The following is a 288,358-nucleotide window of genomic DNA, read 5'->3' on the forward strand; positions in this document are numbered from 1 at the left end:
CATGCCTCCTATTCACTTAAAGGAATGGCTCATGTTCTGAGCATATTTTAGTGAGTGGGAGCCCAGAGGAGGTGTGTGTGTGGTGCAGAATACAAATGCAGGCTGCAAAGTCACTGAGAGGGAACAGGGCGTGCAGGCTGCTCTCTATATCCATATCTGTATCTATCAGCACCCCCCAATGATGTGCTGCTTCCATCCATTCCAACCATTTGCTAGGCTAGTTAAAGCAATATTCTGCCTTGTATTTTGGCTGACAAATTCATCCAGGTAAAAAGATATGCAATATTAACTTGACACAAACAGGGCATAAATGCAGAGCCAGTTGCACCTTGGACACGTGTCATATTCTGTAGTACTGTACAGAGATCTGCATCTTTCCCATCAGTCCCTGTCTCAGTGGAACATACAATCTAAGGTCCTTGTCACATTCACACACACTGGGATCAGTTTTATCAGGGGCCAATGAACCTGCTTTGAGGTGTGGGAGGAAACTGGAGTGTATACAGACTAACACCTGGCAAAATGCAGATTCCAAATATCAATGATTTCTTTCAGGCAGATGTGCCACTATTATCATACATGTATAAATACATGTATGTTGGCCACTGACTCTGCAGTTCCAGCTTAGATCTTCCCTGACATGCTGAGCTATCTATCGGTAGTTCCCACCCTCCTCCTGCTTCCTCCTCCCTCCCTGCGCTCGTTCTGTGTGAAAAAAGTGCATTTCCTCGTGCTGACCATTCTAACTGTTTTCATGATTTATGCAGATGTCCTGCACTAGTGCTTTACCCTGCTGGTTTGGGAAGGTGAAGCCTTCATTAAAATGGGCCATGCTTCCATCCCAATGCATAGAGACCCTGCAGAGCATTTTTTTGGGTTGGGAGACGATTAGGAAGTGATCACCGTCATGACGCTGTGGGAAAGAGATGCCCCCACTGGATCTGAACTGCTGCTATTGCTGCTCTCTATATAACCACCTCCAGTTCTTTTTTTTCAGAGAGGATTGTTGTCTTATTGATTGACTTTTTTATGCATTTGCTGGATCTGTTCCCAATTGGTACAGAAAAGGGGTGTTCCAAGGATACCAGTGTGACAGTCCTAAAATTAAGAGACTAGAGGGAAGGGCTACACTTGTCATATTATTTTGTAAGGTGGGGAACGAAGGCAAGCGATCAGGACTAAGACGACCCCCCTCCCTACTCCCCCCTCATACAGTCCCTCCCCCAAGGCAAGAATGAGAATGGGGTTCTGCTAAACCGTAGGGAGGATGATAAGGTAGTATACAAATAGCTATACATTCTATGCGTTTGTATGGTTCTGGATTCTGTGGTCCTGCTCCAACATCAAGAATTGCAGATATTTTTTGGGGGGGAGGGAGGGAGAGGGGAGATGACCAATTCTGACCTTTGCGGAGAAGAGGGAGGAAATAGAAGAAGAGAAGCTGCATTTTTGGGGGAGATAGACACATCCCTGTCAGTATCATATATATGCACATGAGCGCAAACACCATGATATTTATGGTACTGGGAGCGTCCATTGTTATGGTAAGAAATCATCTCCCTTTCCCTGGCATGCTTAATTTTAGCAAAGTCATATTGCCTGTGTGTGTGTGCCAGTGTGAGTGTTGTGTGTGGCTGTGTGCATTGTGTGTCCTTTGTAGGATGTGGCAGCATTGTGAAGACTGCTCCAGTCTTTTAGCAAACAAACTAGAGTCAATGTTTTATTCCATCATCTAGAGTTGACCAGATGCCTTGGTTATGGGCTCTTACAGGCAATAGCTTGCTTGATGGACATGAATGCTCTTTTGGACCGATTTCACAATTATATCTTACCGCATTTAAGAGGGGAGGACCGAGTTTGTCACTGCAACTGTGGGAGGTGAGTCGCCTGCCTTATTTTTCCATGATTTCTTTACATCTGTATGTTTGAATCATGTGTAATAGGAATGCAAAAAAATCAGCACCATGGAGAGCTCAGGTGCTCTGTGTTTTGTATTCAGTTTGTGCATCTGGGGACCGGCTCCTTTCTATGCATGATCACAACGCATTTCTCTGCTCTCCCCCCCCATGGGCAAATCTTAATGAAGGCTTAGCCAGCCCAAACCAGCAGGGTCACAATTCCGTTAAAGCTCTAGTGCAGGACATCTGTATAAATCAGCTAGAATGGTCAGCACGAGGAAAGGCACTTCTTTCACACAGAACGAGTGCAGGGAGGAGGGAGCAAGAGGAGGGCGGGAATTACAGACAGAAAGCTCAGCATGTCAGGGAAGATCTAAGCTGGAACTGCAGAGAACTGTGAGTGGCCAACATACATGTATGTATTTATACATGTATGATAATAGTGGCACATCTGCCTGAAAGACCCTGGCAATCAGCCATTCTGAGTTCAAACTGACTATGCGATTGCAATTGCCTTTTCTCTTAAAAACTTAGCAGTTTCAGCCTATAGAGTATAAACTCATTAGCTCATCTTTTCAGCCTGGCCCAGTTCCTTTCTTTATCTTAAAAAAGGGAGCTTCAAGTTTAGCTGGAAAGAATGCTGGTCACATAGCCAGTACACTGGAGAGTAAAGGTGACAGGGAGAAGAAGTGCTGGGTAACTGATTATGCATAGAGTGAGGGGATGGGTGAGTTCTGGGTGCCTGTATGTGCTTATCTGAGCTGAATCAATGTGGTTTCTATGTGTCTGTGATATGTGCTAGAGTATTGCATGTCTCTATGCCTGCAGAGGAATATGCATATGTATAATTGTGGTTGTACCTGAGCTCTGGAGTATTATAATGCAAATGGACCTGTATTTATCATGCCATGTGTACTGAGAAAATCAGCAGTAAAAATGGTTTGACCTGCTGTGTGCCCTGGGCATAATATTCACAAATTGGCATTGTATCTGTCATAATCCTGCGGTGTTATGTGGAATCTACACTGTATTTATTCCAAAATAATAAATGTGGCATTTAGAATAAATACTATTATTCCAAATACATAAAGGCAGGTAACAAGTTAATTGGCTCCTGATCAAATTGACCATAGTGTGCGTGTGAATGTGATAGGGACCTTAGATTGCAAGCTCCACTGTGAAAGACACTGATGGGACTAATCTGTAATTGTTGTACAGTGCTGCAAAATATGTCACTGCTATATAAATAAAGGATAATAATGTGTACTTGAGTATTATACATGGGACAGAATAATTATTCTGCTACATGCCCAAGTGGAATTATCTCTGCATTTATGCACTGTTCTGGGAATTATACAACTAGTTGAATTTGTGTGCTATTTAAGTATGAAAAAAAACCCCCAAAGCAGATTATACATAATAGAATAGAATAGAACATAGCTTTTCTGGCTAGCATGGCTTTTATTCTTCTTGCCAACATACATCAAAAGGATGAAAGGTAGCTGGACATTCTCAGGTCATGATGAAGTTGTAACCTATTTTGTGAGAGCCTTTATACAGAACGGCAGAGTTCTGCATCCCAAGAGGGTTCACAGCCTGCTGAGTTTGACAAGGGACCTATCAAGTGGTTAAAACTATTGCATTCCCCTGCACTGCATGTTACTGTTGTATCTGCAGCAATATAATCAAATGGGGGGTTTCTTTCAGCACAGTGTACTAGAGGAGAGAGAGGCCTTTGTTACTGATCTCTCCCAGTAGCAGTTGCATTCTACAGTAAAGTGAAAAATCCAGAAGCACACACACCAATAGATTGCTTAGTGAAATCAGTGTTTTATTAAACCCATGTGTATCCCTTTTTGCAGATACACATGGGCTTAATAAAACACTGATTTCACTAAGCAATCTAGTGGTGTGCTTTTAGATTTTTCACTACAAGTATCCATGGCCCTGTGCAAGGGAAGGGTCTTCCGGTAAAGCACCCAGCACCAACAAGTGATCATCAGTCAGGTAGAGCACTCCACTATCTTGCAGCACTCTATACTGAAGGCCTACTATTACTACTGGTGCATAACTATTGTTATTCCTCTTTATGGCAATTATATAATGGATGGAAACAGATCAGTTCAGTCATAGTACTTTTTAGCTATAATATTTTATGCCAGTGTTTCAATGTAACCTTTAGCAAGAATGATTCCTATTGTACTGAAAAACAGCATGTGACTGGTACAGATTATACCCAGAATATAATGTTACAGCTCCATTCACTCCCAAGTAAAGTCAGTGGGAAGAAATCCATCAGTGGGGCTTATCCACTACAGTGTGTCAGTAAAGGCCTATGGGAAGCCAAAAAATTAAAAGATGAAGATGGATAGGGAGGAGATTGTCAGTTTTTCAATTTGTGGATGCTTCTGGTTGAGGATCTGGATGAATACTACTGTACTATGGTTGAACTGCATATCAGCATTTTCAGAAATTCATTTGTCCTTCAAAGTTACTTTTGTAATTGTCAGTAGGAGGTAAATGATACAGAGGGGCTGATGGAAGATGTTGCCTTAACAGACCAGTTGTAATGTATCATTAACTGGAACCGAGTCTTATAAATATAATAATAATATAATATATATATATATAAATAAATATAAAATATTATGTAGAAGGGCCATTCAAATAAATGTGACTGATGCAGGACAAGGGACATGTTTCTTGGAATGATCTGGATGCCATTAGTGGTTAGTAAGAGGCAGAAATTTTGGATCTAAAGTGTTGGTGAATTTGACTGATAAGTAAGGGGAGACAGCCAATAGGTTTATGATGATAAGCTTTTATATTAGGTGTGGGTGTAAGATTAGAGATTCCATCAAGTGAATCTGGATCTCACCAGCATCTGCTGAAAAAAAAAAGATTATTTTCATAATGGAGTTGTAAGTAGGACACTACAAAAATAACCTATTCAGTATGAGAGAGTGTCTTCAAACTCCAAACACAGCAAAATGTGTAGCACAAAGAAATAATTACTACCTCTGAACATCTGCAATATGGCACTTGCAATATAATTTCATGGAAATAACTCACCAAATAACCTTGATTTACAGCTGACTCAATTATTTTCTTGTCTGATATCAATGTGTCACAACAGCAAAATTGCTATTTGGAATGTGCCAAATTCACAAAATAATATTAATTTCAGTTCTTTGTAATCTGAACGTCTTTATTCCTGGAGAAACGTTTTAAAGATAATTAATATAGAATGCGGGGTTGTACCATAGTAAAGGTAATGTGTAAAGCTTAAGGTAATGAGACATTATTATCTTCTACTCTCTATATATATATATGTCTATAACTAACTCGCATTTGATGAGAGTGCATATGAATACAGGAGAGAAGGCTTTGCTGTTTTTTGATACAGTCTAAGGCATATTATGTCAATAAAATTTAATCCTTATGGGGGAAAAATTTGAATATGCAGATTAGGGCTGGGAAGGAAATCACGTGACTTTTTGTCAGAAAACAAGGAAGTACATTTTTTTCCCCTTCCCACTGCTAATTTGCATATGCAAATTAGGAGTTGGATTCGGTTCGGTATTCAGCTGAATCTTTAGCAAAGGATTTAGGGGTTCGTCCAAATCCAAAATAGTGGATTCGGTGTATCCCTATTTATTATAAGGTTTAAAAGGAGTGGTGGAAATGGAATTAACGTGTAAGGGCAGGTAAGCGTTGTAAGGCAGGCATTTATAGGCACCCAAATTGTGACTCTTTTAATTGGAGAATAATGTTCTATGTATGTGATATATAAAAGAGAAAACCAGAAAATGTAATTGCTTTAGGTGGGTTACAGTTAGCACTTGTCTTTCCTTTTGGGTAGTGGAAATTTGCACTTTATGACAAGAGATAACTGGGATCATTGTACAGGTTAGATTTATGATAAGGCAAATAAAAGAGATGGTGGAAAATGGTAAACAACCACAAACACATGATTATATTCCCAAGTCACCATAATTTTTATTCCATAATGCAGTATTTCAACAATTCCTGTGTAATAATGGCTATGAGGTGTCTATGTGCCTGATGCAATTGTGGCTGGTGTATTAAAGGGGTTGTTCACCTTTAATCCAACTTTTAGGGGCACATTTACTTAGCTCGAGTGAAGGATTAGAATGAAAAAAACTTCGAATTCCGAAGTATTTTTTTGGCTACTTCGACCATCGAATTGACTACTTCGAACTTCGATTACGACTTCGAATCGAACGATTTGAACTAAATATCGTTCGACTATTCGACCATTCGATTGTCGAAGTACTGTCTCTTTAAAAAAACTTCAACCACCTACTTCGCCACCTAAAACCTACCGAGCACCAATGTTAGCCTATGGGGAAGGTCCCCATAGGCTTTCCTTGCAATTTCTGATCGAAGAAAAATCGTTCGATCGATGGATTTAAATCGATCGTTGGATTTAAAATGACATTATGAGACAATGTGCAATTGGTTTACATTTTTAATTATTTGTGGTTTTTAGTTATTTAGCTTTTTATTCAGCAGCTCTCCAGTTTGCAATTTTAGCAATCAAGTTGCTGGGGTTCAAATTAGTAGAAACCATACATTGATTTGAAGAGACTCAGCGCCAGATTTGCTGGGCGGGCGCCCCTAGGCCGTGCGCTCTGCGCGGTCCTATCGCCCACCCGCACTACCACACGCAGGCGCAAAAGCGCCAGCGTGCAAGCGATGGAGCACTGGTTAGCGGCTGGGCGGCGTGCCGCCCCCAAAAATGTGCCGCCCTAGGCCCGGGCCTATGTGGCCTCGCCACAAATCCGGGCCTGAAGAGACTGGAATATGACCAGGAGGGGACCTGAATAGAAATATGAGTAATAACAAGTAGCAATATCAATACATTTGTAGCCTTACAGAGCATTTGTTTTTTAGATGGGGTCAGTGACCCCTATTTGAAAGTTGGAAAGAGTCAGGGGGAACAGGGGAAATAATGCAAAAACTATAAAAACGAAAACTGAAGATCAATGAAACATTGCTTAGAATTATTTGGGAAACAAGTTGTGCACATGCATGTGATGTGGTTACAAAGGCAGAATTACGTTTAAGATCATTAGAGGAGTGAAGTATTTAATTTGGAGTATACCTGGAGATGAATCTTGAAATGTTATTGAGAGCTTTGTATGTGACAGGGAGGAGTTAAAATTTGCTGTGAGAATGTATGGTAGCCAGTTAAAGGAGAACTAAAGCTTAACTAAATAAATAGGTAGAAATGTTGCACATTATGTTTTGGGCTTCTGTACCAGCCCAAGGCAACCACAGCCATTTAGCAGGGAAGATCTGTGTCTCCAAAGATGCCCCAGTAGCTCCCCATCTTCTTTTCTGCTGATTCACTGCACATGCTCTGTGCTGATGTCACTTACTGAGCTTAGGGACCCACTTACAATATACAGTACACATAAAATATAAATGTCACAATATAATGCTGATTAGTAATTAATACAGATAATTACTACATGTCAGCTAGCATCAGAATTTAATAATCAGCCCTGTAGCATCATCTTATATTACAGACCAACCTCATTTTCTTCTTGATAATTTGTGACGACCCCCTGAAGTTCTTGATCATTGCTGCTACTGAGAAGCTGAAACTTTAGGCTGGTTTAATGCATTCAGAATATAAAATATGCCATTTTTAGCCATATTTATTTTTGGGGATTTAGTTCTACTTCAAGGGATTTGCAGGCAGGTGCAGAAGAGGTGGTTTTTAGGTTGTGGTGGATGAGTCTTTCAGCTGTATTCTGAATGGAATATAGAGTGGATAAATGAGTCAGTGGCAAACCAATAAGGAGGGGGTTGCAATAGTCTAAGCAGGAGATGATCAATGAGTGGACTAAGAAAGGAATATATTCATTCTTGCAATATTTTTAAGACGTAATTGTCAAGATTTGGCAAGGGTTTGAATATAAGGATTGAATGTGAGAGTGGACTCAAGTACAACTACAAGACAGCGAACCTGTATACTAGAATGATTGATAGCAGAGAGGCAGCTGGACATCTGATGTATGACAGCAGAGGAAAGAACAGGACAAGAGATAGATTTGGGTTTCATCAGCATACAAATGTTTAAGCCAAAGGAGCTGATGAGTTTACCCAGAGATGAAATGTATAGTGAGTAGAGTATTGGTCCAAGGGAAGCCTTGAGGGAGGCGAGCCTGAGTATAATAATTAAATAATATAAGCAATAAGTCTACAACTGTAATTTTTGTGTGTTGTTTTTAAATAAAATAACTTTATTTTTCTATTCTCAATTTCTGCAATGCTATGTATCTGGTTGCTAGGATTAGTTACCCCAACAACCAGAAAGAAGGAAGAGTTGAGAGACCGGATTTGCATTGTCATAATTATTATTTTTTTTTGCTAATTCTTCTGCGTGGGTCCTTTCATATTCACACTTCCTTGCATATGATTTTAGAATGTCATTATTCAAATTAGACAATTCATTTTTCCTTTTAACAATGCTATTCCCCTTCAGCACATATAGAGGGCTGATGACTAGAGAAGGAATGTATGGGTAAGGGCAGCTTTTATTCAAGTGTAGCTTTCGAGTCAGCTATGTTGGTGGCGAGGTCTAGCAGTATTACAGTGGAAAAATCAGTTTTAGGCTTGTCAGACTGTATGTCATTTCTTTCCCTTAATACAGGCCCAAAAGAATGTAAAGTGGCATTTTAAAGAAAGTGATATTTGTAGGGAGAGACATTGAGAGACGGTGCATACTGTGAGTGTATCTAGGTTCCTCTTGTACTTGTGAGACAATGAGATAAAAAACTGTACATTACAGTGTTTAGAGGAATGTTTTTGCAAAACTGAATTTCACTTGGGGAGGTAATGGAGGAGTGAAGACAAATGAGGTATGATAGGGTGCTTTCTAGAAAATAGGTTGGAGGGTCTGTGCAAGGTTAGATACCTTCTGTGACAGGGAGAAGTGATATATGACAGGGCCAGCAGAGCAGATGAAAGAAGGTGGAACATTTGGCAGTTTATGTAAAGGGGTGTCATGTCTCATGGTGTCAGATTTGCTTTTACGCTAAGTGGCAACACCTTCAGCTAGAAATATACTTGGAACTATGGATGTTATGGAGGAGCAGCAAAGAGCCTTGCAGGTAGATATTATGTGTTGTGGGTTTGATGACATGAGGAATTTCAGTTGATAAAATCATATCCAGTGAATTGAAAGACATATTTATATTAAAGTCTCTGTAGTACTGTACTGCCGAGTACTTTTCCAATACAATGGAATGGCAAAATGTAATTATTTTGACTGGCAGTCCTGGGATTTGGGGGTAGATGGAAACTAGGATTGAAGTTCAGCACCTTTGAAGCCTTCTAGGTACAAGCCTTGTCCTGCTCAGAGGTTTCCCGTTACTATGGGATGGAGCAATGTCATTGGTCAGGTAGGAAGGCCTCTGATTCGTTGGTTAATATGTCTGAGCCTATGACTAAAGGGGTGGTTCTGCTTTGAGTTCATTTTAGTATGTTATAGAATGGCTAATTCTAAGCAACTTTTAAATTGGCCTTCATTTTTTCTTTTTAATAATTTTTCGAGTTATTTGCCTTCAAATACCGTCACATGACCCCATCTAAAAAATCTCTGAAAGGCTACAAATGTACACGTATTGCTACTTTTTATCACTCATCTTTCTATTCAGACCCTCTCAATATTCTTATTCCAGTCTCTTATTCAAATGTAGGGTTGCTAGGGTAATTTGAAGCCTAGCAACCCCATTGCTAAAATTGCTAACTGGAGAGCTGCTGAATAAAAAGCTAAATAACCCTAAAATTATAATTAATAAAAACAAAAAGCATAACTTCTCAGAATATCACTCTGTACATCATACTAAAAGTTAATTTAAAGGTGAACAACCCCTTTAGGTGCCCAGTGCATGAAACGAAGGGAAAGGCTATGTTATGTCCATTATTTGCCTAAAATAAAGTCTGCAGTTCTTAAAGCAAGCCTGTCTGTGGGATCTGTGAGTGTCAGCTGTTTCTCTATGTTATGATTCCTCCACCTTGAGCTGTAGGTCTGGGGCATGTGCAGCCAGACTCCACTTGTAAGCTGTGTGGCTATACACCAAAAGTTCTTTGTAAACAGAGACAGAACCCTCAGTTTTTGTCACATTAAATCAAAAAAAATCTAATTGTTTCCCCCTCTAAAGTCTGTAAAGGCCAACATGCAATATTCGAAGGGAATTTTATGGAGACAGCAATGCAGTGCGATTCTCTAAATCAATAAACAAATCAACATCTAAATAATTAAATTAATGACCCTGCTAAAGGTTTACATCTGTATTTTTTTTTGCAATAGAAGCATTTAAGATGCTGATTTTGTGTGTGTGTTTGCTAAATTCCAAATGGCACATTTACCAAATATATCAAAAGAATGTTTTGTTTGTCTAATGTAAAACTGGAGAGAATGATGAAATCTAGTTATGGGCTGAAATATAGATGTTTATACGGTGTGCTACATTCCTTTTCTACCTTGGTGTGTGCTTTGTGTAAGATACTTTGCTTATAACCCTTGGCAAATTAATTCTTACATGCCATGAACATGTGTGTGTGTGGGGGGGGGGAGGGGGGGTCCAGCATGGTCCAATCGGATGTAGTTATAAGTGCAATGTTTATACAGCTGGAAATAGAAAAGGCTAAATAATGACACTATGATGTCAAATGTATGCTAAACCCAAAAAATGAATAGAGAGTGCTAAGCTGTTTTATACCGCTAGTATCAGGCTTTCTTCTCAGCATCTTTCGTTCAAAGTCAGGGTGTTAGTACAGAGGGATATTCTGAGACAATATGCAATTGTTTTTCATTTTTTATTATTTAAATATGGAATATGAATAGGAGAGGGACTGAATAGAATGACGAGTAATGAAAAGTATCAATAACAATACATGTGTAGCCTTACAGAGCATTTGTTTTTTAGTAGGGGTCAGCGACGCCCAATTGAAAGCTGCAAATAGTCAGAAGAGAAATAACTATAAACTATAAAAAAATAAATAATGAAGAGCAATTGAAAAGTTGCTTAGAATTGGCCATTCTATAACATACTAAAAGTTACTTTAAAGGTGAACCACCCCATATATATATATACTGTGAAAGTGCTCAAGTGAGCACTCTGGATAAGTTTGCATGAATTCCTTTGTTGAGTTTAGATGTACTTTATAGTGACAAGCTGCACCCAATAGTGTCAAAGTACTGTTCATCCAGCCTGTGTAGCAATGGCAAGGCTCTGTGACCTCAGCAACAAGAATGTGGATTGTTTCTATTCCTAGATATTTTATATACTTACTTTTTAATACTTGACTTTTAACTTAAGTCGGCTGTTTCTCTTGGTCTGTCATTGAAAGCAATTCTCAGTTAGGCAGCAGTTGAACTTCTTAAATCTGGAGCTGCAGAACAAAATATTTTAATTAAAAACACAAAATAAAAAGTAAAGTTTAATAGGGAAGGACATTTATCCTTTAACCCCACTTTATACATCTCTTTAAAATGCTAGCCAGAACAGAGGATTCCCAGTTCATTTATAGATTATAGAAATGCCAAACAAAACATTGAGTAAGTCCATTTTGCTTTTCATTCATGGTTATGAGTTATGCGTGTCTCTAAAATATGTCAATGGCCTCAATATAAATATATGGGTTTGGCAGCAATGCATTGGCAGTTAATACTATTTAGATACTAAATTGCCATTAAGGCAGCTGACTTGCTGCTTTTGACATTAGATTTTCTCATTGTAAATGGAAAAGCAAATATAGATATTGAAGAGGCATTTCAATGACCAGGAGCATATTTCTAGTAAATGAGCAGTATATGGTGGTACTTCATTAGTGGCTAATTCCATGGGGCTGATGATATCCCAGCAGTGTTGCACTATTGCAGATTGCAATTGAATTTACTTTCCAGTAATTTACTACTGGTAAATTCCTGTTGTTTTTTCTGGTTTTGTTATTTAGATATCGTTACAGTTGCGCTTTAAGTCTACTGAATCTTAAATGAAAGCAGTTACCTAAATTATAGCTGCAGGTTATAATTGAAAATAAACAATTCAAATATAGGTATGGGCTCCATTATTCGGAAACCCGTTATCCAGTAAGCTTTGAATTACAGAAAGTCCGTCTCCCATAGACTCAGATAATCCAATTTTTAAATAATGATCGTTTTTTTTTGTTCTCTGTAATAATAAGACAGTACCTTGTACTTGATCCAACCTAAGATATAATTAATTATTATTGGAAGCAAAACAAGCCTGTTGGGTTTATTTAATGTTTACACTTATTTCTAGTAGCATTAAATTACGTAAAGATTCATTATCGGGAAAACCCCAGGTCCTGAGTATTCTGGATAACAGGTCCCATGCCTATATTATAAAAGTAGTAGTTCAGTTATAGTTTAGTATGTTACAGAATCAAATATTCTTTGCAACTTTTTAGCTGGTCTTCATTTATTAATTTTTTTTTGGCTTGCGTCAATTTTGACGTCGGCGTTAAAGTCAATAGGTGTCCGAATAGTGTTGTGGTGCGGCGATTTTGATGCAAGCATCTTTCCGGACGCAGGAGTTCCGAGGATTTATTCGCTGGCGTCAAAATGCTGAAATTCACCGCACATTCGCGCCAGGTGAATTTATTTGCCCATCACTACTGTATAGCATATACTGCATTGCTAAGTACTAGCATACAGGAACAAAGATCAATTTCCAGGGCATAAATTTAAGCATACATGCTTTATTAGCAAAATACCATAAACCATTCATAAACACACTACAACATCTAAAAGGGGATCCCCTGTATAAGCTACTAACAGTATCCTTACCGAACGATCTTAAAGTTCCTTGTGAACCTTTGTGTGACCCAGTGCCAATAAAATTTAATTCCTTGGTAATTATATTGCATAGACTGAATTATGGCAGTCCATTTGCTCCTATTCACAGGCCTGGGGAATGTATAGCACTGCTTAGATGGGCAAAATAGATATTGGTTCTTATGGATAGAGTCATATTGAATTAGCAGTGAATTATGACCACTTAATATAAATGAAAGTAGGACTCGATGTCCAAAGCCTAATCATGGGTTACTGAAAAATGATGACAACTAGGCTCCTGCATCTCCATGAAAATGTTGTACTGCTTATATCAACCACTGTCTTTAAAGCTTTAAAATAAAGTTTAGATGGACCTATTCTAGGAAATTTTTCATCTGATCTTCATTTTTATTCTACTTTTTTTTCCCAGCCAGTCACTGAAAATGCTATCTGGATGATGGGGCAACTTATACCCTCCATTATCCATCTTGCTGCCTGGTTGCCATTATAATTAGGCCATAGCAACCAGATAGCAGTCTTAATTCCAAGCCTGCAATGTAATTACAACAAATGTAAATAACTAAACCCCCCCAAAAATATGAAGACTATTTTCTAAATTGTCCAAGAATGCCATTGTCTGTATCAAGGGTCCCCAACCTTTTTAAACCGTGAGCCACATTCAAATATAAAAAGAGTTGGGGACGGGAGCAACACAAGCATGAACAAGTCCCTTGGGGTGCCAAATAATGGATGTGATGGGCTATTTGGTAGGAGTGGCAGCCTACAGGAGACTCTACTTGGCACTATACTTAGTTTTTATGCAATTAAAACTTGCTTTCAAGCTTGGATTTCAAAAATAATCACGTGCTTTGAGGACCCTGAGAGCAACATCCAAGGGGTTGGAGAGCAACATGTTGCTCACGAGCTACTGGTTGGGGATCACTTGTCTATATCATACCATAGGTTGATTTTAAGGCAAAACTACCCCTTTAAGTCAAAAGTGCCTAAGAATTCCATCTCCATTTCCTATTTTGTGTGCATCTGTACCACTGACTTGCCGCTCATGTCCTTATTGCTGATAGTTTGCTGCAGGGTCAGACAGGAGTGTGTAAGGGCTTCTACCCCAGGGGTCCCCACACCCTCGGCCCACAGCCCATCCGCTCACACACTTACAGCCCCTTTCCCACTGGTTTATTCCAAGTGTCTAGCTGGGCCAGTCAGACCCTGCTTTGCTGATTATTAGATCTTCTCTTTAGAAAACTCCCTAATAATATTGTTTGCCTTGACCAGGGCTTTGTCACAAGGGTATGCAGGGAAGAAATGGAATTCAGTTTGAGTCAAACCCATAAACATGAACTGTACATAGTTGAAACAAAAATAACACAGTTAGAATGCACAGTTACAAATGAAAACTATACCAAATATTTGCAGAAATCATCTAAATTTTTCTTACACAAAAAACGACAAACAGGGGTGTAACTATAGAGGAAGCAGACCCTGCAGCTGCAGGGGGGCAGGAGATATAAGGTCTAATTCATAAACAATTTCACTAAATATTGGTAAGACAGGTCAGCCTTTAAACATTTTGGGGGCCTGAGACATAATTTGCTGTGGGGCCCAGTAATATCTAGCTACATCACTGGTGACAAATTTGGAAAAAAAAATTTAATAGTTGGAACTCACTGTTTTCCTTCGCCACCCTGCACCACTTAACCTTCTTTTATAAGAGACCCTTAAGTTTAAAAAAAGAAACATTCTTCCAATCAATCCTTTTGTTCTAAATGTACTACTATGTATTTCCTTTCTAACCCATTGCTCCTCTTATTTTAATATTTTAATATTTAATAATATTATTTTAATATAATATTTTAATATTTTTTTAAACAAGAACATCCTGATATTACTTAGGAGTTAAAACTAGGTTCCTGACCCTTGAGTGCAGAATCTCACCAATAAAGCTCCGGAGAATTTTACTGTGTATGAATGAAGCATCATAGCCTGAAATCTTTGGAAATCAAATTAAAAACGTCAGTAAAGAATTATACGTTTGCACTGTAAATACATATTTTGGTATTCATTTGTGAAATATTTACTTGAGAACGGAGCAGCCAGACCACACCCCTCCCTCCTTTCAAATATGAAATCAGCACTTTTTTCTTCTTTCTAAGGAAACATTACTCCTTTGAAGGGTGAGTGTAATATGAATTCATGGCACCTGGTGAATACAGTGCTGCCTGCATCTGTTAGCACTTTGTTCATGAGGAGGGGCAGGGGAGAAGTGTGCATTCTGGGTCAATGAGCACTAAATGGCACCATTCTGCTCCACATAGTACTTTAGAACCTGGAGCATTTGTAAATGACCCCTTTACTATTTATATCACCTTTACTCTACAAAACCAGATTAGATTGAACAAAGTTGTTGCAGTGTAAATGTTTGTGTTCTTATTTGCCTGGAACAATTCAGCTTTACTCTCTATATCATCTTGCTAAAGCTATTTGCTATCAACGTCCTGTGTCCCTATTGATCTGCATTCTCAGTTCTATGGGCTAGTTAAACATGCATATTTACAATAGTTGCAATAAAAATACTAACTAAAGTAGCAGTTAAAATAAAAATATATGTGTCAGAAAGACTTGTGGATAAAATTAAGGGGTGCAAAATGTGACAACCCACACTGAGGCTTTCTATAGGGCAGTGATCTATAAGGCCAGCACCAGTTTTGGATGTGTAAGACGACTATTACAGAGACAAGTTTAGGGGTGCTATAACCACATAGATGTTTTGCCTGCATTCAGACAGAATAACTGCACAATGAGGTCTCTGAGGAAGTGCGTAGACACGAAATGCGTACACCTGTGTGCATATCAAATGTTCAAATAAAATTTATACCTTTTTAACTTGAATCTTGACTTCAGCGTTTTTTCCTGTGAGGTCCGGAGTGTTCTGTCGCAAAGACAGAAAACTGCACAAGGCTGTTTTAGGGCTCTTACACATGGCTGTTTTATCTGCAATCCCCTGCGTTGCGCTTTCTTCCTTTCAGCCGCAAGGAGAGCGCAGGAGTAGACGCACTCAATTATTAAGTACTGAATGCAGGTGGAATGCAACATGTGTGTCCCACCTGCGTTTGGCACTTACATGCGTCTGTGTGAGTACATCCCCCTTGACAATAATTGAGTGTGCCTACTCCTGCGCTCCCCTGTGGCTGAACGGAAGAAAGCGCAACGCAGTAGAGTGCAGGTAAAACAGCCATGTGTAAGAGCCCTTAAGCAGTTGAATTCAGTTCAGGCTAAACTATGATATCCAATTAAATAAAAGTGTCGAAAAACATAATTATTTTACATAATACAAGTCTATATGCACACCTTTGATTTCGAGTAGCAAGGGACAGTCATTTGTACATCTGAAACCATTGGTATTTTATTTCTGAGTGGTAATCACTGTTATGGATGAGTAAAAAAAATACCACCTCCAAGGTGCTTCTTCTGTCATTCCAAAAAAACACTAAACGGTTAGGACTAGCAGTTAATCTATTCCATTATTACAATATATGCATACCATATGTTCATATTTACAGGGAGAACTAATCTTTAATTTGCACGTTTTTCAAGCTACTATTTATTTTTCGTGAGTCACAGACTAATTTTCTGGATCTAACAAGCTGATTGAAGGCATGATCCTATTATGTAATAATAACCCAGCATGGTACAGACAGCAGCCCGTGCAGTTTTGTCTTCTTTGACTTGCTAATTCCTGTATACTAAATCTTTGTTTTATATAGCAGGTTCTATTTTTATCGGCACTGCCCCCTCTTTTTCATTAATGTATTTCAGGGCTGTATACAATAATAGCACTTGGGGGTTTAACCTCTGATTAGCTTACAGACAGGCTGCATTTATTCAGGATAGGGTATGAAGACATGCTCAAGGTCACCACTGAATTCTTTGCCTAATGGTAAAACATGAATCATTTTGCGAGATTTATGGATAATATGGTGGACTCCAAAACATACCTATTTAAAAGCAAATTGTAATCATTAACCTAACATTTATATGCACAATGTAATCATAGTTAAATGCCAGCAGTTAAAAGACCTAAGACAGATAGTCCAGTATTTCCAGGGTCCACTTTCATGACACTGCTCTATTTGCAATAATTCTGTATACAGCTCTAAATCAGCAGGGTGGGGGTGGTTACAGCCTCCAATAGATCCTTTGTCTCGAGGGAGAAAACAAATTAAAAGGAAGTAGCTACTTCATAGTATTTAAACAGCAGATCAATATTTGTCATAGAGCCGCATATGTTTTAGTGGTTGTATGGGATTGTCAGTGGCATTGCTGAACACTGCAGCTAAAAGAAACTTCAAGGGAAAATCAGTATAATGGCCCTCCCAAGGTCACCTAGATAGTCTACAATGTATTTACAAGAGCAAGCAGATTTTTAGGTACCGAGTATCTGTGAAGGTTATGGGAAGAACCCAGTTAATTGTGACATCACTTTTTTGTGTGATTCAGTGTTAGATGCTGGTTTCTTCTGTAATATACATTTACTGTAGTTACATCATATAAACAGAGACGTGTGTGTATTACTGGCCTGTAAAGGCTAAGGTTCTTTTAGACCAAATCATAAAATCAGGTGATACCTGATGAATAGGGAATTGTTCTGCCATGCAGCTTTAGTGCGTCTCTGACTGCAACACACAAATATGGGCAAAAATGTCTTTATATACAATGAAATATGGTGCCTAACTGCTGTTTGTGCAACACAACCCAATAAAGTTCTAAACAGCTCAGCAGTTCAATACGGAAACGCATAGGACAGAAATCTTTATTTATTAACCTCAAGGCACAGCTACACTTTCCTGCAAAGAACTGACTTGACAGTGGCTTGTAGCAATTTTCTCAGCAATTATATCCTATACATATGGGGAATCCCATTGCTTTGCTGTGAGCAGGGAGAATACTGCCTATCACATAGCACCCGTAGCAAGCCAGTGGGGGCATACCGAGCATTCGGTGGGGTATGTTATCCACTGATTAATATTTCAGCTATGTCACAAATGTACATGGGGAGACTAGAGGAAAGTCCCCAAAATTGAATGAGATAAGTAGAAAATTTGCCTGCAGGGCTTTAAACCCTTTCTGTGATTAAGTGGTCTTTAGAGTGAAAGGAATGGTAACACTAAAAAACTTGAATGTCAGGAAAGCTAGTAACATGTTCAAATTGGTCCCTGGACCTCTCCCTTTGACTTATACATGAACTCAGCAGGTTTTAGGTGGCCAGAGTTTGATAAATCTCAAAATTTGATTTCAAATTAAAACGCGAATTGAGTTTGGATAATTCACAATTCATATTTGAGAGTTTTGACCATAAAAAAATTAGAAAATTCGAATTTGAATTTTAAATTCGACCCTTAATAAATCTGCCCCTTAATGTACAAAGATCCAAATTATAAAAAGATCCATTATCCGGAAAAACACAGGTCCGAGCATTCTGGATAACAGGTTGTATACCCGTATGATGCATTGTTACTCTACACTGGTAATTCTTGCGTGTTTGCTTAAAAACACTGCTATAGTTTATATAAATAAGCTGCCGTGTAGCCGTGGGGGGCAGTCATTCAGTCTGAAGTAAGGCACAGATTACATGTATTGTACAGAGTTTATCTGTTATCTGCTATGTAAATATATTTCTTGTCTACTTTTTCAGCGTTGAATGGCTGCCGCAAGAATGCGAATTGCTGGCATACATGTTGTTTTGGTTTTCCAAAGTCGCCCGAAGTTTCCTTGTGAGACGACTTCTTATGCCAATTCTATTGGGTTTAATAAATATTTACATTATTTTTTATAGAGATCCAAATTCTGAAAAAATACTTATCCTAAAAACCTCAGGTCCCAAGCATTGTGGATAACCAGTCCCGTACCTGTATTTTTATTTCCATAGCATCATAGCGGGTTGTGGTAGTGTGTAATGGAAACTGGTAGACCAGTCATTACTGTGTGTGGGAGAAGAGTGAACCTTATGGCTCACTTTGCTGATTGCTCCCCCGTGTTCAGTATGAACTGATGGGCACAGCTTAATAACACATACGGAGTGCATTTATGTGCAACAATGCAAAAGTAGACATTTTCATGAAAAAATCTGCTCTGAGTGTGTGCCCCAAGAGGCAGGTGTTGTGTGTGTCAGTTCATACAGAACACAATGCACTAGACAAACAGATTGGCCTTTTCTGCACCTGCATTTCTACATGTTGAGTGTGCCACTAGCCTAAAGCTGCTATAAAAGAGGTGAGTTTTAAGTCAACAGGCCTGAAGGCTTTGGGAATGTCTAATTGGATGAGAAAGGGAATTCCATGGGATGGGATATGTGCATCATAGGAAAAGTTCTGGATGCAGGAGTATGAAGAGGTAACAAGGAAGAGCAAGAAACATGTTTCTCTTAGGGCTCTTACAGAGGAGCGTTTTTAGCTGCGCTCCCAGGTGTTCCGGTTTCATGCGTTCAGCCGCAGGGCAGCGCAGGAGTAGACGCACTGAATACTTTTCAATGGGGCTGTACTTACACAGACACATGTAATTGCCGAATGCAGGAAAAATGTTGCGTCCCAACTTGCGTACGGTGCTTACATGCATCTATGTGAGTACAGCCCCATTGAAAAGAATTCAGTGCCCCTGCGGCTGAACGCATGAAACCGGAACACAGGGTAAGCAAAAGATGGTTAGAGGCTCTGGCTGTATTACACCTATTCCTGTCCAAGATGGACTTACACTGACACTTCCAACTGCTTCACTTAAAATGTATGGTTTATCAAGTGTAGGATTCAGCACTCACTACTTTTCCAGCAGCTGCAGTTTTGCCTTGCATTGTGAGTAAAAATAATGGAGAACTTTGATTCAGGTACACTGCATTTGCTTTGGGAAAGATCCCTGCAGCCTTTATGGATATATGCATTGGGTGGGGGGGGGGAGAGATAAGAGTTTAACATAGTTTTGAATACAGAAACACTGCTATCTGAATCTGGAAACTATAAGCAGTGTCGGACTGGGATGCCAGGGGACCACCAGAAAGCCTTAGACCTTGGGCCCCAGGGCCGCCATCAGGGGGGCACAGGGGGGACAAGCGTACCGGGCCCGGGCATGAAGGGGGGCCCGGCAGCGCTGCATTTTTTGAAGATCCGGGCCCCCCTTACGAGCGCCCGAGCCGTACGTCTTGCCTCTTGCGTGCCGAATGCGGAAGTGCCGAAAAGCCGAAGCCGATGCGCCGAAAAGACCCGAAGTCACGGAAAAAGCCGAAGTCACGAAGCGCCGAAAAGACCCGAAGTCACGGAAAAAGCCGAAGTCACGAAGCGCCGAAAAGACCCGAAGTCACGAAAACAGCCGAAGTCCTGAAGCAGCGCAAAGACCCGAAGTCACGTAAACAGCCGAAATTGAAGTCCTGAAGCGGTGAAAAGACCCGAAGTCACGAAAGGAGGCGAAGTTGAAGTACTGAAGCCATGAGTTCAATCCTACTGAACAACAGTTTGTGTTTTTTTTTTTTTTTTTAATCCCCTGGCCACCAATGTATTATTTTAATATTCTATAGGCCCCTGCCACCAATCTTTTTTTTAAAACTTTTTTTTTGGGGCCCCAATTTTTTTTTTAACTCGTAAGGGGCCCCTTGCCACTATTGTTTTTAAAAAAAAAAAAAAAAAAATTAATTTTCTTTTTGGTGGCCCCAAATTTTTTTAACTTGTAAGGGGGCCCCTGCCACCAGTTTTTTTTCCAAAAAAATTATTTTTTTTTCAAATTTTTTTTGGGGGCCCCAATTTGTTTTTAACTTGTAAGGGGGCCCCTGCCACCATTTTTTTTTATTTTCAAAATAAAATTTTTTTTTCAAATTTTTTTTTGGGGCCCCAATTTATTTTTAACTTATAAGGGGGCCCCTGCCGCCAATGTTTTTTTTCAAAAAAAAATTTTTTTTTTTCAAATTTTTTTTTGGGGCCCCAATTTGTTTTTAACTTATAAGGGGGCCCCTGCCACCAATGTTTGTTTATTTTTAGTTTTTTTTACATTTTTTTTGTTGGGGCCCCAAGTTTTTTTTTTTCTTATAAAAAAAAACAGTTTTTTAAAAAAAAAAAATAATAATTTTTTTTTTTTTTTGGGGCCCCAATTTTTTTTATAAGGGGGCCCTGACCATCAATAGCTTTTTACAACTTGTGTGGGGGGGGGTTACTTTTTTAACGCTGATGTCTGTGTGGTCTTTTAACTGCGATGTGGAGTGGGCGGGATATGGGGTGGAGCTTGGTCGTCAGTGTGGGCGGGGCCCAGGGGGCCCCAAAAATTTTGTTGTACGGGGCCCCGTGATTTCTAATGGCGGCCCTGTTGGGCCCACCAGAAAACCTAAGACGGTGAGCCCAACCTTAGACAGTGGATGTTTCCAAACTATTATTCCTCCTCTCCTCACTCAACCTCTTTATTCTCCTAGTCTTTTATATTTACTTACAATATTCTCCCATTATTAAGCATTTTTACCCATAAAGAAATAGGGAATGACCATGAAGTAGGTATAATGTTTAGAAACAAGAGGGCCCACTAACATCTGGGCCCACCGGGAGTTTTTCTGATTTCTCAGTTTGCCAGTCCGACACTGACTATAAGAAATGTAACAAAATCAGCAAAAGCAAAATTAGTTCAATTAAGATGCAAAATGAACTGCTGATTGCTAATCGTCCCACCCCAAATTAGTATATTAGTAACTAGAGGCTTAAACAATGTTGGGTTGCTATAAAGCTGTACAAGTAAGGAATGAACAAATAGGCAATTTAGGGCAGGATGCTCAGGACGGACTAATGAAAAACCAGGCAGCCTTTCCTCCATTAGACACTAGCTTGGCTGTGTGAAAAAAAAAGCAATAAAGTGCTTGTCCCACATAGAATGCCACTGCACAATTAGAACATTTAGTAAGGAATTAATGAAATCATTATCTTTAATATTTAAACCAAAGCGATATCACTTGTAACAATACAGAAAAATCTCCCTGTTGGGATTGTAGATGTGAGAGATTAACTTTATTGATGGAAATTTCATGGAAGGTACATGTCAGTCAAGCACCTGAAATGGCATTGCCTGACTTCCACATAAGTTTATATCTAGTTCATGAGAGGCACTCTTAAAGGCAGATTACTTGGGCAGATTAAAGCAGCCGATATCAGTCCTTTAGACTGATTTGGTAGCTTATGTGGGTGCTTCCAATGGGTCTCCCTGATCGATATCAGGTCAAAAATCGGCCTAATATTGATTGGGCACGTTTGATTTTTCCTACTTTTTTCCTACTACACCTAATGTTTTCAGCTTCAGCCCAATGCCACCATAGCCCTTTAGAAGTGAAGATGTTCCCACAGCACATGCTCTGAGCTAGTGTCAGTTATCTGAGCTAAGGGACTCTGAGTTAATACTACAATATACCGTTATATATCATTTCATATTCACAATAGAAATTAGTAATTCAGCATAAACGCTACATAAACCCTAGTTACTGTTGACCCTCTTGTTGCCAAAATATACAAATGTATCTAGATGCCCATACCGCCTAACCTGGATTCCATTAACGCCTTCCTGACCAATTCAATTGTAAGATCCCAATTTTTTTTCAATGGGGTAGTTTCAAGATTGTCTGCCCCATTTACTTTATATCATTTATAACATCAATGCAAATTAAGTTACTTTTTATTCAACAGCTTTCCAGTCTGCAATTTCAGCAATCTGGCTGCTAGGGTCCAAATGACCCCAGCAACCATGCATTGATTTGTTTAAGAGGCTGGAATATGAATAGAAGAGGGCCTGGATAGAAAGATAAGTAATAAAAAAAAGCAATAACAATAAAAAATTTTGTTTTTTAGATGGGGGCAGTGATCCCCATTTGAAAGCAGGAAAGAATCAGAAGAATAAGGCAAATAATTCAAAAATTAGGCCAGTTGAAAGGTTGCTTAGAATTAGCCAGTCTATAACATACTAAAATTTAACAAAGGCAAACCACCCCTGTAAATGAACTTGAAAAAAAGTGCACAATGTATTTATATTGTTTATGTTATGATTTCCATGTAGCATTTTTGGGGTGCAAGGTTAAATGCCTCCTCTGAAATTCCCTGCAATCCCCAGTGCTCAGTTCGCTGCTTCAGATCTGCTAAACAGTACACAGGCCTGATGGAGTTCCTCGTCCCTTCTTTTGTTTAAAAAAAAGCAAAAAAAAAAAAAACCATAAAGGGATGTTATCAATTAGGCCATTAATGACTGAATATTACATTTATCCTATTACAGCTGGTCAATTTTTCTTTAGAAACAGTAGGCTTGTGCCCATATAAATTACAATGTAATGTATTGCACTGAAAGCACTCAGATAATAATGCAATTAGCTTCACCCTGAAAGAAATAACATGGGCATGAGACCAAACATTTAGGCTTTAGGCTTTGTGCCAGGCCGATTTATTTATTCCCTGCATCGCTGTTTTCCCGGCACTTTGTGCTAGAGGCCAGCAGCTGCACATATGCCACTTCTGCTGCGTTTATTGCAGTGTAATGCAGAGGTCTTTGAATTATGGTAAACCTGAAAGTAGAGATATGGGATCTGTTATCCATAAACCTGTTATCCAGAAAGCTCAGGATTACAAGAAGCCCATCTCCAACAGAATCCATTTTTAAAAAACAATTATAATTTTTAAACATGATTCTCTTTTTCTGTGTAATAATAAAACAGTACCTTGTACTTGATGTTAACTAAACTGTATGAATCCCTATTGGTAGCAAAACAATCCTACTGGGTTTATTTACTGTTTAAATGATTTTAGCAGACTTCAGCTATAGTCATCCAAATTGCAGAAAGATCTGGAAAACCCCAGGTCCCAAGCATCAACCGCAGTTCCGGTATAGTTGGAGTGCAACAAGCTGGCAATAACTGCTTTCACTAGAGCTGAAGAAACCGACTTTATAGAAAAAGGTGATTCAAGTGAAAAGTAGAAATAATCATTTTTCAGAAGAATCATCAACTAAAGCTTAAGTCTAAATGACCGACTCTAAAAAAAGCAAATTCAGCACTCGGATTGATTCATTCACCTTGAGATTAAGTGGCATTGCTTTTGAGGTACAGGTATGGGACCTGTTATCCAGAATGCTCGGGACCTGGTGCATTCCGGATAAGGGGTCTTTTATAATTTGGATCTCCATACAATAAGTCTGCTAAAAAATTATTTAAACATTAATTAAACCCAATAGGATTGTTTTGCCTCCAGTAAGGATTAATTGTAGCTTAGTTGTGAACAAGTACAAGATACTGGTTGTTTTATTACAGAGAAAAAGGAAATATGTTTTAAAATTTTAAATTATTTGCATTATTATGGAGTCTATGGGAGATGACTTTCCCGTAATTGAGAGCTTTCTGGATAACGGGTTTCCAGATAATGAATCCCATACCCGTACCAGCAACTTGTTCAAGTGAAGTCCTTTGAACTTCATCTAAGAGGAACCCTGACTTCCTAGTCTGCTCCTTTGTCTGGTATATACACATCCTGGGGAGGGAGGAATTGTGGTATTTTTTAGGATTTATCACGAAAGCATGAAATGCTATGTACTTTATTGTCCAAAATGAAAGAACATAAGAGCATACTTCAGAGTCCCATGGACTACTTCAGGTTTACAGGAGGTGTATTGATTTTGTGAGATGAAAGCTTACAGAATTAATTGAACATTGGGCCAAATAGTTAGAGATTTGAAAATCATTAGGAGGACGTCATCTGAAAAATGTGGCATTCTTATCTATTCCTTCAATTTCAGTATACATTATATATTGACATTTACTTAGAATGTGTCTTACTATAAATAGATCATTATAGATTAAGGCTACATTATAAAAGGCCAGTTTGCTGTGTAACACTAATATCATTTTTCCAGTGTTTTCCATAAAGGGGGCTCTAATTTACATCTATGACATGTGGAAGGCTTTCATCTTCACTACTAGTGGTGTAACTAGAAATCTATGGGGTATGTGTGTCGGCTTCTGGTCTGTGCATTGAGCTGATGTTAGCAGAGCTAGAGCCCTTCATTGAACAGAGTTGTGTATTGATATGCCAATGCTCAGCTCTGCTAAACTGGCCAGTAAGTCCCCCAGCAGTCACACTCCCTGCATCCCATTTATGCCACTGCCCTTGCTCTGGGCTACCAGGGCTGCTGTCTCAAGCCCCCCCCCCCCGCCCCTGCCGCAAAGCCCCCTCCGGATCCCTCGCCGCAACCCGCCCTTTAGATCGCGTGCTCATGTGTCTTTTTCCGTGACCGGGGCTAGAGAGGGGGTTGGAGGCAGCAAGGGCAGGGAGCAGGTCTTGGCCAGCAGGGCCCACAAGAGCCGGGGCCCACCAGGTTTTTTCCCTGTGTCCTGCTGGCCCAGTCTGACCCTGGAAATAGTCCCCTGCCAAACCGAACAACTTTTAACTTCATCTTTTTATCGATTACTCCTATGAATGTATATGTGGTCCTCACATTCTGAAGCAAAGGCACTGGGGAATGATAACTCTTAGTAATGCCAAAAGTAATCTCATTAGAAATGATCTGATCCCATGTTTTTGTATAGTTGACTATACCTTGTTTTCTTTCAACTAAGGAAGCCTCTGGTGTTTAACCACTTCTTCCTTCATGCAGAAATAGAGAATTATTTTGTTCCTTACGCACATTATAACCCAGGGTATGCTGAGCCATTGACTTTAATGGCAAGACACATGAGATGGATTTCAGGCAGAAAATGCACCCGTGAGCATTTTTTTGGCCAAAATCCCCCATGTATGCAATCACAGGTGCTGGCATTGAATTCAGTGACTACCTGCCAATATTGTTCCACAGGTTCGAGCAGTATTGGCATTTTCTCTGGCAGGGTTTAGCTTAACGGAGCCAGTGAAACCTGTTCTCAACAGGCATTTGCGTATAAAGCAATGGTAACACAGAGCAGCGTGACAGGGGCAGGCAGTTGGGTTTAAACTTAGGGAAAACGTCACAGACTCCCAATGAATTAAAAAAAACAAGATAAATTATATTGACCACCAATGAACTGACTGACTCAATAGCACATTAAGTAATGAAACTATTTATATGAACTACTTATTATAGAGTAACATCAGCTGATTATTTGGGGGTCTATTTACTGCTTATTGATCTTCTACAGGAACTTTTCAGCAGTGTCCTAAGACCTAAACATTGGGAACAAGATTTTTTCCATAAACATTTATCGCAGCTGCTTAGCAGTCAATAAACCACTTGCCTCCTATAGTTCTTGAGACTCCTCCAGTTTCAGGGTCTGTTTCCTCTATAGTTACACGTCTGATTTTTAATCTGATATGGGATCTGTTATCTGGAAACCCATTATCCAGAAAGCTCTGAATTACAGGAAGGCCCATAGACTCAATTTTAATAATATAATTGAATTTTTTTTAAATGGTTTTCTTTTCTCTGTAATAATAAAACAGTGCCTTGTGTTTGATCATAACTAATTTATAATTAATCCTTACTGGAGATAAAACAATCCTATTGGGTTTATTTAATGTTTAAATTATTTTTAAGCAAACTGAAGGTATTCATAATGACCCTTTATCTGGAAAAGCCCTGGTCCTGAGCATTCTGGATAACAGGTCCAATAGATGTACAATGATTTTTAGGTCTGTATCCCTAGCAAAACTTACCTAACTTCTAGTTCATCTTTTGTGTAGCACAGACAAGACGTGGCCAATAATTTTATACTACATGCGTGTGTTCATGTGGTGGGGTGCCAGACAAGCAACTACTGCAGGGACTTAATAGTTCTGATCGCAGCTATGATTGTGAGAATACAGAACTAAGACTGGCAGGGTCAGTAACAGATTGTAGTAAAAAAAAATCAGGAGGTGAATTATAGCTGTGTAAAAAAGCAAAGGCTAAGGCCTGCGGCATTCAGAGAAGGTAAAAATCCAGGACAAATGTCAACGTAAGGAAAACACAAATATGAAAGCACTACCAAATACTCTGACTAGAGAGAACTAGAACTGTCAGTAAGTCACTGTCTTGACAAGGTTTATTGTGGGAAACCTGACTGGGTCAGAGCTGAAATATAACCACTGCCAATATAACCACTGCCAAGAGTCAAGAAAATGCAGTTTTCCTCCTTAGCATCGATTTAAGAAAAAGGACCAGTAAGCAAAAAATCAGGGGCTGAAATCTCACCCAAGATAAATACTTAGACCCAAGTTCTTTGTTAAACAGGCTGAATGCTGCCATCTCCCAGCATAATGCAGCCAACTGTAGTAAAGCAATTTTATAAATAATCATTTTATAGTAGGGGCAACCTCACCCCTTAAAACACACTCATTGTAGCCTTTGGCTTGGCCTGTGGATCCCATGTACTGAGAGCCATAGTGAGTAGTCTTATAGCAGGTAGGGCTTGTTGATATTGGAAGTGTAACATCTGCAGAATAAAACAGAGAAAATGGATCTTGATGTGTTGCTGTAATAGTGGGCAGCGCAATTGTCTGATGTGAGCTGGAAAACACTGACATTCATTTAACAAAAGCGCATCATTTAGAGTTTTTAATTTCTAACAATGACATAGTTCAGGGGAGAAGCAGCAGCACATATAAATAAACTTAATTAAATGTGGCTTTATTTGATACAGTTTACTTCATTGGCCAAATCTAAATTAATCCTCATGTCTCGGCCTCATCCTCTGTGCTGATATGAAAGCCTTCGCCTTGATTAACGTCCCCATTGGCAATGGCAGTTACAGTTGGGAGGAGGAGGAGGACTGCAAATTGTTTCTTGATCAGGAACAACTACTGATGACTCAGGATTTAAAGCACTGGTAGCACTGCTTTTATGTAAAGATGTAGCTGGAAAAAAAAAGAGTAGTGATAACAATAAAATTGTAGCCTTTCAACATTCATTTTTAGATGGGGACAGAGACCCCTATTTAGAAGCTGGAAAGTGTCAGAAGAAGAAGGCAAATAATTTGTAAATTATAAAAAAGAAAACATGAAGGCCAATTAGAAAGATGAGTAGAATTAGCCATTGTATAACATACTAAAGGGCAATTTAACTTAAAGGGGTTGTCCACCTTTAAAATACCTTTGAGTATGCTATAGAGAGTGATATTCTGAAAGAATTTGCAGTTTTATTATTTGTAATTTTTGGGCTATTTAGCAGCTCTCCAGTTTGCAAGTTTAGCAACCTGGTTGCTAGGGTACAAATTATCCTAGCAACCACACACTGATTTGAAAAAGAGACTGGAATATGAATAGGAGAAGGCTTGAAGAGAAAGATAAATAATACAAAATTAGCAATAACAATACATTTGTAGCCTTAAAGGGATACTGTCATGGGAAAAACATTTTTTTTTCAAAATGAATCAGTTAATAGTGCTGCTCCAGCAGAATTCTGCACTGAAATCCGTTTCTCAAAAGATCAAACAGATTTTTTTATATTCAATTTTGAAATCTGACATGGGGCTAGACATTTTGTCAATTTCCCAGCTGCCCCTGGTCATGTGACTTGTGCCTGCACTTTAGGAGAGAAATGCTTTCTGGCAGGCTGCTGTTTTTCCTTCTCAATGTAACTGAATGTGTCTCAGTGGGACATGGGTTTTACTATTGAGTGTTGTTCTTAGATCTACCAGGCAGCTGTTATCTTGTATTAGGGAGCTGCTATCTGGTTACCTTCCCATTGTTCTTTTGTTTGGCTGCTGGGGGGGGGGAAAGGGAGGGGGGTGATATCGCTCCAACTTACAGTACAGCAGTAAAGAGTGATTGAAGTTTATCAGAGCACAAGTCACATGACTTGGGGCAGCTGGGAAATTGAAAATATGTCTAGCTCCATGTCAGATTTCAAAATTGAATATAAAAATATCTGTTTGCTCTTTTGAGAAATGGATTTCAGTGCAGAATTCTGCTGGAGCAGCACTCAGTGTCCTCAAAACAGGGGATTTTTTTTGAATTCCAGCCTTGAAGGCAAGTTTTAATTGCATAAAAACTAAGTATAGTGCCAAGTAGAGTCTCCTGTAGGCTGCCAGTCCACAAAGGGGCTACCAAATAGCCATTCACAGCCCTAATTTGACACCCCAAGGGACTTTTTCATGCTTGTGTTGCTCCCCAACTCTTTTTACATTTGAATGTGACTCACAAGTAAAAAAGGTTGGGGAACCCTGCTCTATAGCTTGAAAATTCCCCCTTCCTTTGTACTTGCTTTGTACTCCGATGCTCTTGCTAATTGTTTACCCAGCCCTTTCTTGCATCTGTCTCATATATGTGCCAGTACAACCACTTCAGGGAGAGAATGCCACAGTGTTACAACTCTCACCATAAAAAACCCTTCTGCATCATAATACACCGATACAACCTAGAATTATACCACACACCCCTTAAAAATATACAGCTCCTAGTTATCATCTTGAGACCCTTAGAAGGTCCTAGGGTTGAATGAAACAAAATTCATAAATGGAACACAAATTCACCAAAGTAGCATTTTTGAAGTATAATAAAGATCCCATTATACATCTAAATATTACTATATTAAATGTTTGCCATAGTCGCATATAATGTTGTTATGAATAACATACCATCTATGTCACATGAATTATTCAGAGGATTGTGTTAATTTAATTGTTTACTTCTGCAGTATGAATATTAAGTATCTCCACTTGGACTGTAGAGCTGCAAAATACCTTGGGTATATTTTTCCAGGTGGATGCAGCTATTAGAGCTCTAAAAGGCCCTGTTTTTGGGAGACTCTGTAGATATATCACAGAGCCCCCATATATTATCTTGTGACTAGGTCCCATAGGAAAAGCTGGGTTTCTAACAGCAGCTCTGCAGTAACAGATATCAGTAACCATTTAGGGATATACTTGTATTATTCCACCTCCAGTAGGCTGATCCTATCCTAGTCTCTGTGTCTGCAGTCTCTCAGCAGAGTCAGTGTATCGGTGTGCTGTTCCAAAGCTCAGTTCAATAGCTCCTGCTGGCTTTGCAGGTGTGCCAAATTAAATCATTTACTTAATTGTCTGCTTGAAATGCGCTCAGCTCTACGGCTCTTTGTTTATGGAAAACATTTGTATATTTCTGCTACGCATTTATGCAAAGACCTGAACTTCATCTGTATTCAGGTATGTGCCTGAAATCCAAACTGAACTACTGCAAAGAGCAATAGCACCATCTTTCTTATACTGTGTTAGGCCACCTACAGGCCTTGGGGTGTTGTTGAACTATAATTTCCACTCTGCCCCAACAGCCATTGAATGAGAAGTCTGCAGTTAGGCCATCTCTGCTCTGTTGCCTTTTCTACCCAAGCACTGTTTCTGCTGCATTGTGTCAAACATCTTGCAGCAACCAATACAGAACTGTTTCATTTCATTAATGTCCCGCTGAGCAAATACACAGGAACATTTCTCACTGCAGGATATGATATAGGCTGTGGTGCTTTGGCACAGGCAAGGAAACAAGGCAATGTGTCACACAGATCCAATGTATTAAACATAAGTAATACAATTCCAGAACAAGTCAAGCTCCACTTTAGAGTCATGATTGTCACCCTAAGGCTCTTCATTGGAAAGAGAAAAGAAGCCTGGGCTGGAGCTTGAGTGAACAAGACCATATATCATCTATAATGATATATGGCTCAATGGGGTACTCTGACTCTGTTCTAACTCCTGATGGGTTAATTTAGGCTTAGCTGGACCAGTCACAACCCCTGCAGATCATGAGCATGTGTTACATGGGACTCTTCTCTCAAGTGGGCCCCTTTCTGTACTGATGAAGGAAGGGCTAACCATGCCGACTTCAGACACACAGAACTTGATCTCACAATAACTTGGGCAAGAGTGTTTCTTGCAACAAAAAATTACTTTATTTTCTGTCTCTGGTACAATCTCTTTGGTGGTACTGCTCTGATAGTACAATGATAATTCAGACAATCTCATTACACTTAATATTACACAGACATAGTTTATGTAGACATCCAGAGGTACTACTTACCTCTAGGTAAGGCACTTGGTGATGCTCACAGTGGTCTCCTATTTCTGAGCCTAACTACTTGAGCTCCTGTAATGGCTGGTGACACCAGAGGGTACTAACTCCTCTGGTCTCTTGTGGGGAATTCTGGCTGCTTTTCTAACTAGTTCATGCAAATACGATACCTATCTTCCCAGCCTCTCCAAGTGTCCTGCCTGGTGTTTTGAAAAGAGGTCAGCACCTCTCCGATAATACAGTATAAGAACAATTACCAAACACTCGAAGGTTTGTGAAGTGTCTGATGAAGGGGTCCGCCCCCGAAAACGTTACATCACTGACCTGAATAAACACGGAGGGGTTCGCCCCTCTTTACAAGCCTTCGAGTGTTTAGTAATTGTTCTTATGCTATTATGCTATTATGCTGTTAACTATTACAAATCTTTCCTGCCACTGACTTCTCCTTCTGAGGCCTACCTCCACCTCTTCCAGTACCATTCACCCTCTCTGGCTCAAAGAGACTGAGTATATATTGACCTTTTCTAAAGATTAGGGGAACCTAACTCAGCTGGCAAACTGCTGAACTGCTAGGGAAATACTATGATCTGGGTAAAAAAAATAGCTGCAAAAAGGGAACTTTATGTTGACAGACTGATGTAAAGGGGAGGAAATCATTGTCCCTCCTACATAAAGAGAAGTGCTAGTCCCAAAACATTAGCATCACTATGGGCAAACCCTTACTGTACTCAAAGACTGAGCACAACACCCTAGCAGCTTGGGGGCTCTTGTTTGGCGCTGTTTGCAGGAAATGGCAACTGGAGATGCCATTCTCACACTTTACTTCATAGGTAATTTCTCATAAACGCTGTGTGCTTTGTACTACTGTTTAATCCCTATAGCTGGGGTCCCTAACCTTTTTTTTTACCCATGAGCCACACTCAAATGTAAAAACAACTTGGGAGCAACACAAGCATGAAAATGTTCCAAGAGGTGTCAAATAAGGGCTGTGATTTGCTATTTGGTGGCCTCTATATGAACTGGCAGCCAACAGGAGGCTCTGTTTGGCAGTACACCTCTTGTTTTGCCACCAAACTTGCCTCCAAGCCAGGAATGCAATAATAAGCCCCTGCTTTGAGGCCACTGGGGGCAACATCCAAGGGGTTGGAGAGCAACATGCTGGTTGGGGACCACTGCCCTATAGGATGCTTTTTAAATTGACATTAACCAAATTTTTTGATAACATATAAATAGTAGATGCAGAGGATTCGATTCAGTTATTTTCCAATATTACCATAAAAGTGTAGATGTTTTGTTTTTTTGATGCAGAGCATTTAATAAAAGAAGGATCTTTTATAAAGGTGAATGTAGGAGGCTTATGATACTGAGCATCATGCATTGCCGTCATCAGGAAAGAGGCTATAGTCTCCCTCAGCCTACTCTCTGACGTAGACAGTGCCGGATGAAAAAAGAACTCTGCTGCTAGTTTATCGACATTTATTTTTCAGTACAAACTCCACTAACTAGAGCAGCAGCTGAAGTGCTTTGGCTGCTGTGCACAAATCATCCATAGCCGCATTGCTATCTAGCGGGGGGGGGGGTTGTGAGTCCATATGTTTATTTTAAATGGAAATGTCCCTATTACCTCTTTAGGAAGAATGACAATAAGGCTGCTGCTGTGTTACATGTCTGCAGTTTGGGTGTGTGCTGAATATATAGTTCTCTTATTGTGTTCTCCAGTTTCAGTTCTGGGAGATATAGTTCAGTAATAATTTGTATATTCTGCACAATGAGGCGGGTATTTTAATTAAGAGAATTTATGTACCTGGAAATGTCCTGGAATGCAGACCGAATGCAGAGATATAACTAAATTTTTCGATGGCCAAAAAGCAGTTCTGAGTGGGGTCATTTATCACCAAAGACAGAGCAATCCTCTATTTCCCTAATCACAACCATATTTATTTCCCATTATTCTGAGTAACTGTGGCCTGTAACAGTGGCAGCTGCTCATAATTCTCCCCGGCCAGTGAAATGAAAGGGAAATTCTTTGTACAATTATGGGACCTGTTATACAGAATGCTCAGGACCTGGGGGTTTCCGGATAACAGATCTTTCCATAATTTGGATGTTAATACCTTAATTCTACTAGAAAAGCATGTCTTCCAATAAGGATTAATTATACCTTAGTTTGGATCAAGTACATGGTACTGTTCTATTATTACAGAGAAAATGGAAATCATTTTTAAAATGAGTCTATGGGAGATGGCCTTTCCGTATTTTGGAGCTTTCTGGATAACGGGTTTCCGAATAACGGATTCCATACCTGTATATGTTCCTCAACTAAATACTTATTCTTTCAGAGGAAGACCCTAACCATACTGCTCTAATTATTCCACATTAAATTTCTTCTGTCTTTTGCTGTTGTTGGAGGCAATTTGCTCTCCCTTGGAGCCCCCAGGAAAAGTCCCTTTACTCATTACTGTATCTCCCGTGTTCATTAGATCAATTGTACTGCAAATGAATATGCATGATGAGGCAAAGATGTACATGGGCTCAGATTGTTCCTTGAAGTACCCCCAGAATATTTGCTGTTGTCTCCAGCTGCACAAACAAGATCTGCTGAGCTCCATTTGTATTATATTCACAGCAACACATTTACATCTAAGCTTTCTGTGCTATAGTAATACGTGTAACAAGTGCTGTTGTGCTGTTATGTACTGCATGTATACACACTTGTCATCAATGTGCTGTTTTGTTTTTCTGTATTGTTTTTTGTTATTTGAATTTGTGTTGCCACAATGTTGTTTCGGCTGCAATTCAGACTGCATGTACATGAGTGTTTGCGGGTAATAATAATATATAATCATGTACAGTATACATACCTCCCAACTGTCCCTTTGTCGGAGGGACAGTCCCTCTTTTGACAGCTCAACCCGTAGTCCCTCATTTGTACTGGAAAGTCCCTATTTTCTCTGCACTGAACAGCCAGAAAAAGAAACGTTTCTAACTTAATTGGCTTTTAGCAGAGAGCACAGAACAACTAACAGGTGCAAATAAGAAACTTTGTAACAATTTTGAGACACAAAAAAAAAAGTTTAGATAAGGAGAATTATTTTCAAACTTTCATAACCTGCCAATTTTTTGTAAAATTAACATGGTAATTAGGGGATGTGGCCACAGAAAGGGGCGTGGCCAAAAAATCACTGAGCTACCTGCGAAAAAACTTTTTGTCCCTCTGTTTACTTCCAAAATGTTGGGAGGTATGCTGTACATATATATATAATGCTGTCTTAACTTTATATTTCTATAATCCTTCTTACACCCCATAGCAGGTTGGTAGTTGGCTTGGAAATCAAGGCCTTTACTCCAAGTCGCACGAACATTTCACTGGACCTTAGTCTTTAAATACCTACATACTGCAGTTATGCTGACTGCAATGTCCCCCATATAGAGGTTCTGTCTGGACAGGCAGGTCATTCCTATTTTCAGTTCATAGCTCTATGCGTGATTCTTTTCCCATTATCTATTATCTGAGCTCTTTCATGGTAGACTGTTTGCATCACTATTGCCCTTTTGTGCATGACCCTCTTTGGCTTTAACAATGGGCAGCCTGTCAGTTAGACAATGGCTGCTTAGGTAGGGTTAACACGGCAAACAGTGGAGTAACTAGATGTTACTGGGACCCACAGCAAATTAATTTAGGGCCCCAAACATATCCAGAGGTTGTCCTGTTCTACCAATAGATATTGAAATTGCTCATTATTTGGGCCTCATGGGGCCCCTTAAACCTCTGCAGGGTCTGCTTTCTCTATAGTTACACCCCTGACTGCAAATTTCACCTGCAAGAATAAAAGAATGCAATTTGTACCTCTTAACATAACCATTAGACAAATGGGAAAATAAAAGGTAAAGGCATAGTGTCCCAGCTGTACATCTGAATAGAAACAAAAAAACTAAAAATATGTGCAGTTCAGTTGAAAGAAAATTGAGATCTGAGAACTGAGATTATCGCCGTTAAGGGATATTTAGTCATAGTTATAAATGTAAGGCATGACAGTAGCTCTTTGTTGCTCGGATACACTTTACTAAGTAGTTGCTGGACTACAAATACCAGCATACATTAACATATTATCAAGGGTTAAAGCTTTCTGGGTGCAACATCATGGCGTATTCTTAAAGCAACAGTACTCCATAAAACTATTACCTGGAGCTCTCCTTGGTCTGATGCACCATTAAAATGCATAAGAATATTCCACTGAGCAGTGGCATAAGTAGATGTTACTGGGCCCCACAGCAAATCATTTTAGATTTTATCCAGGGCTTTTCCTGTTTTAACAATATGTATTAAAAATTGCTAATTAATCATGGCCCCTATACCTTCTGGGCCCCCCTGCAGACGCAGGGTCTGCTTCTTCTGTAGATACATCTCTTCCACTGAGAATCCCACATGATTTGTGTAGAGCAGCCTCCTTCAACTTTGTTACAGCAATTGGGAGCATTAAGCACAATTTTCCTGTAGCAGAACAACTAAACAGCAATATGTCCTCCATTTGATATTTGATTAAAATGTAATATAATGAAAGCTAAATAACAGAATAATCTTTATAATTATTACAAGAGCATGATGGCTAACATTACGCTAGTAAGGCACATTCTTATTGGTGAATTCTTTCCATCTTTTGTTCATCTACTACAGAGGAAAAGGAAGCACAGCGGGGCAGGTTTATGGCAATCAGCTGAAAGGCTGCAATTTTGGCATATCTAATGTATGTTCATAATTAACCCTACCCATGTCTGTATTTTGCTCCCCTTTTCTCTAGGTATCATGTTCATTATGTTATCCCATACGACGGAGACCAGTCGGTGGTAGACTCCTCAGAGAATTACTTTGTCACTGACAATGTAACAAAGCAGGAGATTGACCTGATGCTGGGACTCTTATTAGGATTTTGTATAAGTTGGTTCCTGGTCTGGATGGATGGGGTTCTGCATTACGCTGTTAGGACATGGCGGACCAGCAGACGTTATGGTAAGTCTACAGAGTGTTGCTTGCTTGGTTTGAGTAGCTGAGGCAAGAAGCTCATAGTAGATGATGCATTATAATAAGCAGTCACTATTACAAAGTGAAGTGCATGTATAAGTAAATATCATAATAATAAGTGAATCCATTGAGAAATGGCTGTAGTTTTAACAAGAAGGCAAAAGAGACTGTATATTTGAAAGCGGTGGCTTTATACTAGAGACCTAAACATTAAGCCTTTGTATTAAACTTGAACTGTCAAGCAGTTATTATTATATTAACATGGGTAATGTAATAAAAATGGCAACCAGATCTAGTAACCCATGGAAACCAGATATTGCCTTTCTAGAAGGTAGCCAGTAAATGATTATGATGTGTTACTAGACCTGCTTTAAATAGGGCTTTTACTACCAAGGTCATTTATACTCATCGCTTAATTTTTTTTCTCTTGCTATAGTTTGCTACAGCTTCAAGAAGGAACTCAAAAGTGCAAAGTAAAATTGCTTCCCCATACATCTAATAAAACCCCCAAGTGTACTGAGATACTGAGAAAATTGTTACTGATTTATCTTGTTGAGGATACAGCAGCTCTTGGACAAACTTTACCTTCATTTTCATAAACATATAGTGATTTTCCTATTAATATTGCCACCCTAGCTTCTAAACATGTCCCTTACTCAGTCTGACGTTAGGTTACAACTAGTCTAAGGTTTTGCTGATCCTCGGCTTTGTACTATTTAATACTAGGAGGCTGCTGTGCCAACTGGTTTGATAGTTATTGCCAATGTATTAGTCAATGTCACATCACCATCTTAAACAGGAAAACACCTACTGAAAAAATTCTATATTACCTTTTTTTGCCTTTGGGTTGTCTGACAAGATTTATCTCCCTGCCTGCACTTGTGCTTATTGGTGATGCCTATTGCCTAGCAAATGTTGAGTTGGTGAGTGTTTCCTTGCTTGTCTGTTCAGTACTGCAAGGCAGACCCGGAAAGACTCTACCATTGTGCCTTATTTAATTGTTCTTAGATGGGGTCAGTGACCCCCATTTGAAAGTTAGAAAGAGTAAAAAAAAAACACAAATAATTCAAAAACTATAAAAAAAGAAGAAACGAAGACCAATTGAAACGTTGCCAATGCTTAGAACTAGCTATTACATCCTAAAAGTTCATTTAAAGGTGAACTACTTCTTTAAAATGATACTAACATATACTACTATATAACTAATTACCTATTATTCCTGCAACATCATAAACTGCACCTAAGCCACCCCATCCTTGCTCTTGGAGCTTGGAGGCTGGTTCTGTCGCTTAGGCTAGGCTGGGGGTGGCACAGTTCTTCAGTAGGTTGAAATACTGGTTAAAGTAACTCTCCCTCTCTCTTAGTTAAGAAGTAAGATTTCTGTGCTGCAAAATTAGTATTAATCACATATTCCCTGTAGTTATAGGAACATAGCAGTATCTCTTGTATCCCTTTAACTTTAAGTATGGTCTGTGTTTAGTTAGAACAAAGTAATAAAAAGCATAGACTTTGAAAAGGTATATAAGGAAGCTTACCGCTTTCCATAAGGGGTCCGGGTGCTCCAAGCCCTCAGCAGGGGGAGAAAATGCATACAAAACAAGAAAAATAAAGCTGGCACTACTCCGACACCCCAAAAATATGATCAAATTGAGTAAAGTCCAGGAGTCTCAAAATATATGTAAAGTAGTACAAAAAAGCTTTATTGCATCTTGTATAAAAAATAAAAGCCTGACGCGTTTCGTGTCCACACAGGACACTTAATCATAGGCTAACTAATTAGTGTTACATACAAATATTTTGAGACTCCTGGACTTTACTCAATTTGATCATATTTTTGGGGTGTCGGAGTAGTGCCAGCTCTATTTTTCTGGTCTGTGTTTAGCAACTTTTCAGTTGGGATTCAATTTTTATTTTTCATTTTTTTATTCAATTGCCTATTACGTTTCATCCCAGATAGCAATCTAATTGGTTGCCGAGGACACTGATCCCGGCAACCAAAACCAGAACTTTGCAAGGTTTTAGTTTTGTTGTTTATTTCTTATCTTTCCATAGAAGCCATTTCACATCTTCCTTTAGAAAAAGCAGCGTCATAATGGCCTGTCTGGCGCAACTGAGACTGTAGCCTAAAGCCCCCCCCCTGTGTCCTCCCCGCCCCCCACCTGTCCAGCACTGCATATCTTATACTGCCTTTCTCTTTCTTGGCGGCTGTGAACAGGCGGAGGAGCGTCAGCAGCATCCATGTGCAATGGGTCTGGGTCGGTTGGGCCCATAAAAGCCTGCTGGTCCAGTTTGACCCTTAAGCTGGCCATAGACGCAAAGATTTGATCGTACGAATCCTTGATTCGTACAATTTGTGGACCGTGTGTGGAGAGTCCCGGCATTTTTCATCCGGCGGAGATCAGTCATTTTAAATTCTCTGCATGTATTGCCGATCGTACGATTTTCAGTGGGAGACTGTCACTAGCTTTGTCAGACATAACTTTCATACGATTGTTGTCAGGGGCAGAACATCGGCTGATCTGTTCTTTTACTACTTTATTTGATCTGAATGGTTAGTGGCAAGTCGTGGGATGGGGAACGAACGATTGGATCTTTGCATCTATGGGCAGCTTTAGAGTAGGAGTTGGCCTAGAGGTCAAGATCAGTCTGCTTTTGTGGGATCTCATTCTAGAGACCCTGGTATCTTGTGGCAGCTCCTTTTGACCATGGACAAGTCATAGTTAGTGACAATAATAAGCGGCTGCCTTGCTTGCTGTATAGCATTTTACATGCCATGGAAATGTAAAACACTCCCCTGTGTATATCATGCATATTTTTATATTAATGACTAATTATTACATTTTTCTAATTTCTGTATTTTTTTAAAGGAGATCCAAACTCAAAACATGAATTAATGTAAATTTAATCAGAGTGGTCTTATGAGCACACTTGCAGTTAATTAATTTTCTATTTTTAGTGGTTTCTATTTTTAGTGGCTAATGTCTGAGACATTAGCTGAGACAATTTTAGACTGCTAATAGGAGGTTGGTTGTTTTTTTTTTTTTTTAGCTCAATAGCTCTCTTTGGAGTGTCCCTAACTGTTTATGTGCTTTCTATGCACTTGAACCTAGGGTTGCTGACTCTCTGGGGCAGATTTAATAAAGGGCGAAGTCCGGTTTTCAGGGACTTTGCAGATTTACAAAAAGGCGCAGGCGTCCCTTCGCTAGCGAACCTATCGGCAGGCGAATTTTTGCTCTGGCAAATTCACTAAGATGCGGACTTTACTGAACATTACCTCTTTCGCCAGACTTACCTTCGCCAGCTCAGACCAGGTGAAGTGCACTGGAGTGCATAGATCTTCCTCAATCTTCTGTTACTTACATCATATTTTTTAGTGGAAAAAGTTTCAAAAAACGCTGGCGTCTTTTCCTTTTTTCAGAGTGATAACCTCCAAAAGTCCTTAAATTTTTTTTTGGGTAACCGGGTTCCCCCATACATTTTCTAACAAATGGAACATTAATTATACAGTGGGCTCATGTGTAGGGCATTATATTAACTCTAATGTCTTTATTAAGGTTCCCTGGACATGTGTAATGTAATGTATTTGCTACAACATATATGTCCATTCTACTTTAAATTTCCCGCCGTATGCAAATTAGCCTGAGTGAAGACCTCTAATGAAGTTGCGCTAGGCAGAATTGAACATTAGCACATCTTTGCTCGCATTGCTGAAGTAACGCTAGCGAAAATTCGCCAGTGTTTAGCACCCTGGACGCAACTTTGCATTCAAGTAAATTAGCGTTGACTGAGCGAATTTTCACCTGGCGAAGTGTTGCGATGGCTGCGAAGCCGTAGATAGTGAATTTTCGCCTCTTAGTACATTTACCTCTCTGACTTCCAAAACTGTTGAGCTGCAAGTCTGTTATTTGCAGACTTAAATTTGCACCGTTGATCATCATTTTAGAGATACAATTTGTGATAGGAACATATCAGTTTAGGTTAAAGGGGACCCGTCACCCAAACAAAATTATTCCAAATCCTATTTTATCATGTTAGTCAAGCAAAATGAACTTTAATTACACTGTATAAATTATTTGAATATTGTTTCCATCAGTCTGGGAACTCATAATTATAGCAACCAGGAAGGAGCCATTTTGTGGAACTTGTTATTAAGAGAAGCCTTGTATCATCTCAGAATCTTGTTTGTGCACGAGGGGACAGGGACCCAATGTCCATCCCCATGCCCTGGTTACACAATTAAATGGTTAAGAGAGCTGGGGGAATGCAGGGAGAGCAGTGACATGTAGGAAGTGCTGAATGGAAAGTGAAAGTAATTGTCTGCCCCGCCTCTATGCCACTGGCATAGAGGAGGGGCAGACAATATTTGATTGACAGCTGATATTTTTAAATGCGTTTACAACAGCTATGAATGCTTTAATAAAAAAAAGAAATTGGATTTCATATTTAATTTAAAAAGGACTTTTATTATACAGAATTTTATGTCTGGGTGACGGGTCCACTTTAACTATGTTATTTTTATTTAATGTTGATCTGGGGACTGGGTTGCTTTTCTATTAGAGGAAGAAGTGCCCCCATACTCAGAATTTCCCCCTGTAGAATTAGCCAGGATTCATTTACACTAAAGGTTAAATTTGATGGACATGTGCCTTTTTCACAGCCAGTTTCTAAAATCACAGAAACATTCATGTGGTGGTACTGAGCATTTTGGGACATGACAAAACCCTGAGTTATTGGCCTGCCCCATTTTTGAGATGCTGTGTAGGATTTGGCATTGCAGCAGCAGCTGGGCATATTAATGTTAGTTTTGTTGTGATGTGAGGCCTTTGCCGTGCTTTGAATAAATAACAGCATTGGTTGTTTATCACACAGTCAGCTCTTTTGTAGTATGTTTATTTTCTGCTATCTTTAGGCACTTCTCTCTGATGCCTGCGGGAGTTTGTCAAACTAAGCACAGCGATTGGTAGGATTTCTCTGTTCTCTGTCCTTGACAGCTACCGACTGAAATGTTTCAGCTTCCTGCGAGGCCTGTACTGAGAAAGGATTAATACACTGCAATGTAAAGGCTTGTGAATCCTAGCCATACCATAGAATGCTTTGCACAATATTGAACAAGCCTGTGGGGCTATGGTTTCTTATTTAGTGAGTTCTGATTCACAGACCTGGGGCAGGGGATTCACAATGCATGTTGCACAATGTATAGGTAAAGGGGATGTTTTCTTGTCTGTTTATATGTAGTGATGGGCGAATTTATTCGGCAGGCGCGAATTCGCAGCGAATTCTTGCGATTTGCTGCCGGCTATTAAATTTGCAAAACCGCAGCGAAAATTCACCAGCGAATGTGCGCTAGCGTCCAAAAAACAGACGCCGGCGACCAATAAACGGACAACGGTGTCAAAAATGAGATGCCGGCGCTGTTTTGTGAATTTTTTTGCCATTTTGCAGGAAATCTGCGAATTTTTCGGCAAAGCTAAACACCCCAAATTCGCCCATCACTCTTTATATGTCCACCCCACACTATGGGACCATGGGGCTATGTACTGTTCTTTGGGACTATAGGTTCCCTGCTGTGAGCAAGTCAATAAATATGTCTTGTTTTCATTGGCTCTCCAACGTGTTTGATTCCTGCATTTAGAGGAGAGACAGGTTAATGTACAGTGAAGTATACCCCTCAACCCTCAGGGCAGGGGTCCCCAACCTTTTTTACCCATGAGCAACATTCAAATGTAAAATGAGTTGGGGAGCAACACAAGCATGAAAAGTCCCTAGAGATGCCAAATAAGGTCTGTGATTGGCTATTTAGTAGTCCCTTTGTGGACTGGTAGCCTACAGGAGCTCTGTTTGACAGTACACCTGGTTTTTATGCAACCAAAACTTGCCTCCAAGCCTGGAATTCAAAATAAACATCTACTTTAAGGCCACTGAGAGCAAAATCCCAGGGATTGGTGAGCAACATGTTGCTTGTGAGCCACTGGTTGGGGATCACTGCCTTATGGTGAAGACACACAGAGCTACTAGTAGCAGCTACTTGTGGCTACAAAATGCCAAAAAAAAAATACCCTGCCATGGACAGTACTGAGAATTGCTTCTCTTAAAACACACAAAAGGGGTATATAATTGAAAATCGCAAGCGTTATTTCAAATGCATTTTTTTTACGAATGTAAAATCATTTGCTGGTGAATATTAAATTGCTAAGCAAAGATTAGCATGAACACCTGCTCTGGGCTTTGCAAGGAAGTCGTAGAGATCTGTAATCAATCAAAAAAAGTGGCAAACATGGTCACTAACATTCGCAATATTCTTTGCAAACGTTTTGGAGCTAACAAAACATATTATATCAGGCCCGGGCTAAACCAGCCAGGCGCCCAAGGCATCCAGCATGCCCGATAGTTGGAGGTGGGGGGAGAGAAAATGAAGAGGAGCACAGAGAGCGCAGAAGAGGAGCACAGAGGCGTGCTGGACATTGCCAGTGGGAGAAAAAGGGTACGGACCAGGGGTAGGCGAATAAAGAGGTATGTGCTTGGTGCCCCCACTTCGTTGTGCCCTAGGCACGTGCCTCTTCTGCCTACCCCTATTTCCGGCCCTGTATTACATTCCGCCAATAGTGTCTTAGTAAAGCCAATTATCACTATTGTCTGTTTTGTAGCCATGACAAGTAGCTGCTACTAGTAGCTCTGTGAATTTTCTTATGTTCAAAAATGAGGCTGTGGTTCTATAACAGTTCATGTAGAAAGAAGAGCAGCTATATAAGAAAATGTAAGGAATATAGTCTGTTAACAAGAGGAATGGTATACAAATTAATTAACTATGGGTCTCCCATCCGAACTCCTGGATCTAATGGTCGACCCTCCCACTGTAACCACCACTGTGATCCAGATATTTTTTCCTTTTCCAGAATTGGACCGCCTGAGGGGCCTCTGCTGCCATTCAATGGACCCCTATCTAAAGAATTTAGGGATTGGGATTAATTTATTTCTGCATTAAAATAATAATAAAAAAAAGCATTTCTGTGCAGGTCTAAAATTTGCCAGCCCCCTACAGTAGTAGTACTACCACCCCCACCTGATGGCAAGGTCATGTATGGGCCTATGCAACAAGGCAACTAAAATACACAGATGAATCTTAGCATTTATCAGATATCTTTTATTATTTAAAAGACAGCTGATGTCCTTGAAGAGATTCCATGTTGTGTCTGTGCTGGCTTTGCTCTGGAGCCTGAAGGTGTCATTCTGATTCAGAGATGACTGACAACTCATAGAAGGTAGTGTTTGTCAAAGGAACCTTATGACAGGGGCCAGCAGGCATGGTCTGATTCATACACTGATCTAGATCCTGTTCTGCAAGTGAGTCTTCCTTGTCAGTGACGATGAACTGATTTATCTAACATCTTAAGGGAATACACTTCTAAAACGCTGTGAAGGTCACCTAATTTTCTGTACAGATTTTAATGCCACGCCATGTTATGTTGTAATAGTATTGGCTTTATAACTAAAATGGGCATTGCACCCAGTTGTAGCAAGCTTTCAGAGTACAGTAAATGCATGCAGCACAGAAGGCACAATATTCATTAGGGGAAAAGGTTGTGTCTGTGTGAGCAAATTGCATTAGTCAAGTCAATTTTATATGCAGGTCTTAGTGCCAGTCTCACAATTTGTTTACTAGAGTTACAAAACGAAAGTGGCCCCAGGACGGATAAGGGCACAGAGACACATGCGGAGATCTGCCAGGTTATCGGCGCAGTTTTTAAAAAAGCTGACTGCCGCGCAATATGCTAGCGGAAGTTATCATTGCTTTAGCTTAAACTGCTAAGTGTCTTTTTTTTTTCAGGTCAGTGGCTTATCAACTTTATGACCATAACTTTGTAACTAAAAAACTCCTGTTTTTGCAAACACATGCACTTGCATATATACTGAATTACTTAGACAGGGGACCAGGGAATGTGCATTGATTATTGGCCAAGTCAGTAGCACTTCCATTGTATTTAAATACTTTTGAATTTAGCCTTAGGAGTGCTTCCACATCCCTCCTTTTTTATATACCAGGGGCATTATTGGGATCTACTGGTAGACCGCAATCAACGTCCTGGGCACCCCTTAAAGCTTCCTTCTTGAATGAGTTGCCAGTTTATTAGGCTGTAGAGCCCACCAAAGAGCCTGCATGTTCAACATCAGGCCAACATAGTTCAGGTTTGATATCCCTGTCAAATGAGAACTGCATCAGAGTGTTGATGTGGTCCTCATCCAATGGACTTGTAGGCCCCTCTATATGATCCAGTAATTGGCCCCTAGGCAACAATTGGATCAGACTGGTTTGGCACAGTGCACGAGTGACCCAATCAGGACCAGATCTGCTTGTTTGGCAAGGTCTGTTAATAGAGTCCTTGTGGGCCTTGCTGGCCCAGACCCAGGATTGCCTGGGGAGGTCTGGTTGGCTCTAAATGGATCTTTCCATAATTTGGATCTTCATCCAATAGGCTGGTTTTGCTTTAAGTAAAGATTAATTATATCTTAGTTTGGGTCAAGTACAAGGTACTTTTTTATTATTACCATAGGTGGAGGGTGATTTTTTGTTTGGGAAGGCTAAAGTTGACTATACACCGGCTGGGCCCATCACCTATGGGTCCAAAAGCTCCCAACTAACTTTGATTGTTTTTTTCCAAAAAACCTTCTGAATTACAAGCAGTAAGGCACTAGAATCACTGTATCCCTGCTCTGGTAGCACTTCTTGACAGGCAGAGAGCTAGTGTCATCTCCAGGACATTATACCACACAAAAACGAAAAAAAAAGGGTAATGTGAAATAGCATCACAATTACATTATTTAATAAGTATAGCAAATTCTGCACACCAAGCATATAATATAACATTAAACATTGTGGCTGCTGACACCCTAAGCACAAATATACACAGACATAGTAAAATAGTAATTAAGGTAGGAAAATCATGCATGTCCTTCAGATTCAACCTTTTGTCTAAATCAGTGCTGTCCAACTTCTGTGGTTCCCTGCCACATAAGTTTGGGGGAGGGAAAATTACCTCCGTGTCAGCAGCAGTCCTGCTGAAGGAATTCCATCCTCTCCAAGAAACCCAAACATTTGCCCGCAAAGCTGAAATAACTGGCTGGGGCTGTGGGGAGGTTCAAAGATCACCTCCAGCCAGGGGTACTTCGCCAATGAGGCAACTTGAGGCTGTCGCCTCAGGCGGCAGCGCCCCACTAGGTACCAGGGGTAGGGATGTAGCGAACGTCGGAAAAAAAGTTTGCAAACATATTCGCGAACTTGCGCAAAAATGCGAGCGGTTCGCGAACGGTTCGCGAACCCCATAGACTTCAATGGGAAGGCGAACTTTAACATCTAGAAAAGACATTTCTGGCCAGAAAAATGATTTTAAAGTTGTTTAAAGGGTGCAACGACCTGGACAGTGGCATGCCAGAGGGGGATCAAGGGCAAAAATGTATCTGAAAAATCTGCCTGTGTGTGCTTGGAAGAGATAGTGTAGGGGGAGAGCTGTTAGTGATTTCAGGGACAGATGATAGTAAGTTTGCTGGCTAGTAATCAAGTGGTTTTTCTAGAGACGATAATATTATCAATATTTAGACAAAATGTGAACAAGGTCACACAGCTAGATGGCGGGTTGAAGAAAACAGTGTGCAAATAATGCCTACAAGGTCAACGTATACACTACTACAGCGGTGGATACGGATTACGTAAAATATATTATGGCTGCTTGAAAAAAGTCACTCCGGTGTTTTTTCTGGAGACGGTAATATTATGGATATTTAGACAGAATGTGAACAAGGTCACACAGCTAGATGGCGGGTTGAAGAAAACAGTGTGCAAATAATGCCTACAGGGCAAATAATGCCTAAAAGGTCAACTTATACACTACTACAGCGGTAGTAAAATTAAAAAAAGTAAAATAAAAAAAAATGAATATTAAAAAAAAAAAATTAAAGTTGGTGCTGCTGAACTACTAGGAGCAGCAGATTAGCACACCAGTCCCACTCCCCAACACTGCTAGACTAATAGCACTGGGCTCTTATAGTAGTAGTAGTAGTAAAACAACAAAAAAATTAATAAAAGCAGTCCTTACAAGGACTACTGTTATTGCAGCAGTCAGCAGATGAGATCAGAAGCAGGACAGCTGCCCACTGCAGCTACATACAGAGCACTGCAGTAGAAGGTAGATTACTAGCCAGCAAAGCTACCTAAGCTTAAATGTCCCTCAAACCCCTGCAGACTTCTGTCCCTCCAATAACAGAGCAGTATCAAAACGATTACTAGCCAGCAAACTTTCAACTGTCCCTGAAATCACTAACAGGCAGCAGCTCTCTCCCTACACTATCTCTTCAGCACACACAGGCAGAGTGAAAAAACGCTGCAGGGCTTCGGTTTTTATAGGGAAGGGGAGTGGTCCAGGGGAGAGCTTCCTGATTGGCTGCCATGTACCTGCTGGTCTGGGGTGAGAGGGCAAAAAAAAGCGCCAACAATGGCGAACCCAAAATGGCGAACGTCGCGCGACGTTCGCGAACTTCCGGCGAGCGCGAACACCCGATGTTCGTGCGAACAAGTTCGCCGGCGAACAGTTCGCGACATCTCTAACCAGGGGCGGCAAAAATGCCACTCCTGGTACTTTAAGAGCCGAATTTCTGGTTTTCAAACTGGAAATTCGGCTCTTCTAGCGCAGAGAGCACAGTTAGGTTCTCTGCACTGGCCCTCTTTGCCGCCCTCGTGGACCCCCCTGGATCCACTCAGGCGCAAAAGGGTAAGCACACGGGCAGGGGTGATCCTGGCCCCTCCGCCGCCTGAGGCAGCAGCAGTTGCTGCTGCCCCCTCCCCCGGAAATTCGCTCTTAAAGTACCAGGAGCAGCATTTTTGCTGCCCCTGGTACATTGATCCTGGCCCCTCCGCCGCCTGATCAGATACCTAGCTGTGCCAGGACTCAAACAGCTTGCAGGCACGATAGACTATTCCTGCACTAAACTCTCATAATGAGAGAAGAACAGTTGCAAGCTTAGTCTCCCGTAGCCTTATTGAAAATCCGCCTATGATTTTTACAGAGAAAAAGGAAATCAATTTAAAAAATTTGGATGATTTGGATAAAATGTTGTCTATGGGAGACAACTTTTTTCGTAATTCGGAGCTTTCTGGAAAATGGGTTTCCAAATAACGGATCCCATACCTGTACTTTTGTGATTCCAATGACAGCTATTCCTCTCGCCTCCATACCATACAGTAACTGAGATAAATTATTCTTAGACTGCCCCAGCCTGTGTGGCACATCATCTAGACGTACTGGGAAATCAAACCAGGGCATATAGTTTAGACTGAGGCCTTACTTATCTTGATTGCTATTAATCTAATGTATATGGCTTTGCAAAAGTAGTCAAATCCCTTGCCTAAGTTTCTAACTTTAATGAATAGCAAATCGTGCAATGCCATTTTTTCTCTGTGCTATTTTTATTTCAAATCATGCCCTTTAACTCAGCAGCTTCTTTATGAGTATGTAATTCCTTTGTTCTTACCTGTAAAATGAATACAAAAGATGTGCTCATTTTCCTGCCCAGGGCCTTCATTTTACAAAACACAAGGTGATTTACTAGAGAATCGTCACTCTACGTGTCAAATCATTTATTCCGCACTGGACAATTGGTGTAAGTTCCAGGGGCATAACCATCCTCATGGTTGGATCACTTGCTCTAAAGTAATAACACCCAGCCACTCATTCCTCTACTATCCAAAAAAAAGCCTAAGGAGTTATTTTTACTTGATCCAAAAAGGCAAAATGAAGCATTATATTTAAAAAAAACATTCACAACATAGGAAAAAAGGATCAATTGACAGGTTTAAGAAGGTTGGAAATGGCAGTTATAATTGGAACCTTGCATGGATACTGACACTACTTACAATTATAGGACACTTGTTACTTTTTAAATTCCATTAAATTCTATTAACTTTTAATTAGATGTCCCCAGGGGCTGCTTCAGGAAATACTAAATAAAAGTGGATAAGAGACTAGAACCATGTTAACAAACTACTAAAAATGGAATGAGATTAGGCACATTAAGGAAAAAAACATCTTTATAGATTGTATGGAATCGGGGATGGGTGGATCAAGCAGTGAATGAAATTCGTCTAAATAATATAAATGAATTCAGAAATCCCAAATCCCATTAATTACCAGGGATGCACTGAATCCTCTATTTTAGGATTTGGCCAAACCCCCAAATCCTTTGCAAATTAATTCCAGGAGAGGAAAAAGAGAACCACGATTGCAGCGAGTGGTTAAAATGTATTTATTTCCATGTATTGTAAAAAAAAAAAGAAAATGTGATTTTAAGGATTCGACTTAGATAATGCCCTCAGTGGCCTCAAAGCAGGTGTTTATTTTTGAATTCTTGGATTAGAGGCGGTTGCATAAAAAACCTGGTGTGCTGCCAAACAGAACCTCCTGTAGGCTGCCAGTAGTTATGGGAGATTTTGTCCCATTTCGTTTCGCCACAAATTTCGCGAATTGCCAGCAAAATTCCCTAAACTGGTGGAAAATTTGTGAAATTTGCGTCATTATGGGCGCCGGCGTCAAAGTTGCCGCCACCGCCCATTAAAATCAATGGGCATCCATCAATTGTCGCAGGCGAATTTGCAAATTTATTCGGTGCCGGCAAAACGTGGAAATTCTACGTGAATTCACGCCTGCCGAATAAATTCGCCCATCACTAGCTGCCAGTCCACATAAGGGCTTTAATTAGCCAATCACAGCCCTTAATTGGCACCCCAGGAACTTTTTTTGCATCCCAACCCTTTTTTATATTTGAACATGACTCATGGGTAAAAAAAGTTGGGGACCCCGGTATAAGGGATACAATAATAATTGACTGGAATCTCATATTGTTAACAGTGTGGAACCATTTGATGCGCTAATATTTAAATCATGAGTAGTAATAGTAATACATCAAGAATATAGTCATTTATCTTTATACTTAGTTGACAAGGTTTGTTACAACAAATTGATTTTAATTTGCAGCCATGAGCTTTAGGCGATCTAGAAGATCTGCAAAGTTTTATATTTACTTAATTTTGCACAGTGCATGTATGCTATAGTCATGCCTGGGAGTTATGTTGTTAAATCAAGGAGCATAATAAGTATCATATTATTCAACTGATACATGTTACTTGCGCGCAGGGAAATTCCTGTCTGTTATCTGACCTGGTTGCAGGATAGATACACCTCTATAGGTAGGGTTATTTATGTCAGTTTTCTTCTCTATGAATAATATCACCATCAAGCTCAGTTATCATAAGGAAAAATTGGCATGTGGTCTGGGTGTTCAGGAGAGACGTACCTCTGGACTTCGAAGGCAGGAAAGGTGCAAGAATAGGAGAATTGCATATTTGGACTCCCTCTCCACATCACTTTTTGTGGTTTCTGTTGCACAGGTACAGAGATGCACAAAATCCCATGCACTTTTGGCAGCATTTGGATCTGACTTCATGATTATATTTTCAAAGGTGTAACTACAGAGGAAGCAGACCCTATGATTGCAGGGGGCCCAGGAGTGTAGAGGGCCCCGTGAGGCCCAAATTAACAACAAGTTTCATATATCTTGGTAGAATATGTCAATTTACCAATATTTTTGGACCTTAGATTGAATTTTCTTTGGGGCCCAGTAACATCTAGTTATGCCACTGTACATTTCAATTGAATGAGAGTTTTTTTTTTGTTTTAAATTTAAACATTTACAAAACCAACAGAAAACAGAGAGGAAAGAAAAGAGACAGGGTAGAGGCGAGATAAAGGTAAAAGTTGTCATACACATTATTTGAGTTTAGATGTACCTAGACAGTTTGAATATTTAGCCAGGTACCCCAAATGGCTTTAAATTTTCCTGGGCAACCTCTAGCCAAATTGGTCAGTTTCTGGTTTGAGAGAGTCATTCATCAGTTTTTGCCAATACTGTATTGAAGGGGGGTTGAGGGATATCCAATGCATTAATATGGCAGGTCTTTAACCTTAGCTGCTCCCTTGGCAGTGTCTGCTTCATTTAACACTAGTTGCCAGGTCCCATAATTGCTATTCTGGTAGTAAAGATGAGCAGCAATGAAGCCCAAACTGGAGACTGTGAAAAGGATAGTATAGGAGACAAGCAACGGGAACAGAAATAAAGGAGCATGGTGTTTTTGTTTTTTCTCCCTTTCTTCATTTATCAGTATATGCAGATAATGTGCAATGTGCATCCCAATTCCCATATGATTAGGTTGTTAGTTCCCATACTTAGAGCATGTTGACAAATACACTGTAGGCAACACTCTAATTTAAGCATCATATTTGAGGAATAAAGCACCCAAACTCCAAAACTGTGGTCAAATCTGTGCCAACCAACATGATACAGTAAAGATGTTTGATTATTAATCTCATTGCTGCAAATAATGACTCAAATAAAAGCTTGTCTCTTCCACATGCCTGAAGCACTCAACCTGACTGGAGACCTGTCTGGATTTCTTCATGTTGAGTGATTTCATAACCTTGAGAATATATTAGAATAATAACACATAATATACACTTTCCACAAAATTCTAGCCAATGACAACTAGACACAATTTCAGAAAAAAAACAGTGGCACTATTTGGAATTCCTGTTTTTTTTCCCCATGAGCCACATTCAAATGTAAAATGAATCGGGAGCAACATATGAATGAATACAGTTCCTGGGGGTGCCAAATAAGGGCTGTGATTGGCTACAGGAGGCTCTGTTTGACAATCCATCTGGTTTTCATGCAACCAAAACTTGCCTCCAAGCCAGGAATTCAAAAAGAAGCACCGGCTTTGAGGCCACTGGGAGCAACATCAAAGGGGTTGGGGAGTAATGGTGGCCATAGACGCACAGATAATATCGTACGAAACGAATTTTCGGCCCATATTCGTTGCGTGTATGGTGGAAAAAGAGCCGACCAATATCAGCAGAAGACTTGGATATCGGTCGGCTCGTCGATCGGGCTGGACGGAAAATTTTGATCGGGTGCCTTTGAAGGGACCCAAACATCGCCCATTGTTAGTGCTGAATCGTCAGATACAGGTAGAATTCTATTGTTTCTTCCCGTATATCTACCTGTATATCTGACGATTTAGCTCTACACGTGTGTATTGAAACGAACGATCTTTCTTGGAAAGATCTTTTCCAAGAAAGATCGTAATTGTTACGTCTATGGCCACCTTAACATTTTGCTCATGAGTTACTGCCCTTAAACAATGCATGTATACATATCTCAGGTTTTTCAAACCAGCGTGCAAACTTACTAATAATCAAGAATCCTGTTGGCCAAGCTGTAACTCACATCCTCATATGGCTAAACCATGGTTTGCCTGCAAAATATTATTGGAAAAAAGTGTCATTTTTAACTAATCACTGTGCTTTTCTGGCTGTCAAGTCATAGGATAAAATTCTTGAAAATGGCAGTCCTCCCACAGCAAATTTAATTTGCTATATTTAAAGGATTATGATTTCTGAGCTGGATTATGCCTCCCTGAATGTGCAACATTTTTGAATTAAGAGGAAAGCATAAGAATTACGTTTGGCAGCACTGCTCTGATACAATAGTATAAAATAAGTACTGTGCTGAATATGAAGGTACTTAATCTTTAGTACAGAAAAAGCCCCTATTATCTCCTATATTTAGGCAGTTGTTCTGGGGGCATGACACATACATAGGAGATCTGTGGAGGGGGATGTTTTTAGCTACATGCCTGTTTGTTAGTATATCCTTCTCTCCAATGTCTTCTTTTTCATGAATACTTTTACAGTGCAGTGTACCGACCAGTGGCATAACTATAGAGTAAGCAGACCCCACGGTCACAGGGGGCCTAGAGAACGGGGGCCTGGACCTCCTGGTCCATTTCTAAAGCATTAAAATCCCTCCTCCCACCACTGTTCTTCTTTAAATTGCGACACAATCACCTGCGTGAGCATGCAGTGGGGTTGCAGCAGGGGAGGGGGGGTTGCGGCGAGGGAGCCCCTCAGAAGATTCTTTTGGCTCGGGAGCCTGGTGCGCTATTGTTTCGCTGCTGGTACCAACTGCCTTTTTGTTTTTACTGTACCGAAGATTGGATATGACACTTACAGTATGCATACTGCCTTTTCTTGTCAAAGAAAAGAATTTGAAAGGTTCACATTTCCCACATTTGAAAATAAACTTTTATGCTCTGTGTCACTAAGTTTGTAGCTGCTATGTATATTGTGATACAGTCATTATGCGCCTCATTTTCATCATTTGAAAGAGAACAATCTAGTCTGTAATGTACAAAAACACGGGGGTAAGGTGTAAAACTGAACAGAGGGTTTTTCTTCTAGTAGAACAGTAGGTTGAGCTCCTTGAGCCAGTCAATATATACAACTATTTCTGTTATAGTCAAGTGGAAAGCCTAACCACGATGAGAAATGGGTTTCCTCTGATTATCTGTCTTTAACTTTGTTCTGGTTGGTGAGACTATTGATGCACATTTTGGATATGTAGAGTGAGGTTTATCTGGTTGATGTATTGGTTAAATAGAGCATAAGGGTCCATCCAATTGTATAATGATGGATAGTATGGATGGATAGTTTCATCTCATCAGATACATTTTAGGTGGAGGTGGAATACCTTGGGATCTATAGGTATTTGTTGAATTGATGGAATGTTTTGAATCAATTTCTTAATTGTATAATTAATTATGAGTGGTAGGATATTTCTTAAATTTTGCATTGGTTTAACCCCTTTGTCCTGGGGGTGGCTTCCTGTTTAATAGAGTCTATTATATTCGCCAATGTAAAAAAAAAAAAAAAGTATTATTGTGTAAATAAGGACCTACAAAATAAATCATGTGGTATAGAGCGGGAACAAGAAAGGAAATACTTTGTCAGTACAATAATATATTGCCCTGTTTACTCTTGAAATTAAATGTTTTGTTTTTTTATTATTACTTCTAATACAATCATATTGCAATATAGTAACTAAGGTTAAAAGCTCCTTACAATACCAGGAATCTACTTGGGTTTTTTTTTATATATATCCGTGGAAGAGAGAAGAAAATAGCCCATAGCTACAAACATTTTATTCTTGCATGGAACCAGGTATGTACTCAACATTTCTTTCAGCAAAAAGGAGTGGCAGTTTAAAATATCGTGAAAAGATTTATTACACAGATAAGAGCAGCCGTCTGAAAAATAAATATTGGAGAGAATGAAGGCTTAGTATGATAAAGGGGACAATTTATGTAGCAATATTCTGTAGGTGCCTTTATCAGTGAGCAGTTTAATAGGGAATATTCATCACAAAAGAACCAAGGTTGTCAAAGGACAGATTCCACTTTGATAATATTTGGCTTATTACGCGTTCAGCTTCTTTAAATCTTCTTTCAAGAATTAACTGATGACTTTAAGATTTTTTTTTTTTATATTTATAGTTTCATTGATATAGAAAAAGAAAATAATTACAACACCCCTGTCTTGTGTTATGTCAGGGGTCCAAATCAGGATCAGGGCAGTTGATATATAAGACACAGAGCGTGAATTTCTAAGTTAGTTATGAGAGTGGAACAGATAAGAGCCTTGGCCGAGACAGTACTGGAATTATTTGACATTTCCCCTGTGAAAGGAAACAAAAGCCTCTTTGCCAGTTTTTAAAATATGCCACCATTACAATGACACCTATTTCCCCCTATTGCACTTTACTATAGACAACTGTCACAATGTATCTGTGCCAGTGCAGTTCCAAGAGAAGAGAAAGGCCGACATGTTATTCCTTGATTAGAATGCATGCACACTGGAAGCCTTCCCTTGGTTCTGGACCACTATGTATGCAATTAACCTATTACAGAGATACAGGCAGATTCTGTCATGATTTTTATGGTGTCTTTGTTATTTCTAAATTATACGGCAAATAATTCACTCTATAGTATAAAATTGAATTCTTAAACCAATAAGTGTATTTTTTAAGTAGTGATATTGGTGTGTAGGCAGCCATCTCAGGTCATTTTGCCTGGTCATGTGCTTTCAGAAAGAGCTAGTGCTGCACTATGGAACTGCTTTCTGGCAGGCAATTTTTTCTCCTACTCAATGTAACTGAAGTTGTTGCAGTGGGACCTGGATTTTTAGTATTTAGTGCTGTTCTTAGATCTAAAATATAACCAGAACTTGAGATCATCAAATTCATATAGCAGTGTATGACTAGTAGGTTGGGACCAGCGTGGCCCTGTCTGGTGCAGCTAGCATGAGTTCATTAAATAAGTTCTGGGTTCTATGAGCAGGCAGAGGAGTTGAGCTACTGCAACATCATTACTGTGGTCACACAAGGCTTAGCGACATCTCATTGAAATATTTGCATCCTGCTTTGGCCATCAGAAATCCACATTTCCAAAACAACTAGCAAGTGTCACTTGGGAAATACAATCTACAGCAAGTGTCTGTGCTGACACGCATCCATCTGCAGTGCAGCAAATGAAGTGATAATCACCTGTACTAGTGCTTTCATGCAATTCATACACAAACCAGCAGGCAAAACAGCCATCTGATTCATCAGCTACTACCCTTAAAATCTTGTGTTGCCTTGTTAGCTTTCTTATCTCAGTTACTGTACTAATTGATCCTGCTGAGGGCTCCGAATTGTGCAGTGATGTATGGATTTTTGGAAGGATTTCAGGCTACTTTAGTACAAATAATCTTTATAAAAATAACTAAGCATTACAGAACTGCTGCTTTGTGAAAAGAGTACTAAACTGTTTGATTACAATTCTGAGCAAACACAAAACATGCAAGGCCTATTAGTAGAACATACACACTGTAGGAGAATGTAGCACATATAATGATGGCAACAACTGCAAAATAAATACTATATTATATATATATATATATATATATATATATATATATATATATATATATATATATATACATACATACACATGCATTAAGTCTAATACAGATCAAGTGCATTAAACCCCAAAACCTGCAGTATATTTTCAGTAGTACCTGTATTGCAAAAGAGAAAAGTTATTTGGGACATGTTTTCTTAGTACTTGCAATTGTAATAGCTTTATATATCTATGGCATATAATAAAAAAAATTGGAATGCAGAACCTGTCCAATTTAGAATCCTATGATAGATTAGCCTATTGCCCATAGGTGCCAAGAAAATTGGTTTAAAATGTGCAGATAGAATGAATGACCTCATTGATGGGAGCAGTGGACTGTGAAGGATTACACACTTTTCCAGTGCTTGCAAAAAAATCGGTGTCACTTCCGTGTCTGAGAGATATTAAGTTCAGAGGTTATTGCTTTGTAAACCCAGGTAGGAAAGGCAATCACGTCATTCCAGTTTCCATAATAATCGTGTCACTGGGGCACTATTTCTTTGTGGTCTGTGGGTTGTTTTTTACAGCAAATCCCACTCATTTTCTCAACTACATAAATGCAGATAATAAGACCTGCACAATGACCTGTAGACATTTGTTTTTGCAGAGCTTTACTGTAGTATATTTCCCCTGTAAACTGAATGTGGATATGCAGAATTCTACAGATAAATAGAAGCATTTAGTAACATAGTAACATAGTAAGTTAGGTTGAATAAAGACACACGTCCATCAAGTTCAACCTTTTAACTTTTTTTAACCTGCCTAACTGCTAGTTGATCCAGAGGAAGGCAAAAACCCTACCTGAAGCCTCTCCAATTTGCCTCAGAGGGTAAAAAATTCCTTCCTGGCTCCAAGATGGCAATTGGACTAGTCCCTGGATCAACTTGTACTATGAGTTATCTCCCATAACCCTGTATTCCCTCACTTGCTAAAAAGCTATCTAACCCCTTCTAAAAGCTATCTAATGTATCAGCCTGTACAACTGATTCAGGGAGAGAATTCCACATCTTCACAGCTCTTCCCCTTCCGAATATTTAGACGGAACCTCCTTTCTTCTAATCAGAATGGGTGACCTTGTGTCAGCTGAAAGGACCTACTTGCATATTTTTACATCCCAGGTGCATGACTTTACATTTGAATCAACATTGAATCTCATCTGCGACTTAGCTGCCCAGATTGTCAGTTTGTCAAGACTATTGCTACTATTGCTTCTATTTGTCGGACATACTGTGACTTTCATATGATTGCTGACTGTCAATTTATGGCCAGAACATTGTCTGATTTGTTCTTTTTACTACTTTATTTAATCTGAATGTTTAATGGTAGGTTGGCTATGGCCATCTTAAAGTTTCATGAAATTGATAGACTTGTCTCATGTTCTGTTATGTTGTGTGATAGGGATCTTTCAGTGTCCCTTACTGCCCAATTATTGCACCAGCTATTGCCAAGCGACCTGACTAAATGGCCTGAGTGTCCAGTCAAAGATGGAGAATATTCTATATGCAGTGCATAAAGTCAGATTGTCTGTACTAACTATCCATTTGTATCCATTTAGTTTGGATAGTAACAAATATAGTCAAAACTTGATTTTACATTCCCACATTTACACCATTGGTTGGTGTGGCATAATTCCTGAATCCTACATCACATCTTCCTGCATTCTACTCTGCAATTTTGTCAGGTTTTCATGAATACAGTAAAGTATTGTACTTCAAAAACAAAAAAACTCACACCTATATTTTGAATACTTGCTTTAATACATTTCCCTGATTTTACATTTTCATGGATTTTGCCATATTTTTACTGGTCCCCTGAAAAACATAAATTGCTGGTTCCACTGTACACTCTAAAGGTCTATAACTCAAGATATCTAAAAAAAAAAAAGCTTCTTTCTTAATAGATGTATTTGCTAATTGTGTTAGCTGCATACGAAGTGCGCAAGCAGCCATACTTTCTCAGAACGACCATAAATATTTTTATGTGCAGCATTTCTGTCCAGAATCCTATGATTATGATGACAAGTTATACTTTCCATTTATTTTCATCTGCTCTCAGATGTTGCTGCTGCAATCTTACATTAGTAAGATGATGGCAGGATCCTTGGGTACAATAACATGTATTTTGTACACATCACATCATTTGCACAGCATGGGATATATTTGTCTCAGTCCCAGGAGCAGCTAAATTTGGAAGTTACCAGGGATACACATTATTATCCGTAGTCCAGATATTCTGTGCAGAAGGCGAGCGTATCATTTTCCTGAGGCTACCAAAGAGCAAAATGATATTACATACAGCATCTATTATTTATCCCTTTTTAAGAAAATGTCCAGTTTGTGTGATTCTAAAACATTTTGGATGTGATTGTTTTTCTCTCCTGAGAGTTGGCTATACTCCCAATAGCTTAGAATAAGCTTAAATATCCCTATCTGTCTATAAGTATGTTTATGATTAAATGTTCCTGTTGCACTGAATTTCCCAAGTAAGTGCTTTTCACTAAGAAATATGTACTGTCCAGCCATTATAGAGTGTTTTATTCCACCACTAGAGAAGTGTGATCAGTCAGTTAGTCTAATGTGTAGGTTTAACATAAAAATCAGATTGCATGCCATTTTGTTGCACTGTCCTCTAGCAGCCGATTAAGTGGCGCCTTGCCAAGGTTTCTACTAGAAAACATGTACATCCCATTTAAGAGACCTTGAAATACTTATTGCAAGGATAATACTGAAGGAGGAAGAAAAGATAACATCACAGAAAAAAAAAAAGGTCAACATTATCAATATTGCTTTTAGAGTACAAAGAATAACCTAGCTGGATAAAATAGGGTTAATGTTTTAACTCAAGGGTGTTGTTTGTGCTGCTATAGCCTGTACTAAGGTCCCTTTGTGACTGTGGCTTTAAGATCAGTGACTTATATGGCCTCCGGTGAAACCTGTACTCATTTGGAAAATTGCATTTTAGGATTAAATGCCTCTTTGCATTGTAACAAAACTGTACGTGGGCTCTTGTCTGGTCAGCTGTTTTTGGAAAGCCTTAAGGCTCTCTTAGTTTTTATGTTCATCAAAACCAGGCAAATATAGTCCAGGGATCTAATCTATGATCATTCAACAGTCTCTGTGGCTAAATGTGAAAATGGATTGTGTCAGTAATCTGGAATATTTGTGCTACGTGTATGATGTACAGGTATGGGACCTAATAACAAGAATGCTTGGGGCCTTGGGTTTTCCGGATAACTGATCTTTCTGTAATTTGGATCTTCATACCTTAAGTCTACTAGAAAATCATGTAAACATTAAATGAACCCAATAGGCCTATTTTGCTTCCAATAAGGATTAACTATATCTGGGTCAAGTACAAGGTTCTGTTTTATTATTACAGTTAAAAAGGAAATCATTTTTATTTATTAATGATTATTTGGATAAAATGGAGTTTATGGGAGACAGGCATTCTGTAATTCGGAGCTTCCTCGATAACTGGTTTTCCGAAAAACGGATCCCGTACCTGTACTAACAAAGTGGGTAGCTAGGCGTCAGATTTGAAGGGATGGTCAAGCAACACATGTATGTTCTGTTTTACTATATAACTGTATAAATTATGGCTTCAGGTAGAGGATACATTTAGGGGTCTATTTACTAAAATCTGAATTTATCTCATATTTTATTAAAAAGAACCTTGACCAAACTCCCATGCCTGATTTTAGCATATTTATTAATTAAAAACTCGATTTAATCGGATTGTGGAAAAGCTCTATAAAATCGAGCAAAAACCCAAATCACTTGAATATTTCAGACTTTTTCCCGAATCACTCAAATTTTTTGGTCTTTTTTCTCAACTCACTCGAATTTTTTCCCAAAAAAACCTAAGGCTAAACCTAGCTCAGACCAGGAAAACTTCAAATTAAGATGGGTGCCTCTCCCGTTGACTTATACAGGATCTTGACAAGTCTGAGAAGGCGGATTTTTAGATTCTGGCTTTTTGTAGCACTGGGGTACAATAAATCTGCCAAATTTCAAGTTTTTTCCCTCTAAAAATTTGAGTTTTCTAGTGAAAGAAACTTGAATATTTTGAGATTTTAACATTATTTATTAAACACTAAAACATACAAAATAGTAGCTAAACAGTTACTAAATTGGGTACATTGATCTGCTGGGAGCTGGGGCCCATGTTATCATCATGAATGAAAACAAAGGTCTGATTAGTTGCTATGGGTAATGCAGTAACACATAATTGGGTATAAATGAAGCATAAGCAGAGAAAAAGTTGGTTTACTAATTGTAATGTACAGTACCTCCATCTTTTGTCTCAACTAGACCCAAATGGAAACCTCCATGAGCAGCATCCTAATCAGAGACAGCTAAATACAGCAGTTAGCATTACTATTTTAGTTGACAAAGTAAAAGCATCTATGCCACAAAGGAATATTTTTTATGTCAAGGTCATTCACCTGTGGGTTTTCATGGGAGGATTTCTCCATTATTATTTTAGCCTTAAGGACTGAGATAAGGATAATTGCTTTGAACCTGATAGGGTGACATCCATACTGATTACTATTGAAGTAAATGATTGGTTACAAGTCATCAGATCCGCTCACAGATATCTTTGCTGTGCCAGATCAGGAAAAAAAGAATCAAGCAGAAAGGCAGAAAAATAGTAGACTAAAAATGGGACAATTCCAAGCTGTAACTGGCCCATACATTCTACATGATATCAATGACATGGAGACATTCTGTTCATGCAATGTGTGTTCCATTCTGGCATTTCTGTGAGATACAGGTGGACATCTATTAGCCAGGGCTTTGAAATTGATTTCAAAGAATAAGGCAAAGGATTAATAACAAACCGTTTTATGTGCCTGTCCAATATAACTATTAGAAAACAAAGGAGTTGGCTTCCCAGGTTCCAAGGTGATAGACAATTTGGTCAAGTACTGGAGGAACCATGCTCTGGGGATCATATCTGTAACTGTGGGGACAATACTTGACCTTTGATGATAATAAGTGAGTGGGTTTGGTGACTTGTGCAAACTACATTTGCTCAAGAACAGTAACTTGGTTTATTGGGGGAAGGAGCACAGACACAAGTGAGGTATAATAAATAATACACAAGTATCTAGAAAGAACATCTGTGTACTGATGCAAAGCTTAATCTTCAGGGACCCCATTCCTTCTTGGCTGGAAGTTGTTATCCAATAACAGCTGGAGGCCTGAAGGTTGCACACTGCAGTAAGCTTACAAATAATGAGACATTACTTTCCTGGAATATACCAAGAGCTGTTTTCAGGACAGCTGGCAACCTCTGTGTTTTATCCAAATATTTATTTGGAATGCATGGAGCTACAGGAAAATCATTGACCGTGGTAGATTTAGTATAAGAACGCATACCATCAAATGTGTCTGAATGAAATGTGAATACTTTTTTGATATACCATAGCTACATGTGTATACACAAATTTGTTAATGTACTGTAATTTAAAAGGATATTAGACGGCACTGAGGAGTCCCATGACCATAGAAAACCATAAGGCTGCAGGCCGAGCGCTTTTATACAGATTATGGTGACTTTACATTATAATCAACAGGTCAAATATGACTTGTGACTATTTTTTTCATTTGGCTATAAAATAACAGAAATTATTTTTATTGATTAATGCCTTTTTTTCATGCCACCCTACCATACAGGCCAGCGTTATGCAGAGTTCTTGATATGTGTGACCCATAAATACAACTGTGGTATTAGCATTGGACTGTAGGGCTTTTTGCCATCTACAGGGACTGAGTAGCTTCTTAAAAAAGCAAGAATGAATGATGCAAAATACTGGGAAATACTGCAAGAGAAGCAGTTTCAGTCTCCTAATAAACTGTAGTTTGGCCAAAAGGTCACATGATCACATAAATGGGTAATTATGGCAATTATATCCACTGTAGTCTTTGACTAATACAAGTATAGGATCTGTTTTATAGAAACCCATTATCCTTCCTTAAAGGAAGGTCATCTCCCATAAACTCTATTTTCATCAAACAATTCAAATTCTGAAATATTTTTCTCTGTAATGAAAAGACAATACCTTGCACTTGATCCCAGCTAAGATATAATTAATCCTTATTGGAGACAAAACAATCCAATTGGGTTAAATTAATGTTTAAATGATTCTTTAGTAAACTTAGGTGGTTATAAACGTTACAATTATGATCTTTCCTGGAAAAGATCTTTCCAGGAAAGATTTTTAACTTTTATATACACGTGTAGAACTGAATTGTCAGATATACAGGTAGAAATAATAGAATTCTACCTGTATCTGATGATTCAGCATTCACAGTGGTGGATGTTCAGGTGCCTTAAAGGAGAACAAAACCCCCAAAATAATGAAAACCCTTACCCTCCATAATCCCCCATACCTGTTCCCCCCGCACAGGTATTAATACCTGTGAATGCCCCTAAGTCTTTAATTACCCCTTGATGCATAGTCAGCGCAGCGGAGCTCACGGGCGCCATCTTTATCGATTTGGGAATCTTCGGGTCCCTTCAGTAATATCAGTGGCTGTCGGCACAGGTGCAGTTGTTTGGGACCAGAAAACCGCTACAACTGCGCATGCGCAGATACGCCACTTACTTACTGAAGACTCATGAAGATGGCGCCCGTGAGCTCCACTGCGCTGACTCTCCATCGAGGGATAATTAAAGACTTAGGGGCATTTACAGATATTAATACCTGTGCCAGGGGGAACAGGAAGGGGGACTATGGAGGGTAGGGGGTAGGGTTTTTTATTAGTTTAAGGGATTAGTTCTCCTTTAAAAGGTGCCCGATCAAAATTTTCCAGCCAGCCTGAACAACGAACTGACCAATATCCAAGTCTTCTGCCAATATCAGTTGGCTTGTCTCCCACCATACATGCACAGAATATCTGGAAAACTCCAGGACCTGAGCGTTCTGGAAAATTGGTCCCATACCTGTAGTATATAACAATTAATTGCAAATGAGTTTCTCTTTCTGAAACAGAGTTTTTTTTAAATAATAGGGGTGGCTTTCCTTTAAAGAAACACATTTTGAAAGGGCACCACTTGTTGCAGGATATTGTACCAGCAGTGGGGTAATTAGATATCAGTGGGCCCCACATCAAATAATTTTTTAGGCCCCCAAAATGTTTAGAAATTGACTTATTTCACCAATTTTTATTGAAATTGTATATGAATTAGGGCCTCATGGGGCCCCTATATCTCCAGCCCCCCCCCTGCAGCTGTTGGGTCTGCTCCCTCTGTACTTATGCCCCTGTGTACCAGAAACCCAATCTGTGGTCAGTCCATAGATTATATGGTATATATATTAAAATATAAACATACTGTATATCCTCATAAAATGTACATAGAGAAGAACATATTGTGCAACAGATGCAGGGCCTCCTAGGCATTCAATTAATATTTAACTTTTATAAAGCTAGAACAAAACAGGGAACTAACAAAGAACAAAACCCCCACTCCAACATCATTAATTCTTATTGTATTAAGATATTAATAACAGTGGTGATTAGTGGATAAAAAATTGACATAGTTTTAGTATTAAAAAGATCCAACGTCTTAGGTAAATAGAGGGCTAATCATCCTCATATGGGATCCTCCACTTCAGCAAAAATGTTACTTTCTGTATCCCTATCCTTGACCCCTGTCCAAGCAATGCCCCTTTCTAGCTACTCATTCTGATTAGAGATAATTGATCCTGAGCAAAAACTTTCATCCCAGGTCACATCTGGGGATTTGTAAAGAGTTTATAGCTCAAAAAAGGAGCCAATAAGAAAAATGGAAAATCACTGAGTATTATACATTGGGTAGATGAAGTTTTAGACTAATGATGCAGGGGGAAACAAACCTTCTAGTATGAATGACGCATGCTTTCTAAACCTACAATGATTAATAGTATAAATAACATCAGCTATTTTCTCTATGAATATCTATCAAAGTATTCTTGGTCAGCCTACAGTTTGTGAATTCAGGATATTTGTTCTGTCGCACACAGTACCAACCCACACACCAATGCATAGGTCACTGCACTGACAGGCATCAACAACAAGTTCCCCTGAAGGCATTTTACTCTCCTTTCAGGGCATTTCTTTTCAATTCATGAACTCTTCCAGCTTCTATTTTTCAGAGCTGGACACTCGGGCAGCAGATTCAACTCTGACGATAGAGTGACTTATTTCTGCTTTACTTTTACTGCTATATCTTGGGGCTTTTTGGACTAGGGTCTCCAGGAGCCAATTACAATTAAAGGCCCTTTAACAAACGGATACTGTTATCAATTCTAAAATTATTACTTCGGTATTGCATATTTGTCTAATAATTAAAGTAATTATTTACTGAAGTAATAATTAACTATTCAGAAATATGTTTATTGTTATTAATATTAACAGGCAATAATTCAAATTCCATGCCATCTTTGTCTCCATTAATACAAAAAAATATAAGTGATGCACATCGTCGAAATATAAGGCCTACATATCTATCTATTTTCTATCATCCATATATATCTTTTAATCAATTTTATAAATCACTTGCTTTCAAAGGACCTATTAATTGAAGAGATGGCCAATCACCTGCTTAAAAATGATTTTTTTGACCTGTAAATGGAAGTTGGCCGTCTTAAAATAAATGTGAATTTACTAAATTATAATTTTAGATTTTTGATTTTTTTTGTATATTTTGGAGTTGGCCTTAAAATTAATGTGAATTTACTGAATTATAATTTACGATTTTTTTATATTTGTATTTGTATATTTTTTATATTTAGATATCAAAATATATCTTTGTAACTGCCACCAGGGGTGTAACTACAGATGAAGCAGCCCCTGCAGTTGCAAGGGGGCCCAGGCGGTATAGGGGGCCCCATGAGGCCCTAATTAATGAGCAATTTTAATATAAAACAGGACAACCTCTGGATTTTTGGGGGGCTCTAAAATTAATTTGCTGTGGGGCCAAGTAACATCGAATTACTCCACTGTCTGCCACTTAATATCGTTATACCACTTAATATCGTTATACCACATAATGAAGTATGGTAAGGAAATTGTATTTGATGCACATCCTTAGTGGATTAGTTTATAGTTTGTTTTTAATGCTTGGTTTCGCCCTTCCTAGGATACCCAGTGGCACTGTACTCATTGTGACAGACCCATGAAGCATGAATGATGCTAATAGCTGCTGATTATTGTTATGTTTTGGTAGCCGAGAATGAGTACAGTATAACAGTGTTTTATTAGCAGGTTCATGCAGCCATTACACTTCAACAGTAACTTGAACTCTAATCCTTTTAAGCAGTATAGAAAGTACTATGTACACAGTATAACTCTTGTGCACAGTGACACCTACAGGCCCTTTGTATAAAAACCACAATTATCATAAGTATATAAAGATCATAAGAAAGGGATCATGACCCAAATGCTTCTAAAGAGATATATGAGCCATACTTGAAACTGGTATCCTGTGTCTTGCCATAACGCGAAAGGTATACCAAAAGTTAACAAAATGAAAGGCAAGACGCAATTCAGTAAACTGGAAAACATGTGAAGAGGTATAAAGCAAAAATAAACCTACAAAACATTAGAAATAATTGTTCTTACAGACTCTAAAATTAGATAGAGCTAGCAGATCTTGTAATCTAGACCAGTGCATCCGAAACTGATTAAAGTGGGTTTGTGTGTTCAGTCTAGTCAATTTACTTAATTAAATTCACCATTTAGCCATGGAAAACACAACCATAATTGCTGGTTATGTCAATGTGAAAAACGGATTCAGTTCAGATTTTTTTTCTATTCTCCATTTTAAATAAAACAAGAGGACCGCAAAACCTTAAATGCTTTTACAAAGAATTAAACAAGAGAATTTAAATGGCCTAATCTGTCAGCTTTTGTTTTATCCACCCACAATGTTTTCTGAGAGCTTTACTGGTAGGCAACATAGGTAATAACATGGATTGTCAGCTAGACAAGCTTCTCCAGAAAGGGAAATGAGTAAGTGGGCAATGAATGGAACAGACAATTTGATAGAAAGGAAGAATGTGTCAAGGTCAAAGTATAACTATCATGAGATAAATATTTCTACCATTAAACATTGTCTGCCAAAATAATGGAGTGGATTCCTTCTTTTTGTCTTTGCTCTCAAATTTCCCTCTTTATGACAGTTTATGCAAAAACAAATCCGAAGTCATCACTAGCACCTGAATTATTTGCTTATTAACGTTTAAAGCAAAGGATTGTTTGTGGCGAGACTCATTTAAAGGGATACTATCATAGGAAATTTTTTTTTTTTTCAAAATGAATCAGTGAATAGTGCTGCACCAGCAGAATTTTACACTGCAATCCATTTCTCAAAAGAGCAAACCGATTTTTTTATATTCAATTTTGAAATCTGACATGGGGCTAGACATATTGTCAATTTCCAGCTGCCCCAAGTCATGTGACTTGTGCTCTGGTAAACTTCAATCACTCTTTACTGCTATACTGCAAGTTGGAGTGATATCACCCCCTCCCTTTCCCCCCCAGCAGCCAAACAAAAGAACAATGGAAAGGTAACCAGATAACAGCTCCCTAACACAAGATAACAGCTGCCTGGTAGATCTAAGAACAACACTCAATAGTAAAAACCCATGTCTCATTGAGACACATTCAGTTACATTGAGAAGGAAAAACAGCAGCCTGCCAGAAAGCATTTCTCTCCTAAAGTGCAAGCACAAGTCACATGACCAGGGGCAGCTGGGAAATTGACAAAATGTCTAGCCCCATGTCAGATTTCAAAATTGAATATAAAAAAATCTGTTTGCTCTTTTGAGAAATGGATTTCAGTTCAGAATTCTGCTGGAGCAGCACTATTAACTGATGCGTTTTGAAAAAAACACGTTTTTCCATGACAGTATCCCTTTAAGTCAGGGTGCTGCCCTTTGGTATAGGAGAATGTGGTCAGCAACCTAACATTCAGCTCATCTAAGTGAATCAGACCTGGAGGTTCAGGAGGATGTGCCTCAAGAAAATCTTTGTTGAAGTGAAAAATGCCTGGCAATCCAGCTATTGGGATTATTTCATGTACGATGTCAGCACCCTTTTAAGTATCCCACATTAATTAAGTAAGTAAAAGTTACTTTCAGCAGAGATAAGCCTTCATAAACCAAGATTATAGGTACAGGCTACTTTTTGGAATAAGGATCTGAAGAGTAGACATGCCACACAAAAATGGTGGCTTCAATTGTCAAAAATAGTGGCATTTTTCAGGGTTGATCTAATAAAATTAAGTGGTTTTGTACAAAATAAATATATAAAGACAATTGTTTGTGAACGTTACACTTTTTGGGGAGTTCTTGTTTCCTTCAGAAATGATTCTGTCTGATCACAACATTGTGCACATTATAAATACTAAACATATGTCAATTTGTATATTGAAATATGGTGTTGGGGAATATAAATAAGTGAAATGCCCTTGGTTTGTGTGCACCATGAATTGTAAGATCCCAGGGGGTGGGCCTTAGTACTTAAAATCTCAATTTTCTATTTAGGACTACCCAATGGCACATACTGCTAGAAAAGTATATTTTTATGAAAATCTAGATGAAGCTGGGTTGTATATATAGGCTGTTTTATGCAATATATATTTTTTTATAAAGACCTACATTGTTTGGGTGGTATAGTTTTCCTTCAATGGCTTTGTGACTGGAAAACCTGGAAAAATATTTTTTCTAACAACTTTTTTCTTCTTTGCAGACAACTCCTGGTCTTGGATTCCTAAATTTTGCAACTTGAGGGATTTTAGAAAACGTCACCCGCGACAATATGATGACACCAGTGGGAATATGGTTCACATCAAGCAGAAGCTGTACCATAATGGCCACCCAAGTCCTAGACATCTTTGAGGGGCCTGACACAGACAGTATCCTCTAGGATCAAGGGGATAGAGGACACTTCTTTCCTTTTGAGGAAAAAGAAAAAAAAAATCAATAAATTCCCAATATGGGAAGAGAGTAGGAAAACAATTATATTCCTCTATGTCTTGAGCTCCTTCCCTTATCTTATAGGGGAGGACTCTACATAGGAAGTTCAAGGAAATCCAACTGGACCTTGGATCATGTCACCGGGCATCTGATTTTAGTGTTGAACATCTGTACATATGTAAAAATAAATTCTAAAAGACTTGTTAATACTTTCAAAGTGCAAGTGGTAGAAACCTCAAGACTGATTCTAGTTTACGTGTGTGTATGTAATGGTGATGCACAGGCAGCTGACTGTAAATCTAGTCATTTTGCTGTTAGATTTGGTATGGCAGCACGCTACTATGGAAAGCAACTTGTCTCTCTTCAGTTACTGTCAGGTCTGTGTGTAGTCAATGAATGTGTCTATTTTTGTGGTGATCAAAGGAGCCTTCAGTAAAGGTCAGTGCAGGGCGATGGAACTATGGTCCTTATTGGAACGCTCCTTTCTATTTTCCTTGTCCTACAATGTGCTTGTGACCAGCACCAAAAAAAACTGATTTTAAAAGTGCAGTTCCACTTACTTGATCCAAAAAAAAACAAAAAAAACAATAGTATTTTTACAGATCATTTTTATTTTCTCCCAGAGAGCAGAGTTTGATGTGAAATGTGCAACTAGTTTTCTATGTCGAGGAAATATCAGTGTTAAATAAAGGTTTTTTGTTGAGTCTGTGAACAAAATATATTAAAAAATGCTAAAAAAGTGATATTTGTCATTGTGCTTTATGCAAGGTGGCGATCAGGCACAAACTCACAAAATATGAACATCCATTTCTATCAGAATTAGTCCAAAATTGTTCTTTGGCTGTAGGCTATGAACTTGCATCCTTGGTATATGAATGATGAGTGGGGCTGCACCTTTAAATCCTTTATGCTAGAAATATAACCAGAGGGTTAGTAGGCTGAAGCATTAGTTCCATGCTTGTGTTTTTTTTATAGCCCCGTGGGCCTCTCTGGTAGCAAGCTAATGAACGAAATATGCATTATCATAGAATATTTATTAGATCTCTGTTATTTATTTTGACAGATGATTTTTAGTTATGTGTTGGTTCTTTCTCTAAATATAATTCTTGTATTCACTTCCTACATGGACATGAAGTGGCTCAAGGATGATGATGATGATGATGATGATGATGGACAAACTGCATGGGAATGTGGCAGAATTTCATAGGACATTGCATGAGGATTCTCTGCCATTTTGTACTTTTCTTTTAGGAGTCTCTTCTTTGATTTTAGTATCTCTCATGATTTACCTTTTAAATTGTGTTGTGAGTATACTGTTGCTGGGTCTATCATTGTACTGAGGTGTCCGAGGGCTGATCTCTTTTTCTTTTAACCAATGGGAGTGCTGTGTACATATTTTCCTTTGTTGCCAGAGGCCTAAGCATACTGTTAGTCAACATCAGCACCATTATAATGGTTATGGTTTATAACAACTGTTTGTACACAACATTGCGACAGATTCAATTCAGTGAGAAAAAGGTTTATCACGTGATAACTCATGGACGAGATTCAATTTGAGATTTAGGAAAATGAATCTCACAGTTTATCGCATGAAAACTCTATTGAAGTCTATTGGAACTGAATTAGGAGAAACATTTTTGTCCTCAAATTGAATCTCATCCAAGAGTTTTCCCTCGATAAACCATGAGATAACTTTTTCTCACTGAATTGAATCTGGCCCATTATGTGGAATGAAAGCTAAAGCCATATTTAAGATAAGTTAAATGTTATTTTCAATGTTACAGTATCATTTTGACATTATTATTATTGTTCTTAATATTATGGCCTTTTTAGTCAAAGCCAAGGTACAGTTCATTGTAAGCACTTTATTTTTACTCAATACTCAATTTTTACATTCCATTCATATTCTGCTCTGCTTAAAGCCCCTTGTGCATGGGTCTGTAACTGTTGACTCCCCAAAGGTTGGAGGATGCTGGGGTTATAGTTTTGAAACACCTATAGAGCTGCAGATGATATGGACGCCTTCAAAGCCACAGAACAATAGCCAAAGTTAATATGAAAGTGAAGTAACCTTGTTTTTTCATTCCATGTGTCACAGATGACTTTGGTGAAGAAAATAAAAACCTAACACCAGGGAAGATATATCTGATTCATATTTTGTTGTTGTCTCAATTATGGCTCTGCGCTGCAAAAATGTACCTGTTTGATATGTATGTCCAAACCTTGATCTTCATCAGATTTCTGTTCCTATTTGGTAACAGTGGTATAGGTTTATATATACCTAAATAGACTGGGGAACCAAGCTGATGGGAACACTGTAGATTCTAAGGTGTCTGTTGTTTAAAGGGCTATTTTTTTTATTTGCTCTGCCCTGGATATCTGGACAGGCTACATAGATATGGGCACATTGAGCAGCCTACTCTTAAAAGACCTAATAGCATTATTATCTGCATTAGTAGTTTTATTATATTTTGATTTAAACTGTTAGGGTCTGGCCACACGAGCAGATTCGGGGAGATTAGTCGCCCCAGCGACAAATCTCCTTTTCTTCTGGGCGACAATCTCCCCAAACTGCCTTTCCCTCTACTTGTGTGGCCTTACTAATGGAGCTGGCCTAATGTGTTGGTGGAATCAATCAATATGTGACTCAAGGTTTGTGTCAAAACAATGGCACCGTGGAGGGGAAGCAAAACAGATTGGCCAAATCCTTTTTGGCCAATCATTATGAAGTCCCTGTATTTCAGGGTCAAAGGACATTGGATGTTTTAGGAGACACATATTTTTGCTGTATTCACTATTTAGAGTGCCTTGTTAAATATCTTACTGAACTGGTGGACCCCTACCATGAGCACCCTATTGTTACATCTTTCAAATGTATTAGTGTTCTATTTCCAGCAACAATGTATGCATATAAACAAGTTACAGCAAGAGTACAGGTATAGGAACTATTATGCGAATGCGCAGGACCTAGGGTTTTCTGGATAAGAGATCTTTCTATAATTTGGATCACCATACCTTAGTTCTGATAAAAAAAAATATTTAAACATTAAATAAACACAAAACATACTGTTTTATTATTAATGAGAAAAAATGCTAAAAAATTATTTTTAAAAATTAGAACAATAGTTAAAAGCCTACAGTAATGTGTATTACTGAGCTTTTATAGAAAAATAATGAACTATATGTTTTATAAACCACAATTTTTCTTTTAACACACCAGCATATTTTTGAGACACTATGTAGGTTCATAAATGCATAGTCCTTTTGGAAATGACTAAAATCAAAAATGGAACTGCAATGTTAGGGGTGCAATATTTTTCCATGGTTGGGAAACAATGTTGCTCAGCGTTTCTTCTTCTCCGTTGAGGAGACAGTACACGGTAGACTTGAGACCTTTGCCTTCCTGTTATTGAATACAGATTCTGGAAACCCTCAAGACACCACTGGCTGATCTGCTAGTGGGATGCTGGGATTTGTTGATGTTCACTAGCTGGAATGCTGAACTTTTTCTGTCTGCATTGAGAGACACAGCAGGAACAGAGACAGTGAAATAAAGATCAGCTTCAATAGTGAATGCAAATAAAAAAACAGCTCAGTATCAGCATATGGAAATGCATATTTTGAATAACAGCTGCTTACATATTTATGTTTGTGTAAAACATACAATTATTTGTATGTCTGGGGCCCAGACAAAAATCTCATACCCCACGTTAAAATCTCTTTAAGTGCATTGCAGCAATTCCCCAGTATGTGTCACCAGTGGCGCTTGCCAGAGAATAATGCAGAGATCATTAAATGACAGTGTAGAGCAATTATACAGCCATTCGACTGCATCACAATTCTTTTTGCAGCTAATATGCGTGTGTCATGGGGGCTAAACCCTACTGCCTGTACCCAGAATGAACTTGTTACAGTTACCCTTGAACCAGAGCAAGCTTCATTAGATATAGTTATCCATGTGGTGCCAGGCTAAATAAGAGAGAGAGAAAGAGACAGATAGATAGACAGGGGGTATTTTATTTATTATAATACACAAGTTTCATTGGGTCATGTGAAATGACATCACTAAGCTCTGGATATAACCAATGACATTACTAAACACCATTTATATAAATAGAATTTACAGGATATTCATGGCTTTTGTGTATTACAGAATAATTACAGATCCACAAATGAATACACTAGAAAGCATGTTCTTCATGCACAAGTTTGTCAGCAGCAGCCTGAAGGTATAGGAGCTCTCTAATCCTGAAGTTCCATACCAAGCTTTTCCCCCCGTGGCTCCAACCCTTATGGTTTTGTCTCACCAGTGCCAATAACCACCTATAGCAGTCTCAAGCTCGCTGAGAATACGCAGTACCACCAGCACCAACGGACAGAATCCGAAGGATATTTTGCTGTATACTGGCACCTTCCCTTTGGTGTGCCTGCTGTTCCTGTAGCCCACTAATTTGGTTGGCTTTTACTTGTCCTTTAGAATAATTGACATTTTCTGAGATGAGCTATGGTGTTTAGGAAAAGAAAATACAGTAGAACCTAAATTTTACACCCAAGTTGCGTTTTTCTTTCCTGGACTTAACACTTTCCCAGAATTTACACCATGGTCCCCCTGGGAAAACCCAGTACAGGTATGGGACCTGTTATCCAGAATGCTTGGGACCAGGGGTTTTCCGGATAATGGATCTTTCCATAATTTGGATCTTCATACCTTAAGTCTACTAGAAAATTATGTAAACATTAAATAAATCCAATAGGCTGGTTTTGCTTCCAATAAGGATTACTTAAAGCTTAGTTTGGATCAAGTACAAGCTACTGTTTTATTATTACAGAGAAAAAGGAAATCATTTTAAAAAATTCTAATTATTTGGATAATTAATTATTTGGAGTCTATAAGTCTGAGCTTTTTGGATAACAATTTAATTAAATTTTCTCTTCTAAAAAGTCACATTAAAAAAAAAATTGCTTTTCCTTTAAACCAATCTCCTTAATTCTGACCACAAGGGAAGCTCTAAAAGCAATTTCTGCAGAATATTCTTACACAAACAGCTTTGTATTAATATCCAAGTCTGAAATGAAAATTAAGAACTGAAAGTGAATGAGAATATTTTAAAAAGGAATGTTGTCACGTTAATGAGGATACAGGTCCGGCATATCCATGGCAACAGTCTTAGCCAATCACCGTGTACCTTCAGTGCTCAATACTAGACCCAGTGAATGCTGCTGCTTCTTTTCATTTAAGTCACATACGCAATGAAATGAAAAAGCACTTTGCTGCAATGCTGTCTAACAATATCTGGCAAAGCCTGGTGCTGATGGACGTCATTATTATTGCCTGATTTCTCCACCGCACCTTTTTCCTTACTGAGACCTGTATTATGTGTTCCATAATTAGCTTTTGCTGAAGCTACTGTCCCTGTTAATAGATTTAACTGCTTTATTTCCATTCTCAGTCATATCATGTCACAGATGATTTCTATGGGAGGAGCTGTCGGTCGGCGTTAACCCTTTAACCACCTGAAATGCATTAGCCAATCTCTACCCTGTATGGGTTAGGCTGATCTTTTCAGCTAGAGCACTTGAATAATAGGACTTTAGCAGTATAGTTAGCTGCAGCATTGGTTAATTATAATCCTTTTTTGCAAAAAATCCACTGAATATTTTATTATCAGTTTGTCCGGACTTTTTGATCTCCACTGAAAGAGTGGACTGAGTTTTTACTTCTGCTTATCTATTGCCAGAGGGCAGCAAACTGGCATGGAACATTGCGCAACGCTGTTAGTTATAGGTATGGAGATTGTGGCAGGCAGCTGAGCATTAGATATAGATTGCATTAGGGGGAATTAGAGATTAGAAACCCTTGAGCTGTTGTTGTACCATAAAACCCCCGCTCCACCCCAAAAGCCAATATAAATGGGAGCTGTAACTTAACAGCTAGAAATCCCTGATATGAATACTAAGAATATAAAACAAGTAATCATTAATTTAGTAATATGCCATTTCTTCTTTTACTAAGGGTCCTAGAGGGGACCTTCTCAAATTGGGAACAAAAGCCATTGCCCTACAATAAAACTAACTTTAGCAGAGGTTGTAAACGTATATTTAAATATCAGTTTTCAGGGAACCAGATGATCAACCTAAATGTGCCTTGGAAGGACCAGTTTTGCATGAGTGCTGCAGTATTCTGTAACATAGTTGTCTTTATCAGGGCAAAGTAGGGGCAACTGTTCCGAGTCAGTGCTTTATGGTTCCCACAGAGCAGTAGTCAAAAGTATTATCCAAAAAATCTATTTCACACAATATACCATCTTTACAGGCAGCACATGGTAATATCATCAATGAGTAGGCTAACCTTTAGAAGAATATTGTAGCTATCATATGGCATAAACAGGTGTGAGATGGCAGAACTACTAAGGCCTCACTCTTACCCTGCCTGAGACTGGGGAAATGCCCTCATATTGTGCACAATAGGCAGGGTCCATGCTGCAGTAACATCACAGGTAGGCAAACACATGGATGTGCCCAGTGGCACTGGCAAAAGCTTCTGTGATGTTGTAAAGGTAGATGGAAGTGAGCATATAGCTTATTGGTGGCATCAAGATATCTTCCAAAGGACAATCTAGAGTCAATTCTGAAAACATCTGAAATGGTGTTGACAAAGGGAGATTTTCCCATGTCTCTGCCACCACTGAAGATGACATGGTGTAGCATGTTTTTAGGATAGCGCAGGAACAGAACTGATAATGTAATGTCAGCACAGGAAATTTAATTCATGAAAAGATCCTAAAATATGTTGTTTAGGTTGCCTGGCTTTAGAATTCTCTCTCTCTATATATATATACAGTATATATGGTATTCATCTCATCTCTGTGTGTGTGTTTGAGTAGGGGAAAGCAGCAACTCATTGGAGTGGATATAATGAAACATCCAAATTGTCCTAATAAATTTGTAGCATACTGTTATTCTGTTATACTTTCTGTTTTTGGTCTGTGTTTTTGTTCTTTACATTTCCAAAACTGCTTTAGAAGCAGGATCTTATTTAATTAATGGGTCAAATATATCTGCTTCTGGGATTCTGTTCAGGTTTAGGATCCTGCTCCTAACATGTTGTGTTTTCAGCTATAAAAGAAGAAAATCACGATACATGGGGTGTTAAAGGAAAATACCATTACAGTAGAGCAGCATACACGTTTACTGTGGCTGTTGTTGCCCTGCTTCAGAATCTGTAACTACACAGATATAGTCCTAAAGGAATCCCATAGTCCTAACATTTCCATTTCTCTGTATTTAAGATTAATGATTTTTCTGTTACAAAATATATCCTGTTTTCAATAACTTAATCTAAAAACTGCTTTGCACTTTTTGTCATGTAATTTACAGTACATGTGGGGCTGGCACGGGGAGGCAAGTAGGTATCCAATCTTGAAATACTGTCATCTTTATCCATTTTACTTTAAAGTCATACTAACATTTAACTCTGTTCATACTTTATAAAACAACATTTTTGGCCCCCATCTAGCTCAATGTGGCAAAGCATTACATGTATGTTGCCAAAAGTATTCAGCTACCCTTTCTAAATCGCATTTTCAATTTAAGCCATCCCCGTTGTTGCTCATGGTGTAAATATAATTAAGCACACAACAAAAGCAACAAACAATGGAAGTGGAGTGGGCTGTACTGAAACACTCAATGGCTTTTAAAGGGCATGGAAACCCCCAGTCTGATGTAACTTATACCTGCAAGTTTAGACAATAAAATGTTATGATAAGGCTGCAGCAGTTAGAGAAAGGTTTTCCATATAAAGACATAGTTGACATAATTTGATTGGATTCTGCTTGGGCAAATATCAGTAATGTAACTAGAGGGGGGCAGGCCCTGGTGCGGGACGTGCAGTCGTACGCGTACACGTTTTTCCTAATGAAAACAGCGGTGCACAAACTGCCGGGGTGCCCTGAGGGGGTCCGGGCCCTGGCCCAATTGCACCCCCTGCTCACTCCGTAGTTCCGCCACTGGCAAATATGCATGCAAGTAATAGACTGTTTATAGGCAGGTTTATAGTGTAGGGAATAAAAATGTGTTGTATCACCGAGGTCAGAAGGAGGGACTAGCTGTGCATGTGCAATAGAGAAAAAACAGCTGCTTTGAATGATTAAATATGTCTCTCATATGACAAGAATTTGCTTACTGGGGTCTCCATGTCCTCTGAGGTGACCCAACCATAGGACGCCACCTTTCCAACAAATTTGTCAAATTTCTGCCATGTAGAGCTGCCCCAGTCCACTGTGAAATATAAATATCTACAAGCAATAAGAGTCGAGTTGCAAAGTGGTTGGTCACACAAAAATAGTACAAAGTGCAAAAACTTGCTGTTGGGATGCTCACTTCAAAGTTCCAGACTGTTTCTAGAAGTAATATACAAAAAGAGGGGGTTGTGGGAGCACTCAAAAGGTTAAAGTATATTTAAGTATAATGGAAGTGCTATTTTTATGATCATAACTCTGTAACTAAAAACCCCGGTTTTGTTAACACGTGCACTTGCATTTATACTGACTTACTTATGAGACAGGGGACCAGGGAATGTGCATTAAAAAATAGCACTTCCATTATACTTAAATATACTTTAACTTAGCCTATTGAGTGCTCCCACAACCCCCTCTTTTTGTATATTGTCTCTAGAAGCAACTTTACCTTAAAAACTATTAGTCAAGTATTAAAAAGATGAGTTTCCATGAGCATGGAGCTTCATACAAGCATAGCACCATGATGTGCAATACAAAGCATAGGCAGGAGTGGTTTAATGGCTTCCGCCACTGGACTTTTGAGTAGTGGATGTGAGTAGAGCGCATTTGGAAAAAGGTGTTGGATAGGAAGGTGGCCAGATGCTTTTGTCTCTAAAGCAGGGATCATCAACCTTTTTTTACCCATGTGAGCCACATTCAAATGTAAAAGAAGTTCAGAGCAGCATAAGCATGTGAAATGTTCTTGGGATGCCAAATGTGAGCTGTGGTTATTTGTTAGGCCCAATGTGATCTGACAGCCTACAGGAGACTCTGTTTAGCAGTACACCTGGTTTTTATACAACCAAAACTTGCCTCCAAGCCTGGGATTCAAAAATAAGCATTTGCTTTGAGGCCACTGGGAGCAACATCAAATGGGGTGGTGAGCAACATGTTGATCACAAGCCACTGGTTGGGGATCTCTGCTCTAAAGTCTGAGTAATGGGAAATGGGGGATGCTTAGAAAGTATGAACAGCATAAAAAGGTAACATTCCTGCAAAAGCTGTAACATATCAGTACAGGTTTGGAACCTGTAATTCAGAATGCTCGGGACCTGTGGTTTTCTGGATAACAGATCTTTCCGTAATTTGGATCTATCATGTAAACTCAAAAGACTGGTTTTGCGTCAAATAAAGGATTACTTATATCTTAGTTTAAATTAAGTACAAGATATTGTTTTATTATTACAGAGAAAAAGGAAATCATTTTTAAAAAATTTTATTATTTGGGCAAAATGGGGTCTTTGGGAGATGGCCTTTCCATAATTCTGAGCTTTCTGGATAATGGGTTTCCGGATAATGGATCTCATACCTGTATCATTTTAAGTAGATGTAGTAGTTAATTACTCCTAGTTTGACAAAATAATTACACTATTGTATTAACCACAAAGATAATTAGGATCCATAACACTGATTCAGTTTGAGAGTAAAACTGTAACTCAAAAAGTCAAAGACCAAGGTTTTATGGAAATGTACAGCTTTATTGTGTTAGCTGCTTTAATCTTCAACTTGTAGCTCTTTTACTGGGGTCAACTACATTTCCCAGCATCCCATTACCATTCCGCAGCAGTGTAACACAAAGTCTAGGGGTTTGTGACATAGTCTTCAGAATCGGCACCAATGTTCCTGGTCTACAAGTACATTTTACATTACAGAGTCTTTAGTGAATTGTTAGTGAACAGCACTTTTCAAATCCAGCCCCATACTCTCACTTGGATCGAGGCTGGGGCAATGACTGGGCCATTCTAAGCCATTCAGCTTCTCAGTTTAAAACTAATGTAGTGCAGCTTTAGTTTTTTGTTTAGGGCCATTGCCCTGTTGGAAGTTGAACTTTTTCATTTTGCTCTAGAATTTTCTTGTATTTTGCACCATTCATTTTGCCCTCAACTTGAGCAATTTCCCAATCTCTGCCAATGAACAGCATCACCATCAGTGGCATAACTACTGGGAGTACAAGGGCTGTGATCGCACCCAGACCCACACCCTCTTGGGGGGGTGCGAGACCCCTAATATATTGGGAAGATTTTGGCTGCTCATGCCAGCAGCACGCCGGCACCCAATTCATATGGGGGTGGGATGGGGTGGGGGGCCTCGGTGCACCCATAATGCTTCAGCTGCTGTCACTACTATGCGCCTTCATGGCAATAGTGTTCCCACGGTGAGGTCTAATCAGATCAAAAAACTATTTTGTCTCCAACTACATGCCTTTAACCAAAGTAGAAATGTATGTTCTTTATTTTTCAGCAATGTTTTTCTGATTGCTAGTTTGCTACTTACATAAAGCCTATCTTATAGTTGTCCCATGGACAGCCAAACTACTTTAGTATTACTATTTGCCTCTTAGTTCATTCTCTGACTAATGCCCACCTTATTTTTTTGGTGAAAGGCCTTTTCTAGGAAGAGTTGTGGTCCTACTATATTCTTTTAGATCACTAACTAAACTACTTTTCCTGTGATGCTCCCATTCAACGGAATCCTCTTCAACACCACATAAAGCCCTGGATTTCTAAGAGCTTGTCACTCCAATAACCTTACAGATTCTGACATAAAGGCTTCTTGTGCTCTGTTTAATGTGTACTTCTTTCTACCTGGATGTTCTTTCAACAGCATGTAATCACCCATCTTTCTGATCAAACCTCAATCAAAAAGTAAACTTCAAAAGTGACTTGTGTTGTATTTTGCTGTATTGATTTGTGTATCAGCTACATGCTGTACAATGCTGTACCAAATAACCAGTGGCAAATTTTATTAAGAGCTTTTACTGTGGTGATCTGGCTCCCCGTGCTCCAAGAAGACTCAAGACATATATGAGACATTTGATGCTAATAATATTAATTTGGTATAATAATAACAGAGAAGGGAGGACTTGCGTTTTTTCTTAGCCACTAAGCCTACTCACCCTCTGGGTTCCTTCCCCATGCTACACCCTTTCATTTCAAGTACACAGAGGCCCAAATAGCCCCCCACAGGCCCAATAAATAGTGACTGTCTATGTTATCTTATAGCAGCCCCTCTGGCATTTATCAGAACCCACAGATTGCCAGTCTGGTCCAGTCTCCAACCGTGCCCTCCAAGAAAGATCAAGACAAATGTCAGGATTCACCCACACTGGCTATGAAAAATAGTTATGCCAGTTTAACAGCAGGTTTAGAATATGGTTGAAACCCTTCAGATTCATTAATGCATCTAAAAGATTACATTAACAAGAATGTGTGTCTGTAAACATTGCAAGACTGAATGTAATGGCAGGTTAATAATACGCTGCAGATTTTCTAAGGGTCAAACTCCAGTCCGGATTAGATTATTACTGTTCTGCACTAATACAGAAATGAATCAGCTCCTAATAGGAGATTTCATTTCCACTGGCGCTAAACATGGCACAATGACAATAATTAACAGAGGTAAATATATAATATATATAGATATATATATAAATATATTAATTTACTAAAGCAAATCCAAGGTATTGTCAACATCCAGGTCATGCCAAATAGCAATAATATTATACTAACTCAAAACAATCATATCAGTCGTTAACAGGGCCTGGGCGGAGACCTTTGTCAAACTTTGCCACCGCTACTTAATATTCATTTTCCTCTCCTACAAACTCCTTCCTCAGTGTCTGTGACTTTTTTCTCTTCATTCTTGATCTCCACCCACTCCTAATGTCCCCTCTTTTCCAATGCTTTTCTGTGCTCTCTTCCACCTGATGCCCACTCTCTCTTCTTAAGTACAGTGTACCTCTATGATTTCTCTCACTCATATCCGTATTTCAAGACTTAAGAATTTGGAGAAGTGTGATGTTAATCCCAAATTTTAGGATATGGATATTGATTGGTTGCCGAGTGGGACTGACCAGGAACCCACACTGGTGTTCGGTAGATAGTGGTGAGCTCCACAATCACTCATTACAGTACTTTCTCCCACCCATCGATGGTCACAGACAACAGCAATCAATACTTTTACAAACTTAAGTTTTATATTTTTTTACGTGTTTATTCCTTATGTTGGGGCTCTACTCTTCATTCTGATACTGTGACTGCTTTCTGGTTGCTAGGATAACTAAGCAATAGTAACCCGAGTGTTGCAAAACTAAAAAAATGGAAGTTAAAAAACAAACAAAAACTCTACATTACAAAAAAGTTGAGCGTCCCCTTTAAAACAGCTGCTAATCTTACAGTTAACTTTTTATGCAGTGTATACAACAATATTCTACGGAAATTTCAAGAGAGTCTTTTGAATTATTCATGGTTTTTGTTCTGCAGCTCTGGAATTCAGACTGCGGTCTTATTATTTGGGTCCAACACATATGAGCAAGCAAGTAGCAGTTGTTATGAACAGAAAAGTACATAACAATAATAATGCAATATAACAAAAAGTTGTTTATTTGGTGTCTCTGTCCCATAGCAACCATATTTTATTTCTTCAGGTTAGAGAAAGACAGAGAGAGGCTGAAAAGACTGGGATATAACTGAAAAAATGCAATAAAGGGCAATTGCATGCTGTCGGATTGTCTATATTATAATAAATGTTGAGGCTAAAATGAAGTTGCCATTTAGACAGCACATTGGAACGTTTCATTAAGGATAGTGCCATATTGATCACTAGCAAAGAGAGCCTTCCAAAAATATCAGATTTTTTGGTTTAATCAACTTAAATAGTTTTTAAATACATTGGGTAAAGCAGTTGCATTAGTATTAGGATTATAGTTAACTTTCCAGATAAAGAAGAAACTGAACCACATGGATTTATCATTTTGTTACTATGTAAAAGGAAGACTAAAGAGTCGGCTTATTTGCCTTGTCACCCTGACCAACAAGATCTGCCGCTCAGTAGCCACTGGGGCATGAAATGACATGCCAGAAAGGCTTGTGCAGGGTTAGATGAGCAATGTGTCTTGAAGGCCAGGCTTCCAGATACCAATGTTAATAAAGAGATTTGTCTTCATTTGGCAGAGCTGTCTGAATGTGGATGAATAAGTGAAGGAGGGGTTCTATGGGCTCCTACAAAAGTCTATGCCGAAATATGCCTGAAAGGAATAGAGGAAGCAACTCCATGGTCTGCATTAAACGTATTGTTACAAGTAACAACAGTCCTGATAAATTCCCCTTGAGAAAGGCCTACAGCCGAATTGTCAGGGTAATGCTCATTTTGTGGCGGAGTATCTGTATTAGACTAATATAAATATATATATATATATATATATATATATATATATAAACATATAACTAGATAGGTGCACTCAGATAGCCATGTTAATGCCTAGGTGCTGGACAAAAATTCATATATATATATATATATATATATATATATATATATATATATAAAACAAAAAAAACTTCCGCACACATAGGTCTTGATAAGTGAAAAAAAGCTGGTAGATTTATTTCAACGTTTCGGCTTACAAACTCAAGCCGTCATCAGGGTATTTGCAATACCACTCTGTCTGTTTATTTAGTGTGCAAGCCCTTTCTATTAGGCGGGTACACTTAGGACACATATATGTCTTTTTTTAGAGATGTTGGTGCAAATGCTTGAAGTGGCCACATATTATTACAAATGTCCAAGGAAGCAAAATAAAGACAAAAGATTTCTGCTGAATTTTCGCTAGTGATGGCCACTTGCCCTTTACTAAATCTGCCCCCAAGAGTCAGAGTAGCACTCAAATTGACTATTCCACCAGTTGCATCTAGTGTTTGAACTGATTTACTCAGGGGAGGAATGTAATAAAACGTATTTTCCGTCCATGGCTGTAATCCTAATAGTTGCAACTGACACGACTATGATTTGTGTGGATTTACAGTAATATGGTCTTTCCTAATACTCATGTTTATACAAAATCTGCTGACCAGCACCAGATCAACCATCACTCTACTAGGCACTTTCAGAGAGACTGGGGATATTGCAGGTTCTTACAGAAAGCACTCACATACGTTCCCTGTGGTGTCTAAGTTCCTCACTAAGCAAATAGTCCTACATGTAAATTAAAGACATCTTGCATAGTACATTAAGTATTACATTCAGTTCCCTTCATCAACCTTTTCTGATGTAGTGACCAAGACCTGTAGCTTGCTTGGCTTCTCTGATACATTTGGTGGCAATCTGGATATGTTGCCCCTGACTAGACATGAATGTTACGTTCCAATCTAAGAACTAGTTCCAAAACATCAGTCCCAGTTTGGGCAAAATGCAGTAAAGATCAATACCTTGTCCAAATGAGCAGCTCTTTATGTGTATAGCCAGCTTAATTTGAATGCTTGTTATATTTATAAGTGAGGATCAATGTCACTTACCATATGCAATAACCAACAATAGTATAACAATCTTTGCAAACGAGAAAAACACTGGTTAAACAAAAATTGATATGACAATTTTTTTTAACTTAAGCAATACACAGGGTTAATAATTAGACTTAAGTACTTACAAATCTAGGTCAATACAATGAACTCTCTACAGACCATTTGTCGCTCAGCAAGGTTGAACAGAGGACATGGCTTGAGTGAAAAGGAAATTTCCTGTTCGGCCGCCTATGAGCAGTCTATATATAGAAGAACGGTTTTCCAGGTGGATATACCAGTATTAATTACTCAGAGTAAAGAGGACACAGAGTATTATACCTGGAATGTTTTTCAAGTAGAGAAAACATCTAAAAACATATTAATTATTTGCTTTTGACACAGTCATTGGGGGTAAATGGGAGATGAAACATTAAAGGGGGTTTTCACCAAAAGTTAGGCACCCCCCAGTTTTTCAATTTATTCACCTGATACCCCGAGCCGTTGCTCCTGTTAGAAGAAAACTGCCCCAGTCCCAAGTTCCTGCAGGAAGCACCATGGTGGCAAACATTAACAATAAAACTGGCCTTTTTACGCTACTGATTGTGCATCTGCTCTGAGAAAAACCTACCAGGCTGCAGGAAGTAGGGATGCACCGAATCTAGGATTCGGCCTTTTTCAGCAGGATTTGGATTCGGCCGAATCCTTGTGCATGGCCGAATCTAATCCAAATTTGCATATGTAAATTAGGCATGGAAAGGGAAAACCACGTGACTTTTTGTCACAAAACAAGGAATTAAAAAACATATTTCCCACCTTTTTCTTTCCCTCCCCTAATTTGCATATGCAAATCTGGTTTGGTATTTGACCGAATCTTTCATGAAGGATTCAGGAATTCGGCCGAATCCCAAAAAGTGGAATCGATGCAGCCCTAGCAGGAAGTCAAGTATTCAAGGTGACCCCCAGGTAACGCCAGTCAGACAACAAGTAGAACAACCCCTTAGTTATAGCATCAGCAGGATTTCACTGCATCAGCAAAGGAAAATGCATCTTGTATAATGCAGTTAATTGTACGGTTTTGTCAGCTCTCACTCTTATTAGGAAAAGTTAAAGGAGACATCACAAGTAAGTATAGGATTGAAATCAATCACATTTTTACCCTACAGCCCCTTTCCTTTTGCAATTTACTGGCAGCATGCCGAGGTCCTGAAATCACTTTCTGCAAGAAGTTTGGAAGTTCGCCCAGTGTTTGTGTGGGTTTTCATTGGGTGCACCATTTTTTTATTAACAAAATAACTCCCACACTCCATAAACATTCAAGCAGGTTAATTGGTTCCTAATGAAACCGACCAGGGTCGATGTGAATTATGAGTAACCTCTAGTGCTGCATAAACAAGTCAGTGCTATGTAAAATAAAAGGGACTACAATTCAGAAAAAGTTTATCCTAGTACAGTAACCCATAGAGCAAGAAAACTCTTTGCCGTCCTTATTGTAACTGTACAAATATCCAGTTGGTTACTGCTTCCAGGACTGGGGAAACTTTTTGTCTGTGTTATCCACCAATAAAGGAATTGACAAACTTGTCATGAATAGGGATGGGCGAATTTTTACGCCTTGTTTCACCGAAAAAATTACGCTCATAGACTTGTATGGCGTCGCGCGTCAAAAAAATGTCTTTTTTTTTTTTGACGCCCATAGACTTTAATGGCCATCTGCAACATTTTGCCGGCGGTGAATTTTTGGCGAAACAAGACTGGTCAAATTCGCCCTTCCCTAGTCATGAACATCACAGTGATGTTGCCCATAGCAACCAATCAGATCTTCGCTTTTGTTTTCTAACTTGGTGACTGGTCAAATCGAATGGTCGATTGGTAGCTATGGCCAATATCACAGGTGATGTTTGTCTCCAATGCTAATAAATACGCCCCTAATTGTGTGCAGCTGTGTGCATAACAGTAATTCTAGCCACTTTGTATTTGAATTGAGTTTTAAGTGAACACATACTGTAAGCGTTAAGCTGGTGCATGATGGGAGAAGTAGTCCAGTTGATGGGAAGTAAAAGGTGAAGAGATGAGGGGATTTAAAGCTATCCAGAACCCCCAGAGGGTGTTCTTGAGAAAAATGAATGCTTTTAAAAACAAAAACAAACAAATTGGTAAAGAATTCAAGGTGGAATTTTAAAAAAAAAGATCTGTTATAATAAAGGTGGGTGTGGGTTTTTTTAGCTTCATGATATGCCATTATTTGAAATATGTTATGTTTTTCATTGAAAAGGGTATTTCTACTACCTATTTGCAGCAGCACCTGGAGTGTTCAATTTAGGTTGATCTAGCAACACCTGCAATGTTTAATTGGGGCATATGAAGTAATGTTTGATTAAAGGAGAACTAAAGCTTACCTAAATAAGAAGTAGGCTAGAAACGTTATACATTATGTTTTGGGCTTCTGTACCAGCCCACATCAACCATAGCCCTTTTGCAGTAAAGATGTGTATCTCCAAAGATGCCCCAGTAGCTCCCCATCTTCTTTTCTGCTGATTCACTGCACATGCTCTGTGCTGCGGTCACTTACTGAGCTTAGGGACCCACTCACAATATACAGTACACAAAATATAAATATAATATAAGACGGATTAGTAATTAATACAGACAGCGACGCAACTAGATATAACTGGGCCCCACTGCAAATTTTTTTCCAGGCCCCCAAAATGTCTAGAGATTGGCCTGTTTTACCAATATTTATTGAAATTGTATAGGAATAAAGACCTCAAATGGCCCCTATACCTCCTGGCCCGCTGCTGTCACAGGGTCTGCTTCCTCTGTAGTTACAACCATTGAATACAGATAATTTCTACATGGCAGCAAAGAAACCAGTGCAATTAGCATCAGAATTTAATAATCAGCCTTGTAGCATCATCTTATATTACAGACAAGCCTTGTTTTCTGCTTGATAATTGGCAACAACCCCTAAGCTTAGCTTCTCAACAGCTGCTCAGAGCCCACTGAGCATGTGAGTGTCACAGACACTTTCCAAATGCTAAATATTTCTATTTTGGAATTAAGAACTTAAAGGGATGGTTCAGCAACTTTTCAACTGGTCTTCATTTTTTAAATTATTTGCCTTTTTCTTCTGATTCTTTCCAGATTTCCAAACGGGGGTCACTGGCCCCAACTAAAAACAAATATCTCTGTAAATATGAATAGTACGTGGGCGAGTTTTTATTTATAAAGCTCTAAATTCACATTTTGATGAATCTGCCCTAGTGTTGAATGCAGTCCTTTACTGAGCCACAAGGATATGTCAGTGTTTCCCTATTGGTATTTATAGGTGAAATAATGAAATTATAGAAAGTTTCAATTTTAAAAGGACCCCCTCCCTGCATCGTGTTCTATTAAGAAAATTGACCCGGGTAGCAATACTGACCTTTACATGTAGGTCAGTATAATAGGTCAGTATTGCTGCCCTGGTCACTTTTCCTAATAGAACACTATGTGGGGGGGGGAGCAGTGAGGGGACCAGTGGAGGGTGGAGAATGGGGGCTTTTAGCAGAGGGGGTTTACTTCTCCTTTAATATGCACTCCAATTCACTGGGGAAGGTTACTTTCTATTTAAACATATGACATCAATGTGTTTATAAAGATCACACTGGCCAAATTGTTTCTTTCCTCAGGGACTGTTTAATGCAGCGTCTTCAATTCATTTTAAAACAATTATTCCTTTTCATAATATATTAACAATCATGGTTACTCTAAAAGAATATAAAACAAAAAAAGATCATTTGAGAGGGAATGAGAGAGGCAAGAATGAAGGGACATCTCCTGAGTGTATGAGCCTACATCCCTGCTGCCTATAACCTCTGTCCCAGAGAGTTCTGTGTGATGACAAAGCTCTCTGTAGAGTCAATGAGGTAAATCCTGCATCACCAGCAGCTTGTGGACCCATTGCCTGGGGACAGTAGGGCGAGGCAGATACGTGGCTGCTGTTGTCTTCTGCAAGACTGATTTGTACTTTATCAAACTGGGGTGCCTTCCAGAAGAGGCTGCAGTGGGTTTTTCCCAATTTCTTTAGTACTTTCCTTGCCCTCTGCCTTTAGCCACTCCATCTTTTGCTGGTGCTGCCGTATCGCATCAGCCACGCGAGCATCAATCATGGCTTCCGTCAGAATTCCATCTTCAGAGGCATAAGCTGCCGCCTAGTGTTGGGAAGAAAAAAAAAAAAACAAGTCAGGGGTAAAAACAATGTGGAGTATATACAGAAAAGAAAGATTTTATGAAGGAGCAACATGGCTGCCAAGCAGCTGGCAGTTATAGCAAGATAATGTGGTGTCTTGTTTTAACTCAATATCCCTCTGGGTCTTTATGCCTCTGACTTTTGAAAGGGCAATTAGCTACAATGGCGGATGCAGTCACATGGCGTGGATACACACATGCAAATGCAGCGAAACATCAATAAGACATCTTTGTACCTGGGCTTGTGTAGGACCATTTTTCTTTGCCCTCACAACAATTGTACATTTCAGAACAGTATATGATATTTACAGAGTCCACATAAGTTTTGACAAGGAATAATGGTGGCTGTAGAAGAAAGAATTACGATCTTTCTTGGAAAAGAACATTCCAAGAAAGATTGTTCATTTCAATACACAATTGTAGAGCTGAATAGTCAGATATACAGGTAGGAACAATAGAATTCTGTATCTGACGATTCAGCAGTAACAGTGGCCAATGTTCGGGAGCCTTAATTTTCTGCCTGGGCCGATCGACCGATATTCAAGTCTTCTGCTGCTATCGGTCGGCTCATCTCCTGCCATACACGCACTAAATAGTGTACAAAAAAAAAAACCTTAAATGCAACACTGAGCCCAGTTGGATCACGTTAGGATCAAAGTAATAGAGGAGTATTTGAGAGTGCTGCATGCTACCCCATCCCCCTAGCGTGGCTGTGTTTGTCACAGGCGCTAATGCTATCTATGTGCATTCAGCTTGGGGGGTTCCATCTCAGGCAGGAATGAGCTAGAGATGAAGTGACAGGCCCTTCCAAGCTGAAAATAGGTGTTTGTTGCCACTGCAGTGTATCAATGTGACGTTTGTCAATTTGAAGCCATATAACCTTCCCCCCCACCTCGGCACTGCAGAAAGGGAAAACCTATTTGCTTGCAAGGAGCAGCCCAATTACAGTGTTGGGTGTATCATGCAGTGCTTTATTTATTAGCTGGGTGCAGTGCCAGCAGCACAGGAACAGTTCATACCTAGAACTGCAATTAAAGGCGACAGTAATCAAATAAATGACGTGAGCCCAATATACAGACATGCATTTCTGTTCATGATGTCTGTGAAAACAGAGGATTTGCAAATCCATAACATAGTGACTTAATATATGCCAATATTAGTATGGAAAACAATAATACAGAAGATAAAGGTTTTTGTTTTTTTTTTAACCCTGGAAAATCTAGCAACCCTAACTGCAGGCTTCCATCTTTTTAGCTGTTATGACTTCTCATCAATGCCCCTAACAGTGAAGCCTGGATACAGTAGTTCCCATCAACTGGAGGGATGCCAGTATCATAACATCGCATTGTGACTCCTGCTGTTGCCGGGTAAAAGAACAATTCTTCCCCAATAGTATTGAGTAGCAATGCGTAATGTGCACTTAAAGTCAGGGGAATTCCGCTCACTTTCATCCTTGGCTCAAGGTCGGAAGAAGGCAAAGGCATATTCAGGGAATGGCAAGTGGCACAGAAGGCTCTGCACATACTTCAGCACATAAATAACAATCCTGAAGTGCGGAAGCTGCCGTTTCCGGCTCAGGGTCTCCTTGACGTGTGTCACTGGATGTTATTGCCAGAGCGTCAGTGCCAAATTGCAAACAATTACTCACACATCACACCCGGCTCACAAACGGGAGACACGGCTTCTAGTGACCTTGTACAACACTTCCATGGATTATAGAAGCAAATTGCACATCAGTCAGAAATTGTGCTTAAACTGAAACCCACCATGACTAGCGCTTGTACTCTTGTAAGGGGTCATTAGAAATGCACAGTGCGTCTCATGGAAGGTACGGCTGTGTTGTCATTGTTTCACTTGTAATGGAGTTCCTAATTAGTAACATTAGCATACTAGTGTATTTTGTTGTTTGCCTGAGGGAGAATATCTTGACTAAACACAACACTGGATCCAGGCCTGAGGGGATAGGTAGTAGATACTCTAAATGATACGCCAGCAGCCTCAGGGTGACCCACATTATGGGCAGCAGAGTTGTAGCAAGCCGTAACAATGGCTGCCACACCTAATAAGTACAAAGCAGTGTCCATTTCTCGCAAGCCATCGCCCGGCCCCTCCATCTAACTGCTGAATACTGCCGTGGCTTTTTGCTTGACTGCTTTTCTGAATGATTTTCTAAAAATAGCCGAGCTGCGGGGTCCCTGGCTGTCAGGGGAAGCAAATGGGAAGGGGAACGAGGGATGGGAAAGGATGACGGAGGAAGAGAGCGGGTGTCCCTGCTGAGAGCTGTTGGGTGTACTAAAACCAGCAGCCCACCTCATTCATATTCATACTTACTTTATCTCCCCCTGCGGACGCATTAACCCATTTCCGCAGACTTGGCTGACAAAGCAACTCTTCAGCTAAGCTGGAAGGCGAGATACCCTTTAACAAGGTTACCCTCTCAGCAGCTAATGGGCAGGCAGGCTGGAGATTTAGTGACATAGTTAGTATATTCATCTGGCCATGTTTTCCTTCTCTGCTGGATGCGGTAGTAACCATTTGCTCCTTAATGCCATGAGCACGACTCCATAATGTAGAGCGCAGGAAGGCAAAAAAGGCTTAACCCGACTTTCACATACAAAGTTCATTTGTCTTTTACAGAAAACACTGCAATTGGAACTGGAGCAATCGCAGATATATTTCTTACATTATATATTACATTATATATTCTGCTGCATTTTAAGAAATAATCAAGGTGTGTGTTTATATTATTTGTGCAAACTATTTGGGGTGTACAGAGCAGGCATCTCCTTTTTGCATAAGACGCATATAATTTCAGCTAAATAAATAGGTAAAACAGGAACTGGTAATTGTCCTATGCAGTACCATCCAGGCTTGGGATCTTATTATACATCATTTCTGTTTCTTAATTAATTATGGTTTATGCATTTCTTAGCAGTGTCTGGTTCTATTAAATATACCACATTCTCCTAAAATATGTTTTTATACTACTATGATGATGTTGCTTAAGCTTTTTTATCTAAATCACACAACTGCTTTAATCCTATTGGGAGCTCTCAATCCTGTATTGATGTAAATTCTGGGTTTCAGATAGTATATGTGACCACTTCCCAGAATGCGGCTTAAAAATAGATAGAATCTTGGCCATAAGGGAGCTAGCACATGGGCAGATTTAGTCGCCTGGCGACTAATCGCCTCTTCTGCGGGGCGACAATCTCCCCGAACTGCCTTCCCCTGGCTATAATGCGAAAACGCCAGCGCCAATGCACTTGCAATGCTTCGATTTCCGAAGTTGCCCGAAGCTTCCTTGTGAGGCAACTTCGGAAATCGAAGCAATGTGATTCTTTATACCCCAAACCCTCTCTTCTTTGAGAATGCCATGCATCAAAAGTACATCAATCCACCTCCCTCCCCAATAAAAGACAGCCTTATTGTATGAAAACAGAAATTCCCTGGCACATTCTAAAACAGAGGCATACCCAAACCACAGCCTTTTAGTCCTAGAATGGCACTAATGTGGTTATTAAGTATCTATTAGCCACAGAATATGAGAAATGTGGCTAGTATGCAAGAGATGCCAGGATCAAGGCACACATTTCATTGGAGTACTTTCCCCTTGCAAGAAGGGTTAGCAAACAGAGCAGCCAACATGCAGGCACTTCCATTAAATCCAGTTTCTATTCCAATCTGCAGTTGCACCCCTGATCCACATTAAGCATCTGCTGCAGAGCTTGGAATAAATTGCACATCACAATAAACCAGAACCTGACAAAAGGCTAAAGGCAGCCCATGGGTAAAAAGTCCATGGAAACGTTTTGTTCAGTGCAGCACCAGCTTGGAGGCCTCCTGTACTATGGCACTTACTAATGTATGGTTATCCACCCAGTGGAGATAATCATCTAAACTGCCGTGCCGCAAAGTCATTTGGTGCAATTTGTCACGGAGGCTCAGCTGCCTGAGCTCAGTCAAGCAGCACAGCATCTTTTTTGTGCCGTTTCTTAACAATATGATTTTGGTATGCAATTTGCATTAGGAGATAGTAAACCTATGGACACACAAAAAAATACAAAAAAAAGAATACGCCATATAGATCTTAGAGATGCCTAGTTTTCTTCTCCTATAAGCATTACCAACAAGTTAAATAGTGAGATCAACACTGACATTAACCATCTATTCATTCAGTATTACGTTACATAGCACTATGTATATTGTGCACAAAGTTTCATACTGCCACAAAGGGGGTACATATTGAAAAAAATGGAGAAATAAGCCAGGAATTCTGTTTTATTGCACTAATATTGTACATAGGTAGCCATTGCCTGAAATAAGCAATACTGAAAAAGGAAAGCCCTCGGTGATTACAAAAAATTGCCAGGTTTGTTCCCTGGGCCGGTGCTCAGTTAGAAAAACAAACTGTATCCGCCCTGGGAAGTTTGAAATGTAGCACCATCTTACATTGCTTTCCTAGCCATCCTAGCCTTTTCCTATTGAAGTGATGGATTCTATGACTTAAAGGGATACTGTAATGGGAAAAAAAAAATTCTTCAAAATGAATCAGTTAATAGTGCTGCTCCAGCAGAATTCTGCACTGAAATCAGTTTCTCAAAAGAGCAAAAATTTTTTTATATTAAATTTTGAAATCTGACATGGGGCTAGGCATATTGTCAATTTCCCAGCTGCCCCAAGTCATGTAACTTGTGCTCTGATAAACTTCAATCACTCTTTACTGCAAGTTGGAGTGATATCACCCCCTCCCTTAAACCCCCCCCAGCAGCCAAACAAAAGAACAATGGGAAGGTAACCAGATAACAGCTCCCTAACACAAGATAACAGCTGCCTGGTAGATCTAAGAACAACACTCAATAGTAAAATGCATGTCCCACTGAGACTCCTTCAATTACATTGAGATGGAAAAACAGCAGCCTGCCAGAAAGCAGTTCTCTCCTAAAAGTGCAGGCACAAGTCACATGAAATTGTGAAAATGTCTAGCCCAATGTCAGATTTCAAAATTGAATATAAAAAAATCTGTTTGCTCTTTTGAGAAATGGATTCAGTGCAGAATTCTGCTGGAGTAGCACTATTAACTGATGCGTTTTCCCATGACAGGATCCCTTTAAAGTCTCTCTGCTTTACATGATGGTGGTGCACAGATGCTCTGGAAAGCCGATTGACTTCATGTCCGAGAATCCATAGCTTCCATCACAATGGAACAAAGGGTGAGCCGGGCAGGGGGCGGGGGTTCACACAGTCCTCTCTGCACTGGGCCAACAATCGGATCAGCCTGATTTGGCCCAAATTGCCAATGGGCAAAATTTTCACCAAAAAAAACAAAAAACCCCATATGTATTTTTGCTGCACAGTTTGGAAAAAGTTGTGTGAAAAGCACCCACTGACTTAAATGACTTCTGTGAATTTTTGCAGTTTCAAAATGTTTTGGTGAAACTGGACAGATTCACCAATTGATACGCGACCATCTTTAATTTATAAAAGGGAGATTATGTCCTATTCGTTGGACCCGAATTTAAATACAACTGCACAGTTGAAATTTGCACATGGAATGGGGGCAAAGCTGTACACACTGTATATTTTGCTATTAGACCCAATGACAAATGTAAATTTGTGCAAAAAACATCCGGGTTGAACTCACCTGCCATGCAACTCCTAGCTTGGAAATCTCACGGCCAGACATGCCTTCAGTGAGTGTGGCAAGCTCAGAACACTTTTTGCCATAGTCGAATTGTGCAACTTTTAAACGCCTAGGGAAAAGGACAGATTTAAGTTATGGGTTTTAAAATACACAAGAATTCTTTGCAGATAACGTTGGGATTGAGGCAGATTCAGATCCTCTGTGGATCAAATAGTCAAATTGCAATGAGGATCTTTACTTTTAAGCAACAAATCAAATGTCACACATTCAGAACAGTTACATGGGTAATGTAGCCAAAATATTCAGTCTGTATTTGAAGTACCAGATTTATGCAGCTTTTTTTTGTAACAAATTTCCAGCTACATTTATAATGAAAAGATTTTTGAAATACAGTTAAAGGGGATGTAAAGACTAAAAAAAAACTATTTTTACTTTCTTAACCTCCCAAGTGAAGCCCAAACCACACTGAGTATGTGCGTAGTCTTGGTCTTGTAAAGATGTATGACAAAGTTATGAGATGATTACCCCCTGTGGCCATCTTTGAAAACATAAATCATTTGTTTAATTAGGCTTCTGGTGCTTTAAAGCTGGCCATAGACGCAAAGATCCGATCGTACAAATCAACGTACGATCGGACTTTCCCATCTCCCGACCCTCCACTAACCATTCAGATCAAAGTCTTTACCATTCCGATCAAATAAGAACAGATCAGCCAATGTTCTGCCCCTGACAGCAATCGTACGATACTTATGTCTGACAACACTAGTGACAGTCTCCCACTGAAAATCGTACGATCGGCAATACACGCAGAGATATTATCGGCAGGCGACAGAAATTTTCTAACCTGTCCGATCGACCAAACGACCGATCCCCGACGGACGAAAAATGTCGGGACTCTCCACACATGGTCCGAAAATCGTACGAATCCACGATTCGTACGATCGGATCTTTGCGTCTATGGCCAGCTTTAGTTTATGTTTATACAAAATACAGCATTTTGATTATTGTATTTTAGACTTTAGTTCCCCTTTAAATGCTGGTGCTGTGGTTTCTATGTCAGAAAATTAGCACAGCCAAAACTAAGCAGTTTAACTATCAACCTATTATTGGACATTGACCCAAGAATGTTACATATTTAAGCTAAACTGTTACTTGGCTTAATATACAATTCATTATAGGAAATCAAGTTAGTCTGATTCATTGGTTTCTTTGGTAGCAAATGAGAGTAGGGAATTAAAAATGACAAATAGCTGCTGCACTTAATCTTCACTACTACCTAAGGCACGCACTGACAATCTGCACACCTATAGATGTTCCAGAAGCATTTTTGTGCTCTATTAAAGGAATTGTTCAGCATAAAAATAAAAACTGGATAAATAGATATAAAAAATGTTTCTAATATAATTTGTTAGCCAAAAATTTAATTTATAAAGACTAGAGTGACTGGATGTCTAATAAAACAGAATCCAACTTCCTGCTTTGCAGCTCCCCCAATCAGTGACTTGAGGGGAGGCCAAATAGGTCATAACTGTTGCTTTTAAATCTGAGCTGAATGCTAAGGATCAATTGCAAACTCACTTAACAGTTATGTCCCATGTGCCCCCCCCCCCCCTTCAAGTCTATGACTAACACAGCGTTAGAGAGCCGAAAAGCAGGACGTTGTGTTCTGGCTATTATCTTAGACATCCAGCCACTCCAGCCTTTATACTTTACATTTTTGGATAACTAACTATATTAGAAACATTTTTTTATTTTGCACAGCCTATTTACCCAGTTTTTATTTTTATAATTAACTGTTCCTTTAAGCATTGATATTCCCAGTGACACTACCTTGCCCCAACGTGTTGATCCACATTAGGTCAATTCCATTAACAATTTCAGGGTTTTGCCATTTACCCAGAAAGCCTGTACTTGCAAATATGGGGCCTCATTGACTATCTGAGGATGCCTAGCATTCGTCCTTTGATGTCCCTATAACTCACAGCAAATGAGCCCCATTCAAGCAAAAAAAGTGTGTTCACTTTTTGCACCTCTGAAACGGTGCGCATACTGAAGGTATGACTACAAGGCACCTGTATTCAGCATGACTTGCACCTTTTATAGATGCACAATTTTGCCAGTATATGCCATTAAAAAAAAAAAATACAGCCTTTCCTTCAGAATTCAAAACTTCCTAAATTTTTGCATAAGGGTAAGAAAGTTTCTTCCAAATCTTTCCAGTTCATGCATGTGATTTTGATGTAATTCTGTAGCTATGAAATTGGAAATTGACTGGGGCCACAAAACAGCTGTATAAGTAGTGAAACTGTACAATGACTGCTTAGGATTAGAAAGACATTCATGGGGGAATATAATATGTTTCTCTAGCACAAAAAAACCTGTGCAAATATGCTTGCGAATGTTGGCGACCAGGTCTGAGCCCTTTTTGACTGATTAAAGACCTCAAACACATAATCGCAAACAAATGGCTTTTGTGAGCATTTACAGTGTATGCAAAGTCTTTTTAGCAACAAAATATTTAACGAAACTCCAGAGCAGGTGTTAACACTAAGCTTTTGCTTAGCGAAAACATACAATGTAATACTTTGAGTTTACATTGCGAGCAGCGCTAAACATTTGCAAGGACGCCATTTTAAATAACGATTGCGGCTTTTAATTACATTCCCCCCCTCAGTGTCTTTAAACTTGACAAAAGTGAAAATGGTCGATGGTGCTATTGAACAACAGCTTCCAACAGTAGCATGCAGCAATAAATATGCTGCTACCAAAACTGCCATGCAGTAAAATCCCCATTTTGAATGAGGGATAGGTTCACAAGATAACAGGAAACATATCTAATATGATGAGAAAGAGAACTGCAAATTAATAGGTGTAAATGAATAACTAATGTACGTCTAGACTGTCCATTTATTTAACCCAACTCCCAGGGTGGTTGTACTAACCTTGATGCACAGCAGCAATATTAAACAAAGACACAAGCATTTAAAAGAATAAAATTCCCCTAGAACCTGACTGGTGAAGTCCCTTTTTGTGTCAAGTCACTCTTCTAGGACTGATGTCCGATATAAATCTCCTACTGGCTTTAGTGCCATGAAAGGAGGAATTACAGACCCTCCAATATAGAAAAGGAACTTCTGTTCCTGAAGGATAGCTAATACCATAGTAAATACTAAAGTAGGGATGCACCGAATCCAGGATTCGGTTCGGGATTTGGCCATTTCAGCAGGATTCGGATTTGGCCCAATCCTTCTGCCCGGCCGAACCAAATCCTAATTTGCAGATACAAGGATGTAAAAAAAATGTTCCCCTTGCCACCCCTAATTTGCATATGCAAATTAGTATTCGTCCGAATCTTTCGCTGAGGATTCCAAATCCAAAATAGTGTATTCGGTGCATCCCTATACTAAAGTTCTGGCTTTTTGGCTGTGGAATGCTGTACATCAGGCTCATACTGCAGTGACTGGAAAGATATACATGGTCAACGTTGGTTCCCTATTAATTATAATGTGACCAATGTCGTATGATCTCCTGAATACTTACTGCTTGCCTTCTGATGCTGGTTGTAACACATATTTATCAAAATAAAGTCTGACCAGGCGCTCTCGCTCTTCCAAACCAGGAAGGTCAAAGTGGACTATTTCATCTATTCGGTCATTAATGGCCCAGTCAAACTGTTCAGGTTGGTTACTAGCCAGTACAAGCATAAACCTACAAGGAGATGGATAAAAAAAACAGCATTAAAACAATGAGGCTGTTGAGACAACTGAAGGCAAGAAAATACATAATTTATGGAGTATATTATATTTGCTGCTAGCTACAGCAGGTCAGAATTAACCCCTCATACACTTGTGGGTCTTGTGTGGCCAGATTAAGGTTAACTTTAGCAGCCAACTTATAATTAGAACTATAATGTTAAATTGATTTGCATGATAATTATTAAGTATAGCATAAAGTTTTTCTAGGCAGAAGTAAGTATGAATTAGAAGTAATTATCTGGAACTGCTTGGAACCTTAGATTTTACAGAGTCCTTTGGAAAAGTAGACAACAAAGCCTTGAGGCTACCTGAAACCTTTACAAAAAAACAAAAGTAGGATTGCATTGCCATCTGTGTAATGTACAAAGTAATGTCTCAATATTATATACAAAAACAAGTCCGTTAAATAGAGAACGGTTTGTTTACATATTAAAAGAAAGAAAATATGGGCGAGATAAGCAGCAACACCTACTTGTTACTCTGTTCTCCTGTTCTATACAGAAAAGCATTTAATGTTGCTCTGAGGTCTTCACTGATCTTCTCCTGAAGACAAAAAAAAAAAAGCAGCAGTTAGACCTCCTTAATAACAGTTCTGCCCTGCTAGTGGCACAAGGCTGGTTTTAGAGTTACTTAGAGTTACTAAACCGTCAGGGCTACTGCCATGAACAGAGAGTTAGAATAGAGGAAAGCTGGAAGCCTAGTTACGCCAATACACATCCAACCTTCTCCTAGTTTGATTGGAGTTGCAGCTAAACACTGAAAGTTGAAGGGCAGGCTGAAAACCTGACATATACTTGAAACGATAACAACATATTATAAGATGCCCTCTGTACATTTATTAACATTTTCTTCTGATGCTAGGTACCCAAGGCAAATGCCCTACCATAAAATCTACCATGAATTACAGATGCTTCTCTGTTTGGTATTTCAGCCGTTATCTAGTTGCTAGGGTCTTATTTACCCTAGCAAGCAGACAGTGGTTTCAATGGGAGATGGCAATATGAATAGTTAGGGGGCCTACATAGACGGTCACCTGCATGTCGTTATAAATCATCTGAATTTTTAATTATTTTTGGTCTTTATTTTTGGAGAAAACTCGCAACTTTTTGCTACTTCAGATTTTTGCACCCGTGGACAGGGGTGAACTGTGAGTATTTTTTCCCCTTTCATTATTTGCCTTGGATACTTCTCTTTGATCAATAATGGTACAATTACTGGCATTGTGCACCAATTCTTGCCTACATAGAAAGACAGGTAATAAAAAGTAACAATATCAATAAAATTGTAGCATCACAGAGCATTCGTTTTTGGTTGCTGGGGTCAGAGACCCCCATTTGAAAGCTGGAAAGAGGCAGAAAAGAAAGGCAAGTAATTCAAAAGATATAAAAACAAAATACTGAAAACCAATTGCAAAGTTGCTAGGAAGTGAGCATTCTATAATACACCTTTTAAAAGGGTGCTTCACCTTTAAATTAAGTTTACATATTTTATATAATGGCTAACTCCAAGCAGTTTTTAATTTTTTTTCTTTTTTTATAGTTTTTGAATTATTTGCCTTCTTCTTCTGACTCTTTCCAGCTTTCAAATGGGGGTCACTGACTCTAAAAACAAATTCTCTGTAAGGCTACAAATTCATTGTTACTGCTACTTTCTATTACTCTTTCTATCAGGCCTCTCCTATTCCAGACTCTTATTCAAATCGGTGCATGGTTGCTAGGGTAATTTGGACCCTAGCAACCAGAACAAACTGGAGAGCTAAATTATGCAAAAACTACCAATGATAAAAAAACAAATTGCAAATTGTCTCAGAATATCACTCTACTTCATACTAAAAATTATGCGACGGAAATAAGGTAAGAGATAGAAATGTCGGATGAAGTCGCAGAGTTGATCCCACGCAACACGACTGTCGGATGCAGACGCTGCACCTGCATCATACAGTCGTGTCGGATCAACGCTGCAACTTCATCCGACATCTCTATCTCTTACCTTATTTCCGTCGCATGCAAATCGTTGCATGCGTTTTGTCGCAGCGCGTCGGACCGCGACGAAGACGTCTGTGTAGTCCTACCCTAAAGAAGAACAACCCCTTCAACAGTTTTTCCATATAGTTAGATGGCTAAACAACTTTGGTTGAAAGCCTTTCAGGGCTGCTCATAGAAAGCATTAAACTACAATAACTTGTATTTCGGCTATAGTTACTCCATAGGTGATTTCTGATGCAGGTTCTTTCTGACCAGCTCTTCAATATCATGAAGTGCCTTTTTACCTTTTTTTGCCTAGTTTTTCTACACATGTATTTCATTATTAGACCTTTCAGCACAATGTGAGAGCTCTCCAGTGAAGCACCTAAACAGTGAGTCTAGGGATCTCTCTGTACTACTGACAAAGGCTTGAAGGCAGAACTTACTGTGGATCTTTTTCTTAGAAAGGCATCAGCTTCATCCACAAATAGTAGAAGGCTGTGAGGAAAAAGGAGATGGGCATGAGTCATCAAAGAGCGAGGAGCATCTGACAGGTATAAGCATCCTACCTGATTTATCTTTTTACAGTTCAGAGGAAGAATGAAAAGTGAAGCAGTAGTATGGGCTGAAAGGCTAAATCACCTCAGCGGTGTATGCACATGAAAGAGAGCAGAAAAAGGAGATGTAAAGCACAAAACATGAGTCACTGACTCCCGAGTTCTGCCAGAGAAAAGCAAGAGTAACAAGGTGCCTCTATGTTGCCAGTGTGACATTATTAGTGCACAGCAAAGGGGCAATTAGACAAAGGTTTGCCTGAAATATAGCATATGCATTCAATCAATTTAGCTCATGTATGGATACAATGCTACACTCAATGGGGTATATTTATTAAAGAGTGAATTAAAGATCGCCACAGTCTGCTAGAGTGAAATTCTGCCTCTCTCCATTTATTTCTATGGCATATTAAAAGGAGTAGTTATCAAAGGATGAACTTTCACCCATTGATAAATACTCCTTTAAAAATCCCATAGAAATGAATAGAGAGAATTTCACTCAAGAGGACTGTGGAGATCTCGAACTTTACTCTATGATAAATATACCCCAATGACTTGTGCTCCATACACTGGTTATTCACATTCCAAGGGCACATGCGATGCTGCACTGCTTTATTACAGTCTTTCCACAAAAACACTGAAGCTGGCATGAATGCAATGCTACTGCACACTCGCACAGTGCTGCATTCAGTTACTGCAGCAACTCATCTGCCCGCAGGGCCAATTCAATAAAAAAGTAATTAGTAATTTTTTTTAAAGAAAAGATGAATGTTAAACAACTTTGCATTTGGGAAGCATGCAAAAGAATGGGTAAATTCAGCAAAGTAGCTCTTTTTCATTTGGGCTGTAAACAGACTTTCTTATCAATCTAATTATCTCTTAAAATAATTATCTCTAAAAATTAATTTGGTAATATGCAATGGAACAAAAAACAAACGATAAAAAGATAAATGCAGTTAGTAATTGGATTACCAGATTCTCATATTCCAGAAAGAACATACTAATGCACATGAGCTGCAAGTGCTATGAGGAAAGCCTCCTCTTATTCATACATCTGCCAATGGGATGATCTAACCCAGTGCCGTGCAACTGGTGGTCCCAAGCTGGACCCCCTTGTGTGATCCCCACATGAAAGTCTGGCAGCGGTGACTGCTTACCTTGCTTAAAGGGGTGGTTCACCTTTAAGTTAACTTTTAGCATGTTATAGAATGGCTAATTCTAACTTTTCAATTGGTCTTCATTATTTTTTTTTTTTTTTAGTTTTTTTTAATTATTTGCCCTTTTCTGCTCAAACTTTCCATCTTTCAAATGGGGGTCCCTGACCCCATCTAAAAACAAATGCTCTGTAAGGCTACTAATGTATTGTTATTGCTACTTTTTATTATTTGTCTTTCTATTCAGGCCCTTTCCTATTCATATTCCAGTTTCTTATTCAAATCAATGCACGGTTGCTAGGGTACTTTGAACCCTAGCAACCAGATTGCTGAAACTGCAAGCTGGAGAGCTGCTTAATAAAAAGCTAAATAACTCAAAAACCACAAATAATAAAAAATGAAGTCCGATTGCAAATTGACTCAGAATATCACTCTCTACATGATACTAAAAGTTAAATTAAAGGTGAACAACCCCTTTAAACTTTAGAAGGCATCACTACAGAGATGAACTGGCCCCTGCATTGTTTAAACCTCAAATTCAGACAGTAATTCCCCTGCATTGTTCACACCTGTAATCCTTCCTGCATTGTTAACACATCTACTGCTCACGCCTATAAAGTCCTATACTGTTCACGCCTCAGACCCAGACTGAAAGTGGCCACATTGTTCACACCTTCACTCTGCCTACCCGTGCGTGCTTGGAAATTGTTGTTAGGGGCCCCTATGGTGTTTAATCATGAGCTGGGGATTGCTTTTGCTGGTGCTACCACCATTAATCGTCTTAACATTTCTTGTGATAACATGGGTGTGGTTTAAAACAACAGGTCAGTATAAAAACTGGGAGACTTTAAGGGGGGCACATGTGCATGGGACATAACATGGGACTTAGTTATGATTCATGTGCCCCCCCCCCTCAAGTCACTGATTGGTTACTGCCTGTAACCAATCAATCAGTGGAAACTAGGAGAGCTGCAAAGCAGGAAGTAGTGTTCTGGCTATTATGTTAGACATCTGGTCACTTTAGCCTTTCAATATTTTTTGGCTAACTAAACTATATTGAAAACATTTAATTTTGCACAGGCCATCTATTTACCCAGTTTTTATTTTTACACTGAACAATTCCTTTAAAAAAGGGGAGGGGTCAACACTGGCTTCCATTATCGGTCCTATACCATGAAAGCCAGAAAAAAACAAACCCCTGTATCACAGAAGTCAGACAACACTGCTCTAACCTATCAGAAACATTGTGTGATCATGATTACACATTATAAGGCATGGGGATTTTTTTAACCTAGCATCCACATACTGTGCACATCAGCATTCTCTGTGTGGAAGCGATTGAAGTCTCTGGAACTGTAGGTAAGATTATTTAATACAAAACCCAATAATAAAAATCAAGAATACCAATGTACCAAAAGTATGTGGGTTACTTGCAAACATACAGTAGTAATGGGCTTTGGAAATATTTAGATGCATTGCACAAGCTGAGCACCCATAATTAGAAAAGATTTGTATATTGTGAGGTTGGCAAATGCAGGTTTTCTTTTCTTCTAATAGGAGATGGTATAAATAAATATAATTACTAGCAAGAAAAACTTCCCAGGATCTAACTGCATCCTGTTTGAAATAAACATATGCCTTATTAACTCAGGTCACAGTTCTAGATATTCACGCAATCTGTAGCACAGTTGGTTCTGTTTTATGAGCATAACCGTGGGGTATTTCCTTGTAGTTCCAAAGAAATACTGCTAGCAGCAACCAGTGTACAATTATAACCAAAAATAAGATGACCCTTTTCCAGTGCAAAACATAGGGAATCCAGCCCATTGATCCTGGTTATTTTGCCTTCGAAAAATAGCAGCAGCATTAGCAGTAAATACTCTGTGTGCCACAACCTTTGAAGAAAACTGAAGGAGAAAAGCCATGTATATTTTGGACACAGCAGGACAATTTTACAGCATCTATTTTAGGAAAGCTCCCTAATGATGATGCCCTGGTTTGAAATTCAGTATGTAGGTCAGACGAATACATGCGAACCCTTATAGTACAGTCTATTTCTCAGAAAATAAAATGCAACTGCACATGATCCTTTTGTTTGAAATCTCTTTAATCAGTCAATATGAAAACTGGATTTGTGAGACAGAGGATGCTTCCTGCATTAGACAGAACTTGCTGGTTACACTTCTGTGTCTTCTGTTGAGCCTAACATTGCTGTATACAAGGCAGGGTGCAAAAGTCTCATGAAGTGCCTGCCTACCATGCAGGGTGCCCGGCTTAGGTCAAGAGGCTGCAAGGTGCCAAGCTTAGCTAACCCACAAACATTTGTGTAGCGTATTTAAACAGTCATATCATTGGCTATACTGTAGGAAAGCCTAAGTAGTATATAAAGAAATGTCTGCCTAACTGTATATACAATATTCTTTTATTCTTGCACTTGCAAGAAAAAAAAATGCCCCTGCTTGCTATGAATTGACCAAATGGGAGATTATCAAACGTGCTCTAAGGTTTATGGTCACAGCAACAGAGAGATATTACCAATCCATCTACTGAGCTATACTGCATGAGTGCTGCCTAATTATTTATAAAGGAATGCCTGGTAAATCTTGACAAGCTAAATCCTCATACAGTGGTGTGAAAAACTATTTGCCCCTTTCCTGATTTCTTATTCTTTTGCATGTTTGTCACACTTAAATGTTTCTGCTCATCAAAAACCGTTAACTATTAGTCAAAGATAACATAATTGAACACAAAATGCAGTTTTTAAATGAAGGTTTACGTTAAGGGAGAAAAAAAACTTCCAAATCTACATGGGCCTGTGTGAAAAAGTGATTGCCCCCCTTGTTAAAAAATAACTTAACTGTGGTTTATCACACCTGAGTTCAATTTCTGTACTCACCCCCAGGCCTGATTACTGCCACACCTGTTTCAATCAAGAAATCACTTAAATAGGAGCTACCTGACACAGAGAAGTAGACCAAAAGCACCTCAAAAGCTAGACATCATGCCAAGATCCAAAGAAATTCAGGAACAAATGAGAACAAAAGTAATTGAGATCTATCAGTCTGGTAAAGCCATTTCTAAAGCTTTGGGACTCCAGCGAACCACAGTGAGAGCCATTATCCAAAAATGGCAAAAACATGGAACAGTGGTGAACCTTCCCAGGAGCGGCCGGCCGACCAAAATTACCCCAAGAGCGCAGAGACAACTCATCCGAGAGGCCACAAAAGACCCCAGGACAACATCTAAAGAACTGCAGGTCTCACTTGCCTCAAGTAAGGTCAGTGTTCACGACTTCACCATAAGAGACTGGGCAAAAACGGCCTGCATGGCAGATTTCCAAAGCGCAAACCACTTTTAAGCAAAAAGAACATTAAGGTTCGTATCAATTTTGCTAAAAAACATCTCAATGATTGCCAAGACTTTTGGGAAAATACATAGTGGACCGACGAGACAAAAGTTGAACTTTTTGGAAGGTGCGCGTCCCATTACATCTGGCGTAAAAGTAACACAGCATTTCAGAAAAAGAACATCATACCAACAGTAAAATATGGTGGTGGTAGTGTGATGGTCTGGGGTTGTTTTGCTGCTTCAGGACCTGGAAGACTTGCTGTGATAGATGGAACCATGAATTCTACTGTCTACCAAAAAATCCTGAAGGAGAATGTCCGGCCATCTGTTCGTCAACTCAAGCTGAAGCGATCTTGGGTGCTGCAGGAGGACAATGACCCAAAACACACCAGCAAATCCACCTCTGAATGGCTGAAGAAAAACAAAATGAAGACTTTGGAGTGGCCTAGTCAAAGTCCTGACCTGAATCCTATTGAGATGTTGTGGCATGACCTTAAAAAGGCGGTTCATGCTAGAAAACCCTCAAATAAAGCTGAATTACAACAATTCTGCAAAGATGAGTGGGCCAAAATTCCTCCAGAGCGCTGTAAAAGACTCGCTGCAAGTTATCGCAAACGCTTGATTGCAGTTATTGCTGCTAAGGGTGGCCCAACCAGTTATTAGGTTCAGGGGGCAATTACTTTTTCACACAGGTTTGGATTTCTTTTCTCCCTAAATAATAAAAACCCTCATTTAAAAACTGCATTTTGTGTTTACTTGTGTTATCTTTGACTAATAGTTAAATGTGTTTGATGATCAGAAACATTTTGTGTGACAAACATGCAAAAGAATAAGAAATCAGGAAGGGTGCAAAAAGTTTTTCACACCACTGTACATCTTAATTTCAGTAGATTTACACTTTTTTGCATGGGTCTTAACTTACCCTCTTTTGCTAGTGCCTGCCCAGTCAAAGACTTTATGCATTGCAGTAACACCTTCACGCCCCATGGGGGCGACATCACCACCGGTCATGATGGCATAATCCATGCTAGAATGCATGGCTAATTTCTGCATGGAAAGGGGAGAAAAAGAAAACTATGTTCAAGTTTCACAACATTCTAAAATGTCATTCCTGCAGTGTCTACAGTTGTGAATACTCTAGCAATGTACAGGTAAAATACACAGACCAACTTGCTATCATGGAAGGGACAGCCCTTTAGTGACTGCATGACCTAAAGAGAACATGCATGTCTTCTGAAATAATAACCAGCCTCCTGAATTGTGCTTCTTAGAAGATTGCAGCAATCAAAAATGGTCAACCAGTGGCTATGCTTTTAGGCTTCAACTATCATGGCATCACAGAACCGAGGTTCTTTAGAAAAGGGATTTCTCCACAAAATAATTTTATTCTGAACTTGTAAACTGCTTTGCCTCTGGCAGATGCTGTCAGTCAGGGAGAATTCCTGTGTGATCGGTCATCATGGTGCCAATGTACAAATGTATAACCAGAGAATTTTCCTTTCAGGAAAGTGTTCTCACTAATGTCTGGAACAGGGAGAAGTACAGCAGCACTTTTATTTCACCAAGGTTTTATTTTTAATAACCAGTTATGAATAGCAAAACTACCATTCAAATGGAAATTGAAAAAGTTTGAAAAAAGACCTATGCAGGTCTGAAACGTTGGGTTTTATCTGGGTCAAGAGCCTATGTCTCAAAGGCGTTTTAAGAAAATACATTCATGGATGGTGCTGTCTGTGATACAAAGGAAGGATTCGAAAATCAGTTTGTGGTAGAAACTGCACCAAATGAAAGGAGTTTTGGAGGTATGAGTGCTGACTAAACTCTTGCTGAATGTGACAAAGGCTGTCAGAATCAAAAGTGCGCAATTTAATTTGATAATGGCTGCCCAAATTTCCTGAACACTGTGTGCATAAATGTAAAGTGTGAATGTGCAATAATTATAAATCAGTTTTAAAGTCACTACTAAGGACAGGTGGATTCCATCCGAATAAATGGCAAGCTGCTTCTAAGCCATCTTATAAACACTGGTGTAGTATATGGCCCATGTGCCTAAATGAAAGGTTTAAATTTAAGCAGGGAGAGGCCTTTTCCTGCAGAGCAACAATAGAAAAGTCTAAACGACATACATCCAGCTAATAGCAATGCTATTTTTTCTGGCAGAGAAGTGAGTGTGCATTGCTTCATTTAAATCTGACAGCGCTGCAACTTGGTGGAAGTGCTTTCCATTTTCTTGTATCATGAAAACATCCATTACCTTTTCCATCAACAATCTTGTTAAACATTCTAGAAGGCCCACAAGGGAGCAATTGTGTATATTGTGCTTTTGGGGAATTGGCCCATCAATTCCAGAAAGCAACGGGCTGTGCATGTCACATAAATATGGTCCATTTCTCAATTAACAAGGAAACAAGGTTGAGCTTTAACATCGCTCAGCAAATCTGAAACCACAAATCAATACTAGCAGCCTCCATTCTCCTTCAGCAATCAACTCTCAGACATCAAAGAAGCTACAGGGTGTCAGAGGAGGGTCTATAGCCATAAAGGATTCAAATATTGTAAATGGAAAAGCCAGAAAGTGGAGAATTCCTCCCATACTTACTGTAATTCTCTTTTCCTGGCCACTCTCCATATCAGCATTACAACCAGGAATGATCCTTCAGAGCCCACCTACCACGTCTTATACCTAGCTTCTAACCAAGTGGGGCGGGGAATGCTGATATGGAGAGTGGCCAGGAAAAGAGAATTTCGGTAAGTATGGTAGGAATTCTTCACTTTCCTGGCCACTCCATGTCGGCATTACAACTGGATATTCAGAGTCATGCAATTTTCAACCGGGTGCGAGAAACCACAAAACATCAGAACTGCTGAAAAAAACTTTATTGAGAAGATAAGACAAGGTGGGCTCCTGCAGCAAAGGCATGGTTACTTGAAAATGATAGGTCCAATTGATAGTGTCTTATAAAGGTTCGAGCCGAAGACCATGAAGCCACCTCACAGATCTTTGGTGTAGGGACTTCCGCTAAGGAAGACGAAACAGCCCTAGTAGAGAGAGCCGTGAGACCCTCTGGAGCTAGTTTGCCTTGCACTTGATATGCTTTGGAAATGCACAAGGACATCAATCTGCTTATGGTTGAAGTAGCAGCAGGTTAACCCTTCCTGCTGCCTGCTCGGACAACAAATAGCCTTGTCAGACTTCCTGAAGGAGCCCAATACTTCTAAATATTGCTTTCGGCAACGTACTGGATCAACCTTGACCAATTCCTCTGAGTCTTGCATGTCATCCACAAATATGGGAAGAGTTACTTCTTTCCTCAAATGAAAGGCCGTGACTACTTTTGGGAGAAAAGATTTCACCAGCTTCAAAACCGCTCTGTCATGCAGAAAAGAGATGTACCCTGGATTCGAGGAGAGGGCCTGCAACTCTCCTACTCTGTAAATCGAAATTATAGCCATAAGAACAAAGTCTTGAGCGTAAGGTGCCAAAGGGAAATCAACTCCAAAGGTTCAAATAGAGGTATGGACAAGGACTAAGGGAAGACTCCAGGCAGGAGGTGATTCTATAACTGGAGGCTGAACTTTGAGAGCAGCTTTAAAGAATCTAAGAACAGTCATCTGCCAACCAAGATCTCCCTGACAGGGCAGAAGCATGAACTTTCAGGGTTCTGAATTGTAGACCTTTGTCTAGACCTGCCTGAAGGAATACCAGGACTTGAGGGAGAGTGACTTTGTCCCATGAATATCCATTTTTAGTGCGCCAAAACGGAAAAGTTTCCCGAACTCTGTAGTACGTGGATGAAGTCGAAGGCTTCCTAGCCTTGAGCAAAGGTGTCTATGACAACTCGAGGAAGCCTTAAACTTGCCAGTTATTTGTGCTCAACCTCCAAGCCTGTAGGGATAAGGCTGCTGGATTCGGGTGAAAAAGAGGTCCCTGGCTCAGCAGATCTCTCCTCCTCAGAAAGGGCCACAGAGAAGATGTCACAAGTTTGAGAAGTAAGGGGTACCACGGCCTGTGTGGCAAGTTTGGTGCAATCAGGATCAATTCGCTCTTGTCCTGGATGAGCTTCTGAAGGATAAGTGAAAATGGAGGAAAGGCATAGGTCAGTCCGAAGGACCAAGTTTGAAGCAGAGCATCCGACCCTCTTGCTGTTGGACAAAACTTCCTTGAAGAGAAAACTGGAAGCTTCGCATTTAGGTGAGATGCCAGGAGATCGATTTCCAGAAGGCCCCACCTATCTACTAGCTTGTGAAATACTTCCTGGTTCAGAGACCATTCGTGATTTGAAATGCTGTAGCGGCTGAGGAAGTCTGCCTCTTGATTGTTTACCCCCGGAGATGTTCTGCTGTCAGCCCACACAGGTTGCTCTCCGCCCAGTGAATGATGGGCTGGACTTCCTGAAGGAGAACTTTTCTGCTGGTACCCCCTTGTCTCCTGAAATAGGCCACAGCCGTGCTGTTGTCGATCGGGAGCTTGACTGAGCTTGACTGAGAACCCTTTTAGTTCTTCGGCAAAAGAGAGCAGGGCTAATTTCGCCGCCTTAATCTCCAGGATGTTTGAAGGCACATTTATCTGACGTGAAGGCCACTTTCCCTGTACCCACTGTGTGCCCCCAGCCCCAGGTTGAGGCAACAGTGATCAACACTTTCCATTGAGGTTGGGACAAAGGAAAGCCTTTTGCTAGATTCCACTGCGAAATCCACCATCTGAGTGAGACCTTGAAGGGGCGAAGGAGATGAATTAATTGTTCCCTGTTTTTCTCTTCCTTGTGCTACTGGTCCAGGAACAAATCTTGGGCCTGCCTCATGTGCCACCATGCCCACTTGGTGACTGGAATGGTTGATGCCATTGTACTCAATAATGACATCAGTTCCCTGGCTGGAACTTGGTCCCTTGTCAAGAAACTCGAGGCTAAGCTGATGAGAACTGCAGTCTTTCAAAGGGGAACACTAGTGTTGAAACAAACCCTTACATAAGTAAGGGACTGGGACAGAGACAATTGACTTTTCTACCCATTTATAAGCCACCCATGGGATTCTAGGAAGCTTATGACATGATCCCAAGGTTCCTGACGACAGGAGGATGTCGTCCGGGTAGAGCCATATCAAAATTCCCTCTAGCCTGAGGGCTGCAATCAAGGTGTCTTAAAAAATATTCCTAAAGCATGAATGTAAGTAAAAAAGGTACACGTTTATTTCATATTAAAAAAAAAAAAAAAAATCAAACATTCCCCCTATGGCGCCATATGAAATAAACTTGTACCTTATACTTACATGCATGCTTTGGGAATATTTTTTAAGAGATATGGTTTTACCTCTGTTTGTCCACTAGAGGATCACAGCGTGCCATAGTAACCTTTACTGTGCTCTTGATCCAAGGTAATTATATGAATTGCAATCAAGGTGACTAGGTTTTTTTTTTTGAGCAGTGGCCGGGCCGAAGAGCAAGCAATGGAACTGGAAGTGCCTTCCTGCAACAGCAAACCGAAGGAAGCGCTGGTGCTGGGTCATCACTGAATATGCAGGTAGGCATCCCTTAGGTCGATAGAAAGGAGCCAGGCCCCAGCAGTACTGCAACAATGATCAAAAAGATGGACTCCATTTTGAACTTTTGCACCCTTAAGTGCTTGTTGACCAGCTTTAAATCTAGAATGGGTCTCCAACCTCCCGAATGTTTCCTGACCAGGAACAGCACTGAGTAAAACCCATCTTCTGCCCTGCCACCGGTACTGGAATCACAACCTCCTCCTCTATCAGCCATTGCATCTAATGATCCAAAGCCTTTCTTTTTTTCCCCTTTGCTGGGGTAAGAAGAGGTGACAAAATGGCCTTCTGCCGGAATGGAAAGAAACTCTAGGTAATATCAGGATGTCTAACACCCATTCGTCTGAGATGGTGGATAGCCATATCTGTAGGAAACCGGGCAGCCTGGCTCCTACCTTCCCCTTCTTAAATGGATAGTCAGAATGAATTCTTGGTGGCCTGTGAGGGCTTAGACTTATCTCCTCTGGCAAAGGCAGCTTGTTTCTTCCTCCAAGAAAAGCGCCTGAAACCTTCTCCTGTTGACCTAGATGATTGCTGGCATGTCCTGGGTCTTCCTGAGCCATGAAAAATAGAGGATTTAAAGGGTGTAGACCTCTGCTTTCTCTTCGAGAAGAAATAAACTTTTTTCCCCTGAAGCCTTTGCTATGACACCATCCAATTTTGACCCGAAGAGGCAAGCACCCTCAAAAGGCAGAGTGCACAAACTCATTTTGGGTGAGACTTTTGCAGCCCATGATCTGAGCCAAAGAGCCCGACGCGTCGCCACTGAAAGCTTCATGGAACAAGCTGCCAGCCTGGTGATCTCTACAGCACCTTCAGAGATGAAATCTGGGTCCAATTTTAGCTCTGCCAAGCTGGAAGAGATCTCCTTCTTGTCAACTCCTTCAGCAATGGTCAATTCCATCTATCCAAAAAGACATGGCTTTTGGCCCTGAAAAAAGAGCCACTGCTGATTTGCATGCTGCCCCCGCGACCAGAAAACCCTTTCTGAGGTCCGATTCTTCTGTCCATTGGGTCTCTAAGGGCAGAACTGTCTACCGAAGGAGCATTGACCAATCCTTGACCTCAATCTGAAAGGATACAACTTGGAGAATCTTGTTCCTTGAGAGACATTTTTAGTTGCTTTCTGCCACTCAGTTTTAATAAGGTCAGAAACTTCTTGAAAAAGAGGAAAAGCCTGGCGACTTAGCAGGAGATGACAGAACCTTCAGGGTTCTAAATCCCTCTCTCTCCTTCCTACTCCACACCTAGCATCTGCTTCACCACTTTGATAAGTGGAGATACTAACGAGAGATCGAATGAGTCTCTGGGACTATCTAGTTCCTCATCTGAGTGCAACAGGGCATCAGAAAGAAATTCAGGAGAGAGACCATCATCCTCAGAGGAATCTTCGCCTGCACCCCAGGCTAATCCATCAGGCTGGGTATCTAAACCTTGTCCTTTCTCCTGGTTTTCAGGAACCAGGGTAGGAGACCCAGAAGCCGAACTGCAGAAATTTCTCCGACAAGATCTGCAAAACTTTTTGCCTGCTAGTGGAGGGCTAAAGCAACCCATGCAATCTAGGGGTCCCGAATGGAGACCTTTTATTTTGCGCTTTTTAGAAGATCCATCTTCTGGCAAGCTGAGAAAATAGAGAGGGAATTAAGAAAACTCGAAAAGAAAAAGAGAAGGAGGGACCTGCCTAACTTGGAGGGCAGAGGCACCTGAGGCTGTGGAATCCATGATGAGAAAGAAATCCAAGGTAAAACATAAGAGACTTAACCAAGGAAGGCAGCACAATAATGCTGGGGACCCATGAAGGAAGAAATCAAACCTACAGAGGCTCCAAGCAAAGCAGTAGAGGCTTGAAAGCCCTGGGAATCAATTACCAAGAGGGAGACAAACAGGCAGCATGAATGCTGTCTGTCTGCTGGATTAAATGTCGTGGTCCCGGAAGAGAAGAGCACACTTTCGGTCGCACTGCCAAACCTTGCCTTCAAACAAGATGGCAGACACACCTTCATGAAGATGCTGGAAAAACTGGCCAGTGAAAACTCGTGAGACCTGGAGAACTCATTTCCCGCGTCAAAGCCCTAAACCAAAATGGCCACCGCACCTCCCAGGAGCTCGTCCCTTCTATACTGCCTATGGCAGACACGAGAGAACTGTTCGTCTGAGGAAGCAGCCACATGAAAACGGCAAGGGAAGAAAGAGGATAGGATTCCTTGTGGCACAGGCAACTTTTAGAGTCACCTACATGACACGCCTCTACATAATCAGGGATCCTGCGGCAACCACAAGTAATCCATGGTCCTGGCCCCCTCCCAGAATGCCTTGTGTAGAAAGAGCAGTCAGCATGACTTCTTACACCTTTTTTCTTTTAAGTTGTGGTGCAGGTTCCCCAGTGGCCACTTATCACCGGTCAATATTGAAGAAATTGTAATTGAACAGCACCACTCAATCTTTGCAAGATAAAAATGCCTTTATTGCAGACTTCTGGGCATCACAGCAACGTTTCAGGCCTCAAATGGCCTTTTATCAAGCGGTTACCATTATTACAATTCCCTCCATCTGTCCTTGCATAGACTACCAGAGAGTCCTTCCTAGTTTGCTTCACTTTCCCTGGGTAGTTGTAAGCTTCCTTTGGTGAATGTTGGCAGAGTGCTTTCGCCATCCTCCCTCCCTTCCCTGACAATCCCTACCTTCACAAGGAAGGGAGGATGGCGAAAGCACTCTGCCAACATTCACCAAAGGAAGCTTACAACTACCCAGGGAAAGTGAAGCAAACTAGGAAGGAACATTTAAAGATTTTGTAAGGAAGGAACAGTCTGGTCTATGGGTGGGGATGGTTGTAATGCAGATATGGAGTGGCCAGGAAACATGACTTGCATTGCTAACAAAGAAAAAAAAATCTAACTTAGTTTTATTGTTTTGGAACGTGGAAAATAGACAGATGTTTTAATAGAACTTTGCTTTTAGAATGTTGGGAGGGCTGCAATTCCAAATAGAAAAGCCCTTTTAATAGGTAACATGCTAGACACTGCTTTTCTTTTTTAACCATTTACCGTACCTGTTTTTGCCTGCCTTTCCCCAGTGTAGTTAAAATGCTATTTGGTTGCCAGAGTCACTAAGCCCAGTAGACAAAAAGGACAATCCTTAGTCTATATATTTATTTCTAGTATCATATTGTATTACTTTCAAGCCCTCTTTAGTTCAAAGTCTGGCATTCAATCCATGGCCTTATTGCTAGGTTAAATAGGAATTCAGTTACACTGAGGAGAAGAATAAAACAATTCTTAATTCAAAAATCCCAAACTGCAAAATTACAAGAAAAAACTCAGTTTTTTACAGATTCATGCTAATATATATTAATTTGAATATATCGGCAAGTGTACATTACCTTAGCAAAAAGTGTTTTTCCAGTCCCAGGAGGACCATACATCAATATGTTTCGATAAAGGCCTTTGTTCGCCTTAGTGTTTCTTGTGGCAATTGCAATATCTCTCACCCGCTCCTCCAGTCTGGGCTGAGAAAAAAAAATATGACGAGACGTCAGTCCCTGCAGCTGCCCACAGCCTAACACCTCAGGAATGGAATGTCAGTGCTGCATAAAGCAATCTAACTAGGCATTCACAAGTAACGCTGGGCATGATCTGTTTCTTCTCCATTACAAAAATTGGCATCCTATATCCACTTCATACTAAGTGAAAAGTGGCAAGTTCATACATAGTTCAAGGTTTTACGAAAACACAAAGAGGTAAAGGTGACAGATGCTCCTTAACATTGTTTTTACATAATTTCATAATGATGTAAAACAGGGCTTAGTATGCAGGGTACATCCATTTCCTGTAATCTGGATACTAGGGAAGCCATTCAGGCCCAAAGTTTCTATGCTTTCCCATGGCCTCGACAGCCTGAAATTTAAATTTCAGAAATAAAAAAAATAAAATGGAGCAGCTGCCTGTACATACATAAGATCATATTTAGCAGACTGATGCAGACAAACAAACTGATTCCAGAGTCCTGTGTGGGTCAAATTGGGCAGCCTGTGCCCAATCAACACCTGTTACCACATTATGCCCCCTACCCAGAACTGCAACCTGACCCAATCCTCAATAGGTTAACTTACCTTCGGACCCTGAGACTGTAAGGGATGTCACGCCAGTAGTGGATAAACTGGGTAAGGGAAAAAATAGCCCTGTCATCCGGGGCGGTTTGGGATTACATGCGAGATTGACGGGTACCCGTGGACCACCTGCACGGTCAGGGATCTGGGACTTCCTGTCCCAAACCCAACTGCTTTGTGGGTACCTATGCAGGTCTCTATTCCACATACTATCCATACTATGCTATAAATCAGCAGTCACAGATATTTAGTATATGTATACTTACACTCAGGATGACGCCTTCTAGTGCATCCTGTATCTTGCTGAAGATTCGTTTGCTGATCTAAAGGAAATACAATACTTGTGTTTAAACTGTGATTTTCTTGTTTGCAAGTTATATTACAACATAAATACGTTGCTGAGCAGCTGTAAATAAATTAGCATTAGTAAGCACAGAAATATTTACAAAATTAAACCCGGCATGTCTAATGAAAGATATTGTATATTAATTACAAATATATTGGTTTTAAAGCAATTTATAGATGTTGTATAAATATATACAGACAGTACTGATCTGTCACTTTGTTATTTGCACTAGTGGCCCTTAGTTTTGAAGCAATGGACCAGAAGTCAACTGATTACCAAAAAAGTATGCACAGTAAGCAGACTTCTGCTACACTGATTCAAGAGACAGAACCAGCATTGCAAAAAGAAAAAATACTGCATTTAGTAGCAATTAGGAATAAATGTATATTGGAAAGACGCTAACTATTTACATTTGAAGTCTCATAAGAACTTAGACTGCAAACATATTGCTAGAACAGAACATGTATTCAGCTTCAGGAAAGAAGGGACACAAATTGCTTAAAAGGGGTGGTTAATTTTTTTCAATATTTCAGTTACTTTGTTTTTGTTTGTTTTTACTAAAAATTGGCATAGCTGGGGCGACTTGATGCAGAAAGAGGCACTGGTAGCTACATCTTTTCAACAGTAGAAAATAAATTAAGTTCTATATTGCCCCTTACTTCTTATAAAAAGTTTTGGGAAGCCTTTAATTCCCTTTAAAATTTGTAATTCGTTGCATAGCTTGAGCTGGGGTCTTTGAAATTGTAATTTACTTTGCATAATCTGGTGGCCTTGTGTGAATTAAACATTGCAATTGGCAGAACTTCTGACCCACAGGCACTGCGAGCAACATGTCTTACAAAATTGTTTCATTGGGTAAGTAGTTCTGTTTCACGGAGAAGTTCCTACTGCTAATGTCTATGATGTGATTGGCGTGGCTGAAACATGGTTGAATGAGTCGCATGACTGGGCAGGTAATATCAGCGGCTATACTTTGTTTCGGAGGGACGGAGGCAATAGAAAAGGAGGAAGGGTATTTCTGTTTGTTAGGCGGTATTTAAAAGCTAATATAAAGGAGGAGGTTAAGTCTTATGGGTGGAGTTCTTCAACGATTGTAAAGAGTCCAGCAAGTTAAATGTAGGAATATGCTAAAGGGATACTGTCATGGGGAAAAAATTTTTTTTTCAAAATGAATCAGTTAATAGTGCTGCTCCAGCAGAATTCTGCACTGAAATCCATTTCTCAAAAGAGCAAACAGATTTCTTTATATTCAATTTTGAAATCCGACATGGGGCTAGACATGACCAGGGACAGCTGGGAAATTGACAAAATGTCTAGCCCCATGTCAGATTTCAAAATCTGTTTGCTCTTTTGAGAAATGGATTTCAGTGTAGAATTCTGCTGGAGTAGCACTATTAACTGATGCGTTTTGAAAAAAACATGTTTTCTGATGACAGGATCCCTTAATGACCCCCTAATGTAAGTGAGGCAGAGGAACTCCTGATGCAAATAGAAAAGGCAGCTAGTTTGGGGAAAGTAATGATAATGGGGGATTTTAATTACCCAGATATTGACTGGAGCAACAGTACTGAAAGATCAGTTAATGGGACAAGTTAATAAACTTATTGCATGATAATTTTATGGCACAGGTTGAGGAGGAGCCAACCAGAAAAAATGTTATTCTGGATATAGTGATCTCTAATGATACAGAATGTATGCAACACATTTGCAAGTAATTGAACCCGTGAGTAATATTGACCATAATGGGATAACATTTAATGTCTGGTGCAAAAAACAAATATACACTGGCGTAACAAAAACCATGAATTTCAGAAAAGCAAAGTTTAGTGCCTTAAGGACTGCTCTTCAGAGCATAGATTGTGGCTTTATGTTTTTATCTGAAAACACAGAACAGAAATGGGTGTCATTTAAAATGACATTAAATCGTTACTGTTCTCAATTTATTTAACAGTTCAATGTAAAAATAAAAACTGGTTAAATAGATAGGCTGTAGAAAATAAAATATGTTTCTAATATAGTTAGTTAGCCAAAAATGTATAAAAGCTGGAGTGAGTGGATGTCTGTCTAACATAACAGGACAGAACAAGAAGAGTTTGCAATTGATCCTCAGCATTCAGCTCAGATTCAAAAGCAACAGATAAAACCCATGTGGCCTCCCCTCAACTCGCTGAGGGTCTGATGTTGTTCCAATACTTAAAAAGAGATTATAATCTCAGCCTGGCAATTATAGGCCCGTAAATTTGACATCTGCAGTGGGCAAATTATTTGAAGGCTCGTTAAGGGATCACATTCAAAAATGTGCCTGATGAATGGCATTATGAGCAGCAATCAGCATGGCTTTATGAAGGATAGGTCATGTCAGGCAAATTTGATTGCTTTTTATGATGAAGTAAGATGCTGGACAGTGGGAGGGCAGTAGATGTGATCTGTTTGGATTTTGCCAAAACATTTGATACTGTGCCCCACAAATGACTGCTTTCTAAACTAAGGTATGTTGGGCTTAATTAAGTCATTTGCACATGGTTAGGAAACTAGCAGGTACAGAGGGTGGTTGTTAATGGTACATTCTCTGCTTAGAGTAAGGTTCTCAGTGTGGTCCCTCAGGGCTCGGTATTGGGTCCACTTAGATAAAAAATAGATACTTTATTAATACAAACATCTCTTGCCTGACGCGCTTTGTGTTACTAGGACACAATCATAGGCTATGATTAAGTGTCCTAGTGACATGACTGCAAGTTGGAGTGATATCAGCCCCTTAAAAGTATGCAAAAGAGAAGTCATTACATAGGATGGTAATGCATAAAGACCATTCATTTTCAGTAGTTCTTTACCTTAATGGGATGTTTTATTGCTTCCACCACCGTGATACGAGAAGTATCTCTGACCAAAGATGGTTTTCCAAGACGGGCTTCAATGTACCGACCAGCCACACCAGTGCCATTTTTTGCAGTGTAGACACCAACAGCAAGTAGGGTCAGCCCAGCAACCTGTAATAATCAGGAAAAATTACAACTTACAAATTTGTCAGAGAATTAATTTTATTCTTTAAGTGTAAGTATACACTTGTGCTTATTATGAGCTCAATACAGCTTAAGCTTCTCAAAGCATCCTTTCCCCATTTTTAAGCAATATCCCTACACTTATTAGATATAGGCAGACACCTATGTTTTATGTGGGAACAGTTAAAGAATCACTGTGCAAAACACAAGCAGTAAAACCAGAGAGCTATGGATCAAAAATCCAGGTAAAGTTCATGTAGAGAGGAAGTACACAGTAATTATTTAAGCAACATAGTTAGCTCCTAAGTATTGTGATGCCAGCATGCATCTTTTGTTGGGTCAGGTATAAGATCTATTATGTGACATGGGTGGGAGCAGGAGTTTTTTTCTATCATATGGATCAAAAAACCTTAAATCTACTAAAAAAAAAAACTAAAACAAAAAAATATTAAATAAACCCAATAGCATTATTTTGCCACCAATATGGAATCTTGAAGCTTAGTTAGGGTCAAGTATAAGGCGCTGCCTTATTAATTGGAGGAAAAAGTAATACCGTAAACAAAACAGAATAGTAACACTATGATGTAATATACAAAACCTAAAAATGTCCCTATAGCAAGTACTTTTCATTCATTCACAGATTTTCCATAATTTGGAGCTGCCTTAGATTACTACTACTACTACTACTACTACACAATAAAAAAAACAAGCCCCAAAGCTTTGTTTTTGCCAGCAATATGGATTTATTAGTATCAAGTACAGGTACGGGATTCATAATCTGGAAAACCATTATGCCAAAGTGCTAAATTACAGGATGGTCATATCCCATAGACTCCATTTTAAGAAGATAATTAAATTTTATTTTTTTAAGTATGAGGACTTCTTTTTTCTCTGTAATAACAAAACAGTACATTGTACTTGTCCTTATTGGAGGCAAAACAATCATATTGGGTTAATTTAAAATGATTTTTTAGTAGACTAAATATGGTGATCCAAATTACATTAAGATTACTCATCCAGAATATACCTGGTCCCGAGTATTCTGGATAACAGATTTTATACACATGTATAAAGAGTCTTATAAGTTGCAGTCAGGCTGCTTTATTTCAGTGCTGTGTTGCTCAAAGCAAAGGATCTTATGAAGATGTTTGGAACACACAGCCCATTATCTTTATTGGCACCAGATTCAGTACATTTTATTTGCTGAATAATGTGTTGTTGAGATTGCAGCATTTAGCCAAAGGAATTAACCTCTGACCTATTGCTTGGTGGTCAGCACCTCTGGTCAATAAATTAAGAGACATCAGTTCAGGTCGGAGCTAATGCATACACCCTTCAGAAAGGAAGGAGGATGGTGAATTCCTCTAGCACAGGTTTTTTTTTTTTTTTAACATTTTTGACTTGCGCTTCCCATTAGTGGTCCAATGCTTCTCAGTAGAAAAATATAATTGCAAATGAAAATTCAAATTGTGAATGATTAAAAATAGGTACTAAAACAGATCAAATACAATAGATTCACAAATGAAGAAAGGATGCTGACCCAGTAAAATCAGTGGTAAAAATAAATAATCTAAAGATTTGCATAGTATAGTAAGACGCTGAACTTGAAGCAAAAAGACGTTCTTTTCACTCTACTGCAAATGTGCTGGCCTATGCGCTAGAAGCACAAGATGAACGTTTTACCCACTTACATTTGTCACCCCTTCCCTTGAACCAGATGTAGAACAAGCATCCTTCTTCTTCTTATTCAAGAAATAAGAAACTTTCTCAACATAAATTCTTTATCTAATATAAGTAATTCTAAAACAACTGGACTGAGTAATTATTGAAGACGTTTCACAACTCATCCAAGCAGCTTCTTCAGTTCAACTGACTGGTGTGGAAAGTCCTCGGCATATAAACTCTTCCACTAATCCAATCACAATGGCACATTGTAACTCTTCAAAGAGGTGATATCTGAAGTGTTTCAGAACACTTCACACATCCATTCATGCAACTCTCAAAAGTAGCACCTGTTTCTAGGAGTTGCATTACACTATCACAGTAACTACACGGAATCCACACCCCTGTTTCAGATGTCGCCATTGTGATTGGATTAGTGGAGGAGTTTATACGCAGAGGACTTCCCACACCAGTCAGTTGAACTGAAGAAGCTGCTCAGATGAGTAGTGAAACGTCTTCAATGATTACTCAGCAAGTCCAGTTGTTTTAGAATTACTTATATTAGATATACCATGATCTGGATGAATGAAAATCTTCATAGTCATAAATTGTGTACTGTTTCTAAAATACTGAAGTTTCTCTTCACTATACCCCTCTCAGCAAACCGTCTCTCTTCATTCAGGCTTTGTGTCGAAGTTGTAAACTTTGCCCTAAAACATCATTGGGTTTATACTATCCAATTTGGACCTCAAGAGACCACAGATAGTATACCGACGTAGCCCTAACCTTAGGGACAAAGTGGCACCTAGTATGTTACCAGATATTAATAAGGTAGATAACAGCAATTGGATGAAAGTTGTGGGCACCTACAAGTGTGGAGCGAATATATGTAAGTGCTGCCGTTTTATTAACAAATCAGACCAATTTCAGAGTACTAATACAAAAAAATACTATAAAAACAAGATGTATGTAAATTGCAAAACTACGAATGTCATATATTTGGCCACGTGTAAATGTGGACAACAATATGTAGGTAAAACTACTAGGAGATTGAAAGATCGTGTCTTAGAACATCTGGCCTGCATAAATAGAAGGGATATTTCATCAGCAATAGCCGAGCATGTGATAGAAAAACATCAGGCAAATGAGCAATATATAACTTTCCAAGCAATTGAGTGCATTAAACTAGGTAAGAGGAAAGGAGATTTAGAGGAAAAACTCACTAAGAGAGAATTCCATTGGATACTGACCCTGAACACTGTGAAACCGAAAGGACTTAACAAAGAAGGAGACATAAAGTATTTTATAAGATAGTAATATGTGCTTGACTTTTATATATTGATTACTCTTAATAGGGAAACAGTATGAAATGGGTTTCTCTCTCACTGTGAACATCACCATATTCCCCAGATATTTTGACTAATCCAAATAAATCAATAAAAAAATTAATCAATTTTCTTAAAAATAATTTTCAATATTGTCTACCATATTGTAATACCATTGGTTCAATTAATTCTAATAGTTTGAGTGTTTGAAAAACAACATAAATAATAGAAATGGACCGAATGATATACAATATGATATACATTAGATATCTTGTTCTAGTTTCCATCAGGCTGATATATATATATATACACAGATAATAATTAATAAATTAATAACAATGAAAATTCATAGAGATACAACTGGATATATATACACAAAAAGAGATTGAAGTAGAATAAAATATATAAAGACACTTTAATCAAATAAAAAAAATTTTTTCTTTAGACACTAAAAAATAGTTAAGAAGTTACAATTGTTTCCTATTGCTCAATATGAGTGACAGCAAATAGATTAAATGGATACATTAATATAAACGAAAAATGTAACTCTATATAATATAGTAACATAATTAGTCCTCATAGGAAACATAATTATTTTTATAGTTATGTGCATATGTTTTTATAGCCATGCCAATGTGCATTTAGTGCTTTTAAATATTTAAATACACGGTTTACTATAATATCATTGATCCGAACAAGATGATTGAGAAATACAGATATTTTCATTATGTTTTTATTTTTAATAATCAATTCATTTCACTTGTTTTTGGTCACTTTTTATTTACATCAAATATTAACATAATAATTTAATTGCTTGCCTTGAGATATTATACAAATATACAAAAGCAATATGCACTGTTTATAGTAATGAATTTTTATACACCTGAATGTTAATTACACTGATAATTCAAATGCACCTGTACTTCTAACACGGATGTAAATCACTTTAGCTATTTAAGTCTCGAGTCATGTGATCTATACTGACTCTGAGGAAGTGCCGGGGGATCCGGCAAGAAACGCGTAAGTCAGACAGCCTTGTATATCCACCGCTGTAATCCACAACCGCATGTGTGTGTTTAAATAAAGCCAACCTTTTGCATTGATGCTGTCGTCTGTGTGCCGTGTCCTGGATCAGCGCCGATAGTGACGAGAATATAGTTTGCTCTTTTGCTCTCTTTGCCTACTATAATCCCTTATTATCTTTTACGTATATATCCCTAACATTTTTTGAGAAAAAAAAAAAACAGATTGCAGAGAAGGGGACAGGGAAGAGTAACTTTCTGTAATGTCACAGCATTTTTAATTAATCTTATTTACAACGTTTCTTTTTTCTGTTATATGAACTCATTAATAGTGATGATCAAAGTTTTTTCTGAGTTTTGCCTCAAAAATTCAGCCCATAGACTCCAATGGGTGAAAAAAAATTGACACGTTGCATCGTGTGACAAAAAAGTTGACAGCCATATACGTCAATGCATTTTGGCGAAGCAAAACGGCCCCATCACTACTCATTAAACTCAAACTTTTCTTCTCATGATAGGTTCCCTTTAACATGCCACACAAAGCAGTCTATGAGTAGGCAGGGACATAAAAAAATTTTGGGGAGCCACAAGAAGCCCATAGGTCTCCAGAGATGAAGTTAAAGCACCAACTGGCATTATATCACTATAATGACCAAGGCAAGCCTGGCTTGAGCACTTCCAAAACTAGGTTATGAGCAGTAACTAGACTAAAGTACGAGGAATCAAAGTAATCTGTAATTAGGGTTATTACCTTTTCTACAATACCAGCCTTTCTATATCTTTTAGCTTTCTTCCTTATTAATAACATTAGTATGAAACATCATTTTAACCAGCCAGGCCAGTAAAATACCGGCCAGGTGGCATAGCTGCCACTTTAATACAGCAATAAACCCAATTTTTCAACATTAGTTCATGGAGTATTTCTTTATAAAAATAATGGGCAACTTGATTTCTTCCCTTTAGTATTGTTAACATATTTCATAAAGGAAGAGAAGGCAGTTACATTATTTTTTTTTAGATTTAATGAACTTTTATAAAGCCAAAATGTAAAGAGAACACCATGTAGGTGACCGTAAACTCCCAATGCATTTGGATTCAATGAACAGATACCTGCCTCTGAAAGGGAGGACACAATCACCCACAGCTGTCCATATGCAATGAAGCAGGAAGGGCAAATGTCACAATAGTGGGTTGATATACAACTTGCATAACAGATAAAACAGCCTAAATATCCCCTGGGACACAGTAAATCAAAGCCATAGGTTGGATGTTAGCTCAAAAAAGCCTAAGCCACTAGTATAACAACTGGCCTGACAGGTAATATATAAAATAAGACTATTTCCAGAGCAGCTATAAATAAAAAAAAAAAGCACAATATGCAGAAACCTCCATCATTCAGCAGATTTCAAGATAAAGAGTGAAAGGGAAAAGATCAAACAGGCAATTAGCGTAACAACTCAAGACACTTATAAGCCACCTACTATGGGGATTACATATAAGCAAAACAAAGGAACTCTATTCACTACACAATATAACTTTTCATTATACAAGTAAGGTGCCATTTATATTTCTTGGCATAAATGTGAATGATATATACCCTCTGTAAAGCCCTATAGAATATGTCCCTGCTATATATATACACATTATTGGCGATTCAAACCATGCCCATAAAAGATAACATTGGCAATTTCAAGATTTCCCCAAAGCAGTAGAGGAGTGACAGTCCCAATTACCCATCCACCCATGCTGCTAGGAGAAAAAAAAATCTGAAATAAATGGAACAAAATGTTTACGATACCCATTCCTCAGGCTGAGCAAGGCCACCATAGATGCCTTTTACATGTATCTGACAGTTGGCTGCGAAGTGCCCGGCTTTTTCTAGATCTTCCATAACCTTGCATCCATGCCTACTCAATTAAATCACCTTCAAATAAAGATACTGAAGGAGACGCCAAGAGATATATAGATCATTTTTGATATCCACATTTGGCTATCATTACTAGCCCACAGTTGGTCCCTTACACAACCCAGAGGAAAGCACATTTTGCCCTTAATGCCAGGCAATCTTAGAAACAGCAGGTGAATAATAGAAATTATCATTTCAGCCTTTTTATCACAATCAAGTCCCTGCCAATGTCTTGCTTATAAGAATGACTAGACAACATTGTGTAGGACACCTGTGCCCAGCAGTACCCTCGTGACTTAATTTCATTGCTTTGTTGATGAAAACAAGAATGTCTATGCTTGCCTCTCTAAAAGGAAGATATCTTGCATTGTCAAGTCATTTCCTTTTAGCATCCTATGGAGAGGGTGTGACAGGGGGGCTTTTATTTTGCATCTGACATCTGTGCATGCAATAGCAAATTAGCAATTATGTGCTCGTCAAATGAAAGTTTCCATCAGCCATGCTGCAGACGGGTCTCCATTAACAGGTTGAGCTACTGGGAAACTGCAGGGCACGAAGGGCTCTGTTCAAAGTCATGCCAAATGTCATGTTCTCATATTTATGCTTCCAGCTGTGGCCCATTATAGGTGCATCCTTAATTACAAAAGTAATGATATAATTTGACATCCAAGTAGTTTTGAAATAATCTCATTAAATTTTTATGCCTCTTTACCTCTTGTAACGGTTATCGGTGCATTTTTGTATGTAATTTGTATATTTGACAGGTTCCGTTGCAGGTGGCCATTTTGGAGCACAAGCATGCACATATTGGCCAAGTGCCCCAGCTTTCCGGTTATGTGCATGCACTCTGAACCTCCTTACCAACACGTTGCATTGCCTTGGTCCTATTAGACTAGGCCATGATGATCAAGGGAGCCTTTTCACTAGCACTTGCTTCCCATTTACTTACATGGTAAATGCACTGTACACTGTAGAGCCAGCAAGCTGGAATCAGTTCCACCAACATGGGAATTCAACCAATCCACCAGGCATAGGTCACATTTAAGTTAACTTTTAACTTCTTATAGAATGGCCTATTCCTTGCAACTTTTAAAATTATTCCTATTTTTTTTTTTACAGCTTTTTTTCTTAGCTTTCATGTTGGGGGGGGTTGACTGACCATGAAAACTAAAAAAACAAACAAAAAACTATTGCTCTGTAAGGCTACATTTTTTATTGTTATGTATCGGTTTAAGCCCTCTCCTATTAATTTTTTTAGTCTTTTACTCAAACCACTGCCTTGTTGCTATGGTAAACTAAACTGCTAAAATTCCAAACTGAAGAGCTACTGAACAAAAAGCTACGTAATTCAAAAACTACAAAAAAACAAAAACAAACAGTTGTAAAGTGTCTTAGAATATCACTGTTCACATCTGGAACATTAAATTCAAGGGTCAGACACATGATGCACAGCTGACTAGTATTTATTGAATACAAGTTATATTCTGCAATGCTGTACCACAGGAGGGTGTACACCGATTGCCTCTTTTTGTGAAGGGCCCTGCACATTAGCGTTGTTGATGTGTGCTTTCATTATGTAACTAGCAGTAGTCACAAACATAGTCAAAACAAATAGCTGAATAGTTGCTATGGGACCTATGGCTGTGTACAAGCATTTATTTGTTCAACAGCAACTTTCCTTTCCATTTTTTTCAGCTACTACAGCACATTTGTTATTTCGTGCATGAAAGCCTTCCATTTTCCTAGCTGGCATTTTTCTTCTACTTTTTCACTCTCCAGGGCCTCCACAGTACAGAATAACCATTAGGGAGAGTTGACATCTTTCTTGGATTGTCAATGGTGTTTGAGGCAACAGTGAAATCTTGCTAACAGCCTAGGATACATTATGCAGACATTCTCTCTAAAGGTGGCCATACACGGAGAGATCCGCTCGTTTGTCGATGTCGCCAAACAAGCGGATCTCTCTCCGATATGCCCACCTTGAGGTGGGCAATATCGGGCTGATCAGATAGTGGGCCCTAGGGCCCAACGATCGGATCCTAACGAACGGGCGGTCGGATCGCGGGACCGCATCAACGAACAGATGCGGCCGCGATCCGACGGGATTTTTTGTCCCATCCGATCGAGATCTGCCCGGCTTTCGGCCAGATCTCGATCGGGGAAGCCCGTCGGGGGGGCCCCATACACGGGCCAATAAACTGCCGACTCGGTCTGTCGGCAGCTTTTAGCGGCCCGTGTATGGCCACCCTAAGCCTCATGGGCATGTTTACTAACATTGGAGATAAATATCTGGAGAGATTTCTGCAGATGTTGCCCATAGCAATCAATCAGCAATTCGATTTAAACAGCCACCTATAAGTTAGAAAACAAAAGCAAACATCTGATCCTATCTCTCCAGATATTTATCTCTCAGTATTCTGTATCTTGGGTTCATGTAAAAAATTTTCTCAAAAATCATTTCCACCCACATCATCTTCTTTGCTCTTTCCCATTCAATGTTTTAGCTACTCATTTTAATGTCCAAAAGTGAAAAAGTAAAAAAAGTGGAACAATCAGACTTTTTTTTTTTTGATTTACAAGACTGTCTGGACTTTTTGTTAGCTCACGTATGCCCACAGACAATTTATAATCTGTTATAGAGTCATGTTTTGTCAGAGTGCTAGACAAGTTCTGCATTGCACTACAGATGAAAATCACCCTAGCAACACAAAAATCCACAGTGTTTACAATATTCCAAAGCCGCAGAGATCTGCAGAGACACATTCATTCAATAATCAGCACCACCTTGTGGATAATAAGACCTACAGCAGGCTTCATTACATACATTTGGTCATTAGATATTTTTCTTCGAATCAGCACAGAAAAAAAATTGTGCACACTGCAAAAATACTGCAATACTGTATTTTTTTGTGAGAAATTAAGATGTTTTCATATTTAAAAAAAACTTTTACTGCATTCCAAAAGTTTATATAGTATTTAAATGTTTAAAGTGTGCGTTACCCTGTCAAAGAAAGAGTAGTATAGGCATGGGAACCATTAACAGAACGCTCAGAAACTGTGGTATTTCAGAAAAGAGTTCTTTCCGTAATTTGGATCACCATACTTTAAGCCTACTAAAAAATCATTTTAACATTAAATACATTGTATAGGCTTGGTTTGCCTCCAATAAAGCAATGTTCAATATAAATGTTTACATATTTTATATTTTTTGTTACAATTACATTACATATTCGTAATTTATTATCAATAGAAAAAAAAGAAGAAGAAATGTATCAACTAAATGTATCAATTTAGAACAGTTTACAGGGTCGGCGACCCCCCCTTCCAGGGCTGCATCAGAAGGTGAAAAAAAAAAAAAAAAAGACGACACTTCAATATTAGAAAAATGGTCACACATAGAAAGTCATTGAAAAAAGTCATTATTTCTGGTGATCTATCTGAAAACAAATAGTTGTTTGAAGGTGAATCACCCCTTTAAGTAGAGAATTACAGCTCAGATTGCTCTCCAAAATTTGAAACATTGCAACACAATGAAACAATAGTACACATGCTTATCAGTGATCTGATTGGCTAAATAGAGTCTAATGTTATGAGCCAAGTGAATCAAGGACATGCAGACATAGTTGCATATAGTTACCTAGTTAACACTTTCCCTCCCAGACGTTTTGACCTACATCTACTGCCAAGCAGTTTTTAGACATTTTGTACTCTTTCACTTTAAGGGCCGTTTTGGTTTACCCAGGAAAACAATATGTTGTTTTTTTCAGGACAACCTGAACTTTCAAAATGGTGTAATTCTACTTCTGTAAAAAAATTTAGGCTTCGAAGTGTCTAATAAAATGAAAAAAATCATGTTTCACAAAGAACAATCACATATATCAGAAACATAAAATTTATTTTATGTACAAGAACACAGCCGATTTGGAAAGGTCTAGGTCTCCTGAATGTGGCAATACCAAATATATATAGTTTTATGGAGATTTCTCACTTGTATAGATCAAAATCTACAAGCAGTACACTACAAAATTTCCAAAGTACAGCTCCCCAAACGGCATACTTCTGATTTCAAGGCCAAACATTCCACTAACAGTAGGTTTACCCTAGAAAACTACCCATTATTAGAAAGAACAAATTGTGGTGAATCAAAAATGGTTAAATATATCTTTGTACTCCAAACTACCAAGTTGCAATTGTTTCCTAAATTTATAATGTTTAATAGAAATTGGTGAATTTTTTTAAAAAAAATGACCTCAAAGCTTCCACTCTACAGCATCATATCTCCCACACATCATTAGGTATCAACGCCAAATATGAAAGCCTGGGGTCCACTGAACAGTTTGATGCCCAATATGTATAGGTTTACCTAAGCATGCGGTATATAGGGGCCCTAAAATGTAGACACCCCATTTGAGCCATCAGTTCTGTAATGCCAGATACTGCAAAATCAACACATTTACATAGTTTAGGGGGCGGGGCAAAGTTAGAAAAAAGTACGTTCACCCCAGAAAACCATATATTTCCGGAAAGTACACATTCCCCCCAAATCCAAATTGGGTAAGCATGTCTTTCTACTCCAAAGCACCAAGCCGCAAACCATTCCTAAATTTGGCAATTTTGGTGGCATTTTCTAAAATCACCTCAAAGCTTCCAACTTGCAGCATCGTATTTCCAACATACTATTATGTAACAATATAAATCACCCCAAATATGAAAGCCTGGGGTCCCCCTGAACAGTTTGATGGCCAATATGTATAGGTGTACCTAAGCACGTGGCAAATAGGGGCCCAAAAATGAAGACCCCCCCCAACATATGGTCTTTCATTTCAGGTACTGCAAAATCAACACATTTACATCGTTTTGGGGGGGGGGGGGTAGAAAAAGTATGTTTACCCCATATATGCAGAACCCCCAACATTTAGAGAATGATTGGCAAAAACAGAAGAAACAAGACAGATGGAGATCACATTTTTACTTCATAATCAAAGTAAAAAATACTGGGAAATATGGTCCCGGTGGGTGAATTTTATTAGAACATTAAAACCTTGAGGAATTATAGATTCCTTAATGAGAAAGATCAGAACAAGGGATTAAAGAAATCTCCCATGTTTTTAGAGTTTCCATAACTGCGTGCTTTAAAGAATGTTATAGACCATATGGAACTTAATTTACGCATACTAACGAAGGACGTGTTTGGTAATCTTGTTGGGAACTGCTGTTATAATGAGTATAAGTGAATTGTACGCTCAACCACCCCTCCCCATCTCCCCCCTTTTTGTTTCTTTTTGCTTTTTCTTTTTTGTTTGTACTTCCTGTAAATAAATATAAATAAAGAATTGAAAAAAAAAAAGAAAAAGAAAAAAGATAAATCACCCCAAATATGAAAGCCTGGGGTCCTCTGAACAGTTTGATGCCCAATATGTATAGGTGTACCTAAGCACATGGCATATAGGTGACCCAAAAGGAAGACCCCCCCATATGGTCTATCATTTCAAGTGCTGCAAAATCAACACATTTACATCTTTTTGGGGGGCAGCAAAGGTAGAAAAAAGTACGTTCACCTCAGAAAACCATATATTTTCAAAACAAAAATTGTATAAATCAATGAAATAACAAAATGACTGATCCAACAGCATAATTAGTGGCCAAATAGTCATGCTGCCAAAACAAACAGTTTTTAGGGGGTAAAAAAAACACAACTATGAAAAATGAAAATAAAAAAACCCTCTTTGTGAGTTTTTTTCGTGTATACACTACTAAAAGTGGTGTGACAGTGTGTAAGTGTGTATATAAGTGTGAAATGAAGTGCAAATAAGTGTACATAACTTTACAAAAAAAAGAATCTTGACTAAAATGAGTGTGTAAGTGTGTATAGATGTATATAAGTGTTCATAGATGTGTGTGTGAAAGTGTGTATAGATGTATATAAGTGTTCATAGATGTGTGTGTGAAAGTGTGTATAGATGTATATAAGTGTTCATAGATGTGTGTGTGAAAGTGTGTATAGATGTGTGTGTGTGTGTGTGTGAAAGTGTGTATAGATGTGTGTGTGTGTGTGTGTGAAAGTGTGTATAGATGTGTGTGTGTGTGTGTGTGTGAAAGTGTGTATAGATGTGTGTGTGTGTGTGTGAAAGTGTGTATAGATGTGTGTGTGTGTGTGTGTGTGTGTGAGAAAGTGTGTATAGATGTGTGTGTGTGTATAGATGTGTGTGTGTGAAAGTGTGTATAGATGTGTGTGTGTGTATAGATGTGTGTGTGTGTATAGATGTGTGTGTGTGTATAGATGTGTGTGTGTGTGTGTGTGAGAAAGTGTGTATAGATGTGTGTGTGTGTGTGTGTGTATAGATGTGTGTGTGTGTGTGTGTGAGAAAGTGTGTATAGATGTGTGTGTGTGTGTGTGTGTGTATAGATGTGTGTGTGTGTGTGTGAGAAAGTGTGTATAGATGTGTGTGTGTGTGTGTGTGTGTGTGTGTGAAAGTGTGTATAGATGTGTGTGTGTGTGAAAGTGTGTATAGATGTGTGTGTGTGTGTGTGAAAGTGTGTATAGATGTGTGTGTGTGTGTATAGATGTGTGTGTGTGTGTGTGTGTGAGAAAGTGTGTATAGATGTGTGTGTGTGTGTGTGTGTGTGTGTGTGTGTGTGTGAGAAAGTGTGTATAGATGTGTGTGTGTGTGTGTGTGTGTGTGAAAGTGTGTATGTGTGTGTGTGAGAGAAAGTGTGTATAGATGTGTGTGTGTGTGTGTGTGAGAGAAAGTGTGTATAGATGTGTGTGTGTGTGTGTGTGTGTGAGAAAGTGTGTATAGATGTGTGTGTGTGTGTGTGTGTGTGAGAAAGTGTGTATAGATGTGTGTGTGTGTGTGTGTGTGTATAGGTGTGTGTGTGTGTGTGTGTATAGATGTGTGTGTGTGTATAGATGTGTGTGTGTGTGTGTGTGTGTATAGATGTGTGTGTGTGTGTGTGTGTATAGATGTGTGTGTGTGTGTGTGTATAGATGTGTGTGTGTGTGTGTGTGTGTGTATAGATCACCCATGTTGCTTCATAGAAAAGTTCTTTTCCTCTAGTAAAGTGTAATCATGTCCCCTCAAAAGTGTCTTTTTTCCAGAGAAACCAACTCCAAAACCGTGACAGTCTACCATCATAATTTCACGAAGAGGAAGGGTCATTCGCAACAGCACAAGACTTGGCTGCAGCTTCTACAGCATTTTACGTAATCCACAGGAGGCAAAAACGCTAACAACTGGGGTGTTGCGATCCCATGCAAAGTGGGAAGTGTGGACATCTGGCAGTTTGAAAAAATGCTATGTAACTAGGTATCTACCTTGAAAACAATGCATATTTTTATGACAAATTGCAAATACGGGTTATATGAAGAAACACGTCATTTAACAGTGTCTCTTGTAAAGGTGAACATCCCCCTTAATAATAGTTTAGGATCATGTACAAGATACTATTATTATTAAAGAAAAAAAATATGAATTATTCCATTATAATAGAATCCATGAGAGATGGCCTTCCTGTATTTCAGATCTTTCTGGGTAACAGGTTTTCAGATTAGGGATCCAATACCTACAGAAGTTTATTTCCAGCTATCACTGAAATTTCTAAGATACATAGTGTATTTTGCTTGCTGCTACTTGTGGATCTCCCTGCATGGCTGACTATTCCTTGCTCTCCCCATTCTAATCAAATGGAAACAATCAGCAGTAGTTAGTGGCATTTTGATCTTTGTGCGACAGATTCTCTCACAAGAAAGGCGCTCGGAGGACGATGCTAGGACACAGTCATTCTGCAAAAAGGTGGCTGAAATAAAGCCACCTTTTTGCACAACGACTGTGTCCTAGCATCGTCCTCCGAGTTAGCGCTTATCTTGAGGGAGAATCTGTGGCACAAGGATCAAAACCGGCAAGGAGTAGCCGGTAGCAACGGAGAAAACACAGCCGATTGGGTGAGCTCTGATGTGACCTGCATTAATTTAGTGGCATTTTGATCACTGCAACATGAATTCACAAACAATCATGCCATGTGCCATATAATAATTAAAAAATGTGCACAACTCATAAGTAATTACTTACAGTTGCTGTTACTTTGTCCCAGTCCGATATAAAGGTCCGAAATCCTTCTCCAAACACAGTTCCTGCAGTCCTACAAATAAGACATACTGGAATTTTAACATACACATAAAATATATGAATAAAGACACGTATATACAAAGCCATTTAAAAAACTTTGACCCCCTACTTCGCCACCTAAAACCTACCGAGGTGCAATGGAAGGTCCCCATAGGCTTTGTAACAATTTTTAGGTCGAAGAAAATCGTTGATCGATGGATTAAAATCCATTTTTCGTTCGATCTAACTATTTGCGCTAAATCCTTCGACTTCGATATTCGTCGAAGTCGAAGGATTTACATTCGGCAGTCGATATTCAACCCTATGTAAATCTGCCGCTAAGTGGCAGATTTATTAAGGGGCGACTTGGAAATTTGAATTAGAATTTTTTTTTTGGTCAAAACTCTCAAATTCGAAGTGTGAATTATCCAAACTTGATTTGAATTTTAATTTCGAGATTTAGCATACCTATACCCTGGGAAGAATTCGACTATTCGCCACCTTAAACCTGCCGAGTTCATGATAAATCAGTGGGAGAGGTCCAGTGACCGATTTGAAGATGTTATTAGCCTTCCTGACATTTCGGAGAAAAGACTCGATTCGAGTTTAGTCTAATTCGATTAGAGTTTTTGAGTCGGTAATATTAGATTTGAATTTATTTAAAAAAAAAAAAAAAAAAAAAAAACTAACATGAATTGGACATTCGACCTTTGTTAAATGGGCCTCTAAGACAGCTGTGGACAAAACATGGGCATACTATGTCTCAACAATTAAATAATCTGTTACTGAGCACACCAGAAATGTCATTCCATTCACTTTGGGCAGCAATCACCAGTATTAATTCTTTAAATAAGAGAGCATTCTTCAGATGCCTTAAAGCACCTATAAAATATCCGGTCAGATATAAATTTATTTTGCTTTTCTTTTTCTGGCTAAAGTATTTGAAAGGTAATGGCAAAATGTCACATTCTACTGTAACTGTTTGTCAGAATAAAAGAAAGAGTAGGTCAGTGGCATCAAACAGCACTATACACTGAACAGATATTACAGTGAATGAAGCAGTACATTTACAAATACCAAAGAGAAATTTGCTTGCAATTTTATACCATGTGGGTCAACTCTACATATAATAGATATGCCCCCCTTTTTTTTTTTAAATAGGTGAATAAGTTAGACATACTTGATAGATTCCAGAACAGTCTGCCGATGCTCAGCAGCTTTTAGTCGGATCTGTTCCCGGATAATATCGGCATTCTCACGCTCCACCTTAGCTCGGGCATGAGCCTCTGCCTCAATGCGGAGCATATCATTCTTATGCCGTAGTTCCATCTCATGTTCCACAGTAGCTGAAGAGTGGAAAGAAATAATACCCCAGTGAAAAACGGTATGTCAAGAAAACAAACAAACCCTTAATAAAAAAAAAACCCTTACCCTACATAGACCACCCTTCCTCCTGCCCACCAGCCTAGTTGCCCCCCAGGGCAAAAGCACCTAACTCTTTACACACCTTCCATGCAGATTCTGTTCAGCGGGCGCCATCTTCAGCCGTTTCGGTAATCTTCGGAATGAGACCGGCACTTCTGCAATTTTCGAGAGGTTCGACGCATGCGCAGTTGTCATGAAATTTCTCCAACTGAGAATGCGCCGCTTCGCAGGTCTCAAGCCGAAGATTACCGAAGAGAAGAAGACAGCTGCCGCGAACATTTCAGATGTGAGTTTGCAAGTCCAAACTACGAATGTTAAGAGGAAGTACGGGTGAGGTAGCGCCTGACTGTGTGTGATATTTTGAGAACGTGAGCATAGGAATATCAATGTGTCTCTATGCACAAAAGTGCAATCGCAGCCAAGTAGAGTGGCATTGTGGGAATTGTTAAAAAAATTGTTTTTGTTGGGGTTTTGTTCGCAGTTATATTATAATTGAGGTATTTATACAGTAAAGTAAACTTATTTATTTACACTTGTTACCTCTTAATTCTAAAGCCTTGCAACCACAACAGCACACAAACTGCTCACCTTTACGCATGGCCTCCTGTTTTTGGACAGACTCTTCTTGCCTTCGTAAATTCTCTTCATTTTGCAGTTGCTTTAAAATTTGAAAGGAAGCAGTACAGTTAAAATATACTGAAACTTGCTTAACAGCTTAAATACGTAGTATGACGATAATGGAAAAGGGTGAGGTTCATGCTTTATAAGTCAACATCTAATATCTGAATGACACTAGGAACCACCCAATACATTATCCAAGCGGACATCACATTGAAAACATTTAAATTGGTAATGCTTTGCATGGCACAGACACCCACATGACCCTCCCCACAAGAGGGCATCACCTACATATTAATAGTAATCTATTATTCAAGCTACTGCCTGATGGTTCAAGTTATCCAGAGACTTTGGAATTTAAAATTGTATCACCAGAATAACTGCTTTTGGTAAAATGTAAAAAAGTTAAATGTGTAATTTTAGAAGCTCTAAAACAAAGGTGTATATATAAAAAACACTTTTTTATAGCCAAAAATGCCACAAGAGGGACTTTGATATTAAAATATTACCACTTACTTGCTGCCTCAGCTGGTCCTCATAGCGCTGTCTGGCAAGTTTGTCCTGGTACTGAGCCCTCTAGGGTAACACAAAGGGAAAATAAAGTAAGTCAGCATAGTTGTGATTAAGCTGCAACCTTCTTCAAAAAAGAACATTTTGGTGTACTACATCATGAAACAAATGTGTGCAGCTATTGTTGACATATAAAAGGGCATCAACATGTCAAGAGAGATATTCAAACATAATTAAAGGGTTTGTAACTCAAAAACATTTTGATAAATATAATTCAAAGCAACCTTCCTTAATATGTTCAGTATACATTTCAGTTGTTGTAAAGGTATTTGTAAAGCACTAGGTTTGCAGCTTGCTATTCTCTGCACTGCTGCTTCTGACGACTAAAACAATGTAGCGGAAGTGGGCTGATCAACAGACCCGTGAAGAAGCATGTTGGGTAAAAGAAATCATGGCTACAAAATTGTTTTCATAGAGAGGGGCAGATATTGCATTTAAGTGTAGCTACATTTACAAATAACTTTATAACCACTGGCAACATCTAAACTAAATACGCAAGCCTTTGCATATCTTGATTAGTTGGACACTAATGGGGAAATGTAATATGTTTCTTTAATGCAAAAATGTTCACAAAGACCACTTTGTTAGCGACCATGTATGCATCCTTTTTGATAGATTACAGACTTCAAAGACTTGAAAAGTTTGCCACCAATTGACTTTTGTAAAACATTCACAGTCTATGTAATACAATTTCACAATTGCAAAGTATATTTTGCAACAAAATATTTTACGAAACTCCAGAGCAGGTGTTAATACTAACCTTTGCTTATCAATGTAATATTCACCAGCAAACAACTTTACAATGATTGTAGCCCTACACTTTTGCAAAAAACACCATTTAACATTGCTTGCGATTTTTTTTTTAATGAAATTCCCCCTTAAAGGAACAGTTCAGTGTAAAGATAAAAACTAGGTAAATAGATAGACTGTGTACTGTGTAAAATAAAAAATGTTTATAATATAGTTAGTTAGCCAAAAATATAATGTATAAAGGCTGGAGTGACTAGTGTTATACTGAACAATTCCTCCTTAGGAGTGTGGTCTCTTTGGGGTCTATAGATATATAGCTATGCAAAACAAGCAGCCTATCAATGATATACACAGGATAACCTATACCTAGCAAAAACAATTACAAAACCCATACTTTGGCAGTAATACCACATATTATGAGTAAGAATGGTAAAGATAATCAAAGTGAATGGCCAAAGCAGAGTAATTCTTGAGCATCCATTCTCCAATAACCACTTTATAAAGGAACTTGTTCAATAGAAAAGAAAATCCGATTAGAGAAGGCATTCTTTAAACAGAGCACAACAAAAAAACACTGAACATTTCAGTGCCCTATCGCACAACAAAAGAAAAAAAATGTACTGTTGTTTACAACACATAGCGAATCTGTTGTCTTTAGCCATTAGTGGAACTGCAACTTGCAAAAAGCAGTGGTTGAGGCAGGGAAACATTGCGGAAGACAGACAGGGGTGACTGCATCCCTGCATTAGAGGTCATTTTTAAAAAAAAGTATTCTAATTACCCCCCTTACAAAGTTACCAAGATGCACGGATGTCTATTTCTATGGCTGACAAAGAGAACATTTAGAGATGACATTAGCTTTTTGTTTGGTTTACCGCTTGATGCTGCTTTGTTTCCTCATTCAATGTTTTCCTCTTTTCTTCTGACTGCACTCTGATCTGCTCATTTTTAATCTGTTCCACCGCTGCTTCATATTCCTAGCAAGTGGGAAACAGATGTAGGCGTGTTAAGAAAGGTGGAATTCTCCAAAACTTTTAGCAAGAAAGCATGCTTTAGAGGTCATCCTCCCCTTAGAAACAATTAGTGAGGCAACAGGAATACAAATAATTTAGTTCTAGAATCCTTATGTCACTTTCATTGTACCCATGCACCCATTCCACTCCACCTTCTGTTGCCTGATCATTTCACATTTTTTTCACAAGTAGTCACATAAATTCTTACACTAACTGCATTGCAATTTTTGATTCAGGTTAAAAAAAACATGAAATATTGACATTTATTATACCCCAACCCTGGAAAATTGCTAGAATCTGAAAATACATAACCTAAAACCTGTCGAGGTCATATAGAAGTCACTGGCAGAGGTTCCTTGAACCATTTGAAGATGGTAATAACCTTCATGATTTTCGAGTTTTTTTCACTGATTCAAGGTTTGTTACATCCGGGTTTTCTCTTAAATTAGAAACCATTCGAGTTATGAGTTAATTTGCGTTCTAAATAAAGCTCACAAAACTCTTAAATTCAACATTTGATAAATAACCTCATTAAATTACCCAATAACCTTAAAAAAGGAAGTAGGGATGGATGATATATGAGTAAGCCATTGTGCTGCCGAATGGTGCCACATGCCCAATGAGGGTAAATGCCAGAGAGCTGATCAGATCATCAGTATAGACCTTTTTTACCTGTGAGTCAAATTCAAATGTAAAAAGAGTTGGGGAGCAACACAAGCATGAAAAAGTCCCTTGGGTGCCAAATAAGGGCTGTGATTGGCTGTTTGGTAGCTCCTATGTGGACTGGCAGCCTACAGGAGGCTCTGCTTGGCACTATACTTAGTTTTTATGCAATTAAAACTTGCCTCAAATCCTGGAATTCAAAAATAAGCCCCTGCTTTGAGGACACTGAGAGCAACATGTTGCTCACGAGCTACTGGTTGGCGGATCACTGGTATAGACATAACTTTTAATGAAACATGGTGTTTCTGATTTTGCTTTGGTGTAACATGCAACCAGATACATGTTAGCTATACAATTCAGTGCCAACTGCATATTTTCTCAATACACATATTTTGATAAGTGAATCCGAGTCCAGTTTTATTGGCAAATGAAGGAGGCGTGTAAACAACTAACCTTGATCTTGGCTTGCTGTTCCATTTGCAGGGTTTCTTCTTGCACCTTTGCAAGATTAAGAGCTTCCTTGGCATGGCCTCAAATAAGACAAAAAAAAACACAAGTTCAAGCAGTATGTAGGGTCAGTATTTCCATGCCTCAAGTGCTAAAGTCACAACTCACTAACTGCAACAATGTAGCCATGACTTCCTACTACAGGTATGGGACCCGTTATCCAGAATGCTTGGAACCTAGGGCTTTCCGGATAACGTATCTTTACGTAATTTCACTCTTCAAATTTCCTAAGACAGAATCAACCACAGTAGAATGAACTTTTTCGTTAAAGTTTGGCTTTTCACTCTACTGCACATGTGCAGCCACGAGAATATAGAAGAAGCTGAAAGAAGATCGTTCTGCGGTGCTTGCTGGAGGAAACCCGGGCTGGTGCGGTTTTCTGCTGATAGGAGCACCAGGTAAGTAAATACAACAACTTGAGCATCACCATTCTATTGGTGGCAATGCATCAATTTCAACTGCAGGAAAGTAGATTTTAGTACAGAGTAAAGGCTGTGTATGTTTGTTTGTACTTGTGAGAAGTGAACTCTCTTCCACAATTGTTGGATGATGCAACACATATTGTCTGGATTAACGAGATTTCCTGGGCTGAATTTAACTTTCTTTTTATTGCACAAATGAATGATGCAACTGTGTTTAGAGACCATGTAACTGAAAAGACTAAGACACATTGAAGCATACAGCAAAAATACATATTGATTGCTTTCCTAAGAACGCATATAATTGACAAATATTTTCAGTCAAGTTTAAGATTTTAAGAAGTACCGGCATGGGATCCCTTATCTGGAAACCTGCTTTTCAGAAAGTTCTGAATTACAGGAAGGTCCTCTCTCATAGTGTCGATTATATAGTGAATAAAGTACCCCCTGTAAAATATAAGGATTTTATGGATACCAAAGAGTTCCATGCCATATAAAAACACAAGGCCGAAGGTCATGGAACTCCGAGATGACTTCTAATATCCTCATATTTTTTAACAGGGGGCACTTTATTTATTGTAATACACATGTTTCAGTGAGTCATGTGACAAATGACATCACTAAGCAGCGTGGGAACAGCAAGAAAGAAGAACATTGGTGTTGCTATTTTGCCTGTGCAAGTGTAGGCGAGGGAATGCATTCAGTCTATCCATTTCTGCATTCATCTAACTGGAATGTCTAGAGTTAATGGAGCGCTCATTGGTCATTATTCATTGATCTCACTGGCTTGTTTGAGGCTATTGGCGTGCTTATTGGCCATTTCTACAGTAAATATGTTGGCACATCTGTGGTTAATATGCAGATTGTTCTGTAGCAATTATGCTCATAAAGGTTGGGTTATTATACAGATTATTCAAATTTTGTAGGCATTCTCCAGGCACATCTAGGATTAATATGCCAGTTACTCATTTTCTGTAGCAATTTTACTGGCACATCTGGAGTTAACATGCAGATTCCATAGCAATTATACTGATACAGCTGGGGTTAAAATACCCATTATATATTTAGTGATTATCCTGGCTTGTAATATGCTCATTACCCATTTGTGTAGTAATTTTACTGACACACACAAACATCATAATTTTTAAGAATAGCTGATATAGTTCTATTTTCCTTTACTCACGAGACTGGTCGAGCTCTCTAGCGGCCTTTGCAGCTCTCTCCAGGCCGGTAGGGTCAAAGTTGCTCCATTTGTCCTTGGGTCTGTTTTTGTCCCCTCCATCCCCACTGCCACCAGGAGGGCTGGGGGGCTCGGGGAAGCCTGGGACGCCGGGAGGTTCCGGTTGGCCCCTGTTAAGACCAAATAACCAGGACATGGTGAACTAAGAGGTGCAGTGTGTCCCCCGCTGTCAGACAATCCGCTATTAACCTCTCACTGACACACGTGGGTTCACCAAAGAAAAACACGCATGCGCAATCACCCTCAACGCAAGGTCATGTTCTTTACACCCCGCCCATTCTATGACGTTTATCATACTGTTGCGATATGATTGGTAGAAAGGCAACCGGCTACACGCCTCTAACTCCGACGGGTTCCGGGTAGAGTCAAAATCGTGAGAAAGCAGAAGAACATTATCGTCGCTGGTAAGGGAGTGTCTAACTGAGCGAAAACGACTTCCGCCTAGCAACAGCTTGTTTGGCTCCTCCCATGGTTACCTAGCAGAGAAGCCGCAGAGAAGGCAACATGGCTCAGAGGGAGGATGGAGCGTTTGTTCTTCACGGAAGGAAAGCGGCGCTCAGGTAAGGACTCCTGCAGCCTGGTGACCTGTGCTCACTCCGGGCGCCATGGATCTCTCAGCCCATCTCAGTTTTGTATTTCTGTACTCAACCTGCATATGAGCCCCAGGGTGACTGTAGGGAAATAATCAGAGGCTAATAGTATTGTTTTTCTATGTGGTCACCTGGTCGGTGCTTCATTAAAATGTGCAATTGGAAGGGTGACATTGGAGTTTGCTCCCCCACCCCTCCTGGCTAGTACATGGAAGCCCCATTCAATCTCATCACATATGCTTGGAGATATCATTTCCATAAGACAAATGTAAGGGTTTTTTTTGTCTGCAGATTATTGCTTTTATTTACCATATTTCCATTCATACAAGGCCACACCAAAGACAGAATTTTTTTAATCTGACCTAATAAAATCCTTCACAAAGGTATCTGTCAAATCCAAACGCCAATAAGCCTACTCCATACTGTTGGGCCAGGCGTTGGCGAACCCCAATCCGGAAAAACTGCTGGCCATATCCTGAATTTGGCACATCACTAGTTCATCTATAACTATATTTTGTTTGCATTCACTGAGCAAAACATGAAATAAAAATATAAGCAGCTTTACTGTGACCAGTATTTACTGGCTGTCAAAAGCACCAACCATTATATATATATCTTCCCTGACGAAGATTCCAGTAAGGAGTCGAAACGTTGGTCCATAAATAAATCTGCATTTGATTTGAACTGATGTCTTAGTGGAATTTTCCTTGGAGCGCCGTCATCTGGGAGAATATACAGTGAATAAAGTACCCCCTCTTGTCAAATATAAGGATATTATAAGTTACCGAGGAGTTTCATGTACATATAAAAACACTAGGCCGAAGGTCGAGTGTTTTTATACAGGTCATGGAACTCCGAGGTGACTTCTAATATCCTCATATTTTGCAACTGGGGGTACTTTATTTATTATAATACACAAATTTCAGTGAGTCATGTGACAGAAATGACATCAGAACTCACCATTTATAACTGATGACATCAGAACTCACCGTTTATAAGGATATAATTTACAAGATATTCATAGCTTTTGTGTATTATATATATATATATATATATATATATATATATACACACACATACATACATACATACATACATACATACATACATACATACATACATACATACATAGCAACTTGCCCAGGTTCTGGTAATTCGAATGACATGGGACAACACTCAACAGGAATAGAAAGTGGGTGAGTTTGTCTAACCCCTTAGTGATACTATACAGAACACTCCATGGACAGCTTGCACCACTGTGTGGATAAAAACCTATGCATTGCAATCACAGAAATGTCAAATAGAGAGAGAGAATGATATGGCACCATATCAAGTACAAGGTACTGTTTTATTACAGAGAGAAAAAGGAAATTATTATTTAAAATTTGGATTATTTGGATAAAATGGAGTCTGTTGAAGATGGCCTTCCTGTAATTCAGAGCTTTCTGGATAAAGGGTTTCCGGATAAAAGATCATATACCTGTACACCCTTTCATTGTATTGTATCTTTATAAGAGTAGTCCTAACCTGCTGGGCCTTGGCCGTGGGGGCAGGTAGCGACCATGCCTGAAAGCATCATAGGGACTTATTTGGATAAAATTCTCTTTTCTGTCCTATATAAGTCTGTGGCACCCTCTAGAGGGTCAGATCAAGATTTGGGTGAATACTTATTTGATGTCCTAGATGTTTTCAGAACTAATGCTACATGCTCATACAGCAATGTTTTCATTAATCTCTAACCTGCTTATGGGCTAACATAGGGGCCCTGGCCATAGTTAGGCCTCCAATGGGACCAAATACTTCCAAAGTTCACTGCTTTGTGGAATGTTCTATTGTTTCTGCTGCACTCGCACCATATAGTACATATTCCACCCATCTATGTTATTTTGGAATTATCAATATTTACTCCGCTTATTATAAATACATTGGCAGGCTGTGTAGGCTGTAGTCAGTGTTTGAGATGCGCAGGCACAACTGTATTGTTTTGGGACTGGTAACCACAATAGCGTGAATAAACACTAATGAATACAATGACTCCATATGCTTTTAGCAGCATTTTACTTACTTATAGTCATTATATTCTCATCCCATGATGGAACCACTTGGATTCCACATGATCTATCTCTATTATCATTTCCTAAAGAGACTGATCAATCTAATCCTGAAATAATTATTTATTTATCAAGCCAGGGTTGGACTGGGCCGGCGGGAAAAAACCCGGTGGGCCCCCGGCTCTTGCGGGCCCGGACCAGATCCGCTTACTGCCGAATCTCCCTACCGTGACCTCCCTTTATCGGGCAGGTTGCGGCATATACAAAGTGCGCGCCTAAGCATTGCCGCAGGGGACACGGAGTTGGGCCCTGCAACAGCAGCCCGGTGTCAAGCTTGCAAATGTGTCTTTTCACACCAGTAAATGTGTCTTTTTCTACCTATTCTAGTTTCCCTGTTCTTTTTCTGCAATGCTAGTGATAGATACTGCTTGCATACTAAAGGGTTGATTGCTCTGTAGGATAACTGGCTGTCATGGAAACCTCTTAAGAGGGCCCACATAGTCTATTATAGAACAAGACCTGGAACATTCTGCAGTATTGTAACCCTCGAAGCGCCAAACCATTCAGAACCATTCAAACAGGAATGACAGAAATCATCACGTGTTTCCCACAGTGTATGAACCCTTTGTTGGACTCCTAATACATTTGAATGGTTCGACCGATTTATTTAGGAAATGGTTCATACACTGTGGGTAGCATATGATGATTTTCGGCAATGAAATTTTAGAAGCATCGCCTTTCTGTTGGATTTGATTTATTAATCCACCTTTAAAATTCACCTCACTATACCTGCACTTTTTCTCTCCTTTAGCAGCACCATCATTTTAAACATTTTTGAAATTCGCCTTAAAGGGGTTGTTCACCTTTAAATGAACTTTTAGTCTGATGTAGAGAGTGACATCCTGAGACAATTGATTTTCATTTTTTATTATTTATGCCGTTTGAGTTATTTAGCAGTTCTCCAGTTGGCATTTTCATCAGTCTGGTTGCTAACGCACATTAGACCCTGGAATATGACTGGATTATGAATAGTAGAGGGCCTGAATAGAAAGATGAGTAAGAAAAAGTAGCAATAATAATAAATGTGTAGCCTTACAGAGCATTTGTTTTTAGATGGGGTCAGTGACCCCCATTTGACAGATATGGGATCCGTTATCCAGAAAGTTCCGAATTATGGAAAAGCCCTCTCCCATAGACTCCATTTTCTCCAAATAATCCAATTTTTTAAAGATGATTTCCATTTTCTCTGTAATAATAAAACAGTACCTTGTACTTGATCCAAACTAGTATATAATTAATCCTTACTGAAAACAAAACCTGACTATTGGGTTTATTTAATGTTTAAATGATTTTCTAGTAGACTTTAGGTATGAAGATCTAAATTACAGAAGGATTCATTATCCAGAAAACTCCAGGTCCCAAATATTCTGTATAACAGGTCTCATACCTGTATTTTGATCTTCTATTATGGTACTTTTGCGAGTCAGCTGCCTCCCTCCCCCATTACGTTTTTTAAAGGAGAAGGAAAGATACCGAGGCATTTTATTGCCAGTAGATGAGCTGCAATAGTGCAAGCTAGAATGCTATATTTATTCTGTAGAATGTTTTACCATACCTGAGTAAAAAGCTCTAGAAACTCTGTTTGTTTAGGATAGCAGCTGCAGTATTAACATGGTGTGACATCACTTCCTGCCTGAGTCTCTCCCTGCTCTGGGCTCAGATTACAGCAGAGAAGGGGGGGAGGAAGAGGAGCAAACTGAGCATGCTCTTGCCCAGGGCAATGAGGTTTAATCTGAAGGCAGGAAGTCTGATACTGAAGCCCATGTGTACACAATAGAAGGAAAGAAATGCTGTGTTTCTTTTGACAGGGGACTCGGAGCAGCACTACTTTGGGGGTTTACTGGTTTATTTAGAAGGACCTTTCTGATAAGGCTTACTTAGTTTTAACCTTTCCTTCTCCTTTAAGGGCCATAGAATATGTCTCAGGTAAGTCTTAATTTTTTTTAAAAAGGTGGATTTTTATTGGGGCCTGCAGCAGCATATAGTTTAACTTGTTGAGTATAATCATTTTAATCAGCTGCACTCTGCCCATGATTCCCAATAACAGTTTTAGTTAATAGAAGATAGATATTTGCAGTTGGATCTGAACTCACAGATAGGTAAATGAGGCAGCAATTGGTAGGGGGATATCATCCAGTGATTTATCTGGGGCTTTGAGATCTATAAAAGCCCAGCTTCACTTGAGCAATACAGAAGATCTGTTCGCATTGTCAGAGGGTTGGCTTCACAAAGGTTCACAGGGCTGGGGGCAGCTTTGGGGGGCTGTTAGTGGAAACTATTCGGCGTGCAGCACCTCCTTGATGTGGACACATTCCTATGATTTTTATAGTAACATGTCAGTATCACTTTAAAAACAAGACCTGTATGCCTTATGGAGCAGCTCTCTCGGCCTTCAGCCTTGTATTTTGTTATGGTCATGGAACTCCTTGGTAACTTAAAATCCTTATATTTTACTATAGGGGTACTTTATTCACAATATAGTACATGAATGTATAATGGGCATATTCAGTTACAGCTTTGTATATATGAGTTGGGTTAGTGTTTAATATGTGATGTTTTTGATTTAGAACATACTAAAACATTATTTATTTTATCATCTATAGTGAAAAGCCATATGAATTTCTGAGCAATACACAGAAAACCACCAGCAGCCACAACCTCAGCTTTCAGGGAGCAGCCCATAACCGCAGACTACATGCCAGCCATGACAGGCCAAAAGAAATCATTAGTAAGTAAGAATTTGCCACTTCTCTAAGCAAGCAAATTGCTGATAACTGGTTGCCTAAGGCTCGAGGAGCATTGAATGTTCAGATATTCCCCACTTAACAAGATGGCACTTTAAAAACAAACTCTATTGTATGTTGATTTGTTCTGAGCAAACCGCTAAACTGAGTTTTCCAATCTCTTTTAGACAGTCCAGTTTTACAATACACCAAAGAAAATCCAAGCATCGATGACTTAGAGGATAACTTACGGAAACTTAAAGTACAAGTAGACAGCTTGGCTTCTAGTCTTAATTTGGACTATGAGAAAAACACCAAGCCCTATAGCTCTAAAGCTGTAGACAGACCTCAATGGCCAACACATACAAACAGTACCTCTTCTGAAATATATAGTAGTAGCTTAGTAAAGACCATACCAGATTCTGACTGGTTTCTTAAGCCAAATCACTTTATGAAATCACAGGAAAACTACTCTGCAGTTCAGAGCACTGGTTTGCCAACGTTTTCAACATCATCTCCTTATTCAATGGGACGAGAGATTTCAGGTATGGATACAGTGTCTTCAGCAGTGTCCCCTTTTGATATTGCCTATAGTGAGAAAATTCCTGTGAAGCTTGGGGCACCTCATGTGGTTGGAGTCAAATCCCTTATGCCTCCCAAAATCCCTGTTCGCTCTCGATCTCTAGAAAAATCGAAAGCCTCAGTTGTACGAGGAAGGTCACAATCCATAGACCGATCTCACTCCTTTTCCCCTGTTTCCAAAAAAGCAAGATGGCCGAGATCACGCTCGCAATCGCCAAAACCTGTTTGGAGGCCAAACTCTGCCAATGCCTGTGGCCAACCAGCTCCACGATCAAAGTGCAGTGGGAAAACTTCTTCCTCCAACAGACAATCACGGTCACGGTTCTACAGGCCTGGCTCTGTGGTTACAAGATCCGTTACACCGTTCAGAAAAACAAAGAGTAATCTCAGTTATTCCTGGAGCCCTTATAGTATACCGTCAACTTCAATATCTGCACCCAGTGCTGAGGAAATTAGTGAAAAGTAAGTAAGATAAGGTTTTGATAATTCACTGGCCTATTTTCCCTGTTCACTCCAGATTTCACTTTGTTGACTGAAGGTATTTGCAGTAAGTCTTTCTAACAGAGAAGCCAACAGGCAAGTATGCAAAGCAAAACTGTTATAAGTCCCATTCACCTTGAGCTATATTCATGGCTGCTAAAAAAATAGCCTTCAAATGTTTACCTTATACAAGCCTGTAAATCATTCTGGGGTGGCCCTAAATTATAGTATTTTACATACAATTCAGCATACATGTAAAAATTTTAATTTTTTGGCTTTACTGTTCTTTGGAGGAAAGTGTTTGGCACTACTGTTTCTTTTAAATACTATTTCAAAAAACTTTTGGATCATGAGGACTTGAAGGGGGTAAAATGTATTGATAAATATTGATATTGTATTGATAAATAAGGGGAAAAAAACAGTGCCGATTTGGTTGGAGTAGTTTTCAAAAAATAATGAGATAAATTTGACTTTGATAAATGGGCCTCAAAGTCTAACAAAAAAATGTAACTTTTTAATAGTTTTGTACTCAGCGACGTTACTAAGCAGACCCAGTCGTAGGGTGAAATTGGGGCCTGGATTGCGTGGTCTACATTACTTCCTCTGTAACTGTAAAGATATCCCCCAAGCTGCTTTTCTACCTGCAGGAGGGGCATGCAGGTGGACAGGAGCCAGGTAGAAATCGCTGGGCCCCTCTGATCGGGGGGGGGGGCGAGGGTGGGTGGCATACTACATCAACACCAAAGAAATGGACGGCACTCAGATCAAAAAGGAATACAGATTTATTGCACACTCCTGCAGGGACCCTACGCGTTTCGGGAATCCAGCCCTTAATCATTGATGCCTATGATTAAGGGATTGATTCCCGAAACGCATAGGGCGTAGGATCCCTGCAGGAGTATGCAATAAACCTGTATTCCTTTTTGATCTGAGTGCCATCCATTTCTTTGGTGTTGATGTGGATCTTAGCAGTGGGGACGCTGCGGACAGAGCACCCGATAGGAGATATATGGAATAGCAACAGGGAAGGTGAACTTTGAGCGATCCTTTTGTTTTTGGGTGGCATACTAGTTGCATCACTGTAATAAAAAAGTTGATTTACAAAATATCAGACTGGGAAATCTAGAGGGAGTCCCAGCAATTTAACATATTTTACTTACTTTTGACATTCAACAAATTGTTTCATGAATTGACAAGTTTATCAAAGCTGATGAATGTGACACATGTCTGTGATATAGGATGTTCAAGCATGTGATGCACTTAAACACCTCAGAGAATTGCCATATAAATGTATCACTGTCTTAAAATGAATGCAATACAAGTAAATGCAAGCCCATAGTTTGCCCCTTTGTGCTCCAGTATTTGGTCAGTGTCCTCTTTAACCTTTTGTGCCTCTGTACAGCATTCCAGCCCCACAGTTTGGGATTTAATGTTTCATGCATGCCATTGTGTGAACCTCAACCCCTGAATAGTAATAGAAGGGATTGATTTTATAGAATATCTCATTTTAAATTCTACATAAACATGGCTTGATTGGAAAATAATGTAATTGTTTGCATGTATTTTTCATAGCTGGTTATAAGTCTGTTGACAGTATTACAGTATAATGCACTGCTGGTGCAATGTATGCCTGGCCTTAAAGGAAAACTATACCCCCCCCCCCCAAAACAATGTAGGTCTCTATAAAAAGATATTGCATAAAACAGCTCATATGTAAAACCCTGCTTCATGTAAATAAAACATTTTCATAATAATATACTTTTTTACTGGTATGTGCCATTGGGTAGTCATAAATGGAAAATTGCCATTTTAAAAAATAAGGGATCATAGGATTCATGGTGCACACATCAAGCCATACATGTTAGGTCACATGAGCCAATTAACAGACAGAGTTCTGCCTTTTGCTTCCACACTTCTTCCTGTTACAGTTAGAGTTTAAGTATTTCTTGTCAGGTGATCTCTGAGGCAGCACACAGACCATCACAAAATGGTGGTTAAAAGCAAGAGATGTAAAAGGGCAATATTTACTTAAATATATATACCAGTTTGGTAAGATTCTTTAATATGCCACTAAATTTGATATAAACTGTCTGTTGCTTAAATATTCATTTTGGAGGTATAGTTTTCCTTTAACAAAGGTATTACTTTTATACATGTTAGTAACTGTGCTTTCCTCAGCATGAAACTAAATAATTTTTTGTAAATCTCTTAAAGGACCAGTAACATTAAAAAAAAATTTTTTTCAAAATTCATTAGTATAGAACCAAAAATAAACATCAAGGCAAATAAAACTTTTGAATTGCAAAGCCTTTATTAAGAGAGAACTTACCAAAACTCCACTTCCTGTCCTCTTCTGAAAGGGCGACCATCCATGCAGCGGTGTTCAACTTCTCCTCCCTGGCTATTCTCTCTGCAGCACTTCCCCTATTCCCAGCAGTCAGACTTTGAATCCAGCCTTTCCTCAACCGGCGAGGAGGAGGAGAGCAAAAAAAAAAAAACACACACACACTTTGTTGCTCATCAGTTTGCTTATATTTAATTTAACAGACTTCTATTTACACATCCTGTTTTAAAGTATTTAACATTGTATTTATATTTAATTCAGCCCCGTGGCCAGTAACTACTACAGTGCAACTACTTTTGTTATATAATTGAATTCAGTATACTTTTTGCTCGTAATACACACATACATACTGTACATTATTCTTCTAAGTGTATGTGTGTGTGTCTGACACTGCTGAATTGCAGCTTGATTCTATCCAGGGCACTGTCAGTAAGGAGTTTGCATGTTCCTCACTGCAAGGTTTTCCTCTGGATACTCCAGGTTTCCTCCCACACCAAAAACATAGAGACAGGTAAACTGGCTCCTGATGAACTTGGTCCTTATGTGTGTGCGTTGTATAATAATAATATTGTAGTAATAATAATAATGTGATTGGAAATTCAATTGTAATCTCCACTGTAGCTCTACAAACGTCACTAACACATAATAACAGCAATTGTGGCAAGACCCACAATGTCTAGCTGATTTATCCATGCTGTAAATATAAATGTGCAATTAGAAAGTGAAATCATACAGTTTTGTTTCATTATTGTCCATATTCTTGCGTTAGATTCTTACAGACACTAGCTGAGGGTGGTGTGGGAAGATCAGTATTGGAAGGCTCTCCATATCAACAAGAGCTAGCAAGGCTAAGACTAGAGCGGCTTCGGGTGGAAGAAGACCTTCTACTGGAGATAAAGAGGCAGCAAGAGTTGGAACGAACCAGAGGACCACGACCTAAGTGGTGAGCAAGTGGAGATCAAACCCCTTCCTACATATAATTTTTTTACTGAATTTTTTACTGAATCATTTTGTAATTTTCTAACTAGGAAACAAAACACACAGGGGGTTATTTATTAAAGTCCGAATGCCAAAAACTCGAAAAATTCTAGGTTTTTTTTTTTTACTATAAAATCCAATTTTTTGGTGGAAAAAAAAAAACTTGAATTTGCCGAGATTTATTATACCCCGAGGATGGAAAAAGTCTGAATCCTAAAATCCGGCATCGCAGACCTGCTGAGGTTGTATATAAGTCAATGGGAGAAGTCCTGAAGATATCCACGATCTGTGCTGCGTTTCGTGCAATAGTCCTAGATTTTTCAAACAAAAATCTGAAAAAAAAATCGGATTTTTCTGGTGGAAAATCCGAAAATTCAGATTTTTTTTCCAACGATTTTTAAGTTTTTTTTTCGAGTATTTTTCTGAACTGAAATTTTTTGGCAAAATGTATTCATAAATAAGGGGAAATAACCTGTGTGGATTTGGTCGGAGTATATTTCAGAAAATAATGAGATAAATTCAGATGCAAAATTTCTTGTGTTTATTAACCTGTACTTTTTTGCAGGTATGAGATGAAAAGCTCCCAGTTCCACTATGAAGCACGTAAAAATAATGAATTGCTAAAAAGCAGTAAGGAGTATCAGTCCATCTATGACTATCGCCAGGAACTTACTGCAGCTTCCCGCAACTTCCAGGAACACCTGAAAATTACACACTTGGACCCTGTATAGGTTGTGGGGCACCTTCTGCACAGGGGATTCTTCTGTTGGTAGCCAGTGTGTGTGTGTGTATGTGTGCTTTTGTCTGTGGAATGGCAGCTGAGGGAAAAAATATAAAAAAAAAAAAACCTGTGTATGTAAAAATATTTATCACTGTTCAGAATGAAGATATATATATATTGATCAAGCATAATTGGTGTGAGGTCTCTGTCCTCTAAGCTACAGAAGAACTCGGTTAATGGATGATAAATGTGTTAGTAAATGCTGCAGAGGGTTTCTCAGGGGTATGACTATGGTGACATGAAAGTATTTGTAAATTCCATGCATTTGTTTATCATTTTAATACCCTACCAGTTGTCACATATTCCCATATGCATAACAATGAACGCAATTTAAGGAATAAATTGAAAAAAGGGAGAGAATTTTAATTGTTTAAGACTTTAATTCCCATTAATTGCATCTGCTGGTTGGAGCATCAGTGCTCTACCCAGACAGGTAAATACAGGTATGGGACCTGTTATCCAGAATGCTTGAGACCTGGGGTTTTCCGGATAAGGGATCTTTTCATAATTTGGATCTTCATACCTTTTCTACTAGAAAATCATGCAAACATTAAATAAACAAAATAGGCTGGTTTTGCTTTGTATCAAGTACAAGGTATTGTTTAATTATTACAGAGAAAAGGAAAACATTTTTAAACATTTGGATTATTTGGTTAAAATGAAGCCTATGGGAGATGGCCATCCCTTAATTCGGAGCTTTCTGGATAGCGGTTTTCCAAATAACGGATCACATACCTGTATAGTCCAATATTTGTTTTCTTCACTGTTACTCCCATAGTTTGGCTGGCTTTACAGACACCAGAGGAGATCGCCAAAACACATTTTCGAATCTTTCAACAATAGGCCCACCTTGAGGTGGGAAATATTGGGCCCTTGGGTCAACAATCGGATCATAATTACTACTATGGAAGCAGTCGAATCGAGAATCCCATCAAAGAGCAGATGCAGACCAACAGGAAAAACAAACCTGCCTGTTCGACAGTGGCCAGTTTTTTGGATCAGGTATCGGTCAGGTGGGCCAGGAGGAGGGGCACGTTCACAGGCCAATAAGCCACAGAATTGATCCGAAAGCCCCAATTTGGCAGCTTAAATCTGCCCGTGTATGCTCACCTTTAGATTCAATTATACAACTATTAAACCAGGTTTTATTACACAGAGTAATTTTATCAATGGTGTACACACGTGTAAAAGGACACCACCATATAATGCTACTCTATTTGCTCTTTTATATGTGACTGTATCGGTAAACATCACTTTGATTTGTGAGTGTCCTCATTTATTAAACCGCTAGTAATAAAATGATGAGGCATATGCATGTTTCTCTCTCTTTGTCCAGTTTTTTGTTATAATTCAGTTTTATATTGATCTGCAAATATTTCAAAGCGCTGTAGCACAAACAAGGTATGGTGGGAGCCTCTCCCGAAAAAGCTGCAAAAGCTGTTCCTGGTGAAGTAATGTTACTCTGTTATGACAAATACATCAAGGACACAGACAGCTTCTATTGTAGATCAAATGCTTAAAGACTGATGCCAGTATAGGTTCAGTTGTAAAGTATAACATTCTTAAAGGGGTTGATCACCTTTATATTCTCTTTAGTTTTTTTGTTCAGAAGTTTGCCATTTCAGAACCTGTTTGTTAGAATGGTCCAATTTATCCAAGTAGCCAAATCAAGCAAATGATTTATGCTTTCAAAGTTGGCTACAGGGGGTCACCATCTTGTAAATTTGTTAAACATCTTTGCAAGACTAAGACTGAGCAAATGCTCAGTGTGGTCTGGGCTGCATAGAGATCGTCATAAACAAAGCTGCTTGAGTTCTGCAATGCTGGGAAGTAAGTCGGGGGCTCCCCCTGCTGTTCATAAGTATGATTGTTTCCCTGCTGAGCAGTTAGGGACCATCTGACAATTCCTATCCACAGCAGTAAATGAAGGGGGAATTTCACTGCATACAGTCAGGTTTCTTATAAAAACAGTACACATTTTTTAATTAAAGTATATTGGAGATAGGTTTCTTTTTCATTAAAGAAAGTAAAAATGGGATTTTATTTGTTTGGCTTTACATGCCCTTTAAGTTAACTTTTAGCAAGTTATAGAATTTCTAATTCTAAGCAACTTTTCAATTGACCATCAATTTTTCTTTTATAGCTTTTGAATTATTTACCTTCTTCTTTGCAGCTTTCAAATAGGGGTCGCTGACCCCATCTAAAAAACAAATGCTCTGTAAGGCTACACATTTATAGTTATTGCTACTTTGTATTACTTATCTTTTTATTCAGGCTCTCCCCTATTTATATTGCAGTCTCTTAATCATATCAAGGCAAAGCCGCTAGGGTAATTTCAAATTGGAGAACTGATGAATAAAAAGCTAAATAACTAAAAAAAACACACACAAATAATACAAAAAAATTAAAACCCAATAGCACATTGGTTTAGAATATCATTCTTTGCTTCATACTAAAAGTTAATTTTAAAGGTGAACAACCCCTTTGGCTGTCTGATGCATCACTCCTTTCTAACCATGTTTTAGTTTGCTTAGTGATAAAGAAAAAGTTCATTGCCAGTAATTGTAAAGTATGAATCAGCAGGAATGTTTCAATACAGCTGGAATGTCAAGGTAATACTTTGTGCTCAACAGTAACCGAATCCTTGTTTAGTTTTCAGATTGATTCTCTTTTTCCATAGTCTCACAGGATTTGCGAATGAAACAATGTAAATGAGATTTCTCTCACATTGGGGTTTATATCTCCGTCTACATCATTTAGTAATGCATGTTTTCAGCAATTCTTTTTAAAATCTGTATTTGGGAATATTCTTTTCCATCACTCCAGTAATTATCCTCCATAGAAACGCCTTGGTTTGGTTACTCTAGTAACACAGAGCTCCAAAGCATATAAATCAAAGCATCAATTATTATCAAAGGCATAGAAAAATATAACATTTGAGACTTTGATGTTTGTGCCAAATACACTCTATGGAAGTGTGGTATAAAATATTGTGATTTCTAGCAATTGTAATTTAAATCATTTTTTTAGCTTATTTAAGAAAAAACTCGATTCGGAAAACACATTCAGGATAATGTTTTTTGGCTGCAGTTTTTTCAAATTGTGGCATAAGTAAGATTACTTTATTCATTAAATTGCCTCCCATGTTTGTAAAATACCTTAGTGAGTTTATACTGGAAGCTATACTCTCAGGCAATGGCTGACCTGTATCACCCTCCGTTGTCCGGTCACTGGGAGCACTGGCGTAACTAGACCCCTAAGGGCCCAGGTACAGAAATGTACAACTGGGCCCCCCTAAAGGGATTGTTCACCTATGAGTAACTTTCAGTATAGAGTGATATTCTAATACAATTTGCAATTGGTTTTTATTTTATTTGTGGTTTTTGAGTTATTTAGCGTTTTATTCAGAAGCTCTCCAGTTTGCGATTTCAGCAGTCTGGTTGCTAAGGTCCAAATTCCCCTAGCAACCATGCACTGATTTGAATAAGAGACTGGAATATGAATAGAAGAGGGTCTAAATACACAAATGAGTCATTAAAAAGTAGCATTTGTTTTTAGATGGGGTCAATAACCCCCATTTAAAAGCTGGAAAGATGTAGAAGAGGAAGGAAAATAATTCAAAAACAATAAAAATAAACAATGAAGACCAATTTAAAAGATGCCAAGAATTTGCCAGTATATAACATACTAAAGGTTAATGTAAACGTTACATGTAAAAAGGACATGTAAATTGAGGTTTCACTGTATTATAATGATATAAGGGATAATCTCAATAATGTGATTGATACACACGGAGGATTGCAGTGGATCCTATTACTGTTCCTATGGTGCTCCGTCCAAGCACCTAAAATATCAATCCAATATCTGTAGTCTGGAACAAAGGACCAAATCGCAGGATAACTGCAAATGTGCCAAATTTTATTTTAATCCACACACAACATGTTTCGGGCGCAACTGCCCTTTTTCAAGTGTGTAATATAAGTGAATTACAGCGTTTAAATCACCTCAACGAGGTCTGTAGACACACCCCCCACCTCCTAAACACCAATGAAGATTCAATGTAAGCAAAAATCCAATATATATACAATATTGCTAAAATTCAAGATAATAAAGTCCTTTATACTGGATACAACGTGGCAGTCCCATAAATACCTAAAAGTGTATACAAAAAGTTAATATATAATATTTACTCATATAAGTAATACAAAAGAGTAAAACACTGAAAAAGTAATTTAGTGTGAAAAACTGCCCCTTAGGGCCTAATTCCACTAAGGCAAATGTCACACGTCACATTCGAATTATTCTAGGTAGCAATAGATTCACAAATACAGCTTCATTGGAACTAAGTTATAGTATATACGTCTTACCCTTAGTAGAGACTAACTGGTTAGAAAATTTCAGAATCTGTAAAAAGAGAAAACGAGGAAGACATCTATTAGATAGTGATCATAAATCAAAGAAACGGAATTAGGCTCCAATGGTCATTTAGACCCATCGGGTACATAGTATTCAATTTTTTAATCCATCTTGCTTCATGTTGTAGAAGCAATTTGGAGAGGTTTCCTCCTCTTCTTGGTAGTTTCACATGTTCCAATACCATCCATCTCAATTGTGTCTGGCTATGGCCTTGGGAGACAAAATGTCTCGATACAGATGTATCGGATTGGGTGCCTGCTTTGAAGTTTCTAATATTACCCTTGTGTTCCTTTATACGCTCCTTAACTGCTCTGCCTGTTTGACCAATATAGGCTAATCCACAAGGGCATTTTAACATGTAAACCACATTTTTGGTATCGCATGTTGAAAAACTTCTAAGGGGTACGTTATTACCTTTGGTGGGATGGCACACTGTTTCTCCTTTTATTATAGAGGGGCAGCAAACACAATTTAAACATGCATACGTACCTCTCTTTGGTGGTCCCCAAAACATTTTTTTCTCTTTTTGCTGAACAATGTCTGAGGGACACAAAATGTCTCTAAGGCTCCGACCCCTAGTGTAACTGAATATAGGTATCTCTTTAAAAAGTGAACCATATTTGCTATCCTGTTGTAGTACAGGCCAAAACCTTTTTATGATGTTTTCAATGCATTTACTTTGTCTGCCAAATTTTGATACAAAAGGTATACGATCATTGGACTGTTTTTTAATGGGTGTGTGTATAAGTTCATCCCTGCTGATTCTACCTATCTCATTTTGGATGGTTTTCAATTTAGTTCCCTGGTATCCCCGTTTAGACAATTTATTTGTCAAAGCATCAGCCGCCCTTTTATATTGGCTATCCGTGGATGCAATGCGACGAGCACGCATATATTGGCCCTTGGGTATGGCGTTCAATATATGTGGATTGTGGTAACTGGATCTAAGCAACAACGTATTTCGGTCTGTGGGTTTAGAATACATTTCTGTTATGATTTTATGGTTGCAAATACTAAGTTTCACATCTAAAAAATGTACAGATGTGTCAGACCACTCACCCGTGTACCCCCTACTGTACCCCCTACTGTAAATGATAAGGATATTAGAAGTCACTGAGGGGTTGTTCTGTGACCATATAAAGGCACAAGGCTGCAGGCTGAGTTATACAGGGAACTCTGAGTATCACTCATGTATTATAAGGGATAATGTACCCCCAACTGTAAATTATAAGGATATTAGAAGAGACTGATGGGTTCTGTGACCATATAAAGGCACAAGGCTGCAGGCTGAGCGATACAGGGAACTCGGAGTATCACTCATGTATTATATGTACCCCCTACTGTAAATGATAAGGATATTTGGAGTCACTGAGGGGTTCTGTGACCATATAAAGGCACAAGGCTGCAGGCTGAGTTATACAGGGAACTCTGAGTATCACTCATGTATTATAAGGGATAATGTACCCCCTACTGTAAATGATAAGGATATTAGAAGTCACTGAGGGTTTCTGTGACCATATAAAGGCACAAGGCTGCAGGCTGAGTTATACAGGGAACTCTGAGTATCACTCATGTATTATAAGGGATAATGTACCCCCAACTGTAAATTATAAGGATATTAGAAGAGACTGATGGGTTCTGTGACCATATAAAGGCACAAGGCTGCAGGCTGAGCGATACAGGGAACTCGGAGTATCACTCATGTATTATATGTACCCCCTACTGTAAATGATAAGGATATTTGGAGTCACTGAGGGGTTCTGTGACCATATGAAGGCACAAGGCTGCAGGCTGAGTTATATAGTACAGAGTGTCAATTGGAGAGACCACACACCTCACAAAACCCAAACAGCGTGTCCTGGTGCTCGGTGGTAGGGGAATCGGCAACCACCCAACCAAGGTACGTAGAAGAATCACCGACCGGCACACAGGAATTCAGTTAGCAGGGCAAGCCCTTGCAATTTTATTAATGCAGTGCGACGTTTCAGGGCACGCCCCTTGCTTGACAAATGCACTGCATTAATAAAATTGCAAGGGCTTGCCCTGCTAAATGAATTCCTGTGTCCTGGTGATTCTTCTACTGCTTCTACTGCTGCAGACTGAGTACCACTCATGTATCACAGAAAAATTCAGGCCTGGTCAAGCTATGAGAAAACTTAGGGGGCTGTAGCTGCTGAATTATGCAAAGTACAGGGGAAGGGAATACCTATGCTGCCATAGTTTTATGGGATCTCTCTGTACAGGCTATAAACAAACGTTGGGGGCTGTTCCTGCTGAATTGTGCTTAGTACAGGGGAATACCTATGCTGCCATAGTTGTATGGGATCTCTCTGTACAGACTATGAGCAACATTAGGGGACTGTTCTTGCTGAATTGTGCTTAGTACGGGTGAATAAATATGTTGCCATAATTATATGGGATCTCTCTGTACAGACAATGAGCAACATTAGGGGACTGTTCTTGCTGAATTGTGCTTAGTACGGGGGAATAAATATGATGCCATAGTTTTATGGGATCTCTCTGTACAGGCTATGAGCAACATTAGGGGACTGTTCTTGCTGAATTGTGCTTAGTACGGGTGAATAAATATGATGCCATAGTTTTATGGGATCTTTCTGTACAGGCTATGAGCAAACTTAGGGGACTGTTCCTGCTGAATTGTGCTTAGTACAGAGGAATACCTATGCTGCCATAATTTTATGGGATCTCTCTGTACAGACTTTGAGCAAACTTTGGGGGCTGTTCTTGCTGAATTGTGCTTAGTACAGAGGAATACCTATGCTGCCATTGTTTTATGGAATCTCTCTGTACAGACTATGAGCAAATTTAGGGGACTGTTCCTGCTGAATTGGGCTTAGTACAGGGGAATGCCAATGTTGCCATAGTTTTATGGTATCTCTCTGTACACGCTATGAGCAAACTTAGGAGCTGTTCCTGCTGACTTGTGCTTAGTACAGAGGAATACCTATGCTGCCATAGTTTTATGTGATCTCTCTGTGCAGACTATGAGCAAACTTAGGGGCTGTTCTTGCTGAATTGTGCTTAGTACAGAGGAATACCTATGCTGCCATAGTTTTATGGGATCTCTCTGTGCAGACTATGAGCAAACTTAGGGGACTGTTCCTGCTGAATTGTGCTTAGTACAGAGGAATACCTATAGGCATAAAAATCAATTGATGGAAACTACAAATTAGCTGGCATTTCAAAAACTCCCATGGTGAGAAAAAAACGGTCAAAGGTGCCTTTTGATTTCTATTTTTTGATATTTTCTTTTTCTCTTTACCACATTATCATTGTCTTTTCTTCTCCCAGCATCTCAGCTCTTATGTGCTTATATTACTTTTCTTTCACATACCAAATATTCTTTTTCTTCCTTAAACATATATTTTTCCATTTTTCATCCCCACTATCACCTCTGCCACACTCACCTTTACTCATTTATTTGGTGTTCTACAAATAAACTTTCTTTCCCTTTATGTATCTCCCAATTTCTGATACTTTCCCATTCTCCATACAGTCTTTTACATCCCAGTTTGTACCTTTTGTCCAACACTTTTCTTTCTTCTTTTTTTCTCCTCATAGAAGTCTTTTCACTATGGGACTGACCAATTGAGTTTGGGGTGGGCTGGGCCAATCGGGCTCAGTGGCAGGCTGGGCCAATTGGATTTGGGGGTGGACAGGGCCATTTGGGTTTGGGGCGGGCTGGGCCAATCGGATTCAGTGGCTTGCTGGGCCAATTGGATTCAGCAGCTGGCTGGGCCAGTCAGGTTCAGAGGTGGGCTGTGCCAATCGGGATTGGGCCACTGGGGGATGAAGGAAAAAGAAGAGAAAAGAGAATCAGAGCTGGCACTGGTGCAGCCCCCATAAGCACAGGGCCAGATTTGCAAGTATTTTCATTTCGTTCCTGGGATGCAGCGGGCCTCATAAAGGGTGGCGGGGCACTGACCCTGGTGCAGCTGCACCTATTGCACCCCAGGTAGTTACGCCACTGCACTTCAGTTTTAAAGATAACACCCATTCCCAGTATAAAACAGTGGTGTGGCCCCTTTCCTGCCTATAGCATATTTCCTGCAGAGGCCCAAATGCTGGTGTTCTGGATATTATGGCAGAGAGGCAGTTGTAAATTGCCATAGACCTTGATATGGAAGATATTAAAGGATACATGTACTGTTTGATTTTTACAAAGCATCACACGCTGGTCAGTTTCTGACCATTCTGTCCACTAAGAAGTCAGTGAAGTTGTCAGGAGAAAAAAAGAGGCTGCTCTGATGTTCTTCTGGTTAGGAAAGATTTGAGAAAGGTTTCTAATATTTTTCCGAATCAGAGCAGCCTCTTTCTTTCTCCAGACAACTTCATTGACTTCTTGGTGGTCAGAAATTGTATCCTTTGACTGCCTTGTACAAATCTGAAAGGGAGAAGGCATTATCAGCCATCGCTTGCACAGAAGAAAGTACGTTTTTAAGGCATTACTGGAAAAACCTTTAGAGTAGGCAGGTTAAAGGGGGTGTTCACCTTTAAATTAATTTTTAATATGATGTAGAGAGTGATACCCTGAGAAAATTTGCAATTGGTTTTCTTTTTTTATTATGTGTGGTTTTTAAATTATTTAGAGTTGTATTCAACATCTCTCCAGCAATCTGGTTGATGGAGTCCAAATTACCCTAGCAACCATGCATTGATTTGAATAAGAGACTGAAATATGAATAGGAGAGGCCTTAATATAAAGATGAGCAATAAAAAGTAGCAATAATACATTTGTAGCCTTACAGAGCATTTGGTTTTTAGATGACCCCCATTTGAAAGCTAAAAAGAGTCAAAAGAAGGTGGCAAATAATTCAAAAACCTAAAAAATAAATAATGAAGACAAACTGAAAAATTTCCCAGATTTGGCCATTCTATAACATATTAACAGTTAACTTGAAGGTAAACCACCCTTTTAATATCTTGGAATTAAAAAACAATAAATAATGAATGTGCAAAGGTTCTTAGAATACTTATCCTTACTTATCCTTTAAACAATACCATCCTGGAGCCGGACACTCCAACACAGCCGAAAGATTTTCTTTTAGTATATACTTCGAGTATAAAAAATATGACTCATTTATAACTATTTACAATAGTTTCTGCAGATGGATAATGTACAGTCCAGCGCTGCCCTCCATATTATTCCTTGTGCACAGCTGTGCAAAATAAATAATGTTTCTAATATAGTTTGTTAACCAAAAATGTAATGTATAAAGGCTGGAGTGACTAGGTGTACAACATAATAGCCAGAACACTACTTCCTACTTTGCAGCTCTATAACTCTAAGTTAGTCAGCGACTTTAAGGGGGGCCATATGGGACATAAATGTTCAGTGAGTTTGCAATTGATCCTTAGCATTCAGCTCAGATTCAAAAGCAACAGATATGACCCATGTGACCCACTGATTGGTTACTGCCTGGTAACCAATCAGTGGAAACCAAGAGAGCTGCAAAGCAGGAAGTAGTGTTCTGGCTATTATGTTAGATATCCAGTCACTCCAGCCTTTATACATTACATTTTTGACTAACTATATTAAAAACATTTTTATTTTGCACAGCCTATCTACTGTATTTACCCAGTTTTTATTTTTATACTGAACAATTCCTTTAAGGATTTCTTTCAGATCTGGTATTTAGGAGCAACAAGTGCAATGTGATATATTGTAAATTGCATCTTCACTGCAATTTCACTTTCCAATTTCTCTTTTTCTAAAGAGCAGATTAGAAATGAGATGAGGAGTACATATGGATAATCAGTTCAATTCCCCATTGCCAAGTGAATATACAGTAGAACATAGCAAAGAAAATCAAGCTTTATTTTTTTTATTTTCCACCCACAATGTTATTTCTGCTGTGCAACAATTAAATGTCAGGGTTAGAAGCAATATAAAAAATGTGATAATAGAAAACAATGAATAGAATACTGTGGGGGAAATCTGTACATACACAAGCAAGATGTGCCTCAATAATACCAAGCAAAATGAACAAAAATCCTGTACTTCATTAACAATGAAAACTCAAGTGGACTGTGCTAACATAGGCTCTCTGTTCTCTATACAGTATGAGACAAAAAGACGCAATATGCTAGGCTAGAGTTGCAAGTACATTCAGGACCACAGTCTCAGATTGTAAGCTACGTCACTAGCAAACCACACTTCTATGTCCATTTAATACACTGCCACCTAGTGCCTCCTTGGTGCAGCCCCTGAAAACTTTTAATCTTTGCAGCAACTGAGTGCAAAATACAGTATTGTGGACAAAGAATAGCGTTAACGGCAGTGACATTTTTGTGTCAATATTAGGGATGCACCTCCTTGATCAGCAACACACGTGTTTTTCACTTATATGTAAATATCTGGCCAATGAGTGCTGGACCATCAGTGAAGCTTAATTTCCTTCATAAATAATTAATACCAGGAATAAGAGTTTGAAAATTGTTAGAACAGTAGAACTATGTTCCTGTGGTTTGTTAGTAACACTGAGCAAAGTGTGAGCCATTGAGATTGATGGCATCTCCTTTTATTGCCAATAGGTTAGAGACTTGAAGCATTTAGCTTGCAATGCTAGATCTGAGAAATAGTGATGAGCGAATTTATTCCCATTGCGATGAGCGAATTTATTCCCATTGACTTTAATGCATTAGGACAAAAAAGTCAACATAAGAAAAAACGCCCATTGACTTCAAGGGCAGTGACATGCTGCGTTTCGGGGAGATTAGTCGCCCGGCGACAAATCTCCTCTTCTTCGGACAACTAATCTCACCGAACTGCCTCCCCTACCTTCCAGCCGGTTAGAATGTAAATAGCCACCGGGAACGCTTAATGTTCCGAAGTCGCCTGAAGTTGCCATATGAAAAAACGCCCGTTGACTAATTCATTTTCAGTATGAAAAATTGTTACGCGTAAAAAAAGTTGCACGTAAAAACGCCCATTGACCAATTTGTTCGAAATTTGTTTTGCAGTTTCATTAATTTTTCGCTCATCACTACTGAGAAATATCTCCAGCTGGTCAAAGCTGAGCTCCATCCGCAGAGCTGAGAAAAAAGCACCCTCCCCCCTTTTCAAGATGGCAGTCGGTCAACATATAACCTCACTCTAGAATGGTCAGTGCCTTCAAGACACATTCATGTTGTCTTCTGCAACCTACTGTCTTCCACATCCTACATAAAGGAGTATATTTCATACATGTTCAGTTCCATAGACAGTGCCTTGAAGATTTGACTGGACAATGTGTTTACCTAGCCAGGCCTATGCAAGTATTCAGTGAGCTGACTTGGCCAGTTAGAGGTGAATGGTCTCTAATAACATCTACTAAAATGCAGTGATGACAATCCCTCTTTTGCAATCTAATTTTGCCCAATAAGCTCAGGTCATGGAACCGATATATATCACCAAAGATTCAATATACCAGGTATCTCAGCCTGAACTTTTACTTTTATCCTTTCTGCTTGTATGGGGGGTGTCTAATAAAAAATGGTGGCTATACTGGCAGTTCAGCACACTCTGCCCCTGAGCCAGTGCATTACATAAATCTTTAAGTACACTGCGTCCATGACAAATACTCATAAGCTTATCACAATCCAACGGTGTCACTCGTTTCTGTAACTTTATTTATGGAGTTGAAGCAGACACAGAGAACTTCTCTGTCCATGGGAACAATGAAATATTAAAATACTTCTTTGGAGTTGGTCATGTACACAGAGAGTGTTCTCCTAGGACAGATTAATAAGAGGGTAGTCAATATACTTCAATATAGTTGGTGCCAGCATGGTCAGGGGAAAAACACAGTACTAAGGAAATCACTGATGCGTTCCCTAATATGGCTTCCTGCAAATAAAAAGTTATATTTCCTTCCAGGCCAATCCCAGTTCTTGCACCAAAAGGGAAAGATGAAATGTGCTTGATTGAAGCTTTAACGGTTACTTTAAAGACAATTTCAAGGTTCTCAACATATTTTGGTGAAGATGCCCCCCCCAGTCAAGCCATTTCTCTTGCAGATGTGACCTTACTCGCAGTGTCAGAACTTCCAGCTTAATTCGGCCCAACTGCCATCTAGAGATAGGAAAAAGGACTGCGGCACAGTGCCATGTTTTTCTTTTCTGAATGATAAAGATACAGCAGCAACCTCTTCACTTACTCCTTTTGTTAGCACCTGCGTCTTCTTCTGATCTCTAGCTTCTAGGGACATTGATGCAATAGTCTAGTATCACTCAGTCCTAGGGTAGTCCACTGCACGTGTTGCTGGAAGTAAAGAAACACAAATATAAGCTCCTATGAATATTACATTTGGCAGACCATATATTATTTTTTCTTTTTGTTTCAGTACACTTTTAAAGAAAAAGTAACATTCATATTTAGTAGTATTTATTCATGAAAAAATAAGCAAGGTAGCTCATTGATATATCGCTGACTTTTTCAAGCCAATAAAAATGTAGGTCAACCCATATAATAAATAAGATATTTTCTTAGGTGCTGAACTCCAAAATTAGGTTTTAATAAGAGTCACTAGTTAAAGGGTTGATCGAGTCAACTTGCACATTATGAATTGCTAATATAGTATTCATTTCAGAGGCATACTGTAATCTGCCAGGCAGAATGCAACTAAATGAAGTAAACTGGCTGTACGTGTGGCCAAGCGATGTCACTTCCAGTCAATGGTGACGTCACTCCTGGGTTGGAAGGTTAGTTTAACTCAGTCTGGGTCGGATACCGGTTTTGGGTAGGGTGGCAGTTGCGGGTCGGGTGAAGGGTTGGCGGGTCGACTATACCCCGTGCAGGACTCTAGCCTACTGAGCCCAATGATGTCTGCATCAAACAGTTCTCAATCCTGCCAATAAATATCTGTACAATTTTTGGTCATATATCGGTAAGACAGGTCATCCCTAGAGTAACATGCATGGTACAATACGCAGCTGACTTTGTCTTATAGGTGTCCAGTTTTAAAGGGATGCCCAGGTAACCTATCTCATTAGTTATCATCCTTGTAGCCTGAGGGATTTATGAGTGTTGTCTATTAATTATAAGGATGATTGTTTAAAGGAAAACTATCGCAAAAAATTTAAATTTAATATAAGCTTCATCATATTGAAATAAAAAACTTTCTAAATACAATCAATTAAATATTCTGCATCGTTTCTGATCAAGTTTATGTTCACTATCCCTCTCTCAGCATCTGTTTCTCTTCATTCTGTCTTCTTGCAGGAGTTGGGTATCAGCTAGTAATTGACAGTTAGATCCAATATATCTTATAGGGGGGCTTTCTTTACGAGCAGATGTATTAGAGCTTGCTCAAATAACTGATTCCAGTACAAACAAAATAACTGCCTTTTGCACAAATTCTGCATGTAGAGAGACATGGGGGCAAATTCACTAAGCACCGAAGCGCCGAACGCTAGCGTTAATTCGCTAGTGTTTGGCATTTTCGTTACTGCGCAAATTCACTAACGAACGCTGGCGTAGTTTCGCTAGTGTTACTTCGCACCCTTACGCCAGGCGAATTTTCGCTAGCGACGTAACTACACAAATTCACTAACTTGCGCAGTGTACTGAACGCTACCTTTTACGCTAGACTTCCTTCGCCACCTCAGACCTGGCGAAGCGCAATAGAGAAGATAGGGATTGTTTAAAAAAAAGTCAAAATTTTTTCTAAGTCCCAAAAAATGCTGGCGTGTTTTCTACATTATGGGTGATAGGCTGAAAAAGATCGAAATTTTTTTTGGGGCTCCCCTCCTTCCCCCCTACATTTCCTGACTCATGGCAACTTGCCTAGACAGTGGGCACATGCGTAGGGCAAAATAAAAATTTTATTTGCTGATTTGAAGGTTTTTTGGGCATTTGTAGTGCTGATACGTATTCCTCCATTGAAATTTGAATTTGGCGCCGTATGCAAATTAGCCTTCGCTAGCGTAACTTCGCTATACATAGTGAAACAACGCTAGCGCAACTTCGCAACCTTACGCTACCCCTGAGCGCAACTTCGGATTTTAGTGAATTTGCGGAGAGCTGGCGATACTACGCCTGGCGAAGTGCGGCGAAGTTGCGCCTGGCGCAACTTCGCATCTTAGTGAATTTGCCCCATGATGTCTGGTGATTTTAATAGAGTGAGCTCAAATACATCTTTTAAGCAAAAGGAGCCCCTCCTATAAGATGTATTGGATCTAACTGTCAATGAATATCTGGCACTAAACTCCAGAATGTAGACCGAATGAAGAGAAACAGATGCTGAGAGAGGAATATTGAAGATAAACTGGATTATTTCAGAAACAATACAGAATATTTAATTGATTGTATTTAGAAAACTTAATTTTTCAGTATGCTGAAGTTTATATTAAATTTTCATTTTGGCGATAGCTCTCTTTGCTGTGGGGCCCATTAACTTCATGCCATGAGCTTTCAGTGACTCTTGGTGTGACTACTTGACTGATAATGACTTACTGCACTGGGTGAGACTGCATTAGACTCTGATTCTGAGATTCATTTTCTAAAGAGAAATTACTATTTTAATTTTCAAGGAGCTGTGTGAAAAAAATCATCTCATCTCGGAAACTGTGATTAATAGCTCCTGTGAAAAGGAGACTGCAATATGGCTGCAGAGTGATGACCAACTATAATTGTGTATGATACTAGTTACATTGGGCTAGAGATAATTTCAGTTTTTCTATTTGGGACTTTCTTTTAAATGAACTTGTAGAGCCAATACAATGGATTATAAACAGTGATCCCCAACCAGTGGCTCATGAGTAACATTTTGCTCACAAACTCCTTGGATGTTGCTCTCAGTGGCAAAGCAGGTGCTTATTTTCTAATTCCTGGTTTGGAGGCAAGTTTTGGTTGCATAAACCACAGGTCTACTGCCAATAAGAACATCTTGGAGGCTGCCAGTCCACATAGGGGCTACCAAATAGCCAATCAAGATCCTTATTTGACATCCCCAGAGACATTTCATGCTTGTGTTGCTCTCCAACTCTTTCAATATTTGAATGTGGCTCACGGGTGAAAAAAGGTTGGATCCATGGATTATAACAATTCATTTACTTGAATCTGAATCTAAGCTGATGCATAATTCAGCACAGTACACACATCTCATAAATTTGCTTCTATTTCATTGACGTGATCAGTGGTGCCTAACCAGGGTCTCAGGGGCCCATGGTAGTATTTGGGTAGGGACCAATGATGAGTTAGACAAAGGTTCAGGGCTGGCAGCTTTCAGACACCAAGGATACCAGGATCACAACAGGATTGGAAGCAATGGCAACAGGAGCACACGGGTGGCCAGGAAGGCTCACCTTACAAATCGGCAAAGTCTCATTAGTGTCTGTATTTTGTGCTATTATCACTAGTTTTGGTTTGCAGAACAAGTTTAGGCACTTCCAAACATACCGTACCTGGTTATGTCTTAACAGTCTTGCACAGGTTCTTCCCTGCTCCATTCACATACACTGGCATAACACAAATCTCGCTTGTAGTCCCTGCTTCCATATCATTCAGAATAAGGCTATCAGCTTGGGGCCCCACACTGACCCGTGATGAAGAGCCTAGTTGCCGCTGGCACTTTATAAGGTAACCCTGCACTTCTCCTTCAGCAGTGCTCCATGTTGCCTTTACTTTATCAGAACCAAGGTCTTCCAGATGTAGATATCGAATGTTGTCATCTTATGGAAATGAAAACTAGCATTATTACCCAGTAAAGATTATAAACATTAACATTAAAAACAGATATGTAATATGAAAATACATTCTTGTTTAATGAATCATATATTGGAACAGTTGGTATAACAGTTGAGTATTTTGGAATTCTGCAATTGGAGCTTCTACGTGTATGGTAGAGGTTTTTTTAGCCTGTAGCCAGGGGTGGATTAATGAATATGAGAAGATTAGGCAGCCAGACAAGCAAGCCCGGATTTGTGGCAAGGCCACAGATGCCCCCGGGCCTAGCGCGGCAATATTTTAGGGGTGGCATGGTGCCCAGCTACATTCCAATTTTACTGGAAGCACTGGGGATGAGCTGAGGTGCACCTAATCCCCAGTGCTCTGAAGGTAGCCTGTGCATGCACCCGCTTGCAAGGTGAGGGGGCATGCTCGTGAGGAGACGGGGCAGGTGGCCCTCTGGCCTAGGGGTAGCCCAAACAGTAATCTGGCCCTGCGAGACAAGGCAAGGCATGTGTGTGTGAGTGGCGTTTGAGGTGTCTTAGAGAGCTTTTATGCACACCCACACATGCACCTTTATTTGTTTGGCTACTTAATCTTCTCCCAGCATGTTCCAAAGAAAAGAAAATACAAATATTAATTGAAAAAAAACTAGATCATGTGGCTCTTGTGTCTCCAGGTGCACTTGTGATTTATTGTTGTATTTTTCTAAACATTTGGGAGTGGGAGTCGCCTAGACTGTGGAAAGTGTGGCTCAAGGGCCTCCCATCTCATTGATTCACCACTCTCTGTAGCTGCCCTCCAATACACATTGGTCATTCTGCTGTGGTTCTAAGAATATCTAGGATAAAAATAAAAGTTTACCCCTGTGGGTCCAGCCCCTTAGGTGGGAACCTATACGTTAGGGAATGTATAAGTGGGTCAGAGTTCCTGTATTATTGGCAAAATACATTGTAGAATAAGAATTTTTATAAACTTCAAACCTACTAGTAGGTAAGGTTAACTTTAATATCAGCATCTAGATAGTATCTATGATATATCATATATTCTGCCAGCTCAAGTTCCATTCCCACCCAGTCAATGCAGGTAAATTCCCAAAGGCAATTTATAAAAAACTGATAAAAGCGGTACATACGGACTAGCATAGAGAGCTAAATCACATTAAACGGTATTGTTTAAAAAGCACTAAAAGTGGTATAGTAGTATTTCACCATAAAGTGGCTGGTTGATCAATCATTTACATTCCCTTAACAAACATGTTACATATCATCAAAATATCAAGGCCTTTTTCTGTCTAATACTTAGTAAGACTACTTTTAAAGGGCTCCTGTTACTTTAAGAAATTATTACAAATCCTATTTTATGATGTTGGTCAAGCAAAATAAACTTCACTTTCACGCAATAAGAATGATTTAAATATTTTTTTTAGTCTTGGAAATACACAATCACAGCAAGCAGGCAGGCGCCATTTTATGGACACTGTTATTAAGGCAAGCTTTGTATAATCACAAAATCTTGTTTATGGGCAGTGCAGAATAGAAAGTGAAAGTAATTGCGTGCCCTGCTCGGCATAGAGGATGGGCAGGCAAATATGATTGACAGCTGAGAATTTTGAACAAGTCTATAACAGTTAGCTTGTTTGGGTTTCATGTTTGATTTAAAAAGGACTTTTATTGTACAGCTTTTTATGTCTGATTACAGGTTCCCTTTAAACACAGCACTGTAATACATTTTAAAAAAGCTATCTTTGCCATAGCAATTAACACCAAAAATATACTGGCATGTGACCATCATTGATGCTCACTATGGCACAGATTTATTAATATTCTTGATTTGTGCAAATCATGGCAAAAAATAACACATTGCAGTTTTACGCAAATTTAAAATTTTTACAGTGATTTTTCAAGATACATACAAAGAATCACAAAAAAATGACAATTGGACCACTTAAAACCCACCGCAATGCCTTTAAAGGGATGGTTCACCTTTAAGCAGTTCTAAGCAATTTTTCAATTGGTCTTCATTATTTTTTTTTTATATAGTTTTGTAATTATTTGCCTTTTTCTTCTGACACTTTGCAGCTTTCAAATGGGCGTCTCTAACCCCTTCTAAAAAGCAAACACTCTGTAAAGTTACAAATTTATTGTTATTGCTACTTTTTATTACTCATCTTTATATTCAGGCCTCTCCTATTCATATCCCAGTCTCTTATGCAAATCAATGGTTGCTAGGGTAATTTAGACCCTAGCTACCAGATTGCTTAACATACAAATGAAAGCTGCTGAATAAAAAGCTAAATAACTCAAAAACCTTAACTAATAAAAAATGAAAACCAATTGCAAATTGTCTCAGAATATCACTCTCATGCATATTATAGACACAATACTAAAAGTTATCTAAAAGGTGAACAACCCCTTTAAATTCCATAATTTGTTAGTTGTTATGATTCTTGGAACATTATCCCTTATCTTACAAGATAGCTCTTTTATACCGTACCCTGAATCCAGGGAGTACACCTGCAGGATGAAAAATGATTTCTTCTCCACCAGCAGAAAATGTTCTTACTGACTCACTCACCAGTTTAACCACATGACCAGCAAGTCAACAAGTCATTTATAGAAAGTGATTGTCGTATTTAAGCATGCATAATAAAATATTTATTGTAGATCTAATTCAGTAATGTCCTGTTTTTAACACTAGCATACACAGGGCCTTACTAGTGCTCTGTAATGAAGAATGACCCTCTCCCCCCACTAATCTATACCCCTTATATTGCAGCTGCTCACTGGCATTGCTTGCTACAGCTAAGTTTATCTACAAGCACCCCTTGGTGCATCCATCAAGCATTTGCCTAATGCCCAGTGCCGGACAGCCCTGGCAAAAATATCAAAGCAGCCCATGTATTCACACGCATGCAAAGCATGATATATATTTCCAATCCCAAGGTTAACTAGAACTAGTGTTTATTAATAGATATTATAAGAGTCCATTACCATATAATCCCCAGCAATATTATACACCCTAAATGCTGGAACTGGCCCTTGCAACAAATATCTCACCCTAGTTTTTATCGCAACTATTCTATCAGATGGATTAGTGAACCTACAGTATACTTACAGTATATTCTAAATTTTCCTTTGTGTGCCCCCAGCTAGACCATGCAGATAAGAGTACTTTAATTACCATTTGTGCCAATCTGTGGCATACTTGAAGAGACTAGGCTGCCACATGCAACAGCTCATTTACATTTCTAAAATGATTGGCTCATTTACATATTAATAACAGAACTAATTTGCATTTTTAGGTGAGCAGTCCATTTACATTTTAAAGCAAGCGGCCCATCGGGCATTTGCCCGAACCCACAGATTGCCAGTCCGGCCTGCTAATGCCTCCCCCTTAAGGTTTTGAGTGGCTTCTATATTGTTACATCCCAGGGGCATTACCATACAGTTATCAACACTTAATCTCTTTGCCACTTATTTGCCAGGGGTGGTTCACATTTAAGTTAATTTTACCAACTTTTCAGATGGTCTTAATTTTTTTATAGTTTTTCAATTATTTGCCTTTTTCTTCTGACTCTTCAGCTTTCAAATAGGGGTCACTGACCCCATCAAAAACAAATGCTCAGTAAGGCTACAAACATATTTCTACTTTTTATTAATCATGTTTCTATTCAGAGTCTCGTATTCATATCAATGCATAGTTGCTAGGGTAATTTGGACTAAAGTAATTAGACTACTGAAATTGCAAACTGGAGAGCTGCTTAACTCAAAAATCTTAATTAAGAATAAAAAAAATTAAAACCAACTGCAAATTTTCTTAGGATATCACTCTCTACATCATACTAAAAGATCCTTTATGCTTTTATACCATCTAATCTTGAGCCAATACTCACCACTATGAAAGATAAGCTGAAAGTGTGGGCAAACCTGCCAATATCAATCTAGGGCAGGATCAACCTCCTAAAAATGATCTTCCTCCCTAAGTTCCTCTATATTTTCCATAATTCCCCAGTCCCCATCCCCAGTACCTTCTTTACCTCCATTGACACTGCCCAATCTTCCTTCCTCTGGGCAAACAAGCCCCCAGGTTCGCTAGAGCTAAACTGGCAGCACAAATCTACTATATTCACTGGTGGCTCAACTCAGACCTATATAACCCAAACTTCCCACTCCAGGCCACATTAGCAAGCTCAACTGAGTCACTCAAATTCCATTCCGCAAACTCCCCAATTTACACACAAACCACCCAGTTATAATCACCTATACAAAACATGGGTGGCAGCACTTAAAGTTTGCAATATTACACAACCTCTCCTTTCGTCACATCTACCCCTATGGGGAAACTCCTTCCTCCCACATTTGCAACACATAGCAGAGTACAGAATCTGGCCACAGTGGGTCTACACACACTTGGGGACCTTCTCAAAGATGGAAGGATAAGCTGCAGGAATGAAATCAAACATGGTCAGACCTAGGAAGTTCTCCCCTGATTCTCATATTTCCAGCTGAGACAGGCTACTAATGCCCAATTTCAGGGGAACACCACGAATCTTACAGTTACTAAGATAAAATCAGCCCTTAGAGCCACCTTCCCTAGGAGGCTTGTCAAAACACTATACTCACTCCTCTTAGCTACTATTAAACCGCCATTCCATGAGGCAAGTATGGCCTGGAGTAGAGACATACAAAGGGGGGTTCTGGGAGCACTCACATTGCTAAGTAGGAATATATTAAGTATAAGGGAAGTGCTACCGACATGGCCAATTTGTCAGTGCACATTCCCTGGGTGCCTGTCTAAGTAATTCAGTAGATATGCAAATGCATGTGTTCACAAAGACCCATTCACATTCACTACACCTATTACTATACTATTTAAATTGTCCTTTACTTATTTTAGTTCACATTAATATTCTTACTTATTTATACCTGTACTAATACATATATATATATATATACACTATTTAAGTATGCACTTATATATTTAATTTTATTTTGTCTTTACCATTTTCATATTCTACTTTTTTTTAAAAATGGGCGTTGGTTTGGGCAATCATTCTCTTTTAAAAGCTGTAAGCTAGCAGCGGGGGAGGATCTAGCCCTCAGACTGAAACTAAGGTTCAGCAGACTTCTACTTCAACTAATGCTATTATGCAGAGAGGCACAGGATCCTCTATACTATGACCAGAGGTAAACAAGTTAGGGACCACCGTGTGGGGTTTACCTTGACGTGGTATGGTGGCTTATCAACTTTATGATCATAACTTTATAACTAAAAAACCCCTGTCTTTGTGAGCACATGCACTTGCATATATACTGCATTACTTGGACAGGGCCCCTGGGAATGTGCACTGACCAATTTGGCCTAGTCGGTAGCACTTCCCTTATACTTATATACATTTTTACTTAGCAATGCGAGTGCTCCCACAACCCCCCTTTGTATTTGCTGAAGTAGAGACATCCCAGAGCTGGAAGACGATGACTGGGAATAGGCAACTGACAGGGCATTTGACTACTTGGTCTCAACTAGAGACAGATTGATTCAATTCAAAATCTTACACAGACTCCACTTATCCCCAACTAGACTGTTTCGTATGGGCAAACGCGATTCACCCCAGTGCCCTAAGTGTAGAGCCCCAGAGGCACATTACTTCCACCTTATGTGTTCATGCCCCAGAATTCAAGCCTTCTGGTCCCAAGTCCTTAACTTCATTCAGGACAAAACAGCACTACCTAAACTATTGAACCCCACAGTGTGCTTACTTGGTGTAGTGGATGAGGTCACCCCAAGTGCGGCCATTAGAATACTATTCCATACCCTACTGTTCAATGCCAGGAAATGTATCCTCCTGAATTAGATGTCCCCCCAACCCCCCACACTTAATGGCTGGTTGAACCTGTTGAAAGCAATACTCCCCTTGATACAACGTACCTCTACTACAAAAGGTTGTCCTCAAAAATATGACCTGGTGTGGCGAGAATGATTGCCAACGAGGAACCCTAACTTCATAAATGTCAAGATAGAAGGGACACAATCATATACAACCATTGCTCTGGCTGCTACTGGGCAATAGGTATAGAATCATAAACAAACCCATCACATGAGGGGGAGATACCTAGAATTAGGGAAATGACTGTATATCTGCAGAGTTTTCTATTGTAAGGGAAGTCAGAATGTTTATGTTGTACTTTGACATTTATACTAAATATGGAACCATAAATGTTTTGTTGTTTGTTTGTTATAAAATGCAAAATAAAAAAATATTCCTTTAAAGATGAACAACCCTTTTAACCTGCCTACTCTAGAGGTTCTTCCAGTAATGCATAAAAACTTACTTTCTTCTGTACAAGCGATGGCTGATAATGCCTTCTCCCCTCCAGATTTGTACAAGGCATTCACTGTAACCAAGTAAGTGGTGTTGGATTTGAGGTTTTCCAGGACAGTACTATTCTGGCTGCTGTCTACATCCACTGTCTGAACATCATTGCTTGGCAGGGGGCCATATTGGATTTCATACCCAGCCACACTGTCAAGGGGTGGCCCCCAACTTACACGGAAACTGTGAGTGCTTGCTTCCGATATTAATATCTGAGTTGGGCTAATCATCTCTGCAAAGAAAACAAATAGTGCAATAGATTAGCATAGTATAGGTATGGGAGCCGTTATCTGGAAACCCGTTATCCAGAAAGATTTGAATTATGGAAAGGCTGTCCCCGTCCCCCATAGACTCCATTTTATCCAAATAATCCAGATTTTCTCTGTAATAATAAAACAGTACCTTGTACTTGATCCAAACTAAGATATAATTAAACCCTATTGGAAGCAAAACCAGACTATTGGGTTTATTTAATGTTTACATGATTTTCTAGTAGATTTAGTAGCTGGAAAACTATACCCCAAAAATGAATACTTGAGCAACAGCAACAGTTTATATTAAATGAAGTGGCATATTAAAGAATCTTACCAAACTGGAATATATATGTAAGTAAATATTGCCATTTTACATCTCTTGTCTTGAACCACCATTTCATGATGGTCTGTGTGCTGCCTCAGAGATCACCTGACCAGAAATACTACAACTCTAACTGTAACAGGAAGAAGTGTTGAAGCCAAAGGCAGAACTCTGTCTGTTAATGTGTTCATGTGACCTAACAAGTATAGTTTGTTTGGTATGCTTGTGTGCACCGTGAATCTTACGATCCCAGGGGGCGGCCCTTATTTTTTAAAATGGCAGTTTTCTATTTATGATTACCCAATGCCACATACTACTAAAAAAGTATATTATTATGAAAATGGTTTATTTACATGAAGCAGGGTTTTACATATGAACTGTTTAATGCAATATATTTTTATAGAGACCGACATTGTTTGAGGGCTATAGTTTTCCTTTAAGGAATGGAAGTCCAAATTACAGAAATATCCATTATACAGAAAGCCCTAGGTCCCAAGCATTCTGGATAACAGGTCCCATACCTCTAATACTGTAATTCTAAAGTCTCATTAATAGCCAGTTGGCTGCCTCACAAGAGGAGCTGGTAAGAGAGATTTTTTTTTTGTATGAATATTACGATTTTACATGCACAGACTTTATGAAGGATGCAAAACTCAAAGCCACCCTTTTGCTGTGTACTACATCCCCAGCATATCTGCCAACATTGAATTAATTATTTTGGGATATATACAGATATGGGATCTGTTATCCAGAAAGCTCCAAATAACAGAAAGCTCATCTCCCATAGACTCAATTTTAATCAGATAATTAAAATATTTAAAAATGATTTAATCATAATAAAACAGTACATTGTACTCTTATTAAGATATAATTGATCAGAGACAAAGTAGGTCCCATACCTGTACAATACACAAGAGCCATGAATAGCCTGAGAATATCATTATAAACAGTGCTTAGTAATGTAATTTCTGTCACTACTCATCTATTATAGTAAAAATTATAGTATTGTAGTTAAAGTAATAAGGTCTTCGGCTTCATTCCTTTATATGGTCATGGAGCTCCTGGGTGACTTATAAAATGCTTATATTTTACAGTGGGGGTATATTATTCACTATATATGCGTGCAAAATGCACCCAATTTATATACAGTAACGTATAAAAGCCTATCTCATCTTTCCGAACTTATACATGACTGGGAGATTCCAGATTGTGCAAATAGGGGTCTAAACATGGTGCCATTGCAATGCAGTTTAAAAGGAAATAAATTATTAAAAAAAGGCCACCATACCTGTAGAGTTGAAAAGCAAAGTAGAGAACAGTGCCAGTATTAAGGACACTTTAACTTTTCCATTTGCAAAAGACCAGAGCATAACTTAACTTGAGGCTTATAGGCACAGTTCCATCCAGCTATCAACCTAAGCATTTCCCTTCTATCTATCCATAAAACTAACCTCATTACCAACCCGTCTGTCCACCCCAATGCAATCATCCCCCCAGTGTTGGACTGGCCCACCGGGATACCAGGAAAACTCCTGGTGGGCCACGGTGTCAGTGGGCCCAGGGCCGGCCTTAGGCCTATTGGACCAATTGGGCCCAATTGGGCCCCGCGCCTCTGGGGGCCCCGCACCAGAGGGCAGCACAGGTAATATTTCCCCCAGCACATGATGCTGCCTGGCCTGCCCCCAACTCCTCTCACTCTCTTACCTTGTCTGCCCCTTTCCTTTCTATTTTGTGCCTGTATGCCCTTATTTTCCTAAATACTTGGTGTGTCGGGAGCCAGCAAAACTTTGTCTAGGGGCCCCGCCAACATGGTCCCAATTGGGCCCCACATTTGATAGGACCAGCCCTGAGTGGGCCCTCCTGTTTCTAAACATTTGTCTTATTTCATGGCCATTCCCTATTTCTATGAGAATAAAGAGGCTAAATAGATGGAATAATAGGTTATAGTATGTAAAGAAAAGAGACTAGGAGAATAGAGTTTGAGTGAGGAAAGGAAGAAAATAATACTTTGAGTGGGCCCCTGGTCTAAAGGTTTTTGGGTGGGCCCCTGGTCTAAGGGTTTTTGGTGGGCCCCTGGTGTCCCAGTCCGACACTGCATCCCCCCATCTTGATGTTCCTAGCCTTATTATTATCCTCAGCATAGAACATTGTACATGGCCCCATTAAAAACACTTGATATTATTTATCCCCATGGAAGGCCCATCATATTACAAGATCCAGTTCATGTTACCAGTACTTTGCAAATAAACTGACCATTTGTACTTATACTAGGCTATGGATTTTTAATCTAATGATTAAGAAATAGAAATAAAATATAAATAAACAAAAAAATATTAAACATTGAAACAAAGAATAGTGTTGAGTAATTCATTTATGATAAATGTTAGTCTTACCTGGCAAAGTGGAGACCTGGATGGTTTGAGGCTGTATATATTGAACGTTAGATTCAGGGAGCAGCGTCACCTGATAATCAGTATCTGGGGTTAAGTTGTTAAGTGTCACACCAGTCTGATCTCCAGACAAGGATCGGCTTAACTTCTTCTCTGGGTTTGACACAAGTGCATATTCCAACAAGTAATAGCCAGTCTCCCTGGACAAGAGCCTTGGCCACGTTAGCCTAAAACTTGTGGTTGTTATATCCTGAGCATGCAGTCGCCTTGCTCGTATTAGTTCTGCGAAGGGAGAAAGATACCAAATAAAAACACTGAAAGTATGTAAACTAGAGGAATGTACATTGCTGCATAACTGTAATACTTGCAAAAGGAATAACACACCACTCAATAAAATAAAATAAAAAAATAGTCTGATATGGCTGCTACTTATGCTTTTATTTTTAATTTCATAAGAACAATAATAAAAATATATTATGCATATTAAATAAGATTGTTAGATCCTCTAGACTTTAACTGTGCAAAGAACAGTTGTATTACCAGGCAATGAACACTAGATGGCAGCATAGCATTTTTGTTTGAAATTCAGTTGTTCCAACTAACTGAGCAGCATTTTTATTACTCCGGATGGGGCCCATATATTGAACGAGAAGCATTTTAATAAAATATTGCATTGTTTCATTTGGCTTTATTCATTTTAGTTATTTTTTGTTCTCCACATATCAATTGATCTGCTGTTTAATTCTGCCTCTCCTTAAAATTAACTTTTTAAAGCTTTTATAGGTTGCCAGGGTTATTGGTCCTGGCAACTAGAAAATAAATTACTTCTGAGGCTCAATTATGTTTGCCTTGATTATTTTACATTATTTATATATTTCATATTACTAACCTTTCTATTTATTTTATTTATTTTTTATCTTTTTATTTATTATTATCTATTTATTTTTATTTATCTTCTAATCTGTTACATAAATCTTTAAGTGCCAGGTAAAATAGAATTTATGGCACCAAGACTAATGTACCATTGTGCCAGTGTCTTCATTCTATCTTTCCAGACTTTTAATGTTTGCTGTGCCATGTGTTTACCGGCAAAACGCAACATGGCAAGATCAAAGCAACAAGAAATGCAACGGGTTAAACCAGTGTCTAATCAAAGGAGTTTAGGAACAAAAAAATACAAAATGCAATATATCAGGCTGCAGATTGATTCGGGGCTCATACATCGGTGTTTTAACAGGTGGTGCTGTTATTTTAAAGGTAATGATTAATTAACAGAGTCAAGCAGTAGTCAATAACCCTCAGATCAGAAAATGGACAGAAGGCTTGTGCTCCCTATTAACGTATGCCCTATGAATGGGTGATATTTCATTATACACTGCCAAGTTAGGAAGCATGGCAGCTCTATTCAAATAGAAATATAAAGGTAAATAAAGCGCCTGTGCATAATAGGCTATATTTCCCCTTTAATAACAATTAAACCCAGGACCTTTGATAATACATTTTTTTCTTTCAGGCCTCTTATAGTTCATAGTGTGAGGAAAATATGCCATGGTGTATGGGCACAAGGCATTACAGTGTTGCCTAACAAGAAGTCTTGTGAAATCTCTGTCCTTTAATCCAGTAATCCATGAAGACGGATTTGAAGGCAAGATAAGGATATCTTGCTATTGGAGATGGCAAACAACATGACAGATTGCATTCCTTGGCACTAGAAACTCTCTGAATAAACAACCAGTCCCTTTATTTGTAGTAGAATTCATAGAAGTGCCCCTGTGCCAGTACAGGAGATAAAAAGCTTTGATGCCAGTGCCACAAGACCTGCTAATTTGAGTCTTGTTACAGGAATTCAGTATCATGCCTGCCCAGAGTGCTGGTGTTAGCAGCAAAAGGCCCACGTTCATTACAGTCCTTGGTTCTCACAGCTATTCCCTAATGGTGTAATGTAACAGGTCATTAGAGCATGATGTTCAGGTTCTGGCTGGAGCATATCGCATCTCAGTGATCTCAGATTTATGTTTGCTATGACACAGCTATGTGCTTATCAGCTAGTACTATAAAAACAGAAGCTATATCCAGCAAGGAGAGGCTTGTGTTACTGAGTCACTGAACTCTAAATATAAAATGTAATCTTACATCATTGAGTCATACCTAGAACCCAAACCCCATCCAAGATATAATTAACTTGCCAAAACATATGTACACAAACTGCGGCTCTGGAAAAGCCCACAAAGCATTAGCATATGGATAGGTATCATCCAAACTCCCAACATTCCTATCTGTACACTAACAATATGACCAATAATGGTCACTTTTGTGACAGGTATGTCACCTATTATCCAGAATGCTGGGGACCTGGGGTTTTCTGGAAAACAGATCTTTCCATAATTTAGATCTTCATACCTTGAGTCTACTAGAAAATCATGTAAACATTAAATAAGCCCAACAGGCTGGTTTTGCTTCCAATAAGGATTAATTATATATTAGCTTGGATTAATCACAAGATATTTTTTTATTATTTACAGAGAAAGAGGAAATCATTTTTAAAAATTTGAATTATTTGAAAAAAACTGAGTTTATAGGAGAATGCCTTTCTGTAATTCGGAGCTTTCTGGATAACGGGTTTCCAGATAATGGATCCCATACCTGTAGTATCTTCCAATGAATATAGAAGTATGACTACCAACAGGGAATAATTTATGAAATATTAACCTGGGGAATTCTGAAGAATTCTGTGCAGTACAATATTTTTCCCATTTAACAAAGCTTTTCTGACTTCACATTTTCCTGGCAGTCACCAAATTTTACTGAATGGTTACATATATCAAACTCAATACCGGTGTCATTTCATCAGAGTGGTTTTTACTGCTTTGTGCTGTTCTATAAGGAGATATCTTTTAGCTCAGCTCAGCGATCCAACCCTCAAACAAGGGGCATATGGCATATCAACCTGCTACATGAAAGAAGGTGGAGGACTATGCTAAACAGAAAGCAGCAGTGAAGTTGTGCTCTCAGATTATATTGAATATTTGCACATATCCATGCTTGATATAAATAGGAATGCTTCCAGGTGGAGAAGCTACCAACATACCAATGATAGAGTCTCGAAGCTCCTTGGTGATTATATGAAGGTCGTCTACATCTACAAAGTGAAGATGAGAGTCAGATGGTTTGCTGGCTGCTGCTGACAGCTCCAAATAGTTCCCTCTGCCGGTGCTTACAATAAATACCGTAACGCCCATGTCCTTTAAAAGCTGCATGGGTTGAGAAATGTCATCAGTAGACAAGCCATCCGTTACCCACACCATAACCTTTGGAACCTCTGCTCTAGACCCGCTCCTCTCTTCAAAGAGGTTCTCCTTTATGTAAGAAAGAGCTTTGCCTGTATTTGTGTCTCCCATTTGCTGCTGGATATTCTGTATGGCTCTTTGGATCTCCTGGCTAGAACCATATTGGTTGAAGGGGAATTCCAGAACAGGTTTGTTGCTGATATGCACAATGCTGGCTTGCACATCTTGTGGGCCAAAGGTGAATGGTCGCAGTAGGTTACCAATAAACTCTCGAACTTTGGCAAACTCATAATATGAGACACTTCCTGAACTGTCTAAGAGGAAGATAAGGTCACCCTCGGAGTCAGGAACAAAGCCGGCGTGGTCTATAATGTAAAAAAAAGAAAATAAATTGTATTAACTGGAAAACTAATAGCAGCAGCATCTATATAGTATGCTTCAGTGTATAAGACTTTGCTAGGGATTTATGCACATTTAAAAATAATGTGAAATATGTTGGTGCCAGCGCTGTGAAATATGTTGGCGCTCTATAAATACATATTAATAATAATAATAATAATAATAATAATAATAATGGAAGGATTAATCTTGTCCCAAATCAAATTTAGTTTTTGGAACAATATACCACACAGTATATTATGCCATTTTAATGCCATAATGTCCAGTTTTGTTTTGTGTTTCACCACAATGACATAAAATGCGCCTCTTTTGCTTATTGTGGCTTATTGTGGCAAAACTAGCCTCAAACTTGTTAGGTCCATAACACATGTTTTAATTGCAGATTACTTCTTATTCTGTTTAATAGGAAGAACCTCAAACATACTGGGGTGTTTTAAGTAGGTGACCAACAGTGCCCTTAATTCATCTGAATGGGAAGTTACTTAGGGCAATAAAAGAGTTTTAATCTAGGCCACAAGATGCAGGCTGTTGGGTGCAACTCCTTTACATTTCTATTCAGAACTATGCATTCCTCCTTGGTAAACATTTATTGATCATTTGTAAATCCCTAGATTTATTACCGGATTGGAAAGTGTGTGTTGGGGGTGCTACCCTGATTTTCTGCCCCGAGAATGTAAACAGAATTAAAAACATTTTTACACCAAATAGGACACCTGTAGAATAAAACAATACAGTACATAGAAACACTCTTTTTGCTTATATTTGTAAACAGCTGCTCTTTACTTTGTCTTTACTTTGCCTTTTTGTACATATCTGTGTTCAAGTAACAAATACACCTATATCATCCATCAGTACCTTATTCCCTTAATTACAATACATTAGCTACATATAATGCCCTTTGAGGAAGAAAACCCAGGATCTGGAATAAATATAAGTACAAGTTAAAAATAGTAGTTCTTTGGACAGTAGATGATTATATATAGTAGGATTATCTGATCAGTACTAATTCATCTAAATTATTTGATCAGTACTACTTTATCCGATAAAGTAGGTGGCCAAATCACATGAAATCCAACAATTTTGCTGGGTTCTGCAGGACAAATGGCTGGATCTATGTCCATCTGCAGGACTGCCATTAGAAATCGCAGGGCCCCATACGACAAAATTTCCTGGGCCCCCTGGGCTGCACCCACCGCAAGCCCCACCTACAGGTCCGCCCTCCCCACCCCACAGGTCCGCCCCCCATCACACAGTAAAAAAACAAAATAATATTGGTGACTAGGGTTCCCACATGTTAATAAAAAATAAAAAGATATTGGTGGTCAGGGCCCCCCTTAAAAAACATTTGTGGCCAGGGCCCCCTCATTAAAAAATATTGGTGGCTAGGACCCCACATGAGAAAAAAAAATTGGTGGCCAAAGTTGGTGGCCAGGGCCCACCCCCACATTATAAGAAAATTGGTGGCCAGGGCCCCTTAAACGTCCATGCCTTCCTGAAGTCAGTCAGAAGTGTGGCGTGGCCGGGCCCCCCTTACCCTCGGGCCCCCTACAACTCTCCCCCCTGTCCCCCCCGATGGCTGCCCTGTCCATCTGTGTGTGGCCATATTATATTACTATCACAATCTGAGCACTACTGTTTTACTCATCATTATTACTCTGGGAGTAGGTCAATGCTCCATTTATAATGAATTATGATGGGTTCCTGCAGGCCAATGTTATGCTTCTTTCTGGGTCCTCTGGATACAAATGCTATGGGTTTTTGTGGAAAACGTGTATTGGGTCTGGATCATTAAATATGATTGGACTGCTGCTTTGAGAAACAATGCAAATAGAATAGTTTGATGGCTGTTGATAACGACTTTGAAACAACAGCGCCACCAGCGGTTGATTTTGGTTTACTGGCTACAGTCTAAAGGAAATTAACTTGGAAAAGGAAAGTCTTTCAATATTGATCTGCTTAAAACTGACCAGAGACATAATTTATGTGTGCTAAAAGCCCCTAATAGTAAGTTGACCCCAAAACACATATAATTAATTAATATAAATATACAGTATATACACAGCCTATAAGTTCAGTGAAAATAACATACATGAACTTTAATGGATGACATGTCTGCTGCTTGTGTATATGGTTGCAGTCTTGAAGGTATTTTACTGGCCTAGACAGTAATAAAGATACTTGTTTTCAATGTTATTAATAGAATATCATCATTAGATGCTACTGAATCTTTAAAATAAAAGATATGCTTCTTAATATAGGACTACGCACATAAATTCCACATCACACATATCAATTTGGTGCATTCTGCAGACAGTACTAGTTTCTCTGCAGTTCCTAATTATGGGGCATGATTATAAAAGAGGGATATAAAAATTGTCCACAAAATTATTTGAAAAATGCTACATTTATTTTTTATTATTTTTAAAATATATCCCATATATTACTGCACATGTATTCTCTTGTGCTTATTGTCTATATGGTTTCCTCTGACTGTTGGTTTACTTTGCCACACAGTCAAATACTTGTTTTCAGTGTTATTAATAGAAAAATAGATATCATGTATAGGAAGGCCAGTATTTCCCCCAGAAAGTGGCATCCCTCGCTGTCTGTTTAACCTTTTTTTTTTTTTAAAGCAGATTCCATTACAGATAAAGTAGCACGAGGATATTATAAACTGAATTCCAGTTCATTAAGCTTCAATCAATCGTAGCACATTTTGTCAGTGAAAGACATAACAGATGGAACAGGCTCTCTCAGTTCTTGAGTTCAATGTGATGGCATCACAGGGGCCTCTACTAAAGTGAAAGAGGAAAAAAGTCTAATCCATAAAAACAGCAGCTCATAGCCAATATGCACTTAATAAACTGAATGTGATGAAACATCAATAATAACACCTGCTCTGCTTTTATAAGATACGGACACTCCGCAGAGATGCCTGAAGCTTTAGAAAATATAATTTTTCTCCTGCCTTCCTCTGCATTGCTTGGCAAGCAACTATCAAGTCCAATTTTCTGGATTTCACACAGATAATTATTGGTGTCATGGTAAAATCAAGCAAAACCTACACAATAAACCCTCTTAATGGCTTATGAAAATGAAAGATTTTTTTTTTACTTGCATGTCAAATGTAATGTTCCATAGTGGGATATCTGGTCACATCATGGGGTAACTTGGCTTAGCCTTTCATCACAAGCGGGAGTTAGATTAGATTTAATGGAGTTCTGTATTATAATTAACACCTATTTATCGTGTGAAAATGAAGAGGGGCACCATTGCCCTTATCATCGGAAAATGACAAAGACCTTATATGTATTTCTAAATATAATTGAGCTGATGAGAATGTTTGTTGTAAATTTTAAAACTCTTAATAAACATTTAATAAAAAAAAAAAAATCTATAGGAGTCAACACTTTTGACAAAAGATCAATCTGAGCTTTTCCTCCCCATCAGCATTTTCCCTTATGAAAGTGATAAAGTAGTCTGCAGTGGAACAGCCTTTTCCTGAGTTTAACACTAGTCTTATGTTACTGTTAAGGTGACCATACACTGAAAGATCAGCTTGTTTGGCAATGTACCCAAGCAAATGGATCTTTTGCAGATATGCACACCCTGAGGTGGGTGATAACAGCTTGTTAAGGTGATCCTCAACCCAACAGCCTGTAGTTATTGTGAGCCAAGCTTTTGGCTTGAATTGATGTGGTCCCCATGGGATTTTAAAACCTTTTGCATTTTTCAGTTGGGTAGGCCCATCGGAGGTCTCCATACACAGACCTATAAACTGACGACTTTGCCTGTCAGCAGCTTTTATAGGCCCGTGGCTATCTATATGGCTTTCAGACCCAAATCATGAATAGGTATCATTATATGAAGCTCTATAAAAACAACAGAACTGAAAATGAATGACAGGGGTTTGTTCATGGAACATATGAAGCATTTCTATCATAAGCCAATAAATAATTACGGCTTCTGCATCAAATGGATTTTATATGTAGCGAATTGAAATAAGGTCTATGGCACAGATGCTGAAAGAAAGTCAAAATGCCCTATCTGCTTGTCACTACACTTGACAGCAATGATTGACAAACCACCATATTGAAAGCACATGGAGCAGTGGCAAACTGACCTTGGTGCCACAATGCTCAAACGTTTTTGTGTTCAATCACTCAGATACCAGGAAGAGACGCCAGAAAGGGGTCAATTCAAAAAAATTAAATACTGTAGATGTGATACTGTTTTAAGAGACATTAAGACCTTAAGAATATCAAAACCATACAGGCAGCAGGTTAATGAGCTCCATTGAAACTGTGGAGAAAATTTGGGCTTGCATCAGAAAAGTTGCACGCATAAAAATTTTCACACATCAAAATTATTCAGACGCCCACTGACTTTAATGCATTTTGCAAATTCTTCGCTATTTCACAAATTTCGCAGGAAATTCGCAAATTTTTCGGCGAAACTGGACAAATTTGGCCATCACTACTGTGTGCATTGTTTATAAATAAAGAACAATAAATGCCAAATTATTCACAAGTAAGTAATATGAGCTGTATCTCATGAAACTAGTAAACAGAAAGATCGTGTTGGGGCTGGGGTGAATGAGTTGATCATGAGATTTGTCTCATGTGTGATCTCAGGAACAATGACTAACACCCACTTTCATCTGGCCCCTTCCAATGTTTACCATTTTTTCTTATATCTATATGCTTTGTGTGCTTATATATAAGGATACAAATGGATCACTCAAGTGGTGCACTATTTTTATAATGTGCTAAATACATATTATTATTGTAGGATCCCAGCACTCACAAGAAATCCAAAACAAAAAATGGTGCCTGGGTGCAGTCCATGCTGTGGTTAAATAGAAATATTTTTTTTTAAACATTTTTTATTTTCACTTTAAGACCTGTGAGAGTGACCTCTTCAAATGATTTATATATATTTATATAAACAGACCTGTTGATGAACTTCATTTTTAAGGTTCAAGGGTTTAATTTCAGAGTGACATCCATTAATTGATATTTAGACCTTGGAATATAATCCTTCCTGTATGTTAATTTAATTTAATCCTATGGTTGCTGGAAAGTGCTGAATGAGTTTGCTCCCATATATATATATATACCAAATATAATGGAATACAACACATCAAAACTATTAAATGCTCAGATGAGAACAAAAACATATCCTAAAGGGCCCTATTTTGACACACCCAAGAAACCTGGCAAAAAATTGAGAAGCAGTCATCAGAAGATCCATCAGTGGATTAAAGCAGTAGAGTCTGGGGAGGTCTCATGATGTGTCTGTCTAACAACAGCAGGCTGGTGCACACTGGCAGGGGAACCCATTCCCTACCTCTCAGACATGCGTCACTGGTTAAGGAGTCAGTATTTTGAAAAGTGATATTCATCCTGTGTCTCTCACATAAAATTAGCAACAGCTGGGCAAGCAGCTTTAGCATAACCTCATTAGGAAGACAAAATGAAGGAAAAATAACCACAATAAAATAATGATGTTTTAGGGTCAGAAACTCCAGGCTGGTACTTAAAAAACTGTTAAATAATTCAAAAACCAATTTATGAACTGTTTTGGAATACTGTATCTACATTATACTTAGGGGCACATTTACAAAGCTCGAGTGAAGGATTCGAATTAAAAAAACTTCGAATTTCGAAGTGTTTTTTTGGCTACTTCGACCATCGAATGGGCTACTTCGACCTTCGACTACTACTTCGACTTCGAATCGAACGATTCGAACTAAAAATCGTTCGACTATTCGACCATTCGATAATCGAAGTACTGTCTCTTTAAGAAAAACTTCGACCCCCTAGTTCGGCAGCTAAAAGCTACCGAACTCAATGTTAGCCTATGGGGAAGGTCCCCATAGGCTTGCCTGTGTTTTTTTGATCGAAGGATATTCCTTCGATCGTTCGATTAAAATCCTTCGAATCGTTCGATTCGAAGGATTTAATCGTTCGATCGAACGAATAATCCTTCGATCGTACGATCGTACGATTAGCGCTAAATCGTTCGACTTCGATATTCGAAGTCGAACGATTTTAGTTCCTAGTCGAATATCGAGGGTTAATTAACCCTCGATATTCGACCCTTAGTAAATCTGCCCCTTAAAGTTAAATTCACAGTAAACACCCTCTTTAAGCATAACAGACAGGGCTCTATTATCATGGGGAGGGGGATTTTTATCCCAGAGGCAGTTTGAAACAGGCCGCCCTAACCATATGGATTAATGTAGATTTCCTTAGGAGACATACCTGAGACTAGCTGCTTAGGCATGGTATTCTAGAGGAATGTTGTCTAATAACAAGGTGGGTTTTAGATTGCAGTAATAGAAGGCACTTGAGGGCTAGAGAGCATGATTTAATTCTTAATACATCCTCAAAATTTTAAGGCAAATATGAAAACAAACAAGTACTTTTATTGGCTTGCATATTAAAAGACACAGCAGAGTTGTTTCCTCTAAACTTTCTGTTCTCAATTTCTCTACTAATAAATATGGTTCTAAATCCTGAAGTGATGTAATAATGTTTTCCCAACATACAACTTAACTTTTCACATTGTATTCAGACAAAAGCATAAACTCTACTTTTTAGCTGTCAGTATTCCTCATAACTTGCTCAGCTACTGAATTAGTACAAGCAGAAAAATAATAGGAATATTTGTAAAGAGCTCCATGACACTAAGCTGAGCCCATAGTCAGCAGTCACTTAATTTTTACTGAGAAGAGATAACCTGTGCACATTCCATAATGCATCATGTCATCACATTTACACCCATCATGGCATTCCCTGATTGCATAACGCAGGCATGACACATAAAGCAGATTCTCTCATGCCGAGGCTTCTTTCAACGCTGATTAGTACTCCCCTATATATATTTTTTTAACTAATTTTTCAGCACAGTGATGTTTTTTTTCTTTTGGCTTCTCAGATTTTGAAGGCAGTGAGCTGGAAAATATTTAGCTGTAATGTGCATACATGTCCAATGGGAAGTTTTAGGGTATGGTAGAAAGGGCGTTTGCCCTGGAATGCAAACATTGAAGAAAGTAGTAAAACAAGGACACACCAGCAAAGGATGATTGCGTTTCATGCTAAGTTACAAAAAATCTGCACACTTTACCATATTTTCCAGAATCTAAGGCATTGTACAGAAATTATATGGTTGTCACATTTTCTGGAAAAAAATACCGGCCAGGTGGTGACCCTATACACAATGCTTAATTTTGCACTTGCCGCTAGGTTAAAACTATGGATCATTTCATGAGTAAACTTTGTATCCATTTCCAAAACCCCATCACCCAGGAGCAGAGCAAAAATTGATTTGCACAATTTTCCCATAGATAGAGGCCCCAGTCTTCCTCCATTGCTAGGAACTCCTTCTTCTCTAAAAAAGAGCCCTGCTAATAGAAATATTTAATTTTCTTCACTTGTTTCATATTTTTCTTTATCATGCTGAACAGTTCTACACACCAGAAGGTCTGCACAATGGATTCTATGATATACTGTTCCATTTTTCTTGCCCGGTGGTCCCAAATTTGCCTGCGTCGATTTTAGTTAGATGTGTTTTTTTCATAGTGCATTTATTTTAAAAGATAAAGAAAACTTTTTGTTGTTCCTCAGGAAGAAATGACAGCTGTGATTATGGATAAGAGTGGAAACCGAAGGAAAAGCATCTACACCACTTACAGCAGTTTACAAGGAATGCACTTTTTTTAATTACAACAGATGTTTAAAATTGTATATTGATTAAAAAAAAGATTACCATGCATGGAAATTTAGCCAAAGGCCAACATTGGTGGCTTAATGAGCTGATTTATTAAAGCTAGAGGCTAAGCTCCACATGGGCTTAAAGTCTCCAGCCTACCCTTAGGTTATAATTGCTGATAAAAAGACTGAATAAACGCACCCTGTGCCAAGGACAAGACTTGTATTTACACTGATCATACATTTACTGTAAATATCAGCCACAGACTGATGTTATCATTTGGTCCCAGCCCAATGCTAGGATACTTAGGTAAGTCCACACAGGGCGTTTTGGGGAGATTTGATCGCCTGCACTAATCACACACGGTGGTTCATTTTCCGAAGTCGACCGAAGTTGCCTCACAAGGAAACTTCGGGCGACTTCAGAAAACGAATCGCCGTGTGTGATTAGCGGCTGCGGTTTGTTATTTTAGCCGGCGCTAAAAGAGGTACCATGCAGAGCAGTCAGCCACTTCCATTGCCTAATTTAGTACTCTTACGCCATGGTTAATATAATTCCAGAAGGCAATCTTTTTGGCCCGATATATGGTATAAACAATGACCAGCAATAACAGCCTGCTCGTGTATGGGAAGAAACAGAATAACATAATAATATTATCAGCCAGACCACTGTGCTGCAAAATGTTGCTCTTTTTATGGGCCTCCTCAGATCTTACACCTCTACTATGGTCATGACAACTGCAGTGGGTAAGAGCTTCCACTGAGCTTAAACTGTTTCCACACACAAATCCCCATGAAAGTCACACTATGCGAACTGCTTAGTTATGACTATTGACATGTATGTTTAGATATACCGACAGCCTGCCTTGTCATGTGTTATTTCCCCAGTATAAGTAGTTCAGCTACATTATGCGCAGGCTACATTCTTTATAAGACAGTTAAAGACAGGCTGAATGCTGTATGTACTCTATAAAGACTTCTGCAAGATCAGGCATTTGCTTTTAAAGCCAAGGGCTACACTATGAAAAACTGTTGTTAAAGAAATGGAACTTGAAATGAAGCAAGGACATATTTATTTGCTTCTCGCTGGGGGAAATAAGTACGGCTTCTTACTCCCAGGGACATTCAAAGCAAAAATCAGTAGCTAACCTTTCTGATACTCTGATCATGCATACTGTCTGTACAGATACAGATCATTAATACTGATATGACAATAATACTTATCATATTAAGAATTTTAGTTTTATATTCACTGCTGCTAGTTCTAATTGACAGTCACGAGGAACACACTCTGTGTAGTTCTTCCCAGGGTCTCACTAACAATTAAGATGGCAGGAGAATGTTGGCACAGTTTGGACTGGTCCATCGGGATACCAGGAAAACTCCCGATGGGCCCAGGTGTCAGGGGGCCCTTGTGCTGCTAAACATTTGGCCTATTTCATGGCCATTTCGTATTTCTTTGAGAACAAAGAGGCTAAATAGATGGAATAATAGATAATAGTATGTAAAGAATAGAAACTAGGAGAATGGAGGTTGGGTGAGGAGAGTAATAATAATAGTACTGAGAGTGGGCCCCTGGTCTATGGTTCTTTGGTGGGCCCCTGGTCTAAGGTTTTTGGATGGGCCCTTGATGTCCCCGTCCGACACTGTGTTGGCAGTTGTGTTTCTGGTTCTGCAATAACAGGAGTGGCATGTCAAACAAATTTATTTGCTTTTAATGATGCTGTAAACAGAAAGTTGGACAGGGGGTTGCCATAGATACAGTGGAGTAACTACCAAAGATTGGGCTCCGCCCACAAGAAATATTTTTAGAGGGCCGAGGCCTAGTGCCTTCCTCCCACCCCGCTGTCAGCTGCCTGTGCTTGTGTCAGGCTTACCAGTATGATCCAGACGTAGAAGGAGTAGGAACAGAAGACAATGAACCACAAGCGCCTCACACACCCGCTAACTCACCCGAGGTTGGAAACGGGGAGCAGGGGTGTGGAGAGTAGCCAGTGAGACTAAACGAGGTACAGAAGGATCAGGCAAGGCGTAGTCAGGATATCCGGGTCAAGGCAGGCAGCGAGAATCGTCAACGGTAAACAGGCAGAAGGTCTAGGCAACAAGCAAGAATCAGAGTCCAGGAACAGGCAGGGGTCAAACACAATATCGACAGGAAGGTATCAACGCTAGGGTTTCAGTTATAAACCTAATAACCAGGCACAGAGCAGAGGCTGGAGCAGGTTTAAATAGCGCTAGTTTGGCGCCAACTGACGTCATCAGACCGCGTCCGTTACGTGCGTCCGTCGCGCGCGTCCGTTACGTCGCGCGCGTCCGCTACGTCGCGCGCGTCCGTTGCGTCGCGCACGCCCCGGCGCCAGCGACCGTCGCCCGCGCCTCCGCGCCGGCGTCCGTCGCCCGCATTCGATGCGGCGCGCAGGCGCACATCAGTTGCCTGATTACTGCACCTGCGACCACACCGACCAGGGCGCAACGCTGACACAGCAGGGACCTTACATTGCCCCCCATCAAGGAGTGGCCTCAGGACACGACAACCAGCGGTCTTGTTAGGATGCTCTTCGTGAAATTTTTTCAACAGATCTGGAGCGTGAATGTTCTTGACTGGCTCCCAGGAATTCTCTTCAGGGCCATAGCCCTTCCATCCCACCAAGTATTGTACTTGCCTGCCTCTAATACGAGAGTCCAGAATTTTTTCGACCTCGAATTCCTCTTGATTATCCACTAGAACTGGGAGAGGAGGAGGAGTCGTACGACCTGGAAACTGGAAGGTGGAAGCAGATTTCAGGAGAGCCGAATGGAACACCGGATGAATACGCCAAGAAGCAGGAAGCTTTAACTGAAAGGCCACAGGATTAATTTGACGAACAATAGAAAAAGGACCCAGGAAACGTTGGCCGAGCTTCCTGCTGGGAGAAGATAACTTAAGATTAATAGTAGACAACCAGACTCGATCACCCACCTTGAACTCTGGGTCTTTATTCCGTCTCCGATCAGCGTATAACTTGAAATTCTTCTGGGCCTTGGACATGTTCTCTTGCAGTTTCCGAAAATTGTCTGTTAGGAAGTTGAGGCGGTCTTGAACTGCGGGAACCAGAATATCAGCCACTATAGAAGAAGGAAAGGTTAAAGGGTGGAGACCATAATTAGCAAAGAAAGGAGACTGGTTAATGGATGAATGGTGAGCATTATTGTAAGCGAATTCAGCAAGAGGTAGAAGGTTTGCCCAGTTGTCTTGAAGATGAGAAGAGTAGCACCTCAGATATTGTTCTAAAGTCTGGTTGGTTCGTTCCGTCTGGCCGTTGGATTGAGGATGAAAGGCTGAAGAAAGGGAAACAGAAATTTGAAGGGCGCCACACAAGGTTTTCCAGAACTGAGATGTGAATTGTGGGCCTCGATCCGATATCACCTCCTGCGGAAGACCATGGAGCCTAACAACTTCCTTGATAAAAACGTCTGCAGTTTCGGAAGCGGAAGGGAGCTTGGGCAAGGACTTGAAATGAGCCATCTTGGTCAAACGGTCAATAAATACCACTATGGTAGAACATCCATCAGACTGTGGTAATTCCGAGATAAAGTCCAACGAAACAGAGCTCCAGGGACGGGAAGGGACAGGAAGGGGTTGAAGAAGGCCAAAGGGTTTAGAATGAGAGTCTTTAGATCTGGCACAAATTTCACATGAAGAAACGAATTGGAAGCAATCTTTGGCTAATCCTGGCCAAGAGAACGATCTTTTAGCTGCGATAATAGTCTTCTTGACCCCTGGATGTCCGGCCAATTTGGAGTCGTGTATACTTTTAAGAACCTCCAACCGCATCTCCTCAGGAACAAAAATCTTGTCTTTTAGAAGAAGAAATCCTCCCTTAGGAACGAGGGCTGGTTCCATGATGGACTTGGAAGCGTTCTGGATCTGTTTAAGAAGGGTCGGCTGTAGTAAAAGGAAATTGTTGGATTTCAGGATGGTTTCAGGAGAAGAAGGTATTTCGTCATCGAGGGTAAACATACGGGATAAGGCGTCGGCTTTAGTATTCTTAGATCCAGGCCGATAGGTAAGGTGGAAATTAAACCTCATGAAGAAAAGAGCCCACCTCGCTTGTCTTGGTCTCAGTCTCTTGGCGGAACGAAGGTACTCCAAGTTTCTGTGGTCGGTGAAGATAAGAATAGGGTGCTTGGAACCTTCCAGAAGATACCGCCACTCCTCCAGTGCCAGTTTAATAGCGAGTAGTTCCCGATCGGCCACATCGTAATTGCATTCACATTTTGCCATTTTACGGGAAAAAAAAGCTACTGGATGGAGCTCCTCTTGGATCCCAGATCTTTGGGACAAAACAGCGCCCACCGCAACTTCAGAGGCATCGACTTCCAGAACAAATGGTAAGGATAAATCAGGATGACAAAGGATAGGAGCTGATGTGAAAAGTTTCTTTAAGTTTTCGAAAGATACTTGGGCTTGAGAGGACCAAAAAAATTTCTTATTCATGCGAGTCAGCTCTGTTATTGGTAGAATAGTCTGAGAGAAACCTCTAATAAACTTCCTGTAGAAGTTTGCGAAACCAATAAAGCGTTGAACTGCCTTCCTGGATGTGGGAGCTGGCCAGTCGAGGATTGCCGAGATCTTCTTTGAATCCATCTGGATGCCTAGAGGAGAAATAAAGAATCCTAGAAATTCAACAGAGGACTGCTCAAAAATGCACTTTTCAATTTTGGCATAGAGTTGGTGAGTGCGAAGGCGAGCAAGAACCCTCCTCATATGGATCCTGTGTTCATCTAAGGAACTAGAAAAAATTAAAATGTCATCCAGATAAATTATAACAAAAATGTCAAGAAAGTCCCGAAAAATGTCATTGACAAAATGCTGGAATGTTGCGGGAGCGTTGCAAAGGCCGAACGGCATCACCAGATATTCGAAGTGGCCGTAGCGAGTACGAAACGCCGTCTTCCACTCGTCTCCCTCACGTATCCTGACCAGGTTATATGCTCCCCTCAGATCCAACTTAGAAAAAATCTTGGCCTCCGTTAAGCGTTGGAATAACTCTGGAATTAAAGGAAGAGGATATCGGTTTTTGATCGTTATTTTGTTCAAGTCTCTATAATCAATACAGGGTCTTAATGAGTGATCTTTCTTTTCGACAAAGAATATCCCTGCCCCGGCTGGAGAAGAAGATTGACGAATAAAACCTTTGGCCAAATTTTCATCAAGATATGAGCGAAGTTCAGCTAGTTCTGGTTCGGACAACGGGTAAATACGACCAAAGGGTACTTGGGAACCGGGCAAAAGATTAATTGGGCAATCATAGATGCGATGAGGGGGTAGAGAATCGGCACCTTTCTTGTTGAACACATCTGCGAACTCCCGATAGCTTTGAGGAAGAATTTGAAGAACCTCGGATGAGGAGGATAACGAACAAACTTGACTAGAAGAAGGATAACTTTCGAATCTACATTTAGATTGACAAAATTGCGAAAGAAAGGTTATTTCCCCTGTGGCCCAATTGATGGATGGATTATGTTTTTGTAACCATGGCAACCCCAAAATGACAGGAAAAAGAGGAGACGTGACCACATCTAAATTCATCATTTCCGAATGCTTTTTATTGAGGGAAACAAAAAGAGGAATGGTTTCTTGCACCACTGGGCCCGAAGTAATTAAGGAACCATCAGCCACCCGAAGGGAAATGGGATTCTTCTTAGGTTGGAGAGGAATCTGGAGTTGGGAAACGATCGTACTGTCCATGAAACAGCCACTTGCTCCGGAATCAAGGATGGCTTGGAGTTTTGCTGTTTGACTTCCCCACTGCAGAAAGAGAGAGACTGTCAGTAAAGGTACTGGTTTGTTACAACATTTTAAGTCTTTACTAAAAAAGTCTTTACCCGTAGGACGGGTTGGGCAGCTCCTTAGTAAGTGACCGGCCTGGCCACAGTAGAGGCAAAGGTTTAATCTGCGGCGACGAAGGCGTTCTTCCGCAGTGAGGGCAGACCTGATGGCTCCAATTTGCATCGGTTCCGAGGACGAATCTGAAGCAGAGGAAGGCAAGGGAAAAGGTACTTGGACTGGAGGAGGGGCGGTAGGTACAACCCAGGTATGAGGTATCAGGCCAGCCTTTTCGGCTTTCTCCTCTTCTCTGCGCTCTCTGAGTCTCTGGTCGAGCTGAATGGCAAGAGTGATGAGACCCTCCAGCGTGTCTGGAATTCCTGTACGAGCGAGCTCGTTTTTCAGTTCAGGGAAAAGACCCAAACGATATTGGTGCTTAAGGGCCGCAGGATTCCAATCCGTATCTTCGGACCATTGCCGGAACTCAAGCGTATAGTCCTCCGCAGGACGAGTTCCCTGTTTGAGAGCATGAAGGGCGGCTTCAGCGGTGGAGACTCTATGAGGGTCGTCATAGAGAATCGCCATGGCATCAAAAAAAGTGTCCACAGAAGCTAATACAGGGCTCCGTCGATCCATTAAACGAAAGGCCCAGGTCTGGGGTTCTCCGGACAGAAAAGTAATAATAACCCCTACTCGTGTGTTCTCATCGGGGTATGTGTGAGGTTTCAGAGAAAAAAGGAGTTTGCAGCTGCTCCTGAAATTACGGAAGGCTTTCCGATCCCCAGAGAATTTTTCGGGAAAAGCAACTTTAGGTTCCGAGATTTCGGAGGTGAGAACTTGTACCTCAGTGGGACCAACAGAAGTGGTAGCAGCTACAGTGGATTGGCTTGCGGTGGATGGTTGGGCCCTCAGCTGGGATTGCATCTGGGTATATCCGCTCTGAAGCTCCCTCACTGCTTGTGTCAATTCCGACATCTGTTGGATGAGTACGGTAAGCGGTGAAGCCCCTTCAGCTGGATCCATGGCCTGGTTATAATGTCAGGCTTACCAGTATGATCCAGACGTAGAAGGAGTAGGAACAGAAGACAATGAACCACAAGCGCCTCACACACCCGCTAACTCACCCGAGGTTGGAAACGGGGAGCAGGGGTGTGGAGAGTAGCCAGTGAGACTAAACGAGGTACAGAAGGATCAGGCAAGGCGTAGTCAGGATATCCGGGTCAAGGCAGGCAGCGAGAATCGTCAACGGTAAACAGGCAGAAGGTCTAGGCAACAAGCAAGAATCAGAGTCCAGGAACAGGCAGGGGTCAAACACAATATCGACAGGAAGGTATCAACGCTAGGGTTTCAGTTATAAACCTAATAACCAGGCACAGAGCAGAGGCTGGAGCAGGTTTAAATAGCGCTAGTTTGGCGCCAACTGACGTCATCAGACCGCGTCCGTTACGTGCGTCCGTCGCGCGCGTCCGTTACGTCGCGCGCGTCCGCTACGTCGCGCGCGTCCGTTGCGTCGCGCACGCCCCGGCGCCAGCGACCGTCGCCCGCGCCTCCGCGCCGGCGTCCGTCGCCCGCATTCGATGCGGCGCGCAGGCGCACATCAGTTGCCTGATTACTGCACCTGCGACCACACCGACCAGGGCGCAACGCTGACACAGCAGGGACCTTACAGCTTGCTCTACTTCTTTGTTTGAGGTGTAGAGCAGTGATGGGGCTGGAAGAAGGAGATTCCATATAGAAGACCTTGCAGAATGGGCATTCTTATTACGCTACTATGTGAATACTATGCCACAGTGATAGTGCCTAATTTGTACACTAAAATATGTTGGTCTTGGTAATGTTTTTTGACATGGATAGATAACTGGCTAATGGATTGTGTACAGATTGTGTACAGAGGGTGGCTGTCAATGGCACATTTTCTACTTGGAGTCATGTTCTTAGTGAGATCACACAGAGTTGTCTGTTGGGCCACATTTTAATTTCATTTTTCTGTTAATGACTTCGGGTAAGACTTTTAAAGCTGTATATGTGTTTGCTAATGACACAAAACAAATCAGGCCAATTAAATCCATATAGTATATGACATCCTTGAAGGGTGATCTTGATAAACTGGCAATTTTGGCAGCTATGTGGCAGGTGAAGCTACATGTTGATTAATTGCTCATCTTTAAATTAAATTTTAATATAATGTAGAGAGTGATATTCTAAGACAATTTACAACTGGTTTTCATTACTTATTATTTGTGGTTTTTGAGTTATTTAGCTTTTTATTCAGCAGCTCTCCAGTTTGCCATTTTAGCAATCTGCTTGCTAGGGTCCAAATTACCCTAGCAACCATGCACTGATATAAATAAGAGACTGTAATATGAATAGGAGAGGACCTGAATAGAAAGATTATTAATTAAAAGTAGCAATTACAATACATTCGTAGTCTTATAAAATCAGAATAAGAAATCAAATAATTTAAAAACAATAAAAAAGAAAATTTGAAGGCCGTTTGAAAAGTTGCTTAGAATTAGCCTTTCTATAACGTTCTAAAAGATAACTTCAAGGTAAACCACCCTTTTAATTTTAGGTTATAAACTGGGATTTAAAATATGCAAGCAAATACCCTTAATGGGGACAAATCCTTGATGCAGAAAGATTAGGGGTATTTGAAGGGGTACCTGTGGATAATAATAATAGTCAGCAGCTGCAAGGGCGAACAAGTTTTTGTCCTGCTTTAAAAGGAGCATATATTCACAGGAGTACAGAGTAATCCTTTCCCTTTACATGGTCTATGGAGTAGCGACTAAGCTGATAAACAGTATGAAAGATTTAACTTATAAAGAAAGACTTACAAAGATATAGTTTTACCCTGGAAATGAAAACTTAAGGGGTCCATACAAGTGGCTCTATTGCTTTATTCACCAGTAGATCTTACCAGAGGATGCAAGGGCCTCCTTAGAGATCAGAATAAGGTTTCATAGTAAGTTGCAGGAAAAAATGTATTACAGTGAGATTGATTCTCTATAAATCCTGCTCATTTTTGTTAAGTACCTCCTATTCTGTATAGATATGTACTATTGTTAGGTTTGCACACAACTACAGGAGATTGGTAGTGGATTTCAATGGATCATTTTGGATAAAAATTAAATAAATTTCAAAATGATGTTTTACATAGGACTAATATGGTTCGATTTTTTTTTTCATGCAACTGTCTCTCATTAGCAGCATTTCATTTTAAAAAAAAGCACTGTAGAAAGGAAGGCCTTTTGGCATATCATGTATGTTAGGAGTGGACCATTATGGTGCTGGGGCCCAAGGCAGCTGCTCTATTTAAAAATATGCCCTGCTTCAGACATCAGAGAACTAAAGGCTGCACTAAAACTAAAAAACTAAAGAGCCTGGCTATTCTTTACAAACGGCTAACATAAATAATGTAAACATATTTATTGTACTTGACAGAGCAGAAATCCCTTTCTTTCTGCCACTCCATAACTGAAATGCTTTTAGTGAGCTCCCTAGACAACAAACTAATACATAACCTAATGCCCAGAAATATCTTTCAGGGTGTTTGAATGTTATTCCATGCAAAGCTAATAAGCAAGCCCATATTTTTTTTTTCATATATAATTATTCTCCAGGTTAATAAGTATGGCTATCGTTATGTTTTCATTAGGGGACATTTTCACAAAGACCCAGGGATGAAGTGCAAGAGCACTAAGGCATGTGCCCCTTGGTGCTTATTCAGGAAGCACTTCTTCCCATGTCTGACTGCCCTCTGCACCTCATGCTGGATAAAAAAATAGATGCAAAAATGCAGAGCAAAGTGATGGGGACACAAGCCATAGGGCAGGCGGTAAGTAGAGTACAGTATGTCCTAATCTATCATTAGTGGATGTGTAGGGGCAGGAGGGGTTAATCATATTTGCCATCTTCCTGTGGTCCCTCACAAATACAGTGCTGCTGCTGAACAGCAACTGGGCCATTACATACATTGAATTTGCATACATTTAGGGTTCCAAAGCAAGCAAACATTAACACACATAAGCAGTAGTCCATTACACATGTGGGATTATCTTTGCACTGGTTATCCAAATACTGTAGCTACCACTCAACAACCAAAGACAGAGTAGCTTCAGGTTTACCGGTTCGCCTTGTTTAGCTTAAAAAAATAACAAAAACAATATATTTTTCCTGGTTAAAACAAAAGTCAAAAAGTGTGTTCAGCACAAGGCTGAGCTCATGTTGAACATGAGGGTATGCTGCCCCTTTAATTGCTGTCTGCATGCAACCAGATGGAGTTATCAAACATTATCCTGCAATTAATTGCATTGTAACTGCATCCAGACAAGGATCCAGAGAAGGGGGGATGGTGGACCGTCCTCTTTTTACAGGCACTCAATTTGTACCTGGACAGAGTATAAATGCATCATGCTCCAATGCTTCATCAATTCATTTAGCTGCAATATTTGGTGTATATGAAGAGAATATAGAAGTGATAGAGGTTCCATTGTGTTCCGTTCCAGACCAGTGCTTTGGAAAATGAAGCACGTTACTAAACAATATGATACAGGTCAGCAATAGAGCAATAGGGCATATGAAAGATAATTAATGTTTCTTGGATGGCAAGTATCCAGTACTGTAATTTTGTAGAAATAGCACAAGATCGATATAATGAGCAGGAAGAAAAAAAAAAACATCAGTAGATTTTAATTTGGCAATGTTTTCTTTCTTGTATGAATAATATGCCTTTCTACTCAACATTTAGCCAAGATTTATCCAAAAGGCAATCTACACTGCCTTGTGATTGATGTTTTTTTAAATACATGGACTGAATATCAGCTTTATTTATTTACTTAATTTAATGTCATTATGTACAATATAGCAGATGATTTGGACTTCATTTAAATTTTCCATACTACAAGCTAGTAGAAAGTCGAAAGCAGGCAAAGGCTGTCAAGGCAGACCTGAGATGAACTTCGGGACGTTCAACATTCCTTACTAAACATCAACAGTAAACCGTTCTAAGCTTCCATAACAATATCTTGAGCTCTCAACATCCTTGCAAATTTTTAATTTAATCAGGATCAGGCAACCAACACAACTTTACATCTATAGAGACATAGTTACATCTCTCCACTGCCATGGTCTGCAGCTCAGGTCATGCTTTATAACTGTGCTGTGCTTAAAGGAGAACTAAACCCTAAAAATCAATAGGGCTAAAAATGCCATATTTCATATACTGAACTTATTGCATCAGCCTAACGTTTCAGTTTCTCAATAGCAGCATCGATCCAGAACTTTAAACTTGTCACAGGGGGTCACCATCATGCGACACTCACATGCTCAGTGGGCTCTGAGCGGCTGTTGAGAAACTAAGCTTAGGGGCCATCATAAATTATGAAGCAGAAAATTAGGTTGGCCTGTAATATTGATGGTACAGGGTTGATTATTAAATTCTAATGCTAGTTGCACTGGTTTCTGTGCTGACATGTAGTAATTATCTGTTTTATTCACTAATCAGCCTTGCAATGTGTACTGTATATTGTGAGTCGGTCCCTAAGCTCAGTAAGTGGCAGCAGCACAGAGCATGTGCAGTAAAAAAGATGGAGAGTTACAGGGGCATCTTCAGAGGCACAGATCACTGCTAAAGGGCTGCAGTTCCCTCGGACTGGTACAGAAGCTCAAAACATAATGTACAACATTTCTAGCCTATTTCTTTAGTTAAGCTTTAGTTCTCCTTTAATAACCTTTGAGAGCTATCCACAGCTGATCTGAATAGTCACTTATACACTTAGCTCAATGACTTGTGGCCTAACTCTGTTGCATGTCCAGAAATTAACAGATTGTAACAATAGTTCTACAATTTTGCAATTGGATGGGGGAATATGTCTGCCCTTATGCCTGAGTGACAAGTTATGGAGTGAAACTGTTACAACATGGCCAGCAAAGGCAACATTGTCTAGCATCAATGTCGCTTCATTTAATTCAGTGGAGCATGCTCTAACATTTGCAACATTCTTTAACCCCCCCACCCTACTGAAAAGCCTGAACTCATAAACTTGTCAGTTAAAAAGGGGCACAAAGTAGTAAACGTTCTGTCCTGACATGTTAAGTTATGGAAACCTGTTTTATATAGTGCGCATTCCTAGAGATACTATACTGCAGACTGCAGGCATTGACCAATGGTAGAGTGGGCAGCGGGGAAGTTGGGCTCAAGTTGAACAAGGGACAGCAATGAGCAAAGAAGCAAAAGCCAAGATGAAAGTAAGTAAGGTACAGCTTTGTCTACTTTAATATGGGGTGCATTGGTAAATGCCAACTAGGCAAACAAAACCTGAGCCCTGTCTCACATTTAGGGGGTTATTTATCAAAATCTGAATAAATCTCGAAAAGTTTTAGGTTTTTTTTCCACTAAAAATTTGTATTTTATAGTTTAAAAAACTTTATTTTTTATTCAGACTATAATAAATAACCCCCCTTGAATAATAAAGACAAATTTTGGATTGACTGCTATGGTTCCCATTCTGATTCAATTTTGCATTTGTTCTTGTAAGTAGGCCATGAGTAGTGATGGGAGAATAAATTCACCAGGCATGGATTTGCGGTGAATTTTCACAGCCTGCAAACGTTTTCGCGAAACTGCGTTGAAAATTAGCTGCCAATAAATCCGTCGTGACAAAAATATTTGTCTTGCATAAAAATTATTTGGATGCCCATTGACTTTTTGGACAAAATAGTCGCAGATATAAAAATTGTTGCTCACGTCAAAAATTGTAATGTGTCAAAATTATTTTGATGCCCTTTGACTTCAATACGTTTAGTGAATTTTTCGCTGTTTTGCAATTTTTTTGGCCAATTTGCAAATTATTCAGCGAAACGGGACAGATTCTCCATCACTAACTATTAGGCTTTAGCTTAAGACAAAGGCACTAAATTTATGGGTGTTGGAAGGAAGCCAAAGATACAATCATAATGGAAGTGGGTAGCAATGTTTTACCAGGTAAATACACACTACAAGTTAATCATTACTAAGGCAACCATAGAGGAAGCTGCATGCCCACAAGGAATGTTGACTTTACTGTGTCACAAATCCATAATTCATTCACAGTTATTGCGGCAGGACATAATCAAAACAGGAACATTTAGTCCCCAAGGAATGGAAAATGGGTGAAGCCTGAGGACAAATCAATCTTGCTCAAAGGAACAAACTATGGTACTAAAAGGAGAACTCCAGCCAACTAATGAAAAATGAAGTTTTGCATAATGAAAGAAAATAGTATATATAGTATATAGTACTAGTAACATATTGATATTTACAATTCTCTGCTATCTTCAGCTGATATATGTTGTGACCCCTGGGAGACATCATTTATTCCTGGAGATTATGGTAAGAGATTAGTCCATTCCTAAACTGTCTGTGGCTCCACTGCTGCTGAAAGGGTCACTATTTGTGCGTGTTAAATGGAATGCTATGATGAGTATTCTTGTCATGGCCTCCGTGTTTACAGTCAGATGTCTCTACAAAAATAACTACTCTTATAGATGTCTTTGGAAATCCAAACAACTGCTTGTATTGTATGTGACACTATTTATCCATTTGTGCATTCCTGACTGAAGGGAAATACAAATGCATGCATTGTGTACCATGGGGCAGCCAAACTTTCAGTTTCTAGTCTAATACAGTCAAGTGTTTCCCAGAAATACCCATCATTTGTTGTTTGTAAGTGGGTAAATATCCCTAGTACATAAACCATGTAATCACTACACTAATGAGGCTTCTTGGTTGTACAATGGACCCATCAGCACAGTCTACAGGATAAACTATAGGTGGGTGAACAAATGCAACAGATACCACCATGCTAACAATCACCCAGCTGTGTACTTGTGTTGATACCCTGAGACCATTTGTTGTGGGACATCTGAGGACCAGCTTCAAATAACTCTTCAACAGAACAGGAGAATTTAAAAGCTTAAAAATCTGCTTCCTGTCCATACCGACCTAGGACATGGTGGCTGGTCACAAACTTTCTTTCAGGATTTGGCAGTCCTTTACTCATACTTCCCAATTTAAAACATGGAGTCATGGCCATGATCCCAGTGCACAAGGCACAGTAGCTATTGGAGGGGTACAACCAGGGGCATGGCTAGAGGCACCCGTTTTTGTGCAATGACCCAATAGGTATGGAAGGAACTCAACAATAATTACGTTCCAGGTGCACATGTCCTAAACTAAATCAATACATAGATATATATTTTCAATGGCACCACTGACTCAAGGCACATTGGAGGTGATAAGTGCTTTGAGGAACACATATTTCCCAAGAATGTTCTATGTTTAAATGTAGTTTTTTTTAACCTGTCAATAAATTATTTTGAAGCAGAAGGCCTCCTGTGTTTGTTAAATACACGTCACTGCCACTTAAGCTTATAGTTATGTGCTTAAGGCCATATTTCCACTCCATGCTTTAACCTGACAGCATGTGTCAAATCTGAAAACTAGATATGACTAGTCACATCATGCAATTGTATACCATAATAGCAAATATCAGTCAGGTGCAGTTTAAAAAATAATCTTTTAATGTTAAGCACACCAACCAGGTGTATGGAAATCAGATTTACGTTTTCACAAATCACCACAAAGAAGCAACTACCCAGAAAGCACCAATACTGTGCCCTCTGATTGCATAGTATATACAGACTCATCTAATTCGCAAAGAAAAGAGTAAAGCAGGCTTTCTGGTGCCCTAATTTGATAAAACCTGTAGTGTCATGGAAGCCAAACTTCACATAGGAAGCCAAACTTAAAGAGAAACTGGCCAATAAAGACATAAACTGCTAAAGATCTTGGGGGACAACAAGTAAATATCAGGCCTGTTTGGTTAAAATGCTCCAAATTGGCCAACTTTTTTTTCACAAAGATAAATAGAGCTAGCTAAGCCCCTATATGTCTTCTAGTGACATGTTATGTTTGATCCCACTACCGTAACTACATTGCTGTAGGTGAATTCCTTAATATATAGGAAATCGTATTGCAGGGAGTGGTCATTAACAACCTTTTTCATTTCAGCTATTTATTAATTTCACAATGTGTATAACTCCTGCTGCAATAGGCTCTAGTCTATAGGCTGGAAATCTTCCATTATCATAGGAGGACTGTACACTTTTGTCATATTGGTTGATGAAGAAAGGACTGAGAAAACAATATATGGGCAGCTTCCCATGTATATATATTTAAGGTTACCCAACTAGACACAGGGAACATACAAACTTCTTGTAGACAGTGCTCTGGTTGGAATCACAGTACCACAGCACTGAGCCACAGGTATGCCCATCACTTTGCTCTGCACCTTGTGATTGTCAATGAGCCCAATATGAATTGACTAGCAACCATCAACAGTGGTGTAACAATAATGTGTCTGCCCTCACCCCTCAAAAAAATCTTTGGAGGTGCCCAGCATGTACAGCAGCACCTACCCAGCTCTCCCTCCACCTGCCAGCCCGCTTGCATGCCCTGCTTCCCACCAGTTCACTCTAGGGTAGGTAAGAAAGTGGCTGGAGTGCAGGTTTTCTAACAGCTATAGAGGAAGTAGATCGTACAGTCCAGGCCCCCTCGCGACCGTGGGGTACTGCTTCCTCTATAGTTACACCACTGGTCATTACACAATGGTAAGGCATACTCCCGAGGCTACAACTGAACTGCATCATTGAATCTATTGGTCATCTAGGCCAGACCTGTCCAACTGGCGACCCACGACCCACCTTGTGTGGCCCCCCACATGTCTGCTGTGACTGCTTACATTGTGCAAATTTAAAAGCTATCTGTACTGAGATTAACTGGCCCCTGCGTTGTTTACGCCTCAAATTCAGACTGTAAACTCATGCATTGTTTACACCTGTAATTCCCTCTACATTGTTCACAGCTGTAACACCTCTATTATTCACACCCTAAAGCCCTGCACTGTTCACGCCTCAAACCCAGACTGAAAGTGTCCTAATTGTTCACACCTTAGTCAAACTACTGGAGGGGAACCAGCAGCACAGGATAAACTGTTCATTTTAGAGTGGCCCTGATAGGTTTCCTGGTTTATGCTCACTGTGTGTGCCATACTCTGCCAGCCCTATGCTCTGTGTGTGTCATACTCTGCCAGTCATATGCTCCCTGTGTGCGCCATACTGTGCCTGCCCTATGCTCCCTGTGTGTGTCATACTTTGCCAGGCATATGCTCCCTGTGTGTGCCATATTCTGCCTGCCCTATGCTCACTGTGTGTGCCATATTCTGTCTGCCTTATGCTCCCTGTGTGAGCCATACTCTTCATACCATGTGCTCCTTGTGTGTTCCATACTCTGCCTGCCCTATGCTCCTTGTGAGTGTCATACTCTACTTGCCCTATACTCTGTGTGTGTGTGTCATATTCTACTTGCCCTATGCTCCCTATGTGTGCCATACTCTGCCTGCCCTATGCTTTCTGTGTACCCTACTCTGCCTGCCCTACGCTACCTGTGGGATGTGAGCCTGGTAGGGGTTGTTCTGGGGGTTTGTTAGCATTTGGAAATTGTTGTTAGGGGGTCCTTAAGGTGTTCAATCATGTGCTGGGGGGGAGGGTGCTGTTTTTTCCACAGGGGAGGATGAAGCATATGGATGAAGCATATGGATGAAGCATATGGATGAAGCATATGGATGAAGCATATGTCTGAATACAACTTATTTTTTTCACATATGAGTGATATCCCTGCAGTGAGCATCAACCATTGGTGTGCTACCACCATTAATGTGGGTATGGTCTTAAAAGTTCTTGTGGTATCATGGGTGTTGTTTAAAGTGGGTGTGGTTTAATAAGGTGAGTGGCCAACACTGCCTTCTATTATTGGCCCTCCACCACGAAAACCAGCCCCAGGTACCACAGAAGTTGGACAGCACTGATCTAGGAAATCGGTATTACTCGTTCAAATTTGTACATTTGTCTTTTTTAAAGTATAAATGTTATAAAAAACTTGGAGCAGTTTGTCTGTGATTTAGTATGTCAGAAAAATGTACTATATTAATATAGAGATATGACTAAAATTAGTTTGTTTGTGGTGTTCTGCACTTTCATTAAAAATTAGTTAGTTGACTATATTGATGATATAGAGTTACAGATGAATAAGTATTAAAAAATATTGCCTCATATTGAGTTATTGGTGCACTTTGTGAATCCTATAGGTCTTTCAGCAGAGGGTCATTTATTACAAATGAGATGTCATCCCAACAGGCAGTTTTTAAAGCTTTCCATGTGAAAAGCATCTGGCCTTTTCCGAACAGTGGCAAATGCCAGCAACATTTTTTCCATTATGAGTGAAAAGTACCCTTCAGTCACTGCTTGTGCTGGCAAGTCCTGAATACAAAGCACTTCTGTGATGCTGATGATACAATGGCTGGCAGAGTTAACCTCTTCAATGCAAGGCCACGCGAAGGTCATTGTATGTAAATGGGCACATGCCATTCTATTTAGAAAAACAAAAGAAACGCTGAACATATTTTGTTATATCCAGATGTTTCTCTATTTGTTTATTACGAGTATGCTGTTATCACAGCTGCCTTTGTGGGATGCAATAAAGCATGTCTTCTGCTCCCTATACCCTACAGCAAAGTATTCCAATATATGCCTCTCCATCTGTTGCTGAAATTCAGCTTGCAAAATTCCAAGCTAAAGGCCCCTATGGGATGCGGAAGTTGTAGTTTAGCCTAGGATTGCATTTAATCCAGGATTAAATTCAATTTGTGATTGTTTTTTCCATTACGCCGTTTTTGTTTGAATTTTATAACAGTCTGAATAGGAAAAATAGGGAGTGTATCTGGGGATTTTATTTGACTGATTTCCTTAAAATTGAAAATACATATTATGATTCATATTATTGGTATTCAGTAGTAAGACATTGATATTCTGAGACAATTTGCAATTGGTTTTTAATTTTTTGTGGTTTTTCAGTTATTTCAATCCTTTTTTCAGCAGCTCTCCCGTTTGGAATATTAGCAGCTATCCAATTGCTAGGCTCTTGTCTACCTTAGCAACCAGGCAGTGGTGTAACTGAGAGACTAGACTATAAATAGAAGAAGGACTGAACAGAAAGAAAAGGAATAAAAAATAACAATAAAACTGAAGTCTCACAGAGCAATCGTCTTTGGCTGCTGGGGTCAGCGAGCCCCATTTAAAGCTAGAAAGACGTAGAAGAAGAAGGCAAATAATTAAAAATCTATAGCAAATAAATAATGATTACCAACTGCAAAGTTGCTAGGAACAGGACATTCTATAACATTCTGAAAGTTAACTCAAAGGTGAACCATCCCTTTAAAATTATGATGGATTTGGTGCATTCCATGTTTAGGAAAATGGGGTTTAACACCACTGCAGAGAGGGGTATTAGTTAATGGGACAGTAAAATAATTAAATGATGGAAATAATTATTCCTACTGACTGTGTCTGATTTTTAAGTGTAGGGAGGATATGGAGGAATGCACCAAACTACAATGTGTCTATTTTCCTATTGTAGAAGCAGAAGGGGAACTTTGAATATCCCAGTTGGTAATAAGTCTAGTGTCCACTGTGGCAGACAGGTATCTCTGTGTGCATATAAAGCAAGTATGGTATCTAGATGTTTTGGTTTCCCATCAAAACTGATGGTAGACACATGTACAAAATCTAGTTTTCGAAAATGTCTCAGAAAACTGTGATTTTTTGATTTAGTTTACCTAGTTTTCCAAGATGAGCACAACAGTATAATGTGGCAGATTTCTAAAGAGCGAATAGTGGGTTTTTGGCGAAAATTAGCCAAAATGACACTTCCCAGCGACATCACCAATTTAGTTAAAGGCGAGTAACGCACTTCACAAGCCAAAAACCTCAGCGCTGGAGAAGTTTTGCTCCGTTTCTCCAGATGAATTGATGCTCAGTTGAAGGACTGCTATTTGCTAATTTATCAAGGTGTGAAAGTTTCTATTCGTTACCCTTTTCTCTAAAGTCTATTTCTCCAGGCTCTGACTGGCTATGAATGAAGCTACATTCTTAACATCATTATGTCAGTGACATCATATCCTGTATTCCAAAAAAGTCAAAACGTGTTTTATATATATATATATATATATATATATATATATATATATATATATATATATATACATATATATATATATATACATATATATATATATATATATACATATATATATATATATATACATATATATATATATATATAATATATATATATATATATATATATATATATATATATATATATATATATATATATATATATATATATAAAGTAGGGTGCATTTACAATCTTAGAAAATGTTGTGTTTAGATATACAATACCAGAGCTCATTCTCAATTACTAGCTGTTTGTCCTTGTCTCTCACTTACATCAGATCTTACCAGTTCTATTCCAAAACGTATGTGCCGTGCTCTCTGCCAAGCTAAATAGAAGTGACAGCATTTATATTGTCAAATGGGCAATGTGTGCTGTTCAAGAAACATAAACTGTCATACAAATAATATAAATATATTAGTATAAATATTAATATATTAGAGTAAGTCAGATTTTTTGTTGGGGAAAATAATTCTCTTGCCAGGATTATATGCTTAATGGTGTCACTCTTATAACAATAATTTCAAGATGATATATTATAATACAGCATCGGTCCAGGATCTGAAATAAAATAAGTAATTTAATACAATACCAATTATTATTATTGTTATTATTATTATTATTATTATTAAGAACAGACGTGATTGTCAGCAGATATATGTAGGGTTGCCAACCCATTTTTTAGCATAGATCTTTTAAACTTGATGCTCCATGGCCTGCCAAGGAATTTTTATGGCCCACAGTCTTCTAAAAAGCTAAATTTTACTATAGCCTTTGAATATGTAGTATGAGAACTCATTTGCCCACTACAGTTGAACAGTAATGACGTTTATAAAATGTACAAAATGTTCTCTTAAAGCCTTATAGTGACCCACTACCTACACAGCGCCAGCCCTACCAAAGAACTATACAGCACAGAATAAAAGCGATACAGAAGGCATTTTCAGTGTTTTTGACATGTTCCTTTATAGTTAATCTATATAAGTTATCTAAATTCAATTCTATTTTTAGCAGGGTTAAAAAATCTTACAATCTTACAATAGCTGTAAGTTTATAGTTTTTGCATTCCAACCATGCAACATATATTATTGACAGGGAAATATACAGGGAATAATCATTCAGCATTCGTTTAGATTCAAGACCTTAAAGACCCCAAGAAAGTGTGTTTTCCATTAAAAATTCATGTTCGGTGCCCCACATCACTTTTGATAGTTTCTGAATATGATCAGTTTATTCAGGAAGCCTTAACCTTAAGTTTTCCTTTTCAGTAATGTGTTCCTGATGATCCAAGGGAGCAAAAAACAATTCTGAGCATGTGGATGTGGGACCATTAGAGCGATTGGTGATCAAAGCCAAATGTGTATGATCAGTCACACAACAAAAAAAAAAGGAATAGGGAATTGGAAATGCATAAGGTAAGGGAATTCAGCTTACACAACAACAAATCAAGAACAGATTTAACTTAACAATAAATAATAACTTTGTTTAAAGTATGTAACAGACTAATAGTTCCAGTTGCTGAGCACAGTTTAGTCAAACGGCAGAAAGTCTAAAAAACATCTCTTATACCCTGTATTCAGAATATTTATAGGATATGTATACAAGCCATTATCATTATCCTTTATTATTTATTTATACAGTTAACATATTATGCAGCGATTTACCGTGCTTGTTCATCATTCACTTTGTTCTCTCACACTCTGCCCAAAGGAGCCTACAATTTTAGGTCCCATCATATCCATACAACATATCTTCAGTTGTAAATTATCGGATTTAGGAAAAAATGTTTCCAGTATAAGGGTGGTGTATACAGATTACTTTGCATGTCTACAGAGAGACATGATTTATATAGGTATATCCAGAGCACTTCCCATTGCTACCAAGGAACGTATCTATTAAATTCATAATAAGACTTGTTGTCCATGTATATAAAGCCTAAAGAGCCTTAATCCTGTGTGCTCCTGACCGGAGCCTCATTTCCTAACCCGTGGGTTAATGTGTAACAAAGAGGAAGCACAGGTATGGGAACTGTCATCCAGAATACTCGGGACCTGGGATTTTCCAGATAAGGTTTCTTTCTGTGATATGGATAGCCATGCCTTAAGTCTACTGAAAAATCATTTAAACATTAAGCAAACCAAATAGTATTGTTTAACCTTAAATTAGGATAAATTATATTTTATTTGGGATTAGGTATAAAGTACTGGTTTATAATAACAAATAAAAAAAATGTTTTACTTAAAATGGACTAAATGTGAGATGGCCTTTGCATAATTCAGTGCTTTCTGGAAAATGGGTTTTCAGTTAACCATTGACAGATAATCTCTCTGAAATGGAACCAGCAGACATACTGTTTTCAGGGGCGGATTTCCTTGTCGGCCGCCTCTAGGCAGGCCCTAGGCCTATTTCGCATGGTCCCTGCGCCCAGGACCGCCATCAGAAATCGCAGGGCCCCATACAACAAAATTTCCTGGGCCCCCCTGGGCTGCACCCACCACAAGCTCCACCTACAGGTCCTCCCTCCCCACCACACAGTAAAAAAACAAAAAAAATATTGGTGGCTAGGGTTCCCACATGTTAATAAAAAATAAAAAGATATTGGTGGTCAGGGCCCCCCATAAAAAAATATTTGTGGCCAGGGCCCCCCCCATTAAAAAATATTGGTGGCTAGGACCCCACATGAGAAAAAAAAATTGGTGGCCAAAATTAGTGGCAAGGCCCCCCCCACATTATAAGAAAATTGGTGGCCAGGGCCCCTTAAACGCCCATGCCTTCCCGAAGTCAGCAGCTCTCAGAAAGATGGGGGGCCCAGATAATCAAGTAAGTGTGGTGTGGCCGGGCCCCCCTTACCCTCGGGCCCCCTACAACTCTCCCCCCTGTCCCCCCCTGATGGCTGCCCTGCCTGCACCCCTTCTCGAGCGCATGCAAGCGCAGGAGCACTGGGGAGCTGCGTGCCCTAGGCGTGGGCCTATGTGGCCTCACCACAATCCTGGGCCTGACTGTATCACAGGCCCAGACTAGCAATCTGTGGGTTCTGGCAAATGCCAGAGGGGCTGCAATATAGTCCCATACACGGCCACTACTTGGCTGGTGGGAGACTGTTTGGGCCTCTGTGTACTTAGAATGCCAGGGCCTATTTTGAATCCCAGTCCAGACCTGTATGGGTAAGGCACATGTTGGTGTATGAGCTGGCACACTTGCTGGTGAATCCACTGTGCTCTAACTTGTTGCTGGGAAGATTCAAAGGCAAATACATTTATCCCATGGGTTATACGTGCAACGCTAACTTGGGCTATCCAGACCACAAGTAGTTAAGTGTCCAGCTAGTGATATGAGCATGGTTTACTTGCAAATCACACATCAGGATCAGGGCCTTCACTAAGTGGAGGTTTCCCGTAAAGGTGTAGTGGAACTACAACATTCTTCTTCTTCTTAGGGTGAAACAAAAAGGATGATTTATTAGTCCAAAACAATAACCCCAGGTTTACTCACATAGATTTGAGGTATTAGCAGATGAATTGTCAGTCAAACAGGTAAGAGATGACACAGCTGAGGAATGGACTCCATTAGGCATTGTAGTCAAGCAGTATGTCAATCCCCGGCAGATATACCCTGCAGTGGTCCGGATCCCACCCAGCGGAATGGTCAGGTAGAAGAAGTCTAAGCCTGATCCCTATCCACTGTGGTCCCTTCAATTAAAGGCAATCAAGAAGCCTTTGGGGAAGATACTCCCTGATACAGATCCTCGTTGGAGCTTTAGCTGCTCTTTCTATATACACTCTCTGCCTTACTCTCCTAGAGAGTCTATTACAGATCTAACCTGTTCGAGATAACCTTATTCACAGGGTTCGCCGGTCCCCGACTTAATCTCTAAAGGTACAGGTCCCTTTAGGGCGGTGGCTTTACTGGGCCTTGGTGTACCCAGGCTCAACATCCAGATGGTTAGGACACAAGCAGCCAAAGAGGAAGAGCCAACCCTTCCCCAGCACTATATTGAAGTGTGGCAGGAAGTGGTCATTACACCCTTAGACAAATAACACTGATGTAAATACATAAAGGGATACATAGGCTTTTGCCTAGTAACTAAGGAAAAGGGTAGGGCTTAAAGCCATAGGAACATAGAAAGCCTATGGGTCCCTACATACGTTAAACAAGAAATAGTTCCATGCCTGTGTGACAAAAGAATAAATCTTACCTTCCCACAAAGCACAACTGCGAAGGAATTTCTCTCCTAATAGCTTTACCTATAGAGACACAATCAACAATCCATGCCTAGAAGCAGTGTGATATTTTTTACTTTAAAGGTCATTTTTTCTGCTTACACGAGAAGTGTCTTTACTTATTGTCAAGTGACTCAAATTCCTGCCAGTTGAAAACAGAAATTTTCTAATGTGGATAAACAAAATTTTTTTTTTAAAAAGGGAATCACCATAAATTGCCAGAGCTTTTAGTTGAAAGACTCCCAGATAATGACAAAGGGGAGTGCCACAGGGCTAAGTAGGTAAAGGAAGATAAAAAAGCAAACACGCTACATATGTAAAATATGAAGCTCTTTCACATAAAAACATAGCAAGTATATTTCTATAAACAATATTGTGCACACCTAGGTGTCTGGTAGCTTTGCTAAGTAACATGAGAAATCACTCAGCCTCAATACTCTTGCTTTATTTTGACTATAGAACATTTGCATAACAAAATGTGGCCAATAAACTAATCAGCTCATTTTGCTTCTGTTCTGCTACAGCTGGAAAGTGTGCATAGCATGTGTTAGAGCAATGCAGATAGAGCATTACTACATTCAAAATGTCTTTTCTTTTTTTGTACAGCTTCTCTGCATTCAGTTTCCAGGAGAGCCTACCCAGAGTATTTTTTAAAGGTTAATAATAAAGGGTGCCCAGAAGGGAGAGACCATGTGGGACTAATGCAATTTCTAGAGCAGTGATCCCAAACCAGTGAGCAACATGTTGCTCATCAACCCCTTAGCTGTTGTTCCCAGTGGCCTCAAACAGATGCTTATTTTTGAATTCCTGCTTTGGAGGCAAGTTTTTGTTGTAGTATAAAAACCGATGTACTGCAAAACAGAGCCTCCTGTAGGCTGACAGTCCACTTTGGGGCTATCAAACAGCCAATCACGCCACTTATTTTGTACCCCAAGAACATTTGACATGCTTGTATTGCTCCCCAACTCTTTTTGCATCTGTATGTGGCTCACAGCTAGACCTACATTCTAGAAGACTGGTCCCACATTGATTCCCTCTCTTCACCGTACAGTTCTTAATAGAGTTAAATTTAAAATCATCTTATATAGACCTCTGAATGTGCCCCTAAATAAATGTTTGGTATCTACTAGTAGCAATAGTCTTTATTTTTGTAGTCTATCATCATATATAAAGCCCAAAAGCTCTGCTGATTCTCCACAGCAGGAGACTTGCCAAAGCTTTTAAATCTACAATGTAATGTGTTTATCCACTGTCACCTAATCCAGATTATTTGCACTAAACTGAGAAGTATTGAGACAAGTTAGAGTGGGCAGTGAAACAGAAGATGAAAACGGACAATTGAATTTAACCTACGTATACCTAAACCTCATCATCACCGTTACTTACTTACTTCATCTCCAACATGTAGGTTGTGTCTTCATTGTAAATAACCTCATGTCTATTCTTTTATTTGTTGCAAAAAAGTAAATTCTATTGTTTACTCAAGGTGGCTCTTAAGATCCATTTGTTTGGCAAGGTCACCTAATGAGAAGATTTTTGACTGATTTGGCTATCAACATTTTGGGCAAATCTGGCTGATCAGGATGATCTCTGCCCAATAGCTATTTGCCTGATATGAATTTATTGTAATTTTATAGCAATGGTAGCACCAGTATTGACATGTTTTCATGATAATTTTCGAATTCCACATCATTGCAACTGCTAATGTATTGTTCTGCAAATTACAGTTCCTGCATGTATCAGTGTGTATTGCACTGTGAGAAGCAGAGAGGGACCAAGGGCGCTGCCTAGAGCCTATTTATAAATATAATTGCTATTACAAGCAGCATCTATCTGTCGGTTTACATTCTTTGCATTACTGTTACTGACTCCTGAAACATTTAGCAGAGCAACTAATTAACAGAACTTGAGGAGTAGTGATTTTTTCTATACCATTTCAAGAGTCAGACCTACAGGACAAAATAAAATATTATTGGGCTGTATATTGACCCATTGGATTTGCAATAAAATGCAAAATGGGAGCAGACACAGTAAAACAGCATTTCTAATGGAGTTGCATATTATTACTAAATGTTCCTCCAGCAGGTTAGTCAACACTAATAGATACCAGGGGTCAGATTTTACTGTGTGACAGGCGGCTATAAAAGAATAAAACTGCATAATTCTTATTTTTTGCCAATATTATAAACCAAATATGTTGGAAGAGCACAATAGTAAATCATTTCCATTCATAGATGAGGTAGATTTAGTAATTGGCTTAGGGTCACTGCACTGCTAAGGGAGAGAATCACAATAAAATCAGCAATGGGTAAACAAATCTAGTTTAGCCCTATATACAAGTATTATTTTAGCTCTGCTAAGACTACTTGTCAACATCTTAAATACATTCATGCATTTCTGACTATTTACCTACCCTGCTCACCTGGCTCTTAAGGTGGCCATACACGATAAGATCCCCTTGTTTGGTGAGGTTGCTAAATGAGCGGATCTTTCCTAGATATGCCAACCAACGGCAGGACAATATCGGGATACCTAGGGCTGAACGATTGCATTAGAAAGAAGAGAATGGACGCTGACCGGTCGTAGGACCACATCAACTAGCCGATGCAGTCCTCGATCGCCATAAAATCAAACCGCCCTAATCAATACCTGCCCGATTTTTGGTCTGATATCATTCGGGGTGACCCGTCGGAACCCTCAACACACGGACAGATAAGATGCTGAATTGGTCTAAAGGACCGATATTGGCTGCTTTAATCTGCCTGTGTATGGTCACCTTTATTCCTGCAACAATGTTGCAAGCAGACTGATTAAAACCGGACCAACTATTACATTATCTGAAAAAACAGAGAATGGAGGGCACACACTGCTTTCTTCTTCAGTATATTTACAAATAAAGTTAAAACCAGTGACATTCTTTAATTAATGTATAATGGAAAGTGGTTTTTTTCAATGCAGGACTTGCTTATCAAATCATGGATTTCTCTGATTTCATTTTAATGGGGAACTAAAGACTAAAATAGAAAAATGCTATTGTATACTAAACATAAACATGAGCTTGCTGCACCAGAAGTCTAATTAAACAAATGATTTATGCAGAAACGGAACTAGAGGGGGGCGGGCCCTGGCCCCTCCCCCCTCCGTACACCCGGAACTGACCCGGGAATATGCTCAGTGTGGTCTGGGCTTCAGTTGGGAGGTTATCAAAAGCACACAAGTCAAATAATATCTGACAGAGAAGCCGATACAGCAAGACTGATATAATAATCAGAATATAGAGACTGCACTGGGTCTGCGAATACAAATCTTTACAAAGTCGCTGGCTTCCTTATAGGGAAACAAACCAAGATGCTCGAGATCAGGGAAGTACGTTGGGGGGGGGGCTCCCGTCTGCCGTTTGAAAGTCTGATTATTTCCCTGCAGAAAAGTTAGGGACCACCTGAAGTTTCCTATCTGCAGCTGTCAGCGCAAGTAAAACAAAGGGGGAATTTCACTGAATACAGTCAGGTTTATTAAAACGGTACATATTATTTAACTAAAGTATAGTGGAGATACATTTATTTTTCATTAAAGAAAGTAAAAATGGTATTTTATTTTTTTGCCTTTACACCCCCTTTAACTGGCAGAGCCAATAGGAGGTTGGAGAAATCAGCTTTGGTAAGATTGAAGTTGCAGAATAGTGTTTATAGTGAAGTACTAGAGTATTTCCATTGGCATGGAACTGGAATTGACTTTCTATTCTATATATTCCTGGGCTCTGGGTCTGCAGTCTGTTAATGGCTCACTTTGCATTAAAATGCCAACATTTCTTTAAAGACAAATGTTCATTCTGTTGTAAACACAAACCCCAATAACTCGATAAAATGCAATGTTTGCCTCCAAATATGGTATATTAGTAATGCCCTGTGCATCTTAATACACACCGGTTATTCACTGGTCAGCTGTTAATGTTTTAACATACTCAAACCCCAGGTTATTCAGGCAAATAAATCCTTATTCGTCAAAGTAGTTTAAGGCTGATGGCTCACAGACCTTATATCTGCCAGAGAAGAATTGGGAATGCCTGAGTGGTGCTGTCAAATGTTTCCCATTCAAATCTAATCATGAGCTGTGGGTTACTCGTGGCGTTTCATTGCAGTCAGTGGGAAGCAGCCCACAGTCATTCTCACTGTGTAACAGCTCTAAAATCCATTCTGAACGAACTGCAATTTAAACATTAACTGCTTATGTGGAACAGCCAGAAATATTTACTGAAGTCCAGATTAGATATATGCAAAGAACAATTATCTCTCCTATGAAATCAACTATGTTTGGTTGCCATGATCTTCTTAGTAACACCATATTGTGTCCTATCAGTTTATCTATGTCTAAGGGTTCTTACGCATAGGCGTTTTTTTATGCACTTACAAATGAATGCTGAGAACGCAAAACTGCATTTATTCCTTTAATATGTGTTTAATAACATGCTAAGTGTTTTTTTGTCAATTCCAAATGAAACTCTCTGTTCCATTGTCTATTGAATGTGTGGCAAGCACAAGATATCTAAACAAATGCAATGAAACATGAATGCAATAAGATGTGACTCTGAACGCAGATGAGTACAACCAGTCAGAATATAATGCAATCCGTTAGTTGATGCATTAAGGTACGCTCAAACATTCATCAAACACACAAAAATGTTGTTGTGAAAAAGCCATAAGAATGGAGGTGATGCCCAATAGCAACAGGATGGGGAAGTGGATTAGAGGGATCCTTCAGGGGGCTCATTACAGACTTGCAAGATTACACTGTGATGACAGCTGCCTGGAGATGTGAGGCCTGGGGTGCAATATTGAATTCGATTTTTTTGTTGAACTGAGGTTAGCATAACTGTTCTGCTAATTGAACCAGAGGATGGTGAAAAACAGTTACCCTATACAGGAACTCCAAGAGAAAAATCAGACCAACCACTGAGTCAAAGAACATGTATGCTGCAAGCTAAACTGTTGCTTTATTGCCATGCTTTAGATTTTTGAAGTTTCTGTGGGGTACTCAAAAAATATAAAGATTGCTTCACAAATGTAGTGCCTATGTCTGATACTGCTAGAACTGAATGCACTGTGCTACAAAGTGGAAAAAGGTTCTTTGCAGCCCTGGGTGCGCACTGAAACCTCTGCTACGGTGCCACCCCTCATCTTGCATCTTCTTCAATTCACCCAAGTGGTAGGGAATAAAAATATAAAAATTAAGGAAAGCACTCCGATAAGAATAAACTGCATATTTATTCAGTAGGCAGTTTAGAATACAAAGGCCTTTAAACCTTTATGGGAATTAAAGTTACCAACATTCAATCACAATGGTTCCATTGAACGTATTCAGGTAGGAGTTAGCTGAAACTCACAGAGGTGTAAAAGTGTGATCCATTCACTAAGGTAACGTGGTGTCTGGATCACACTTTCACACCTATGTGAGTTTCACATAGGTATGAAACACCTACCACTCAGTTAAACCGAAAAAGTCACTAAGATGAATGGTGATTCACTGGTGAAACATTTATAAGACTATTCATTCAGACTTATTTCTACTAGAAACTTTACATCATGACATCATAACTTTTTTTTTAAAGGGGGCTTTTTTGAACAAACAGATTTGGGGAGGCTTAGCCTTCCCAAGCCTTAATGAATACCTATCCCTGTTGGGAGGCACACAATTGATCTTTCCCCAGGACCATAAAGCTCCTCCAGTAGACCCTACATGCAGGGGTGTAACAAGAGCGAGCCTGCCCCTTGCCAGAAACATTTTCAGAGGGCCCGGCACACATAGATGCTCCTACTTCTCTCACGCTTGGGATTTGAACGCTATAGAGGAAACAGACCCTGTGGTCTGGGCCCCCTTTTCCCCATTCTGCCCCCCCAGACCATGGGGTCTGCTTCCTATATAGTTCATCACTGCCTACATGTCCTATTTCTCTTTGATGTATTCGGTTTGGCTTATGTGAGGTACATACACATACAGTATGTATGTGTATTTAATTATGTAGTGGCATGGGTGAAAATATAATGGGACTGATACACAAATCTGATGTGTAAACTACATGGAAATGTTTCCATCTGTCATGACACGCTCGTTGGATATGAGCATGGCATCTTGCGTCTTTATCCTACGAGATAAAATCTGATGGCATCTGACCAACTTTTTTTCCATTGAAATACATTGAATGTAAGATGTAGATGCATAAACAAACTACACCACTGACTTTATCTGATCCAACTTTACATTATAGCTATAGGGGGATCAACTTAGTAGGATCCTACAAATCTCATGCATGCAGTTGCATGGCAAGATCATATAAAATCTGACCCACAAAATCTGATGCAAATCTCCCATGGAGTTTAGCCCTAAGAGACACTTATAAAAATAATCTGTATGAGACATCACATCACCTACTATAAAAAAAGTCTAATTCCTGCAGTAATAAAAGACCGACTGCGTGAATAGACACCTGCAGGATCAAAGGGAATTGCTATAAACCAGTGTATATGCTCTGCTTTGAAATCAATGCAATAGAAACATAAATTGGAAATAATAGCAGTGTTTGAACTGCAAAACAAAAGGCAGAAAAACCTTCATGCCACTCTGAACTTATTGCACCAACATACGATACTGTTGGATTCAAACATAGCAACCCCCTCGGAGACTAAGTAACCTTCTCTTCTTTCACACCTAGCACATTTTGCAGACAGACATTAGTGGATCAGTTATTGATGATGATCTAAGAATGTAGCCACTGCTTTGTGCCTAAATTATACTCTATGAATACATTCTGTTACTCAGTTCTCATGTATTCTCATGCATTTAGATCTTAAGATATTAAGAGCAAGGGTGGATTTTTGATTTACAGGAAAGAAGCCTCATGCTGTATAACTGACAGCTGGAAATGCAGACTCTCAGGACTATCTGAAGCTGAGTTTTCATCCCTTGTTTGCACTTGCTTTGGACTTTGTTAAGCTACTCGCTGAAGTATATGGCACTTAGTAACTGAAAGATTGCTAGAAGTTTCCGGATGAAACTCAAGTAAATGATTATAGGTGGTGACTTTATTGTGCTCTGTGTTGATAAGCCTTTATTTCTCTTTCACAGTGTTGTGCAACACTGTGAAAAATGACATTCTTGCTTGACTCTAGGAAAGGTAGCACCAGGGATGTCATTAGTGGTGAATGGGCTTGGGGAAAAGAGTAACAGGCCTATTATGTATATTTAGTATCCTGCCTGTGGCCCTTCAGCTGTTCTGTAACTACAGCTTCATAATTCCTCATCAAATTTTGTTGTATTTTAACAACACCTGAAGGTCTTCAGGTTTAGCAACACTATCATAAAGCTTTGCTGTCACTATCTGACTCCTATACTTTTATTTCAGAACTGCTGTCCCTTTCCTGTTTCTTTGATCCTCATTTCTGCTATAGTACCTGCTCACCCTAATATCTCACAGCCACTCTCCCTATATCTCCCATTGATCCCATCTTTTGCAAGACAATCCCACATCACAGACTTGGAATGGGGTGGTGGTGGGGGAGGGGTTTGTAGAAAGAGGGCAGAGTATGGAAGGATCAGGGGAGCCCTTTGATCTCAGAAACTATTATCTCCACCGCAACTATAGGCACCATCTCTCCCTAGTATACTATAGTCCCTTCCCAGGGACTATTATTCCACTGCTACTATAGGCACCATCTCTCCCTACTATACCTGCTATCCCGCAGTCACAGTCCCTTCCCAGAGACTATTATCCCACTGCTACTATAGGCACCATCTCTTCCTACTATACCTGCTATCCCACAGTCACAGTCCCTTCCCAGAGTCTATTATCCCACTGCTACTATAGGCACCATCTCTTCCTACTATACCTGCTATCCTACAGCGACAGACCGTTTCCAGAGTCTATTATCTTGCTGCTACTATAGACACCATCTCTCCCTACTATACCTGCTATCCCACAGTCACAGTCCCTTCCCAAACTCTATTATCCCACTGCTACTATAGACACCATCTCTCCCTACTATACCTGCTATCCCACAGTCACAGTCCCTTCCCAGACTCTATTATCCCACTGCTACTATAGGCACCATCTCTCCCTACTATACCTGCTATCCCATAGTGACAGTCCCTTCCCAGAGTCTATTATCTCAATGCTTCTATCAACACCATCTCTCCCTACTATACCTGCTATCCCACAGCCACAGTCGCTTCCCAGAGACTATTATCCCACTGCTACTATAGGCAGTCTCTCTCCCTACTATACTTGCTATCCTACAGCCACAGTCCCTTCCCAGAGACTATTATTCCACTGCTACTACAGGCACCATCTCTCCCTACTATACCTGCTATCCCAAAGCCACATTCCTTTCCTAGAAACTGCTATCCCCACTTCTACTATAGACACCATCTCTCCCTACTATACCTGCTATCAGTCCCTTCCCAGAGTCTATTATCCCACTGCTACTATAGACACCACCTCTCCCTACGATACCTGCTATCCCACAGCCACAGTCCCTTACCAAAGGCTTTTATCACACTGCCACTGTAGGCAAATTTTTCCTTGCGGCACCTGATACTGCTATCTGCAGACACTGGAAACCTATTTATATTCATACGGTTTACTAAAAACAAGGAGCAACCATTCATCAATTAGTTTTAATTAGTCTGCTGCAAGTTATAACATTGGTTGTTTTGGACAACTGAATTATCATCTATGTTAGAAAATTAGCCCCAGAGGCAAAACCCAAGCTTATCCCAAAAAATTAGAAACATCTGGCTCACCATGCACAGCATTGGCACCCTTTAAAGAGAGTTATGGGTGATTTTTACGTGAAGTTCCACTTTGCTGCACATAAACAATTTTACTTTGGAAGTTATGGAATGTATTACTACGTCACCTAAACTGCTGTATTACTTCTACATTTCAGTCTTAAAGAGTCCAGTGCCTTCAGTAGTTGGCAAACCAGAACTGGCACAGATTCAGCACCAAAATAAGCACAATGTAGGGTTATAAAAAAATAAATTGAATACTACCACAAGGGAAATTCTGCCTGTCCATTTCACCAGCCTGGTTGTGAAATGCATTTAATGTAAAGCATTTCACAAATATCGATATATCAATTTGTCCCAAGAAGAATGGAGAAGAAAGGATTACAGAAGACTGGCAGAAAGGAATATCACTGTTTTCATATGTAGTAAAAAGGGCTATTGATACTGAGCTTTATTCGTCTTTTGTTCTTCAATCTCCTGAAAATATTTGCCAAGCTCATGTTTCACATTCTAACTGCAAGATCTTTCTCTGCATTTGAGCTGGGTAGGTAGAATGCACAATCGCATTTACTGTGAGCTGTCTGTGCCGACCAGAATAGGAAATTGTGACAATAAGGAAGTTTATTTAATAAAAATAATAATAATTGATAATGACGTGGAACTTACCTGCATCAGGTATGGACTGGGCTACAGCAGCCAGGAAGAGGGAGTGCAGATAAAGTACTAGACAGACAAACATAGCAGAGACAGTGCAGGCAGAGTAACTTTATCTCTTGTGCCCAAACCTCACCAACACAGGCATATTAACTTCTAGGGTGCAGATATGGCAATAAGGGACTCTTCCCCTGCATCCCACTCAGTGATCCCTTGGGGGCATTAACCGGACAGGCTTAATTCTTCTTGTATTCCTCACTGACACCAGTTCCAGTAAAGCTGCCCTGCCAAGAGCCAGCAACACCCAGTTCTGCTGTAAAGTTTCCCTTCCTTGCAGGTTTAACCATGTGAGGGCAGGAATGTGTTTCCTTCTGGGCAGGTCCTGGCACCAGTGCCTTCCTAGTGTGACACGATCAGATCTCACCAAGATTGTGCCCTGTATCTGTGATCTGTCTGTGCACGTGTTCTAGGAAGCAGAGTGAGCAAAAAGAAACAAAACTTCTACATACTTATTAATACACTCCCTCTGTAGGAAAGGAAAGATTCCACCAGGTCCTACTGCACTCTCCTCAATATCTGGGAAAGAACACGCGTTTTATCCTGCGGCACATTTTAATTTCACACTGAGCCAGCTGTATTGTGTCAGAACTCTCTGACAAGGATGGGACAGCCCTTTTTATGTGTTGAATAGTAAACATCTCCCAAAAGTAAAACATTTAAAAATGTGGATTTATAGCATTATGTATTTATGTTTATAAAATATTTATCAATGAGCAAAGAACAGGAATGGGATGTAACAGCACTGATTTCTGACCTGGCAATTATTTAATTGTAATGGATAGAAGGGGAATTCAGATGAAATCCCTCCTGATACCTCAGCTGCTGACCAGTAGAACAAGTGACACTGTGACCCTCTCAGCGGGCCCCTTGCAATGTGGTTGGAGGAAGAGTGATGAACTTTTACTCTCAACATACAAATGATTAAAGGGGAACTATCACAAAATGAAAATCTAATATTCAGCGCAATGAAATAAGAAACTTTCTAAATATAATCAATTAAATATTCTGCATTGTTGCTGAAATAATCAGGTTTATCTTATCACTATTCCTCTCTCAGTATCTGTTTCTCTTCATTCTGTCTTCATGCAGGAGTTGGGAGTCATAGTCATTGACAGATAGATCCAATATCTTATAGAAGATAGATGCATTAGAGCTCAGTCTATTAAAATCACCAGACATCACGTCTCTCTACATGCAGGATTTGCGCAAAAGGCAGTTATTTTGTGAGATTTTTTTAGTACAGGTACTAGAATCAGTTATTTGAATGAGCTCTAATTCATCTGCTAGGAAAGGGAGGCCCCCCCTATAAATTATATTGGATATATCTGACACCCAACTCCTGAATGAAGACAGACTGAAGCAGAAACGGAACTAGAGGGGGACGGGCCCTGGCGCAGGACGCGCAGCCGGGCCCCCCGCCCCCCTCCGTACACCCGGAACTGGCCCAGAATATGCGACGCGCGGGAATGCCGGGGGGCCCTGAGGGGGTGCGGGCCCTGGCCCGCTCGCACCCCCTGCCCCCCGGTAGTTCCGCCGCTGGACTGAAGAGAAACAGATGCTGAGAGAGGAATAGTGAACATAAACTTCATTATTTCAGAAACAATGCAGAATTTTTAATTGATTATATTTAGAAAGTATCTTATTTCAGTATGATGAAGCTTATATTGACTTTTCATTTTCACGATAGTTCCCCTTTAAGACAAGGAGTAGGTCCCAGAGATTGTTAACTATCAATAGGGTTTATGAACAATAACATACTCTTTAGTACTTCCTTAGTACAATAAATGGTGAGGCAATATGCAATGAGTGGTATAGTATAGTTGAGCAAGTACAGAGAGAATCACACACCATTACCTTTAGGAGCTAGCAGAGATATATCATTTAGTAGTCAAGATCCCCTCCAAGTGTTAAGAAAAATGCTGGCTGAAGCCAATAGCTGAGCAAACACAAAGCTTACAAGAACTGCACGTTTTAGCGTGATTATTATAAACTGAGAATTTGGGGACAGAGAAAAGCAAGTCAAAATTCAAGCAAAGGTCTGGCCATGCAGCAAACAATCATTAAGACATGCCAAAAGTCAAGGGCAGGCAGCAGACCACACAAATCCAGAAAACAGGCCAAAGGTTGGGTCGGGCATAAACCATAAAGGGTAAGATAACAGGCCAAGGTCAAAATCTGAAGTCAGAACAGCAGGGACAAGGGCAGGAGCAGGACAGGAACAGGGTCTCAGGAACATAAACACAAGGCTTGGACTAGACAGATTGGCCTATGATATAGTACCAGGGAATGGTGGGAGACTTAAATAACCCCTTAATTGGGCTATTGCCTGCAGCTGGACAGTGAGTGTGGACCAGCCAATATTGTCAGGGAGGAAGAGTCATGGATGATATCCTGTTAGGCTGAAGGCATAGTGGCTCCAGCAGGAGGTGCAGTGGCCAGTATATAACAGGTCCCTGGTTCAAGACCAGGGAGTACTAGATACCAATCTTAGGGAGTTAAACAAGCCTAAAGGTGGCCATATGTATTACAATGTTTCCTACGACTTTGTTTCATGTGATCATTTCTGTGCGTGTTTGGCCACCTTAAATCCCTTTCCGGCCATGGGGTATATTTATCAAAGAGTGAAGGTAATAGTGAAGTTCCGCCACTAGAGTGAAATTCCGCCACTCTCCATTCATTTCTATGGGATTTTTATAGGCGTATTTATCAAAGGGTGAACTTTCACTTTCACCCATTAATAAATATGCCTTTCAAAATCCCATAGAAATGAATGGAGAGTGGCGGAATTTCACTCAAGTGGCGGAACTTCACTCTTTGATAAATTTACCCCCATGTGTCTCACTTTAGAGAAGGTATCACCCTGAAGAATTACCCCCCACATGACTTCTCCTTCTCCAAATCTTGTCCTACCTTTCCTTAAGGTTGAGCTAACATGACCTTAGTACTGGTCAAATAGTGGTCTCTTATACTTACCCAGCATCTGCCCAGTCAGTACGCATCCATTCTTTCTAATCACTGCCCCAGCGCATGCCTATCATTTATTTACTGTACAAAAGCATATCCTTTGTGCATGGAGCAGCCCACCACTCGGCCATATAGTATATCCATCCTTTTTAGTTCCTCTCCAGGTAGATTTATGCTCTGTGATTGGATTTTTCATTGGATTCCTCCTACGCATTCCAGTTACATAATGCATCCAAGAAGGTTACATTTTGCCAGTGAGCATTAATAAATCAGCCACTGTGTGTCAGAAAGCCATGGAGCAAACTATCCACTGTGAGGCCTCCTTAGAAAAGAAGCCCCCATGTAACTTGTCTGTGCACATCAATAAGCAGCTTTGCCCCCAACACATAGACATAAATATTGTCAAGAAGACAATAGGTCAACTGCCAACTGCCTTCCAGTGATTTCCACTTTAAATGGGAGGTTCACCTTTAAGTTAACTTTTAGTATGTTACAGAATGGTATTTATTTATAGTTTATGAATTATTTGCCTTCTTCATATTTCCAGCCTTAAAATGGGGGCTACTGACCCAATCTAAAATCAAATGTTCTGTAATGCTACAGATTTATTGTTATCGCTACTTTTTATTACTCATCTTTCTATCCAAGCCTCTCCTATTCATATTCCAGTCTCTTATTCAAATCAATGCATGGGTGCTTGGGTAATTTGGACCCTAGCAACCAAATTACTGAAATTGCAAACTCTAGAGCTTCTGAATAAAAAGCTAAATAATTCAAACACTACAAATAAAAAATGAAAACCAATTGCAAATAGTCTCAGAATGTCACTCTCTATATCATACTAAAATTTAATCCAAAGGTGACGACCCCTTTAAAATCTGGTAATAACTAGTCTTTTAAAAAAAATGACAACATAATTCACGAGTGAAATTACACGTACAGTCTGGGCTGGCGGGATACAGGGAAAAAACTCTGTGGGTCCCAGTCTTCATAGGACCCGCCAATCCAGGCCTCAACAGGTTTAAGATGGTGTATTTTTGGATTTCCAGGGTCGGGGTTAAAACTCAAAAAATGTTAGTTTTTTGTAAACCGAAAATATGAGTTTCAACCAAAATAACAGCTCGAAAACGCAAATTTTCGTGGAAAACACAACTTGAACCTTAATAAATCTGCCCCTTTGTGTACGGGTGTTGCTTTATATAGATATGATATGGTGACAAATTTGAGAAAATAAAAAAGAAGGGGCCAGGTTTGCTTTATACTAGTTTGTTGAATGTTAAAGGTGGTTGTCACATGTCTTGGATGTGTAAATAATAAAAATATTGAAATATGTATGCACTTTTAATGAATATTCTTAGTTTTAATGGCGCAAGAGCACTTTTGAGTTATTGAGAATTTTTCAGACATATATTGAAACACTATGAATATAAAATGATTATGTGTGTATAAAATTGTAATTTATTAAGCTGACACTTACTGGATAAGTCTGAAATTTAAATAACACTAAAAACACTGTCACTTCCTGTTTTCTGGATGATGATCAAAGCACATAGACGTTTGTAGGTCTGTAAAGTAGATTTTCATCTGTTAATTCGATTCAAATAAACTCTGGAGTCCCACAGCAATTCAATGTGTCTTTATTTCACACAACATGTTTAGGATAAAAACAGGTGCTTGATGAAGGATATGTTTTATCCGAAACATGTTGTGTGAAATAAAGACACATTGAATTGCTGTGGAACTCCAGAGTTTATTTGAATCGAATTTGGAATGTCTGTGGCTGGACGGGGCTGCTACTCTGTTGGAGATACCCTGAATACACTGAGTGAGGGATCACCAAAATATTTGAAAAGGTTTCATCTGTTTATGTTGACCTGAATTTGGTAATATGCGTTATTTTACTTTACTGTAATATTATATTACATCATAGTTACTGTACATTACAACGGTCATGAATATGGTGCAAATTGTTACATGCCTGAATCATGGAGACTCATCTAACGGAACTGTTTGCAGTTTATCTCTCTACTGTTGAGATCTGTTGGTCACCAATAGATCATGATCTAGCTTTTAGGTGCCACTATTAATGGATGCTATAATATCTGTATTTCTTGGCTGGGATTTATGGCTGAGCAGGATCCCTTTTCTGGATGGATAATGGATATGGATGAATAGTCTTGGCTCCTCTACGTTCTGCTTTTAGTTCAGTAACACTCGTTTTGATAAACTCAAAGCAAAATCTAGAGCTACATTTGTGACTGCTGGGGTTTCTAGGTTTTGTGACATTTTCTGTCATTGACATTTCTTATGCAAAGCTTTGTGTTTCTTATTTAATTTATGTGTTAAATTTTACACTTCTAGGATCCCTTGTGTGCACAGGATTACCTGGCTGTGTTTGCAGAGGCCTCTGTGGGTGGGTGCACTGTTTGTGGTAGCTTGCATATTTGTATCAGCTTGTCTGCTGTCCAGAAGTCTTTTTCTCTTCCAGTTCATTCATTTCATGACTCACTGTGCAAGTAATTGTAGACAATAAATTCAGACTGACTGATAAATATATAAATGTGTGTGTGCGTATGTATATAATGTGCTGCAGCTGGCAAAGGTATGCATGCCTTTATAATATATTTAAAGGAACAATTCCGTGTAAAAAAAAAAACTGGGTAAATAGATAGACTGTGCAAAAAAAAAAATGTTTCTAATATAGCTAGTTAGTCAAAAGTGTAATGTATAAAGTTTGGAGTGAGCAGATGTCTAACATAACAGAACAGAATATAGGCCATTTGGCATAGCTTATTGTCTATGGATTCTAACTGACCTGAAGAAAGCCAGTGGCATAACTAAATATCAGTAAGTGCTATTACAATTAAAGAGCCCTTTACCTCCTCTTGATGCAAGGTGATTAGATGCATGCACATTATAGAAATGTGGTAAGTCTGACATTTGTAGTGCAGTTAGTAAATGACCCTCAATGTCTATCCAAGTAGAAAGCTGCAATTCCTATACAGTATAAGGGAGTTTCCCTCCTAGAGCCCTTGAAAAAGTAATTTCTAAAGTAATTTCTATACTAGGTCCTTAATTATTTTATGGATGTTGTATAATGAATCTAGCCTGTGTCTCTGTTTTTGTAAGGTGGACGTAGCCATTCTCTTTTAAGTAAAATGATTAGTGAAAAATGTCTTGAAATTCTTTTAACTGAGGACATGTCCCTGAGCTGATGCAAGAATGTAATTGCCCATGGCATGCAGCTAGAGAATAGGTTTCCTTAAAATCTGTGTAGACGACAAGAGGAATCCTTCCCCTGTTTTTCTGCCTATGACATCATCCAGCCCAGTTACAGGCTGGAGAGCTATCCAATTGGCTGGGCACCCCAGTGAATCCTTGGGAGAGCGGGTGTGCCTGACTTTGGAGCCAAATGCAAGGGGTCTCCCAGAGAGCTGAACAGAGCCAGCACGAGTAGCTGTAAGACTGTCAAGTACAGAGAAACTATTAAATCTGTAGAATATGTGGAGGTACAGATTGAGCACAGCCTGTTCCCTGCCAAGCTGCTAGAGACTCAGAAGGAGAAAGGTGCCACTGGTGAGATTGATCCTGCTTCAGCGCTGCCTATAATCTCTAGTGTGATTACCTCTGAGAGCACCCGGCGAGTGAGTCACCCAAGGGAGGATACTGGCACGGATACAAGCTTGGGGCCCCAAAGTGAAGACAAGTCTTGTGTATTTTCGCTGCTATGTGGAAGCTGCTTCTAACTTCCAAAGGGAGAGGTACTTTTGGGAAATGGTAGTGCTACCTGGAAAATAAGAGCTCTGGGGAATGGATATTTCATTTGAACTGTGTGGTTATTAACCCCTTCCGGAGGATTGGGACTGTGTTAAAGCAACATAGTGATTTAGGTAGTGTCCCACGTGTCCCCAGTGCAGGAGTGCATGGTGTATTAGTTGCCCAAGAGTTTACTACAGTTTATATAAAGTTTATATTTGTTCATTTACAAACTGTGTGTTTTATTATTCCTAGTGGAACCCCCCTGAGGTGTGTTCCTCAGTGTTCACTAGGTGGAGGCACTGTGCTGTAAATCCCAGTTCCCAGTACTTTTCATATGCAAAAGGGACTCAGGGCCACTGGATTGCCATGGGTAAATTGCTATTTAAAGAGACAGTAACCAAATTAGGGTTATATATGGTTATGAGCAAGTAGGCAAATATGAATCCTGGAATTACCTCCAGTTTGGAGCTACTGTTGCATATGTAGCTGCAAATAACTTGTGCCAAATGAATAGAACATTATTATGCAATTCTGAAAATTATGCAATTCTGACACAAAAGCTGGGAAAAATATGGTCCTGCAGCTTGCGTGTGGTTCACAAATATAGAACCTAATTTGTGCCATTATCTTTGCATCACATGCAAGTTGTGGCGGAATTCTGGAAAAAACCCACTGCAATGTGGGTAATAAACATGAAATTTGCATTGCATTTGTAAATAAGGCTCATGGTCTCCCTTAGCATCTAGCAGGGTTTTGAGCTCCATTTATTACATCAGTGCTAACTACACACCAGCCAGATTGCTGCTTGAATCGATTCCAGAACAGACCAATACAAATTACATAGCCTGGATATTCACACTGAGCTGTGCAATTTAGCTCACTGTGCAGTGATCCTGCCATTCTATAAATCTGCCTAGTGCTGGGGGCCTTATATGTTGTAACCTAGAGACAGAGCTCGAAATAACATTTATGGTATATTCTTTTCTTGCCAGATTTCTCTATTATTTCACATCCCCATAGCACCTGGCTGAGTCGTTTTTCTGCTAGTGCCTGAAGGCTCAAATTAGTAGAAAGCAGAGTTTGTTTATGCAAAAAGTAAGATCATGAAGCACAAACTCAATAAATATTCCCACATCAAAGACTTATTCATTGTTACAAATGAACCCATGAAACACATATGTTATTAGTAGATGATACTTTGGTATTAAACAAGAGAATTTGCCTGTTGACGGCACGTGTTTCAATATCCCCCTTAGTGTGTCTTCCCCAAGGCACAGCTGAGAAATCCAGGTAACCCTGCTTAAGGTGACAAACTGGTTTGGATCTCTGCAGGAAATAAGACAATGTCCAGGTCCTAAACTGGTCGGATTGTTGAATGGTAGGATGACTATTATGTCTGACTTGTTAAGATGTTTTCACCCCTGTTGCTCAATTTAGAACTGGAATAAGATTGCTGGTTATCACCTGCAGTATTAAAGACAGTACCCTATATCAGGGGTCCCCCTCTTTTTTTTTTTTTTTACATGTGAGTCACATTGAAATGTAAAGCGCGTTGGGGAGAAACACAAGCATGAAAATAGTTCAAAATAAGGGCTGAGATTGGCTATTTGGTAGCTCCTATATGAACTGATAGCCTACGTGAGGTTCTTTTTGACTATAAACCTGTTTTTATGCAACCAAAACTTGCCTCCAAGCCATTAATTCAAAAATAAGCACCTGCTTTGAGGCCACTGGGATCAACAGCCATGGGGATGTTGAGTAACATGTTGCTCACAAACCACTGGTTGGGGATCACTACCCTATATTATGTGGCAGGTATTTGGCTACTGGGATGCTATGAATACATTCTGCTCATTGGCTCTCCATTATGATGCTTGTGATGTGCATTAAGCAGACAGTAACAAAAGCTTGAGTGACCTAGAACTGGCCATCTTTCATATCACTGCCAAAAGTGGAGACTTGCTGCCAATGAACATGGACTCTGGATACAGATCTTGAGATAAAGAGACCTGCTATCATTTATTTGCAATTGTTATACCACTATATTTGATGGGAAAAAAATCTATAGGTACTATTTGGAGAATTGTTACAACTGCAGATATCCTAGCTTAGCGTATTTACATTTAATGAAATTTTTATGATTTTTTTCTAATATGTGGGGTATCGGTTATCATCAGTAGTAATATACAGTTTAAGTGGAAGAAGATGTCAAAAAGTCACATTGTTACACATAAGAGTTGAAATGACATAAATTATAGTGATATTATCACTAAATCTGATCCGTCGCTACTATGGCTCATTGCCTTCTGTCAGCAAATGAGAAACTGAATTGCATGTTGATCTACCCTTTCTATTTACCCAGTTTCTAATTTTATACTTAACAATTCCTTTAAGGGTGCAGCACTACATTCATGGACATACAATCCTAACAGCCAGGAATATTTTAATACTTGCATGTGACTGGTTATTTGAAATGCTAATGCTATTGACTTAACAAGTTTATCATCTGTAGTCAGTTTTATGTTATAAAGTTGGAAGGGAAATGCCTGTATTTTACTTTTATATCTTACCCTTGTTTCTGTGAAGTATTATAGACATGCTGAAGCTGCTGCTTGCATGGAAGAATGGTCACACATATCCCCTCACATTGCTCCTATTATATAATTATTGCCAAGGATGAAACTAGAAGGCTTGTGGGTTGTGGCCTAATGAACATTGGGTAATTGTCTGTCCACTTCCATAGCAAGTTCTACTCCCTCTGCCTTCTAGCTTTTGTCATAAGACATCTGGTTCAAGTAGTTCCCACTGGCCTGTACTCATCAGATAAAACAGTATAGCTTCTCCTTCATTCCACAAATGAATGCAGTGTGTAATTTTTTTGATGCCCTAAAATGACACATACCAATATAGTCTGCAAATTTGTACACATTAATTGGCCATCAATGCATGCAAAGACCAATTGCCAAGTCATTCTGAATGAATGATGGACTTTCAGATTAAAGACTTGTTGACCAATATATGAAGCAAAGGACAAGCAATTGCTATAAATGCTCTATTCTCATTTAAACCTTTGGGACACAAACCATCTTGTCAGATCAGAATCCCGGGTGCCCCAAGGCCAAATCCCCCTTGGACGGTCCTTGAGCCCACCCGTTTCCAATTGGTTTGCTTCTTCTCCCCATCGGTTCTGCTCCCAGCTCATTTGCGCATGCACACTACTCTGGTTTCGATACAATGTACAGGAGATTTACAAATGCACAACCAATTCTATAATGGCAAAAATTGTCGAAGCGGCTGCGGACTTTCCACAAATCCAGGCCTGCATTTGTGTATCCATGTGTGGGAAAAATGTGCACAATCCAATCAGTTGCTACCCCCAGTTCAGTATCAGCCCACAAGGCGCCATCTGTAAATGTAGTAACATGAACCATAAGAGTTATTTTGGTTGTCAATATTATAATGTAGAGGTAAATTCTAATGGCATTATAAGTGTTAATCATAGTCGAAACAGTGATACAGAATTGTGGCTGGGGTAGGGCTGAGTGAGAAAATCATAGTGTGATTCAAATCACTGTGATTTGGACAAAGCAAACATTGTAATAGCCATTGTTTGCCTGTTTTAAACCTTTGTTCCTTTTATGCATCCAGACTAACACCTGTTATTTGTCATTATGTCTATTCATAAGTACATCGACCCATTGATTATTCTAAGTAAGGTGCTAGAACCATTCATAGTTACCGACAAGGAATCATACAAAACACCATTAGGAGAAGAGACCTTCATTCCAAAGCTGTTCATAATGTGGACTTTGTACAGTGCAAGAATAAATGAAACTTGAGAATAACAATGTGTTATGCGAGACAGTAGGTTTATTTCTGGCATAAATTGTGCCACTTGAAACAAATTAGAATTTGTCTACAATACAATAGAAAGCATTTTTATAAATACGGTAGAGAAGTAGAATGGATTGAATTGAAAAACTTTTCATTTAATTAGGTTACAGAGCCTTTTACCTACCTTTTACTTACTTCCAGGAATGATCTATTTAGATTTTGAAATGTAAATGTTTATAGGTTGCATTTTGCAGTAATCACAACTGTTAGTTCTGTAATTTTACTTCCAGTATACATTTGAAGTAATGTACTGGATGTCTGGTTAGTTTATATTATTAAGATGGTCAAGATCCACTTGTTTGGCAACTTCCCCTTATTTAATTTAAGCATTCAAATGGGGGGGGGGGTCACAATTGGGTCAGTTTCTGGATCACATGGCAGGATTATGCACCCACACCTCCTCCAAGTAATTGTGGGAAATATGAGTTAACTGTTTATGTAAAGGGGTTGTTCACCTTTAAATGAATGTTTCGTATGATGTAGAGTATGATGAGAGTGATACTCTGAGACATTTTGCAATTGGTTTTCCTTTTTTATTATTTGTGGTTTTAGAGTTAAATACTTTAGAAATACAGGAAAAATTAAAGGAGAGTGGAAGGTAGAATCACTGGGAAGTATCAAGTGATTACTTCCTATTCAAGTCAGCGTTCCTTTTCTTTAAATCATGCACTGTACCAGGGTAATTTTTCACCGTGATGGTCCGCCATATTGTTCTGGTTTCCCAGGCATCCCCTATTGAAGTTGGGCATATGTGCAATACCAATAATGGCAAAAAAATGTGGTCTTGTACATGCACCCGCCCATAAGAGGACATTAGTAGCCAGGTCTCCCTGAATCTGCCCGTGTGCCCCTGCCCTTAGGAAGAATTGTGAGTACAGAGCCCAATTGGACAATGAAAGGTGGGTCAGAGAATGTTTTTATCTAGAAATTTGGCATCAACAGTGATGCCGGCCAAGCCGGGAGCCCTAGGCAACCCTTGCTGAAAAACAACATGGCGGTTGGCAGCTTCCTTTGCTGAAGAGCTCAGTGCCGGGCCAAGTGGGCCAGGCACCCTAGGCAACTTGGCCCACTACAGCCCCCCCACTGATCACGCATGCGCAGACGGAAGCGCTAGTGCACTTGCACACACACTCGCTTGCAGAAGAAACAGCTGCCACAGCTTCTAGGCTCCAATGGTCTGAATCAAGGAAGGCACCTGAAGAGGTACGTGCCTGCCGCCCTTCTACCGGTACGTGCCTCTTCTGCCTACCCCTAGTTCCAGCCATGAGTGACGCCACACATGGCTCACCACTTTCAGCCATGCGAAAACATCATGGTGCATGCTGATGCATGCGTCTATGCAGAGGAACACAAGAACCAGAACCTTAAACAAATGCATATTTATGCATATGTAATTTGTGGATGTGCCATCTGTTCCCATGCTTTACATATTATGAGGATTTCAGACTGTACAAACAAACAGTTACAATTGCATATTGGCCAGCCCCAGTTTGGGAACCACTGCTATAGGGAAATATACTTTTTAAATTCCAACTTACTTGACATGACTCAGTTTCTCAGCACTGTGGTGTAAAATCTGCCTGTTGCTTATATGGATCACACATAAAGGGGGTTATTTACTAAACTCCAGATCCCAAAAAACCTTACAAATTTGTGATTGTTTAGTATAAAATCCGAATTTTTAGTGGAAAAAAAAATCACAAATTTTTTTAAATTTATTATACCCCGAGGATGGAAAAAGTCAGAATCCGAAAAACCTGCATCTCAGACCTGCCGAGGTTTTTTGATCTGCGTTGGGTTTCGTGCAATAATCCAAAGTTTTAGGGGTTTTCGGACAAAAATCCGAAAGAATCTGATTTTTCGGGTGGAAATTGGTATTCTTCAAGATTTTTCCGGATTTTTTCCCGCAAACAAGATTTTCGGAAAAGTGTATTAATATATAAGCCGAAAAAACCTGTGAGGATTTGGAGTTTTTTTCAGAAAATATTGAGATAAATTCAGACTTTGATTAATAACCCCCAAAGTGTTTTAGTAAAAATAAAAATCTGGGTTTAAGAATATTTAATGTTACTTTTCAGCTGTACCTGGTGAGTGAATTTATATAAGCTCTTTGCCCTCTGCAATTAAAATAGGAAGACACTTAAAAGCAATTAGGCTGCAAAAACAAAAGTGGATTGCTCTACAGGGGATTTACAGATAATGCAGTGTTTTCATGCAATTTTCATAAATAACCTTAAAGCCATTATCTTGTCTCTGTAGTGGGAGGATGTCTCTGTATATCTCATGGCTGATAGTACCTACATCATTCTTTACAAAATTAGTTGTTTAAATCCTGTGGGATCTTTTTTGGAAACCTTTTCATGCAAAGACATATTTGACTGGGGGTGGGGGTGCAGATATGAGACTAAGAACCTAAAACACGCAGCCAAAGTTATAGCATTCTTTCCTATTACTCTAAAAGTTATTGTTGTAAATAGTCGAAAAATATTCCAAGCAGACAATAACAATCAAAAGGCTAAACCATAATACTGTGCATACTGAAAATGGCTATATCTTTAGGAAAAAGGATATCTAGGGAGAGAGGGAATATATTTAGACATAAGAAGCTTGTACATATATGCTTTGTATATTGGTCAAGACACCCAGTGGGCTTTCTCTACTCATACCCAGTTGCAGGGTTTTCTGTCTCTGTTGTGTCCCTAGTGCAGTGGTTTCCAGACTTTTTCAAGTCAAGTCATGTGAGGCCCAACATACGGCTAAGGGTGCCATTAGCTTACGCCAAGGTCACAGATGTAAACAGAACTATATCTGCCAGTCAGTCACAATTTCAGGAGTATCAAGAACAGTAAATACTGTATACTTCACCCCCAAATGTCAATCTAGATGACCTATAAGTTTTTATTTGAAAAGTCAAAACCTCAAAAGGGACTGAAAAAATTGCAATTGCATTTGCAATTACCTTTCAAATAAATATATTCATAGAAAATATTTAAAAAATATTGCTATTAGAAAGTTCAACAGAATTACATTTTCTTTCATTAGCCCAAATTGTAGTTGTGGGTAGGTGTGTGCAATATGGGCTGCAGACTAACTGGTGTACTATGCAAAATAACAAAATTAACATTCATAGATTAAAGCAGTGATCCCCAACCAGTGGATCGCCAGCAACATGTTGCCCATTAAAGGAAAACTATACCCCCCAAACAATGTAGGTCTCTATAAAAAGATATTGCATAAAACAGCTCATATGTAAAATCCTGCTTCATGTAAATAAACCATTTTCATAATAATATAATTTTCTAGTAGTATGTGCCATTGGGTAATCATAAATAGAAAATTGCCAATTTAAAAAATAAGGGCAGCCCCCTGGGATCGTAGGATTCACTGTACTCACAAACATACCAACAAACCATACATGTTAGGTCACATGAGCCAATTAACAGACAGAGCTGTGTCTTTTGCTTCCACACTTCTTCCTGTTACAGTTAGAGTTGAAGTATTTCTGCTCAGGTGATCTCTGAGGCAGCACACAGACCATCACGAAATGGTGGTTCAAGACAAGAGATGTAAAAGGGCAATATTTACTTAAATATATATTCCAGTTTGGTAAGATTCTTTAATATGCCACTTAATATGATATGAACTATCTGTTGCTTAAGTGTTCATTTTGGAGGTATAGTTTTCCTTTAACCCATTGAAAGTTGCTCCAGTGATAGATGTTGGTCTCTAATCTGAATTTTTCAAGCGTTAAAGTATGGATTTATCAGCAGCGAGATGTCATTGAGCAGCCCACACAAAAGAGTGATGCATTGGTAGGATGTTAATCACTGGCCAAGAATGAATTGTATGAAGGAAGAGATGAGATAAAATCTGAGATCATTTATTTGACTTTTCTTGGTAGGGTTCAACAAAAGAATAAATGTACAAAAAGGCATAGCAGTAGCAGAACATTATACAAAGAGCAATTGATTTAATATGTACTCAGAGTCACAAAGGCTATTTTAAAGCTCTTACATTCTCCAAACTAATGAGGCACTAAAATGAGAATTTCCTTGGCTGAACTCTGGAGTTTCCATCAATTCATCTTCTGAGTGAAAACTTGCCTTCTGCAAAGCGCATGTCACACTGCCAACATCTGCTGCTCGAGATAAATACATCTATGGGGTTGTCTGCAGAAACCAGCTCTCTGAAGCCAATACTATAAATTAATGTCACTGACTGTATATGGGTGCAACAGGAAAGGAATATCTCATACACCCTAATGGATCTATTTGCCTTCAGACAGAAAACACCCACACCCATGTATGCTCCTTGACAATTTTGTATAGTATACTAGGACTCACACAAATGAGAAGCTTAGAGATAGACCAATACCTACGGTGCACATGGGTGGCAGTTCAAGATAAAGGAATCATTTTTAGAAGTGCAAATACATGATATATAGCCTCTGCCTTGCCTACATATGGGAGAAGTGAGTCATTCCTATTAGTCATTATGTGTTAAAGTTTTTCCTTGAATATAGCTGGCTGAAACCTATGGTGCTGTTTCCAGAAACGCAGAGCTCTTCCTTAACCATTTCATTAAACTAATATTTAGATATTTTATATATATTATAATTATATATATACATTCATACGGGACCTGTTATCTGGAAACCCATTATCCAGAAAGCTCTGAATTACGGAAAGCTCGTCTCGTCTCTAAATAATCCAAATTTCAAAAGGAGGCAAAAGCCCATTTGATTTATTTAGGGGCAGATTTATCAAGGGTCAAATTTCAAAGTTAAAAATACTTTGAAATTCGACCGTCGAAATTGGAAGTTTTTTTCATCGAATTTGGGTATCCTGCAGTCAAAGTAAAATCGTTTGATCGAACGATTAAATCCTTCCAATCGAATAATTTGAAGGATTTCAGCAATCGATCAAATTATTTTATTTCGACTTCCAAAAACTTAGAAAAATGCTCTAGAAGGTCGCCATAGGCTAACATAGAACTTCGGCAGGTTTAATTTGGCAAAGTATTGAAATCAAAGTTTTTTTAAAGAGACAGTATGGAATGGTGGAATATTCTAACTATTTTACCTTGAATCGAATTCAAAGTCGAAGTCAAAGTCGTAGTATCCTATTCAATGGTCGAAGTATCCAAAAAATGACTTTGAATTAAGAATTTTTTTACATCGAAAATTCCCTCGAATACACTTCGACCCCTGATAAATCTGCCCCTTAATGTTTAAATGATTTTCTAGTAGACTTAAAGGGGCTGTTCACCTTAAAAGTAACTTTTAGTATGATCTAGAGAGTGATATCATGAGACCATTTGCAATTGGTTTTCATTTTTTATTATTTGTGGTTTTTGAGTTATTTAAACTATCCAGTTTGCAATTTCAGCCATCTTGTTACTAGGGTCCAAATTACCCTAGCAGCCATGCACTGATTTTTAATAAGAGACTGGAATATGAATAAGAGAGACCTGAATAGAAAGATTAGTAATAAAAAGTAGCAATAGCAATAAATATGCAGCTTTACAGATCATAACATTCAACATAAAAAAACGAAAAAAAAGTTCAATAAATCAGTGACGACTTTTGGATTTGGACTTTTATCAAGTTTGGACTTTTATCAAGGTCTGAATTTTCAATAAGAACGCTGTTTTTTTATTAAGAAATACCAATGTGTGTAGCTCCATAAAAAAATAGAGTTCAGGCTGGATGACGAGCACACATCCTGTGATAACAGAGGATGTCTGCTAGGATGTGAAGATAAGAATATAATGCAATAAAATTAGAATTTTCACATCAAAGAAAAACTTTTCCCCTGTGCTATTAATAACAGGTACTGTATGACAATTGAAAGTAATGATTTTCATTCCTTGGTGTTTCTGGGCTTAAAACATCAAACCATGGCAAAACAACATTTTTTAATGTTCCATCTAGCCTGTGGGATTCTTAAATTGCTTGATGTAGTTGTCTGTGCAGTTGCTTCATTCTCCCTATTTCTCCTCTCGGTGCCATTTAGCAGTTCAGTTATCAGTACTTTTTTTTGGGGCACAGTTTATCATTCTGAGACTGCTTTCGATGTTCTATTTTGCATGAACTAAATATAAAATAGAAATTGGTAGCAAGGGATAAATAAAAGCAAAAGTTAAATGATTTGTCCAGACAGGTGTCCTATTAAGCCATTTAGCCTGTTATCATGGGCATGCCATGATGAAACCAGGGTGGGACTAGACCGACGGGTATAAACCGGGCAGGCGGCAAATGGGGGCCAGTGGGGGTGCGGGTGGTGCAGCGGTGCCCCATGGGACATGGGACACACATAAGCAGGTATGGTCTGTTTGGCCCAAATAGTCTAAAATATATGATTTATGTACCCAACTTAACTTTTTTTTTTTACAAACTTTCATGCACTTTAATATATAATTTTTATTTATTTTAGAATATACATTAATTAATAGTCATCTGCGAAAAAACGCCGGCGCAGCTGGTGCAGTTGAACGGCGGCTGGGCGGCATGCCGCCCCTATTTCTTTGCCGCCCTAGGCCCGGGCCTATGCGGCCTTGCCGCAAATCCGGGCCTGCTCATGGCTACAAGTCCAAGGGGCGGATTTACATATGGTCGAATATCGAGGGTTAATTAACCCTCGATATTCGACTGCCGAATGTAAATCCTCCGACTTCGAATATTGAAGTCGAAGGATTTACCATAAATAGTTCGATCGAACGATTGAATGATCGAACGAAAAATTGCTCGATCGAACGATTAAATCCTTCGAATCGTTTGATTCAAAGGATTTTAATCCATCGATCGAACGATTTTTCTTCGACCAAAAAAACATTAGAAACCCTATGGGGACCTTCCCCATAGGTTAACATTGCACCTCGGTAGGTTTTAGGTGGCGAACTAGGGGGCAAAGTTTTTTTTTAAAGAGACAGTACTTCGACTATCGAACGGACGAATAGTCGAACGATTTTTAGTTTGAATCGTTCGATTCGAAGTCGTAGTCGAAGGTCGAAGTAGCCAATTCGATGGTCGAAGTAGCCAAAAAAAACATTCGAAATTCAAAGTTTTTTTATTCTATTCCTTCACTCGAGCTAAGAAAATGGTCCCCCTATTGTAGAGACTTCAGTGATCCTGACCATAGGCAATTCTATCTAGAATTTGAGGCCCATGGTAGGCGCCAATCTCTCTAGATGTGATCACAAGGGGAAAATAAATAAAAAAAATGGATGGGGGGCTTCTGTGCTGGAACTATTTGGGGTTATATATGCTGTCACTCAGAGTTGGAGGTGCTGATTCACGTGTGCTGTGATTATTTGGTTGTGCTACCTATATTGTGTGTTATTTCTTAAAAAACAAAATATTATTATTTTAACAGATAATAACAGAACAAATCTAGATTTTCCAATCTTAAATGTGTTATAATATTTTTGTATTGAAAACTGAAAAGGTAAAATGGTAAGGTGGGAAGTGACAATCCAGGACCAGTCAAGGTGCACTGAATAAAGAACTGGAAATTTTTGTAAAGAAGAGTCTAAACTGTTAGTAGAAAGATGTAGAAAGTTCATTCATAGTTGTAGATAGCACTAGGGTTTGTTCTATAAGGTAGTGAGTGGATGGTATATGGTTCCTACTAAATTGAATTAATATTATCAAAATTGTAGCTTTGTTTCAAAAATTGTGGTGAAAGAGGTACAATGTTGCATATTTGTTGGCAATGCAGGGAAGCTACAAGATTTTGGTCCAGAATATTCACATTAATAGACACGGTCACAGGGATTAGAATCCGAAAAGACCCAATCCAGGTACTTCTTAATAAATCTGTTCTGGTTCCAAACAAGAATCAACGAAAGTTGATCCAATTTATTTAGATGGGGTCAGTGACCCCCATTTTAAAGCTGGAAAGGGTCAGAAGAAGAAGGCAAATAATGCAAAAACTATAAAATAGAAATAATAAAGACCAATTGAAAAGTTGCTTAGAATTAACCATTCTATGACATACGAAAAGTTATCTTAAAAGTAAATCACCCTTTACGTTTAGGGTGACATTCATTTTATTGTATAACTGTATATGTTATTAGTTATTTTAAAATAGTGCAAATGTGGCAATATTTTGGGCAACATTGTAATTATATAAACACTCTTCTGTTTACATACTGAATTTTTTATGTGCCTACTTAAAATTATCCAATGAATAAAAAATAAAATAATTTATGAAAGAAATAATACTGTTATTACCACTGCTGCAGAACTCATGAAGGCAGGGAGAGCCATAGAGATAATAACAGCTGATACGAGCATGTACTGATTTGGAAATTATGAATGAGAGGCCCCAAGTCAATGACATTTCTTTATTTCTTCTGCTCATTTCAAGGATGGCTGAGCAAATCTGTTGCTCGTGAATCAAAAATAAATTGAAACCATGAAAATGACTCTCTGCAACATGGACTGCCAACACATCACATGTATTATAGATAGCTATGGGTATGAATCAGTTTAAATCTATTCCCAGACTGAATCACAACTTAACTAAAATTCAAGTGTTTATGAAACAATATGCACACCTTTTTAGAGTGCTTAAGCAAAAGCAAGCAAGCTGTGACACAGGTGCTGACCTGCCTATACACTTACATTTTCAGAGTTCCATTACCTCATGACAGATATATGAAACAGACAGGATTGTTCTTCAACCAGTTACATGCCTTAGTCTATTAGGTGCATTACTCTTAGCATAAATCATTTCTTTGACAGAAAACAATGGGAAACAAATGGCAAATAGCCAGCCGCAGTTAATTTGGGTATTTACATTAGTTGCAGGTGAACAATCGCAGGGAAGAAGTCCAGCACTCACCCGGTTTGTGAAAATCAGCAAATTATTTTATTGGGAAGATTTAGGTTTCATTCTAAAGGTGGTTATACATGATAAGATCTGCTTAATTGGCGAGGTTGCCAAACGAGCAGATCTTAACCCGATATGCCCACCAAAGGCATGCCGATATTGGGTTAATCTGATCGTTCGGCTCTCCTCCCCCCAGGCTAACTAGCCCCCGGGGGAAATGCCCCATACTCCATACTTACCCCTCGGCGCAGATTCTGCCAGCGAAGTTCCATGCGTCCATATTCCTCGACCTCTGTAAGCTGACTGAGAGATCCGTATTTCTGCGCATGCACAGTTGGAGCAGTTTGCCGGTTTGTGACAACTGCGCATGCGCAGAATTACACGGAAATTGCTGATCTCTCAGTCAGCTTACTGAGGAGCCGGATGATAGACGCGTGGAACTTCGCTGGAAGAATCTGCGCTGAGGGGTAAGTATGGAGTATGGGGCATCTTCCCCCGTGGGGGGGGGGTAGTTAGCCTGGGGGGAGGAGGGAGGGAGGTCTACCTGGGGTGGGGGGTACAGGGTTTTTTCCCCACAGGTTGATTTCTCCTTTAAGTTAACTTTTAGTATGCTATAGAATGCACAATTCTGAGCAACTTTTTAATTATTTGCCTTCTTCTTCAAACTCTTTCCAGCTTTCAGATGGGGGTCACCGACCCTATCTAAAAACAAATGCACTGTAAGGCTACAATGCTCTGTAAGGGTACATTTTTTACTCATCTTTCTCTTCAGGCCCTCTCCTATTCATATCCCAGTCTCTTATTCAAATCAATGCATGGTTGCTAGGGTAAGTTGGACCCTAGCAGGCAAGCTGCTGAAAACTGGAGAGCTGCTGAATAAAAAGCAAAATAACTCAAAAACCACAAATAATAAAAAGTTAAAAACAAACGCAAATTGTCTCAGAATATCACTCTTTGCATCATACTGGAAGTTAACTCAAAGGTGAACAATCCTTTTAATCATCACCTCATTTGCCAATTTGTTGCCCAGATCTCCAGTTTAATCAAAGCTCTTGCAAAACAGGCAACATTCTGCATTCTGCGCAATATAGCAAAAATAGAGATAGTACTTAGTATAACCAATGATTTTATGGGCAGACTCCAGGAGTTGCTTTGTTGCAAACATGCCAAATCTTAGTTACAACATGTCCCTACCTCCAGAAAATAAATGCCCAACTTTTCCAGAAATTAATGAAGAACACACTGTTGCTCTTAAGGATATTTGAGTATTGTCCTATGTTTCCTATATACGCTGCAGGACAGGATGAAACAAGTTTATAAATCAGCACTGCTGTCCAACTAGAGGCCTGGGGGCAGGATGTGGCTTTCATTTTACTATAATTTTGAACATTTTCTTTCATGGATATTTGGCCAATTATGTATAAAAGCTACAGCATACATTATGTTTGTGTAAGTACGGTGCAATTCTTTGAAAATATTTATGCTTCATAATTTTATGCTGTAATTATTAGTGTCATATTTTACGCATGTTTCAAAATAAGCACATTGTCTTTGCTCAGTATTCAAACTCTCTGTAGACGAGGAATGAATAAACTGATGGGATTTTCTTCTCGTAAGGTCACAAATAAATTCTCAAGCTAGGGACTCTTGTTTGCCTCTACTTAAGGTACTGTATGTTTGGGTGTGTAGCTATCAATTAACCAGGTATTTTAAGATATATTTATATATAGTATGGATTATTCCAGCAGACAGTAGGTTAACTAGGTTAGGTGCAGCTTATTTATTAACTGTAAAAAATGTGAAATGCAATACGTGAGCTGCACTAAGTGCCTACCCAGATAATTAGGCGAGGGAGCAAATGACACATTTGGTAGACTAATTACTAAACATTTTACAGTGCAGTATCTGATTTTTAACTAGTTACTGATTCAAGACATTGAGAGAAACAAGAGAGGGAGAACCATTGGACTATAAAAAGAGGAGGGGAAATGGATATTCTTAATATATAGTGACGAGCCATTTGGCTTGATTTAAAATTTGGTGTGTCTTGTTGTTTGTAATGGTGAGCCAGACCTTTACAAAAGTGTTACATACTTAAATTAAAGAGTATGCATTCTACAATATTGAATAAAAATATTTTATTTACTGTGTAAGTGAGTTTTCACATAGTTTATTTTATATGGTGTTTGATAGGAGGGCAGTAGTGATGGGCGAATTTGATGCGTTTTGCTTTCTCCGAAAAATTTGCGAATTTCCCGCGAAATTCGCGAAACAGCAAAAAATTTGCAAAACGGTGCCAGCATCTCGTTTTTGACGCTGGCGTCGGTTTTGACCCTGGCGTCCGTTTTTTTTACGTGGTGGTTCGTGAATTTATTCACGGGAATTTGCAGCAAATTCGTGCCTGGCGAATAAATTCGCCCATCACTAGAGGGAAGTCCCCATCAGTGCCGGAACTAGGAGAAGGCAGAAGAGGTACGTGCCTAGGGTGCAATGGTGGGGGTGCTAGGCACCTACCTCTCCTGTATACCTACCTCTGATCATGTGCATTTCGATTGCGAGTCTGCAATTGAACCTGGTACCGAGATAGGATACACATGGATCGTCCACATTCCCTCAGGGAATCGGGGACTTTCTGGAGGAGAATGTACACTTCTGCTGATCTCAATACAAATATTCAGAACGTCCCACTCCCATAAAGTCTACAGGAACATGGGTTTGGCAAAAGTGACAGCAGACCCACAAACTCCTGGGGCCCTACAACATAAAATAGCTCTGAATTGATGCACATCTTCTGTAGTTATGTGTTAAACATATCATTATTCCCAGCGCTTGGGGGATTACAGCAACTCTAAAAAGGGGCCCTTTAACTCACTGTATAGGAGCATAATGGTCACTGGATTTCTACAGCAGTAATAAAATTGTTTTTTTATTGTGGTTTATTAATTAACAAAAACATAATGAAAACAATGAAAGTGAAGTTGCAAAATAATTTAAAAAGTATCACTCTGTGCACTGATAAAAACTGGTTGGTAGTTATGGAGAAAAGAATTAGTAAAAAGAACATTCTTGGCCCTCATATAAAGATATTGTATTGCTCTGGTTCAGAAAATTATTTGGGTAACTGCTTGCACTTTTGTGAATATTAGTATAGACAGGATTTGTAAGTGAAGTGCTTGTGTTCCTTTTTTCGTAAGGAGGGTTCATACCCATGTCTCACCTGCCAAGCTTTGAAACTGTGCAAGGGTTATGGAAAGTTATTGGGCTCACTTATTACTCCAGTGCCATAGCCTGTAGATGTAAAGGAACATTTTGTAACTTGTACTGGTGCACCTACGGGTGCAAGTGGAACCTGTAACTAACACCAGCCTATGGTGCCCAGAGGAGCTCATGTCTACTACTTGTGATAACTTGTGACCAAGAATTATTCAAGGTGATACCCATGTGCTGACTATTATATGGTGGGTGCAAATTATTCCTACCAGGACACCATTTACAGATTCAAGTTTAATAAATCATCTGAATGGGGTGCAAAGATTTGTGCACCCAGGCCCAGACTGGCAATCTGCCTAATTGGCTGTTCTATTTAATGCTAAGTGGGCCACTTGAGAAGGCGCTAAAGTGAAGCCTCCAAAGGAAGCCAAAGCGGTGCTGCAAAAGGGAGTGGAAACTGAAGCCTCCGAAGGGAGCCGAAGCTGAAACTGCTGAAGGGAGCAGAAGAAGAAGCCACTGAAGTTCCACTGAACACTAATGGCTTTTTATAACTCCTGGTCACCAGTGTTTTTTAAAAAAAAACATTTATGGGGGCCATGACCTCCATTTTTCTTACTTTAATGGGAGGGTCCTGGCCACCAACTTGTAGGGGGGCCCTGGTCATCAATGTTCTTTTTTTAACTAGTAGGGGGGGAGCCCTGGTCACCAATGTTGCATATTTATATGTGGGCTGCACATATTTTGTCATTGCTGCATTTTATACCCAGTCTGGCCCTGGGTGCACCCAATGTCAAAAAAAAAATTGCATTTTATTAAATGAGCCCTGATATGTTTGAATCATTTGGCTATACAGGGGAAAGAAACAGTGACTATCCCCTCTCATTGTATTACACTATGATGTAAAAAAAAGGCATTTTTAGGCAATAATGCCCAAAGACTATACTTGGCAGGCACCATTTACTATAGGCGGAAGTGATTTGCAGGTTTTACAATTGCAACATTTCCCTGCATTTTATATACTTGTACAACATTAATGAAAAGTTTGCTTATTCTACAGATAATTGGTATTTTCTTTGCGCTATCTTCTCAGCAGTACAGATCTGCTCCACAATCTAGCATTCTAGTTTTGTATCACATGGGAAATCTAAGCCCCAGTTACAATCTTCTATGCTTAGCTGAGCCTTGATATTTAGCGTTTGAAATAAAATATTAAAGTCAGTCAAGAGAAAAGAACAGCAAGATAAACTCCAGTAAATATAAAGATAAAATCGTGTATTTTCATTTTACTGTTTCATAGAGATTTATTCCCAAGAAAAATGATTTAAAAAGTCTTTTGGGGACACAGTGGTCAATTACCAAGAGCAGGGCTTTCCTCTGTTATATTGTTGGGTTTGTATTTGGCTTGGCTCTTTGCCAGTCCAACATTACATGGGTGGGAGCATATTGTTATGAAATATGCCATACGGGCACCAGTATATATGGCTGACATATAATGGAATTCTAATTGTTTGTCAAAGGTCTGAACAATGAGTTTCCTTCATTTTCCTGCAGTAGATACATCCTCCTCAGTTCTTGGAAACAGCAGAATGATTTATAACCCCTCTACAATTTAGCACTTAATTTTGTTATTGTACTGGGCGTTTGGCACTGTCAGTTTACTCCTTTGGGTTTTTCTGATTGTATGCTAACATGCACAGCAACACTATATACTCAGGGGCGATCCTGGCCCCTCCGCCGCCTGAGGCAGCAGCAGTTGCTGCCGCTCCTCCTCCCCCATGCGCTTACCTTTTTTCGCCTGAGGGGTCCAGGGGGGTCCAAGATGGCGGCAGAAAGGGCCAGGACGCTAGCGCAAAGAGCCTAACTGTGCTCTCTGCGCTAGAAGAGCCGAATTTCCAGTTTGAAAACAGGAAATTTAGCTCTTAAAGTACCAGGAGCAGCATTTTTGCCGCCCCTGGTACCTAGCGGGGCGCTGCCGCCTGAGGCGAGAGCCTCAACTCGCCTCATTGGCGAAACACCTCTGTATATACTCATTGCTTTGCTATGCATAATGTAGCCATTCGTCCAACACAGGGCACAAGCCTTTTCAGTTATGAAGGGAAAACTATTGCACAGTTTTTTTTTTCACTGTCCAACCAGAGGAAAGATAAATAGAAGTTGTCAGAGGAGGAGGAGAGAGCAGAAGGGGAAGTAGGAAGATAATAAAATAGCAGGAACATTTGTCTCATGGTCCTTGTATAATATATTCCTTTACATGAGAGGTTAGTAGATAAGCTACATTTACTACTGTATAGAAAGCTAGCTGTAGCCTTAGATATAACTATATTTGCATGTAAAAAAAGTTGTTGAAGACCGTCTTAATGAAGTTTATGCAATCAACCCTACATCATCACCCAGCAGGTATTTCCCAGCCCCACTGCTATCACCCCAAAGAACCATTTTTCTTCAATTGAAAGTTCAGTTCATTAAGTCTAAAGCGGCAGCCTTGGGTTCTTTGTTCTATTCTATGTGAATAGAAGACGTAGTGCTATCTGTTTATGATATCCTTTAACTAATCAAACAGGCTTTTGCCAGCTAAGTATAAAAAAGTATATATATGCTGTGTCACCAGCATGGTCAACACTTGTAAGTGCATTCTTCTGTGCCTCAATTGTTTTATGGGCTGCAGTGCTTAATGGATCCACCTTTGCAGTACTATTGGTCAATATGTAGCATTCATCAAACTCTCTATCATCATATAGAACCCACATATGCGGTGCTGAGTACTAAAATGTACACGCTGCCCCTGCAAGAACATTCTATTCTTCTACTCTACTCTACTCCATTACTGAATATTTCCTTTTACATGGAGTAATACAAACTTTATTTTGATTGCATTATTCCATTATAGGATAAATTTACCATTTAAGTTAAAAAATTATCCATGACATGGTGCTTTCATTCTTTTTATTTATGATATAGATTGCCTAGAAGTGCCCAAAGTTGACATTAAATAATGTTTTGGAAGTCAACATATTCATGTGGTCATTTATCAACATAGTTAGAGACAAACATGCCAGATGATGTTTAGGGACCCACTTATTAAATCTCAATGTTTTCTGGTTGAGGTTTTAAGGTGGAAAACTAAGGTGAAAAAAAAACTTGGTTTAGAGAGATTTATCATACCCCAAAGCTGCTAAAAGTCAGAATAGGAAAATACTCCATCTCAAACCTGTTGAGGTCATGTAGAAGTCAATGGCAGATGTCTCTGCAGTTGTTTCTTGATGTTGTGATCAGCGCTGGATAATCCCAAAAAGTCAGTCTTTTCCTTTTATAATCCCAAAAAGTCGAGTATTCTCAGCGGAAATTCGATAAAATTGAAGTTTAATTTCATTATTTACTGAAAACAAAGTCAACCTAACTAGGGATGTAGCGAACTGTTCGCCGGCGAACTAGTTCGCGCGAACTTCGACTGTTCGCGTCCGCCGCAAGTTCGCGAACGACGCGCGACGTTCGCCAATAGGCGTTCGCGTCAAAATCGTTCGACCATTCGACCATTCGATCGCTAAAATCGAACGATTGTCGTTCGAATCGAACGATCGAAGCCATTGGATTGAATGAAATCATTCGATCGAATGGCTTCGATCGTTCGATTCGAACGAAAATCGTTCGATCGAACGATTAAAATCCTTCGATCGTTCGAATCGAACGATTTTCGGATGTCCGAAGTTCGCGAACTGTTCGCGAACTGTTTGCATTTTTTGCCGGTGTTCGCGAACGGCGTTCGCGAACACATACTCGGCAGTTCGCTACATCCCTAAACCTAACTACCTTCCAGTGAAAATTCAATAAAATCAAGTTTATCTCATTATTTTCTGAAAACAAAGTCAGCCTAACTCCCTTCCACCAATTGAACTCATTTATCAATAATTTTTCTCAAAAATATTGGGGCATCAAAACGTCACAACAATTCATATGGTACAATTGATTGATGCTCAGATTTTATAGAATTTTCACTGTGAAAACTTGATTTTTTTCAGATTGTTAGACGAAAACCCTGACTTCTTCAGATTATCCAGCTCAGGTAACGATTTCAAGGGACAACTGCAGCTTCGAATTGGAGGGGTCCCTGCCACAGTGTCAAAGGCCCTCCACCACAGCATCAAAGGCCACCTTCCTGAGCTGCATACACCCCTCCGGCCCCCGTGCATACCTTTTTATTCTTGTGGGGCCAGGTAGGGAGGATTAGGAGCAGCAGCAGCGTCTTCGTGCAGGGAGCTGGTTTGGTCAACAAAGGCCAGGGTCCACCGGGTTTTTTCTCATTGTCCAGCCAGCCCAGTCCAACCCTGGACATCTGTCACTGACTTCTACATGACCTTGACAGTTATTTTCTGATTCAGATTTTTAGCAGCTTCTGGGTATGATAAGTCTCTAAAAATTCAGTTTTACCCCTAAAAACCTTGACCAGAAAAAAAAAAATTAATAAATGGGCCCCTTAATGTAACCTCTTTATCGGAGGGATCATTTATGAAATATATACATACATACACCCCTGTAAATATAACTGTAGATCTTTAGATTACTCTGGACCTGAATATTATCCTTATCCAAGTAGTCATCAAAGCCCTTCTTTCAAATACAATGATTTGCATTTTAGAATGGACCATCACATCAGTATAGAAGATACCAACCATAGACTGGTTAATTCTCCTACACTGGACACTATACAAGTGGCCATACAAGTATATGACCATCTTCTGTTATTCCTTATGTTAAGCCCAACATCCAGAATGATTATATGGCTTCTCTTCCATTCCTTATTGGCAGATGTATTTTTCAAGCCGGAAAGTTTATTTGCTGTCCAAAGACCTGTGTTTGAAACATAGGGAAAAGTTGAAGGTAAACACCACTCGTGGCCCAAAATAGCTATAGCTATGTACTTAGGAGCACAGCCAGTCCATTCTTCAGTAACAAAGGGGCCACTACATTCAGTGTAACATGGGTAGGCCAGACACAATGACATTCCAATTAAATAAGATAAGATCTGCTCTTTCATAGACTATGATATCAGCTACACACACTGTACCACTTTCACTTTCCTCAGAATGTCACTGTTCTCGAGTTGGAACAAGAAGTTATTCTGAAGTGAACAGAGGGCATCTGTTTCTAGATGTCCTTTCTTTTCTGAGAGCTCTTTGAACTTTTTTTTTTTTTGCTTTTTTAACAGCAATTTTTTTTTTTCCATTGGATTTTATGAAAACAAGTGAATGACAAATTGACTCTAAATAGTTTATGATGGAGGTTTCAGTTTAGAAACAGAACTCCTGCTACAAATTTATAATTCATCACTAAACAAAACCTTTAAAGATAAATCAAAACATTATTTTATCTTTGTATCATTAAGCCGGCGCAGAGTCAGGGAAGGCGTTTGGGGAGATTGGTCGCCGCAAAGATGAGGCGACTAATCGCCAGGCGACCAAATCTCCCCAAAACGCCCAGTGTCGGCTTAATCAGCTATTTGTGCTATACAAGAGGGGTTATTCTCTGGCACACTGGACACCGTTTAAGAATGCTAAAGCCACAAAGGCATGTCCTTTAGTTTTGTGCAGGGTATGGCTGCACTCTGCACTCTGTGCCGAATTAATAATTTGGTGCAAAGGTGCAGCCACAGCATTATCATCTGCCATAGGTAGTATTGCCACCTCACCTCTTTCCCACCAGCCACATATTGAATCCACATACTGCATGGCTAGGTAGCAATTAATTTAACTGCATCATACATCCCAACATTTGAAAACATTTAAAAACTAGTCTTTTGGCCACACCCCCTAAATATCATGTCCATTTTACTAAATTTGGCAGGTTACAGAAAGTCTGAACATATCAAGTTTTAGGGTCATGTTTTACTTGTTAGTACAGTTTTGATAATGAAGGTGAATTGCCCTTTAAGCAGTGAGTCTCAGTTCTCCTAAGAGACCTGCTTATCATAAATATTCAAGAAAGTATTTCAGCAGCACTCCGATTAAGTGAAAAAATTGAAATTTTATTTGTGCCTCAAGCTAAGCTTAGCTTGAGGCAGGAATAAAATTAAAAATGTTTCACTCAGAGTGCTGCTGAAATACTTTCTTGAATATGGACTAGACCTGAGCAGACAGAGTCACAGTCGGCGCCTGATGCTACAAAAAGCAGTGAGAGTGTTTTTGCAGCATTACTTTGTTTTTTGTGTGCTTATCATAAATAGTTACAATTGTATCTTTGCTTATCTTAAATAGTTACAAGTGTATCTAAATTTATGAGCTGAGTATTCTGGGCTCTGCCAAAAAGCATCTTGCTGAATTAAATTTCAGAAACATTTGTATCTGTTTCTGATGTCAGAGCAGGAGATCAAATAGAAACTCTGGACATTTTAGTAAGAGACCGTGGACTGCGGGCTGAGCTGTCAAAATATGGACTATCACACGGAAACAGCATAGTTTGGAGGTAAACTGTATGGCTGTAGATTAATTAGTTCTGTCTGCAGAATATTTCTATATTAATTGCTAATTGGGCATGCAGGATGTGGATTCAATAAGTGGCCAGTATTAAAGGGGTGAGATTTCAATCCTATCCATAGGATAGACCATAAGTATGGGGCCCACTGCAAAACTGTGTCCACCAGTGTTGCCTGCCAGTCATGAAGGTCGCCAGCACTGTATTCATGAGGTCAACAATTTGCTGACAGATAGCAAAGTGCAAAAAACATGGTGGCTCCTGCCCATTTTTGCGGTAGGCCACACTTCTTAGCTCCTAGGTCAGACCCCCTGCCGGCATTATCGCAGTTGCTCTTGAAGCCTTTGCTTTTTAAACTAATTAAAATTAATCATATTTTCTCAAATGCTGAGCATTGGTGGCTACCGTAAAGTCTAAAACATAATTTGTGGAGTCAGAGACAGTGGCATAACTAGAAGTTATTTAACTCTACAACACAATCAGGGGAATGTAATAAAAGTCGCAAAGAGCAAAACAATTCGCACCAATAAGACTAAAAATCTACATCTCGCAATGTAATATTGTTCCTTAAACTGTTATTGCATTGCGAATTTTAATTGCGCATTGCGAATTTTAATTGCGCACTCATAAGAAGTGCTTGATGGTGTCGTAATCTTTTGGAGCAAACATAACGACTTTTTCAGTAAGAAGTTTTATTACATTGACTGCGCATTGGCGCAAACTATAAAATTCGCAAACGGTTTTTCACTGTCGGAAGTGGTCGCTAAACAGTTTCCGGGCTCGCAAAAGCTATATTAAATTCGCACAAAGCAAAATTTGTTCGCGCAAAGGCATAACTTTTCGCATTGCGAATAGTTTTTCCGTTAGCGATTTTTATTCCATTCCCCCGAATGACTTTTCAAGCCTCCCTTAAGATTAGGAATATTACATTTTAGTTAAACATATATTAAAACTGCTCACCATTCAGTGCCCCTATGGGCAGGGTCCTGGCCCCCCAGCAATGGCAGGGTCTGCTTTCTCTGTATCTAACTTCTGAACAGATGGACCAGCATTTGCCATGCCCTAAGTAAATCAGTTTTTAAGCCTAAAAATTGCAGACAGTGTGAAAACGAGATTCTGAATTTCATAGGCACAATAGCTATAAAAAGCAAGGAACAAGAATGGTTATCAAAATACCTGTGTCTGCTGACATCTGCTTCCCATTCACAGGAAAGGGAAACAAGTCTATGTCAGAAAAGGCTGTTGATAGGAATCTGACTTTGCTTCCCAAGTGTTGCCGTGCTGACAGCAGCCTTTGAATCCATCCATCCATAGCTATTTAAGGGCAAATCATTTGTAGTGATGTTTTTCTTTAGCAGCAAAAACACCTTAATTTTCCCTATAAGATCATGCAGCAAAAGTAATAACATTTCACAAACACTGTCTTTCCAGGGCCAGGCCCATCACTTTTATATAACTTTTTTAAAAGATCCCTCATCTGGAAACCAGTTATATAGAAAGCTCTGAATTATGGAAAGACCGCTTCCCATAGACTAATTTTCAGCCAAATAATCAAAATTTTAAAAAAATTCCTTTAAAATGTTTTTCTCGGTGATAAATAAACAGTACCTTGTACTTGATCCAAGCTAACATATAATTAATCCTTATTTGAAGCAAAACCAGCCTATTGGGTTTACATGATTTTCTAGAAGACTTATGGTATGAAGTTCCAAATTGTGAAAAGATCCATTATCCGGAAAACCTCAGGTTCCAAGCATTCTGGATAACAGGTCCAGTACCTGTACTATGTGTGCACTGTCTCTTTAAATTACACTTAGCAGTGCAATATCCATGGGAATTCAGGAGTAAGAGATTTGAGACATGAGTATTAAACTAATACAAATATAAATGCAGTGTTGCCCTGCACTGGTAAAACTGCTGTGTTTGCTTCAGAAACACTACTATTGTTTATATAAATAAGCTGCTGTGTAGCAATGGGGGCAGCCATTCAAAGAAGAAAAGGTTCAAGTTGCACAGCAGATAGCAGATAAGCTCTGTAGAACATAATGTTATCTCTTATCCATTATTTAACCTGTGCCATAATCGTCTTTTTTCAATTTCCGCCATTGCTATTCAGCAGCTTGTTTATATGAACTATAGTAGTGTTTCTGAAGCAAACACACCAGTTTTATCAGTGCAGGGCAACACTACATTATATTTTCATTACTTTAAAACACTTTCATTTTTTGGTGTTACTGTTCCTTTGAAGCTCAGGGTATTTGCAGCTTTTTTATCTTGAGGAATTTAAATGATTTAGATCGACTGGCTTTAGGCAAACTGGTATGTTATATAAAAACAACCAGCATCTATGTATGGACAGGTAATAAACTTTAGTGTAGGCTTCATTTAGAAAGTTTCCTTAGATCTTACAATTTAATGCAGGAACAAGTCAGTCACTACTCACCAAGACACTACATGTATTTTAGTAGAGGCAATTCTCATTATTGCAGTATTGCAGATGTATACATGTATATGCATCTGTCTGAATATTTCTCGACAAACAGTTGCTTTCTCAGTTTTATAAATACATTTAAATATATGTGTGAATAAAGTTTTTTTTATGAATTCAATGCATTTTTTCTTTTTATTGAAATCCAGATATTCAAAATGTTAAATCATAAACTTCCAAATGTACACTTAGTTGAAATGGTGACTTGGCTTGCGTTGCTCAGACATGTAACTATAGTAAATCCTATCGAATGAAAGTGCTTGTAAATATAATGTGCATTTGAATCAAAGGATTTTTTTCATTAAATGAAGGTCACGGACAGAGCAGAATGGGTCCACACAGAAAGTCTGGGTACCCAGCCTTATTAATATATTTATAATTAGGGATGTTTGACAGCTCTCTAGCCTTTGGCTGGGAGACATAGGTCAACAACAGCTGCGAGGCAACAAGATGGACATTTCTCTTTGGGAATAATGAGTGAAATTTAGCAATGGTTATGTAAACTGAGGATTTCCGAGCCAGCTGGCCTCTCTGACACTCTAATTAAGATAAATGCCCTGTAGGCCCTGCCTTTAAACCAACACTGTCATTAGTTATTGCAAAGCCTTACCAATGCTAGGGATCTGCTTTAGCTCCGAAACCAAGCTACATGAATAACCATGATCATCTTTGGTTCTGTGAGTGGAGCAGATATTATTTGCAGCTAGTATACATCACAGACTACTAACTCATCCCAGATACAGTGAATAACAAGGGCGTTAGAGCAGTCTTTATCCTGTTGCTATGTTCCTGCAGATTCCCAGATGGGTCAGCGCTCCGTGACATACTCTGCCAGCTGTTTTAGGAAATTCTTGCTCTTCCTGTTCAACGTGTATCTAAGCTGCCATGGTATGTGTGTGGACTGCCAATGAAAAGGATGGCATGACTAGAGAGTAATACAGATGCCCTCATTTCCCATACTCAGCTGCTAGTCATGTTTATTTGCATTGGCTGCATAACAAGGTGTACAGCTGGCCAAGAGCATGGGAGATTTGGATGGCTTTGCACTTTGGCCCTTACAAACTATTTAATTGAGTCAACACCTGCTATATCTGGGAACAAAGCCAGTGGCAAATATTATGCAAATAGTTCTAGTAGCTGCCAGTGATGGTGGAAAAAAATATCAGGCTGAAAAATGGTCTATACCTGACGATTTCACCTGCAGCCAGTGGGGCAGATGGTCTGCTGATATCCCAGGTCAGGTTATCTGACTATGTTATTTTTCTAATCTGACTCTATTAAGCTAAGCATTTGTGCCTACGACAACACTTTATTGGTTGGCAAATTGTTGTATAAAATAGGTTTTTTTCAACAGTAATGTTTAATATAGCAATGCTATAGTCTATTTCACACATATACTGCCAGGTTATCATTACGTAGACATCGAGGCCAGGGCTACCCTCCAGCTATGGATGAACTTGAACTTGCAAAATCCAACCATTAGCTAGAGCCTGAAGGGCAATGGAGGTGGCTTACTGTGAACTGTAGTTTAACAATAGCTCTATGAGCTGAAGATGCCGATTAGACAAAAAATACACTTTACATAAAACTGTGTTATTTGTAATATGGAAAAGGTACATGCAGAAATAAATAATATTCTGTACAGTTTGCTTTTTTATATACATGATATTTTTAGCTTTGTTTTCTTTAGATAATTCCTTGCATGACGATCAATAATGCTGACAAAACATCTATAGAAGAGAAATATACGCTGAGGGTGCAGAGCAGATGGTATCCTTTACTAAATTCAGATCTGCACATAACACTGCCAACAGGCAAACAAGACGGTAAGATGCCTATGGTTGCCTTATAGTTTTCATATGCCAACCAAGGCTGAATCTCTATCCATTATTATGGTTAGGGTAATAAATATAATCTCTAAGGAATAATACAGCTAATGCAGTACAATCATTTGTATCTTTTTTATATACCGTATATACTCGAGTATAAGCCGAGTTTTTCATCCACCAAAATATGCTGAAAAACTCTACCTCGGCTTATACTCGGGTCTAGTGCAAAAACGGTCGCCGGCGCCTAAGAATAGTCACCGGCGCCTAAGAATAGTCTCCAAGAATAATCGCCGGCGTCCGAGAATGGTCGCCGGCATCCAAAAACGAGACGCCAGCACCTCCAATGGGAGCAGAAACCCTCAATTGTTTGATTGAAACTTACCAGAAGCTGCTACATTTCTCACCCTAGGCTTATACTCGAGTCAATAAGCTTTCCCAGTTTTTGGAGGTAAAATTAGGTACCACGGCTTATACTCGGGACGGCTTATACTCGAGTATATATGGTATATCTGTATATTATTTTGTGTAAGTATTATGGTTTAATTACCACTCACCAAGGTGATACCAAAATATCTTTATTGTGTGGAATAATTACAAATTATATGCAAAGTACAAATAGCCAGTCAATCTTATCCTTGACAGCATAAAAAGCAAATAATCTGTATGCATAAGTAAAAGTATAAAGTATAAGTGTATATGAGGTGCATGAGATTCCTCTAAGTGTTTGTGTGTCTCAGGGAGAGAGATCCTTCTGTCCCTCCAGGGAAGTAGAGTGCAAGAGAGATAACCTTGTGTTCCAGAGTATATGCCTCCTTTAGTGGCTATACACCCACCCCCAAGTATCTATATATGGCAAGAGCATATGTTCTAATGCCCAGTTCTTCCCAAATTACTTACACGTATGTGTGAGTAAGTAAGACAGGTGTACATACATTTACTGAGGCTAGTATTACTTTTATACTGTGTCAGTTAATTTCTACATACACAAATGATATATTGGTTACCTGTAAGTACTACTGCACACTAGTGATGGGCGAAATTGTCCCAAAAAAAAAAATTTGTGAAAGGTGAATTTTGATGCCGGGCAGCAATTTCCGGCTTTAGAATTGTCGCCAGTGTTGGAATTGTTGCCTTCGTCAAAAAACTTTTACACAGATCGCTGCAATTTTGCAAATTTATTCGCTGGTGGCGAAACGCGCAAATTCACCATGAGTTTGTGCCTGACGAATAAATTCGACCATTACTACTGCACACTTACTACTGAGATGTGAGGCAGGAAAGTCAGATACTAAGCAATTACTTGTAGGCACAGGTCTCACTCCCAAACTCTCAGTACTGTGCTGGAGGTTCGGAACGGCTCTGGCTGGATTTCAATCTGCTTCTCAAACTGTGCAGGATGATCTCTGCTGTCTCCATTACACACACACACACGGGCCTTTCACAGAAAATCTCCAACAACTCTCAGCAACCTTTCTCCTCAGACCCTTTTTTTCTCCTCCTTTCTCTATGATTTCCTTCCCCCCAACTTTCTCTGCAGAACACTGCCTTCTGGGATCTGTAGTATCCTCATCAACATTATTATTTCCATTGCCGTGGCTCTCAGAATAACAGTGAATATTAATCCACAAACAAGGTAATATGCTTATTTGCAAAGAAACCCTGCAGTGCTACATAACTATGGGTATTTTCCTGAAAAACAGAAACAAATGGTGGTCAGAATATTTGTACAATGGGTCACCTTTAAAGAGAACTAAACCCCCAATGTGAAAAGCCCCTGCTTCCAAACCACATAGTGCATTAGTGCAAGAAGATTTTCAATCTCACTTCTCCATGCAGAGTAGCACCGATAGGGTTGCCACCCAGCCGGTATTTTACCGGCCTAGCCAGTAAAACGCCTGCTAAGGCAATGAAGTTGAGGAAAATTTGTAATAAAATTTTAATAAAAGCCCTTGGCCCACCCTCAATCCACACGAAACGTAACTTTTCTCTGCCTTCTGGCCATCGCGTGACTTGGCTCCACAACCTTCTACATCACGGCCCGCCCCTTTTATATCACGGCCCGTACCTTTTATTCCCGCCCCCAACACCGTCCGGTAGACATTTTATGAAAAAGTGGCAAGCGCAGAGGAGGTCAAGGGTTCCATCTTTTGCATCTTTGGTTTTCTTTGTAAAGTGACCACCAACTAGGGTTGCCACCTTTTTTGATGCCTAAGCCCGAACACGGGGGACAGGGCAGATAGCATTGGGGGTGAGGCTGCTGCATCTCTTACATGCAACTGGCTGTATATCTATCCAGTTTTTGCAATGTTTTAAAGTGTTGATGCCCAGCTCAAAACCACACAGGTGGCAACCCTATCTCTAGCTATATTCTGCTTGATGAGTAAGCCCTTTAATTACTGGTATGAGATCTGTTATACAGAAATCAGTTATCCAGAAAGCTCTGAAATACAGCAATGTTAAATTAGAAAAAAAATCTTTTATTTTTGATTGACCGAACAGGTGGCATCCCTACCACCAACACTGAGCTATTTGGCGCATGCGCTGTTGGAGCCAGTTTGGTAAGCTCTGTAAATTGCCGAAGAGAAGGAAGAGGATCCGAAGAAAAGCTGTGGAAGATGGCATGTTTTTTCTTGATACCTAATGCTATGTGGGAGATACAAATAAAAGTTTTGAGATGATTTTTCTGAATTTTCAGAAAGATTTTTAGAAATCACTAAGTTCAGAAAAGCATTGATGTTTGGTAATTAGGAGTAGAAAGACATGATTATCCATTTTGAATTCAACAGAATCTGTACTTCTCAAAAATATATGGTTTCCTGGGGCAAATCTACTGTTCCAGGATTTATTGGCTTTGGAATCCAAAGTATGTCATATTCTACTGCAGTGCTTTAAAATTCGGTAATTTACTGCTGGGAGTTTTTGATCTATAGAAGTCAGAAATCATGATAAAACTATACATATTGGGTATTGGCACATTTGAGACACTTGAGGCTTTCCAAATCAGTTGAATTTTTGTGCATAAAAAAAATATTTTTCTGATATAAAGCCCAATGGCAATTGTTCAATTTGTTTTTGTATTTCGAGCTCTAAATCTTGTTCCAGAAGTAGAAATAGATAACGTTTAGGTTCCCAGGGTCAAATAAAACAATGTATACTTTTAATAGGTAAAGTGGGATAGCACAAAATGTTCAAAAAATGTCTGACACTGAGTGCAAATGAAATGCATAATTCTGCTGGCACTTAAAGGAAAATATATCAGATATACTGGCAGTGTTTATCTTTCCCATTTCTTTGGGTATACAGTATGTGTGGTTTATGACAGCATCTCCCAAAGAGCACTCATTTTCTGTGTATTTAAATTGTAGTTTAGATATATACACGTTACCCTATACCTGTCTTTAGCAAAATAATTTTCAAAGATACCAATATGGTTGCCACATGGCCTTTATTTTGGTGGTACAACCTGTAAATATTATTCATGATGCCAGTGTTATTAATACAGAAGAGACATAACCCAGAGTGGAAGATCTGTATTTTTCCTGAAATACTCGAAGCTTGTTAATGTCTGTTTTGTGGCTGTATATTGAGGATTTCATAGAGCTAATTTACAATTGCCCCAGGCACAAGTGCATAGACTGCAGAAGAAAACACTTAGGTTAAACAATATGGCTTCATAGCTGAAAAATGTTTAAAGCCTATACACTTATATACACTTAAATACAAAAATTTGGTTACATCCTTACAAATGTTGATAACTTAATATGGACATGGCTACTGCAGATAGTAAATATTAGAGGGCAGTAGTTGTGGGTCAGGGATCAGAGGGCTGGACTTTTGAGCAGATAATTAGTTGACCCGACAACAGCAGACTCATGGAAACACCATGTCTCTGCAGTTGTCCTTTAAACTAGAATGCCCCAATACCACCTCCATGCCGTTTTGGGCCACACGGTGTCCTCCTTCATCAGAAGCCTCCAGCAAGAAAAGTGAGAGGGAGGTGCTTTTGGTTTGTTAGTGATATATTGCATTCTGCATTATTCTACATTACATGTATTTGCCATAACAATTTTTTGTGCATGATTACATTGTTGGGTTTTATGCAACATACAGTTGTTAAGTAATCTAATGAGTATTGAGTATCAAATTGTTCTGAAGGCAGATGGCATTCATATTTGTGATGCTTTTTCTAATTATATATGATAGATAATATACTGTTTTAGGCTCTGAGGTATTCTTCTGAATTTGTAAGAATGTGTTCTTTTCATTATTATTCTAACATATTTCTCTCTCATCTGAGAAATATGTAATTTTTATTTACAAAAAATATTCAGACAATTTTGGAATACTTTGTCCTGAGAAAAACGACTTACAGTTTTCTTAGGAAAGAGACACAAAATGTTCAGAAACATTTTGCAGGGAGGGCAGATAAATTGCGAATTTCACCTGGCATTGAAAGGGTTTAAAAAAAACAGATTATAAGGAGGAAATTCAGTCTCTTATCCATTTCTAACACTGTGTCTCCAGTGAGCATGGATCAGCCAGGAAAGCAGCTTAAATTTAATGCAATCATAACTAATCACAGACAAGGTGTAACTATATATCAATGGATTAAGTGAAATCCATTAGTTACATAGATACATAGAGTTAAACTTTTCTTAAATCTCCTTACTTTTGATAGAAAGGAAGACAAATACAAATTCTCTAAACCTATATACAATTCTGCTCTAAAAGGGGGGATTCTTTTCTTCATTCTTGGATCAAGATCCGGACTCTCATGAAAACCCTGTTATTATACTGCAGTTCAACTATTTTTATCATCTGTACTGTATCTGCCATCAACAATACTTATGATCATGGTCACAAATTGGAAATCAAAATAATTAGAGTTCTTACGGTATACTGTATGTATTGTACATTACTACTGTGTATTTATATAAATATTTAGGTGTTTGTGCAGAGGTTTTTTTTTTTTACATTTTCCTTACTCTTTTATTTAAATTTCAAAATATTAGCAGAACAATTTTTCTGTAGTAATGGTAATTTATGGGAAATTCTTACTCAGAACAGAATATAGTTTGTCCCATTTTAGACTGGGAAAATATTTTAGTGAATCTGAAAATCAATTCTATTCCAAGACAAAACAAAGGTAAAAAACATTGGCGTAACTAGAGTGTGCCGGCCCCAATGCAAAATAAAATTCAGAAGGGCCCAGTGCACTCCATTCCCCATCCTCCCCACTCAGACTCCGCCCACTCTCCGCCACCCGTCGACGCGCTCTACTTCTCTGCCGCAGGTAAGAAATCGGCTGGAGAAGGGGGGGGGGTTCTTGTTGGCTATAGAGGAAGCTTCACTGGTAAAAAAAGGTGGAGAATGGGAAAGGCTATTACTTTTATTAAATGTTACTGTGATGGGAACATGTGATATTTTAAGACAACAGAGGGGTCATGAAAGAGATGAAAAAAATATAGGCACTCAAGGACTGTCCTCCTAAAGCTCCCGTGTTAGTCACTGCCAATGGGTGCATACTGTACATAAGAATACAGCCCTGGGTACTGGATAAAGGACACAAGTGCTAGAATTGCACCACCAAGTACTCATTCAAGAAGTTCTTGCAAATGGGGTCTCAAAAACCTCAAAAACTGTACCTCAAAAACTACAGCAAGGTGCAGAAATCAGCACTGGTGGGTTTGCGGCAGCCCTGTTGTTACCACTTGTAATAGAATAGCTGTCTCTATGAATAAGACAGCACTGTATTCAAAGAGAGGGCATAGTGGTATCAGTTGGGCATTTCACACATTGCATCCTGCCATGCCAGTGAAAGGACTCCTAAGAACTTCTGTTTTATTCATATATATAGTAATAGACCCAAAGAAAATGGGTACTCTAACACACATGCTGGTGCCCATGGTTGGACCTTGTGCTGGATTCTCAATGAACGTTGGCAGGCATAAAGTAATCCTGCTAAGGAAGGTGCAACTCTTTGCTCTCTAGGAGTGCAAAAAGTTGCTCCCCTGGGCAAGATCTGTAATGCAAAAAAATCGAAAATGGAAAAAAACAACCCAACTCTGTGCTAAGTGAATTCTATGGAATAAATATAACACTGGGATAACTGGAAATATCATTGCCATGATCCCCCTTTTCATGCATCACACAGTGGTAAAAGTAAAATACCCTTTTCAATCCCTTGTTTAATTAAACTGAGAAGACTCTTTCTCTATACAGGGGTTACATAAATCTGTGTGTACCATCCTTCCATACACCTAATCAGTCCCCTTTGTCATTGTGTTTCAGATTTAATGTCAGATAATTAGCAAACATCCTCATCTTATTTTTTTTCTGACAAAATGACATTTCCAAGTTCCTTTTAAGAAAGTCTCCATAGTGTAATTGTGCATTTGGGAATAAAACTCACTGTGAGTTGCAAAGCTAGTTCCTGTAGGTCAGGGGGAAAGCTAAGCCTTTACTTTCAAATCCAGATGCTCCCTGCCACACAGGTCATTCGCTCAAGCACCTTTATAAAGAAAGGAAAGAAAAACAGACTAAAGAAGAAACAGAACAGAAAGTTGTTTAAAGAGGTAGTTCACCTTTAAATTAAATATTAGTTTAGCATAGACAACAATATTCTGAAACAGATCATTTTCTAGTTTTATTTTGAATTACTTAACTTTTAGTTCCGCAGCTCTCCAGTTTAGAATTTCAGCAGCTGTTTGGTTGGTGGGTTCCAAATGACACTAGCAAGCAGGTAGTTGTTTGAATGACAGACTGGAAGATGTAAGAAGAATACTAAAGAACAGTAACTATAGCAATAAAATTGCAGTCTCACAGAGCAATTCTTTTGGGTCAGTAACTCTCATTAGGGAACAGGCACAAGAAAACGTCAAATACATAAAAAATTAAAACAAATAAGAACAAATTGAAATGCTGCTAAAAACAGGACATTCTATAACATATTGTTAACTTAAAGGTAAACTACCCCATTTAAAATCTTAAATGATAAGACAATGCTTTACTTCCTACACTGAGAATAGTCAAAAATATGCCTGTCCTATTCTACATAAATCTTTGATTATGTTGAGCACATTGCTTTGCTAACAATCAAAATCTCTGTAAATGAACACAGGTAGAGTAACCATTCAAACACTTTTCTTTTATGGCTTTCTGTAGGTTCACCCTGCCTTTGTCATATATATATATATTTTTTTGACTTATTCTGCTTTTTGTTTTTTCGAGCAAATTGTTTTGTACTACATACTTTCCCCTCTCCCCTCATTTTTTAACCCAACTGGTTAGTAAACGGTTAAACGGACTATGGAGGATGCAGCAACAACACTTGAAGTAGAAACAACTGGAGAACATGCTTTCACCACAGAGGATGCAGAGAGAATACTGTTCGCAGAACTTCCATCTACTTCTCCAAGTGCTGGTAGGACCCCTCGGGATTTATATCACCAATTATTGAACCTTAAGAAAAGGGAAGTAGATTTATTATTACACGGTACCTATTTATCAAGCTATCATAGGCAGAAATTGATCCCAAGGGGTTTCCGTATAAGAAACGTACCCACTGTAGGCAGAGCTAATGCTGACTTCTGCAGTAAATGGTGCAAAATACTCAATAAGTGCTCATCTGACTTACTCTTATTAGTCATTGAATTCGTGGGTAAAGAACTTAGAACCACTAAAAGTGAAATATCTGACTTTGATTCCCAAAATCTGCTACACCTAACACAAGACAAAACAGTCGACTGGATTAAAAATATAGAACAAAATGTGAATAAATATAGAGACGATTTAGTAGCATTTAAAGAAAAAAAGCTCAGCATAGTAAAGGACGATTACAAACAAAGAAGGGTGTACAGGTGGTTATTGGGACTATCGGACGACAGACCCCGCAAAGGTACACGTAGAACCAAACCTTCCTCCTTGCTGACTGTAGACAGTTCAGGAGACTCCACAGACTCTGACTCTGGGCCACGAACCACCCAGCCTTTTTTGGGAAATACCCCCCCGATAGTGGACAATCAGGATTTAAGGGGCGACGACGAACGAGGCGGGGGGGCAAAAACAATCGTAGACAAACCCCCAAGGCGGGGGAGGAGGAGGATGTAGTAATCAACTTATCCCAGCATACTTTAACAAGTGGGGAGAAAAAACTTCTTAACAAAGGTCTTAAATTTGTCCCTACAAATTATTCAGAACCTTTCGAGGTATACAAGGATATATATAGTCTCAAAAGAAACTTAAAATTACGTGACTATTTTAAGGATAAAGAACCGTCTGTCAGATCACCGTTCACGAAAAAGAGTAAGTTTGATCCCCCTAACACAGCGCAAGCCATTTCTACTTTCTCAAGGCTTTTAACAAATGATTCTGTAAATTTACACAAGGGTCTAACAAATAGCCATCCCAACTTATCCAAGGAAGAGAAGGAAGCACTAAAAACTTTGAAAGCGGACAAAAATATCATCATAAGACAGGCAGACAAGGGGGGTGCAATTGTCCTCTTAGACAAAACGTACTATATACAGGAACTCTCAGCACAACTGTCTGACACCGCTACTTACACTAAGTTAAAGTCTGATCCAACTGTGAAGTTTAAGAACGAACTGGACAACTTAATTACGGCGGGGGTGACAGGTGGGTGGATAGAGGAGTCGACTAAGCAGTATCTAACGACTGAATTTCCTAAAATCCCATTCATCTACACCCTTCCGAAAATACACAAATCCCTGACTGCACCCCCTGGACGTCCTATTATCTCGGCCATAGGATCCCTCTTTCAGCCAGTGGCTAAATATTTGGACCATTTCTTACAACCCGTAGTACAGAACATGGCTTCTTACGTACGTGATACCACACACCTACTCTCGATGCTAAAAGAGGTTAGGATCCCACCAGAGACTTTGCTGGTGACTATGGATGTTTCTAGTTTGTATACGGTCATCCCCCATGATATGGGTATCGCAGCATGTAGAAGAGCACTACAGACCATACACAAGGGCCCCCCCCCAGTAGAATATCTGATGTCACTTTTGGACCTTATTCTATCATATAATTATTTCATCTTTCGAGACTCCTTTTTTCTACAGACAGCGGGCACCGCAATGGGATCAAATGTAGCGCCCTCCTTTGCCAACATTTTTATGGCTCAATATGAGGAACACCTACTTCTGCCCTTAGGAAGCAGCCACATACTGTTTTATAAGCGCTATATAGATGATCTCTTGCTATTCTGGGGCGGAACCGAGACTGAACTGTGCACATTTGTGAATACCCTAAACTCCAGTGACTCTCCTATAAAACTAACGATGACTTATGACAAACAAAGTGTTAATTATCTAGATATAACCATCTTCAGACAGGGAGAGGGGGTTGGCACCACGCTATACAAGAAAGCCACAGATAGAAATAGTCTGATACAAGCAGGTTCACATCACCCCCCACACATGTCCCGAGGGGTCCTTTATTCTCAATTTCTGCGAGTTATTAGAAACAATTCTAACACAGAGACTGCAATCAAACAACTAGATGACTTGGCCTCCCAATTTGAATCTAGGGGCTATCCGCCAGGACTCATAAGAGAACAGCTACAGAAAGCGAAGGGGAAGTCCCAAGGGGAATTACTGACAGTGAATAAAGAAAAAAAACCAACCCCAGATTGTATTTTCACAACCTCTTGGACTACTATCAGCGGACAACTCAAGGACTCCCTGATTAATAGATGGGAGATCATTAACTCAGATCCACATCTCCCCTTTCTTAACAAAAGAAGGCCCTTACTAGCCTACAGACGAGGTCGGAATCTGGGGGACTTACTAGTGGTTAAGGATTTGCTCCCAGAACAAAAAACCAGGACTACATGGCTGGATAGACCCTTGAAGGATGGCTGCTATAAATGTGCAGGTTGCCTAACCTGCAGTGGGATGTCACAGGGAACTTTCTTTACACATCCAAGGACAGGAAAAAAGTTTCTTATCAGGCACAGACTGTCATGCCTCTCAGACTATGTGATTTACATAGCATGGTGCCCTTGTGGCCTTTACTATGTAGGCAAAGCCTCAACGACATACAGGGAACGTATGAATAACCACAGGTGTGCTATTCGAACAGCCCTCTCTACGGGCAGAGCAGATCAGCCTGTGGCGAAACATTGGTTAAATTTGGGACACTCGCTGCCCCAGTTTAGACATATGCTAATTGACCATATTCCAATCCCGAGAAGAGGGGGCAACAGGGGTTTACTGTTGTTACAAAGGGAATCCAGATGGATCTACAAATTGGACGCCCTAGCGCCAAAAGGACTAAATGAGACCCTTCCGATGTCTCCTTTCCTGTAAATCTGGGGATGTTTGTATAATGCATTGGCCTTTTTTTCCACAATAGTTTTTTTGAACTGGTGATGCCCCTGTCTTAACCCTCCCCTCCCGCTCCCCTCTCCCTCTCCCTTTTCTCCCCAACCAGACATGCCAATAAGGACAAGACATTGGATTTGGACTGCCAAATGGAAGTTTATTGATCTACATAATATCGATTGAACTCTAGGTCCTCCCAGATGCGAGAATCAGCAAAACGATACAATGATGCTAATCTGTATGTCATTTCACCAATTTAGTTACTATGTAGTCATTTTTTTACAGATATGTTCATTGTTAGTGTCCCTTTTATGTTATTCTCAAAACAAGGGACAGAGTGTTGTGGAAAGGACAAACCATTTCTTCCTGTGATGTTTAAGAATTTTTTACCATGACAAAGAGTTTTTACTCTTCTGACAATATCACTAACCGTTTACAATCCCCCCCTCCTCCCCTTCTTTTCCTTTTCATTTGGTTTTTGTTACCCTGACTTTTTAATACTTTTTTGTTACAGTTGTTTTTGTTACAGTTTTCCCTGGCATAGCTCGTTGCTTCACTCCTAATCTCTTTTCTTCAGGCGTTCTGACACCAATGGCTGTAAAGAGCATCTGGCGCTAGGTAGGGTATGGGCCTCTTGCAGAAGGTCGGTCGGTGTGTAGCAGGGTCTGTTGAAAAAAATCTAATATGTTTTACTTGTACATAAGTCCAGAGTGCGCTGAGACAGCAATGATTACCACCCCCCCTATCCACCAACATACCATGGACACATCCGCACTGCAAATAGAAATATGCCAAATAGCCAGCTAGTGGGTCTCCTCCGTTGGTGTGAGACTCGCCGAGCGGTTCGGGCACGAAATAACCCTGTCAGGGTTAATATGGGAGCATTGAGCGGTGTGCCCAATGGGAAGCGGACAGGACCGATGCGGACCAATGGGGTGTCGGTATGCCGTATGCGGCTGGTGCCGCAAGCGCTGGAATCTCTGGCTTGCGACAGGTTGGAAGGCACGGACAGGGCTCAACATGACTGCTCTTCTCCTACACCCTCCGTATCTGCATAAAAGAGGCGACACGGACTAAGGTAAGCGCCGATCGGATGCCAGACAGCCTGGTGTTAGACTACTGCCCCGCTTCCCCGGTTAGGGCAAGCTGGGGGCAAACGATGCTTTGATTTTATATTTTTATATATGTTAGCACGTTGCACTATCACTAGGAATATGTGGAGATTTCACCGATCACAATGGTATAATATACTCTGTCGAGCAGAGGGTTAACTATGGCTGTAAATGGGATACTGTTAAAGCAACTATCTATGTACCTAATACGTCACTATGGGGGTTTACATGAGCACATACGTCACTCTTAGTTTTGGCGGGCTTTTGAGGGGTTTAAATTTGGATGTTTGTACACAACTCTTTGTGTCCTGAAGACGGCTCAATCTATGGAGCCGAAACGTTGATAATAAATTTTGATCATTTGATTTTTCATACTAAGACCTGGTTGATGCGGTTTTTTTTGAGCGTACTATGAGATTGTTATAAACCAGCACACAGGCATTGGACTGCTTGCCGTGTGCACCAGCTACACAGTATATATATATATATATATATATATATATATATAGATATCATGATCTAAATTTGTTTACTCAAATTGGCCTGTGGAACACATCATAATACTGAATGATTAATGCTACTTATTTAGTGTATACATTTATCATATTTAGTATTCATGCATTTACATCAAAACTGATTTAATATACAGAGTTTGATATATTTCTAAAGCATTCTATGAAAATGATCTTTAATGATGGGAAAAAAAAGCAAAAAATTTATTTCCTCCACCAAAAGTACAGGTGTGGTATCCGTTAACCAGAAAGCTCTGCATTACCAAAAGGCCCTCTCCAATGTTATCCAAAAAATCCAAATTTTTAAAAATACTTTTTTCTCTCTAATAATTAAACATTCCCTTGTACTTTATAAGATATAAGTAATCCGTATTGGAAGCAAAACCAGCTTGTTGGGTTTATTTAATGTTTACATTGTTTTCTAGTAGACTGGGTAAAGGCACTAAGTTTGCCCAGGAGCAGAAACCCATAGCAACCAATCAGCAGGTAGCATTTACTGGTCACCTGTTTAAAAGCAAACATCTTATTGATTGCTATGGGTTACTGCTCCTGGGCAAACTTAGTGCCTTTAATTACATATTGGGGTTAAGGTATGAAGATCCAAATTACTGAAATATCCATTATGCGGGGAAAAACATAGGTCCCAAGCATTCTGGGTAACAGGTCCCATAATGAGTTACTTGTGAGGTTTATCAATTGAAGTCAGTTGAAAGGACCTGTGCCAATTCCTGGCATTTACTAGAGAGTTCAGAAGAACACCTGGCACCAAGCATAAAGTGAGTATTGTGCCTTCACTGGATTAAAGGTTTCCCCTGGAACTTTACGCAAGCCAAGTTTCTACAAGATTCTATTAATTTAACCTTTGCCATGCCAGCAGTGAGGTTGAGCCACTTCCCACAAGGTTAAGGATTGCAAGAGGTGCTGTAGGTAAATAGCAATAACAGCACAGAAACAGTAGCAGGTTCAGTTATGGTTACTATAGAGCTGAAATACAATTAATTCTTGACATCACTGTATAAGAACTGGATAGAGGCTTTCTTCTTTTTTATGTTAAAATAACAAAACAAAAATCCCACAAAATCAGATAGAAGTCTTATTTGAGGGGGCTCAAGGCACTGGAAAGAACAAAATGGATGGACAGTGATATAAATGCCAATTATCAAAAGCTGAAGGCGCACACTCCTTAAAAATAAAGCAAAAATTACAAAAAATCCAAATGTAGGCGAGGTGCTAATCCTAAAGGAGGCTGCCCACCAGAAGTCTCCACATGAGTCATGCATGAAAGAAAAATAAGGATTGCACACTCTTTAAAGTCAAAAGAAAAAGAATTTATTACATGTTACAACATCTAGCAAACAATTGTCTTGGTTAAATACCTTGTGCATTGTGATTCACATCGTTTGGAAAACAAGTGCGCATCAGCGCGTGTGACGTCACTTCCGCTTTTTCTTTCAGTAATATAAATGCCACTGAAGACCTAGACAGAAAACAGGTCATTCTGGGAAAACGCTATACTTATGTTTGTAAGGAGCTTAAATCAACTTGCACTTATAATAATAACAATCAGGGGCAATCCTGCCCATTTTGCCACCCATGGCAGCCTTCATTTTGCGGCCCCCATTTTCGGCCATTTTGTCCCTGGAAACAAGCAACACAGAGGGGGTGATATGTGGATGTACTTAATTAGTGTAATTTATAGCACAAGTGCAGTGTGCAATTTACCATGTTTTAAACTCAGATGCAGAGGCCCCACTAGGTACCAGCGGCGGCAAAAATGCCACTCCTGGTACTTTAAGAGCGGAATTTCTGTTTTTCAAACAGGAAATTCGGCTCTACTAGCACAGAGAATGCAATTATGCTCTCTGCGCTAGCATCCTAACCCTCTCCGTCGCCCTAGTGGACCCCCCGGACCCCCTCCGGTGCAAAAAGGTGATCTCACAGGGGAGGGGGGGCGGCAGCAACTGCAAACTGCCTCAGGCGGCTGAGGGGCCAAGATCGCCCCTGCCCAGAAGTGTGCTTGTCCACAATCCCAGAGTAATTGCATATGTGAGGGGGCATTGAATCTGGTGCAAATATTGGCACAGACATCAGAGGGAACCATGGAATTACCACCAGCTTGAATTTGGAAGTGACTCCAGGTTTCCCCTCATCAATAGGTGCATGTGATTTGGAACAAGGGGTGGAATGGACACCCTAGTGCAGAGTGCAATTATAGGGGAGTTAAATGAGTGACTTTGGACACACGTGTCTTTAATAAATGGGGTCAATGTGTCCATTTTTGCATGACTTTCACTGCAGTGTTTTATATTTATCGTGGAAAAAATTTACTTAAAACAAATCGCTTTCAGTGCAGCCAAAATACTTACAGCAGATACAGCAGAGCGCAGTTAATTTTCTGACATAGTCACCATGCTTTTTATTTACCAGCAATGTGTTGATCCAATACAAAAGTGCAGGGAGCACATGTTAACAGAAGTTGCTTTAATCAATGGAGTTTTTCATGCAACTGACTGCTGGAAAAATTGCTAGCCTGCAACTGCGCTATGGTAGTATGACCCCTTATGTGTGAATAAGCATTCTCAACTACAATGAAGCTTATAAATAAATCATAATAATGGCTCTTTTCAGAAAAGAATAGGGGTAATAAAAAGCCTCTACACCAATAGTATTGATGTACTAAACAAAGTCTGTGTGCTCTACTTTGCCTTTACTACGTAACACTAGCTAAATATCTCTAGGCAACAAGACTTTTTAAACAACAGGCAGAAATTTGGAAAGAGTGATAACAGACTTGAAGCAGGTGATTACTGCCTTGGACAAAGTATGGACATTTACTGTCAGTACAGCAGGAGAACACAATCATCAAAAACAGAGATCAGCAACTTGATTTTCTCCAGCTTTGAAAAATGAAATCTCCCCAGGGTATATCTTTACATTTTTGCTAGTAGCTGCTGGATATTTATTTATATTATTACTATTTTGAACATGGGCTTCAGAAGTTCAACATTACTGCAAAGTCACAAAGTTCAGTCCTGAGCCTGCAGCTGCTCTTGGGCAACATTTAGTGACCAAGTTGCCCCCAAAATCCCTGGACTGAAGGAGGAAATTACTAAATGCTTAACTCACAATAGTATGAAATATTTGGCTCTTTATTAAACAAGACCTTTTATAGTGCATTTTTGGTATAAACTTGGCTCTGTTCATCTTAATATTACAGATTCCATTAAAACCTGGGACCTTAATATGTTTATACTTTTTTCATCTCTTTGTTCTAATATATTCAGCACCAGGAGCGCTGGCACATAACAGTGTCTAACATTTCTTGAAGAGACAGAACAATTTAGACATTAAAATTATTTGCTACTGCTGCCAAGAGTCTTATGATTTTGTCCTGATAGCAGTTTTTAATTCTTCTTTTTAGAGCCTTCTTTATCCTATTAAGGCATGTGGCTTCTAGTCCCGGAGATTCCAGGTAAAGTTTAAAGTTTTTCAACTTTTAACAGTTTTTAAACTGTTATCCAGTTGAACAATTTATAGGGTAAAACATTTGATATGAAGCATCATTGAGCTTCAGCTTTAAAAAAAGAACTGAAATGTTCTGAAAACTTGCTGTGATTTTCATCCAATAAAGATATCATCTTTACACCAGTTTTGTTATGATTCATATCAAAAATTTTACCCTATAACTAGTCCAGGAGATAAATATTTATTCTTTTAAAGGAGAACGAAACCTTAAAAATGTGGCTAAAATGTCATTTTATATACTGAACTTATTGCATCAGCTTAAAGTTTCAGCTTCTCAATAGCAGCAATGATCCAGGACTTCAAACTTGTCACAGGGGGTCACCATCTTGGAAAGTGTCTGTGACACCCACATGCCCAGTGGGCACTGAGCAGCGTTATTTAGTTTTTTATTCAGCAGCTCTCCAGTTTAGAATTTCAGCAATCTGGTTGCCAGGATCCAAATTACCCTAGCAACGATGCATTAATTTAAATGAGAGACTGGAATAAGCATAGGAGGGGTCCTTAATAGAAAGATGAGTAATAAAAAGTAGCAGTAACAATATATTTGTAGCCTTTCAAAGAATTTGTTGTATGATGGGAATCAAACAACAGATATTGATCCATATGAGTGGGTTTCCTGTATACTTCCGTTTTCAAGTTACCCCCCTATTGGATGGATATCAAACAGTCCAAAAAAGCTAATTTGTTCTCGTGGACATCTTGTGAACTTGATGTTATTGTCAACTGAGTTAATGTGTTCTGTAAAGGCTGCCACTTCATTGGTTCTGATTTTAACTTAAGTGTCATCCATATACCTGAACCAGTGAGTCGTGCAGTTCCTTGGAATGTAAGTAAGGTCCTCCTTTCCACTTCCTCCATGTACAAGTTAGCTACAATGGGAGAGACTGGTGAACCCATTGCACAGCCATGTTTCTGTCTTTAAAAAAGTTCCTTGTACTTGAAGTATGTGGAATTAAGGCACAAATCTAGCATCAAACTTATACTTGGTTAGGACAGAGCTCCGTTCTGCTGCTGAAGGTGTTATCTTGCAGTCGATTTTTTACAGTCCAACAATTGCCTCTGTTGTAGGTATACATGTGAACAATAAAGTGACATCATATGATACCATTGTTTCTTCTGCCTCTAGTGTAATGCCATGAATCTTTGGCATTCTGGATATGATGCACTGTATTGCCTACCAACGAGGCTATCACAGTAACTACACAAAATCAACACCTCTGTGAGTTTCAGATGTCACCTCTTTGAAGAGTTACATTGTGCCATTGTGATTGGATTACTTCCCACACCAGTCAGTTGAACTGAAGAAGCTGCTCGGATGAGTAGTGAAACATCTTCAATGATTACTCAGCAAGTCCAGTTATTTTAGATTTACCTGTACTGTACTAGATTTTTACAGTAAAGTTAGGAAAGTCATAAGAGATGACACCATGAGTTAAGCACTGTGATTATGATTCCTATTTCGCTTACTGATCTCAATAAGTGACTGGATAGCTCCCTGGATGATGAGAATGTGGCAGAAGCAGCATCAAGGGCTAATAAGTCTTGAGCTGTATTAAAAGAGGCATTGATTCATGGCAGGAAGGGGTCATTCTTCCACTATATAGAGCACTGGTAAGGCCCCATCTAGAATATGCCGTACAGTTTTGGTCTCCAGTGCTCAAACAGGACATTATTGTATTAGAGAGGGTACAGAGAAGGGCAACTAAGCTGGTAAATGGTATGGAAAATCTTAGCTATGAGGAAAGACTGGTCAAATTGGGGTTGTTGACGCTGGAGAAGAGGCACTAAAGGGGTGAAAGAATAACTATGCATAAACATATAAGGGCATCATATAATAATCTATCTGATGCTTTATTTACCAGTAGGTCTTTCCAGCTGATGTGAGGTCACCCATTCCGATTAGAAGAAAAGAGGTTCCGCCTAAATATTCGGAAGGGGTTTTTTATAGTGAGAGCTGTGAAGATGTGGAATTCTCTCCCTGAATCAGTGGTACAGGCTGATAGCTTTTAGATAGCTTTAAGAAGGGGTTAGATAGCTTTTTAGCAAGTGAGGGAATACAGGGTTATGGAAGATAGCTCATAGTACAAGTTGATCCAGGGACTAGTCCGATTGGCATTTTGGAGTAAGGAAGGAATTTATTCCCCCTCTGAGGCAAATTGGAGAGGCTTCAGATGGGGTTTTTTTCCTTACCCTGGATCAACTAGCAGTTAGGCAGGTTAAAAAAAGAGTTAAAAGGTCGAACTTGATGAACGTGTGTCTTTTTCAACGTAACTTACTAATGTGTAATGTCTCTCCTATAAGCAAAGCTGATAATGTATTGGCCTAGGTATGTATTTCAGTTCGCAAATGGTTTTATAGGGTGGGACTTTCCCAGTTTCCATTTGCCTTTTGGTAGGGAAAGGGAGATTAAAGTAAAAAAAATTGAGATTGATAGGAAAAAACTCACAAACATACATGCATATTTTAAACCAAATAAATGTTTTGTGCAATTAGGCAATTTGGAGGTTTAGTAGCAGGGCCGTGCCAGGCCAGCCGGGCGCCCCAGGCAACCCGGCAAGCCATCTGCCCCCACCACACGGAAACGAGCGTGTGCGCGCCCATGCGCAGCTGAGTGCAAAAGAGTGAGCGCAGCCATGCGCAAAAAATCACTCACTGATATACGCACATCAGCGAGTTTGTAACTTTAGAGTGCCACTTGTTTGGCCCAATTCAGTTACATAACACTGCTGGGCTAGGGGAAGGCGACAGGGAAGGTACTTGCCTGGCGCCCTCCAAGCTTTTGCACCCTAGGCACGTGCCTCTTCTGCCTACCCCTTACTAATGGTTTAGTAATAAATGGGAAAAAAAGACTATGTCTCACTTTAGCCTCGCAAACAGCAGGATTACAGGCAGGCGACACTGTGCCCGGCAAGAGCTAAAGCCTTTTTACTTTAATTTGAGCCTCTCAGTCACATGATTCTCATTTGGCGCAGCTTATTTCGTTATGCTGATAATAGACCCCTGCTGAAGGTTTTCGACGCAACATTCACAGAACACAAATCAAAGCAAATGTGTCCTGATGGGCGAATTTCTCCTGTTTCGCCTTACCATGAAATTCATGTATTTCCCGCGAAATTCGTGAAATGGGCGAAAAATTTGTGATACGCCTATTTTGACGCGGACATTGGACGCCCATTAAAATCAATGGGCATCTGTTAATCGTCGCCGGCGTCTGTACCGTCACCAATGTCCAAAAAACGTTGACGTCGGCGAAATGCGGAAATTCGCCGCAAATTCACCCATTATTACAAATGTGTGTTTTCTATGTATACGTGTAATGACAGGTAAATTACATTAATGCAAATAACAAGCTGCATCAGAGCTGCATGACTGAGAGCAGTGTTATGTATGTACATAAGAAGTGGTCACAGTGCAGGTTTGTAGGAAAACTTTATCTCCCAGACAAGCACAGCTTGAGGGCCATAGTTATTCTTTTAGGGGGTGATGAGACTCAGTTATCAGAGATCAGTTAAAGTTTTTTGGGGTATCTAAGTTGAAGCAGAAAATATTTAACCATCCTCTCTTGTTCTGTGTCTCAGTTGTATAATTATGGAGATACTGTCAAATACAAATAGTAAAGAGAGAGAGAGAGAGAGAGAGAGAGAGGAGATATAGATTTGGTTTTTTTGTAAGAAAACCAATAGAACTCGATAATAAAGGGTTAAAATAATTTAGAAATAAAAGACTGCGTCTCACATTATCACCCAGGCTGTTCTGCACTGACCATTCACAGGTGCTATCCCACTACTGATCAGCATGGGGGCTTTGACCTGCTCCGTCTCCGACCTGGATCGGTTCACCCCTCTTTAGACAACCTGGTGATCCCAAGCTCCCCCAGGAACACCATATTGATACTGAACTTAGTGCGGACACCCGATCGACACGGCTCAGGGCAGACTAGAACTCCTGGACTCAAGCAATCCCTCAGCCTTAGCCTCCCAAACAGCAGGATTACAGGCACGCGCCACTGTGCCCGGCAAGAGCAAAAGCATTTTCTCTGTAACTAGAGCATCTTCCGGGTGTGGCTTATGTTATTATGCTGATTCAGAGCCGCCGTTGACCGAAAGATGAATCATAGAGCATTGTACATTAGTGAAATAAATGATTATCAGGGAAATATATATATCTACATTCTACACAGTATACGTTGGATACACGAGTGATGTAACAATAAATTATTCAATTGGAAATTAGTGCTGGTCCATTTTGAAAAATATATATATATCTACATATATATATTCTATACAGTATGGTTATGTGCCAGTAAATTATATTCATACACAATTGCATACTCCTACAATTAATTTGCTGGACTCTTTACAATCCACCCAGAGAGCTCCACCCATAAGACTTTCGCCCCTCATATTCTAACATAACCTCCTCCTTTATATAAGCTTTTAGGGTAAGGCCACGCCTTCCCTCACTCTGCGTCAGCTAAAATGAAAAAATGCAGGTGCCGGCATGAGATTCGTCGCCACAAAGACAAGGCGATTAGTCGCCAGGCAACCAAATTTACCCAAAACGCCCGGTGTGACCTTACCCTAAAATCATGCCTAACAAACAGACATACCCCTCCTCCTTTTTTATTGCCTCTGTCCCTCCAAAACAAAGTATAGCCGCTGATTAACTTCCCAGTCATGCGACTCATTCAGCCATGTTTCGGCCACACCAATCACATCATATTTTCCCTCCAGCACCAGAACCTCCAGCTCTCCCATTTTACCAGTCATTGAAACTAGAGCCTCTCATACATGTGGGTGTGGCTTATTTCATTATGCTAATTGAGAGACCCCTGTTGACCAAAGCATGAATTACAGAGTTATCTGCAACAACAGTAAGCTAGCAGATAAATCCAGTGATGGAGCTCTTCTGCAACCAGCACATACGCATAATATACTCTCTACTTACAGTGAGCATTTACTTAATGGGGAACTTAATTCATCCAAGTAAAATTACTCAAACAACACTTTTAAAATATTTTAAAGATTGCAATAATTATGTTTATTTAGTAATTTTGTATTCATGATCTTACCAATATACTCTTGCGTGAAATGGTTGACACTGGAAAAATAGTGCAAAAAGTAGTATAAAATATATATTTAAAATGCTATTACAATGATATAGGGTGACCATAGATTCTGATATTAATGTTGCCCCAATAAAAAATGTAATAAAAGTTTGTTACTGTTCTACTCACCTGTAGCCTCTAATCACCAATGTTTTAAAGGTCACATATTGTTTTGCATTCAAAAGTACTAACACACACCCATTTCTGAATTTCCACTCTCTTTGGCCCCTCTCAGAGCTGGTGCTCTTTTTCCCTCTGTGTACAGTTAGAAAACTCTAAGGCTGTGACTGCCACTACCCTCAATACTGGCAAAACTGAAATTAGAGTGAATCAAGATAGCTTTAAGTTAAAAAATAATCTCACCCTGGCCAACCTTTCACCATTATAATGAACCATTAAAAGGGTCCATTAAAGGATCCTTGCTCTATACTTTTTTACACGATAAATTGCAAAATATTTAATTAATGATGAATTTCAAAGAAACTTCTGTGCTTCTGCTGAAATGAATATCACATAAGGCACCATTAACACTCTTTGAGCTAGAAAATCAGTGGAAATGAAGATTTAGTTATTTAATAACAAACAAACTGGCCTTTATGTTCTGTAGAAATAAGTGTTTGGGCATTCTGCTAAAGACTTCTACAGTTATAACCTCACTCTCCCAGTTATTTTCAGTGTTTCTCTCTTGCATCGCTCCATTTATTTTTAAAATAACATAATTTCCATTGGTTTTTCTAATCACATTTTGTTTCATACTCAGGTTTTAGTAGCAGTGTGTTATTTTCTAGTACATTAAGAGGCACATTTATCAAGGGTCGAACTTCGAATTCATGTGAGTTTTTTAAAACTCCCATAAATTCCCATAAATTCGAAATTCGACCAATAGAAATGTATTAGTAAAATCACATTTTCTCAGCTCGGATGAATTGAATCGACTCAAAACTCAAATTGAATTTGATTCAAATTCGAAAAACTCAATTCAAGTTTAAAAAACTTGATTAGAAGGCTGCAAACATCACCAAATTGATCCCTGAACCTCTTCCATTGACTTATACAGTAATTCGGCAGGTTTTAGATGGCGGATAGCCGAATTCGAGTTCTTAGAGGGCCAGAGTATGATAAATGTCAAAATTTGAATCCGAATTAAAACTCTAATTGAGTTTGGATAATTCACAATTTGAATTTGAGTGTTTTGACGAAAAAAAAAATTCAAATTCACCCTTAATAAATCTTAATAAATCTTTCCCTAAAGGCTTAGAATTCAGAAATTAAATGATTTTAAAAAGATGTGTTGATCTTATATAGCTTTTATCCCCTCCCACTCATACATGGCAACCTCATCTGCTATAAAACTACAGTGAAATTAGTGGCAGACACATGCAAAGAGAAGACATGACTTTTTAGCAAGTGAGAAAATTAAAGGCTATTGGTATGAAAACAATGTTCATCAAGACGGAAAAATGGAGACAGCTTCATGCAAACATGTAATAAATACAAACCATAGAAATAATGGTAATTTGTCCCTCTTTGTATCCCTAATTCCTGACCTTGCAGTGTCAATCTAACAGGCTAACTTTGAAACCCAAGCAACTAAAATACTTCCCTCCTGAAACTCTTGTCTAAAAAGACCAACCAACCTTGGCACACTTGTGTTTCAAACTGGGACATATGCCCCCCCAACCCTGGAAAGCATTTTTCTCAAGCTGTGATTAAACATTTCACCATCTATCCCCTCAAGGCAGGGCAGGACCCTGTTTGTGCCCTGGCTGTATGTGAAAAGAGGCTGCAACTTCTGATCCCTTTTCATTAAATCCCTACAGTTTTCCCCCACCTAGCCCAATGTCATCACCTTCCTTTTCCTGGCCAGCCCCTTCCTAAAACAGTAAAGTCCCCTGTGATAAAAAATGCACGGCTGCGGAAGACAATGCGTCTCCATTGGAAATAGTTGAAATTGCTGGCGGTAAAACCAACGCATTGTTTTGTTCTTCTGAAGTCAATCGAAGTTGCCTTTGGAGGAAATGACTTGGAGATATGTTGGTTTTACTGCCAGCAATTTCAGTTATTTCCAATGGAGAAGCATTTTAGGGAGATTTGTCGCTCACAGTCATGCATAAATAATCACGGGCGACAAATCTCCTCACTGCCCTTAAAGTAGAAGGAAACGTGTAATACCTGGGGGTGACAAATGTTAGGTACCCCCAGTGATTATTGTCACTTACCTAATACCCCAGACGGTGCTCCAGTTAGCAAAACACCGCACTAGACCTGGTAACTTCTGAGCACAAAGTACACCTCAGACCAATCCTTTTCCTGCTTTTTTTGTGGTGGGTGCACATGTGCAGTAAAGTGAAAAGCTGAGCTATAAGCAAAAAAAGCTAATAAAGAGCAACTCATGGGCCAGCACAAGCCATTCTGCTAGATGCAGCCATATTGTATGTCTTTGTGTAACTGGAACTGTATGGCGATGGTATTGGGGGACAGGCTGTCTGTGCAGAATGAGGGAGCCCTCCAATTGGATTTTTGCCCAGGGCTCCCCAAGGCTTAAAACAGCCCTGTATGTGATGTTTATAATATTACACGCAGCTTTCAGGTACAAGTAAACACTTTTTGTTCTGATGATTCTCTGATTAGCTCAGCAGTAATACAAGTGAATGCACAGAGTCTGTTTACAGAATCATTCCAACACAATTAAACTTAATTCTACCGTTATAATTCAGCTTAAAACGATTATTGCTCAAGGCTATTTTACTGTATAAATATTTAAAAAAGAAAAACAGCTCGGCATTATAAAAACACATAAATAATATAAAGCTGGGTGAATCTTCTGGGTGACTGAGCATCTGATCTAAATAAGTCAAATAAAGCTTCAGAAATTGTGCTATCCACTGCAAAACCAAACAGGTTACTTATACACTGTATTCTTTATGATATTATTGTATATGCGCCTCAAAGGGCTGGTCCGCTTGTATTCATTTTTCTTTGCAATCATTTGTTTTAATATAATTCCCATAGACAATAAGTCCTCATACAAAACCAACTAAGTCATCACAAAATAAGAAATGCAGGATGTGTTTATGTGTTCTAATGTGAATGCTCTGTACTTTACTGATGGATCAAAGTAAGTAGGAGCCAAGAAGAGAAAGTGATGTTTTCTTTCCAGAGTTCCTTTTGAGGCCACTAATGCGCAAGGACTGTCTAACATGTCAATTCCCAGAGGATGATTCCTATGCATTATTTGCTAGCTAGGCTTAGCAAGTTTAAGCCACTCTAGCTATCCCTTGTTACACTACTGTAAGGAAAATTCACTGCCCTTAGTTAGCAAATTGAAAGGGTGAGATCCAGTTTAGGAGGCCAGACTGAAATAAAAGAATAAACAGAATTAAAAACAAGTGTATAACACACAAATGCCTTAGAGGGTAACCCAAAGCTCAGATAAACATACTCAAAGATTAGAAAGAGAAGAAGCCAGAAACAGTGCAAAGACTAAGCAGTGAAGTCAGAACTAAAAAGTAGTTTAAACAAGAGTAAGCAGAGAGGATGCCAATGACCAGAGTGCAATGACCCAGCACTGGGAAAGCAGAATGGCTGTATTATAAACCCTATTCCATACTACAGGTTGCTGTTGTGGTTCATGACCAAGAACAAAAGAGAAGGAAAGAGGAAGAGAGAGCACAGTCATTACAATATACACCACCATCAGGAGGACTGAGTGCAAGAGAACGTCAAGATCCTAAAAATCACATTGCATATCAGGATCCCATGAAGGATGCTCTGAAATTAGAGGCTGAGCAAAAAAGTGGGTTTAGAACTAGAACCATTGCTCTTAGTCATTTTATGTTCTGGGTACTATGCATTCCTCACAGCTGTATTGTCTTGGAGAAACAAGATTTGTGTGGATACTTTTATACAATTGGGTATGACATACAATACAGAAATGAGTTTGTACCTTTTGGAGTTTGAGAGCAACCAGGCATCAGGGATCAATGTACAGAACAGGGGATCCTGCTTGAGGCGCTTTCCATAGATTCCAGCCTGAAAGCTGCTCTATATAATATGCTATTCTGACAAGTGTTTCTTTTTGCTCTGTGTTGCTACAGAACAGAACACATTTGTTCAATAAGGGTAAAACTACACAGGCATTTTGACATCCGTACTTTTCGTTCTAACGCGATGGGAGGAAGCGCAGGCATCATGTTGGATGCTCCCAATCGAAGGTAAGTAATAGGAATGTCAGACTTGGTCGCAGCGTGCATCCCACACGTCACGACTGTGAATACTGCATGTTGCTTCTTCATCCGACAGTCGTGTCATGTTGGATGCACGATGCAACAACATCTGACATTCCTATTACTTACCTTCGATTCTGCGCATCCGACTTGACGCCTGTGCTTCCACGTGTTGCGTCAGAACGGAAGGTACGGATGTCAAAACGCCAGTGTAGTTCTACCCTTAATCCTAAATGTAACAATCCACCTCTACCCACAGCACACCCAAAATTAATTATATACCACTTTCCAGAAATACAGGCACTGTAGGCAGTGTAGTACAGGTACTCCCATTCTGTAGTCACCAAACATGTAGTGGTCCGTTAAATATATTTAATCTCTAGCAGAGTAGTCAGTTGTTTACCTGACTATTGTTAGCTGGTTTGTGCATCACTGTGAAAAATGCTGTAACTTCATAATTAAAAATCTCATTATTATAATGGTGCTAATGGTTAATCGTGCCTGTCTAGCTTGCATAGATCAAAAACTTTCGCACTTCAATAACAATTTCAGTAAATACATGTTCTCTTCTTGCTTAAAATTTAATTAGATTGTTCTTCTAAATGATTAAAAAAAAAAGACTGTGGGGGAAAATGCACAATTCTGAATGCAGCTTTAAAAGGCATTTGATTAACCCTAGCGGATACCGTCAGGGGGGTAAAGATGCAATGAGGAGTTACGGGTTCCACTGGCGTAACTATTATTGGTCACCTTGGGGCCTGCCATAGCTGCGATAAGTCTTATTGCAGGAGGCAGGGGAGATATTTCGGGGGGGGGGTGGCAGACTAGTTACACCATGACAGTTTCTTTCAGAACTTTATTTTTTGTAGTTTCGAAAGATTTAATATTTTTAAATAGTGCCTTGCGGCAATGCTAGCTTTGCGCCAATTCTTAGCTCGCACTTTAAAATGTCAGTTACAGAATCTATTATGCAAAATGCTTGGGACCTGAGATTTTCTGGATCACAATATGTCTGCCAAAAAAAATTTCAACATGAAATAAACCCAGTAGGGTTGTTTGCCTCCTATATGGATTTATAAAGCTTAGCGGTACTGTTTTATTATTACAGAAAAAATACGTTCAAATAATTAGAATCATTTGCTTTAAGGCCATGGGAAATGGCCTTCTAGTGATTTGGAGCTGTCTGGATATAGGGTTTTTCATATAAGGTATCGGGAAAACCCTGTATCTGGTTGTTGGAGGTCACTAACTCTAGCAACCAAAGAATTGTTGCTCTTAAGCTTTATTGGTACAGGTATGGGATCCTGTGATACCGGAAACCTGTTATACAGAAAGCTTAGAATTACGAACAGTCAATCTCCTACAGACTCCATTTTAATAATTCATATTTTTAAGCTGATTTCCTTGATCTGTGTAATAATAAAATAGTGCCTTGTATATGATCTCAACTAAGATATAATTTGTCAATTAATCCTTATTAGAAGCAAAACAATCCAATTGGTTTAAAATAATTTTGAGTAGACTACACATATGGAGATTCAAATTACTTATTACTATTAATTACTTTCTATCCAAGCCCTTTTTTATTCATATGCCAGTCTGTCATTCTAACCACTGCCTGGTTGGGTAATTTGCACCCTAGCAACCAGGTCGCTTCTGCAATTATAAACTTGTGAGAAAAAAACACAAAAAAATGACTTTGGGTGCCTTAGAAATTTTCAATTGTCTGTAAATCCGCAAGCACCTTCGACAGAAACTATACAAGCAAGTTATCAACTTCAAGCTGCATTCAAATATAATCTCTCCATCATAATATAATCTCTTCATCATTCATTGCCAGAGGGTTAGCAGCAGTAAATTCACATTTAGAATGTCATTATATTCTGCCATAAGCAGAGTGGGGCATACCGGAATTGATTAGGAGAAACTCATAACAGACTGCTGAACCATTCAAATGAATCTGAAGCCACACATCTTATATTTTCTTTTTATGTTCTATAATTTAATCTATTCTGTAGTGGCTTTTATTTTGCATTGCATAAAACTTCTGCTGAATTTATTACACAAAAAAAAAGCAAATGAAAATAACAGCTCCACGGTAGGAACAAAAGCTGCAGAACATTATTGCATAAAGCGAACACTGATATATGTTATTCATTTTAACTGGACCTCTCCTTGCATGAGTGTTCTGAGAAGCAAACAAGGGACAGGGTCATAATGAGGAGCAAGGCCTTTCAGTAAAGAAAAAAATATATTTCTACTTATTATGTCAGAAAGAAATAATACTGTCATTTTTGGGTCTTTGATCAACCATGCTATATTTCTAAACAACATTTGCTTTGTGTTTGCAGCCCCATCTACAAACTGTGATATACTGATGCCCAAATCTCAGACTACTAGTGTAATAAAGATATTGGGGGACCTCCAATTTTATGGACAAATGGTGTGCCGTTAGCCCTTCCTAAGTGCACCAAACCCCTTACTTTAGCTGAGGCTAATGCCCTAAAGCTAATTAATTAGATTGAGTAAACACTGACCATACCTGGCAATAAATGGTTCCAAGATCATAATTTTTAAAAAAATATAATTAAATAATCTTTTTATATTGAATTTAGAATCTGAAAATAATTATTTTTGAATATGAGTACTAGAACAGCTTAATAAATGCTTTGGCACCAGGTCTGGACTGAGATTCAAAATTGACCCTGGCATTTCAGGTACACAGAGGCATAAACAGCACCTCACCAGCCCAGTAAATTTTATGATAACTCACATTAGCCCCTCTGGCATTTATCTGGCCTTTTTGGCACCCAATGTAAGCCAAAATAGGAACATCTTTTAAAGCCATTAAGGCAATAGAAGACATTGTATATAGGCGTGTGGATCTTTTATTGAAAGTTAATTAACATTGAGTTGAATTTACAGAATCTTAATGAAAAAATCTCAAATTTGGTGAATAATCCACCTTTCAAAATGAAAAAAATAGAAAAACTTGAATGCACACCACCTCATAAAGTAAAAAACACTGTTTATTGTAACATTAAAAAACAGATGACTGCTGTGTAATAGATGACAAACGTGTTTGGGGAACACCCCTTAATCATACACACATTTAACAATAATACACCTTCTTTTGAAAATTCAGATTAGCTATTATTATCTAAGAGGCCTACGCTGAAAGACAGTTTAAAGGAGCTGTGCTTACTTTGACCTTGCTCCATTAGATTTCATGTATAAAATGAAAATGTTCATCACTAGGTAAGATTGGCCCTACAGAAGTATATTTGCATTCCAGCTTCTTCTTATAATTCAGTATCTTGGGAGGACTGAGACTGTGCTTAGATTTTGTGAAGGAATGTACAAAAAGAACATACTGTACTTTGGGATAATAGATAAAAAGGCCAGACATAGCAGGTTTGCTTTCATACTGTTTTACAATTGTTTATAATAAAGGAGATTATCATGTACTCAAAAAATCGTGTTAAAGAGCATTCCAGAGCAGTAGTGCCAAACAGACTCATTAGGGAGCATCAACGATTTAATTATTATTAATAATTAGGAGGTTATTCATTTAGGTTATGTCACGGTCGGCACCCAACACCAGAACAAATGCCAAGCACCCTGGTCTCGGCTCGTGCTTCACCTGTAGTGTGACCTCGGGAGGAGCCCTCAGCTATTTGGATGCCACCAGGACTTAAACGAGAGGTGCAAGGCTAGAGGTTCTGGATAGGCAGAGGGGCACGACTGTTATCTAGAGTCTTTAGGCCGAAGGTCGCGGTACAAGACGTAAGGCAAAAGAGTAGTCAGATCAGGCTGGGTCGGGGCAGCAGAGAACAAAGTAGTCAGGCAGGCAAGGGTCAAACCAGGAAGTCCATCAGAGGGTTAAGGCAGAATCGGCAAGGGTTCAGGATACAGAAAGTAGAATTGTCAAGAACAGGCAGGGCAGGGGTCACAACAGGTAATCAAAACAGGTTTTCAGGATCAGAATAGCAACAGCTAAGCACCAGGAACAAATCTTATCACGGGACTGAAAAAGACAAACTGGCACTTTAAATAGGTTTGATTTTTGCGCCACTGCGCGCCGGCGTCATCACGCCAGTGTGAGTGCGCCTACAACCAGGAAGGAGCGTGCCGCGTGCACCCTAGGAGAGGACATTTCTATTTTATTCTCAAATTGATTTTTCTCTAAAAATAAGTTCTTTTCTTTTTTAAAACTCTAGAAAATTCAAGATTTATAAAGTGTTAGTAAATGCAAGCAAAGCCAGTCCAGGTCCTATAGAAGTCAATAGGAAGTGTGCTGATCCTACCTTTTTTTAGCCAGTTTTTTCAGAATTTTTTTGCTAATAATGTCAGAAAAACATGAATTCTTGGAGGTTTTAGAGGTTTTATAGTGCATCGTTCGGCTCTTTTTTCATGTATACTTTTTTTTTTATATTCAGATGTTTTAATAAACTACTACAAGGCATTTATGATTTTAGAGAAATAGAGTTTAATCGTAATTTTAAAAAACCTCTAAAACCACTAAAACGAGAATGTTGATAAATAGGTCTTCCCATGTATTCTACATTAAAGGAGAAAAAAGTTAACAAAGAGATCCGTGTCCACTGAGTGACTGTCAGTCATGATATAATGATTACTATTAGGCTACTATGCACGTCTCATTGCCAAACTGAATTGCTACTAGGCTTACTTACATATTGAATACATGGTGTAGGTGTATTATTCTTTCATCTGAATATTGATAACACATCCTCCCACCATCATTCCCGGTGTTAATTATATTTATATAAACACTGTACCATAGGCCCCTGGCTGACATTAATCATCTTTCCTCCCTTTTTCATTACCGTATATACTCGCGTATAAGCCGAGATTTTCAGCACCCAAAATGTGCTTGAAAATCCTACCTCGGCTTATACGCGGGTCAGCTGCCTTACCGGTAAATTTGTAGAGATGAATCCCACATGATCCCCCTCCCAGCCGCGAAGAAAGAGCAACAGCGCAAGGAGTGTGTGCGCACGCTGACGTCATCAGCTCAGCGACGTGACAACTCCGGCGCCGGCTGCAGGAACAGTATCCCCGGCTCTCCCCTTCTGCCTGCCAGCATCTCCGGGCTGCCCCCTCCCAGACGCAAAGAAAGAGCAACAGCGCAAGGAGTGTGTGCGCACGCTGACGTCATCAGCTCAGCGACGTGACAGCGCCGGCTGCAGGAAGCAGTATCCCCGGCTCTCCCCTTCTGCCTGCCAGCATCTCTGGGCTGCCCCTACCCCAGCAATCGCTTAAACTTTGAAGGGGCCCAGCAGCGGAGAGCAGCTTCCCCTCCCACCCACTAACAACTCTGGGCAGCCTTTGAAGGCGATCAGCGCCTACTACAGGGAGCAGCTTCCTGACTCTCCCCTCCCATTGGAGCAAATTTACCGGTAAGGCAGCTGTCTTCTTAATATATCTATTTCATCTACCAGAGGTTTTTTTTTTATCATTGTACGATGAATTAATGTTTTAAGCATCAAGGCTTGATTTTTAACATTAAACCGACTGTTTGATATTTCTGAGACTTTTCTGAGTTGTGTTTAGGCTTATACGCGAGCCAATAAGTTTTTCTGGTTTTCATAGGTAAAATTAGGTACCTCGGCTTATACGCGGGTCGGCTTATACACGAGTATATACGGTAATCAGCAGAGGAAAGCCATCCTACACTTATTTTGTTTTTTGCAAGCAATGTACATCATTTTGTGTTAATAACAGCAATTTTCAGCCATAATTGGAAATCCCCTGCATCCACAAGTGCCTACAAGGTAATTGTTCTTTCACTGGGGCAAAGAGGTTACCCAGCATTTATTAAGTCCACAGACAATATAGTCCCTCGTCCAGTGCATTTATATTTTCATCATAAAAGGCCTACCAACCTTACTAGAAATCTGCATTCTATAGAACCTCCTTTGGCTACATAGCTGCAACAAGGCAGTGGCTACACAGTATCTATAATACATAAACTATAATAATATTATTGTAATTGTAAATGGAATTGACTGAATAACATTTCCAAAGGCCCAGTGAGAAAATAATCAGGAACTGCTCTAGGTCTGCAAATATATAATTTGATCTCACACTGATCAATATGATCTGATAATGTTCTTGTATTGTGTGCAACTTCCATACTAACATGGTCATTTGCTCTACTGGATTATATGAAATTACTGTTATCAACATTTGCAATTGGTGTGATCAGTGAGCCTCAGAATGCTGTGGGAATGATCAATATTATTTCTAAGTGTATATTTTTTTTAAGAATATAAGCAATGCATGGTTATGCGTCTGAAGGATTTGGAGATAAAAATGTGCTTATTTGCCATAATTTAAAAGATAACATGTTAAGACCACCATATGCATATGTTTTTGATTATAGTTATGACTAAAAAAGTTTGTGAAAATAAATGCATTTGCAAAAAAAGATTTTCTAGTAAAGCCCAGGGCCAGGGAATGTGCATTGATCACTTAACAGGGCATCAGAAAGCCAAATGAGGCATATCACATAACCAGAGTCTTCCCTTATAATAGCTTTACTTATTTTTAGAATATACATCAATTTTAATAGGATATTTGTTTTTTATTGCACTTTACTAGTATTGCACTTTCCCGTGAAATTCACGAAGCAGCGAAAAATTCACAAAACGTATTGAAGTCTATGGGTGGCAAAATCGTTTTGACACGTGTCAAATTAGACACCCCGACGGTTAATATACACGCGCCTATTTTGACAATGTTTATGGGCGAGACTATTCTGATGCGCGCCCAATTTTTTTTGACGCACCAGATTTTTCCCGGCACATTTTCTCTGCAGTTTTGCAAATTTATTCACCTGTAGCGAAATGCAGAAATTCGCCGTGAATTCACACCTGCCGAATCTATTTGCCCATCACTACACTTTACATATATGAACTCAGATATGAAAAGTAGTGATGGGTGAATTTATTCACCAGGCGCAAATTTACTGGGAATTTGCGCGTTTCGACGGTGGCGAATAAATTTGTAGCAAAAATTGACGTTGTTGCCGGCGTCAAAATAGTTTGACCGACCCGCGTCTATACCCGCTCCCAAAACTTCTACCTGCAACTCGCAGGGTGCCGTTGGTTTTTGTGGGTAACCCGCGGGTACCCAACCCGCTGCAGGACTCTACTTGACAGCACCAGTACTTGCAGTGTTCAGTAAGGTAATATTTACCTTATTCTATGGTCTATATTCTTTGGGCTAGGGCCAGATGATCATGCCTGCACCCAGAAGCATTGTCTCTGCTCGGGTGCCGGCAAACACAACGAATTTATGCACCAAATGCGTCACTTTGCATTTTGCACTGAAGTCAACCCTGCCTGAAGAAAAGATGATCAGCAGGGCAGCACTTGTAGCCTTTTGTCTGGACTTGGCTTTAGTCCTTAGCTAGAAGTAGGAATTTCTGTCCTGTAATATTTTTACAGGCATCACACAATGTACAGTTATGGGACCCGTTATCCGGAAACCCATTATCCAGAAAGCTCCAAATTACAGGAGGCCATCTCCCATAGACTCCATTTTATCCAAATTATCCAAACTCGTAAAAATGATTTTCTTTTTCACTTAAATAATAAAACAGTATTAATTTTATAAAACATAATTAATACTTACTGGAAGCAAAACCAGCCTATTGGGTCTATTTAATGTTTCAGTGATTTTCTAGTAGACTTAAAGTATGAAAATCCAAATTACGGAAAGATCTGTTATCCGGAAAAACCCAGGTACCGAGCATTCTTTATAACAGGTCCCATACCTGTATTTCAAAGCAGAGCCACCAAGCCAATCACATAAATGGAAATCACTAAATATCATTTAAATTCAGTCTAAAATAAAACATCAAAGAAATGAATGCGCAATCTAATGTAAGCAATGGAAATAAAAGAGAAATTTCTAATGTGTTTTCTAACCCACTATATTTATTCAGAACATTCATTTCAATTGAGCAACGTCAGTAAAGGTTATTATAGGTTTGACAGTAGGAAAAATATTTTGACTTTTTGATGAATACTTTGACTTTTTTGATAAATACAGATACTTTCTCCTCATCTTGAGGAAAGAAGAGGGATGTATATGTTTTTATTTGTTATACAGGTATGTGTTTCTTATTTGCCTCAGTTCACTGGTTCAGGATAACCTTAGCTGACATTTAACCCTTAACATTTTATTGTTAACATTTTATTTCTGGCATTTTCATTTGACCTTATCCCATTAATAATAAAACATTAGCAATATATTCACAGAATAAGAGAAGACTTATGTAAATATCAACTGGTCTCCAAATGCAGGATCCAGATACCCAGGAGTCCCTCAATCAGCATGATAAATTAAGCTACACCCACATGTCAGAAAGGCTCTAGTTTTAGAGAAAAATATATATTTTTTTCTGCTGGTGCAGTGGCGCGTGCCTGTAATCCTGCTGTTTGGGAGGCTAAGGCTGAGGGATTGCTTGAGTCCAGGAGTTCTAATCTGACCTGAGCCATGTCGATCGGGTGTCCGCACTAAGTTCAGTATCAATATGGTGTTCCTGGGGGAGCTTGGGATCACCAGGTTGTATATTGAGGGATGAACTGATCCAGGTCGGAGCAGGTCAAAGCCCCCATGCTGATCAGTAGTGGGATAGCACCTGTGAATGCATACCGCCAAACATTTGGGAAATAGAAAGAAGGACAAAAAGATTTGCCATGTGGAGTGCGTCAACATCTTTTGACCATGCCCATTTTATGGCCACACCCCACAAATACCACACCCATTTTATTAAATTTGGCAGGCTATGGAAAGTTTGAACACATTTATGAGGGGTCCGGTTTTATGTGTTATTACAGTTTTGCTAATGAAGGTGAATTGCCCTTTAATCTGCAAGTTACAGTTTCCCCAAGAGGAATGCTTATTAGTGATGTGAGGGCCGACCCAATACCCACGGGACCCGCTGGTTACCGCAAAATATCTTTGGGTCCTGGGCCACCCACGATCTCATACTGCCGGCATTTTAGATTTGCGACTGCCCCGCTCTGCCCCTTTGACGTTATCACAGGGTGGGGCCTATAAATAGAGGGAACAGAGTGGGCCGGGTTCAGGTTGGGAAGGGCCGGATTAGGGTCAGGTGGAGGGAAACTCGACCGACATCAGTACTGCTTATCTTAAATTGTTACAATTGTATATTTGCTTATCTTCAATTATAACAAATTTACAATTCAATTGTATCTAAGTGCAGATGCCACATATTCTGGGCTCTCTGCCAAAAGCCTCTTATTTAAGTTTTAGAAAATATGTATCTTTTTTTGGATGTTCAGACATTTCACTGTGGATTGAGCTGTCAAAAATCAGGACTATCCCTTGAAAAACGGGACAGTTTGGAGGTATGTAAAATGGCCAGTGCAGAACAGGCTGGACGATAAAGCAAAACAAAGCCATTTTTGAAAAATTTATTTTATTTCTAAATCAATTTAACCCATTATTATCTAGCTCTATTTGTTTCTTACATAAAAAAAAACAAATCTATAGCTCCTCTTTTTCATTGACCCTATCTCCCTAATTATAAAATTGAGACTCAGAACAAGAGAGGGCGGTTAAATATCTGCTGCTCCAACTTAGATACCCCAAAAAGCCTTAGCTGATCTCTAAGTCCCATCACCTCTTAAAAGAATAGAAATGGTCATCAAGTTGTGCTTGTCTGGGAGATAAAGTCTTTCTGTAATTAAAACCTGCACTGTGGCCACTTCTTATGTAAATACATAACACTACCCACAGCCATGCAGCTCTGATACAGCTTGTTATTGCATTAATGTAATTCACCTGTCACTACAAGCACACATAGAAAACACACATTTGTATTCCTTTGTGTAAAATCCCGCTGGTCACAGCTGGTAACTAGTGATGGGCGAATTTATTTGGCAGACATGAATTCCCGCGATTCGCCGCTTGCGAATAAATTTGTGAAACTGCAGCGAATATTCGGCAGTGAAAATTCATTGCCGTCAAAAAAAATGGATGGCGGCATCCGTTTTTTGGAAGCTGGCGCATTTTCTCCAGCGAATTTTCGCAGCGGTTTCACGAATTTATTCAAAAAACAGAGGCCGGTGCCGTTTTGGAAATTTTGCAGGAAATTCGCGTCAAACATTGTCCGTGTAGTCCTACCCTTAAATATATTTAAAAATCTAGGATAGAGTAATGTCCACATGGCCCCGGGGAGCTCCATTACTCCAAAACCCCAAGTTTGAACCTGGGCAAAACCCAGTAGCTTTTCAATGGTGGCAGTCCAAAGGCATAACTAGAATCAATAATTTGTTCATAACAATGGGCCCCATGATAATGTCACAATTGCAGGATCTATATGAGCTCCCCCATCAGAAAGATTTAGGGCCTCCTTAAAGAATTATTTGGAGATAGCTGAAGGCAATTTAAACTTTTTGGCAAGTTAGTGTGTGCACCCATCCCAGCGCAAACGTATGATAACTATATTATGCTTTACCTTTAAAGGAGATGTAAAGCTTAACTAAAGAGGTAGACTAGAATTGTTGTACATTATGCTTTGTGCTTCTGTACCAGCCCATGTCAACCAGAACCATTTAACAGTAAAGATCTGTGCCTCTGAATATGACCTAGTAGCTCTCCATCTTCTTTTCTGCTGATTTACTGCACATGCTCTGTGCATGTGTTTGAGTCCGTGAGTCTGCCATGAAATGTGTTGTGCAAATTGACATGAACTTTGGCAGCTGGAGTTAGATGAGGAGTAAATTTGCACATTAGTAAATATGCCTCTATGTCCGAATTACAGACACCCCTGAAAGTTTTTATGAGCCCTAGGCTGTGGCTGATCTCCAAGTCCCATTACCATGGAAAAGAATAATTACGATCCTCAAGCTGTGCTTATCTAGGTAAAAAGGGTGTTGCTGGGATTTTACATTTCTCTACAATGTAACACCAGCACTGTGGCCGCTTCCAATGTACATACATAACACTGCTGATACCTCTTTATGGTTGTACATCGAGTTGTATTTGTCTACTATCCACAATCCCTAGTTGATTTAAATCTTTCTCACAGTTATGGGGTTCTGATACAGGGCAGACTTTCTGCACTTTTGTTGATGTGACATAAGTTAAACACTGAGCTATGTAAGCTTACCTCTTCTGTCTGCCTATCCAGGCCTGGAATTATGGAGCGTCCATCAAGGGCTGGGCCTAGGGCGGCAGGATTTTAGGAGGCGACATGCTGCCCAACAATACCCGCATTGGTTCAGAAACACTGTGGAGGTGCAGGAGATATGATCGTTTTTAAAATCTCCTGTACACCAATCCCCATTGCTCTGGTCCCGATGATGAAAATTTGATTGAATAAAAGGGAGGGGACAGGGCGACAAACGACAGCGGGTCTAGGGGCACCTGCTATTTAAATCCAGCCCTGTGCCTACCTCTAGTCTGGCCCTCGAGTTCTGTGGACAAGCCCCGGAACATGTACCCCCCATCCCACTTGCCACTTTACCCACTCCTCCCTTGTTTGATGCTGCTTGCACAAGTGTGTGGGGGTGTGGCTGCTTTGCCTAGGGCACCCCCGACTTGATGCGGCCGTTTTGTCGCCCAGTGATGGATCCAACAGAAGCGCACGCAAATCGTCCGTGTAGTGCTACCCTTACTTTTCCCTGTTATCTTAAATTGTTACAATTACTTATTTGCTTATCTCGAAAAAAGTATCATATCTGCAGCTGTGGCTGTTCTGGGCTCTCTGCCAAAAGCCAATTAAGTTAGAAACTTTGTATCTTTCTCTTTCTGTAGAGTGCAGAGAAAAACAGGACTTTCCAGTACAAACCAGGCTGTGGTGGGTTGAGCTGTCAAAAGAGGGACTGTCCCTCTGAAAACGGGACATTTGGGAGGTATGTTTTTGAGGCGACATTCACATCAAACAAAGGAAAGCAAATGTATGTTATCTATGTATATGTGTAGTGACAGGTGAATTAAATTAATGCAAATAACAAGCTGCATCAGAGCTGCATGACTGAGAGCAGTGTTATGTATGTACATAAGAAGTGGTCACAGAGCAGGTTTGTAGGAAAACTTTATCTCCCAGACAAGCACAGCTTGAGGCCATAGTTACTCTGTTAGGGGGTGATGAGACTTAGAGATCAGCTAAAGTTTTTTGGGGATCTAAGCTGAAGCAGAAAATATTTAATCATCCTCTCTTGTTCTGTGTCTCAGTTGTATAATTATGGAGATATGGTCAAAAAAATAGTAAAAAGACAGAGGAGATATAGATTTGTTTTGTTTTTTGTAACAAAACCAGTAGACCTTAATAATAAAGGGTTAAAATAATCTAGAAATAAAAGGCTGTGTTTCACTTTATCACCCAGGCTATTCTGCACTGACCATTCACAGGTGCTATCCCACTACTGATCAGCATGGGGGCTTTGACCTGCTCCGTCTCCGACCTGGATCGGTTCACCCCTCTTTAGACAACCTGGTGATCCCAAGCTCCCCCAGGAACACCATATTGATACTGAACTTAGTGCGGACACCCGATCGACATGGCTCAGGGCAGACTAGAACTCCTGGACTCAAGCAATCCCCCAGCCTTAGCCTCCCAAACAGCAGGATTACAGGCACGCGCCACTGTGCCCGGCTTGTCTCTTTACTTAAACTAGAGCTTCTCATACATGTGATTCTCAGTAGGCATAATCTCATTTTCCCTGAGAGACTCCAGCTGATCAAAGGATGAATAACAAACAGAGTTATCTGCAATAGTGATATCATTTAACTCAGTAAGCAACATAGAACTGTGAAACCAAGGGCATACCTCCCAACTGTGAATTAAATTAATGCAAATAACAAGCTGCATCAGAGCTGCATGACTGGGAGCAGTGTTATGTATGTCCTGTTTTCTGCGGCACAGTTCCAATTTTGACAGCTCAGCCCGCAGTCCCAGTTTCTTGCTGAAATGTTTCTCTTTGATCTCCTGCACTGACACCAGAAAAAATTTCTAAAACTTAATAAAATAAGCGACTTTTGGCACACAGCCCAGAATACTCAGCACCTTCACTGCGATACATTTGTAACTATTTAAGATGAGCAAAATTGCAATTGTAACTATTTAAGGTAAGCAGGTCTCTCGGGGAAACTTTGACTTGCAATTCACCTTCACAGTTTTTCTAAATGAAGGTCTCCTAAAGAAAGAGTCCTGAGTACAGAGCCCTGAGACACCCCCACACTGAGCTGTTCAAGGGAAGAGAATTTATTAGCAAAAGCAACAGAAAGAGCAGTTAGAAAGGTGGAAGGAGACTTTCTTTTTGTCCCCTCAGCATACCTTCCAACATTTGAAAAATGTAAAGAAAAAAAATCTGTAGCGCATAGCACGGCAGAATTTTTGACCACTCCCATTTTGTGGCCACACCCCTTAAATGCTGTGCCCCTTTTACAAAATTTGGCAGATTATGGAAAGTTAAAACACATTTCTTGGAGTTTTAAGGACATGTTTCATGTGTTATTGCAGTTTTTCTAATGAAGGTGAATTGCAAGTCACAGGTTCCCCGAGAGACCTGCTTATCTTAAATAGTTACAATTGCAACTTTGATTATCTTAAAAAGTTATCTCAGTGCAGGTGCTGAGTATTCTGAGCTGTGTGCCAAAAGCCACTTATTTTATTACATTTTTGAAACGTTGTATTTTTTTCTGGTGCAGGAGATCAAAGAGAAACATTCCAGCAAGAAGAAAACACAAATGCAGAATTTAGTATAACATTTCAAGCCTAAATATATAACTTTATAACATAGTTATCTGCATTACTGGGTTAAAGGATATCACTATTGCAGATAACTCTTTTTGTTATTTATCCTTTGGTCAGCTGGAGACTCAAAATGGAATAAGCCACACCTACTGAGAATCACATGTATGAGAAGCTCTAGGTTAAGAGAAAAGACAAGCCGGGCACAGTGGCGCGTGCCTGTAATCCTGCTGTTTGGGAGGCTAAGGCTGAGGGATTGCTTGAGTCCAGG

At 39.3% G+C, this 288,358-nt stretch overlaps 4 protein-coding genes and 1 long non-coding RNA gene across 8 annotated transcripts in view; 3 read left to right on the top strand and 2 right to left on the bottom strand.

Moving 5' to 3' along the window:
• Positions 1-736: 736 nt before the first annotated feature.
• On the top strand, positions 737-67,146 carry tmem240.L (transmembrane protein 240 L homeolog). Of its 3 annotated transcripts, none has more exons than XM_018226025.2 (4): positions 737-1,544; positions 1,772-1,878; positions 35,531-35,739; positions 66,367-67,146. In XM_018226025.2, exons 1-4 carry the CDS (start codon positions 1,488-1,490, stop codon positions 66,513-66,515), a joined length of 522 nt encoding a protein of 173 aa, XP_018081514.1. In that variant the 5' UTR covers positions 737-1,487; the 3' UTR covers positions 66,516-67,146. The 3 variants fall into 3 exon arrangements, with proteins under 3 accessions (XP_018081514.1, XP_041425293.1, XP_041425292.1); XM_041569359.1 differs by having other exon boundaries at positions 741-1,275; positions 1,737-1,878; positions 66,367-67,145; XM_041569358.1 differs by having other exon boundaries at positions 742-1,544; positions 1,737-1,878; positions 66,367-67,145.
• Positions 67,147-84,799: 17,653 nt separating this feature from the next.
• atad3a.L (ATPase family, AAA domain containing 3A L homeolog) lies at positions 84,800-136,186 on the bottom strand. The gene is made up of 16 exons (NM_001089657.1): positions 135,947-136,186; positions 134,291-134,367; positions 133,037-133,138; positions 131,358-131,417; positions 130,812-130,881; positions 129,979-130,144; positions 128,763-128,832; positions 114,611-114,766; positions 111,700-111,756; positions 110,708-110,833; positions 102,713-102,837; positions 97,181-97,232; positions 95,243-95,313; positions 94,556-94,723; positions 91,016-91,124; positions 84,800-85,334 (listed from the first exon to the last, which is right to left on the bottom strand). Exons 1-16 carry the CDS (start codon positions 136,137-136,139, stop codon positions 85,155-85,157), a joined length of 1,782 nt encoding a protein of 593 aa, NP_001083126.1. The 5' UTR covers positions 136,140-136,186; the 3' UTR covers positions 84,800-85,154.
• A 171-nt stretch (positions 136,187-136,357) lies between these two features.
• Positions 136,358-147,176, top strand: LOC108696555. Of its 2 annotated transcripts, XM_018226027.2 has the most exons (6): positions 136,358-136,563; positions 141,308-141,432; positions 141,616-141,972; positions 142,195-142,471; positions 145,603-145,776; positions 146,377-147,176. In XM_018226027.2, exons 1-6 carry the CDS (start codon positions 136,508-136,510, stop codon positions 146,540-146,542), a joined length of 1,155 nt encoding a protein of 384 aa, XP_018081516.1. In that variant the 5' UTR covers positions 136,358-136,507; the 3' UTR covers positions 146,543-147,176. The 2 variants fall into 2 exon arrangements, with proteins under 2 accessions (XP_018081516.1, XP_018081515.1); XM_018226026.2 differs by having other exon boundaries at positions 141,616-142,471.
• Positions 147,177-156,828: 9,652 nt separating this feature from the next.
• vwa1.L (von Willebrand factor A domain containing 1 L homeolog) lies at positions 156,829-216,548 on the bottom strand. The gene is made up of 6 exons (XM_018226028.2): positions 216,007-216,548; positions 175,107-175,670; positions 172,022-172,300; positions 169,012-169,284; positions 162,415-162,681; positions 156,829-159,271 (listed from the first exon to the last, which is right to left on the bottom strand). The coding sequence occupies exons 1-5, from the start codon at positions 216,077-216,079 to the stop codon at positions 162,419-162,421; spliced, it is 1,452 nt and encodes a 483-aa protein (XP_018081517.1). The 5' UTR covers positions 216,080-216,548; the 3' UTR covers positions 156,829-159,271; positions 162,415-162,418.
• Positions 216,549-282,767: 66,219 nt separating this feature from the next.
• The window catches only part of LOC121395565, a 5,816-nt gene continuing 225 nt past the window's right edge, over positions 282,768-288,358 (top strand). Inside the window, exon 1 of the long non-coding RNA XR_005962557.1 lies at positions 282,768-282,926. This is a non-coding gene — a long non-coding RNA (uncharacterized LOC121395565). The remainder of the gene's footprint in view (positions 282,927-288,358) is intronic.

The sequence above is a fragment of the Xenopus laevis genome, chromosome 7L (genome assembly GCF_017654675.1).
Source record: "Xenopus laevis strain J_2021 chromosome 7L, Xenopus_laevis_v10.1, whole genome shotgun sequence".
In the NCBI taxonomy this organism is placed as follows: Eukaryota; Metazoa; Chordata; class Amphibia; order Anura; family Pipidae; genus Xenopus; species Xenopus laevis.

Coding starts and splice junctions, on each gene's coding strand:
- tmem240.L (XM_018226025.2), top strand. CDS start 1,488: ATGCACATGAGCGCAAACACCATGATATTTATGGTACTGGGAGCGTCC. Junction 1,545..1,771: donor TGGGAGCGTCCATTGTTATG/GTAAGAAATCAT, acceptor GGGCTCTTACAG/GCAATAGCTTGCTTGATGGA. Junction 1,879..35,530: donor TGTCACTGCAACTGTGGGAG/GTGAGTCGCCTG, acceptor CCTTTTCTCTAG/GTATCATGTTCATTATGTTA.
- atad3a.L (NM_001089657.1), bottom strand. CDS start 136,139: ATGTCCTGGTTATTTGGTCTTAACAGGGGCCAACCGGAACCTCCCGGC. Junction 130,882..131,357: donor AGGACCAGCTGAGGCAGCAA/GTAAGTGGTAAT, acceptor CAAATTTTAAAG/CAACTGCAAAATGAAGAGAA. Junction 128,833..129,978: donor ACTGTTCTGGAATCTATCAA/GTATGTCTAACT, acceptor TCTTATTTGTAG/GACTGCAGGAACTGTGTTTG.
- LOC108696555 (XM_018226026.2), top strand. CDS start 136,508: ATGGCTCAGAGGGAGGATGGAGCGTTTGTTCTTCACGGAAGGAAAGCG. Junction 141,433..141,615: donor CAGGCCAAAAGAAATCATTA/GTAAGTAAGAAT, acceptor AATCTCTTTTAG/ACAGTCCAGTTTTACAATAC. Junction 145,777..146,376: donor AGAGGACCACGACCTAAGTG/GTGAGCAAGTGG, acceptor ACTTTTTTGCAG/GTATGAGATGAAAAGCTCCC.
- vwa1.L (XM_018226028.2), bottom strand. CDS start 216,079: ATGTTTGTCTGTCTAGTACTTTATCTGCACTCCCTCTTCCTGGCTGCT. Junction 175,671..216,006: donor CCAGTCCATACCTGATGCAG/GTAAGTTCCACG, acceptor TTTACATTATAG/ACCACGCCGGCTTTGTTCCT. Junction 172,301..175,106: donor GCTTCGAGACTCTATCATTG/GTATGTTGGTAG, acceptor CTCCCTTCGCAG/AACTAATACGAGCAAGGCGA.